At 51.0% G+C, this 278,819-nt stretch overlaps 12 protein-coding genes, 5 long non-coding RNA genes and 1 other non-coding gene across 41 annotated transcripts; 11 read left to right on the top strand and 7 right to left on the bottom strand.

The window, feature by feature from the left end:
- Window positions 1–2,273: 2,273 nt before the first annotated feature.
- LOC144370802 (uncharacterized) lies at window positions 2,274–3,425 on the top strand. Its single transcript, XR_013430762.1, has 2 exons — window positions 2,274–2,832; window positions 3,089–3,425. It is a non-coding gene; the product is annotated as an uncharacterized LOC144370802 (long non-coding RNA).
- A 6,319-nt stretch (window positions 3,426–9,744) lies between these two features.
- Window positions 9,745–20,057, top strand: LOC144370797 (cell adhesion molecule CEACAM6-like). Of its 2 annotated transcripts, none has more exons than XM_078031996.1 (3): window positions 9,745–9,896; window positions 10,743–11,102; window positions 19,160–20,057. In XM_078031996.1, exons 1-3 carry the CDS (start codon window positions 9,833–9,835, stop codon window positions 19,513–19,515), a joined length of 780 nt encoding a protein of 259 aa, XP_077888122.1. In that variant the 5' UTR covers window positions 9,745–9,832; the 3' UTR covers window positions 19,516–20,057. The 2 variants fall into 2 exon arrangements, with proteins under 2 accessions (XP_077888122.1, XP_077888123.1); XM_078031997.1 differs by lacking the exon at window positions 19,160–20,057 and adding an exon at window positions 14,867–15,537.
- Window positions 19,967–22,695, top strand: LOC144371126 (cell adhesion molecule CEACAM4-like; the record flags this gene model as incomplete). Its single annotated transcript, XM_078033341.1, has 5 exons — window positions 19,967–20,184; window positions 21,132–21,184; window positions 21,515–21,546; window positions 22,061–22,102; window positions 22,370–22,695. Coding segments are annotated over 5 exons (411 nt in total), but the record flags the coding sequence as incomplete, so codon positions are not given.
- Window positions 22,696–45,436: 22,741 nt separating this feature from the next.
- Window positions 45,437–54,979, top strand: LOC144371125 (cell adhesion molecule CEACAM6-like). Its single transcript, XM_078033340.1, has 3 exons — window positions 45,437–45,582; window positions 46,439–46,798; window positions 54,624–54,979. Exons 1-3 carry the CDS (start codon window positions 45,519–45,521, stop codon window positions 54,977–54,979), a joined length of 780 nt encoding a protein of 259 aa, XP_077889466.1. The 5' UTR covers window positions 45,437–45,518.
- Window positions 54,980–55,465: 486 nt separating this feature from the next.
- LOC144370801 (uncharacterized) lies at window positions 55,466–58,150 on the top strand. The gene is made up of 2 exons (XR_013430761.1): window positions 55,466–57,559; window positions 57,826–58,150. It is a non-coding gene; the product is annotated as an uncharacterized LOC144370801 (long non-coding RNA).
- Window positions 58,151–73,285: 15,135 nt separating this feature from the next.
- On the top strand, window positions 73,286–90,706 carry LOC101954488 (CEA cell adhesion molecule 1). 3 transcript variants are annotated; one of them, XM_078031992.1, is made up of 9 exons: window positions 73,287–73,466; window positions 74,322–74,681; window positions 78,207–78,485; window positions 79,001–79,255; window positions 80,556–80,831; window positions 85,988–86,123; window positions 87,032–87,084; window positions 87,729–87,760; window positions 88,847–90,706. In XM_078031992.1, the coding sequence occupies exons 1-9, from the start codon at window positions 73,403–73,405 to the stop codon at window positions 88,967–88,969; spliced, it is 1,578 nt and encodes a 525-aa protein (XP_077888118.1). In that variant the 5' UTR covers window positions 73,287–73,402; the 3' UTR covers window positions 88,970–90,706. The 3 variants fall into 3 exon arrangements, with proteins under 3 accessions (XP_077888119.1, XP_077888121.1, XP_077888118.1); XM_078031993.1 differs by lacking the exon at window positions 87,032–87,084 and having other exon boundaries at window positions 73,286–73,466; window positions 88,847–88,978; XM_078031995.1 differs by lacking the exons at window positions 78,207–78,485; window positions 79,001–79,255 and having other exon boundaries at window positions 73,286–73,466.
- Trnaa-ggc (transfer RNA alanine (anticodon GGC)) lies at window positions 88,562–88,636 on the bottom strand. The gene has a single exon. It is a non-coding gene; the product is annotated as a tRNA-Ala (tRNA).
- A 3,588-nt stretch (window positions 90,707–94,294) lies between the features above and the next one.
- LOC144370800 (uncharacterized) lies at window positions 94,295–107,987 on the bottom strand. Its single transcript, XR_013430760.1, has 3 exons — window positions 107,770–107,987; window positions 101,150–101,226; window positions 94,295–95,116 (listed from the first exon to the last, which is right to left on the bottom strand). It is a non-coding gene; the product is annotated as an uncharacterized LOC144370800 (long non-coding RNA).
- Window positions 107,988–132,639: 24,652 nt separating this feature from the next.
- LOC144370799 (uncharacterized) lies at window positions 132,640–179,234 on the bottom strand. The gene is made up of 3 exons (XR_013430759.1): window positions 179,085–179,234; window positions 132,968–134,699; window positions 132,640–132,845 (listed from the first exon to the last, which is right to left on the bottom strand). It is a non-coding gene; the product is annotated as an uncharacterized LOC144370799 (long non-coding RNA).
- Window positions 139,059–155,195, top strand: Cxcl17 (C-X-C motif chemokine ligand 17). Its single transcript, XM_078031998.1, has 4 exons — window positions 139,059–139,592; window positions 149,791–149,871; window positions 150,858–150,959; window positions 154,765–155,195. The coding sequence occupies exons 1-4, from the start codon at window positions 139,517–139,519 to the stop codon at window positions 154,860–154,862; spliced, it is 357 nt and encodes a 118-aa protein (XP_077888124.1). The 5' UTR covers window positions 139,059–139,516; the 3' UTR covers window positions 154,863–155,195.
- Lipe (lipase E, hormone sensitive type) lies at window positions 158,544–175,478 on the top strand. Of its 8 annotated transcripts, none has more exons than XM_040278774.2 (11): window positions 158,544–158,567; window positions 166,130–166,665; window positions 169,060–169,150; window positions 169,242–169,387; window positions 169,590–169,775; window positions 169,933–170,227; window positions 170,890–171,117; window positions 171,360–171,536; window positions 173,736–173,759; window positions 174,017–174,438; window positions 174,907–175,478. In XM_040278774.2, the coding sequence occupies exons 2-11, from the start codon at window positions 166,150–166,152 to the stop codon at window positions 175,135–175,137; spliced, it is 2,316 nt and encodes a 771-aa protein (XP_040134708.2). In that variant the 5' UTR covers window positions 158,544–158,567; window positions 166,130–166,149; the 3' UTR covers window positions 175,138–175,478.
- Window positions 179,235–185,980: 6,746 nt separating the features above from the next.
- On the top strand, window positions 185,981–186,918 carry Cnfn (cornifelin). Its single transcript, XM_040278862.2, has 3 exons — window positions 185,981–186,104; window positions 186,475–186,611; window positions 186,707–186,918. The coding sequence occupies exons 1-3, from the start codon at window positions 185,996–185,998 to the stop codon at window positions 186,794–186,796; spliced, it is 336 nt and encodes a 111-aa protein (XP_040134796.1). The 5' UTR covers window positions 185,981–185,995; the 3' UTR covers window positions 186,797–186,918.
- A 6,021-nt stretch (window positions 186,919–192,939) lies between these two features.
- Megf8 (multiple EGF like domains 8) lies at window positions 192,940–233,115 on the bottom strand. Of its 2 annotated transcripts, none has more exons than XM_005338148.5 (41): window positions 232,216–233,115; window positions 227,186–227,349; window positions 226,728–226,934; window positions 225,869–226,049; window positions 225,699–225,787; window positions 224,804–225,219; window positions 224,292–224,437; window positions 224,044–224,166; window positions 221,601–221,755; window positions 221,176–221,295; window positions 220,615–220,759; window positions 220,366–220,529; window positions 219,720–219,920; window positions 219,169–219,369; window positions 218,432–218,668; window positions 217,602–217,720; window positions 217,388–217,519; window positions 217,183–217,296; window positions 216,615–216,863; window positions 215,968–216,167; window positions 215,430–215,640; window positions 215,086–215,335; window positions 214,449–214,581; window positions 212,048–212,295; window positions 211,860–211,970; window positions 211,584–211,702; window positions 211,052–211,259; window positions 210,402–210,582; window positions 209,694–209,857; window positions 208,941–209,085; window positions 207,302–207,533; window positions 206,024–206,147; window positions 205,629–205,842; window positions 205,289–205,503; window positions 201,580–201,787; window positions 201,243–201,402; window positions 200,612–200,804; window positions 199,984–200,154; window positions 199,713–199,843; window positions 199,134–199,266; window positions 192,940–195,905 (listed from the first exon to the last, which is right to left on the bottom strand). In XM_005338148.5, the coding sequence occupies exons 1-41, from the start codon at window positions 232,400–232,402 to the stop codon at window positions 194,637–194,639; spliced, it is 8,370 nt and encodes a 2,789-aa protein (XP_005338205.1). In that variant the 5' UTR covers window positions 232,403–233,115; the 3' UTR covers window positions 192,940–194,636. The 2 variants fall into 2 exon arrangements, with proteins under 2 accessions (XP_005338205.1, XP_077888113.1); XM_078031987.1 differs by having other exon boundaries at window positions 232,759–233,115.
- Window positions 233,116–233,974: 859 nt separating this feature from the next.
- On the bottom strand, window positions 233,975–242,318 carry Tmem145 (transmembrane protein 145). Of its 3 annotated transcripts, none has more exons than XM_078031990.1 (15): window positions 242,122–242,318; window positions 241,303–241,377; window positions 241,109–241,186; window positions 240,940–241,026; window positions 240,755–240,856; window positions 240,571–240,655; window positions 239,954–240,025; window positions 239,781–239,849; window positions 239,431–239,511; window positions 239,254–239,332; window positions 239,030–239,123; window positions 238,181–238,353; window positions 237,115–237,235; window positions 234,477–235,064; window positions 233,975–234,364 (listed from the first exon to the last, which is right to left on the bottom strand). In XM_078031990.1, the coding sequence occupies exons 1-15, from the start codon at window positions 242,239–242,241 to the stop codon at window positions 234,116–234,118; spliced, it is 2,073 nt and encodes a 690-aa protein (XP_077888116.1). In that variant the 5' UTR covers window positions 242,242–242,318; the 3' UTR covers window positions 233,975–234,115. The 3 variants fall into 3 exon arrangements, with proteins under 3 accessions (XP_077888116.1, XP_005338207.1, XP_077888117.1); XM_005338150.5 differs by having other exon boundaries at window positions 234,858–235,064; XM_078031991.1 differs by having other exon boundaries at window positions 240,982–241,026.
- Window positions 234,355–235,389, top strand: LOC144370796 (uncharacterized). Its single transcript, XR_013430758.1, has 2 exons — window positions 234,355–234,527; window positions 234,937–235,389. It is a non-coding gene; the product is annotated as an uncharacterized LOC144370796 (long non-coding RNA).
- Window positions 242,319–244,514: 2,196 nt separating the features above from the next.
- Prr19 (proline rich 19) lies at window positions 244,515–248,473 on the bottom strand. 2 transcript variants are annotated; one of them, XM_005338152.4, is made up of 3 exons: window positions 248,335–248,473; window positions 245,146–245,755; window positions 244,515–245,057 (listed from the first exon to the last, which is right to left on the bottom strand). In XM_005338152.4, the coding sequence occupies exons 2-3, from the start codon at window positions 245,747–245,749 to the stop codon at window positions 244,585–244,587; spliced, it is 1,077 nt and encodes a 358-aa protein (XP_005338209.2). In that variant the 5' UTR covers window positions 245,750–245,755; window positions 248,335–248,473; the 3' UTR covers window positions 244,515–244,584. The 2 variants fall into 2 exon arrangements, with proteins under 2 accessions (XP_005338209.2, XP_040134788.2); XM_040278854.2 differs by lacking the exon at window positions 248,335–248,473 and adding an exon at window positions 246,359–248,108.
- Window positions 248,474–248,632: 159 nt separating this feature from the next.
- Window positions 248,633–251,000, top strand: Pafah1b3 (platelet activating factor acetylhydrolase 1b catalytic subunit 3). Its single transcript, XM_040278856.2, has 5 exons — window positions 248,633–248,720; window positions 248,904–248,993; window positions 249,647–249,763; window positions 249,842–249,964; window positions 250,675–251,000. Exons 1-5 carry the CDS (start codon window positions 248,643–248,645, stop codon window positions 250,960–250,962), a joined length of 696 nt encoding a protein of 231 aa, XP_040134790.1. The 5' UTR covers window positions 248,633–248,642; the 3' UTR covers window positions 250,963–251,000.
- Window positions 251,001–251,921: 921 nt separating this feature from the next.
- Cic (capicua transcriptional repressor) lies at window positions 251,922–278,609 on the bottom strand. Of its 10 annotated transcripts, none has more exons than XM_013364197.4 (21): window positions 278,473–278,609; window positions 272,517–275,294; window positions 260,635–260,784; window positions 260,314–260,548; window positions 260,099–260,228; window positions 259,825–260,007; window positions 259,577–259,742; window positions 258,504–258,706; window positions 258,190–258,415; window positions 257,663–257,766; window positions 256,205–257,438; window positions 255,926–256,113; window positions 255,486–255,607; window positions 255,227–255,393; window positions 254,834–255,127; window positions 254,411–254,733; window positions 253,873–254,129; window positions 253,620–253,774; window positions 253,410–253,541; window positions 253,001–253,132; window positions 251,922–252,915 (listed from the first exon to the last, which is right to left on the bottom strand). In XM_013364197.4, the coding sequence occupies exons 2-21, from the start codon at window positions 275,281–275,283 to the stop codon at window positions 252,548–252,550; spliced, it is 7,536 nt and encodes a 2,511-aa protein (XP_013219651.2). In that variant the 5' UTR covers window positions 275,284–275,294; window positions 278,473–278,609; the 3' UTR covers window positions 251,922–252,547. The 10 variants fall into 10 exon arrangements, with proteins under 10 accessions (XP_013219651.2, XP_021590830.2, XP_021590831.2 ...); XM_021735155.3 differs by lacking the exon at window positions 278,473–278,609 and adding an exon at window positions 277,686–277,836 and having other exon boundaries at window positions 253,620–253,771; XM_021735156.3 differs by lacking the exon at window positions 278,473–278,609 and adding an exon at window positions 277,686–277,836 and having other exon boundaries at window positions 254,834–255,124.
- Between the last annotated feature and the right edge of the window lie 210 nt (window positions 278,610–278,819).

Raw genomic sequence — 278,819 nt, 5'->3', positions numbered from 1 at the left:
ATTTAAAAAAAAATGCTTGTTTTTTAGTTTTACTTATGTGGTGCTGGGGATGGAACCCAGTGCATGCTAGGCAAGCGCTCTACAACTTAGTCACAACCCCAGCCCTTCAGATTCATTCTTTTGTATGGATATCCATCTTCTCAACATCATTTATTGAAAAGATCCTTTTCCCCATTGGACAGTATTAGCACCCTCATCAAAATCATCTGGCCACAGGGGTGTAGTTAGATGGAAGGAATAACTTCTAATGTTCTATAGCACAGTAGGATGTCTGTGTTTGACTACAATTAATTCTAAATTTCAAAATATCTAGCAAAGATGATTTCAAATGTTCCCAACACATAAAAAATGATATTAATCTAGGCCTGGGCTAGACAGTCTGTGAGGGCTGCCCGCTGACACTGTCCTGAGATGGAAGGAAGAAAAGAGGAAGAGGGGGTGGGGTGTGGCTCAGTGGTAGAGCACTGGCCCGGCCTGTGTGAGAACCTGGGTTCAATTCTCAGCATCACAAATAAGTAAATGAATATAATAAAGGTCCTTCAACATCTAAAAAATATATTAACATAAAAGAGAAGAGGAAGAGACCTTAACAGGAGCAGGAGCAGGATGTGGCCCAGCTGCGTGTGGAGAGGGTCAGGCTAGAGCACATGCAGGTTTCACAACCAAACGTGAGGAAATCGCCAGAAGCAGAGTCGGGAGGACATGGTGACGATGTGACAAACTGCACTGGGACATGATGCCATTTCCTTCCACCCTGTGTGGCCCCTGCAGGGCCCAGCTGGTTCCCTGAAGACCTGACCTTCAGCCCTTTCTCTTCTCTTTCAGCAGAAGAGAGGACCCCAGGCCTCCCTGTGGGGGCCGTCGCTGGCATCGTGACTGGGGTCCTGGTCGGGGTGGCTCTGGTGGCCGCTCTGGGGTGTTTCCTGCTCCACACAAGAACTGGAAGGTACCCAGGCTTCCCCCACCTGATCCCACCCAGGTGACCCCAGGCCTGAGGGAAGGAGGCCCATCCTCAGACTCTGGCCTGACTCCCACCTCCCCACTTCCCCAGGACCCTCCCCTCTCACCCTGCCGCCCCCCGTCCCTCACCAGCTGCTGGCCCTGGGCTGATTGCTCAACAGCTGCCTCCTCTGCACATTGGTCACCAGGACCTGTCCCCACAGCACTGGTGTCCCTCCCTAGAGGAGTGTTCAACAGGGCACCTCCTGCAGTATTTGCCCCACACCAAGAGAGGGCTGAAGCTCTGTGTATGAGGGGTCCTGTCCCAGGTCACTCAGGGCAAGGGCTGGGGCCTGGAGAGGAAGGAGGGTCCACTCTGCACACCTCCTGTGTGGCCCAAGGCCCCTGATGTGTGACGTGGGATCCCAGGGCCCAGCCAGATAGTGTGTCCTGGAAAGTTCTTTGCCTCCTGGTCACGTGGGTGGAGAGCACAAAAGGCCACTGTCACATTCCCTCATCTCCTGGCCTGAGCAGAGGGTCCTCCACAGCAGGGTCACCAATGGGGGTCGGGGAGTTTCAAGATACACGTGGTTCCCAATGTCTTGCCTACGTGGTGACCCTGCTTCCCTGTCCTCCCCCATGGCATGCATCCTTCCACTTAGTCAAACTCTCCTGCTTTAATTCTTCCTCAATTTCAGTCCCTTTTCTGGGTCCTTCAGCCAACATTCTCCTGGGTCTGCACCTGGGAGGGCCCTTCACCTTGGCCCAGGGCAGCAGTGTCTTCTTAAGGCCTTTCTTCCCCTCCCCTCCCCTGGGCCCCCTGGTACACAGACCTGATGGGGAGAGGAAGCTTTCACACCCTCCTTGGAAATGGGGTACCCTCCTCATCCCCTATCTGACCCCAGCCCATGACCCTCATGAGTAAGCCTGACCTTTCCTAGGGCCAGTGACCAGCAGGGCCTCAGAGAGCACTGCACCCCTGCAACAAGACCCGGTAAGTGCCCCCTCAGCCTGAGGGTGGCTGGGAGCACCTAGGCCTGCCCCACAGTGTCCACCCTTGCCCACAATCACACGTCCAGGGTTGAATATTTATACTGGGGATTCAAGGATCCCCGTCATCAAACACAACAGGGGACCCACCTGGCCAAGCCAGCCCAGACTGTGGCATCTGGTCTCCTCAGTTTCCTTGGCTCCTTGGGCCACTACAAGGGCTACAGGGTCTCTCCCAGGACATGCTGTCCCCCTGACACTCTGAAAGTTGAGGATCCCTAACCCCTCCTGCAGAAGGGCTCCAGCCCTCCTCATGTCTGCTCTTGTCTCTGTCCCCAGGCCAAGGTCCCTCTGACAGCTCCACCTCTCTGGTAAGTCCCCCCTGCTATCTCTACACAGGGGACTAGCTCTGCAGGCTCAGGGGCACTGTGAACCCCCACACAGCACAGACACCCCCACTCATGTTGGACCAGGACAAGGTTAGCCTGGCCCTGGCCAGAGACTTGGCCACTCTCAGGGACAGGACCACCATCACTCTGTCCTCAGCCCACCCTACTTCCTGCCATCTCAAGGGAGTCCTGGTGCAGAGTGGATGCTGGGAGCTTCCATCAGTGGTCCTGGGTTAATGATGGGGACCACAGTCTGGACAGAAACTGGGGTGACTGTGCAGAAGTGGAGGCTGGTGCTCAGGACCCAGAGCTGGTAACTCCTGAGAAGAAAGGGCTAAAGCAGACACAGGGAGTAAGCTCTGGCCTGTCAGAGACCAGAACCTTCCAGGCACCACCCAGCACCTGCTCCCTGGAGTCCCAGCCTTGATGAGCCTCCGTTGCTGACCCTGATTTCCATCTCCCTTCTTGCCAGGCCCCACCCCCTGGCCACGGAGCTGCTGTCCCCATCTACCAGGTGAGTGTGGGTGATGACCCTTGCCCACAGTCCAGGGCGACCCAAGAGATGCCCCTCCCCACACCTTCCTGATCTTGGAGGAAACAGCAGCCAAAATGGGATCAGGGGGTGGTGAGCAGGGGAGGGGGGGGGGCCTGTGAACAGGAGCCTCTGAGCCCAGACAGACACAGGGACAGAGCAGTCCCAGGTGGGCCAGGGCCTAGGAGTTCATGGTCCCCTGGTTCAGAAGAGTCAGAGCCTCTTTGTTCTTTTTCAGGAATTACTAAACCCTGACCTGGACATCTACTGCCAGGTCGACCACAAGGCTGATGTGGATTCTTAGTTTCCACCACACGATGCTCCATGTGGGCTGAGGGAGGGTCCTGCTAGACCCCAGATGCTGGGTGATGGGACAGAGGTGGAGCCTGACCCTATTGGACTCTGGAACCTGGAGGGGGAGGGGTCCCTGGGGATTCTAGAGACACAGGCTGCCCTGGCCTCTCAATGGCCAGAACCAGGCTGCCGGTGCCCAGGAGAAGGGGCTCCAGGGAGAGGGAAGGGCCACTACTGGTCACCTGGAAAGGCGCTGAATAAAGACCCCCTCCCTCCTTCGCTCTTTTGGTTCCTGTGGGAACGTCTCTTGGCAGACACTCCCCTCAGGGTCCAGGTCAGCTCTCTCCTGTGTCACGCAGGGGAATCGTGGTCTCTAAGTTGTTCCCACAGGTTTCTCTTCCTGGGAGACAGGAGCTGGGAGGTGGAGCCAGGGCAAAGGTTGGTCTGTCCACAGGGAAGGGTGAGGGTCCCCAGGCCCTGCAGCCAGCAGAGCACTCAGTGGCCCTCACGCTCCAGGACCCAGGGTGGCTGGCTCTGGCCAAGATTTCTTCTCTGCCCAAAGCCCAGTACTCAGGACATCTTCACCTCTGCTGGGACAGGGACAGAGACTGTCAGAGTAATCAGGGGACAGGGCCAGACCCAGACTCAGGCCCTGAATAAGGGCCTCAGCCCCTGCCCGAGGCTCCAGCCCTGCCCTCCCATCACCTTCCACTCTGCCCTGCCTGGTCTCTCTGGAACCAGCCTCCTCTGCACACTCCAGCAACCAGGGCAGAGGCTCAGGGCTCCCCACATGGGGCTCTCCAGGCTCCATGGTGATGGGACAGAGGGTCTCCTCCCTGAGCTGGGGCCCAGGATGTCCACTACAGCCTCTGCACATACCTGGAGCACTGCCCAGCTCATTCCCTAAGGCTTGCCAGGGTGACATTCTCAGGTAGGTTCACGTGGATCAGGCCACTACATTCCTGGAGATAAACGGCTCATGTACTAAAGCTCAGGGACACTCTCCTGATGCCTAAGAGTTGTCTGTGCTGAGGTGAGAAGTAGGAAGAGACCCTCGAGTGTCCAGCATGACTCGGCTCTAGTGAGGCTCCTCTGCATGAACACAGCATCACATCACACACGGTGACTGCTCTCTCCTTGGTGTCCTGGTGCTCTTGGTACAGACTGGCTCCCACACAGTGGCTCCAACAGCAGATACCAAGGTGGCCATGAGCTGCATTCTTCTGGAGGCTCCACGGGAGTCAGTTTCCTCACCTTTTCCAGCTTCCAGCTGCTGCCTCCTTCCCTGGCCTGTGGGCCCGGCTCCCCTTTGAAGCCAGCAGCGTCACCCTGCATCCTCTCTGCTCTGCTCCCCCCACCCCTCCCACCACTCTGCAGTCCTGCCTCCCTCTCTAACTTGCAAGGGAAGGACCTTGTGATACCTGGACCCACCAGATGGACACAAGAACCTCTCAATCTCATGACACTTAATGTCATCTGTAAGGCATTTCTACCTTGTGGCACATTCTGATTCTGTGGGTGAGGATGGGGACATCTCTGCAGGGACATTTCTCTGTCCACCACACTTCTCAAGGACATTTTATTTTTCTTTTTTCACTGAAAAGTGCACATGGGTAGCTGAACTGGGTCACCTGTCATCTGAAGTGACAGCTCTAGTACCTCTAGCTCCTGAAAGGGAGACAGGGGACAGGCCACATCCCAGCCCCTCCCCACCTTATCCCTGCTGCTGATGCTCAGATCTTAGGAACAACAGAACTGTGAGATCCAGGCTCAGCAGCCTTCAGCAGTTGCTGGTCCTCAGCACCAAGGACAGAGTCCCAGGCTGCTGGTTCCCAGGTGATGCAGCAGGCAGGGCCCAGAGGAGAAGGGTCTGATGGGGAATCCGCCCTTTTCCATTCTGCACAAGAGAGTTGTTCCAGGCATGATCCCAGTGGCCTCTACTATACTGTGAGGCCTCTGCACATGTCGGGGCGTGAGGGTTGTTGACTCGTCCACTAGCAGATTGCTGCACCACAGTGGACCTCAGGAGGCTGAGAGCCTGCTGCAGGCTCCTGGTGACTGAGACTCAGGGGCTGGGTTCAAGCTCAGTGGGAGGCAGTTGCCTTGCCTACATGAGGCCCCGGGGATGACTCCAGCGTGATACATGCACGTGTGTGTGCACACACCAACACAAGTCCCCTGAAACTCAAGTCCCTGTAGTAGCCCGAAATCTGGTGGGAACTTTTCCCTAACTTCTGTGCCCAGTGCCTGTCCTGAGAACCACACCAGCCTGGAGCAACCCCTGAGCACAGCATCCCGCTCCCTGAGCCACACATGAGCCCCTGGGAAAATGGCTCCAGTCCATCCAGTGTCCCTGCAGGTCACACTCACAGCAACTGGTTGCCCAGAGGACGGGTCATCTATGTGCTCAGGGGAGTCTCCCTGACTACAATGGGGTGATTCCTCCTCACCGTCTGCATCTGAGCGGTCACCAGGGTCCTCTGTACCCTCTCCCTCTGCTCACTGATTCTCCCCGGTCACAGCCTCAGATCCTGACAGAGGCATTTGAAGTGCTGTCTCTCCAGGAGTCCTTCCCATTCTTACCACAGGAAGCTGCTCAGCCTTTGGGACCCTCCTCTCTACAGGTGCCTTGTACCCTGGGCTCCTGAACACCTGCCCCCACATCATGCCAGCTTCGGGTCAATGACAACCACCAGCTCTGACAATCTCACCCAAGGCAGGTGTCTGAGCAGACTCACCAGGGGGGACAGCTGAGGCTTCAGCATGCAGCAGCACCCTAGTCCCTCTCCTCCCTCCCTGAGGGCAACAGGCCACACAGGCTGTCCCCAACCTCCAGCCCCAGGCACCAAAACCTGCCTGTGCACCTGCCTCCAGCCAAACTCCTCAGCCACCTGCTCCCCTCCATCTTCCCTAATCCTGCACAGAGAGGGGACAGCCTCCTAGCGCTCTCCCTGCTCCCTGCCAGCCTTCAGTGTCATATGGGTTCTTCAGAGTCACCTGTGCTCAGGCCAGGTAATCTGTGGGACCAGGCAGAATGAAATAGCCTCCCACATGCCTTTGAAGGTGAACAATCTCTAACCAGAAATCAGAAGACAAAAGACTCCCCTCAATTCCTAATAGTGCACCACCTTGGCCTTGAACTTCCCAGCCTAGTGCTCCCTAGGGAAAAATAACTTAGATCTTGGGATCTGTTATCTCCTTCTCTCTGTGCAGATGAGGAAGCTCCTCAAAATACAATTATGAGTAGGGCGCTGACCCAGGTGACGCGTAGACACAGGCTCAGGTGGATGAACTGGATGGCCTTAGCCACCCTGTCATCACCACCCAGGAAGGCTGATGGCACCTTGTCAGGGAGAAATGGCAGGTTCCTGGGACCCCATCCTTCGCATCCCACACAGTGCCGTGCCTCCTGAGACACTCCCTGGGTCACACTGCATGGAGAGGCAGCGTGATCCTCTCCAATCCCATCCAGACCTTCATGTGAATGGCTGGAAGCAACCTCCAAATGGTCTTCGACAAATTCTGTGGCTCTGGGAGAAACTGAAGAGCCAAAGACCCTGATTCCAAGCGGAGCCTCTGCAGCCTGACTTTTGTGGAGGATTGGGGACCATGAGGTGTGACAGGGTCTCTGACCCTGAAGCCTGATTCTCTGCCTAAGGTGTCTCCAGGTGGGGTCTGGAAGGATCCTCCAGCTTTCCTGACGGTGCAGCCCAGACTCCCTGAGGACAGAGGGGATGGGGAAGTCCCTGAGGAGGGAAGAGGAGTCCCAGAGACCCTCACCACCCAGGGGTGTGTTTTAAGCACACTCTCAGGTCTTTGAGGGTGGGGAAAGGGATGGTGCATGTCCACCTGAACACTCCAGCTCACGTGAGGGTCATGGATATCAAACCTCCATTGTGGTCCAGGCTCCACAGGGTAGTGACGAGGTGCTGGATCCCCAGCACTACAGACAAAACTAGACTGGACATTAGAACACAAACCTGAGGTCACAGAAGGGCTTTGTTGGGTGACATTGAGAATTTAAGACTAAAAGTGGTACTTTTTTGAAATCAAACGCACATTTCATACAGGCTTAAAGACAATATAAGAAAACAATTCCGAGACTCCCATTTGTGCTCTCCTCACTGTCCACCAGAGAGCAGCAGAGCCCAACCTGGCTGCTCCCCAGGGCTCCCCAGCTCTGCCTCAGCCCACAGTCCTCCTGCTTCTCTAAGCTGCCCCAGATGGCCTCTGCCAGCTCCATGCTGAAGGCCATCCTCTGCAGCCAGCTCCTGCCCCTATTCCTCAGGTTTTCCCTGGACAATGTCCTCTGGCTTCAAGTCCTGGTCCGAAAGGCCCTTTCCCAGGGGAGCCTTCTGAGCTCCCACTCCAGCACAGGCCCTGGCTGCCTCCACTCTGTCACTAGTGGCCCTTCTCTCTGTCTTAGCTAGCTCCTCGGTTCCAGGTGCTCCCTGGGTGTCTGTCTGTGATGAGCAAGAGAGACTCCATGAATGCAGGCACCATTCTGTCCTGCCCTAACAGTCTGTCCTGCCCTCCATGGTACTCCCAGTGCCTGACACGTAACAGATGCTCCATGAATACTCATGAAATGTATGGAGAAGCAATCAATCAAAGCACATGACCTCCATGTGGCCGCCAAAGTCAGACTATGTTCCATGAGGACAAAGGAACACTGGCCTCAGCTCTGGAGAAGGCCAGCAAGTGCCTGAAGCTGCCCAGAGATGAGGCCTCCATGCTGGTGGTGTTGGGGGAAGACAGAGGCCTCCTAAGAGTGAGGGTCATTCCTGATTCTTTCCACAGCCCTGACAACCTCTCCCCATCTCTACCCAGTGAGTGACATCCCTTTTCCCAGGAGGTCTGGGCAGCTGCCTGTCCTTCCTCCACTCACTGATGCCTGATCTGGAACTAACTCCAGATTCTCCATCCCAGATGGAATTTCTACCAGGGAAAGCCAGAGCCCCATGTGACCAGGGAGGAAGGTGAATCTCGGCCTCAAGGGCACCAGGCCTGAGGATTCCTGTGCCCATGGTCCCTGCAGACATCTCAGCAGCCCAAGGAGTCTGGGGCATGAGGGGGGCTCAGCACACAGGACCTGACTTTGTTTCCATCTCAGAGGGGCTGGGGGTTCACGCGGCTTTCTCTTCCCAAAAGAGGAACCAGGGAACCCTGGTGGAGATGCAGGTGGGAGCATCTCCAGTTCCTGGACCCTGTGAGCAAGTCTACACAGAAGCCAGACAGGGACAGTGATGACTTAGGAGCCAAGGCCCTGTGTGCCATGATGGAGAAACCTGGTATTCTGGGACCAGCCCCATGCTGGTTCCCTCTCCCCAAAGCTCCAAGAGACACCACCCCTGTTCTTCCTTTGAAACCTGGGGACAGATGGCTCCTCCTGAGGCTGCCCATCCCCGGGTGCCCATCTCCCACCTCTGAGCAGCAGTCCTCAGGACAACTCCTGTCCTCTCCCTAGACTCACCCTGCACTGGGTGTCAGGCAGCCTGGACCCAAGGTGAACAGGACTGACCCTGCAGTTTGTAGGTCAGGGCCACCTGTGCCTGGGTGTCAGGGCCAGCTCTCAGCATTTAGACCCTGGGCAGCATCCCTGCTACAGTCCCTGACCCTGACCATGGGTCTCCTCAGGAGCTCAACTGGTGATCACTTGGACCCACAGCCAACCCTCCGCATGCTGATTCTTTGAGATGGGAGATTGGTTTTGGCTAGAGATGGAGGTGGACACATAGCCTGATGTCCACCTTGGAACCAATGGCCACATGGGCTCCCTCCCTCATACCTATGGTCCCCACCAATCCTTTTTGGTCCTGGAGAACCCTGTTCTACCAAGTGTAGTTCCCTCCTTCCTGGCAACACACCTGGGGAAAGGCAGGTGACCACAAAAGTACAATCCAGAGAGGACAGAGGACACCCACAGAGACCATGGCAGGTCTGAGCCACAGCAATGCCAAGAAATGAAGATAAAAGCTCTTCTGAAATCCTTCACCAAGGGCAGCAGAGCCAAGGTCACCTGCCTCCCACTGCCACATCCTCCTTTCTAAGGACACAGGTCGCCTGCCCCTGCACCCCAAGGCCCTGAAGCTCCCTCTGAGACATGTGGATGTGGGACTCTGAGCTAGGCTGGTGACACAGAGATAGAGGACAGGTCCCCCCCACCAGTCATTCCTCAGTGGGACCCATTATAGCTTCAGAGCCAAGTAGGACCCCTTCCTGCCGGGAGCAATCCACCTTCCAGAGAGGGGAGAACAAGGGGAGACGTGGGACAAACTGGGATTCTCTGTCATGAAGGAAACATGCCCAGGGTGAGGGGACCCCAGGGGTTCCCTGGGTGGTGCTGAGAGCCCTGAGGCCAGGACACAGCTGAGGCCAGTGCTGGGTGAGCCACTTCTCTCAGGGGACAGTGTCCCCATCTGCCTTGCGCCTCAGGGTGTGGCATGCAGTAGTGAAACCCAACAGGGAAAGCAGAAGGGACAGGAGGCAGGACTGAGAGGGAGGGGACAGAGAGGTTCCTCCACAGAGACCCCGCCCCCAGCCCTGTGACCCAGGAGAGTGCTCCTGCCCTGGGAGGAGGCTGAGCTCAGAGAGGAACAGGGCAGCAGGGCTGACTGGCCTGGACCTCGGCTTCCCAGCGGCTCTGCAGTGAAGCTCCTTCCACAGAGGGGACAGAGCAGCAGGGACCATGCAGCCCCCCTCAGCCTGTCCCTGCAGAGGGGGCATCCCCTGGCAGGGGGTCCTGCTGGCAGGTAAGAGGGGACAGTTCCCTGAGGAGGGCGGGAGGTGGGGGCACAATCTTGCTGGTGTCCCCCTGGAGGACACGACCCTCACAGGGGACACAGGGCTTCACTGGGAACCCAATGGGAACAGAACACAGAAGACAAAAGTTCACCAACAGGAACAGATGAAGGGGGATGGAAAGCTCAGGGGTTCTCTTCTCCAAGTTACTCACCAGATGCCTTTATATTTTGAAAATTGATGTTAACAGCTGTCAGGGCCACTCTCCAAATAGAAAGGCAACTTGAGCAGTGGACATTCGCTCAAGCCACCAGCCTCAGACATTGGCACACAGACACCTGGACCCTCAGGGTGGGGACCCTGCTTCACTCATCCACAGGAGGCTGAACCTGGTCCAGGCCCTGGGCTACCACAAGGGTCAGACTAGTCTCTGCCTCCTGGAGCTTCCTCTCTAGAGGCAGGAGGCCAGGCCAGAGGGAGATCTGCAGGTGAGGCCAGGTGCTGTGTAGATCTAGGAGGGCAGAGAGCAGGGAAATGTCCACAGGGAAGACCTGGGTCTGAAAGGAGGTGGTCAGGGGAGGCGGGTGCCCAGGTGCCCTGGGTGTGAGCAGGGATCTGAGGGCACTGAGGGGCCAGCCTTGCAGACACCTGGGGAGTGGTGTTCCCAAGAGAGAATGACAGGTACAGGGGTCCTGAAGGAAATAAGGTCAGGCTGCTGGCCTTGACCCAAGGACAACCATGTATACACCAACACACCCCCGAGGCTGAAATGAAGCCTCCTGCTGAGGTCCTGGGCCCCATCTTTCCACCTATATTAAGGTCCCAGTATTGATGGATTTCTCTCTCTTCCCTCCTAGTCTCACTGTTAACCTTCTGGAACCCGCACCCCACTGCCCAGCTCACTATTGAACCAGTGCCTTCCGACGTTGCTGAAGGGAGAGACGTTCTTCTACTTGTCCACAATGTGTCGGGGAACGCTGTAGGCTACGCCTGGTACAGAGGGCAAATAACAGACCGCACCCGTCTAATTGTATCCTACTCGAATCTCACACACTCAGCTACCCCAGGCCCTGCCTTCAGTGGTCGAGAGACAGTATACCCCAATGGGTCCCTGCTGTTTGTGAATCTGAAAAAGGAGGACACAGGATTCTACACCCTTCAAACCACAACTGACAATTTTGATGCTGAAGTTGCAACAGAAGAGTTCTGCGTACATGGTGAGTGATGCCCCAGGTCTTCTGGGTGTTGGAGGGGTTAACTCCACTGCGCACACAGAACCCTGAGACCTGGTCTGCCTCCCTCCTCCTGTGCATTGTGTCCCCACAGTGGAGTTGGAGCACTTACTGCAGGGCACACGCAGTGCAGACAGACTTCAGAAGATCCGAGTCCTCTGCCTGAATCCACTGGCAGAGAGCAGGGTGGTCTGGTGGGAGACTCGGCCCAGGCAGAGCAGTCCCAGCCCAGCCCCTGTGTCCTTCCCAGGAGCATGGCCCTGAGAAAGACCCTGCAGGACTGAGTCAGGCCTGGCCTGAGGGCCCTGGAGTCAGTACAGAGAAGGGTAGTCCTAGGGTGTACCTGCTCAAGACCTCTGTCCCAGGCTCCTGGCTCCAGGTGACCCTGAGGACATGTGGCCAGGGTTGGAGTTTGGCTTCCTGTTGAGGGCCGCTGGGGAGCAATGATTTACTGGCCACCTGATCTGGTAGCTCCTGCAGGTGGTCACCAGCCAGGACACAGTCCCAGGAGCCACATCTGGGCAAGGGCACCTGGGCATCTCCTTCTCCTGGGACTAGGTGTGGCGAGCACAGAGGGACAGGTGCCTCAGGCCAATCAGGTGCCCTGATGGACTTCTATAAGGCTCCACAGGAAGGTCCATGTCCCCAAGGGGAGGAACAGAGGAAAGAGATTCTCCTGGAACTCCTGTTCTCCCGGGACCAGCCCAGGGCGCTCTCACTGGGAGGCAGATCAGAGTAGGGGCTTGTTCATTTGGGGGCAGCTCCTCCAAACCAAGGTCAGGTTACTGAGAGTATTTCAAGGTTAATTTATAGACAACATGGTGAACCAGACACCACTTCCCATGTATCCAATAAAGGGAAACTGAGGAACGGGGAACACAGTTGCTGAATCAGGTCACACAGACCAAGGGTGGCAGATCAGTGGTGCATGTCACTCTGCAGCCAGAGCCCTGTGCTCTGCATGCTGAGGGCCTATTAGGCGTCTGTGGTCCAGAGACCAGCCATTGGCTCAGGGCACTGGCAGCTAAAGGGGACAGTCTGCTCTGGCAGTGGGAGCAAATGGAGGATAATCAATTTTTACTCTGGAAACAAAAAACCTGCCTCAACAGAATGTCCAGGCCTCCCCCTCCCACAGCTGGTCCACACTCTCCCTCACTGAACTTGAAGTCTCCTGTTTCCTGGTGTGTTGGGTGTCACTCCCTCTGTGGCATAAGGTGTTTCTTTTTTTCTTTTCTGGGGGTAGCAAGGAGAATAAGGGTACCAGGAATTGAACCCAGGGGCAGTAAATCACTGACCACATCCCAGCCCTGTTTTGTATTTTATTTGGAGACAGGGTCTCACTGAGCTGCTTTAGCCTGACCATTGCTGAGGCTGGCTTTGAACTCACCATCCTCCTGTCTCAGCCTCCTGAGCCCCTGAGATTACAGGTGTGCGCCACCAGCCCAGCCCTCTGAGCATAAGGAACAGGACTTCTCTTTCTCACTCCCCACCAGAGCCTGCAGCCAGCCCAGGGCCCAGTGTGTGGCCAACTCCCAGTGGTTTTATGACAAGGGAGGGAAGAGCATGAATGAATGACCCTGAACCTCCTCAGAGCCTGGACCCTGCATGCGCAATCCCAGGGGGTTCTGCCACCTGCTCCCTGTCCCTCCTGGAGGCTGAGGATCTTGCTCCATCCCACCAACCACCTCTCCTGAGGCCACCCAGGAGCCACATCACAGGATGCCCTTGGTTGGCCAGGCTGTGGAGGGTCTTCAGGGTGGCCCTGGGTCAGTTCTGAGGCAGCCATGAGGCTCGTGGACCTGGGGCTTTAAGTCACTGTACCCCCACTGCTCCCTGCCATGGCGATTCTGGCTGCCTTGCTCCTGCCTGTCCGTCCTCTCCCTCCTTCTCATTCAGGCAGGACTGGCCCTGCCCTGCACAATGAGCCATGCCCTTCCCTCCTGCACTAATGGCCATCTGTCCTGTCCACTTCCTGCCAACACCTGGAACCAGGCCCCCTCCTGGCTGTAGTAAAGGGCACAGAAACAGTCGAGGCAGGTGCCCCTGTCAGGCTGCATAAGTGACAATGTCACCCACTGTGAAGGAGGCCCCATTGTGTCCATTCCAGGGCTCTTTCCTTCCATGAAAATGACATGTGAAATAGTCCAGGACACAGGCCTGAGCATCTCCCCCATCTGCTCTCTGCACTGACTCAGCGAGGGGGGCAGAGGCAGGACAGGGCGGCAAGCCCCTAGGTCCCAGGATCCTCACACCCAGATGACTGGTGGCTCCATCCTGGTCCCTAAGTGGGGCTCAGGCTCCTCCAGTGACTCCCAGGACCTTCCCCAAGGGGGAGCTGGACTGAACGGTGCTGTCTCAGGGGCTGTCTATTCCATATGTGCCTGTGTCCCCATGAGGACACCAACACCAAAAGGGAGGTCTGTCCCCACATGGTGTGATGCTCCAGCCACGGTCACTTACATTGGGCTCTAGGCCCTGATTTGGATCAATTTGATGATCTCACTGCACTTCCTGGGGTGAAAAGAACAGGAAGAAGGCATTCCACAGGCCTGTGTCAGGTGCTTCCCCCTTTGCTGAGTCTCCATAGCAATTGGGAACATAGACTTCTAGATTGATTAACATGATCAATAATACTTCTCTGAGTTTGGTGTTGTGCCCCATTTTACATAAAATAGACCCTCAGATGTCCCCTCTGACCATTCAGTCCTCCACCAGGACCCACAGGTCTCTCCTTACTCAGGAGGCTGCTAAAGTTTCAAAGTGACCTTAGCATCTGCCTTGGGTCATAATGTGACCCCTCAGGACTTCAGAGCTCAGTCTAAGACACTGTGCTCCTGAGAGCAATATTTCTTTCAGAAAGGAGTCTTAGATCCTGGGTATTAAAACTATTTTCCCATATGGGAAAACTTTACCATCCCCCATTTCTACCCCAGGTCTGCCACACACAAGCCCACGAGGGCCGTATTTTCAGCAAGGTCCTGGCCCCCTCTTCCACCTCTTAGTGCTAATGTGTTAGGAACCATCCACTGGTCTCTCAGGACCATTCCACCTGCCTCACCTGCTCTCTGCAGGGGGAGAGGGATGTAAAGACCAAGGTCAGGAACATGATTCTACTCCAAACCTTGTCTGTCCCCTCACCCTAGAGCATTCTTTGGACTCATGCTTTGCCTTTCAGGTGCCACTTGCTCCTGTCAGTCACCAGGAAACACCTGAGCAGAACTGTCCCCTTGTGGCCCCAGGATGACCACCAAACTGAATGCCAAGCTTGCCCCTGTATCCTGGTTTCTGTTCACACACCCCACTCTCAGATGAGGTTGTGGGGTTTTCTTGAGGTTTAGGCACAGTGGGGTGTCCCATCATGACCCACATCTAGGATGGCCTTGAGAACCAATGGCTCAAGGACAAACACGTGGGCCGAGCCCTGGAGTCCATGCAGCTGGAGGGACTCTTCGTCTCAAGGCCAGCCAGGGCCAGCAAGGACCAGGAGAGACACAGGGTTGCTAACTCCCAGCCCTGGGTCTGTCCAGGACCAAACTCTGCAATTAAGTGCACCTGTGAGAAACTCTGGGCTTCTCCCAGACACAGCCCAGGGGGCCCCACATCCTCTGATCCCTCAGATACTCCTGTATCTGCCAGGATACCCACTCTGCCTGGTTCTTCAGGACTCAGGTTGGTGGGAGGTGAGAGGCAGCTCAGGTAGAAAGACACATTTGTGGGGATCACAGGGCAATCCTCTGTTGTCTGCACAGAGAAATTACCCAAACCCAACATCACAATCAACAACTCCCAACCCATGGAGGGTGAGGACTCTCTAGCATTAACGTGTGAACCTGAGATTCATTATGCAACCTACCTGTGGAAGATAAAAAATCAGACGATACCAGATGGTGACAGGCTGAAGCTCTCCAACAACAACAGGACTCTCACTTTATTCAGTGTCACAAGGAATGACACAGGACCTTATGAGTGTGAAACCCAGAACCCAGTGAGTGCCAGCCACAGTGACCCACTCACCCTGAGTATTTCCTGTGAGTAACTTCTATTCCTCCATTACCCTGGCTGTGAACTCAAACACACAGGGCCAGAGGCTGGGCCACTTAGTCCCTCTCTTCTGGGCACCTGGACTGGCGGTGACAATAGCCCCAGGCACATCCAGGCAGGCCCAGCCTTGGGCCAGGAATAGGAGGGGAGGGTTTGTGGTTCCCTAGAGAGGCCTGGGGTCAGCCACCTGGGACAGAGAAGCAGGGGAATGTCACAGACTAATTTCAGTGAACAAAGGGTGTTTGGTTCAGAATTTCTGTGAGTGTGTATGGTGCTGGGATTTGAACCCAGGGCCTCATGCATGCTGGGCAGGTGCTGTACCACTGTACTCCCCAGCCTAGTTTCGACTTTTAAAAAATAAACAAGGTTGTGACATGGATCAGTAGTTATATTGTGGTCTTCTACAGTCTAGGAACTTCCCCTTCTCTCTGACATTACATGTGGCTTTATTCTGTTTGTCCAGATGGCCCAGAAGCCCCCATCATAAACCCCCCAGACTCACATTTCCGTCCAGGGACAAATCTCCACCTCTCCTGCCACGCAGACTCTAACCCGCCTGCTCAGTACTCTTGGTCTCTCAATGGGAGGTCCCTGGAATCCACACAAGAGCTGTCAATCCCCAACCTCTCTACAAATAATAGCGGATCCTATGTGTGTGTCGCCCATAACTCTGTCACTACCCTCAATAGGACCACAACCAAGAATATTACCATCTCTGGTAAGTGGACCCTGGAGCACAGTATCAAGTGCTGGGTGGAGTCTTGATTTTTCCGGAAAAAAACGTGGAAGAAGTTCCTTCCTAGCCTGGCAAAAGCAAATCCTGTCCTTGCCTGAGCCTCCTGCTCCATCCCAGAGACTCTCCTCTTGCTCTGACTTCTCATGACCAATCTAGGGTCCAGCTTGGATGTGGGTTGGGCTTCTCGCAGACCCAGGAAGTCCTAGGTAGTGGAAGGAGCTTCCCAGACAGGGGGAGGGTCCTTGAAGTCAAGTCACTTCTTTCTGTCACTAACTTGTCCCTTTCTGTCACCTCTCTGCTTTCTTTTACCTCCTCAGTGAGCTACAAGGAACCTGCATGGCTTTGCCATATGTTCATCCTCTTTCCCCCAAATGACAGGAGCAAAGTCCCCTCAGATGGGGGATGAGCAGCTCTGCTCCTGTCCTGCTCCGACTCCATCTGGGGTGGGAGGCGTGGGTGGGAAAGAGGCCTGGGAGGCCCGTCTGGAATCTGGATCAATCCTGTGGTCAGTTGGTGCCTTCCAAGTCAGGAGCAGGGGAGGGAAAGAGCCAGCCTGGGGGCAGATGCTTCTGAGTTGTGTCCTGGCTCTGAAGTCCCCAGGTGCATAGGGTTGGGAACACAAGCCCATGTCATGCACCACGGAGAATAGCAGAGATGCACACCTGGAGGGAAGGGAGCCTCACCTGCAGAGTCCCTGCAAGGCCGGCAGGGCAGTGCCGAGAGCATGTGTTTGCAGAGAGGACAAGGTGCCGGGGTTGGTCAACACTGTGACCTTCATCTCCACAGTTTCCTTTCACTGGGATATTTAATCCACAGGCCAGGAAATAAAAGTCCTCTTCAAACTGACAAATCCTGTAGATTGGGATTTCTCCAGTCACTAAGGTCATGAAGACGGGCTGGACCATCTTAATTCCCTGACAAATTATTTAATGAAAACTATTTAATGAAAATTATTTAATGCCCCTGGATGTAAAGTTAATTCCTGCCTGAGAGCCTGATCTTCTACAGGCACAGATAGTACCAGAAAAAATGTTGCTCGAGAGTGGATGGAAAAATTGTTCCACCTGAGGATGAGCTTGCTGGACAGGTCCTATAGAGATGTCCAGGGACCCTCAAGGGTCACCGTAGGTGATTTGAGGTCAGAAGGAGAGGCAGCACTTTCTTTAAATTGTCATCTGAATGATGACACCAAACTCTGCCGAGGGTCAGGGCCACCTTGTGGGGCACCTTACACAACTCACTGGGGCCCTGAGCACTGGCTGAGGTCTCTGGGGAAGGAGCACCTCAGGTCTGCAGCTGAAGCTCCTTCCACAGAGGGGGACAGGGCAGCAGCAGGGACCATGCAGCCCCCTCAGCCTGTCCCTGCAGAGGGGCATCCCCTGGCAGGGGATCTGCTGGCAGGTAAGAGGGGACAATTCCCTGAAAGAAGGTGGGAGGTAGAGGGGGAGCACAGTCTTGCTGGTGCCCCCTGAGGAGGACACAACCCTCACAGGGGACACAGGCTTCACATGGAACCTGATGGGAACAGAACCCAGAAGAGAAGCTCACCAACAGGAAACTCTCAGTGACCTGGAGCTGATGAAGGGGGACGGAAAGCTCAGGGGTATCTTTTCTTGGACATCTCCTTCTCCTGGGACTGGCTGTGAGGAGCACAGAGGGACAGGAGCCTCAGGCCAATCAGATGTCCTGATGGACCTCTATGAGGCTCCATAAGAAGGTCCATGTCCCCAAGGGGAGGAACAGAGGAAAGAGATGCCCCTGGAGCTCCTGGTCCTCCCGGGACCAGCCCAGGGCCTCTCACTGGGAGGCAGATCAGAGTAGGGGCTTTTTCTTTGGGGGCAGCTCCTCTAAACCAAGGTCAGGTTACTGTGAGGATTTCAAGGTTAACTTAGAGACAACATGGTGAACCAGACACCACTTCCCAGGTATCCAATAAAGGGAAACTGAGACACACGGAACATAGTTGCTGAATCATGTCACACAAACCATGGGTGGGAGGTCAGTGGTGCATGTCACTGTAGCCAGATTCCCGTGCTCTGCATGCTAAGGGCCTATTAGGCATCTGTGGACCAGAGACCAGCCATTGGCTCAGGGCACTGGCAGCCTGGAGGGGACAGTGTTGTCTGGGAGTGAGAGCAAATGGAGAATAATCAACTTTTACTTTACAACGAAATCCCCTCCCTCAACAGAGTGCCCAGGCCTTCCCTCACAGCCGCCCAGGACAGAGTGTCAATCCTGCGTTAACTGAGAAATCCTTTGCATCTGAATCCAACCATCTAAGCCATCAGGACTGGGCTGGGCGTCCCCACTCCCTAGTGGTCACTGAACTGCTCTACTCCATGCAAATCCCGCCTGGGTCCAAGGTGGACAGGCTGATAATCCCTCCTTCCCCAACATGCATGACAGAGGTTCCAGAAATCACCAACCAAACTTTTATAGAGTCACTGCTGTGGTGTGAATGTGCCCCCCAAAGCATGTAGTGGTAACTGAACTCCCAGGAAGCTGAGGTGTGGCCTCAGGGAAGGACATAGGTCCCTGTGAAAGGAACAAGGCTGCTGTCACAGAAGGGGACCAGGTCCTGCAGAGGTGGCTTTCTGAAAAGGGGTGAGTGTGGCCCCTTCTGATCTCTCCCCATGGGGAGCCCCCACTGTTAAGATGCAGCAAGCAGCCCTCTTCACATGGGGCCCCTAGATCTTGCCCTTCCCCAGCTCCTGAACAGTGAGCAGGAGATCTCTCTTCTTTACACACCACCCACTCTCAGGTGCTCTGTTAGAGCAGCACAAGATGCACCAAGACCAGCACAGAAATTCTGGAAGATAAGACACAAGGGTCCACGGGAAAACCGCTTGATAATGAGGTGGCTGGACCTGGGGCCTGAGAGGAGTTTCCCATCTGGATCCCAGAGAGATATCAAGGGACCAGTTTTGGGTCTCCTTGAGGTCATCTAGGGTCAGAGGGAGGTTGAGCAAGTCCCTATTTTAAGATGAGGACCCTGAGGAGGGTGCTGGGTCGTCCAAGATCAACGTATTGCAGTATATTTTGTAGTTTCCCAGAACAGACTTGAACCATTTCAAAACCAAGAGCATAACAAGGGCATCTTATTTCTGGGTCCTCAACCACTGTCCATGGACTCAACCATCCAGCTCATCCTCTGGACCCCTCACCCACATCACGATGGCCCTGAGAACAGGCAGACCTCTCTGAGGATGACAGGGACCCAGGCCTCAGGCCTGCTGTCAGTCAGCCCCCTGCTGTTTTTCCACAGGGCTTGTGGCCCAGCCCTCCCTCAGAGCCACCAACACAGAACCACACTCTGTGGCCATGACCTGCCTCTCAGGTGACCCTGGAATCTCCATCACGTGGATCTTCAATAGCCAGACTCTGCAGCTCACAGACAGGATGCAGCTGTCCCCGGACCACAGGACCCTCAGCATAGACCCCGTCAGAAAGGAGGATGCCGGGGAGTATCAGTGTGAGGCCTCCAACCCCGCCAGTTCCACCAAGAGTGACCGCTACAGACTGGCTGTGATCTGTGAGTGGCCCCCGTCCCACCCAGTGCTTCTGTCATATATTTCCACTGTCAAGGGCCATCATATGGCACCAGCCATGAGCATGGGGTAGATGCCAGAGCTTGGAGAGAATGTGCTTGACTACGCAGAAATTAGGTGCCTTGATGTCACCTTGGTTCTGATCTGACCCGAGGCTAGGCCTGGGCTAGACAGTCTGTGAGGGCTGCCCACTGACACTGTCCTGAGATGGGAAGGAAGAAAAGAGTAAGAGGGGGTGGGGTGTGGCTCAGTGGTAGAGCACTGGCCCGGCCTGTGTGAGAACCTGGGTTCAATTCTCAGCATCAAACAAACAAATGAATAAAATCAAGGTCCTTCAACATCTAAAAAATATATTAACATAAAAGAGAAGAGGAAGAGACCTTAACAGGAGCAGGAACAGGATGTGGCCCAGCTGCGTGTGGAGAGGGTCAGGCTAGAGCACATGCAGGTTTCACAACCAAACGTGAAGAAATGGCCAGAAGCAGAGTCAGGAGGACATGGTGACAACATGACAAACTGCACTGGGACGTGGTGCCATTTCCTTCCACCCTGGATGGCCCCCTGCAGGGCCCAGCTGGTTCCCTGAAGACCTGCCCTTCAGCCCTTTCTATTCTCTTTCAGCAGAAGAGAGGACCCCAGGCCTCCCTGTGGGGGCCGTCGCTGGCATTGTGACTGGGGTCCTGGTCGGGGTGGCTCTGGTGGCCGCTCTGGGGTGTTTCCTGCTCCACACAAGAACTGGAAGGTACCCAGGCTTCCCCCACCTGATCCCACCCAGGTGACCCCAGGCCTGAGGGAAGGAGGCCCGTCCTCAGACTCTGGCCTGACTCCCACCTCCCCACTTCCCAGGGACCCTCCCCTCTCACCCAGCCGCCCCCTGTCCCTCACCAGCTGCTGGCCCTGGGCTGCTGCCTTAACAGCTCCCTCCTCTGTGCGCTGGTCACTAGGGACCTGTCCCCACAGCACTGTCCTCCTTCCTTCACACAGAAAACCGGCGACACTTCCTGTGACAGAGTTAGTGTCAAACCCAGCACCTCCCACAGTCTATCTCCACCACCCGAAATGAGGGGTGATACTATGCATATCAGGGGTGTCCTGGCCCAGGTCACTCAGTCACATGGAGAGGTCTTGAGAGGCTGGAGGGGTCAGCTCCCATAGCTTTATGGTCACCCACACCCCTGATATGTGAGGTGGCAGTCCTGGGGCCCAGCCAGGATAGTGTGTCTTGGAATGTCCTTTGCCTCCTGGCCACATGGGTGGAGAGAGGACAAGGCCACAGTTATATTTCATCAACTCCTGGCCCCACCAGGGTCACTGAGGTTAGCTATTGTCAAGTTGCAAGTGGCTGCTGCAGTGTCCTGCCCACATGGTGACCCTGCTTCCCCTGCCCACACGGCTCGGACCCTTCCACTCAGTCAAACCCTCCTGCTTTAATTCATCCTAATTCCGCAGTCCCTTTCTAGGGTCAGTCAGCCAAATCCTCTTGAGTCTGCATCTGTAAGGGACATTCACCTCTGTCCCTGGGCAGAAGAGGCCACTTAAGGCCTTTCCTCAGCTCCCTTCTGGGCCCCCTGGGACACAGACCTGATGGAGTAAGAAAGGTTTCACACCCTCCTTGGAAATGGGGTGCCCTCCTCATCCCCTATCTGACCCCAGTCCATGACCCTCATGAATAAGCCTGACCTTCCCTAGGGCTGGTGTCCAGCAAGGCCTCAGAGACCATCGCACCCCAGCATCAACAGCCAGTGAGTGCCCCTTCAGCCTGCGGGTGGCTGGGAGCCCTAGGCCTGCCCCACAGTGTCACTCTTGCAGTCAACACTCCTTAGGTCAAGTCCTTCCCCTGGGCCTCAGGAGCCCTGTCATCAAACACTCAGGTCAGGGGACCCACCTGGCCTCACTTTTGGCATCTAGTCACCTCCTTAGGCTCCTTGGCTCCCTGGACCGCTAACAGGGATGCAGGGTCTCTCCCAGGACATGTTGTGTCCTCTGACCCTCTGAAAGCTGAGGACCCCATCTCCTCCTGCTGCAGGGGCCCAGCCTCACCACACCCTCCTTTAACTCTGTCTCTGTTCCAGGCCAAGGTCCCCCTGACAGCTCCACCTCCCTGGTAAGTCCCCACAGCTCCCTACACACAGGGACCTGGCTGTGAAGGCTCAGGGCAAGGGCACTGTCAACCCCAGTACAGCACAGACGGCCCCTCTCGTGTTGGACCAGGACAAGGTTTGCCTGGACCTGGACAGAGGCTTGGCCTCTCTCAGGGACAGGACCACCATCACTCTGTCCTCAGTCCACCCTGATTCCTTCCATTTGTCTCACGGAACCGCTGGAGGCCAGCAGGTGCAATGTGGGTTCTTGGAGCTTCTATCAGTGGCCCTGGGTTAATGATGGGGGACCACAGTCTGGACAGAAACTGGGGTGACTGTGCAGAAGTGGAGGCTGGTGCTCAGGACCCAGAGCTGGTACCTCCTGGGAAGAAAGGGCTAAAGCAGTCACAGGGAGTAAGCTCTGGCCTGTCAGAGACCAGAACCTTCCAGGCACCACCCAGCACCTGCTCCCTGGAGTCACAGCCTTGATGAGCCTCCCTCACTGACCCTGGTGTCCACTCTTTCTCCCCTGCCCAGGCTCCTGTTTCTGGCCACAAAACTGCCATTCCCATCTACCAGGTGAGTGTGGGGGATGAATATTCTGGTCCACTGTCCACAGGCCAGACCATGGAGCTGCCACTAGCTGAACCTTCTTGAGTTTTCGGGAAAGAATAGTCAAAACAGGATCAGGGGGTGGTGAGCACAGGAGGAAGGGACCTGGAAACAGGAGCCACTGAGCCCAGCCAGGCACAGGACGGAGCAGTCTCAGGTGGGGCAGGGCCTAGGAGTCCCTGAATCCAGTTCTCAGAAGGACACAGGGTCAGAGGACTTTTTGTTCTTTTTCAGGAATTACTAAACCCTGACCTGGACATCTACTGCCGGGTCGACCACACAGCCATTGGAGGTTCCTAATTCCCACCAGACAAGGCTCCATATTGATGGAGGGAGGGTCCCCATAGGACCCCACACCATGGGCAATGGAGAAAAGAGCTGGGAGACTCTGGCACCTGGAGGGGAGGGGTCCCATGGGCTTTGGAGACCCAGAGAGGCTGCGTGAATGCTGAATGGCCAAAACCAGGCTGCCTGTGCCCAGGAACAGGGGCTCCAGGGAGAGGGAAGGTCCACTACTGGTCACCTGGAAAGGCGCTGAATAAAGACCCCCTCCCTCCTTCGCTCTTTTGGTTCCTGTGGGAACGTCTCTTGGCAGACACTCCCCTCAGGGTCCAGGTCAGCTCTCTCCTGTGTCACGCAGGGGAATCGTGGTCTCTAAGTTGTTCCCACAGGTTTCTCTTCCTGGGAGACAGGAGCTGGGAGGTGGAGCCAGGGCAAAGGTTGGTCTGTCCACAGGGAAGGGTGAGGGTCCCCAGGCCCTGCAGCCAGCAGAGCACTCAGTGGCCCTCACATTCCAGGGACCCAGGGTGGCTGGCTCTGGCCAAGATTTCTTCTCTGCCCAAAGCCCAGTACTCAGGACATCTTCACCTCTGCTGGGGCAGGGACACTGACTGTCAGAGTAATCAGGGGACAGGACCAGTCCCAGACTCAGGCCCTGAACAAAGGACTCAGCCCCTGCCCGAGGCTCCAGCTCTGCCCTCCCATCACCTTCCACTCTGCCCTGCCTGGTCTCTCTGGAACCAGCCTCCTCTGCACCCTCCAGCACCCAGGGCAGAGGCTCAGGGCTCCCCACATGGGGCTCTCCAGGCTCCATGGTGATGGGACAGAGGGTCTCCTCCCTGACCTGGGGCCCAGGATGTCCACTGCAGCCTCCTCCACACACCTGGGCCACTGCTCTGACTCCGGTGAGGGCTGGGTAGGGTGACGTTCTCAGATAGGTCACGTGGATCAGGCCACTACATTCCTGGAAATCAGAGGTCCATGTACTGAAGCTCAGGGACGCTCTGCTGATGCCTGAGAGTTTTCTGTCCTGAGATGAGAAGTAGGAAGAGACCCTGGGAGATTCCCCCCTGTCTCAGCTCTAGTGAGGCTCGTCCTGCATGAACACAGCATCAGGTCACACACGGTGACTTGCCTTGGTTTCCTGGGGCAGCTGCCACAGACTGTCTCCAGCACAGTGGCTCCAACAGCGATCTCAGGTGTCCTTGCAGCTGCATTCTTTATGGAGGCTCCAGGGTCTGTGCCCACAGTCAAAGGAACCTTAAGACTCAGTGGCTGTTGCATCTTCAAACCTGGTGGAAACTTTCCCTAACTCTTGCCCCAGGTCCTGTCCTGGGAACCACACCAGCTGCAGCACCTTCGCCCACAGCATCCTGCTCCCTGAGCCACACGTGAGCCCCTGGGAACCTGGGTTAAGCTGAGCCCCTCCAAGCCAAGCATGGCACCCGTCTTCCTCCTTCCCATCTCATCCCATCCAAGGAGGTACCCTGCTCCTGTAGAGCCACCCTGGCCCTCCAGGGACTCAGGTCCAGTCCCTGCAGTGTCCCTGCAGGTCACACTCACACCACCCAGGCTGCCCAGGGGAAGGGTCACCTGTGAGCTCAGGGGAGCCTCTCTGACTAGGATGGGGTGGAGTCCTCCTCTCCTTCTGCATCTGAGCAGTCCCCAGGGTCCTCTGTACCCTGTCCTTGCAGCCACTGTTTCTCCCTGGACCCAGCCTCAGGTCACAACAGGCAGAGCTGAGGTGCCGACTCTCCAGGAGTCCTTCCCATTCCTACCACATGAACCTGCTCAGCCCTGAGACCCTCCCTCAACAGGTGACTGTGCATTGGGCTCCTGAACACCTGCCCCCACACGTGCCAGCTTCAGGTCAGTGACAACCACCAGCTCTGACACCCTCACCCACGGCAGATGTCTGAGCACACTCACCAGGTGGGACAGCTGAGGCTCCAGCAGGCAGGAGCACCCTAGTCCCTCCCCTCCCTCCCTGAGGGCAGCAGGCCCCACAGGCTGCCTCTGACCACCAGCCTTTGTCCAGAGCACAGCTTCAGGTCCCTACTGCTCCTCCCCAGGCACATGCACTGTGCCTGCAGCAGCCAAGAGGAAATCCCACTGTCAAGGAAACACTGGGCCCCATCCCTCCTCAAACTCTGAAAGGGACAGACACATGCAACACACCTGGCCTCACCATCCGTCCAAAGGCCACTCCCAGCTACTTACCACCCAGGCCAGCTGCAGCCTGAAGAGCGACCTCCTTTCTGCTCTCTCCCTGTGACAGCAGGTGCTGCTTTTGCATTGTGGCCTGGGGTCCCCTCCACCCCCCCAGGGAACCCAAACCTGCCTGTGCCCCACCTCAGCCACACTCCTCAGCCTCCTGCTCCCCTCCACCTCCCTGACCTGCACAGAGAGGGGACAGCCCTCCTAGCCCCTCCCTGCTCACTGCCAGCCTTGGGTGCTCATCACGGGGCCTGCAGGGGTCATTTGTGCTCAGGTTGGTCATTTGTGGGATCAGGCAGACAGGAGAAGCCTCCCACATGCCTTCGACTCTCAGAAGGGAAAGTAAACAGAGAACAACTCTGACCAAAAGTCAGAAGGCAAGGGCGTCCCAGGGATTCCTAACAGTGCACCATCTTGCTCATGATCTTCTTCAAGAGATACTGTCAGATCAGACAAGGCAGGCAGCGGCCAAAGGAGGCAGATTTAAAAGGGCCGCTGAACAGGCTTTATCGAGATATCACTTCCGGGCAGAACTCGATCAGACCCACAGAGGGGACTGGGGAAGGGCCTGAGGAGAAACTGCGTGGAAGCTCGACCGACTGGACCTTTATGGGGCTTACAGCAGGAAGGGAAGGGCTTGGGATTGGAAAAGGTGTCTCTGGGGTCCCTTGCCCCCTTGGAGTTGGTCAGGGGAGTTGGCTGAACTCCAGGATTGGCCAGGGGGTCCTGCTGATTGACAGGAGTTAGTCAGGAGGTCTGGCTGATTGACAGGCGTTTCTGCCAGCATCTGATTGATGTTCTTTTCAGTCGCGGACTACTTTGTTCTAAGTTGCCACTAAGTCGCCACCAAGTCGCTGCCACCAACCTAACAGATACTTCCCATGTCCTTCCTTTGAGACCTTGGGACAGATGGCCTCTCCTAAGGCTGACCATCCCTGGGTGCAAAAATCTCCCCACTCTGAGCAGCAGTCCTCAGGTCAACTCCCGTCCTCTCCCTAGACTCACCCAGGCAGCCTGGGACCAGCACTGAACAGGACCCACCCTGCAGGCTGAGGTCAGGGCCACCTGGGCCCAGGTTTCAAGGCCAGCTCTCACCATTTGGACCCTGGTCAGCTTCCCCACTACAGTCCTGACACTGGCCATGGGTCTACTCATGACTTCCTGAAGTGACATTGGGACTCACAGCCAACACTCAACATAGTGTGATTCTGTGTGACAGGAGCGTGGCTTTGGCTGGAGATGGAGGTAGAGATGTCACCTGAGTTCCAACTCAGCCCCGGGGGCTCCCTCCCACATGCCCACTGTCCCCACACTCCTTCCTGGTCCTGGAGAACCCTGCTTGGCCATGGGTCACTGTGTAGTCCCCTCCTTCCTGGCATCACCCACAGGAAAAGGCAGGGTGACCTCAAGAGAACCGCCCAGGCAGAGGACAGAGGCCACCCCCAGAGGACATGGGCAGGCCTGAGCCACAGCTGCACCAACAAATGGAGAGAAAAGCTCACCCTGAAATCTCTCCCAAGGGCAGCAGAGCCCAGGGTCACCTGATTCTCACTGCCACAACCTCCCTTCCCAGCACACGTCACCTGCCCCTGCACACCCAGGCCCTGAAGCTTCCTCTGGGACACTAGAGTCTGGGTCTCTGAGGCTGGGCTGGTGACACCAGTGATGGAGGGAAGTCCCTGCACCTGTCATACTCAGTGGAGCCTATTCTAGCTCCAGAGCCAAGCTGTCCTCATCCTCCTTGGAGGAAATCCACCTTCCCAGAGCTTTGGAGAACATGGGGAAGACGTGGGCCAAACCGGGATTCTCTGTCATAAAGGAAAAATGCCCAGGGGTGAGGGGACCCCAGGGGTTCCCTGGTGGTGCTGAAAGCCCTGAGGCCAGGACACAGCTGAGGCCAGTGCTGGGTGAGCCACTTCTCTCAGGGGACAGCGTCCCCACCTGCCTTGCTCTTGAGGTATGGCATGGGGTCCAAAAAGGGAACAGAGGGAAAGAGGAAGAGGAACTAGAGGCAGGACTGAGAGGGAGGGGACAGAGAGCCTAACTGGAAAGAGACCCTCTCCCCACCCACGTGATCCAGGAAAGTGCTCCTGCCCTGGGAGGGGGCTGAGCTCAGAGAGGAGCAGGGCAGCAGGGCTGACTGGCCTGGGCCTCTGCCTCCCAGTGGGTCTGCAGTGAGCTCCTTCCACAGAGGGGAACAGAGCGGCAGGAAATCAAGGGAAACCTCCATCCAAGCCACCAACACCAAACTGCTCTCTGTGGTCAGACCTGCATCTCAGATGACACTGGAATTTTCAAGAGCCAGAGTCTGCAGGTCACAGAGAGCAGGCAGCTATCCCAGGACCACAGCACCCTCAGCATAGATGCCGAGAGACAGGAGGATGCAGGCAACAGCAGTGTGAGCCCCCCAGCCCGGTCAGTTCCACCCAGAGAGATGCCCTCAGCTGCAGTGTATGATAGCCCACCTTTGGCCCACCCAGCAGTTATTCAACTCTGATTTTATGTTTCTTGCTGTATCGTGGTAGTTATCAGGCAGTTATGTTATTACAGCTGGTGAGAATCGCCAAACAAGTGGACAGTCCTCAGAACTTGAACTGAGTCAGTAATGCTCAAAACCAGGAACTGACAGGCCCGTTATTCTTGACCTAAGGTCCTGGGCAACACCAGGTCCCACCCTTTGCAGGTCTCACAGGCACCGTCTCCAAGGCAAGGTGGTGTTCTGTAGGGACAGGGGCACCTGGGCTGAGACCCAGTGAGAGATGGTACTGAGAGGACAAGCCCTCTCCCCTGATATGGGGTTTTTTAAAAATATTTTTTTCATGGTAGATGGACACAATATCTTTATTTATTTATTTTTATGTGGTGCTGAGGCTCGAACCCAGGGCCTCACGCATGTAACGCAAGTGCTCTACCACTGAGCTACAGCCCCAGCCCTCGCTTCATGAGGTTTCACCATCCCCCTGGAAGATGCTCCCAGGCACACCTGCTCCAGGGGACCCAAGTCTAGACTGAGTCCTGCTAAGGATGAACCCCAAAGCCCCGAGCACCCACCACCAGGCCTGACCAGCCCCTGCAGGCCTCACACTCCTTGGCCAGCAAACACCAGCCCCTACCCAGGGAGTGGCCTTCATCCACCACGACACAGAGGATTTCTGGACACATGTAATGTCATTGGAGTGAGGATCACAGGACAGGCCCGCCTCTGTCCTCCCCAAGGCCCAGGGCTCTCTCCTTGTCCTGAAGTGTTCTGAAAACTGTGTACCTCTGAGCCCCAGTTTGAAGAATGTTGCCTCATGACCCCTGACCCTATGATGGACAGCTGAGCACCATCATGGACAACCGCAGAGGTGCCCCATGCCCTGGAGTTATAGAGGGTCCCTGGTGGAACTGCTGGTGGGTGAGCCTCTGCACACTGTACGCTTTAATTTTTTTAATATTTATTTTTTTAGTTGTAGATGGACACAATACCTTTATTCCATTCACTTATTTATTTTTTTTTTTTTAATGTGTGCCGAAGTCTGGCTTGGCACAAATCAGGAGCCACTTGTCAAAAAGAAACTAACTTTATTTTTAGAACTACAAACGCCAAACAAAACAGCTCCAGGGAAAAACCCTCAGAGCCCAACTGCCACCACCGGCTTCCACAAGCCTCTCTCCCCCACACCAGCCTTTTCCTCCCACAATCCTCCTCCTCTTGAGGCCGATTGGCTGGGTTGCGTGGGCAGAGCCAAAGAAGTCACCCAATGAGCAGCTCCGTGGAGGAGCCAATCAGCTAGATGTTGCTGGGGCAGCTGTGAGCCAATCATCAGCTGGCAGTCTGAAGGGCAGGGAAACAGCCCAATGAACATCACCGCAGAGGAGCCAATCAGCTAGATGTTGCTGGGGCAGTCTGAAGCTTGCTGGCAGCTGGAAGTTTGCTGGGGCCCCTTTGGCTGTGGCTCTCAACATCTCCCCCTCTCTGTTTAAACAACAAGCATGTGGCTTATGGACCGTGCCTGCCTTAGGTTGTCCAATACATATGGTCCTTACCCGTCTTCGGATGAGCTGACCTCAGGGCGTCAGCCTCCTGTCTTAGGTTGGTACCATTGTAATTGGATCTTACCCGTCATTGACTACCGGTCCAGTACAGCCACACCTGTGGAGAGGTCTCAGCGGGGGGGGGGGGGTGAGGTTCTTTGCCTCACCTCTGTTGACCCCCAAATTTTAGCTGAATGATCATGACAAGCAGAAGGGAGGAAGATATACCAAGTCAATTGACGGTTCTGTAAGCAGTTCAGTGTAAGTTCTGTAAGCAGTTCAGTGATGGCTATTGCAGAAACTGTAGATTAGTTTTATCTTTGTCTTCACCGGCACAGGGATGAAGATAGGAATTCTGGCAATAATGACTAAAGAAAAAATTAGGTAACATTCCAGAAGACACTAAAAGAAAACAATTTTCTTAACAATTTATATTATCTTCATCGGCACTGGGATGAAGATAGAAATTCTGGCAATAATGGCTAAAGAAAAAATTAGGTAACATTCCAGAAGGCACTAAAAGAAAACAATTTTCTTAAAAGAAAACAATTTTCTTAACAATTTATATTATCTTCATCGGCACTGGGATGAAGATAGAAATTCTGGCAATAATGGCTAAAGAAAAAAATAGGTAACATTCCAGAAGACACTAAAAGAAAACAATTTTCTTAACAATTTACATTATAGTGAAGAGAATTATTAAATATAATGAAAACTAAAGGTGAGAGCAAACAAACAGATCTGTTAACCTCCTTTTTTGTTTACATATTAAAACAATTCTTAACAGTTATTTACCCAATTTAAATTAAACCATTTAAATCACGTGAATAAAAAAAAAAAATATTTGGATCCATCTTTTCATGAGCGCTCATCATATATGATATATAGAAATATGTACATTGGACATACGTACATTCAAACATATAACACAAAACACAAGTGTGCACACATAACATAATACATACAACACATAACACAATAGTAAAGGCCTTATAACTTTTTACAGGTAAAATCTCTATTGCAATGTTTAAAAACTCTATAGTCAAAAAAAAAAAAAAAATAGAACTGATCAGCAAAACATTAACCTAGGTCTGTATGAGCTCAAAAAAATAAAATAGAACTTCATGATATGGGAAAGGGCAATAATAAAATAGATATTGAAAAAAGCATCCTGGTTCTGTCGCAGATGTAAGGATAGCCAAATTGGAGTTTTGGATATCAGCTATTATGGATTTGAGCTAAATCATCTTCTTTTTGGTCTGTAGAAATCGCTTTAGTTAATCTCTCTGGAATCCAAATCGGCTGCTGTTCTCTCTGTGGAAACACAAAAACAGACCCCCGACTCCAGACAATCACTGGGTCAGGATTTTAGTTAATCTCTCCGGAATCCAAATCAGCTGCTGTTCTCCCTGTGGAAACACACAAACAGGCCCCCGACTCCAGACAATCACTGGGTCAGGACCTTTCCATTGTCCTGTTAGAATATCTTTCCAAAGTACCTTGGGCTTATGTACATTTTTTGGACACATATGCCTTTCTGCAGCACTAAGTCCTGATGAATCCAAATTTAAAAAGTTTAGAGTAAAAAGCGTTATTTTAAGTTTATCTTTGGGGAATATATACCCCTTCCCAATTCCATCTTTTTGCTTTAATAAGTACATTTTAATAGTTTGATGAGCTCTTTCAACTATGCCTTGACCCTGTGGATTGTATGGGATTCCTGTTATATGAGTAATGCCAAATGATGAGCAAAATTGTTTAAAAGAAGTAGACGTATAACCAGGGGCATTATCTGTTTTTAACTGTTTTGGAATGCCCACAGTGGCAAAATTTTGTAAGCAATGAGCTATAACATCTTTAGTTTTTTCGCCGGCATGAAGGGAGCCCATCAAAAATCCAGAAGAAGTATCAATTGTAACATGCAAATATTTTAATTTTCCAAATTCTGGCAAGTGTGTGACGTCCATCTGCCAAATATGGTTAGGCATCAATCCTCTAGGATTGACTCCAAGATTAACTTGTGGTAAAAAGGTCACACAATTTTGACATTGTTTTATTATTTGTCTAGCTTGTTCCTTAGTTATTTTAAAACGCTTTTGTAAAGTATTAGCATTGACATGGAATCTTTCATGAAAATTTATAGCTTCTTCTAGTACAGAGAAAATATGTATGTCACGTGTAGTTTTATCTGCTAAATCATTGCCTAAACTAAGGGCTCCAGGCAATCCTGTATGTGCCCTGATATGTCCTATAAAGAATGGATCTTTTCTGTCCCAGATTAAACTTTGTATAGTGGAAAACAAAGAGAAAACAGTAGAAGAAGGGGAAATTCTACCAGCATCTTCAAGGGATACTATAGCATTAACTATATACTGGCTATCAGAAAATAAATTAAATACAGAATCTTTAAACATCACAAAAGTTTGTAATACTGCATTAAGCTCTACCTTTTGAGCTGATTGTTTGGGTACTAAAAATGTAAAAGTTTGATCAGGTGTAACTATTGCTGCTGTACCATTATTTGACCCATCAGTGAATATATTTGGAGCATTCATGATAGGTGTTTTTCTTGTCATTTTTGGAAAAATTACAGGATGCAATGACCAAAAAGACAATAAAGGATTAGATGGTAAGTGGTTATCAAATGAAACATTAGATTTGCACATTATTATTGCCCAAGTATTTAACTCATTAGCTAATTCATCAATTTGATTCATAGTATATGGAGTAATAATTTTATGGGGAGAAATTCCAAACACTGCCTTTGCTGTTTTTATTCCTTTGAGTATTAATTGTCCTACAGCCTCAGGATATCTAGTAAGAATAGTGTTAGGAGAATAAGATAAATGTATCCATAATAATGGACCTTCTTGCCAAAATACTCCTGTAGGAATATTTTTTGTTGGTAATACAATAAATAATAAAGGCAAACTTATATCAATTCTATCCAAATGCATATTTTCCATATATGTTTCAATGATTTTTAATGCCTTTCTTGCTTCAGGCGTTAACATTCGGGGTGAATTTGGATCTGATGGACCTTTTAGGATATCAAATAAAGGTCCCAATTCTCCTGTTGGAATACCTAGATAAGGCCTTATCCAATTTATGTCTCCTAATAACTTTTGAAAGTCATTAAGTGATTTGAGTTGATCTACTCGTATTTGAATTTTTGGTGGACGGACCATGGTTGAGGATAATAGAACTCCTAAATAATTAATTGGAAAATTTAATTGCACTTTATCTATTGCTATCTCTAGATTATAATTTTTTAATAAGTTTGTAAGTGTGGCATAACATTCTAGCAATGTGTTTTTAGCTTTGTGTGCCAATAACACATCATCCATATAGTGAAATATTTGTAGTTCAGGATTTTGATTTCTAAGTGGCTGGATTACTTTGTTAACATAAATTTGACACATAGTTGGGCTGTTAGCCATCCCTTGAGGGAGTACTTTCCATTCATATCTCTGATCAGGACCTTCATGATTTAGTGCAGGGATAGTAAATGCAAAACGTGGACTATCCTCAGGATGAATTGGAATTGAAAAAAAACAATCTTTAATATCTATAACTAAAACATACCAAGTTTTTGGCAAAGCAGACAATTGAGGAATCCCCGATTGAGCAGGTCCCATAATGACCATTTCATTGTTAATGGCTCTTAAATCTTGCAGTAATCTCCATTTACCAGATTTCTTTTTGATGACAAAAATGGGAGTATTATGGGGAGATACAGAAGGTTGTATATGTCCTTCCGCTAATTGTTGTTTGACCAGATCATGGGCTACTTGTGTCTTTTCTTTAGTCAAGGGCCACTGAGGAACCCATACTGGTCTTTCTGATTTCCATGTAATTTTTATTGTCTCAGTGGCCCTTTGTGAAAATCCAACCCATGTCTGTCTGTTCCTTGATCTATTTGTATTGGTGCTGCTATACATTGTTCTTGTCTTTCTAATCTTTTTCCTTTCCTAAAACCTTGTCTAGCCATAATAGTGGGTGCATTTTGATTGATATTATTTGTTAATGTCAAACCTAATTGATCTAAGACATCTCGTCCCCATAAATTTACGGGAAGATGATCCAATACATATGGCTGTATAGTTCCTTCACATCCTTCAGGATCCTTCCAATCTAATAGCATTGCACTTCTATCGGGATTAGTCGCCACTCCTAGGCCTCGAAGCGATTGAGTGGCTTGTTGTAATGGCCAATGTTTTGGCCATTCTTGACGAGAGATGATGCTAAGATCTGCACCTGTATCCAGTAGCCCATTAAATTCATGTCCTTGAATATTTAGTTTTAGCATGGGGCGAGAATCTAAATTTAAAGAAAGCATAGCCCAATCTACACCTGTGGAGCCTAATCCCTTGGAACCTCTTTCTACAACATGACTGGAAAATTTATCATGTAGGCTTGGTATTATTAGTAACTGTGCTATTCTATCTCCTGGTGAAATTACTGATATACCCTTTGGAGAACTGGCTATAATTTTTATTTCACCTTCATAATTGGAATCAATTACCCCAGGACTTATCAAAAGTCCTTTTAGAGTAGAAGAGCTGCGTCCCAATAATAAGCCTACTGTTCCTTTGGGAAGAGGTCCTTTTACCCCTGTGGGAATGATTTGAACTCCCATCTCTGGAGTTAGTACTGATTTGGTGGAGGCGCAGATGTCCAACCCTGCGCTCCCTCTGGTTTGTCTGATGAGGGATCTGATGTGCTGGGCACTACCCTGATGGGGTTGCTGGGGTTGCTGGGTTCCTCCAGTGCTCCGTATATTTGTGGTTTGGGGCCCCGGAGCATTGGGGCCCCCTGTCCATTTTTTGGCAACGGAGCCCGATGCCTTTGTCCACGATATTGTGGATAAACACCTTGTCCTTGTTCGTTTTTTGATAATGGAGTACCCTCTATGGTGGTTTGAGGACGGTATTCATTAGCCCAATATAATGGAGTACCCTCTATGGTGGTTTGAGAACGGCATTCATTAGCCCAATGTCTCCCTCTACGGCATCGTGGGCAAATACCCGGTATTCTACTTGTTTGATACCTAGTTTTGTTAAACCCTCCTCCTATGGGGCAATTCCTTTTAAAATGTCCTGTTTGTTGACAATTGTAGCATGTTCTTGGCCTGGCATCTAAAGCCTGTTTTACTGCAGCTGCCACAATTTGCCCTTGTTCATTAATGTCTCTGGCATCTAAAACCTGTTTTACTGCAGCTGCCACAATTTGCCCTTGTTCATTAATGTCTCTGGCATCTAAAGCCTGTTTTACTGCAGCTGCCACAATTTGCCCTTGTTCATTAATGTCTCTGGCATCTAAAGCTTGTTTTACTGCAGCTGCCACAATTTATGAGGAGCTGTTTTGGAATGCCCACAGTGGCAAAATTTTGTAAGCAATGAGCTATAACATCTTTAGTTTTTTCACCGGCATGAAGGGAGCCCATCAAAAATCCAGAAGAAGTATCAACTGTAACATGCAAATATTTTAATTTTCCAAATTCTGGCAAGTGTGTGACGTCCATCTGCCAAATATGGTTAGGCATCAATCCTCTAGGATTGACTCCAAGATTAACTTGTGGTAAAAAGGTCACACAATTTTGACATTGTTTTATTATTTGTCTAGCTTGTTCCTTAGTTATTTTAAAACGCTTTTGTAAAGTATTAGCATTGACATGGAATCTTTCATGAAAATTTATAGCTTCTTCTAGTATAGAGAAAATATGTATGTCACGTGTAGTTTTATCTGCTAAATCATTGCCCAAACTAAGGGCTCCAGGCAATCCTGTATGTGCCCTGATATGTCCTATAAAGAATGGATCTTTTCTGTCCCAGATTAAACTTTGTATAGTGGAAAACAAAGAGAAAACAGTAGAAGAAGGGGAAATTCTACCAGCATCTTCAAGGGATACTATAGCATTAACTATATACTGGCTATCAGAAAATAAATTAAATACAGAATCTTTAAACATCACAAAAGTTTGTAATACTGCATTAAGCTCTACCTTTTGAGCTGATTGTTTGGGTACTAAAAATGTAAAAGTTTGATTAGGTGTAATTATTGCTGCTGTACCATTATTTGACCCATCAGTGAATATATTTGGAGCATTCATGATAGGTGTTTTTCTTGTCATTTTTGGAAAAATTACAGGATGCAATGACCAAAAAGACAATAAAGGATTAGATGGTAAGTGGTTATCAAATGAAACATTAGATTTGCACATTATTATTGCCCAAGTATTTAACTCATTAGCTAATTCATCAATTTGATTCATAGTATATGGAGTAATAATTTTATGGGGAGAAATTCCAAACACTGCCTTTGCTGTTTTTATTCCTTTGAGTATTAATTGTCCTACAGCCTCAGGATACCTAGTAAGAATAGTGTTAGGAGAATAAGATAAATGTATCCATAATAATGGACCTTCTTGCCAAAATACTCCTGTAGGAATATATTTTGTTGGTAGTACAATAAATAATAAAGGCAAACTTATATCAATTCTATCCAAATGCATATTTTCCATATATGTTTCAATGATTTTTAATGCCTTTCTTGCTTCAGGCGTTAACATTCGGGGTGAATTTGGATCTGATGGACCTTTTAGGATATCAAATAAAGGTCCCAATTCTCCTGTTGGAATACCTAGATAAGGCCTTATCCAATTTATGTCTCCTAATAACTTTTGAAAGTCATTAAGTGATTTGAGTTGATCAACTCGTATTTGAATTTTTGGTGGACGGACCATGGTTGAGGATAATAGAACTCCTAAATAATTAATTGGAAAATTTAATTGTACTTTATCTATTGCTATCTCTAGATTATAATTTTTTAATAAGTTTGTAAGTGTGGCATAACATTCTAGCAATGTGTTTTTAGCTTTGTGTGCCAATAACACATCATCCATATAGTGAAATATTTGTAGTTCAGGATTTTGATTTCTAAGTGGCTGGATTACTTTGTTAACATAAATTTGACACATAGTTGGGCTGTTAGCCATCCCTTGAGGGAGTACTTTCCATTCATATCTCTGATCAGGACCTTCATGATTTAGTGCAGGGATAGTAAATGCAAAACGTGGACTATCCTCAGGATGAATTGGAATTGAAAAAAAACAATCTTTAATATCTATAACTAAAACATACCAAGTTTTTGGCAAAGCAGACAATTGAGGAATCCCCGATTGAGCAGGTCCCATAATGACCATTTCATTGTTAATGGCTCTTAAATCTTGCAGTAATCTCCATTTTCAGAGCCCAACTGCCACCACCGGCTTCCACAAGCCTCTCTCCCCCACACCAGCCTTTTCCTCCCACAATCCTCCTCCTCTTGAGGCCGATTGGCTGGGTTGCGTGGGCAGAGCCAAAGAAGTCACCCAATGAGCAGCTCCGTGGAGGAGCCAATCAGCTAGATGTTGCTGGGGCAGCTGTGAGCCAATCATCAGCTGGCAGTCTGAAGGGCAGGGAAACAGCCCAATGAACATCACCGCAGAGGAGCCAATCAGCTAGATGTTGCTGGGGCAGTCTGAAGCTTGCTGGCAGCTGGAAGTTTGCTGGGGCCCCTTTGGCTGTGGCTCTCAACAAATGTGGTGTTGAGGATCGAACCCAGGGCCCCGCGCATGCTAGGCGAGCGCTCTACCGCTAAGCCACAATCCCAGCCCACACACTGTAGGCTTTAGATCCTCAACCACAGAGCTGATGCGGTGACCTCCATCCAGACCTGTCCCCCGGGAGCACATGACCCCTCAGGTCCCTGCCCAGAGCATAGTGGTGGGTCCTGCACCATAGAGCCTGCTAAGGGGGAGTTTTTCCAGTGAAGTGACAAGAAGGGGATTTACCTCAGTGGCAGAGCACTTGCCTAGCCTTCGTAACGCCCCGAGTTTGGTCCTCGGTCCTGGGGGGAAATAAGGCAAGTAGTGACAGGGCAAGGGACCCATCAGGACAGAAGCATCTCCTAGCTCCCACCAAGGGGGGTGACTGGTGAATGAGCAGGCAGGTGTCTCTAGCTGAGCTCTCACTGTGTCCCTCAGGCTCCCCCCACCCCAGCACCCAGGACTGACCACATCACCAGAGAAGGCCTGAGACAGAGAGCTCAGAGAGAAATGGACACACGGAAGCCCTGGGCCCTGCTCCTTGCCTGCCAAGGACATGTTCTGAAGTCACTGTCCAAGAGGGGGTGCCTCTGCCCAACCTGTCTCTGTGGACAGTGTGTGCCCTCCTGCCCTGCCCTGCCCACTCCCTGGGTCCTTCTCCAGGTGCCTCTAGACTAACCTGGTGTGGCTGTGTCCCTGTGAGGTGTGTGGAGGGGCTGAGTCTCTGGGGCATGTGTCTCAGAGCCACGTCATGAATATCTCTGGTGTCCAGGACTGGAGAGGAGGGACAGGGCTCCAGCTCCTCCAGTGAGACAGGAAGTGCCAATCCTGGGTTCCCTAAGTGCTGCATGGGTCCTTCTGGAGGGAGTCAGGCCTGGTCACCCTGCAGCAAGACCTGGGCCAGGCCCTCCTGTGTCAGTGCACCCTGGAGTCTGTCTGGGGAGTCCGATGCTCTGTTCCTGGGACACCAGGCTCCGATGGGACACTTCCTGCCTGACCTTCAGGATGCAGGCCCCTCAGGCCTCAGTTCTGCATGCACAGCAAGGGTCTTTCTACCTATAAATGAAGTGTGTCTTCACCCTGCTCTGACCCCTCCTCCTCCCAGTCTCAATCACTGGATGAATGTCACACATCATAGTCATCCCAGAAGCAAGGAGACCCCATCTCCCCCTCCTCCTGTCTCACAGAGCCCTTCCAGATCCTTCTCTGACAGACTCACAGGGCCCTTGGAGGAGATCTGGGCCTAGTCACAGGAAGGGTCGTGTCTGCTGGACCATCCAGGGAATGCAGATGGTGGCTACTGTACCAATATGAAGGTGCTGAGGGGAACCACCTGTGGCCAGGCATCTAGCTTCCCTGCTGGGAGGACAGCAGAGCTCCAGACACGGAGGTGACCTGGGGAGATGGACAGATTCCACTCAGGGAGACCCCCCACAGAGGATCTCTCCAAGCTGACAATCAGGGTGTGCCCCACCTGCTTTAGGACCTGCCCTAAAGGGGATTTGGCCCCAACAGGTGGAGTCACACTGAGGGCCACATGCAGCCCAAGGTTCTAACCTTGCCAGCCAGCAGGACAGAAGCCTCAGATTGTCCCTTCAGTGCAAATCACTAGGTTTAATTCTACAAATCCCAGCACATTTGGCCTCCTTGGGGCCTGTGCAGTCTCCAGAGGATGCCAGGGCACCGGGAAGTCACATGTTCCTCACAGATCCGTCCTTTTTCCCCTGACCCACATCAGGAGCCATAAACACACAGGGGAGAGCAAACCCTTATCACCTGCTGCTCTGTCACTGGAACTTTCCAAGGCTGAGAGCCCACACCTCCTCCTGAAGACCTCACTTTCCTTCCCACAAAGGCACCCTCCCCTTGTATTTGAGGGAGACCCTAAATGCACTCTCCAGCTTCACTTCCTTTCAGTTGACTTTAAACAGCACTAATTTTGGAGTCACACCCTGGAGCAAGACACTGTTAGCCTCCCAGTAGCTCCGCTCTAGAGGACAAGGATAACCAAAATACCCTGGGGTTAAAAGTGTTCTCCAGCAAAAGTTGAAGTTCTTTTTAAAATTGTTTTTGGCTTTTGCTCTTCTCCCTTGTTCTGCTTTTATTTTTTAAGGGGTGCTTTCAGGATCCAACCCAGGGGTGCAAAACCGCTGAACCACATCCTCAGCCCTTTTTATTTTTAGACAGGATCTTACTATGTTTTGGAGGCTAGCTAAATTGTTCAAACCTAGGCTCCTCCTGCCTCAGCCTCCAGAGTTTCTGGGATTACAGGTATGCACCACTGTGCCCAGCTCTTGTTCTGTTATATTAAACAATGAGGTCAGCTATTCCTGAAAAACGACAGTGGCTAATTAGTAACTTTTCTCTAGAGTTACAGACCCCAGAACATTTGGTGACTTTCAGGTAACAATAGCACATGCACCAGAAAAACACATACCCCCCCCCTTACTGGGCCCAGTGGCAGGTTCCTGGAATCCCAATGACTCAGGAGGCTGATGCAGGAGGATACAAGTTCAAGGCCAGCCTCAGCAACATAGGAAGACCCTGTTTCAAAAGAAAAAAAAAAAAAGACTGGGGATGTAGTTTGGTGGTAAAGCACCCAGGGCTTCAGTCCTAGTACAACATAAAAAGGAAGAAGAAACAGAGAGAGAGGAAGAAAACAGACCACATAGGATTTATGAGCCCCTAGCACTCAGACTGTCTGAGTCTAAAGAAATCGTTCCTTAAAGTCCCCACCCAGGCCCTGTGCCTGTGACCCCCTGGCAATGGAATTCCCCATCTCCTAATGGCAAGTTTGTCATCAAAAATGCTCCCCCCATCACTCCCATGAGCATGGGTGTGTCATCTACATGAACAATGTTCCAAACAGAAAATGAACTGTGAAGAAGAGAGGCCAATCCACAACATTTATTATCAGTATAGGTCCTACTGTTTGGATCCTTGAATTTAAATAAATATTTGTTAAATGACTCTCAAAATCCCTTAGCCTGAGGTTGCACGACTATTCTGGTCTCTGTCTCTCTCTCCCTTCTCAGGGTACCTGCAGGATTTGGACAGCACCAGGAGACATCAGGAGCACACACAGCCAATGACCAGCACGATGCCCCTGGGCAGTCAGCTGTCTGACTCTAGGGGAAGGTTCCAGATCCTCCTCAGCCCTGCAAGGGGTGGTGGGAAACCCCATTCCCTCCTGATTCTTCCATGTGAGCATACCTGGGAGGACCCGTCTCCCATTGTAGAAGGTCCAGTCTGGAATGTTCCACAGCAGCCCTGCCGACACCTATTTACACAAATCCCAGGTGACACAGCCTTTAGGGACACAGACTCACAGCCATTTCCTCCAGTGGCCATAAGGCAGGGGCATCAGGGCCTTGAGTGTCCAGCCACTGAGTCTTGGACTTACTCCCTCCCCACTGACCAGGCCCTGGAGTTGGTTACATGTGCCCACGCCTCCTATGACAGGTTCTTCCCTGGGGTCCCTGGTGCCTTCCCAGGGGCTTCCTCCTGGGCAAATCTGCAGCTCAGCCCAGGACTTGGGGATGGGACAGGAAAAGCAGATGCACTGGTCTCAGAGGACTGGGAGGCTCCCCTGAACTTGGGGAAGAGAGCACACGCCCTCTAGTGGACATGCTAAGAGTCCCATAGAGGGCAGGTGAGGGCTGACCTTGGGCAAAGGGCAACTTTGGAGGATGGAACTGAAGATGCAAAGGGAGGAGGAGGAGATTGGGAAGGGGTGAGGAGGGGTGGGAAGGAACAGGTGAGGGGAGTCTCTGGGGAGGCCAGAGAAGGGCGCAGAGCAGGGCTTTCCTCTCCTCTCCACTGACACTGGGGCTGGTCATCCTTGGAGGGATGTGTGCTGTGGGGTGTTGAGCACCATCTGGGAGTCCACCTACTAAGTCCAGAAGGATCCCCTGCCCCCAGCTGTATCAATCAGAAGTGTCTCCAGACACTGCCACATGTCCCCTGGATGGCAACATTGTCTCTGGCTGAGACTCACTGGTCTACACAAACCTGCAGTAAACAACTCCACAGATGAAATCCACCCCATTTTGGTAGAAGAAATGAGTGTAAAAGGGCAGAGACTGACTGGTTCTGGTCACAAGTCAATCACTTGTCCCTAGAGAAGACATGTTTCAAGATGATGGCCGCATGGCATCCTGAACCTGCACAGCACTGTGGGCTTCCAAGGGTCAGTAGCCACACATCAGTGACACCTGCTGGGTCCATGACATCCTGGACGCAGGGAGCTCAGTGCACACTGGGAAGAGGAATCCTGTGATCTGAGCCCACACCCAGCACCTGGGCAGTCCCTGGGCCACTCTCACCACCTCAGGAGGCCTCTGAGCAAAGACGGCAAAGTCAGTTCTGGGTTAGGAAGAAAGGTCTTAGTAAGAGGAAAGGACAGCACAGGAATTTCTCTTCATGTTCCACGTCGTAGACTGTGGATCGTTCATTAAGTTGACTCAACCCCAAACTGACCAAGTGGCTGGACAGAGCTGGGGTCTCACCAGCCCCTGGGCCTGCAGCACTCTGCTGCCCCAACTCTGGGCCCACTCAGAGCCACAGGGGCCTTCGCTGATTATTCTTCAGGGGCAGGTGAGAGGGAGCTTTTAGGGTCCTCACTGTTTACCCACCACCTCTCAGTCTCTGGGCGATTCTGTTGTCCATTCTTGGATTCAGTGTCCTTATCCCTGACCTCTGCTTCTCTCACTTAACATCACCACAGGTCCAAAATGCCCTCTGCAGGTGATCTGGAGGGACATGTTCTCAGAGATGGTTTCCTTCACATCACCCTGAACAGACCTCCACCTGGGGTCCCAACACTGTGACCAGCAGAATTTGGACCAATCTGAATGGAGGGATGAAGAGGAACCAAGACACTTTCCAGCACTTAGGGGGAGCATGAGCCTCCTCCCGCTGTGTGCAGGGGTGACAATGGACAGAGACACAGAGCACCTCGTTGCTGTGCAGAGAGGGTGAGCCACACGAATGTATGGCAGCTACATGGACAGCAAAGTCCACTTAAGTCCACATCGTGTGGACAGCTCTCCCAGCTCCTTAAGAGAGAAATTCAAAATGTGGCATTCACAGGCTAATGAAGAACATAAGACACATCACAGTTACTGGTACTATTTTCCATACAAGTGTGTTCTGCTCATTTTTTTAGTGTTGAAAAGGAGGCCCTTCTGCTCATGCACCATCTCCAGCATTGTGTTCTGGTGGAAATTACAATGTTTCTCCTCCTTGAATTTGTTGCATTACTAAAAGCAGCTCCTAACATCCTCCAGGGCCAACAGTGCCACCCACTGCAGCTGGGCACTCCCCAGTGCTGTCCTTGAGCCTGGGATATCCCATGTCCACAGGAGCCCTGGCTGGTGGCTGAGGAGTTAGACATGAAAAGTCTCAGACTCTTTTTTTTTTTCCTACAATTCCAGTTCTCGCTGGAGTCCTGCCTTCTCTGCCTCTGCCTCTGCTCACAGGTACTGGGAACTTCTGGAAGCTGAACCCTCATTGGAAAGCAGCCACCTATGCTCAGGTCTCTTGGCCACTGCCTGCTCCCAGTGAGCTCCTTGGGCCACATCCAGCTGTGGGAGCAGCTGCCTCACTCTGTTATAGGGGAGATGTAGCTGGGTCCCCCCAGATGGGTGCCAGCAAAAAGACATGGGGAAGGACTTCCATGGAGCAAAACTGATGGCACAGGAAAACCAACTCTGACATTGTCCTCATCCCAAGAATGCCATGAGTGGATCAGAATGTCCTCTTTCATGTTTGGACAGGGCGATCCGCATCATGATTTTGTGGCAAAATGGGGTCAGAATCTGTCTTTGAAGGTAAAGAAGTGGCTGGCGCTCCTCTCAGGCTTAGTATTCACAACTCTAAAGGTTTTGCACAAACTCTGCCAACACAACTGCTTTATGACCGTGACCAGCTTGTCCACGTGCTCGAGGGACAGAGTAGCAGCAACTCCAAGAAGAGCAGGTTTAGTGGAAACTCTGCACAGAGAAGAACAACTGCAGGAAGATAAGCTGCCCCAGTCCTCTGAGCTGTTGGGAGAGAAAGAAAAATGGCCAGGACACAAAATCCTCTGCTTCTGGAAGAGAGAGAGGGAGAGGCCGAGCAGGGGGAGAAGAATCCCAAACAGACCCACCTCAACAGCATCTCCCAGGAAGCAGGAGGCAGAGGGTCAATGGATCCTCACTTGTAAAGACTTTCAGATGTGACAATGAATTAATTTTTTTAAACCTAAAAGTATTTACCATAAAAGACTGAACAGGTTTTTGTAAATGAATATTGATCCGTAGGCTTTTTTAAAAAAAAAGAGAGAGAGAGAGAATTTAATATTTATTTTTTACTTTTCAGCGGACACAACATCTTTGTTTGTATGTGGTGCTGAGGATCGAACCCGGGCCGCACGCATGCCAGGTGAGCATGCTACCGCTTGAGCCACATCCCCAGCCCGATCCATAGGCTTTTAACAAAATCACTAATAAAATAATGAGTTGATGAGTTAAAAAAACAAAATTAAAGTGACAGAATGGAAGAAAATATTTGCAAATCATACATGGGATATGAGTTTCATGCTTAGGATAAATAAAGAACAGGTACAAATGTGCAACCACAGAATAACCTATGTTTAAAAGAGGCCAAGGAGCTGGGCACAGTCCTGGGCATCTGTAACCTCAGGCATCTAAGACTTGAGATTGGCAAGTTTGAAGACAGCCTGGGGAACTGTCCTAAAGCAAAAATATATAAATATATGTAAAGGCTGGGGGTATAGCTCAGAGGTACAGCACCCCTCAGATCAAATCCCAGCAGTGAAAGAGAAGGGGGAGGGCAAAGGGCTTGGATAGCCACATCCCCGGAGATGTTGCAGTGGCCAACAAGCACATGACAAGATGCTCAGTGTCATCAGTCACTATGGAAACAACCAAAATCACAATGACACCTCACTCCACACTATCCTACATTCCTGAGGGACTATGAGCCCTGAGGACTTCAGCACTTCCTGACAGAGCCAGGCAGAAGCTCATCTACCCAGCACTCCCACAGCTGGGGATGGGCCCAGAGGATGGAAACAGGGACTCCAATAGTTTCCCACAGGCTAAGGCTCGCCACACCACTTTTAACCATAGGCAGAGTGTGAAACCACCCAAGTGTCCATCAACAGAGGAATACATAAATAAACATGACTTACAAATAAATATGTTGGAGTATTAATCAGCCACAAAAAATTAAACTTCTGATGCACACCACAACCTGAGTAAACCTGAAAACATGATTAAACAAGGCAAAATGGTTCGTGGTTGTTTAATTTCATTCATATGAAATATCTGGAATAGGAAATTCATAGAGACAGGAAATATATTCCTGAGATGTAATTGCATAATGCTTAGAGTTTTAGTGCAGGCGATAAAAAGATTCTGGAAATAGTAGTGGTCACTGTATATTTGACTGGAATCATGGCATGTATTTGAACAGTTAAAAGGGTTCATATAGCACATTTTTGTTATAAACATTACACAATGAAAAGTCTCTAGGAAAGATGTGTAAAATACACCCACCCTGCTCAGATAGTGTGTGTGTATGAGTGTGTGTGTGTGTGTGTGTGTGTGTGTGTGTGTGTGTCTGTATGTAAGGTAGGGGACAGGCGTGAGGAACAAGGGATTGGCCCAAGGGCACTCTGCCACTGGACTACATTTCATTTTTTTTATCTTGCGACAAGGTCTCACTAAGTTGAATGGGCTGGCCTCAAACTAGTGCTCCTCCTGCCTCAGCCTCCTGAACAGCTGGGATGAGAGGCTGTGTCATGCATCTGGCCGGATAGTCTTCAAAATACTCACATGACGACCCTGCAGGACCTTTGAGACTAAGATCCAAGTATTTAAACACAAGAACAAACCAGCCAACTGCAAACCCTGCTCACAAAGCCAGGGCTTCCACCCTAAAGCTTCAAGAGCCCTTCCCAAGGCCCTTCCTTTGAAGGCTCAAGAACAGATGGCCCTTCCTGAGGCTGCCCATCCCCTGGGTGCACAGTTCTCTCTACTCTGGAACAGGAGACCCCAAGACAGCTCCCATTATTCCCTATATTCACCCTGAATTGGACAGAGTCCATCAGCCTTGGGACCCAAGGTGAACAGGAACCACCATACAGCCTGTCAGAGCCTCCTGTGCCCAGGGTCAGGGCCAGTTCTCACCATTTGGACCCTGGGCAGCAACCCTGCTTGAGTCCTTGACACTGGCCACAGGTCTCCTCATGACCACCAGGGGGCAACATTGGCACTCACAGTCAACACTTGGCAGATTAATTCTGACACTTGGACTAGGCTTTGAGTCAGGAGGTGGAAATGTGGCTTGATTTTCATCCCCAATAGACTGCAGGGTGCCTCCCACGAACCTGCTCCGCTCCCTCTCCTACTCCTTCCTTGGCCTATGAGGACCCTGCACTGCCAAAGGTCTCTGAGCAGGCCCTGCACCCAGGTATCACCCATGGGGAAAGGCAGCGTGACCACAGGAGAATCACTAGGTAGAGGACAGAGGCCACCCAAGGAAGGCATGGGCAGGCCTGAGTCATAGGTCCACCAAACAATGGAGAGGGAGAGTCTCCCTAAAATCTCTCCCAGAGGACCAAGGAGCCCATGGTCACCTACCTCCACTACCACACTCCTCCCCTCCCAGGACACAAAGGGTGTGAAGTCCTGAGATAGCCACTCAGAGGCCAGGCTGGAGACACCAGGACAGAGAGCAGGGCCCCTCACCAGCCATCACTCAGAGGGCCCCTTTCCTGACCCCAGAACTTTCTCTGTCCCCTTCCTGCAGGGAGGAAATCCTCCTTCTTAGAGCATTTGAGAACATGGGGAAGACACAGGGCTAAACTGGGACTCTCATCATAAAGGAAACATGCCCAGGGTGAGGGGACCCCAGGGGTTCCCTGGTGGTGCTGAGAGCCCTGAGGCCAGGACACAGCTGAGGCCAGTGCTGGGTGAGCCACTTCTCTCAGGGGACAGCGTCCCCACCTGCCTTGCTCCTCAGGGTGTGGCATGCAGTAGTGAAACCCAACAGGGAAAGCAGAAGGGACAGGAGGCAGGACTGAGAGGGAGGGGACAGAGAGGTTCCTCCACAGAGACCCCGCCCCCGGCCCTGTGACCCAGGAAAGTGCTCCTGCCCTGGGAGGAGGCTGAGCTCAGAGAGGAGCAGGGCAGCAGGGCTGACTGGCCTGGACCTCGGCTTCCCAGCGGGTCTGCAGTGAGCTCCTTCCACAGAGGGGACAGAGCAGCAGGGACCATGCAGCCCCCCTCAGCCTGTCCCTGTAGAGGGTGCATCCCCTGGCAGGGGATCCTGCTGGCAGGTAAGAGGGGACAGTTCCCTGAAAGAGGGCGGGAGGTGGAGCACAGTCTTACTGGTGTCCCCCTGGAGGACACGACCCTCACAGGGGACACAGGGCTTCACTGGGAACCCAATGAGAACACAACACAGAAGACAGAAGCTCACCAACAGGAAACTCTCAGTGACCTGGAGCTGATGAAGGGGGACGGAAAGCTCAGAGGTTCTCTTCCCCAAGTTACTCACCAGGGGCCATCATATTTTGAAAATCAGTGTTAACAGCTCTGTCAGGGACACTCTCCAAATAGAAAGAGCAGTGGACATTGTCTGTAGCCACCAGCCTCAGACATTGGCACAGACACCTGGACCCTCAGGGTGGGGACCCTGCTTCACTCATCCACAGGAGGCTGAGCCTGGTCCAGGCCCTGGGCTACCACAAGGGTCAGACTAGTCTCTGCCTCCTGGAGCTTCCTCTCTAGAGGGCAGGAGGCCAGGCCAGAGGGAGATCTGCAGGTGAGGCCAGGTGCTGTGTAGATCTAGGAGGGCAGAGAGCAGGGAAATGTCCACAGGGAAGACCTGGGGTCTGTAAGGAGGTGGTCAGGGGAGGCGGGTGCCCAGGTGCCCTGGGTGTGAGCAGGGATCTGAGGGCACTGAGGGGCCAGCCTTGCAGACACCTGGGGAAAGGTGTTCCTAGGAGAGGATGACAGGTACAGGGGTCCTGAAGGAATGGAGGTCATGCTGCTGGCCTTGACCAGGGACACACACACACACACCACACACCCCAAGGCTGAGGAGTGAGGACTCCTGCTGAGGACCTGGGTCCCAACTTTCCACCCAGTACAAGGCCCCAGTATTGATGGATTTCTCTCTCTTCCCTCCAGTCTCACTGCTAACCTTCTGGAACCCGCACCCCACGGACCAGCTCACTATTGAACCAGTGCCTTTCGATGCTGCTGAAGGGACAGACGTTCTTCTCCTTGTCCACAATGCATCACAGAATGCCATAGGCTACAACTGGTTCAAAGGAAACACAGCAGACAACAGACACCAAATTATATCATACATGGTATCCACACAGTTGACTACCCCCGGGTCTGCATTCAGTGGCAGAGAGAAAATATACTCCAATGGATCCCTGCTGATACAGAATGTGACACAGAATGACACAGGATTCTACGCCGTGCAAACTATAACTGCCAATCTTAGAGTTGAATTAGCAACTGGAGAGTTCCGTGTACATGGTGAGTGATGCCCCAGCCCTCTGGGTGTTGGAGGGGTCAACTCCACTGGACACAGAGGATCCTAAGACCTGGGTCTGCCTCCCTCCTCCTGGGCATTACATTCCCACAGTGGAGTTGGAGCATTTAGTGCAGGACACACGCAGTGCAGACAGACTTCAGAAGATCCGAGTCCTCTGCCTGAATCCACTGGCAGAGAGCAGGGTGGACTGGTGGGAGACTCGGCCCAGGCAGAGCAGTCTCAGCCCAGCCCCTGTGTCCTTCCATGGAGCATGGCCCTGAGAAAGACCCTGCAGGACTGAGTCAGACCTGGCCTGAGGGTCCTGGAGAAGGTCAGCACCAGAAAGCTCCTACTCCAGACCTCTGTCCCAGGCTCCTAGCTCGAGGTGACCCTGAGGACGTGTGGCCAGGGTTGGAGTTTGGCTTCCTGTCGAGGGCCGCTGGGGAGCAATGATTTACTGGCCACCTGATCTGGTAGCTCCTGGAGGTGGTCACCAGCCAGGGCACAGTCCCAGGAGCCCCATCTGGGCACCTGGGTATCTCCTTCTCCCAGGACTAGGTGTGGTGAGCACAGAGGGACAGGTGCCTCAGGCCAAGTCAGGTGCCCTGATGGACTTCTATGAGGCTTCACAGGAAGGTCCATGTCCCCAAGGGGAGGAACAGAGGAAAGAGATGCTCCTGGAGCTCCTGGTCCTCCCGGGACCAGCCCAGGGCGCTCTCACTGGGAGGCAAATAACAGATGCTTGTTCATTTGGGCAGCTCCTCTAAACCAAGGTCAGTTTACTGTATTTCAAGGTTAATTTAAAGACAACATGACAAACCAGATACCACTTTCCATGTATCCAGTAAAGGGAAACTGAGGCACAGGGAACACAGTTGATGAATCAGGCCATACAGACAATGGGTGGCAGGTCAGTGGTGCATGTCACTGTGCAGCCAGAGCCCTGTCTTGGCATTCTGGAGGCCTATTAGGCATCTGTGGACCAGAGACCAGTCATTGGCTCAGGTAGTTTAGTCCTGGGCACTGGCAGCCTGGAGGGGACACTGTGGTCTGGGAGTGAGAGCAAATGGAGAATAATCAATTTTACTCTGGAACCAAATCCCCTTCCTCAACAAAATATCTAGGCCTCCATTCACACAGCCGGTCCACACACTCCCTTGCTGAACTTAAGGTCATGTGTTTCCTGGTGTGTTGGGTGTCACTCACTCTGGAGCATAAGGGACAGGACTTTCTCACTCCCCACTGGACCCTCCAACCAGCACAGGGCCCAGGGTATGGCCAACTCTCAATGGTTTTGTGATAAGGGGGGAGGGATCATGAATGAATGACCCTGAACCTCTTCAGATCCTGGAACCTGCATGTGCAATCCCAGGGGGTTCTGCTACCTGCTCCCTGTCCCTCCTGGAGGCTGGGGCTCTTACTCCATCCCACCAACCATCTCTCCTGAGGCCACCCAGAAGCCATATCACAGGATGCCCTTGGGGTGGCCGGGCTGTGGAGGGTCTTCAGGGTGGTCCTGGGTCAGTTCTGAGGCAGCCATGAGGCTCGTGGACCTGGGGCTTTAAGTCACTGTACCCCGACTGCTCACTGCCATGGCTATTCTGGCTGTCTTGCTCCTGCCTGTCCGTCCTCTCCCTCCTTCTCATTCAGGCAGGACTGGCCCTGCCCTGCACAATGAGCCATGCCCTTCCCTCCTCGCACTAATGGCCATCTGTCCTGTCCACCTCCTGCTAACACCTGGGGCCAGGCCCCCTCCTGGCCGTAGTAAAGGGCATAGAAACAGTCGAGGCAGGTGCCCCTGTCAGGCTGCATGAGTGACAATGTCACCCACTGTGAAGGAGGTCCCACTGTGTCCCTTCCAGGGCTCTTTCCTTCCATGGCAATGACATGTGAAATAGGCCAGGACACAGGCCTGAGCATCTCCCCCATCTGCTCTCTGCACTGACTCAGCGAGGGGGGCAGAGGCAGGGCAGGGCGGCAAGGCCCTAGGTCCCAGGCTCCTTACACCCAGATGACTGGTGGCTCCATCCTGGTCCCTAAGTGGGGCTCAGGCTCCTCCAGTGACTCCCAGGACCTTCCCCAAGGGGGAGCTGGACTGAACGGTGCTGTCTCAGGGGCTGTTTATTCCATATGTGCCTGTGTCCCCATGAGGACACCATCACCACAAGGGTGGTCTGTCCCCACATGGTGTGATGCTCCAACCACGGTCACTTACATTAGGCTCTAGGCCCTGATTTGGATCAATTTGATGATCTCACTGCACTTCCTGGGGTGAAAGAACAGGAAGAAGGCATTCCACAGGCCTGTGTCAGGTGCTCCCCCACTTTGCCTCCATAGCAATTGGGAACATAGACTTCTAGATTGATTAACATGATCAATAATACTTCTCTGAGTTTGGTGTTGTGCCCATTTTACATAACAGAGACCCTCAGATGTCCCCTCTGACCATTCAGTCCTCCACCAGGACCCACAGGTCTCTCCTTACTCAGGAGGCTGCTGGTTTCAAACTGACCTTAGCAGCTGCCTTGGGTCATAATGTGACCCCTCAGGACTTCAGAGCTCAGTCTAAGACACTGTGCTCCTTAGAGAAATATTTCTTTCAGAAAGGAGTCTTAGATCCTCGGTATTAAAACTATTTTCCCATATGGGAAAACTTTAACATCCCCCATTTCTACCCCAGGTCTGCCACACACAAGCCCACGAGGCCGTATTTTCAGCAAGGTCCTGGTCCCCTCTTCCACCTCTTAGTGCTGATGTGTTAGGAACCATCCACTGGTCTCTCAGGACCATTCCACCTGCTCTCTGCAGGGGGACAGAGACCAAGGACAGGAACATGATTCTGGTCTAAACCTTGTCTGTCCCCTCACCCTAGAGCATTCTTTGGACTCATGCTTTGCCTTTCAGGTGCCACTGGCTCCTGTCAGTCACCAGGAAACACCTGAGCAGAACTGTCCCCTTGTGGCCCCAGGATGACCACCAAACTAAATGCCCCAGGTCTCCTAGTGTGGGATTTCTGTTCACACACCCCATTCTCACATCAGGCTGTGAGGTTTTCTTGGGGTTTAGCAACAATGGGGTGTCCCATCGTGACCCACCTCTAGGATGACCTTGAGAACCAAAGGCTCAGAGGACACACACGTGGGCCGAGCCCTGGAGTCCATGCAGCTGGAGGGACTCTGCGTCTCAAGGCCAGCCAGGGCCAGCGAGGACTAGGAGAGACACAGGGTGCTAACTCCCAGTCCTGGGTCTGTCCAGGACCAAACTCTGCAATTAAGTGCACCTGTGAGAAACTCTGTGCTTCTCCCACACACAGCCCAGGGGGCCCCACATCCTCTGATCCCTCAGATACTCCTGTATCTGCCAGGATACCCACTCTGCCTGGTTCTTCAGGACTCAGGTTGGTGGGAGGTGAGAGGCCAGCTCAGGTGGAAAGACAACTTTGTGGGGATCACAGGTACCACAGGGCAATCCTCTCTTTGTTGTCTGCACAGAGAAATTACCCAAACCCAACATCATAATCAACAACTCCCAACCCATGGAGGGTGAGGACTCTCTAGCATTAACGTGTGAACCTGAGATTAATTATGCCACCTACCTGTGGAAGATAAACAATCAGATGATCCTAGATGGTGACAGGCTGAAGCTATTCAACAACAACAGGACTCTCACTTTATTCAATGTCACAAGGAATGATACAGGACCCTATGAGTGTGAAACCCAGAACCCAGTGAGTGCCAGCCACAGTGACCCACTCACCCTGAGTATTTCCTGTGAGTAACTTCTATTCCTCCATTACCCTGGCTGTGAACCCAAACACACAGGGCCAGAGGCTGGGCCACTTAGTCCCTCTCAGGTCCAAGTACACAGACCCTCTCTCCTGAGCACCTGGACTGGCTCTGCCATTTGCCCCAGGCACATCCAGGCAGGTCCAGCCTTGGGCCATGAATTGGGGAGGGCTTGTGGTTCCCTGGAGAGGCCTGGGGTCAGCCACCTGGGACAGAGAAGCAGGGGAATGTCACAGACTAATTTCAGTGAACAAAAAGGGTTTGGTTGAGACTTTCTGTGAGTATGTGTGGTGCTGGGATTTGAACCCAGGGCCTCATGCATGCTGGGCAGGTGCTGTACCACTGTACTCCCCAGCCTAGTTGTGACTTTAAAAAAATAAAAAATAAAAAAAAACAAGGTTGTGACATGGATCAGTAGTTATATTATGGTCTTCTACAGTCTAGGAACTTCCAGTTCCCTCTGATGACATTACATGTGGCTTTATTCTGTTTGCTCCAGATGGCCCAGATGCCCCCATCATAAACCCCCCAGAATCACATTTCCGTTCAGGGACAAATCTCCACCTCTCCTGCCACGCAGACTCTAACCCGCCTGCTCAGTACTCTTGGTCTCTCAATGGGAGGCCCCTGGAATCCACACAAGAGCTCTCAATCCTCAACCTCTCTACAAATAATAGCGGATCCTATGTGTGTGTCGCCCATAACTCTGTCACTAACCTCAATAGGACCACAACCAAGAATATTACCATCTCTGGTAAGTGGACCCTGGAACACAGTATCAAGTACTGAGTGGAGTCTTGATTTTTCTGGAAACAACATGGAAGAAGTTACTTCCTAGCCTGGCTCAAGCAAATCCTGTCCTCGCCTGAGCCTCCTGCTCCATCCCAGAGACTCTCCTCTTGCTTCTGATTTCTCATGACCAGTCTAGAGTCCAGCCTGGAATGTGGGGAGGGGCTTCTCACAGACCCAGAAAGTCCTAGGTAGTGGAAGGAGCTTCCCAGAGAGAGGGAGGGTTCTTGAAGTCAAGTCACTTCTTTCCATCACCAATTTGTCCCTTTCTGTCACCTCTCTGCTTTCTTTTACCTCCTCCGTGAGCATCAAGGAACCTGCATGGTTTTGCAATACGTTCATCCTCTTTTTCCCCAAATGACAGGAGGAAAGCCCCCTCAGATGGGGGATGAGCAGCTCTGCTCCTGTCCTGCTCCGACTCCATCTGGGGTGGGAGGGGTGGGTGGGAAAGAGGCCTGGGAGGCCCATCTGGAATCTGGATCAATCATGTGGTCAGTTGGTGCCTCCCAAGTCAGGAGCAGGGGAGGGAAAGACCACCCTGGGCGCAGATGTTTCTGAGTTGTGTCCTGGCTCTGAAGTCCCCAGGTGCATAGGGTTGGGAACATAAGCCCATGTCATGCACCACGGAGAATAGCAGAGATGCACACCTGGAGGGACTGGAGCCTCACCTGCAGAGTCCCTGTGAGGCCTGGCAGGGCAGTGCCGAGAGCATGTGTTTGCAGAGAGGACAAGGTGCTGGGGTTTGTCAACACTGTGACCTTCATCCCTACAGGTTTCTTTCACTGCGATATTTAATCCACAGGCCAGGAAATAAAAGTCCTCTTCAAACTGACAAATCCTGTAGATTGGAATTTCTCCAGTCACTAAGGTCATGAAGACGGGCTGGACCATCTTAATTCCCTGACAAATTATTTAATGAAAACTATTTAATGAAAATTATTTAATGCCCCTGGATGTAAAGCTAATTCCTGCCTGAGAGCCTGATCTTCTACAGGCACAGATAGTACCAGAAGAAATGTTGCTCGAGAGTGGATCGAAAAATTGTTCCACCTGAGGATGAGCTTGCTGGACAGGTCCTACAGAGATGTCCAGGGACCCTCAAGGGTCACCGTAGGTGATTTGAGGTCAGAAGGAGAGGCAGCACTTTCTTTAAATTGTCATCTGAATGATGACACCAAACTCTGCCGAGGGTCAGGGCCATCCTGTGGGGCACCTTACACAACTCACTGGGGCCCTGAGCACTGGCTGAGGTCTCTGGGGAAGGAGCACCTCAGGTCTGCAGCTGAAGCTCCTTCCACAGAGGGGGACAGGGCAGCAGCAGGGACCATGCAGCCCCCTCAGCCTGTCCCTGCAGAGGGGCATCCCCTGGCAGGGGATCTGCTGGCAGGTAAGAGGGGACAGTTCCCTGAAAGAAGGTGGGAGGTAGAGGTGGAGCACAGTCTTGCTGGAGCCCCCTGGGGAGGACACAACCCTCACAGGGGACACAGGCTTCACATGGAACCTGATGGGAACAGAACCCAGAAGAGAAGCTCACCAACAGGAAACTCTCAGTGACCTGGAGCTGATGAAGGGGGACGGAAAGCTCAGGGGTATCTTTTCTTGGGCATCTCCTTCTCCTGGGACTGGCTGTGAGGAGCACAGAGGGACAGGCGCCTCAGGCCAAGTCAGATGCCCTGATGGACCTCTATGAGACTCCATAAGAAGGTCCGTGTCCCCAAGGGGAGGAACAGAGGAAAGAGATGCCCCTGGAGCTCCTGGTCCTCCCGGGACCAGCCGAGGGCGCTCTCACTGGGAGGCAGATCAGAGTAGGGGCTTTTTCTTTGGGGGCAGCTCCTCTAAACCAAGGTCAGGTTACTGTGAGGATTTCAAGGTTAACTTAGAGACAACATGGTGAACCAGACACCACTTCCCAGGTATCCAATAAAGGGAAACTGAGGCACATGGAACATAGTTGCTGAATCAAGTCACACAGACCATGGGTGGGAGGTCAGTGGTGCATGTCACTGTAGCCAGATTCCCATGCTCTGCATGCTGAGGGCCTATTAGGCATCTGTGCACCAGAGACCAGCCATTGGCTCAGGGCACTGGCAGCCTGGAGTGGACAGTGTGGTCTGGGAGTGAGAGCAAATGGAGGATAATCAACTTTTACTTTACAACCAAATACCCTCCCTCAACAGAGTGCCCATGCCTTCCCTCACAGCCGCCCAGGACAGAGTGTCAATCCTGCGTTAACTGAGAAATCCTTTACATCTGAATCCAACCATCTAAGTCATGAGGACTGGGCTGGCGGTCCCCACTCCCTAGTGGTCACTGAACTGCTCTACTCCATGCAAATCCCACCTGGGTCCAAGGTGGACAGGCTGATAGTCCCTCCTCCCACAACATACATGGCAGAGGTTCCAGAAATCACCAACCAAACTTTTATAGAGTCACTGCTGTGGTGTGAATGTGCCCCCAAAAGCATGTAGTGGTAACTGAACTCCCAGGAATCTGAGGTGTGGCCTCAGGGAAGGACATAGGTCCCTGTGAAAGGAACAAGGCTGCTGTCACAGAAGGGGACCAGGTCATGTAGAGGTGGCTTTCTGAAAAGGGGTGAGTGTGGCCCCTTCTGATCTCTCCCCATGGGGAGCCCCCACTGCTAAGATGCAGCAAGCAGCCCTCCTCACATGGGGCCCCTAGAACTTGCACTTCCCCAGCTCCTGAACAGTGAGCAGGAGTCTCTCTTCTTTACACACCACCCAGTCTCAGGTGCTCTGTTAGAGCAGCACAAGATGCACCAAGACCAGCACAGAAGTTCTGGAAGATAAGACACAAGGGTCCACGGGAAAACCCGCTTGATAATGAGGTGGCTGGACCTGGGGCCTGAGAGGAGTTTCCCATCTGGATCCCAGTGAGATGTCAAGGGACCAGTTTGGGGTCTCCCTGAGGTCATCTAGGGTCATAGGGAGGTTGAGCAAGTTCCTATTTTAAGATGAGGAACCTGAGGAGGGTGCTGGGTCGTCCAAGGTCAACGTATTGCAGTATATTTTGTAGTTTCCCAGAACAGACTTGAACCATTTCAGAACCAAGATCATAACAAGGACATCTCATTTCTGGGTCCTCAACCACTGTCCATGGCCTCAACCATCCAGCTCATCCTCTGGACCCCTCACCCACATCACGATGGCCCTGAGAACAGGCAGACGTCTCTGAGGACGACAGGGACCCAGGCCTCAGGCCTGCTGTCAGTCAGCCCCCTGCTGTTTTTCCACAGGGCTTGTGGCCCAGCCCTCCCTCAGAGCCACCAACACAGAACCACACTCTGTGGCCATGACCTGCCTCTCAGGTGACCCTGGAATCTCCATCACGTGGATCTTCAATAGCCAGACTCTGCAGCTCACAGACAGGATGCAGCTGTCCCCGGACCACAGGACCCTGATCATAGACCCCGTCAGACAGGAGGATGCCGGGGAGTATCAGTGTGAGGCCTCCAACCCCGCCAGTTCCACCAGGAGTGACCGCTACAGACTGGCTGTGATCTGTGAGTGGCCCCCGTCCCACCCAGTGCTTCTGTCATATATTTCCACTGTCAAGGGCCATCATATGGCACCAGCCATGAGCCTGGGGTAGATGCCAGAGCTTGGAGAGAATGTGGTTGACTACCCAGAAATTAGGTGCCTTGATGTCACCTTGGTTCTGATCTGACCCAAGGCTAGGCCTGGGCTAGACAGTCTGTGAGGGCTGCCCGCTGACACTGTCCTGAGATGGGAAGGAAGAAAAGAGGAAGAGGGGGTGGGGTGTGGCTCAGTGGTAGAGCACTGGCCCGGCCTGTGTGAGAACCTGGGTTCAATTCTCAGCATCACAAATAAGTAAATGAATATAATAAAGGTCCTTCAACATCTAAAAAATATATTAACATAAAAGAGAAGAGGAAGAGACCTTAACAGGAGCAGGAGCAGGATGTGGCCCAGCTGTGTGTGGAGAGGGTCAGGCTAGAGCACATGCAGGTTTCACAACCAAACGTGAAGAAATGGCCAGAAGCAGAGTCAGGAGGACATGGTGACGACATGACAAGCTGCACTGGGACGTGGTGCCATTTCCTTCCACCCTGTGTGGCCCCCTGCAGGGCCCAGCTGGTTCCCCTGAAGACCTGCCCTTCAGCCCTTTCTCTTCTCTTTCAGCAGAAGAGAGGACCCCAGGCCTCCCTGTGGGGGCCGTCGCTGGCATCGTGACTGGGGTCCTGGTCGGGGTGGCTCTGGTGGCCGCTCTGGGGTGTTTCCTGCTCCACACAAGAACTGGAAGGTACCCAGGCTTCCCCCACCTGATCCCACCCAGGTGACCCCAGGCCTGAGGGAAGGAGGCCCATCCTCAGACTCTGGCCTGACTCCCACCTCCCCACTTCCCCAGGACCCTCCCCTCTCATTCTCCAGGCTCCCCCCTCACCCTCTGCTGGCCCTGGGCTGCTGCCTCAACAGCTCCCTCCTCTGTGCGCTGGTCACTAGGGACCTGTCCCCACAGCACTGTCCTCCTTCCTTCACTCAGAAAACCTGCGACACTTCCTGTGACAGAGTTAGTGTCAAACCCAGCACCTCCTACAGTCTATTTCCACCACCTGAAATGAGGGGTGAGGCTGTGTATCTCAGGGTCCCAGGTCACTCAGTCACTTGGAGGGGCCTTGAGAGGCTGGAGGGGTCAGCTCCCATAGCTTTATGGTCATCCACACCCCTGATATGTGAGGTGGCAGTCCTGGGGCCCAGCCAGGATACTGTGTCTTGGAATGTCCTTTGCCTCCTGGCCACATGAATGGAGACAGGACAAGGCCACAGTTATATTTCATCAACTCCTGGCCCCACCAAGGTCACTGAGGTTAGCTATTGTCAAGATGCAAGAGGCTGCTGCAGTGCCCTGCCCACATGGTGACCCTGCTTCCCCTGCCCACAAGACTTGGACCCTTCCACTCAGTCAAACCCTCCTGCTTTAATTCATCCTAATTCCGCAGTCCCTTTCTAGGGTCAGTCAGCCAAATCCTCTTGAGTCTGCATCTGGAAGGGACATTCACCTCTGTCCCTGGGCAGAAGAGGCCACTTAAGGCCTTTTCTCAGCTCCCTTCTCGGTCCCCTTGAACCCGGACCTGATGGAGTAAGAAAGGTTTCACACCCTCCTTGGAAATGGGGTGCCCTCCTCATCCCCTATCTGACCCCAGTCCATGACCCTCATGAATAAGCCTGACCTTCCCTAGGGCTGGTGTCCAGCAAGGCCTCAGAGACCACCGCACCCCAGCATCAACAGCCAGTGAGTGCCCCTTCATCCTGCGGGTGGCTGGGAGCCCTAGGCCTGCCCCACAGGGTCACTCTTGCAGTCAACACTCCTTAGGTCAAGTCCTTCCCCTGGGCCTCAGGAGCCCTGTCATCAAACACTCAGGTCAGGGGACCCACCTGGCCTCACTTTTGGCATCTAGTCACCTCCTTAGGCTCCTTGGCTCCCTGGACCGCTAACAGGGACACAGGGTCTCTGCCAGGACATGTTGTGTCCTCTGACCCTCTGAAAGCTGAGGACCCCATCTCCTCCTGCTGCAGGGGCCCAGGCCTCACCACACCCTCCTTTAACTCTGTCTCTGTTCCAGGCCAAGGTCCCTCTGAGAGCTCCACCTCCCTGGTAAGTCCCCCCAGCTCCCTACACACAGGGACCTGGCTGTGAAGGCTCAGGTCAAGGGCACTGTCAACCCCAGTACAGCACAGACGGCCCCTCTCATGTTGGACCAGGACAAGGTTTGCCTGGACCTGGACAGAGGCTTGGCCTCTCTCAGGTACAGGACCACCATCACTCTGTCCTCAGTCCACCCTGCTTCCTTCCATTTGTCTCATGGAACCACTGGAGGCCAGCAGGTGCAGAGTGGGTGCTGGGAGCTTCTATCAGTGGCCCTGGGTTAATGATGGGGGACCACAGTCTGGACAGAAATTGGGGTGACTGTGCAGAATTGGAGGCTGGTGCTCAGGACCAGAGCTGGTACCTCCTGGGAAGAAAGGGCTAAAGCAGACACAGGGAGTAAGCTCTGGCCTGTCAGAGACCAGAACCTTCCAGGCATCACCCAGCACCTGCTCCCTGGAGTCTCAGCCTTGATGAGCCTCCCTCACTGACCCTGGTGTCCACTCTTTCTCCCCTGCCCAGGCTCCTGTTTCTGGCCACAAAACTGCCGTTCCCATCTACCAGGTGAGTGTGGGAGATGAATATTCTGGTCCACTGTCCACAGACCAGACCATGGAGCTGCCACTAGCTGAACCTTCTTGAGTTTTCAGGAAAGAGTAGTCAAAACAGGTTTGGGGGTGGTGAGCACAGGAGGAAGGGACCTGGAAACAGGAGCCACTGAGCCAAGCCAGGCACAGGACGGAGCAGTCCCAGGTGGACCAGGGCCAAGGAGTCCCTGAATCCAGTTCTCAGAAGGACACAGGGTCAGAGGACTCTTTGTTCTTTTTCAGGAATTAATAAACCCTGACCTGGACATCTACTGCCGGGTCAACCACACAGCCATTGGAGGTTCCTAGTTCCCACCAGACAAGGCTCCATATTGATGGAGGGAGGGTCCCCCTAGGACCCCACACCATGGGCAATGGAGAAAAGAGCTGGGAGACTCTGGCACCTGGAGGGGAGGGGTCCCATGGGCTTTGAAGACCCAGAAAGGCTGCTTGAATGCTGAATGGCCAGAACCAGGCTGCCTGTGCCCAGGAGCAGGGGCTCCAGGGAGAGGGAAGAGCCCTGTGGGTCACCTGGAAAGGCGCTGAATAAAGACCCCCTCCCTCCTTCGCTCTTTTGGTTCCTGTGGGAACGTCTCTTGGCAGACACTCCCCTCAGGGTCCAGGTCAGCTCTCTCCTGTGTCACGCAGGGGAATCGTGGTCTCTAAGTTGTTCCCACAGGTTTCTCTTCCTGGGAGACAGGAGCTAGGAGGTGGGACCAGGGCAAAGGTCGGGTCTGTCCACAGGGAAGGATGAGGGTCCCAAGCCCTGCAGCCAGCAGAGCACTCAGTGGCCCTCACGCTCCAGGGACCCATGGTGGCTGGCTGTGGCCATTGATTTCTTCTCTGCCCAAAGCCCAGTACTCAGGACATCTTCACCTCTGCTGGGACAGGGACAGTGACTGTCAGAGTAATCAGGAGACAGGGCCAGACCCAGACTCAGGCCCTGAACAAAGGACTCAGCCCCTGCCCGAGGCTCCAGCTCTGCCCTCCCATCACCTTCCACTCTGCCCTGCCTGGTCTCTCTGGAACCAGCCTCCTCTGCACACTCCAGCACCCAGGGCAGAGGCTCAGGGCTCCCCACATGGGGCTCTCCAGGCTCCATGGTGATGGGGCAGAGGATCTCCTCCCTGACCTGAGGCCCAGGATGTCCACTCAGCCTCCTCCACACACCTGGGCGACTGCTCTGACTCCGGTGAGGGCTGGGTAGGGTGATGTTCTCAGGTAGGTCACGTGGATCAGGCCACTACACTCCTGGAAATCAGAGGTCCATGTACTAAAGCTCAGGGACGCTCTGCTGATGCCTGAGAGTTTTCTGTCCTGAGATGAGAAGTCGGAAGAGACCCTCAGAGATTCCCCCATGACTCAGCTCTAGTGAGGCTCATCCTGCGTGAACATAGCATCAGGTCACACACGGTGACTTGCCTTGGTTTCCTGGGGCAGCTGCCACAGACTGTCTCCAGCACAGTGGCTCCAGCAGTGGATCTCAGGTGCCCTTGCAGCTACATTCTTTATGGAGGCTCCAGGGGCTGTGCCCACAGTCAAAGGAACCTTAAAACTCAGCTCGCTGTTGCATCTTCAAACCTGGTGGGAACTTTCACTAACTCTTGCCCCAGGTCCTGTCTTGGAAACCACATCATCTGGAGCACCTTCGCCCACAGCATCCTGCTCCCTGAGCCACACATGAGCCCCTGGGAACCTGGGTCAAGCTGAGCCCCTCCAAGCCAAGCATGGCACCCGTCTTCCTCCTTCCCATCTCATCCCATCCAAGGAGGTACCCTGCTCCTGTAGAGCCACCCTGGCCCTCCAGGGACTCAGGTCCAGTCCCTGCAGTGTCTCTGCAGGTCACACTCACACCACGCAGGCTGCCCAGGGGAAGGGTCACCTGTGAGCTCAGGGGAGCCTCCCTGACTAGGATGGAGTGGAGTCCTCCTCTCCTTCTGCATCTGAGCAGTCCCCAGGGTCCTCTGTACCCTGTCCCTGCAGCCACTGTTTCTCCCTGGACCCAGCCTCAGGTCACAACAGGCAGAGCTGAGGCGCTGACTCTCCAGGAGTCCTTCCCATTCCTACCACATGAACCTGCTCAGCCCTGAGACCCTCCCTCAACAGGTGACTGTGCTCTGGGCTCCTGAACACCTGCCCCCACACATGCCAGCTTCAGATCAGTGACAACCACCAGCTCTGACACCCTCACCCACGGCAGGTGTCTGAGCAGACTCACCAGGTGGGACAGCTGAGGCTCCAGCAGGCAGGAGCACCCTGGTCCCTCTCCTCCCTCCCTGAGGGCAGCAGGCCCCACAGGCTGCCTCTGACCACCAGCCTTTGTCCAGACCACAGCTTCAGGTCCCTACTGCTCCTCCCCAGGCACATGCACTGTGCCTGCAGCAGCCAAGAGGAAATCCCACTGTCAAGGAAACACTGGGCCCCATCCCTCCTCAAATTCTGAAAGGGACAGACACATGCAACACACCTGGCCTCACCATCCATCCAAAGGCCACTCCCAGCTACTTACCACCCAGGCCACCTGCAGCCTGAATAGCGACCTCCTTTCTGCTCTCTCCCTGTGACAGCAGGTGCTGCTTTTGCATTGTGGCCTGGGGTCCCCTCCACCCCCCCAGGGAACCCAAACCTGCCTGTGCCCCGCCTCAGCCACACTCCTCAGCCTCCTGCTCCCCTCCACCTCCCTGACCTGCACAGAGAGGGGACAGCCCTCCTAGCCCCTCCCTGCTCACTGCCAGCCTTGGGTGCTCATCACGGGGTCTGCAGGGGTCATTTGTGCTCAGGTTGGTCATTTGTGGGACCAGGCAGACAGGAGAAGCCTCCCACATGCCTTTGACTCTCAGAAGGGAAAGTAAACAGAGAACAACTCCAACCAAAAGTCAGAAGGCAAGGGCGTCCCAGGGATTCCTAACAGTGCACCATCTTGCTCATGATCTTCTTCAAGAGATACTGTCAGATCAGACAAGGCAGGCAGCGGCCAAAGGAGGCAGATTTAAAAGGGCCACTGAACAGGCTTTATTGAGATATCACTTCCGGGCAGAACTCGATCAGACCCACAGAGGGGACTGGGGAAGGGCCTGAGGAGAAACTGTGTGGAAGCTCGACCGGACTGGACTTCTATGGGGCTTACAGCAGGAAGGGAAGGGCTTGGGATTGGAAAAGGTGTCTCTAGGGTCCCTTGCCCCCTTAGAGTTGGTCAGGGGAGTTGGCTGAACTCCAGGATTGGCCAGGGGGTCCTGCTGATTGACAGGAGTTAGTCAGGAGATCTGGCTGATTGACAGGCGTTTCTGCCAGCATCTGATTGATGTTCTTTTCAGTCGCGGGCTGCTTTGTTCTAAGTTACCACTAAGTCGCCACCAAGTCACTGCCACCAACCTAACAGATACTTCCCATGTCCTTACTTTGAGACCTTGGGACAGATGGCCTCTCCTAAGGCTGACCATCCCTGGGTGCAAAAATCTCCCCACTCTGAGCAGCAGTCCTCAGGTCAACTCCCGTCCTCTCCCTAGACTCACCCAGGCAGCCTGGGACCAGCACTGAACAGGACCCACCCTGCAGGCTGAGGTCAGGGCCACCTGGGCCCAGGTTTCAGGGCCAGCTCTCACCATTTGGACCCTGGTCAGCTTCCCCACTACAGTCCTGACACTGGCCATGGGTCTCCTCATGACTTCCTGAAGTGACATTGGGACTCACAGCCAACACTCAACATAGTGTGATTCTGTGTGACAGGAGCGTGGCTTTGGCTGGAGATGGAGGTGGAGATGTCACCTGAGTTCCACCTCAGCCCCGGGGGCTCCCTCCCACATGCCCACTGTCCCCACACTCCTTCCTGGTCCTGGAGAACCCTGCTTGGCCATGGGTCACTGTGTAGTCCCCTCCTTCCTGGCATCACCCACAGGAAAAGGCAGGGTGACCTCAAGAGAACCACTCTGGGGGTGGCAGAGGACAGAGGCCACCCCCAGAGGACATGGGCAGGCCTGAGCCACAGCTGCACCAACAAATGGAGAGAAAAGCTCTCCCTGAAATCTCTCCCCAAGGGCAGCAGAGCCCAGGGTCATCTGATTCTCACTGCCACATCCTCCCTTCCCAGGACACATCACCTGCCCCTGCACACCCAGGCCCTGAAGCTTCCTCTGGGACACTAGAGTCTGGGTCTCTGAGGCTGGGCTGGTGACACCAGTGATGGAGGGAAGTCCCTGCACCTGTCATACTCAGTGGAGCCTATTCTAGTCTCCAGAGCCAAGCTGTCCTCATCCTCCTGGGAGGAAATCCACCTTCCCAGAGCTTTGGAGAACATGGGGAAGACGTGGGCCAAACCAGGATTCTCTGTCATAAAGGAAATATGCCCAGTGGTGAGGGGACCCCAAGGGTTTCCCGGGTGGTGCTGAGAGCCCTGAGACCAGGACACAGCTGAGGCCAGTGCTGGGTGAGCCACTTCTCTCAGGGGACAGCGTCCCCACCTGCCTTGCTCTTGAGGTATGGCATGGGGTCCAAAAAGGGAACAGAGGGAAAGAGGAAGAGGAACTAGAGGCAGGACTGAGAGGGAGGGGACAGAGAGCCTAACTGGAAAGAGACCCTCCCCCCACCCACATGATCCAGGAAAGTGCTCCTGCCCTGGGAGGGGGCTGAGCTCAGAGGAGCAGGGCAGCAGGGCTGACTGGCCTGGGCCTCTGCCTCCCAGTGGGTCTGCAGTGAGCTCCTTCCACAGAGGGGTACAGAGCGGCAGGGAGTCAAGGGAAACCTCCATCCAAGCCACCAACACCAAACTGCTCTCTGTGGTCAGACCTGCGTCTCAGATGACACTGGAATTTTCAACAGCCAGAGTCTGCAGGTCACAGAGAGCAGGCAGCTGTCCCAGGACCACATCACCCTCAGCATAGATGCCGAGAGACAGGAGGATGCAGGCAATAGCAGTGTGAGCCCCCCAGCCCGGTCAGTTCCACCCAGAGAGATGCCCTCAGCTGCAGTGTATGATAGCCCACCTTTGGCCCACCCAGCAGTTATTCAACTCTGATTTTATGTTTCTTGCTGTATCGTGGTAGTTATCAGGCACTTATGTTATTATAGCTGGTGAGAATCACGAAACAAGTGGACAGTCCTCAGAACTTGAACTGAGGCAGTAATGCTCAAAACCAGGAACTGACAGGCCCGTTATTCTTGACCTAAGGTCCTGGGCAACACCAGGTCCCACCCTTTGCAGGTCTCACAGGCACCGTCTCCAAGGCAAGGTGGTGTTCTGTAGGGACAGGGGCACCTGGGCTGAGACCCAGTGAGAGATGGCGCTGAGAGGACAAGCCCTCTCCCCTGATATGGGGTTTTTAAAAAATATTTTTTTCATGGTAGATGGACACAATATCTTTATTTATTTATTTTTATGTGGTGCTGAGGCTCGAACCCAGGGCCTCACGCATGTAAGGCAAGTGCTCTACCACTGAGCTACAGCCCCAGCCCTCGCTTCATGAGGTTTCACCATCCCCCTGGAAGATGCTCCCAGGCACACCTGCTCCAGGGGACCCAAGTCTAGACTGAGTCCTGCTAAGGATGAACCCCAAAGCCTCGAGCACCCACCACCAGGCCTGACCAGCCCCTGCAGGCCTCACACTCCTTGGCCAGCAAACACCAGCCCCTAACTAGGGAGGGGCCTTCATCCACCACGACACAGAGGATTTCTGGACACATGTAATGTCATTGGAGTGAGGATCACAGGACAGGCCTGCCTCTGTCCTCCCCAAGGCCCAGGGCTCTCTCCTTGTCCTGAAGTGTTCTGAAAACTGTGTACCTCTGAGCTCCAGTTTGAAGAATGGTGCCTCATGACCCCTGACCCTATGATGGACAGTTGGGCACCATCATGGACAACCGCAGAGGTGCCCCATGCCCTGGAGTTATAGAGGGTCCCTGGTGGAACTGCTGGTGGGTGAGCCTCTGCACACTGTACGCTTTAATTTTTTTAATATTTATTTTTTTAGTTGTAGATGGACACAATACCTTTATTCCATTCACTTATTTATTTTTTTTTAATCTGGTGTTGAGGATCGAACCCAGGGCCCCGCGCATGCTAGGCGAGCGCTCTACCGCTAAGCCACAATCCCAGCCCACACACTGTAGGCTTTAGATCCTCAACCACAGAGCTGATGCGGTGACCTCCATCCAGACCTGTCCCCCGGGAGCACATGACCCCTCAGGTCCCTGCCCAGAGCATAGTGGTGGGTCCTGCACCATAGAGCCTGCTAAGGGGGAGTTTTTCCAGTGAAGTGACAAGAAGGGGATTTACCTCAGTGGCAGAGCACTTGCCTAGCCTTTGTAACGCCCAGAGTTTGGTCCTCAGTCCTGGGGGGAAAAAAAGGCAAGTAGTGACAGAGCAAGGGACCCATCAGGACAGAAGCATCTCCTAGCTCCCACCAAGTGGGGTGATAATGAATGAGCAGGCAGGTGTCTCTAGCTGAGCTCTCACTGTGTCCCTCAGGCTCCTCCCCTCCCCCAGCACCCAGGACTGACCACATCACCAGAGAAGGCCTGAGACAGAGAGCTCAGAGAGAAATGGACACACGGAAGCCCTGGGGCCCTGCTCCTTGCCTGCCAAGGACATGTTCTGAAGTCACTGTCCAAGAGGGGGTGCCTCTGCCCAACCTGTCTCTGTGGACAGTGTGTGCCCTCCTGCCCTGCCCTGCCCACTCCCTGGGTCCTTCTCCAGGTGCCTCTAGACAAACCTGGTGTGGCTGTGTCCCTGTGAGGTGTGTGGAGAGGCTGAGTCTCTGGGGCATGTGTCTCAGAGCCACGTCATGAACATCTCTTGTGTCCAGGACTGGAGAGGAAGGACGCGGCTCCAGCTCCTCCATGTGAGACAGCGAGTGCCAATCCTGGGTTCCCATAAGTGCTGCATGGGTCCTTCTGGAGGGAGTCAGGCCTGGTCACCCTGCAGCAAGACCTGGGCCAGGCCCTCCTGTGTCAGTGCACCCTGGAGTCTGTCTGGGAGGCCGATGCTCTGTTCCTGGGACACCAGGCTCCGATGGGACACTTCCGCCTGACCTTCAGGATGCAGGCCCCCCAGGCCTCAGTTCTGCATGCACAGCAAGGGTCTTTCTACCTATAAATGAAGTGTGTCTTCACCCTGCTCTGACCCCTCCTCCTCCCAGTCTCAATCACTGGATGAATGTCACACATCACAGTCATCCTAGAAGCAAGGAGACCCCATCTCCCCCTCCTCCTGTCTCACAGAGCCCTTCCAGATCCTTCTCTGACAGACTCACAGGGCCCTTGGAGGAGATCTGGGCCTAGTCACAGGAAGGGTCGTGTCTGCTGGACCATCCAGGGAATGCAGATGGTGGCTACTGTACCGATATGAAGGTGCTGAGGGGAACCACCTGTGGCCAGGCATCTAGCTTCCCTGCTGGGAGGACAGCAGAGCTCCAGACACGGAGGTGACCTGGGGGGATGGACAGATTCCACTCAGGGAGACCCCCCACAGAGGATCTCTCCAAGCTGACAATCAGGGTGTGCCTCACCTGCTTTAGGACCTGCCCTAAAGGGGATTTGGCCCCAACAGGTGGAGTCACACTGAGGGCCACATGCAGCCCATGGTTCTAACCTTGCCAGCCAGCAGGACAGAAGCCTCAGATTGTCCCTTCAGTGCAAATCACTAGGTTTAATTCTACAAATCCCAGCACATTTGGCCTCCTTGGGGCCTGTGCAGTCTCCAGAGGAGGCCAGGGCACCAGGAAGTCACATGTTCCTCACAGATCCGTCCTTTTCCCCCTCACCCACGTCAGGAGCCATAAACACACAGGGGAGAGCAAACCCTCAGCACCTGCTGCTCTGTCACTGGAACTTTCCAAGGCTGAGAGCCCACACCTCCTCCTGAAGACCTCACTTTCCTTCCCACAAAGGCACCCTCCCCTTGTATTTGAGGGAGACCCTAAATGCACTCTCCAGCTTCACTTCCTTTCAGTTGACTTTAAACAGCACTAATTTTGGAGTCACACCCTGGAGCAAGACACTGTTAGCCTCCCAGTAGCTCCACTCTAGAGGACAAGGATAACCAAAATACCCTGGGGTTAAAAGTGTTCTCCAACAAAAGTTGAGGTTCTTTTTAAAATTGTTTTTGGCTTTTGCTCTTCTCCCTTGTTCTGCTATTATTTTTTAAGGGGTGCTTTCAGGATCCAACTCAGGGGTGCAAAACTGCTGAACCACATCCTCAGCCCTTTTTATTTTGAGACAGGCTTGCTAAATTGTTCAAACCTAGGCTCCTCCTGCCTCAGCCTCCAGAGTTTCTGGGATTACAGGTATGCACCACTGTGCCCAGCTCTTGTTCTGTTATATTAAACAATGAGGTCAGCTGTTCCTGAAAAACGACAGTGGCTAATTAGTAACTTTTCTCTAGAGTTACAGACCCCAGAATATTTGGTGACTTTCAGGTAACAATAGCACATGCACCAGAAAAGCACATACTCCCCCCTTACTGGGCCCAGTGGCAGGTTCCTGGAATCCCAATGACTCAGGAGGCTGAGGCAGGAGGATACAAGTTCAAGGCCAGCCTCAGCAACTTAGGAAGACCCTGTTTCAAAAGAAAAAAAAAAAAGACTGGGGATGTAGTTTGGTGGTAAAGCACCCAGGGCTTCAGTCCTAGTACAACATAAAAAGGAAGAAGAAACAGAGAGAGAGGAAGAAAACAGACCACATAGGATTTATGAGCCCCTAGCACTCAGACTGTCTGAGTCTAAAGAAACCATTCACTAAAGTCCCCACCCAGGCCCTGGGCCTGTGACCCCCTGGCAATGGAATTCCCCATCTCCTAATGGCAAGTTTGTCATCAAAAATGCTCCCCCCATCACTCCCATGAGCATGGGTGTGTCATCTACATGAACAATGTTCCAAACAGAAAATGAACTGTGAAGAAGAGAGGCCAATCCACAACATTTAGTATCACTATAGGTCCTACTGTTTGGATCCTTGAATTTAAATAAATATTTGTTAAATGACTCTCAAAATCCCCTAGCCTGAGGTTGCACAACTATTCTGGTCTCTGTCTCTCTCTCCCTTCTCAGGGTACCTGCAGGATTTAGACAGCACCAGGAGACATCAGGAGCACACACAGCCAATGACCAGCACGATGACCCTGGGCAGTCAGCTGTCTGACTCTAGGGGAAGGTTCCAGATCCTCCTCAGCCCTGCAAGGGGTGGTGGGAAACCCCATTCCCTCCTGATTCTTCCATGTGAGCATACCTGGGAGGACCTGTCTCCCATTGTAGAAGGTCCAGTTTGGAATTCCACAGCAGCCCTGCTGACACCTATTTACACAAATCCCAGGTGACACAGCCTTTAGGGACACAGACTCACAGCCATTTCCTCCAGTGGCCATAAGGCAGGGACATCAGGGCCTTGAGTGTCCAGCCACTGAGTCTTGGACTTACTCCCTCCCCACTGACCAGGGCCCTGGAGTTGGTTACATGTGCCCACGCCTCCTATGACAGGTTCTTCCCTGGGGTCCCTGGTGCCTTCCCAGGAGCTTCCTCCTGGAAAAATCTGCAGCTCAGCCCAGGACTTGGGGATAGGACAGGAAAAGCAGCTGCACTGGTCTCAGAGGACTGGGAGGCTCCCCTGAACTTGGGGAAGAGAGCGCACGCCCTCTAGTGGACATGCTAAGAGTCCCATAGAGGGCAGGTGAGGGCTGACCTTGGGCAAAGGGCAACTTTGGAGGATGGAACTGAAGATGCAAAGGGAGGAGGAGGATATTGGGAAGGAGTGAGGAGGGGTGGGAAGGAACAGGTGAGGGGAGGCTCTGGGGAGGCCAGAGAAGGGCGCAGAGCAGGGCTCCCCTCTCCTCTCCACTGACACTGGGGCTGGCCATCCATGAGGGGCTGTGTGCTGTGGGGTGTTGAGCACCATCTGGGAGTCCATCTACTAGGTCCAGAAGGATACCCTGCCCCCAGCTGTATCAATCAGAAGTGTCTCCAGACACTGCCACATGTCCCCTGGATGGCAACATTGTCTCTGGCTGAGACTCACTGGTCTACACAAACCTGCAGTAAACAACTCCACAGATGAAATCCACCCCATTTTGGTAGAAGAACTGAGTGTAAAAGGGCAGAGACTGACTGGTTCTGATCACAAGTCAATCACTTGTCCCTGGAGAAGACATGTTTCAAGATGATGGCCGCATGGCATCCTGAACCTGCACAGCACTGTGGGCTTCCAAGGGTCTGTAGCCACACATCAGTGACACCTGCTGGGTCCATGACATCGTGGATGCAGGGAGCTCTGTCACACTGGGAAGAGGAATCCCGTGATCTGAGCCCACACCCAGCACCTGGACAGTCCCTGGGCCACTCTCACCACCTCAGGAGGCCTCTGAGCAAAGACGGCAAAGTCAGTTCTGAGTTAGGAAGAAAGGTCTTAGTAAGAGGAAAGGACAGCACAGGAATTTCTCTTCATGTTCCACGTTGTAGACTGTGGATCATTCATTAAGTTGACTCAACCCCAAACTGACCAAGTGGCTGGACAGAGCTGGGGTCTCACCAGCCCCTGGGCCTGCAGCACTCTGCTGCCCCAACTCTGGCCCACTCAGAGCCACAGGGGCCTTCGCTGATTATTCTTCAGGGGGCAGGTGAGAGGAAGCTTTTAGGGTCCTCACTGTTTACCCACCACCTCTCAGTCTCTGGGCGATTCTGTTGTCCATTCTTGGATTCAGTGTCCTTATCCCTGACCTCTGCTTCTCTCACTTATCTTGACATCATCACAGGTCCAAAAAGCCCTCTGCAGGTGATCTGGAGGGACATATTCTCAGAGATGGTTTCCTTCACATCACCCTGAACAGACCTCCACCTGGGGTCCCAACACTGTGACCAGCAGAATTTGGACCAATCTGAATGGTGGGATGAAGAGGAACCAAGACACTTCCAGCACTTAGGGGGATCATGAACCTCCTCCCGCTGTGTGCAGGGGTGACCAGTGGACAGAGACACAGAGCACCTCATTGCTGTGCAGAGAGGGTGAGCCACACGAATGTATGGCAGCTACATGGACAGCAAAGTCCACTGAAGTCCACATTGTGTGGACAGCTCTCCCAGCTCCTTAAGAGAGAAATTCAAAATGTGGCATTCACAGGCTAATGAAGAACAGAACACGCATCACAGTTACTGGTACTATTTTCCATACAAGTGTGTTCTGCTCATTTTTTTAGGTGTTGAAAAGGAGGCCCTTCTGCTCATGCACCATCTCCAGCATTGTGTTCTGGTGGAAATTACAATGTTTCTCCTCCTTGAATTTGTTACATTACTAAAAGCAGCTCCTAACATCCTCCAGGGACAACAGTGCCACCCACTGCAGCTGGGCACTTCCCAGTGCTGTCCTTGAGCCTGGGATATCCCATGTCCACAGGAGCCCTGGCTGGTGGCTGAGGAGTTAGACATGAAAAGTCTCAGACTCTTTTTTTTTTTCTACAATTCCAGTTCTCCCTGGAGTCCTGCCTTCTCTGCCTCTGCCTCTGCTCACAGGTACTGGGAACTTCTGGAAGCTGAACCCCCATTGGAAAGCAGCCACCTATGCTCAGGTCTGTTGGGCACTGCCTGGTCCCAGTGAGCTCCTTGGGCCACATCCAGTTGTGGGAGCAGCTGCCTCACTCTGTTATAGGGGAGATGTAGCTGGGTCCCCCCAGATGGGTGCCAGCAAAAAGACATGGGGAAGGACTTCCATGGAACAAAGCTGATGGCACAGGAAAACCAACTCTGACATTGTCCTCATCCCAGGAATGCCATGAGTGGATCAGAATGTCCTCTTTCATGTTTGGACAGGGCGATCCACATCATGATTTTGTAGCAAAATGGGGTCAGAATCTGTCTTTGAAGGTAAAGAAGTGGCTGGCGCTCCTCTCAGGCTTAGTATTCAGAACTCTAAAGGTTTTGCACAAACTCTGCCAACACAACTGCTTTATGACTGTGACCAGCTTGTCCATGTGCTCGACGGACAGAGTAGCAGCAACTCCAAGAAGAGCAGGTTTAGTGGAAACTCTGCACAGAGAAGAACAACTGCAGGAAGATAAGCTGCCCCCGTCCTCTGAGCTGTTGGGAGAGAAAGAAAAATGCCCAGGACACAAAATCCTCTGCTTCTGGAAAGAGAGAGAGAGAGAGGCCAAGCAGGGGGAGAAGAATCCCGAACAGACCCACCTCAATAGCACCTCCCAGGAAGCAGGAGGCAGAGGGACAAGGAATCCTCACTTGTAAAGACTTTCAGATGTGACAATGAATTAATTTTTTTAAACCTAAAAGTATTTACCATAAAAGACTGAACAAGTTTTTGTAAATGAATATTGATCCATAGGCTTTTTTTTTTTTGAGAGAGAGAGAAAGAATTTAATATTTATTTTTTAGTTTTCGGTGGACACAACATCTTTGTTTGTATGTGTTGCTGAGGATCGAACCCGGGCCACACGCACACCAGGCAAGCATGCTACCGCTTGAGCCACATCACCAGCCCGATCCATAGGCTTTTAACAAAATTACTAATAAAATAATGAGTGGATGAGTTAGAAAAACAAAACTGAAGTGACAGAATGGAAGAAAATATTTGCAAATCATACATGGGATATGGGTTTCATGCTAGGATGAATAAAGAACAGGTACAAATATGCAACCAAAGAATAACCTATGTTTAAAAGAGGCCAAGGAGCTGGGCACAGTCCTGGGCATCTGTAACCCCAGGCATCTAAAACTTGAGATTGGCAAGTTTGAAGACAGCCTGGGGAACTGTCCCAAAACAAAAATATATAAATATATGTAAAGGCTGGGGTGTAGCTCAGAGGTACAGCACCCCTCAGATCAAATCCCAGCAGTGAAAGAGAAGGGGGAGGGCAAAGGGCTTGGATAGCCACATCCCCGGAGATGTTGCAGTAGCCAAAAAGTACATGACAAGATGCTCAGTGTCATCAGTCACTATGGAAACAACCAAAATCACAATGACACCTCACACCACATTATCCTACATTCCTGAGGGTCTCTGAGCACTGTGGACTTCAGCACTTCTAACAGAGCCAGGCAGAAGCTCATCTACCCAGCACTCCCACAGCTGGGGATGTGCCCAGAGGATGGAAACAGGGACTCCAATAGTTTCCCACAGGCTAAGGCTCGCCACACCACTTTTAACCATAGGCAGAGTGTGAAACCACCCAAGTGTCCATCAACAGAGGAATACATAAATAAACATGACTTACAAATAAATATGTTGGAGTATTAATCAACCACTAAAAAATAAACTTCTGATGCACACCACAACCTGAGTAAACCTGAAAACATGATTAAACAAGGCAAAATGGTACGTGGTTGTTTAATTTCATTCATATGAAATATCTGGAATAGGAAATTCATAGAGACAGGAAATAGATTCAAGTTTACCTGGGGCTTGGGGGTCCTGAGATGTAATTGCATAATGCTTAGACTTTTAGTGCAGGCGATAAAAAGATTCTGGAAATTGTAGTGGTCACTGTATATTTGACTGGAATCATGGCATGTATTTGAACAGTTAAAAGGGTTCATATAATGTGAAAGGCCAACCTTACAAGTGACTGAGTTACACTCCTCAGCTTGGTGCTGAGGCGCTCAGTCACAGAAATGGGTGTGTCTTGCTACAGCCCCATGGGTGAAGCTATGCTCACCTGTTCCTTTGTAATATAACCCCTTGCCCTGTTTAGGAGAGAATCTTCCATGGAAGTGCCTTGTGTGTGTCCCCTCCTCTTACTGTGCCCTTGGGTGTGGCCTACCCAGGTGTCAGTCAACCTGCTGACAGTGGACATCATGAAGATAGACTCAGCCCCCTGAAACCTGACCCCTTGCCTCATTTGAATAGCTTCTCCTCAATAAAAGGGGTCAGCGCGTGCTCTCACTCTCTCTCTTTCTGCGGACCCTTAAGGTCAGAGGAGCCGTCACAGCAACCCCAAAGAAAAAGGTATTTGTTTCTCTTGTGTGGTTACTTCGTGCAGTCCAGTTAGCCCAGTTTAACTAGAGTGACCCCTGAGCCTTTTGGTCGCGAGAACAGAAACCCGGCAATATAGCACATTTTTGTTATAAACATTACACAATGAAAAGTCTCTAGGAAAGATGTGTAAAATACACCCACTCTGCTCAGATAGTGTGTGTGTGTGTGTGTGTGTGTGTGTGTGTGTGTGTGTGTGTGTGTGTGTAAGGTAGGGGACAGGCGTGAGGAACTAGGGATTGGCCCCAGGGGCACTCTGCCACTGGACTACATTTCATTTTTTTGTCTTGCAACAAGGTCTCACTAAGATGCCCTGGGCTGTCCTCAAACTAGTTCTCTTCCTTCCTCAGCCTCCTGAACAGCTGGGATGAGAGGCTGTGTCATACATCTGGCCGGATAGTCTTCAAAATACTCACATGACAACCCTGCAGGACCTTTGAGACTAAGATCCAAGTATTTAAACACAAGAAACAAACCAGCCAACCGCAGACCCTGCTCACAAAGCCAGTGCTTCTACCCTAAAGCTTCGAGAGCTATTCCCAAGGCCCTTCCTTTGAAGGCTCAAGAACAGCTGCCGCCTCCTGAGGCTGCCCATCCCCTGGGTGCACAGTTCTCCCTACTCTGGAGCAGGAGACCCCAGTACAGCTCCGGTCATTCCCTATATTCACCCTGAATTGGACAGAGTCAGTCATCCTTGGGACCCAAGGTGAACAGGAACCACCATACAGCCTGTCAGAGCCTCCTGTGCCCAGGGTCAGGGCCAGCTCTCACCATTTGGACCCTGGGCAGCATCCCTGTTTGAGTCCTTGACACTGGCCACAGGTCTCCTCATGACCACAAGGGGGCAACATTGGCACTCACAGTCAACACTTGGCAGATTGATTCTGACACTTGGACTAGGCTTTGAGTCAGGAGGTGGAAGTGTGGCCTGATTTCCATTCCCAGTAGACTGCAAACGTTGCCTCCCACAAACCTGCTCGGCTTCCACTCCTACTCCTTTCTGGGCCTGTGAGGACCCTGCACTGCCAGGGGTCTCTGAGCAGGCTCTGCACCCAGGCATCACCCATGGGGAAAGTCAGGGTGACCACAGGAGAATCACTAGGTAGAGGATAGAGGCCACCCAAGGAAGGCATGGGCAGGCCTGAGACATAGGTCCACCAAACAATGGAGAGGGAGGGTCTCCCTAAAATCTCTCCCTGGGGAACAAGGAGCCCATGATCACCTACCTCCACTACCACAGTCCTCCCCTCCCAGGACACAAAGGGTGTGAAGTCCTGAGATAGCCACTCAGAGGCCAGGCTGGAGACACCAGATATCAAGAGCAGGTCCCCCTCACCAGCCATCACTCAGAGGGCCCCTTTCCTGACCCCAGAGCTTTCTCTGTCCCCTTCCTGCAGGGAGGAAATCCACCTTCCTAGAGCATTTGAGAACATGGGGAAGACACAGGGCTAAATTGGGACTCTCATCATAAAGGAAATATATCCAGGGGTGAGGGACACCAGGGCTTCCCTGGGTGGTGCTGAGAGCCCTGAGGCCAGGACACAGCTGAGGCCAGTGCTGGGTGAGCCACTTCTCTCAGGGGACAGCGTCCCCACCTGCCTTGCTCCTCAGGGTGTGGCATGCAGTAATGAAACCCAACAGGGAAAGCAGAAGGGACAGGAGGCAGGACTGAGAGGGAGGGGACAGAGAGGTTCCTCCACAGAGACCCCGCCCCCAGCCCACGTGACCCAGGAAAGTGCTCCTGCCCTGGGAGGAGGCTGAGCTCAGAGAGGAGCAGGGCAGCAGGGCTGACTGGCCTGGACCTCGGCTTCCCAGCGGCTCTGCAGTGAGCTCCTTCCACAGAGGGGACAGATCAGCAGGGACCATGCAGCCCGCCTCAGCCTGTCCCTGTAGAGGGTGCATCCCCTGGCAGGGGGTCCTGCTGGCAGGTAAGAGGGGACAGTTCCCTGAAAGAGGGTGGGAGGTAGAGCACAGTCTTGCTGGTGCCCCCTGGAGGACACAACCCTCACAGGGGACACAGGGCTTCACTGGGAACCCAATGGGAACAGAACACAAAAGACAGACAAAAGGTCACCAACAGGAAACTCTCAGTGACCTGGAGCTGATGAACGGGGGTGGAAAGCTCAGGGGTTCTCTTTTCCAAGTTACTCACCAGGGGCCATTATATTTTGAAAATCGGTGTTAACAGCTCTGTCAGGGCCACTCTCCAAATAGAAAGATCAGTGGACATTGTCTGCAGCCAGCAGCCTCAGATATTGGCACACAGACACCTGGATGCTCAGGGTGGGGACCCTGCTCTACTCATCCACAGGAGGCTGAGCCTGGTCCAGGCCCTGGGCTACCACAAGGGTCAGACTAGTCTCTGCCTCCTGGAGCTTCCTCTCTAGAGGGCAGGAGGCCAGGCCAGCAAGGAGGTCTGCAGGTGAGGCCAGGTGCTGTGTAGATCTAGGAGGGCAGAGAGCAGGGAAATGTCCACAGGGAAGACCTGGGGTCTGTAAGGAGGTGGTCAGGGGAGGCGGGTACTCAGGGGCCCTGGGTGTGAGCAGGGATCTGAGGGCACTGAGGGGCCAGCCTTGCAGACACCTGGGGAAAGGTGTTCCTAAGACAGGATGACAGTTACAGGGGTCCTGAAGGAATGCAGGTCATGCTGCTGGCCTTGACCCAGGGACAGACATGCACACCACACACCCCAAGGCTGAGGAGTGAGGACTCCTGCTGAGGACGTAGGCCCCAACCAATACGAAGGGCCCAATATTGATGGATATCTCTCTCTTCCCTCCTAGTCTCACTGTTAACCTTCTGGAACCCACACCCCACGGCACAGCTTACTATTGTACCAGTGCCTTTCGATGCTGCTGAAGGGACAGACGTTCTTCTCCTTGTCCACAATGCATCACAGAATACCATAGGCTACAACTGGTTCAAAGGAAAAACCGCAGACATCAGCCATGAAATTATATCATATGTGGTACTCACACAGACAACTAACCCAGGACCTGCATTCAGTGGTGGAGAGAAAATATACTCCAATGGATCCCTGCTGTTACAGAATGTGACACAGAATGACACAGGATTCTACACCCTGCAAACTGTAACTGCCAATGCTAGAGTTGAATTAGCAACTGGAGAGTTCCGTGTACATGGTGAGTGACACTCCAGGCCCTCTGGGTGTTGGAGGGGTTAAGTTCACTGCACACACAGGACCATGAGACATGGACTCTGCCTACCTCCTCCTGTGCATTATGTCCCCACAGTGGAATTGGAGCATTTAGTGTAGGACACACACAGTGCACACAGACTTCAGAAGATCTGAATCCTCTGCCTGAATCCACTGGCAGAGAGCAGGGTGGTCTGGTGGGAGACTCCGCCCAGGCAGAGCAGTCTCACCCCAGCCCCTGTGTCCTTCCCTGGAGCATGGCCCTGAGAAAGACCCTGCAGGAATGAGTCAGGCCTGGCCTGAGGGCCCTGGAGTCCTCACAGCGAAAGTCAGCCCAGGAAGCTCCTGTCCCAGACCTCTGTCCAAGGGTCCTGGTGACCTTGAGACGTGTGGCCAGGATTGGAGTTTGGCTTCCAGTTGAGGGCCGCTGGGGAGCAATGATTTACTGGCCACCTGATCTGGTAGCTCCTGGAGGTGGTCACCAGCCAGGACACAGTCCTAGGAGCCACATCTGGACAAGGGCACCTGGGCATCTCCTTCTCCCAGGACTAGGTGTGGTGAGCACAGAGGGACAGGTGCCTCAGGCCAAGTCAGGTGCCCTGGTGGACTTCTATGAGACTTCACAGAAAGGTCCGTGTCCCCAAGGGGAGGAACAGAGGAAAGAGATGCCCCTGGAGCTCCTGGTCCTCCCGGGACCAGCCCAGGGCGCTATCACTGGGAGGCAGATCAGAGTAGGGGCTTTTTCTTTGAGGGCAGCTCCTCTAAACCAAGGTCAGGTTATTGTGAGTATTTCAAGGTTAATTTATAGACAACATGGTGAACCAGACACCACTTCCCATGTATGCAATAAAGGGAAACTGAGGCACAGGGAACACAGTTGCTGAATCAGGCCATACAGACTATGGGTGGCAGATCAGTGGTGCATGTCAGTCTGCAGCCTGAACCATGTGCTCTGCATGCTGAGGGCCTATTAGGCATCTGTGGACCAGAGACCAGTCATTGGCTAAGGTAGTTTAGTCCTGGGCACTGGCAGCCTGGAGGGGACAGTGTGGTCTGGGAGTGAGAGCAAATGGAGAATAATCAATTTTACTCTGGAACAAAATCACCTTCCTCAACAAAATATCCAGGCCTCCATTCACACAGCCGGTCCACACACTCCCTTGCTGGACTTGAGGTCACATGTTTCCTGGTGTATTGGGTGTAACTCACTCTGGAGCATAAGGGACAGGACTTTCTCACTCCCCACAAGACCCTCCAACCAGCACAGGGCCCAGCGTGTGGCCAACTCTCAATGCTTTTGTGATAAGGGGAGGAGGGATTGTGAATAAACCTTTTCAGAGCCTGGAACCTGCATGTGCAATCCCAGGGGGTTCTGCCACCTGCTCCCTGTCCCTCCTGGAGGCTGAGGCTCTTGCTCCATCCCACCAACCACCTCTCCTGAGGCCACCCAGGAGCCACATCACAGGATGCCCTTAGGGTGGCCGGGCTGTGGAGGGTCTTCAGGGTGGCCCTGGGTCAGTTCTAAGGCAGCCATGAGGCTCTTGGACCTGGGGATTTAAGTCACTGTACCCCGACTGCTCCCTGCCATGGCGATTCTGGCTGTCTTGATCCTGCCTGTCTGTCCTCTCCCTCCTTCTCATTCAGGCAGGACTGGCCCTGCCCTGCACAATGAGCCATGCCCTTCCCTCCTCGCACTAATGGCCATCTGTCCTGTCCACTTCCTGCCAACACCTGGGGCCAGGCCCCCTCCTGGCCATAATAAAGGGCACAGAAACAGTCGAGGCAGGTGCTCCTGTCAGGCTGCATCAGGGGCAATGACCCGACTGTGAAGGAGGCCCCACTGTGTCCCATCCAGGGCTCTTTCCTTCCATGACAATGACATGTGAAATAGGCCAGGACACAGGCCTGAGCATCTCCCCCATCTACTCTCTGCACTGACTCAGCGAGGGGGGCAGAGGCAGGACAGGGCGGCAAGCCCCTAGGTCCCAGGCTCCTTACACCCAGATGACTGGTGGCTCCATCCTGGTCCCTAAGTGGGGCTCACGCTCCTCCAGTTATTCCCAGGACCTTCCGCATGGGGGAGCTGGACTGAACGGTGCTGTCTCAGAGGCTGTCTATTCCATATGTGCCTGTGTCCCCATGAGGACACCATCACCACAAGGGAGGTCTGTCCCCACATGGTGTGATGCTCCAGCCATGGTCACTTACATTGGGCTCTAGGCTCCAATTTGGATCAATTTGATGATCTCACTGCACTTCCTGGGGTGAAAAGAACAGGAAGAAGGCATTCCACAGGCCTGTGTCAGGTGCTTCCCCACTTTGCCTGAGTCTCCACAGCAATTGGGAACATAGACTTCTAGATTGATTAACATGTTCAATAATACTTCTCTGAGTTTGGTGTTGTGCCCCATTTTATATAACAGAGACCCTCAGATGTCCCCTCTGACCATTCAGTCCTCCACCAGGACCCACAGGTCTCTCCTTACTCAGGAGGCTGCTGGTTTCAAACTGACCTTAGAATCTGCCTTGGGTCATAATGTGACCCCTCAGGACTTCAGAGTTCAGTCTAAGATACTGTGCTCCTTAGAGAAATATTTCTTTCAGAAAGGAGTCTTAGATCCTGGGTATTAAACACTATTTTCCCATATGGAAAACTTTAACATCCCCCATTTCTACCCCAGGTCTGCCACACACAAGCCCACGAGAGCCTTATTTTCAGCAAGGTCCTGGTCCCCTCATTCCACTTCTTAGTGCTAAAGTGTTTGGAACCATCCACTGGTCTCTCAGGACCATTCCACATGCCTCACCTGCTCTCTGCAGGGGGAGAAGGGATGTAAAGTCCAAGGACAGGAACATGATTCTGCTCTAAACCTTGTCTGTCCCCCTCACTCTAGAGCATTCTTTGGACTCATGCTTTGCCTTTCAGGTGTCACTGGCTCCTGTCAGTCACCAGAAAACACCTGAGCAGAACTGCCCCCCTTCTGGCCCCAGCCTGACCACCAAACTGAATTCCAACCTTGCCCCTATATCTTGGTTTCTGTCCACACACCCCATTCTCACATCAGGCTATGGGGTCTTTTTGGGGTTTAGGCACAATGGGGTGTCCCATCATGACCCACCTCTATGATGGCCTTGACAACCAAAGGCTCAGAGGACACACACGTGGGAGAGCCCTGGAGTCCATATATCTGGAGGGACTGTGCATCTCAAGGCCAGCCAGGGCCAGCAAGAACCAGGAGAGACACAGGGTTGCTAACTCCCAGTCCTGGGTCTGTCCAGGACCAAACTCTGCAATTAAGTGCACCTGTGAGAAACTCTGTGCTTCTCCCAGACACAGCCCAAGGGGCCCCCTCTGATCCCTCAGATCTTCCTGCATCTGCCCAGGATACCCACTCTGCCTGGTTCTTCAGGACTCAGGTTGGTGGGAGGTGAGAGGCCAGTTCAGGTGGAAAGACACCTTTGTGGGGATCACAGGTACCACAGGGCAATCCTCTCTTTGTTGTCTGCACAGAGAAATTACCCAAACCCAACATCACAATCAACAACTCCCAACCCATGGAGGGTGAGGACTCTCTAGCATTAACGTGTGAACCTGAGATTAATTATGCAACCTACCTGTGGAAGATAAACAGTCAGATGATCCTAGATGGTGACAGGCTGAAGCTATTCAACAACAACAGGACTCTCATTTTATTCAATGTCACAAGGAATGACACAGGACCCTATGAGTGTGAAATCCAGAACCCAGTGAGTGCCAACCGCAGTGACCCACTCACCCTGAGTATTTCCTGTGAGTAACTTCTATTCCTCCATTACCCTGGCTGTGAACCCAAACACACAGGGCCAGAGGCTGGGCCACTTAATCCCTCTCTGGTCCAAGTACACAGACCCTCTCTCCTGGGCACCTGGACTGGCTGTGACAATAGCCCCAGGCACATCCAGGCAGGCCCAGCCTTGGGCCATGAATAGGAGGGGAGGGCTTGTGGTTCCATGGGGAGGCCTGGGGTCAGCCACCTGGGACAGAGAAGCAGGGGAATGTCACAGACTAATTTCAGTGAACAAAGGGGGTTTGGTTGAGACTTTCTGTGAGTGTGTATGGTGCTGGGATTTGAACCCAGGGCATCATGCATGCTGGGCAGGTACTGTACCACTGTACTTCCCAACCTAGTTGTGACTTAAAAAAAAAAAAAAAAAAAAAAACAAGGTTGTGACATGGATCAGTAGTTATATTGTGGTCTTCTACAGTCTAGGAACTTCCCCTTCCCTCTGATGATATTACATGTGGCTTTATTCTGTTTGCTCCAGATGGCCCGGATGCCCCCATCATAAACCCCCCAGAATCACATTTCCATTCAGGGACAAATCTCAACCTCTCCTGCCATGCAGACTCTAACCCGCCTGCTCAGTACTTTTGGTTTTTCAATGGGAGGCCCCTGGAATCCACACAAGAGCTCTCAATCCTCAACCTCTCTACAAATAATAGCGGATCCTATGTGTGTGTCGCCCATAACTCTGTCACTAACCTCAATAGGACCACAACCAAGAATATTACCGTCTCTGGTAAGTGGACCCTGGAGCACAGTATCAAGTGCTGGGTGGAGCCTTGATTTTTTTGGAAACAACGTATAAGTTCCTTCCTAGCCTGGCACAAGCAAATCCTGTCCTCACCTGAGCCTCCTGCTCCATCCCAGAGACTCTCCTCTTGCTTCTGACTTCTCATGACCAATCTAGGATCCATGTGGAATGTGGGGAGGGGCTTCTCCCAGACCCAGGAAGTCCTAGGTAGTGAAAGGAGCTTCCCAGAGAGGGGGAGGGGCCTTGAAGTCAAGTCACTTCTTTCTGTCACTAACTTGCCCCTTTCTGTCACCTCTGTGCTTTCTTTTACCTCCTCCGTGAGCATCAAGGAACCTGCATGGCTTGGCAATACGTTCATTATCCTTTTCCCCAAATGACAGGAGTAAAGCCCCCTCAGATGGGGGACGAGCAGCTCTGCTCCTGTCCTGCTCCGACTCCATCTGGGGTGGGAGGGGTGGGTGGAAAGAGGCCTGGGAGGCCTCTCTGGAATCTGGATCAATCATGTGGTCAGTTGGTGCCTCCCAAGTCAGGAGCAGGGGAGGGAAAGAGCCAGCCTGGGGGCAGATGCTTCTGAGTTGTGTCCTGGCTCTGAAGTCCCCAGGTGCATAGGGTTGGGAACACAAGCCCATGTCATGCACCACGGAGAATAGCAGAGATGCACACCTGGAGGGACGGGAGCCTCACCTGAAGAGTCCCTGCGAGGCCGGGCAGGGCAGTGCTGAGAGTATGTGTTTGCAGAGAGGACAAGGTGCCGGGGTTGGTCAACACTGTGACCTTCATCTCCACAGGTTTCTTTCACTGTGATATTTAATCCACAGGCCAGGAAATAAAAGTCCTCTTCAAACTGACAAATCCTGTACATTGGGATTTCTCCAGATACTAAGGTCATGGGCTGGACCATCTTAATTCCCTGACAAATTATTTAATGAATTCTATACACTTTGCCTCTGAATGTAAAGCTACTTCCTGCCTGAGAGCCTGACCTTCTAGAGGCACAGAAAGTACTAGAAAGAGGTTTCACAAGAATGAATGGAAAAATTGTTCTACCTGAGGATGAGCTTGCTGGACAGATCCTATAGAGATGTCCAGGGACCCTCAGGGTGATCTGAGGTTGGAAGGAGGGACAGCACTTTCTTTAAACTGTCATCTGAATGATGACACCCAAACTCTGCAGAGGGTCAGGGCCACCTTCTGGGCCACCTTACACAACTCACTGTGGGCCCTGAGCACTGGCTGAGGTCTCTGAGGAAGGACCACCTCATTGTCCCCTCCTTTTTGTCCACAGAACCAGTGACACCGCCCCACCTCACAGCCAGCAACACCACGGTGGCAGAAGGGGACTCTGTGCAGCTGACCTGCATCCCAAATGACACTGAAATCTCCATCCAGTGGCTCTTGAATAACAAGACCCTGCAAATCACAAACAGGATGCAGCTGTCCCCAAACAACAGCATCCTGACCATAAACCCTGTCCTAAAGATGGATGAGGGAGAGTATCGGTGTCAAGTCTCCAACCCAATCTCTTCCCTAAAGAGCAACCCCATCACACTGACTGTGATCGGTGAGTGACCCTCTGCATCTCCTATATCTTACTGGAGGGATTTCTTTATCAATGGTATACAAAATGGATAAAAGTCACAGGGGAAAGAATATCAATTAAGACACTAAAGCAATAACCAGAATTGCAATGTGGTTCGGAGTTTAGGCTGTCAGTGAAATGTGTAGTCAACTTCTGCATTCATGAGGAACTGCTTCCAGAAGCCCTGCATATACCAAAGGATGCTCTAGAGCCTTATAAAGAATGGCATAGTTCCCAGCAGCTTGGGAAGCTGCCACAGGAGGATCACAAGTTCAAGGCCAGTCTCGGCAACTTAGCAAGGCACTAAGCAACTTAGTGAGACCTTGTCTCAAACAAAAAAATAAAAATAAAAAGGTCTGGAGACTTAGCTCAGTGGTAAAGTGGCCCTGAGTTCAATCCCCAGTACAAAAAATAAATAAGAATGGCATAGTGTTTGTGTATAACCAACATTCTCCCTATTCCGTACACTTTATTTTGAAGTACTAGAAATGGAACCCAGGGCCTAATGCTTACTAGGCAAGAGCTCTAGGTGGATGGATGGGTGGGAAAGAGGCCTGGGAGGCCCATCTGGAATCTGGATCAATCTATATCCAAGCCCTTTTTATTTTTATTTTACTTTTCAGTATTGGGGATAGAACCCAGGGCTTCACACATACTAGGCAAGTGCATTTACAGCTGAGCTGTTATTTTTATCCACAGCCCTTTTATTTTTGAGTCAGACTCTCACTAAATTGCCCAGGATGGCCTCAAACTTTTGATCCTCCTGCCTCAGCCTCCCAAGTAGCTGGGATTCCAGGCATGTACCAACATGCCCAGTAACTTCCATACACCTTAAATCATCTCTAGATTTTTTAAATATCTCCTACAATGTAAATGTTGTATAAATTGTTGTTATACTGTATTATTTAAGGAATAATAACAGAAAAAAAAAACCTCTGTACGTTTTCAGTGAGAACACAATTTTGTTGGACCCTGTTTTCCTTCTGCAGTTGGTTGAATCCACTGGTGTCAAGTCCGTGGACGCAGAGGGCCAGCTGCACTGAGCTTCTTGAGTCTGGCATTTACTCTATGACCTTGCACCAGATTCTTTTCTTTCATTCTTTTTTTTTTTTTTTTTGACAGTACTGACGGTTGGACTCAGGCTAGGCAAGTGGCAAGTGCTCTACCACCAAGTTAAATCCCCATCCCTTTTTATTTTATTTTGAGACAGGGTCTGGCTAAGTTGCCCAGGCTGGCCTCAACTTACAATCCTCCTGCCTCAGCCTCTCAAGTATCAAAACTACAGGTGTGCGCCATGTGTCTGGTTCAAGATTCTTTTCTGTCTGCTTTTCTGTTCACTTTTTTTTTTTTTTTTTTTTGGTGTGTGGTAAAATACACACAACCTAAGATTTGCCATCTTGGCCCCCTTGAAGCATATGATCCAGCTGCATTAACCAGGTTCATATTCTTTTGCAGCCATCACCACTGTCCGTTTCCAGAACTTTCCCATCCTGCTGAGCAGTAGATCTCAAAACATATTCCTCTTGTCTGTCTGAAACTTCAAACCCTCTGACCTCCTTGACCACCCAGTCTCTGGTAACCCCCATTCTGCTTTCTACTTCTAGAAATTCAACATTTGTAGATTCCACATTCAGGTGAGATCCTGCAGGGTCCCGCTTCCTGTTCCCAGTTTATGTCACTTCCTGTGCTGTACAGTGATAGAATGCCCTTTTTTTGAAAGGCTGGCCAGCATTCCACTATGAACATATGCCACCTTTTCTTTATCTGTTCATCCATTGACGGACACTTGGCTATTGGCAATAACATCGCATGAATGTGGGGGTTTACTTCTCTCTCTGACAGACTATTTCAACTCCTTCTGTGCCTATATTGAAAAGTGGAATTGCTGGATTATGTGGTTGATAATGCCCTTGGATGCATAGAATGTTTCAGCTCTCATGAGGTCCAATTTATCTGGTTTTTATTTCTATGAATACTTTTGGTGTCATAGCTAAGAAAACACTGTCAAAGCCAATATCATGAAGCATTCATACTACATTTTCTTCTAAGATTTTTATAATTTTAGCTCTTATATTTAGATCTAATGATCCATTTGGAATTAATTTTTATAGATGATATCAGACAAAGACTCAGATTCATATTTTTTTTAAAAAAATATACTACTTTGTTTTAATAAATGCTTGTTTATTTAGTTTTATTTTTGTGGTGCTGGGGATGGAACCCAGTGCCTCATACTTGTTAGGCAAGCACTCTACAACTTAGCCACAACCCCAGCCCTTCAGATTCATTCTTTTGCATAGATATCCATCTTCTCAACATCATTTATTGAAAAGATCCTTTTCCCCATTGGACAGTATTAGCAGCTTCATCAAAATCATCTGGCCACAGGGGTGTAATTATATGGAAAGAATAACTTCTAATGTTCTATAGCACAGTTGGATGGCTGTGTTTGACTACAATTAATTCTAAATTTCAAAATATCTAGCAAAGATGATTTCAAATGTTCCCAACACATAAAAATGATATTAATCTATATGTCTTTATACCAGTAGTATACTTTTTTGGTAACTTTAGTATTGTACTAAATATTGATTCTTGCAAGTTTGGGCTATTTGGGGTCCCTTGGTAATCCAAATGAATTTTTAGGATAGATTTTTCTATTTCTGCAAAAAAAATGTCCCTGGGACTTTGGCAGACTCATATTGACTGTATAGATCACTTTAGGTAGTACTGTCATCTTGACTTCCAAATCATGAACATAGGATGTCTTTCCATTTATTTATGTCTTCTTTAATCTTTTTTTTTTCTTCCCAGCAATGTTTTGTAGTTTTCTGGGTAAAAGTCTTTCATCACATTGGTGAAGTTTATTTCTACATATTTCATTCTTTTTGATGCTCTTATAAATGGATTTTTTTAAAGTTTCCTTTTGGATCATTAGTATGTAGAAATACACAATTGTGGGCTGGGGATGTGGCTCAAGCGGTAGCGCGCTCGCCTGGCATGCGTGCGGCCCGGGTTCGATCCTCAGCACCACATACCAACAAAGATGTTGTGTCCGCCGAGAACTAAAAAATAAATATTAAAAATTCTCTCTCTCTCTCTCTCTCTCCTCTCTCACTCTCTCTTTAAAAAAAAAAGAAATACACAATTGTTGCATTGCATATTGATTTCATTAGCCTGCAACTTTGCTGAATTTGCTTATTAGTCTTAACAGTTTGTGGAATCTTTAGGATTTTCTACATATAAGTTAATGTCATTTGCAAACAGAGATTTTACTTCTTTCTAAGATGTCCTTTCTTTCTTTCTTTCTTTCTTCTTTCTTTCTTTCTTTCTTTTTCCTAATTGCTCTGGATAGGACTTCTAATACTAAGTTGAATAGAACTGGTAAAAGCAAGCATCATTGTATTTTTCCTGATATAGATGGAAAGCTTTTAGCCTTTTTCCGTGGAGGACAATGCCAGCTTGAGCTTTCCATATACAGCCTTTACTATACTGAAGTGGTTTTCTCTACCTTTTTTTTTAAGTCTTTAATTTATTTATCTTTAATCTGTGCTTTCCTCCTGCTACTAGGTTTGGGTTTAATTTGTTCCTTTTCTATACCCTTAAGTTATAAAGCTAGATTGTTGATTTGAGATCTTTTTTTTAATGCAAGAATTTATACCTATACACTTCTTGCACAAGATTCTTAACTTCCTTGAACCTTGGATTCCTCAACTGAAAATTGCAAAAAAATACTTGCTTCATGGTATTATTTTAAAGATTGAATATAATAATCAATTTACCCTTCAGCAAAATGCCACACAGAGAAGAAATGTTCCATAAATGTTAGCTTCTATTACTACTATCACCCTTAGCCTTAAGGTCAGGTAGCCAGATCCACCTCTTATTAGCCACATGAATTTAAGTAAGCCTTTTCACCACTTTGAGTCTCAGTTTTTTCATTCATAAAATGGAAATAATGTCTATCTGACAGGTCACTAGTCTGTTGTTGTTGTTGTTGTTGTTGCATTGTTTTCAATTTTTTTTTAGACAGGGTCTTACAGGTTGTGAAGCTGGCCTCCAAATTGAGATCTTCCTGCCGTGACCTCCCCATCACTGGGTCCCAATCACTGGGTTTACAGGCTTGCGCCACTGTGCCCAGCTATTTGACAAGCTTATAGTGTAGATCAAATGAGATACATACCAAGTATTTAGCACAGGGTCTCCATACCGGTAGACAACAGTAGCATTAGCCATCAGCCTTGAGTTAACTGGTGAAGGCTATACCTAAAATAGTTGCTGCAGAAATAAAGAAGAAACAGATGCAGAAAGTATTATATTTGGGCGGGGGGGGGGCCGTGTTACACAAAAAACAAAACCACTGGGACTTGGTTACTGCCCAAACATGGGAAAGATAAGAAGGAAGTTAAGTGCAGACTTTTGAGCCTGGTGTTGGTTTTCATCTCCTGAGATGCAGCCAGGAGGGGGTTAGGGTTAGGGTTAGGGTTAGGGTTAGGGTTAGGAAAGTGGAACAAGACGGGGAGGAGCCTGGGAAAGGCCTCAGACCACAGGGCAGAGCTGATCCCCGGGAGGAGGCTGGGAGGAGGAGGAAGTGTTGGGAGGCAGTGGGGTTCTAAAGAGTTTCTAAAGAGGCCAGTGGGGAGTTCTCAAGACTCACCCATCAGAGGAAAGCCTCATCTTGCAAAATTGGGCTTCCTTTCCAACTCTACAGGGGGCCATGGGAAGCTGGGACTCCTGCACACATGGAGGTGGATTCCGAGTGCTCCCATCTGGGCTTTCTGTCCATTACGGAGACCTGAGAGGCACATAATCGTGGCTCCCATAATTTCGAGGCCAAGGAAAAATGCACCCCTGAAAGGGTTGGCAGTCGTACAAAAATAGCAACTGCCTTTCCCAGGTTTCCAATGCCTTCAAATGACTGCCAACAGGGCAGCATGGAATTGAAGGGAGACGGATCACCAACCAGAAACAGGGACTAGAGGAAAGATTGTGAGGATGTAGTATGCTGATCACCTCCCAGCACCTTCCACAGAAATGCATCCCTCAAGGAACAGAGACTACTTGGTGCAAGGCGTTCCCCAAAGCACTCCCTCAGTAAAATCACTTCACCTTCATTTCTTCTTCTCTTTTCTTAACAGCTAGCCCAGGCGGAGATGACAACAACAACCAACCGCTCTCACCTGGGGCCATTGCCGGCATTGTGATTGGAGTCTTGGCTGGAGTGGGGCTGATAGCAGGCCTGGGGTATTTCCTGTTTTTCAGGAAGACTGGCGGGTATGGTGCCTTTCCTCTTCTTCCATGTTCTCCAAGGCCAACTGCCACGCTTGGGAGAGGGGAAGACTTCTTTACCTCCATCTCTGGGACTGGATCTCCTTCCCTTTCCTGAACTCCTCCTTCTCGGCACTCATTCCTGTGGGTGGTGGCTCTCCCTGCCTTCCTGCTCCCTGCCCTCCCTCTTGGACATGGTTATCCCCATCCCCATCCAGTTCGGAGGAACAGATCTAATTATGTTCCCCTGTCATCCCCCATCAGGAAGCCAAGGTCCAAGAAGGAAAACACAGGAAGAAATGAAAGGAGTATTATTAGGAGAAAGCAAATTACATGCAGCTGGAGATGGGAAGGACAGGACAGGAGGAGAATCTAAGAGAAAGTGGGAAGAACCAAAGTCCTCTTGGACAATAAATAAAGTGGGGGGGGGGTCAATAAGCCAGAATCGAGGATCATGGGTTCGAAGCCAGCCTCAGCAACTTAAAGGAAGGCTATAAGCAACCTGACTCAAAATAAAAAATAGAAAGGGCTGGGGATATGTCTCAGTGGTTAAGTGCCCCTGGATTCAATCCCTGGTACCAAAAAGAAAGAAAGAAAAGAATAGACCTGTGCAGCAGGAGATGTAGCTCAGTGGTAGAGTAGTTTGTACTGGGTTTGGTCTCCAGCACCAGAAAAAGAAGAGAAAAAAAAAATAGACCAAAGTGTGAACATCCAGCAAACGGGAAAAAAGTAAGCACCAAAGGAATAGTGGTTATGTTGAAGACTGAGGTCCTCAAAGGGTCAGCAGGACCAACCCAGTGTGAATGGACATCAAGGATCGCCAAAGAAATTTCTGCTAACCGTGTCCTTCCTAACTCAGGGAGCAAAAGTCCTGTGCTTGAGAATAGCAGTCACAGTGTCTGATATTTGTTTAGGGCAAGCGACCAGCACGATCTCACAGAGCACATACCCTCAGCCTCCAACCACAGTAAGTAAAGCTGCTTGCCCAGTGAGAACCGTCTGCTTCATGTGTGCCCTGCAGGAAATGCCATAGTCATAGGCCACTCCCTCCCTTCTGAGTTCTGACAGAGGAGGTCTCCCCTGCCCAACCCGAAATTGGCATAGGTTCTCACACCCTTCCCAGCCACAACAGTGTCTTGAGACCTGGCCCCTGAGACAGGTTAGGCAGGCCTGAGTCAACCACAGTTCCAGGAGCCATTCCCTCCCCGCTCCCTCCTTCCCTTCCTGCTCTACTAGGGATGTGGGCATTTATTCTCCCTTGGTGAGACTTTCCTTGTCTTGTGAGTGTGCTGGGTGCTGCGGGTCTCAACATCCCTCCTTGCCACGGGAGCATGTTACTGAGAAACACATCTGTGCGAAAAATCAAGCCTTGAGAGCTGGTAGACGGGGTGGACAGAGGCCTCCTTGGCTCCACCCGTCTTCCTCTGGTACTAGTGTGCTGGGTCTAAACCACAGACCCCAAGGGAAGCAGATTCCTTAATGGATGGTGGGCCACCTCCCTCAGCTCCCCACCCCCAACCACCATGGCCTGCCACCTCCTTCAGGTAGAAGCGCAAGGCCTTCATCAGCTCCGAGTTCCCTTGGTTGGTAACTCCTCTTTTGTTTCCTCAGGTCCGGACCCCTCTGACCACTCTCCTGACAAGGTAAGCACAGCCCGTTTGCTGGCTCATGTTCCCCTGGAGAGAACGGAGTATTCTTGGGGACAAAATGTGAGACCAAGTCTGGGTCTAAGTTCTTCAATGCAACAACAAAGAAATATTGGTTAGTCACGAGTCCACCCCAAGGCGAGAATATGTCCTTTGCAATTGTCCCCATCCTGCATTTAAACCCTGGTGGCAACTCTCAGCTCTGTGCACCCTTGACAGGTTACTTAACCTCTTTAATCTTCAGTTTTCTCACCAGTAAAATGGGCATTCTGCCCACTTCAATAAGCTAAAAGGATTAAGGAGTTAAGTACATAAAACACCCCATACACTTCCCAGCACAAGGAAGGCACCCATCCTTCTCCCATGCCTACTTCAAACAGGTCCTGCTCTTACTAGCAAAGGGGAGTTCCATTCTAATGGATCTGAGGTTTGGCTCCTTTATTTTATAATCATTTTTACAGAATTTTTCTCATCTTAACCTTTCAATTGAGTGCACACGAATACTGAAAAGTACTGAAGTCATAAGTGATTTTTACCACACGTGATCTTTCACAAGGGGAACACACCCATGTCTGCAGTACCTGAATCCAGACACTCCGTGGTCATCTCCTTGCCCCCAAGAAGAATCCTTCTAGTCATTTCCCTACGAGATAGACCTCTGCCCAGATTGAAAGCACCGGAAATCAGGGTGCCGCATATCCCTTATGCATCTGGTTTCATTCAGCATTGTCTTGTGAGACAATTCATCCACAATTGTACATATTTGTGGTTTATTATTATTTTTAATTTTTTTTTTTTTGCAATGCTGGGAATCGAACCCAGGGCCTCAGCATGCCAGGCAAGTGCTCTACCACTGAGCCACATTCTCACTGCCGGGGTATGGTATTCCATTGTATCAACACTGTCATCCGCCTCTTCTAACCATTATTCATGAGGATGCTAGCAAGCAGAAAACCAGTAACCAAAGTCCCCTGCCAAAGCTAAATGTCCAGAAGAGGTGGCCACGCAGTGCGGTTGAGTCCCATCAGCCAGGGTAACACTCTGACCTGTGGCACTGAGCTGATTGCTGTTTCTACTTTCCAGGGGGATGATGTTGCTTATTCTTCTCTGAACTTCAACATCCAGGAACTAACACAACCGTCTTCACCCACCTCCCCGTCCCCGACAGCCACAGAAACTGTTTACTCTGAATTGAAAAAGAAGTAATGCAACCTGTTCTGCTCGCTGCACTGGTGATGTGCTCCAAGTCTCAGCACCCTCACTAGGAGATCTCTTGGGGGGGAGGGGGGAAGAAGTCCCTCCCCACCCCATTACACACCTCCCTTCTGTGTCAACAAATGGAAAGAACATCCGGGAGTGTTCGGGCACACCAATCTTCCTTCTTGTTGAAATTTGGCAAAGTAGACTTTGGGAGAGAATTGAAGGACCTTCCTGTCCCTCCGGGCTTCCTGACCTAGACTTGTTTTAAATTTACTTATCCAGAGTGTACCAATTCCTTCCCAACCCAGTCCTGACCTATCAGATTCTAACCTGAATTTTCCATAACCTTGAGAGTTATGTCCTTTTCCACTTAATTACTTATGCCAGAAAAAAAGAGAGAGAGAAAGTAAAAGCGGTAGTAGTGGCTTTTCCATTCTCTCCAAAACCCACCATCCACAGGAAAATCTAATATATAACCAGTAGTGACCTGGGAAATTCTATAACTTTGTCCACTGTCAGGGTCGCTTACCTACAGGACCAGGGTCTGAGCACCTTGCTGCTTAGCTAGAATACCACCTAAGCCCTTTGGCAGAAATGTTTCCAGAGAACCCACCAGAAACAACTGGAAAAATATCTGCCAAGGTCCATAGGTGATTCCTTAAAAAAAAAAAAATGCAAAAATCACACCTATGCCTTTAATATCTGGATGGGTGTTATTCAAGGAAGTGCCCAGAAAAGAAGAGATTTTAGCTTTTGCAGGGGGGAAAGAAAGCTTTTCATAGACAACCTGCTGAGAACTTGGAAAAGGAGTAGAGAGCTACTCTTCATAAATTATTTAAATTTTTGTTGAAGAATGTGTAATTGGAGGGTATTGGGAGTTTTTTTTTTTTCCTCCTTTTCTGATACTTTCTACCATTTTAATCTTTGTAACTGCTTACTTATGTGAATGGAATTATTCTTACTGGGCTTAGCTGTGTAGGCTGATCAGACCGCCTGAGGTTAAAGAAGCCACCAAAATGTCAACAGCCCTTGGCCAGAAGCCTCTGTGGCTTTTTTGACAAGAGCTCCAAATAGAAAACAAGAAGAGGCTTTCCTCATTCGTGCCAGGAATGGACAAGACACCAGCTCCTTCTCCATATTTCTGCCCGTGTGTTCTGTCGCTGTCTGCTGGCGTCCCTTAGGGTGTTTGGTCCTTAAAAAATGGGAGCCTCTAAAGGGAACATCACTGCTCATACCAATGCGTGGTTCATGACCCAGAAAGCTGCACTGGTGCTAGTGCCCTTGGGACATAAGGGCTGTGAGAGGGGGTTAGGCCATAGTGGGGGATAAGCTGGCCCTGGATTTTCTGCTCTGAAACTTATCTTTTCTCATATAGGGTCAATGAGTCCCCATGTGTCTTAAGATAAAAATGAAAGACAGGAAAAGGAAAGGCAAATGTGCTTCTCATGCAGTCTTCTTCTACACAGATGGACTCTCTTTGGGGCTATGAAGGGAAAGGTTGTATTTGATATTTGCTGCTTGATCTCCTGCTCTGCCTAACAGGCCTCCTCCAAGAGAATTCACTGGGAATTCTCCTACTCAGGTACCTCTTCAGGGATTTCCAGCCCTGACAGAGACTGTATATAGTTTCCCTCATCCATCCTGTGCTGGGTTATTTAATCTTGCCAGACTAAGGCCACTTCTGAATTATTTGTAAAATTTGCTCTATATTTATAATAAAATCATGTATCTATCAGACTTTCATATGCTGTCTCGTGGTTGGTACTACTTTAGACAACGCAAGTTTGCAGACAAAAAAGATTGCCCGTAGGTACACCTATTTTTAGGTCAATGGGTATCTGATGCAGCGATCAGAATTAGCTAAATTCATTTGCATATTTGCTAACAAAGTGAGCACATCTGGGAGCCACAGGTCACAGTTCTAACCTGCCTGGAAGGAATGTGGATCTTCTTCTGGGAGAGGAAATGCCATCAGGAGTAACAGATCTCCCCGCCTCTTCCTTAGGGGCAAGTGACACTCACCATCTAGGCATCTCCAGGTGAATCAGAGATGGAATACAACTGTCACTCACAAGGCGCTCCACAAACGGGGTCATATAGAAATCTCTCCAGCATCTTCCATCTCTTCATTGCCAGTGCTTTTCTTCTGCCTTCTTACAGAGCCAACCTCGATAACTTTCATTTATTGACTCCACTAGGTATTAACTTATTCTCTCATTCCCATCACTTGTGATCAGCTGAAAGGTGCATGCTCTTTCTCTTCCCCCATGCCATTTCTCCATCCCCAAGACTGCTGGAGGCAACACAAAATCAGTATCCACCTCCTGGCCAAATTCAAAGGAATTCTCACCGTCCTCACATTTCATTTTTATATCCTCTAACACCACTGATGACCCTTTTTCTTCTGGGCATTCTTCCATCCCCCACCTCTGTGGCACCCCTCTTCCACACTAGAATTAGTCCTCCGACCTTTATGTTTGTCTCCATGCAACCTCTCCTCAGCTGCAAAGAGCTCTGGGCAACAGCTCCTACATTTATGTCTCTGGCCCCTGCTTCCCAGAACTGACAGCACTCACATCCAAATATCTTCTGAACTAGTCTTTGTTGAGACTGGCTGTCCTCCTCAACACACTCATCTCTGCCAGTGATACCACCAAAGTTCCCTGCTCTGTCATTTCCCAGACTCAATACATCATCAAAGTCTGTTGTTTTGTTTTGTTTTGGGGGAGGCTGTACAAGGGATTGAACCCAGGGATACTTTCTCACTGAGCCACATCCCCAGCCCTTTTTATTTTTTATTTTAAGACGGGGTCTCACTAAGCTGCAGATGGCCTCCAATTTGCTCTCCTCCTAATCTTGGCCTCCCAAGCACCTGGGATTACAGGCTTGCACCATCACGCTAGGCCTGTTAATTTGGTTTTGTTTGTTTGTTTGTTTAAGAGAGAGAGAGAGAGAGAGAGAGAGAGAGAGAGAGAGAGAGAATTTTCTAATATTTATTTTTTAGGGTTTTTTTGGCAGACACAACATCTTTATTTATATGTGGTGCTGAGGATCAAACCCAGCACTGCATGCATACCAGGCAAGCGCACTACCACTTGAGCCATATCCCCAGCCCGCCTGTTAATTCTTTTTAACATCTTTCAGTCATGTGATTCTCTCCATTCCCACAAACCCAACTGACCTGACACTTCAACAACTGCGCCAAGTACTGCTTGACTTATTTCCTGAAATCTTCCTTGCATATTACTGCCTCATTACCTTTCTAAAAAGTCGTTCATTCTCCTCCTCAAGAATCTACAGCAGGGCAGGTGTGATTGCCTGTTATCCCAGGGAGCCGGGAGGTTGAGGCAGAAGAATCACAAGTTTGAGGCCAGCCTCAGCAACTTAACCAGACCCTATCTCAAAGTAAAAAGGACTGTTGGATGTAGCTCAGTGGTGCTGTGCTTGCATAGTATGCTCAAGGCACTGGGTTTGGTCTCCAGTACCATTAGATCAGTTCAATATTTTTCTCTTACCAATCTTTCTTACCATCTTCATGACCTTTCCCCAGCATAATTCCTCCATTCTAATTAGAAGCATGTCTCCACACATCCTTGCCCATCTATCCAATGTATGCTAATTCTTAGTCCCAATGTTCTGCCTAAAAATGCATTCCAAACAGGGTGATCTCTCCATTATCTGCCCTGCGGTTACCCTCCCCCTTCATCACAAGCAACCTCTAACCTCATGGAGGACAAAGACTGCAGCATAAATGTGTGAATCTAAGGCAAAGGACACTGCTACATGTGGCTGAGGATCTTTTCCTAATGAGCAATTTATGTGATGATGAGAGATACAGAAATGAGGAAGTCGGTGTCCCTGCTTCCAGGAACATAAAGCCTAAAACAGAAAATAGACATGGGGGGGTGGGTTGTAGCTCAGTAGTAGACCGCTGGCCTAGATGCTTGAGGCACAAAGTTCAATTCTCAGCACTGCATATAAATAAATAAAGATCCATTGACAACTGAAAAAATATTTTAAAAAAAAGAAAATAAGGACTGGGGTTCTGGCTCAGCATTAGAGCGCTTGCTTAACATGTGCAAGACACTGGGTTCAATCCTCAGCACCACATAAAAATAAATAAATAAAATAAAGGAATTGTGTCCAACTACAACTAAAAAATTGTTTAAAAAGGTAAAATAGAGATGGAAAAAAATAATATTAATATAAAAATGAAAGGGATACATGCCTCAGGAAGACAGACATCCAATGGAAAATACGACCCCACACTGGAATCACTGGAAAGTTTGTTAAAGGAATACTGATGCTCAGACACCACACAGATTTAGGAGTGGGACCCAGGTGTTGGTAATTTTTAAACCTTCTGCATGCTACTGATGCATGGCCAGGATGGAGAACCACTGCTGTCATAGATAGGAGCTGGGTCTACACTGATGGGTTTTAGCTAAGGTTACACAGAGTTGCCCAGGGAATTTTTTCAACATACGGAACCCTCTCCGTCCCTGGAGAAGCAGGTACAGTATGCCCGGGCTTGTGTATTTTTAAAAACTCCCAAGTGATTCTCCCGTACATTCCTTATTAGAAAACAGTGACCTGGGGCATGGGTAGGATTGAAAAGATGAAAAAGGAGTTGGAAGAACATTGGATGTGCTGGGTATGAGGTGAATAATCTATTCTGCAAGGTGCAGAGAGAAACACAGGAAGAAATTGCTGGTGATGGCTAAACTTTTAAAGATGGGTGATCCTGCTTCTTTTGCATCAAGACAGCTGGGTTGATGTCTGGTCAGTAGAACATTTCAGCAAGAGCAACCCCAGCCCTGTGTGGAACTAGGGGCTGTTTTGAACCCAGGCGGTGCTGTATGAGGTACAAATTAATGAACAGGAGAAGATTAGTACAGAAAAAAAGTTAAAACATGGCATTCTGAGAATGTTTGATTGCAAGCACCGATCTCCCGTGGAAATGATGGTGCTGACTTTCAGTGGTATATCAGGCAGGTACACAGAGACGCTAAGATGGCGAGAAAATCCCAAAACATCTCACAGAATGCTGAATCGGAGAAGTAGTTGATTAAAACCTGACCCATCACACCTGCAACGTGGATGTTGATGAATACTAATGAAGTGATGAATTGTCCCTGGCTCTAGTCACTTCAGTCTGAATGACATGCCCATTCAGAAAGACCAGTTTGCTGTAAAGTTCACAGGATAGAACAATTTCTAACTAGTACCACAAAGTTTCCTTTTTCTGTTATATGAAAACCTGGTGATAAGAAAAACATCCAAGAAAGGCAGACATGAAGAGAAAGCATACAGTTTGGGACTATTTCTTTTCTTTTTTTTTTTAATTCATAGCTAAACCATGAACTAATAGGTTTTTTAACAGAAAGTTCTTGACTTTCACATAATTAACCTTGTAATCAAATTATTCATGAGCACCTTTAATCACCTCTTTGGATTTAAGATACATAATTGTAATTAAAACTGAGAAAAAGTTTTAATGTACCAAAGATTTATGAATGAATTTAGTGATATTTTTATAGAGAGGTGTCTGTTTGGTCATTGAGCACCATAAGTGGTTAGTAGCCAAGTCATGGAAAATTTAGTCCTAATGTAACAGTAGAGAAAGGTGGGGTGGGATATTGAAAATGAAAGGAGAACATAATACAACAATAAAGTTTTCATTAATCCCCACCCCCCCCCAAAAAAAAAAGACTTGACAATCCCAAGTGTCATGAGGAGAGGAATAACCAGAATGCTTATAGATTGCTGACGGAGATCCACAATGGCACAGTCCCTCAGAGAAATGGCTTGATGGTCCTTATAAAATTTTGACACACTCTATAACCCAGCGATCCCACTCCTACATATTTACCTGAGAGAAATGACAATGTATAGCCGTGAAGAACCACACATGAATGTTCACAACAGCATTTTTCATAATGACCGCAAAGTGGAAATAATTCAAATGACCATCAGCAAATGAATAATAAGCAAATTGTGTGTGTCCATGGGACAAGATTTACTACTCTTCTGCAACTGAAGTGTTCAAACTTGTAAGAAATGGACGAATCTTGCTGGGAGTGGTGGTGCATGCCTGGGATTGCTTGAGACCAGGAGTCCAAGGATGTTCTGAGTGACATAGTGAGATCCTGTCTTAGAAGGAAAAAAAAAAAAGCAAAACAAAGGATGAATCTTTAAAATATCATGCTGTAGCCAGGTGTGGTGGCACACTCCTGTAAACCCAGCAGGTCAGGAGATTGAGGCAGGAGGATCACAAGTTCAAGGCTACCTCAGGAATTTAGCAAGGCCCTAAGCAATTTAGCAAGATTTTGTTTGTTTGTTTGTTTGTTGTACTTGGGATTGAACCCAGGGGCATTTAACCACATTGAACCACATCCGCAGCCCTTTTTATTTTTGAGACAAGATCTCACTAAATCAACTATCATGCTGTGCAAAGTCAAACAGACACAAAGGAGCATGTATTATATACCAGTTAAATGATGCCTGCCAAGAATAGGCACTTTTAACTAATGGTGCTAAGAATTCATTCAAGATGGGGGAATTAATTGTAAAGCCATTCAAAGGAATTCAGGGATGGCAGAATTGTTCTACATCACAATTCAGGTGTGATTGCATGGGTGTACACATTTACCAAAATCAAATTGTAAAGTTCAAGAGTGTAGCTCAGCATCATGAAAAAAAAAATTTATACTTAAGGTCTGTATGCATTTCAATATATTCTACTTTTTGCCTCAATTTTTTTTTGTAAGGGTGCATGTACTGGGGATTTAACCTAGGAGCATTTAACCACTGAGCCACAATCCCATTTTTTGAAATGGTCTTGCTAAATTGCTTATGGTCTCACTAAATTGCTCAGGCTGGCTATGAACTTTCAATCCTCCTGTGCTGGAATTATAGATCTGCACCACACCAGGCTAATTCTTACCTTAATTTTTAAAAGTAAAATTAGATGTGGCTAATTCAATCTATCAGTACAAAGCACCAATATTCATATTCTATTGCTGCCTTACAAATTACCATGAACTCAGTAGTTTAAAACAACACTTGTTTATTAGTTCACAGAGCTGAGCTCCTTGCAGTCACAGGTTGAGGTCTTCATTGACCTACTAACAACAAGGACCACTCTCAGAAACTAGAGGATGTTCCAAGGTCCCAGCCCCATGACCGCCCCATTTCAGCAACAGAGAGTCTCCCACTCACACTTCTAAAGTCCATGATTTCTCTTTCTGAAACCAGCCAGAGAAAACTCTTTGCTTTTAAAAGATTCATGGGATTAGATTAGGTCCACTCAGATAATCTCCTTGATTAACTCAAAATCAATTGATTTGTATCTTTAATTATATCTTCAAAATCCTGCTTGCCAAAACTGAGCATGGTGGTGCACACCTTTCATCCCAGCAGCTTGGGAGGTTGAGGGAGGAGGATTGTGACTTCAAAGCCAGCCTAAACAATTTAATGAGGCCCTAAGCAACTCAGCAAGACCCTATCTCTAAATAATATATATATATAAAGAGCTGGGGATGTGGCTCAGAGGTTAAGCGCCCCTGGGTTCAATCCAAGGTACCAAAAGAAATTTTTTTAAATCCTGAGTGCCACACAAAGTAACCATCATGGATGGGAGGTGATAACTCATCATATTCTCCATTCCAGGAGAGGCTGGGGGCCATCTTAGAATTCTTTGTGCCACATCACCACATGAAGCTGTCCCTGCTCCTAAGGATCTTCCCCAAAGAGATCCCTGAGAGACCCTGAAGGGACCCCTGTTGTGCAGGGGGCCAAAGAAGCCAAGCATGATCAGTCCAACTTATAGTGAGACAAGAGACTGTGATTAGTCTGTTCTCGATGCCATAACAGAGTACGGCACACTGGGCGACTTTGACAACGGAAATTTGTGTGTGTGTGCAGTGCTGGGGTCAATCTCAGGGTCTCTTGCATGCTAGGTAAGCACTCGACCACTGAGCTATACTCCCAGCCCTAACCATGAAAATTTATTTCTCACAATTCTGGAGATCCAAGATATCAATGTGTCAACAGATTTAATTTCTTTTGTATTTTTTAATTTAAATTAAATTTCTTTTTAACTGATATATAAACATTGCTCAAATTATACATGCATACATTGTGTAAAGTTTAAATCAGTGACACATTCTTCTCCTCAAATATTTGTCTTTTTTTTTTTTTTTTTTTGTACAAGGGATTGAACCCAGGGGCACTTACGCACTGAGCCACATCCCCAGCCCTTATTTATTTTTTATTTAGAGACAGGGTCTCCCTGAGTTGCTCAGGTCCTTGATAAATAGCTGAAGCTGGCTTTGAAGTCATGATCCTCCTGCCTCAGCCTCCTGAGCTGCTGGGATTACAGGTGTGTGCCACTGTACCCAGCAACATTTGTCACTTCTTTTTGGTTGTAAACACTCAAAATCCTTTATTCTAGCTTTTTAAAATGTTGTCATCACCTACAGTCATCTTAGCAACACTTCTTATCAGGTTTCTTCTGAGGCCCTTCTCCTTGGCTTGCAGGTGGCTGCCTGGCTGTCCTCACAGGGTCCTTTCCCTGTGCATTTACATCACTGGTGTCGCCTTTCCTTATGAGGATACCTGGCAGGTAGGATTAGGGCCCACCCTAATGGCCTGATTTTACTCATCACCTTTAACGGCCTTATCTTCAAATGCAGCCACATTCTGGGTTCTGACCTAAGACTTTGGGAAGCATACAATTCAGCCCATCACAGGAACCCAGAACAGAAAGCAGAAACAAGAAAGCAAGGCTCCTTTGCTCCCAGCCTGTAAACGTCTGAGCCACAGACACACTGCAGACCTCAAGCCTTCAGCAATATTCACAGACACAGATGGTAGCTGGCATTTAAGTCAACCCCTAAAAAACGAAAGTTACCGGAGGTTGAAAGGCGTCCCAAGAAACCAAACAAAACCCAGCCAGGATCTTTTAAAGACTCCTGATGTTTTATTCATTCAACAAACACCTCTGAAGAACTCACTCTATGTCAAACACTAAACTAGGTATTGTGAAAAGCGATCCTGATTCAAACAACCTTGTTATTTGAAAGAGAAGAAGAAAGGAAGTAACTGAAGAACAAAGAAGAAAAAGAAGAGGAAAGGAAGAACGAGTATAAAATAATTTCAGAAATTTGATCATCGGTCGCATATTTCTTGATATTATTTTTCAATGTGATAATGTTTTAGTTTTTTGTCTTGTTTTGTTTCGTACCAGTGATTGAACACAGGGGCACTTACAAACCGAGCCATATTCTCAGCCTCTTTTTATTTTTTATTTTGAGACAGAGTCTCACTGAGTTGCTTAGGGCCTTGCTACATTGCTGAGGCCAACCTCGAACTGGTGATTCTCCTGCCTCAGCCTCCTGAGTAGCTGGAATTATAGGTGAGCACCACACTTGGCATGGTTATGGTTTCTAAAAGAGCCCTTATGTTTTAGGAGCATCCTGAAATATTTATAGATAAAATAATTTGATGTCTAGGATTTCTTACAAAATAATCCATGTTTGGGGAGGGGGGACATACAGTCGGAGTATAGATGAAACAAGACTGGCCTGGAAGGATAATCACTGGAGTTGGGCAATGAGTACGTGTAAGTTTATTATACCATTGTCTCTACTTTTATAACTACTTGAAAATTTCCAAGAAAATTAAAAAGTCCTTGTTCTCTAAAAGCTTTCCACAGGAATCAGCTAGCCCAGTAAATAGAATCTCATGCAGTTGTTCTATCCACAGGTTCTAGGCAAGCTCCAAGGACAGAGAGTGCCAGAGATGGGCTGAGGGAGTCCGAGGTGTCACAGGAAAGACCCCTTTGACCAGTCTTTAAAGAAGAATATCCCAGGGCAGACAAGCAGGTAGGAAGGCATGCAGGAGAGACATGGCCAAGCTTCCCACTCACTCTGGATGACTCTGGATGACTTAGGCAAGAGCAAAGGTTTCTGCAGTCTAACCACCTGCTGTTCCAAAATCCCAGCGCCCCTGGGGTGACCTCAGGCAGGCTCTGAGTCTCGGCTTCTTTATCTACAGAACAGGGATTATATCAATACATACAGTTGGTGTCAGGAGCAAAGAAATTAATCCATGTGTAAACACTTAGAAGATACTAGGTGAGCCGGGCACACCTGTGATCCCAACGGCTCAGGAGGATCACAACTTCAAGACCAGCCTCATCGACTTAAGGAGGCCCTAAGCAACTTAGTAAGACCCTGTCTCAAAAAATATAAAGGGATGGGAATGCAGCTCAGTGGCAAAGTGTCTCTGAGTTCAATCCCCAATACCAAAAAGAAACAAATTAAAAAAAAAAAAAAAACAGACTGATGAACAATAAATGTTAGCCATTAGCCATGGTAGGAGTTGTGACCCATAATACTCTACCACACACATTTTGAAAATCGCAACGAATTGTTTGTTACCTCTGTCCTTTTGGTTAAGACTGTTAACTTGTAGACCTGTGTTTTTATAGCACCAGAATCCAGCCCCAGGCCATGCCCCTAATAGCCTTTGATCAGGTAACTAACTCTTCCTTCAGGTGGCAGAAAGGGACCACCAACAGCCTCTGTCTGCCCCCCTCCTTATTTCCCTGTGTTACACCTTCCATTTCTGCAGTTCTTGGCCTCCTTCCTTCTGTCCACTTACTCTGCACCGGGAATGTCCATTCACTAACTGTGCATTCCGCCACTGCCTCTCCCTGTCCCCACAGGGACAATATTGCCTAAACAACCTTATTGTTCAATTAATGAAGGCAGAAGGGAGGCCAAATTTCTAGCCCATTGGTCTCCTACCCGTTTGTGAAAAGTAGAAATCTGGAAAAGACAAAAGCAGGTAAGCTGGTAGGCACAGAATGAAGCCCTCCAAGGTAGCCCGAGCCCTGAGGAAATCCTGTAGACACATTTGAACATCAGCTAATGCCTCTGTCTGGTGTTCTGGGAGCTCAGAAACAGCTAGAAAGCAGAAGGAGGCATGGTGGGAAGGGGCCCAGCTTCCTACAGGTTTTTTGCTTTGCAAACTTCAGACATCCTCATTTTCCCCCAAGAGCAGACTCAAGGAGGAAGACACCCGACCACAGACCGCCACCAACTCCAAAAATAAAGTAGGAAGGCCAGCAGCAGGTTCTTCTGTGTACCCAGTGCCCTCTGCCCTGAGCCACGGTGTAGGGCTGGACCATGATCCTGGTCTCCCCGGGAGTGGCAATTACTGGTTGATCATTAACCGACTCCCCAGGCGCAGAAGGAAATGGAGAATGCTCAAGTCCCTCTTCCCCGGGCCATTCCGGGCCATTCCCCCCAAGTTTCCTCTGGGAAGACAATTAAGGCTAGGTCTGCAGTCCCAGACGTAAGGGTTCTATACTGTGAAGAAGGTGGAGAAGGAGAAGGAAGAGAAATGGAGCCCTGGAGAGAGTACACTGAAAAAGGCAGCTGGATCCTGCTCTATTTAAAGGTCAAAGTCTCACAAAGCAGCACCCAGGCTCTGAGGGATGAGAGTCCTCTGGATCCCAGTGGGCTCCAGAGGGAAAGCTGAAGTCCTAGTGTGTGGTGAAAGTGGCTTCCTCGTAGGGCTCAGACTGATTTGTTGTTGTTATTTTAGAGTTTGCATGTGTGTGTGTGTGGGTGGGTGTGTGTGTGTGGGTGTGTGTGTGTGGGTGTGTGTGTGTGTGTGTTGCCAGGGGTGGAACCCAGGGCCCTGCATGTAGTAAGCAAGTGCTCTCCCACCCAGCCACACCCCCAGCCCCTCAGATTGATTTTCAAAGTAACTCTATATAATAAGTAACCAAAATATTTTGAGTAGTAACCAAAATTTTTTTTAGAATAAGTGTATATTATTTCAAGGACAACCATTTTAAGGGTGCCCGTGTTGATCTGAATATGATATACTTGCTAAAAGAATCCTCTATCTATAATTGACAGGAGACCCATAACTTTATCATGTTAATTTACATGAGACTGAAGAACAGTCCAATATTAGAGGGAGACTGAGGAAGCCAAGCCCCACCCACCCACCCCACCCCACCCCACCCCACCCCCCACCCCGTAGGAGCTTTCCTGGGTCACTGGTTGGCCAGCTCTACCAGGTGCAAGGGAGCGGGGAGGGTAGGAATGGGTGGAAACAGGTACTGAATTCTCCCGCTTCTGTTAAACCCAGGAAGAGTGCTGTTACCTTTATCACCATTGAAGAATCAAGCTTTGCTCATCTGTTTACTTTTCGTTGGGCAGAGAAACTTGACTCATGCGATTCTGCAAAGAACCAATTGTAAAATTGCTTACGACTAAATTAACATCTTATTGCTTCCTGTGTTTGTGAGCTTATTCTCCAAAATTGAGCACTCTCTGTTCACAAGAATCTTAAAGACTCTCAATGATCTAGTAATTCCTTTCCTAGGTATATACCCAAGAAACATGAAAACATATGTTCACATAAAAACGTGTACACAAGCAGAGCACAGTGGTACACACTTGTAAACCCAGCAACTCGGAGGCTGAGGCAGAAGGATCACAAATTCAAGGCCAGCCTCAGTGAGGCCCTAAGCAACTTAGCGAGACCCTGTCTCAAAACAAAAAATAAAAATAAAAAGAGCTGCAGATGTGGCTCATGGTTAGGCACTCCTGGGTTCAATCCTTGGTGCCAAAAACAAACAAATACTTGTAAACTTGTATACAAATGCTCATAAACAGCTTTATTTGATTATTTATAATAGTCAATAGCCAGAAGTAGAAACAACTCATATGTCTATCAACAGGTGAATGGAAAAACAAAATAGGTATTATCCATACAATGGGATATTATTGGGCAATAAAAATAATTGAAGTTGGGGCTGAGGATGTGGCTCAAGTGGTAGCGCGCTCGCCTGGCATGCGTGCAACCCGGGTTCGATCCTCAGCACCACATACCAACAAAGATGTTGTGTCCGCTGATAACTAAAATATTTTTAAAAAATTCTCTCTCTTTCTCTCTCTCTCTCTCTCTTTAAAAAAAAAATAATTGAAGTACTGATACATGAAACAAGAGGGGTGGACCTTGAAAACATCACTCTGAGTGAGAGGACCCAGGCACAAAGACCACGTAGCCTAGGATGCCATTTATATGAAATATCCAGAATAGACAAACCCTTAGGGACAGAAAGCAGATCAGCGATTCCCAGGAGCTGGAGAGCAGGGCGGGGTGAGTAGAATGAGCAACAATTACTAATGGGTATGAGGTTTCTCACTGATGTGATGGAAATGTCCTAAACTTGATTGTAGTGATAGTTGCATTATCCAATGAATATACTAAAAAGCATCCGATTATACACTCTAAGTGGGTGAATAGTTTGGCATATGAATTATATCTCAATAAAGCTGTTAAAAAAAATAATAATCTAAAAGTCTGTCAAAGGGCGGTGCCAACTGGCTAGGGTTCAGATTGAGCTGCAATATCCCAACAGCCCATGAAGACCCCTAGCAAGCCTGTAAAACTGCAAACACTCTGAATTCAGATCAACTTAAGGGCTAAGGCTGTGGCTCAGTGGCAGGGTGCTTACCTAACATGTGTGAGGCACTGGGTTTGATCCTCAGCACCACATAAAAATAAAGGCATTCTGTCCATCTACTACAAAAAAAAATTAATTAACTTAAAAAACACGATTACCATCAAGTCCTGGGAACTTGTTTCTGCTCCTTCCTGACCAGCTTTGTACCTTTTGTTCAACTGATTTAATGGGAAACATGACCAAAGCAATGACAGGGCTCACTCATGATATCACAAACACTGTGATAGTCTGTCCTGGGCCCCGGGAGTCGACAATGAGATGGGGAGTCCCTGACCGTGAGAGGCTTCCTGTCTCCACCAGGCAGTGTTGAGGGGGCACGGTGACTGCTAGCCCGTGCTGGGTACTTCAGAAGCCTGACCCAGGATTGGGTGTTAGCGTGGGATCACAGAAACAAGGCCTGAAGGTCATCAAAATAAAGATAAGGGAGCAAAGAGGCAAGACAGGAGCATCCCAGACACACAGAGTAGGCACAAAGGCCCAGACACAGGACAAAACAAGAACATGTAAGGGATCAAAGTAGTTTGGATATGGCTAGAGCACCAGGGTGGGACAGGGAAGGATTGCCCTAGATGAAGCTGGAGGAGACTGAGTTCTTGTAAATCTACTGTAACATGGGGAAAAAAAAAAAAAACAACCTTGGGAGTCATGCTGAAGAGATCAAAGTGCATCCTAAGGGTAATAGAAAACCACTAAAGAGCTGTAATTGTTATTACAATATGACCTGAATTTTGTTTTATAAGACTATTCTGGAGCCTGATGCAGTGGGGCACACCTGTAATCTCAGCAACTCAGGAGGCTGAGACAGGAGGATTGCAAGTTCAAGGCCAGCTTCAACAATTTAGTGAGGTTATAGCAACTTAAAGAGACCCTGTCTCAAAATAAGAAATAAAAAGGGCTGGGGCTATAGCTCTGTAGATAAACATCCCTGGGTTCAATTCCCAGTACCCAAAAAATAATACATACTAGTCTGGCTGTACTGTGAACAGTGTATTGGAGGGACGTGAAATTAGACTGTGGGCAAGGAAGGAAGCCAGAAATGAGATCACTGACTGTTGCAGGGATCTAGAGAAGGAAATATTGACTTAGTAGCATGAATGAGGTCAGAGTAAAGGGGAGTTCAGGTTGGAGAGATATTTAGGATGAAGTATCATCAAGACAGGCTGATTGACAATGTGGAAGTGATGAGGGGAGGGCTCAAGGCTAGGTTTCTTGGGAGGATCACTATAAGTCCCCAACCGCTGAGATGAAAACATTCTTAGAAGGAATCAGGTTTGGAGTAAGATACGTTTACTTTTGAGAGATGTTGCATACTCAAAAGCAAATGTCCAAAAGAAAATTGAGATATATATATATCAACTCAAGAGAACTGAGCCATTCATCACATATTGATTAAAAATTGAAGCCATAGCTGGCGCGTGGTGCTCACCTAAAATCCCAGTAGCTTGGGAGGCTGAGGCAGGAGGATCGTGAGTTCAAAGCCAGCCTCAGCAATTTAGCAAGGCCCTAAGCAACTCAGTGAGACCCTGTCTCTAAATAAAATACAAAAAAAGGGCTGGGGTGTGGCTCAGTGGTTGAGCATCCCTGAGTTCAGTCCCTGACCAAAAAAAAGAAGAAAGGGCTGGGGACAGGGCTCAGTGGAGGAAAGCACTCCCGGGTTCAATCCCTGGGGTGGGGGGAATGAAGATTGAAGCCACCGAAGTCTCAGTGAGCATTTGGAACAGAAAGAAAACATAGAACAGAACCCAACAGACCACTGACATCTAATAATGGAAACATCAGAGAAGGTAGCAAAGGAAAGAAGTAGCTATAGAGGTAGAAGAAGAGCCGACAGTGAGGGCCACCGCAGCCACCAGCGTGAAGCAAGGGACACTGTGTAAAGAACTCTGTGACATCAAGTGAAAGAGGGTGAGAAGAGTTCGTGGTATTTTGCAACATCTTTATCACTTGTGATGTCGGTAAGGCAGTTTGGGTTGCACTTAGAAAAAAAAATCTACTGCAGATAAGAGAGAAATAAATGCTGAGGGTCTCAGACTATAAACTCTTTTTTTTTTTTTTTTTTTTGAGGGGAGGTAACAAGGATTGAACCCAGGGGTGTTTCATCACTGAGCCACATCTCCAGCCCTCTTAATTTTTGTTTTGAGACAGGGTTTTGCTAAGTTGCTGAGGCCGGCTTTGAACTTGGGATGCTGCTTCCTCAGCCTCCTGAGTCACTGGGATTACAGGCGTGCACCACTGCATCCAGCAAAACCACTGATTTTGAAAGCATGGAAAATCGGGCCTTCCATGAGGAACGAGGCAGGCCCTGGTCAGACCACAGTGCAGCACCAAGGGCAGCCACTAGGTCCCATGTGCCTGAAATCTAGGGAAAACGGAGAAGAGCTCAGATTTTAAAAGGGCTCCAGGGATGCAAAGGCATCAAAGGCTAGCATCAGCTGGGCAAGGTGGCATGGGCCTATAATCCCAGGGGCTCGGGAGGCTGAGGCAGGAGGATTGCGAGTTCAAAGCCAGCCTCAGCAACTTAGCAAGGCTGTCTCTGAGTAAAATATTTAAAAAGAGGCTGGGATGTGGCTCAGTGGTTAAGTGCCTCTGAATTCCATCCCCAGGTCAAAAAAAAAGTAAGTTTAGTTTTTAAATTGTGTTCTAGGTTAAAACAGTGGCTGGGAATGTTTCTAAAATCCAGAACATACATGTTTAGTCAGAGTTCTCCAGAGAGGCAGAACCATAGCGTGGGGGGCAGGTCGTGGGGGTGGGGTACCCGGATAAAAAGAGGGTTGTTGTAAGGAATTATCTCACAAAAGCACAGAGGCAACACGTCTCAAAATCATCCCTGTGAGTCAGCAAACTGGAGGCCTAGGAGTGCCGGAAGTATAATTTGAGTCTGGAGGCCACAGGCTCAAGGAAGGGCTGGTGTTTCCGCTGCAGGAAACACCAGGAAGCAGACACATCTCAAATCAAAGGCAGCCAGGCAGAGAAACCCTCATTCAGGGACCAGCCCTTTTGTTCTCTTCATGCCTTCAACACTCAGAGCAATCTATTTTTTTTTTAATCATGCAGGGATATTGATTTTATTTTATTTTTTTTCATTTTTTATTTTTTTGGCAGTACTAGGAATTGAGCCCAGGGCCTCATGCATGTCAGGTGGACCATCTAACAATGCGCTTCATTCCCAACCTTCTTTATTTAATTTTTTTTTTTTTTTTTTAGTTGTGGATGGACACAATATCTTTATTTTAAAATTTTTTTTAATTTTTTTTTGAGAGAGAGAGGACAGAGAGAGAGAGAGAGAGAGAGAGAGAGAGAGAGAGAGAGAATTTTTAATATTTATTTTTTAGTTCTCGGCGGACACAACATCTTTGTTGGTATGTGGTGCTGAGGATCGAACCCGGGCCGCACACATGCGAGACGATTGCGCTACCGCCTGAGCCACATTCCCAGCCCAATATCTTTATTTTATTTATTTATTTTTATGTGGTGCTGAGGATTAAACCCAGTGCTTCACACATGCTAGACAAGCAAGCTACCACTAAGCCACAACCCCAGCCCCTCTTAATTTTGAGACAGGGTCTCACTAAATTGTGGAGACTGGCCTTCAACTTGGGATCCTCCTATCTCAGGCTCCTGAGTAGTTGGGATTACAGGCATGCACCATCATACCTGGGAAGAACAATCTCCTTTACTTGGTATACCCATTTAAATGTTAATCTCATCCAACCTTCCTCACAAAAATACTCAAAATATATTTACCAAGGATCCCATAGCCCAGTTGACACATAAAAAAACAAGGCACTGGGCTGTGGTTGTGGCTCAGAGGAAAAGTGCTTGTCTAGCATGCTGAGACCCTGGGTTCGATCCTCAGCACCATATAATAAAGGTACTGTGTCCACTTACAACTAAAAAATAAAAAATGGCACTAAAAGTTAGTAATATCGTTCATCCAGATCATTCATTCAACACTGACCAGGCCCTAGGCTAGTTGCTATGGGACCCCCACAGCTGAATTATATGAATCCTTCCTTCTTATGGGAATAGGAGTCCATTTATAATGCTAAGTAGAGGAGAATAAGATCCATCAAATTACGTTATGTGCTTATGCAAGTATGACATAACAAATCCCACTATTATGTATAATTATAATGTAGGAATAAAAAAATACTAGGCAGATAGCATCAGTACCCTGAGGGGTATAAGCACTGAGCTGTGTGGAGTAGGGAGAGATCACTTCTTCCACAGGGTTTTCATGAGGAGTGGCACTTCAGCAAGAAGTTGAATGATGGCAACAACTGGCATAATAGAGGAAGGCATTCCTGACGAAGAAATTTTTAAAAGACAGAGAATCAGAAAAAAAAAAAAAAAGTGTACTGTGTTTCACTGCCTTTTAAAGTGGATTGGGAGGAATGAGAGTCATTTGTATTCAGAACTTCCTCATTCCACAAAGGGTCTTTCTAAGAACCTATAATCTGCATCCAGAACCTCTCTGAAATGGTTTCAGTTCAACGGGTAAATATTTCTATGAAGTAATTTACTTCCCTATGGGTGTGGCAAGGCACACCTGTAATCTCAGCCACTCAGGAGGCTAAGGCAGGAGGATCCCCATTTTGAGGCCACCCCCAACAACTTAGTGAGGCCCTAAGCAACTTAGCAAGACCCTGTCTCAACAAGATAAAAAACTAAAACAGCTGGGGATGTGGCTCAGAGGTGAAGCACCCTTTGGTACCAAAAACAAAACAAAAAAAAAAGAGTGAAGTCATCAAAAGGGTCACAGATGGCCACAGCCTCTGCCACCTGGGTTTTAGCATCTATCTTCCTACCACCACAGTCACGTAGGCCTTTGTAAGGATGAGTCTTCTCTGCGGAGCTCAGCCAAGATGACTGTCATTTTTCTCAGTAGAAAACACAACAACAGGAACAACAACAAAAAAAGAAATACCCAAAAGAATTTTTTTGAAGTGACAGAAATTTTTAAGTAACAATAATTGACCTCTAACCTTGTGTCTGGATCTGAACTTGCTTGGATTCCAGATTCAGCTCCTGGGGCTCCTTATCTCCTCCCAACAGGTTTGACCTAATTTACTGATTTACTTTCCACTCCCACTCACTAGGCCCCAGGCAACCATGTTTGTAAACTCAGGTGTGAGGGACTGAGGCCAGGGGGGGGGGGGGGGTGCCCTTCCCTTTCTGCTTTCTAAATTCCTGAACTTTAGCCTGATCCCACTTCTCAAGCAAAAATGAACTTTATTTTTAGAACACACACCTGCACCACAGGAGCTCTTCAGGAACTCCCTCAGAGCCCAACTGCCACCACCGGCTTTGGCAAGCCTCTCAACCCCCACTCCTCCTGCTCTTGAGGCTGATTGGCTGGGTCATGTGGGCGGAGCCAAAAGAGTCCCCCCAATGAGCAACTCCGTGGTCTGAAAGGGCAGGGAAACAGCCCAATGAGCACCACCGCAGAGGAGCCAATCAGCTGGAAGTTTGCTGGGGCCATGGTGAGCCAATCAGCTGGAAGTTTGCTGGGGCCGCTTTCGCTGTGGCTCTCAACAGGGGTGCCCTTCCTTTTCCGCTTTATAAATTCCTGAACTTTAGCCTGATCCCAGCATACCCTGCAGCAGCCCCACCTAGAGACTGCTCCAATTTTGAGACCCTGGAATTTCTTCTGCTGTCTAACCCAGGCCTGCTAAGCAAGTGCTCACCACTAAATGCTCCCCCAGACCCAGTCTGTCTTTTTATCTCACTTTGCTGGAATATGCATTCATCTTGGCCCAACCTTTGTCAAAGATGGTTCTACCTCTTAGGGTTTCTTAATGGTTTTTTACCAAAAAAACAACATCCGGCCTCTAACAGCAGGTGCTCCTCATGGACAGAACAATAGAAAACAGTTTATTTTCCATTTCAAAACCCCTTACCCAGCCCCTAAGCTGGGCGTAGGACAAATCATCATTAAGGACTTTTGGGAAAGGATTTGGCAATATTGATAAGAGCCCAAGTAACTCCATCTATTAGCTTTCAGAATATTACAATAGGGAAATAACTAGAAATGCAAAACAAATTTAATACAAAAACACGTTCATCACGACAATGTTTACAAGAGGAAAAAAGAGGAAACAACCCAGATACCCAACAATAGGGAAATTATTTATTAAGCCATGAGTCACCTATTATAGATTAAGCATCTCTTATCCAAAAAATGGAAACCTGATATGCTCCAAAAGGTGGACAGATAACAGACAAAATGCAGGTGCCCAACAGTCTATTCACCATAAAGGCCATCTCAGCCCTCTTCAGCTGCATGCCCAGATACCCCCTGCCCCTGCCCACAAAAGGTAATAAAATCACACACCTGAGAAGCAACAGCAGGCACCCCATGGTGCCCAACGTGGGACCAGGCCCTACCTACTGCTTCTTTGCTTATTCTCTGCAAGACGCCATTTCAAAATACTTTTAAAAAGGACTAGGGATGTAACTCAGTGGTAACAATTTCTTACTCCTTGACAAACTGTTCGGCTCATCCTCCAGTTGAAATTCTCACCAAAAAATAATGTTTATGACATACTTTCCCCAGATGTGACTTTATTAATTCAGCCACTTGACCAGAACATCCTTAAATCAATGAAGAATAAATAGAGGGAAGGGCATACCCCAAGGTAACTTCCCATCCCATGTCCTAAATTTCAATAAAAATGAATTCATGAATTCATACACTCAGAAAAAGAATAAATATAAAATATTTTCTTGCTGGGTGCAACGGCACATGCCTATAATCCCAGTGGCTGGGGAGGCTGAGGCAGGAGGATCTCAGGTTCAAAGCCAGCCTCAGCAACTTATTTCAAGGCCCTGAGCAATTTAGTAAGACTGTCTGTAAAAGATGAGGGCATGGGAAGCTAGGGATGTGACTTAGTGGTTAATGGGCCCTGGGTGTCTAATCCCCAGTACCAAAAACAAACAGAGTTTCTCCAGCAGCATGCTAGCCTCAGTGAACACAATATAAGCTGTATTGTCAATCCTTGGAACACAGCAGTGTCTGCCTGGCCTGACCTCTGGCCTGCAATTGCATTGAAATCCTTGTTTGAAGGATTTCGTATGTCGTAAGAAAAAATGATGTCTGACCTCCTTATCCATGAAAACATATACCTTCAAAGTCTGTCTGTAAGCTAGAAGAAGAGGATAAATACATTTTTAACATCAATGATGAGGCTCCTGGGTTGGAGACACAGTCTAGTGTTGGAGCAGTTACTGAGCATGTGTGAGGCACTGGGTTCTATCCCCAGCACAGTGAATAAACATAATAACAACAATAAAGAATCTCCAGCTGTTCATTCATTGACCCGTGATGAAATAGCCAAAATGGGTTTTTTTGATTTGTTACTGGGATTGAACTCAGGGGTGCTTAACTGCTAAGCAACATCCCCAGCCCCCTCTCTTTATTTATTTTATTTTATTTTTTGTCACAGATGGATTCAATACCTTTATTTATTTATTTATTTTTATGTGGTGCTGAGAATCAAACCCCATGCCTCACACATGCTAGGCAAGCGCTCTGCCACTGAGCCACTGCCCCACCCCTTCTAAGCCCTTTTTTACATTTTATTTAGACAGGGCCTTGCTGAGCTGCCAAGGCTGGCCTCAAACTTGTGATCCTCCGGCCTCGCCTCCACAGCTGCTGGAATTACAGGAGTGTACCACCACGCCCAGCTCCAAAGTGGCTCTGAATCAAAGTGATTGTGATAACAGTGACAATGATAATAATTGTTAACACTGCAGGAAAAGTGGCTATAAATGACGTGGTGGAATGTGTGACCAGCTTACTAAAGGACTAGTGGAGCATACATCCGTGACAGAACAAGTAACCGTGTCAGTTTACAGAAATCAAAGAGACACCTCTTTCCCAGGGATGGGGATTGAACCCAAGGCCTCGTGCATGCTAGAGAAGCACTCTACCACTGAGCTACATCCCCTTAAGAAGGCTTGTTAGACAAAAAAAAAAAAAAGTTGTTGTTGAATGATAGAGGTGACTCTGGAGGAAACACTTTAAAAAACCACCTGGCAGATTTTTCCTCGTCTCTAGAGCACTTCTTGGTCCCTCAACTTCTTCCAATAATACAGTCTCTCCTGTATCTTTTTAAAATGTCACACCTATAGTCTCAGCTACTTGGGAGGCTGAGGCAGGAGGATCCCAAGTTTTTTTTTTTCTTATGTGTTCTAATTAGTTATACATGACCGTAGAATGCTTTTGGACACATCACACATAAATGGAGTATAACTTCTCATTCTCTGGTTGTATATGATGTTGTATATGACTACACCTTTGTGTAGTCATGGATGCACATAGGGTAATAATGTCTGATTCATTCTACTATCCTTCCTATCCTCATACCCCCACCCTCCCTTCACTCCCCTCTGTCTAATCCAAAGTACCTCTATTCTTCCCTGGCCACCTGCCACTTATTGGGAATTAGCATCCACATATCAGAGAAAACATTTGGTCTTTGATTCTTTGGGATTGGTTTATTTCACTTAGCATAAATAATTCCATCCATTTACCTGCAAATGCTATCATTTCATTCTTCTTTAAGGCTGAGTAATATTCCATTGTGTGTGTGTGTATATATATATATATATACACACACACCACATTTTCTTTATCCATTCATCTGTTGAAGGGCATCTAAGTTGGTTCCATAGTTTAGCCATTGTGAATTGTGCTGCTATAAACATTGATGTGGCTGTGTCACTGCAGTATGCTGATTTTAAGTCCTTTGGGCATAAACCAAGGAATGGGATAACTGGTGGTTCCATTCTGCGTTTTCTGAGGAATCTCCATACTTGCTTCACAAGTGGCTGCACCAATTTGCAGTCCCACCAACAATGTATGAGTGTGCCTTTTCCCCCACATCCTCGCCAACACTTATTGTTGTTGTATTCTTGATGGTTGTCATTCTGACTGGAGTTTTGATTTGCATTTCTCTAATTGCTAGAGATGTTGAACACTTTTTCATATATTTATTGATCAATTGTATTTCTCCTGTGAAGAGTCCCTTCAGTTCCTTAGTCCATTTATTGATTGGGTTGGTTTGTTTGGTGTTAAGTTTTTTGAGTTCACAAAGGATCACAAGTTTTGAGGTTGACCTCAGCAACTTAGCAAGACCCTGTCTCAAAAAAAACAAAAGAAGGGCTGGTGATGTAACTCAGTGGTAGAGCATTGCTGGGTTCAATCACTACTACAGGGGAAAAGTCAGAACACAACATGGGGGGCTGGGGTTGTGGCTCAGTGGTAGAGCACTTACTTGCCTAGCACATGTGAGACACTGGGTTCCATCCTCAGCACCACATAAAAATAAATAAATAAAATAAAGGTTTTGTGTCCATCTACAATTAAAAAACACACACACAGCATGATAGCTGGAGACAGAAGAATGCTGTTCTTTGCTGTTGCTGGTGGTTAGCAGGGGATATAGGGCATTCAGGCGGTGTTACTGTGTTGCTTAGTTGCCCTGAACACCTTGCTTTTCCATTGTGTTAATGTCATGTCCTATTTTTACTGTTAAGTGCTTACATATGAATGAATGATTGCTTATCAGCAGCATATAAATTCAGTCAGGAACGATGTCAAACAACCACAGATCCTCCACAAGGGTGACTGAGAGTGACATTTTGCTTTCTGGTTATTCAATATATACAAACTCTGTTTCATGAATGAAATTATTAAAATTTCATGCACCTTCAAGGTATGTGTATAAGACATATGTGAAATGTCAACAAATGGCATGCTTAGACTTCTGCCCATCTCCAAGAAATCTCAATCTCCAAGGTTTCTCATTAGGTATATACAAATTTTCAAAATTTTTTTAAAAATCTGAACTTGGAAACCTTTTGGATCTCAAGCATTTCAAATAAAGGATACTGAGCCTAAAATATAATGTTGTACAGTCATTTAAAAATGTTTATTAAAGGAACTGGAGGTATAGCTCAGTGGTAGAGGCTCAGGACTCGATCCCCAGCACCAAAAAAAAAAAAAAAAGTTTTTTAAAATTGTAATAATGAGAAAATAGCCAGAACTAGAAAAAATCAGCTTACAAAGTTATATACATGATATGATTTCAATAAGTAGGAAAATAGGCAAAACTTTTTAGGCAAAGCCTAAAACACATCTAGTTTTACAGGTGGTGGTATAAGAGAATTGTTTCCTCTACTTGACAATATTTCTGTAATAAACATGTATTCAAGTATGGCTTTACAATCAGAAAAAAAATTTTGGTACCAGGGATTGAACCTAGAGGCACTTAACCACTGAGCCACGTCTCCAGCCCTTTTTTATTTTTTATTTTGAGACAGGACCTTGCTAAATTTCTTAGGACTTCGCTGAATTGCTGAGGCTGGTCTCAAACTTGTGATCCTCCTGCCTGAGCCTCTTGAGTCTCTGGGATTAGAGGTATGCATCACCAGGTCATGCCAAAATATTGTTTTTCTTAAATATATGATCTTCTATCAACCTCCAATTAGCAGAGTACCTAATGCATACTGGGCACTTAATAAATATGTGCTGGATTAAGTAACTAATGGATAAAGTAAGCTTCCATTTCCTGTTCAAGGACCATGGAGCAAGGAAAAGATCACTGCCCTTAGAGGGGAAAGGCCTCGATTTAAAAGACTGAGGAATGACGACCTTTCCTCATCCTCAAAATGAAGATAGCACCTGCCTCACTTCCCTCAGGAGATTCTGGTGAGAAAATGAGATCATGCTCATGGAACTGTTTTGTAAATTGGGAAACCCTACGAAAGGGGTCTGGCCAGGCACAGTGTAGTTGCAGGTGCTGGGGAGGCTGGGGCAGGAGGGTCTTGCGCCCACAGAGTTGGGTGCCAAGTTGGGCAACATATGGAGACTTCATCTCTTAAAGAAAAAAAAAAAGAGTTTGTAAATTAGAAAACTCTATATCTTAAAAGAAACAATAAGGGACTACTGGGTTGTTGTCGGGTTTTTTTTTCATATTTTTGGAGTTGTGTATGGGCAGAATGCCTTCATTTTATTTGTTGATTTTTATGTGGTGCTAAGGATCAAACCCAGGGCCTCACTCATGCTAGGCAGGCGTTCTGCCACTGAGTGACAGACCCAGCCCCAAGACTACTGTTGTTTTTGTCCTTGGATTATTGCAGAACAGGAATGATATCAATCTGACACTCACTAATCACTCTTTTCCTGGAACAGTTTGTCAATGTCACTTCTCCAGGTGTCCCAAAGATGGGCGTCTCCTGAGGTGGCATCTTATAGAACCCCAACTGTCATGGAGATATAATGTCAAATTACCCAAACATCAAAGAACATCTACCAAGTGTAGGTGAGTAAAGGTCTTCCTCACCTACCCCTGGAGCCATGAGCAGAAGAATCTCCAAGCCTGATGTTGCACTGGATTCCTAAATAACACTTGTACCTCCAGTTTCTCCTCCTCAAACCAATTCTGCAATTTATTATTAAAACAATCTTCTGTGTCTTAGAATCATAGACTCTTTAGCTGGATCATGTGGTCCAAATTTCTTACCATTTTTTTTTTTAATGTCAGGGATTGAACCCAGAAACATTTATCCACTCAGACACATCCCCAGTCCTTTTTTTTTTTCTTTTAATATTTATTTTTTAGTTCTCGGCGGACACAACATCTTTGTTGGTATGTGGTGCTGAGGATCGAACCCGGGCCGCATGCATGCCAGGCAAGCGCGCTACCGCTTGAGCCACATCCCCAGCCCCCCCAGTCCTTTTTATATTTTATTTTGAGACAGGTCTTACTAAGTTGCTCGGGGCCTTGCTAAATTGCTGAGGCTGGCTTTGAATTTACAATCCTCCTGCCTCGGCCTCCCAAGCTGCTGGGATTACAGGCATGCACCACCACATCCAGCTCAATGTTCTTATTTTATAAATGAGGGATCTGAGGCCACAAGAGGTTAAAAGAATGAGCCACCAAATCAAGGTCAAGATATTAATATCAAATCTTTTTTTATTTTTTTTTTAGTTGTAGGTGGACACAATGTCTTTATTTTATTTATTCACTTTTTATATGGTGCTAAGGATGGAACCCAGTGCCTCACACTTGGTAGATGAGGGCTCTACCACTGAGCCACAACCCCAGGCCCTTAATATCAAACCTTTACCTCCAAAAGCCTTCCGATAAGTCCCAAGCTCCTTAGCACAGCATAAGCCCTCCTCAACCCAGCCCCAAACTCCCTGTTCAATCTCATCTCCCTCCAGTCTCCCCAACAGCCCCTGAGTTCTGATCCCACTGTTTCCTCTAGTCCCTGAACTGATGCTGCTTGGCCTGATTCTGGCACTTTCCACAAGTATCCCTCCACCTTCCTCTGCAGACTCTATACGTGTGCCAGGTTAACCTGACCTGGAAGCCTTCCCTGCTCCGCCCACGGGGCAGCTCTCCACCTAGGCGCCCCCACCTCCCCCCATGCCTGGGACACACACTGGACAGTGACGCGCCACGCGCATTCCCAGGCCTGTGATTGACATGTTTACCTGTGTTATTGGCTCTCAGCTCATCTAGGTGTCACCTCCTTAAAGGGAAGGGATTGTATTTCATATTCCTCCCCGGCCCACACCCGCACCTCCGGGTGACCCCATGCGATGATCAACCGCTGCAGCGTGTAAGCTGCCTCCTGGGAGGGAGCTTGAGAGATGTTCTTTAATTTGATCCTCAGGATTTGCTCACCAATGAGTACAACTGAGGCTCAGAGAAGATGAATAAACCGTCGAGGTCACACGACCGAAAAGTGGCAGATCCAGGTCCCTCAAACTCTTGAAAAGTCTTCACCCACAAACCTGGCTACCCGCAAGCCAGCCAGAGCCTGGGTGGGAAGGATGTGCACCGGCTGACCAAGCCGTTCCGGGGCCAGGCAGAGAGCCAAGGTACACAGGACAAGGAAAACAGGACAAGCTTGATGCTCACGTCCTCTGGAGCCCGGGTCTGGGGCTCCCCAGGGCCTTTCAGGGTTTCCTTAGCCTCCTGGCATTGACCCTTCACCCTCTGCCAATTTACGGCCCTGCTCAGTGCTACAGGTAGCTTCTCTGAGACCCCTGACCAAATGGAGGGCACAATGTTAGGAAATAAAAGCCAGATTCTCTGAAGCAAGGGTCAGAAAGAGATTCTGGAGCAACTGGTTTGTGGGCAGGGAGGCCCTCCCTATGGCCACCCAGTTTCGTCTCCTGTATTTTCCTTTTGGACCTGTCAAGCAACTGTGACACGACAGGAACAAGACTTCTGCCAATAAAACCTGCCTGTGAGATTGGACTGGAAGAAACCTTGGAGAAGGAGAACTGCAAACCCCAAGTCAGTGGGAAGACTCCCCTCTCTCCGGCCCTACGCTGACCTAGGGCCACGTCTCCCACAAGCCACACAGAAGTCCATCTTGGAAAGCAGACTTCTTTACTCTGGTGGTAACAGCTACCATGACTGAGTGACTGCTATTTGCCAAGCATGATGCCCACATCTTTCATTGTTTTTCTCAGTTCATTGGAATTAACATAGAGCAGACTACCCAGTCTAGTGCAGCAGTTAAGGAGACAGGCTTGGGGTTCGACTGTCCTTCAGAACCCCAACTCTGCCACTTAATCTCATCGTGCCACTTCACTTTCTGTGCCTGCATTTCCTTATATAAGAAATGACAGCTTCAGACTGGGGCTGGGCCTCAGTGGCAGAGCTCTTGCCTAGCACGTGTGTGGCACTGGGTTCGATCCTCAGCACCACATATAAACAAACAAAATAAGGACATGCTGTTCATCTACAACCACAAGAAAGTTTTTTAAAAATGACATCTACAACCGTACCTAAATCTGTACAGATGATGACAACCAGCTGGGTAAATGCCAAGTGTTCCGAATTTATTAGCTATTATTATATATCATTAGCTATTATTATAACTGTCATGTGAGTATTATCTCCTTTTTACAGATGTAGTAACTGAGTCTTAGTGTCAGTCAATTATCCAAGGTCATACAGTTAATAAAGGAGAAAGTGGGTTTAAGTTCAGGTCCAATCAGCCTGACTCTGACAGGCCCCCACCCCCAGGCTCGAGTGTACTTAGGGGGCCACAGAGTCACAACAGGATCCAGGTCAAATAAAGTTTCTAGAGTCATCCTGGAGGAGTGAGAACATGTAGAGCCCAGAGCCAACACTAAGCAGGTGAGGTCTGGAAACTTGTCACCAAGTTTCCAAACTTGTCACCACTTAACCTCAGTGGTTTTACACAAGTGACATCAGGCTAACATGGGAAAGGCCACCACGGAGCCTTAGAGTGGGAGATAACAGGGAGAGGTTCCAGCTGCGCCTCTTGGCCCCTCATTGTGATAGACAGGATGTGGGCTTAGTGTGTGAGCCTCAGACAAAAGCTGGGCACCCCCAGAGGCCCCAGAGGCTGAAGCAGGAAGATTGTGAGTTCAAAGCCAGCCTCAGCTTCTTAGCAAGGCCCTAAGCAACTCAGTGAGAACCTGTCTCTAAATAAATATTTTAAAATGGCTGGGAATGTGACTCAGGGACTAGTTGCCCCTGGATTCAATCCCCAGTACACACACACACACACACACACACACACACACAAAAAAAAAAAATCACTTGGCACCAGTTGATCTGAACATTCCTTGTGCATCTTTCTTCCTCCTCTACCCTTAGCTGCCCAACATCCGGGTCTGAACACAGTAAAGTAATCATAGTTCCACACAGAGACAATTTTGCAAACCTAAATTGTCCTGCCATTTCCCTGCTAATGTCATCTTGCTCTTAATGTTCTTAAGAATAGCTAACAAAGCAGGGCGTGGTGGTGCCTGGAATCCCAGACTTGAGAGACTGAGGCAGGAGGATGGCAAATTCAAGGCCAGCCTCAGCAATTTAGTCAGGGCCTTAGCAATTTAGCAAGATACTGTCTCAAAATAAAAATAAATTAATTAAAAAGGCTGGGGATGTGGCTCAGTAGTTAAGCACTCCTGGGTTCAGTCCCTGGTATCAAAAAAAAAAAAAGGGAGAAATGGTGAGGAAGAGTCAAGTGCACACAGCATGATGGTAGAGAAAAGTGAAATTATTTTTAAAGGCCAGAAATGCCTCATAGTTTAGAGAAAATAAAAACATAAATCTAACCAATTTCCTATTTGTCAACTTGTCCCTAATTTTTCCAGAGCAGCAGGGTATCTTTGTCCCGGAAACTCTCAAACCCTCTGGGTTCTACTCACAAACCCAAAGGTGATGTTGACTAAATGTCAGTCCCTAACTCCTGAGACCTGACCTCAGACTGTCAGGAAGGTGGAGGATCTCACCCTCCACCTCCCCACCCCTCACATGATGCACACACCCAAGAATAAAACAAGGTGGATTTCAGGCTGCATTAAGGAAATTTCTGACATCTTATCAGCCTCTGACAATACACGTTAGCAGCACATTGCGCAAGAGACAGAAATGGAGAAACCCAGCTCCTGAATCACTTCCTTTCTGCCTCAACTGCCTTTGACCCCCTCTGACTCCCACCCACACACTCGGGCCACAGACTGCATTATTCATAGCACCTCCCCTAGACCCTTAGGTGGCAGTGACAAGATGTTTGGACCTGTATAGGTTCACACGTGGAGCTCCCCAGATGACATTAACCCACCCATAATATAACCACGCCACCCCCACTACGGTCTCTCTGGGACCTGTGTGTCCAGGTCTATGGGGAAAGGGAAAAGATGGAGGGGAAATCTGGTGGCTATGAAGAGCACTTCCTGGTATTTATTTTAGGGAACCACAGCCAGAAATTTTTTCTAAGCATTAATCCATACCCCAGAAGCCGGGGGTGATGAGCAGGGTGTGTTTTACTACTCCTCTTGGATGTCAAGAGGACATGGAAGAAGAGCAGGACGGGTGGCATGTCAATGCCAAGGCGTGACTTGGCAATGATAGGGGACCTGCCCACCAGGCCCTCGTTCCTCAGGGCCAGTGGGGGCTCCTGGCCCTGGAGACTGTCCTCAGCACACCCGAGGTGGTCATCTTCAGCCACAGAAACGCACAGCTGGTCAAGAGACAGAAGTAGAATTCACAGCCTGCTCGCATGGGGACATCCGCAGTTAACCACGGGACTGGAACTTGAGAACAAAAAGGAACATGCAGATTAACTCTGTCAAACCCAACTATGTGCAGATAAGCAAGCTCCTGTCTGGAGGGGGCGAGTGACACTGTCCTGGTAACCAGGAAGCTGGTGACTCAGCGGACAGCAGAACTGGGTCTCCTCACCCCAGGCCCAGGGCAGCCCGTCAGTTCTGGATCTCTGAGGCCAGAGCTGGGAACATTCTAGAAGGCAAACTGGGCAAGATGGAAGTCCCCATCCAAAGTTGGGGATCCAACTGGATGGCCCCCTCCGAGCTCGCTAGTGGGTGAAGTAGAGGGAAAAGCTTCACATTTCTCCAGCTTTCCTGCATCTTGAAAAGGGGAAGACCACACAGACCCCAGGGGAGGGCAACAGGATCTCCGCTCCACGTCTCAGGGTGCAGTCCTGCCGTTTCCCACCCTCGGCTCCAGCAGCTGTCCCACTCTGAGAAGCGGCTACACTTTGCCTCAGGTCAAAGCAGCAACACAGCCACTGACCTCTCCGGTGCTCACCTGCCCCTGAGCACCAAGCCTCACAGAGGCTTCTCTCCCCTCCCCCATCCCTGTCCCCACCCAGGGTCTAAGCCCCCCCAGGGCACAGGCAGAGAAGTGAAACCCATCCCGGAGGAGGGGCGGGGAGAGAGGTAAATGAAGGGTGAATGGAAAGTGTGAATCAGAGGCCCCTGGAAGACCTTTTATAGCCTAAATGCCTGTGAGATTTCATCCTTTCTTGGTGCCCCCACCCCCAACCCCAGGCCTGCAAGAGCCAGAAAAAGAGCGCACAGACTGCATTGTTGACTCCACGGAGGAGCAAGGACCTTGGTGACTGCGGAAGCCAAGATTCCACTGCCTTGCAGACATCCTGCCCACTCGCTAGGTCTCAAACATCAGTGTTGGAAATTTTGCCTTCTGAGCTGGGCATGCGGCATACGCCTGTAATCCCAGCGGCTCAGGAGACTGAGGCAGGAGGATTGTGAGTTCAAAACCAGCCTCAGCAAAAGTGAGTCCATAGGCAACTCAAGTAAGACCCTGAATGTAAATAAAATACAGAATAGGGCTGGGGATGTGGCTCAGTGCTTGAGTGCCCCTGAGTTCAATCCCCAATATCTACCCTCAGCCCCCAATAAAATTGCCTTCAGCTGGCCCAAGGTGATGAGACCAACAGATATCTCTTCTCTTTTCTCTCTCTCAGCAAGGATCGAACCTCAGGGAACTTACCAATGAACCACATCCCTAGTTATTTTTCTGCTTTATTTGGAGACAGGTTTTACTAGGTTGCTCAGGGTCTCACTAAGTTGCTGAGGCTGGCTTTGAACCTGTGATCCCCCTGCCTCAGTCTCCCCAGCCACTGGGATTACATGCTGGGCTCCAGATCTTAATTTCTAACATCTCAGATAATTCCAACCTAGACTGCCCAGGGACCACTCTAGAAGTCCTACCTTATCACTTTCTGCAGCCCTCCTGCTCCCACATCCTGTCTGTCTTATTTTAAGGCAAAGCAAAGCAGGCAAACATGGAATTTCTGAACTGCTAGTTGGTTAAAAGTCCCCCCAGGCAGGCTAGATGCAAATTCTGGCTCTAGCACACAAGTTGCAAGGCCCTGGGCAAATGACTGTGCCTTTGTTTCCTCACCTGCAAAATGGGGCTAATAAAAAGTACCCAGATGACGGTGTGTGCATCAAATGTAGTCATGGAGTTAAAGTGTTCAGCACACTGCCTGGCACGCAGTATGCACACGATATTTGTTTGTTATTAGTATTTTATATTGTGATATGGACATATAAAGTTCATTATGACCAAGAGATTGAATTGATCAGGTCATTTTTAAACTTTCCAAGGAGATTTCTAGACCTAACAGTTCAGTTTTTAAGCTTCAGATTTATTTACTTATTTATTTATTTTATTTATTTGGTACTGGAGATTAAACTCAGGGGAGCTTTCCACTGAGCCACATCCCCAGCCCTTTTTATTTATTTATTTATTTTAATTTTTGAGACAGGGCCTTGCTAAATTGCTGAGGATGGCCTTGAACTTGAAACCTTCCTGCCTCAGCCCTCCCCAGGGAATTGCAGGCATGCACCACCACCTGGGGCTGAAACTTCTCCTTTATGGTCCCAGTCTCACCCCTCCCTCTTCTGGCCCACAGACACCATGATCTCAACCAAACTTTACATTTACACTGGGCTTTTTATGGTTTATGATGAATGTCTACATGTTTTACAGCTTGCGTTCTGACCCGTCTTCCTTATTATCTTTCTCCGAAAGTCTTTCCTGGTGTTGCTTCTCCCCTTTCCATTTCTCCTCTCTTCGACTCACAGCCCCCATTTTCCAAGATGTCCTGGCAATTAATATGTGTCCCCCATGTTAAGAATATCCAACCAAACCCCTAAAAATCAACGTGATCAACAGAGAAAAGGTCGAGGAGGAGAGGCACACAGCCATGTGCCTGTGATGGAGGAGGCCAGCCGGGCCATTCCCCCGGAGCCAGAGCCCTCTGGGCTGGTGATCTTCTCCTCCGTGGCCTCCACCACTTCTCTGCTCTGGCCTCAGCCTCCTAGAGCCTTGAGTGGATTCTTGCTGCTGCCAGAGGGCCACGTCTCTCACCTATGCACACCCAAAACCGAGCTTAGCATCTCAGTCCCTCTGCATCCTGACTTCATCCTTACCCCAAGGCTAAAGGCATCTGATCCACCCAGGACCCAACCAGCACAGCTCAGAGCCTCGTCCTTCCCCTCCCACAATCCTTTCCTCTCTTGTCCCTCAGAAAGGCCACCCTTCTCCTCTGGTGCTTCTCACTCTTCCCGGCTCTCCTTGCCCTCTGATCTCTGCGCTCACATCTGAGTTTCTCAGGGGCTCCCCATAGACTCAGTTCCATCAACGAGCAGCTGCCAGACACATGTCCTGGAACACAGATCGGACCAGGTCCCCTCTCACTTAAAGCCCCAGGTGGTTCCCTCCTCACCAAAGTCCAAACTCCTAAAGCTAGCACCCAGGACTGGCAGGCCCCTACCCTTCTGCTACCAAGGGGCCCCAGAATAAGAGCCAGCCAAAAACATCCACCCATTCCACCCTTGCCTAAAAGGCCAGCTAAGTGTCTCCGAGAATTGAATCCAGAGGCACTTAACCACTAAGCCACATCCCCAGTCCTTTTTTTTTTTTTAGTTGTCAATAGACCTTTATTTTATACATGGTGCCGAGAATCAAACCCAGTGCCTCACACGTGCCAGGCAAGTTCTCTACCACTGAGCCACAACCCCAGCCCTTCCCAGCCCTTTTTTTTATATTTTATGTAGAGACAGGATCTTGCTGAGTTGCCTAGAGCCTTGATGAATTGCTGAGGCTGACCTTGAACTCACAATCCTCCTTCCTCAGCCTCCCCAGCCACTGGAAGTACAGGCCTGGGCCCACTGCATCCAGCAAGAGCGTCATCTTTAAAAAGGGGCGTGATATTTGAGAGTTGGTATGGACATTAGCCAAATTGATTTTATCTGCAGGTGGATCCCTGGGCCCAGAGGGATAATATAGATTTCACCGAGGAGGAACTAAGACAATGCTGGGCCAGAGCATTCAAACTGTAGGCCTGGAGTCTTGATAGCTACATCTTGTTTTGCAGAAGGCACAGCTCAGATCTAGAGAGGTCAATCTACTCATTCAAGGTCGGAGCTCCGTCCGTCACCAGCTTCGGGCCCAGGTCCTGGCCCACATCTCCCAGGCCTAGAAGACGTCCCCATGCATGGCTGTCTGGGATTCCCACAGACTTCCCCTTCGGCTGGATAGACTCGGGACTCCCACCCTGCCCCCAAGAGCCCTGGGACTTCTAGAAGACCTGGAAGGAGCAGAAGAGGAAGGCTTGAGCTTTGGCACTTGTTCAGGGTGGAACTCCAGGGGCCAAACACAAGGGCTTTTGACTATAGAAAAAAATAGGCCCATTGTCTTAGTGGGTGGAACCAAACCATCAGCAGGAGCTGGAAACCAGTTTCTTTGTGCCCAGAGAGGAGGACTTGGGCCCAAAATGTTAGGGTGGAGAGAGGGAGGGGAGAAAGAAAGATTTACCTTAAGAAAACAGACGCAATTACCAAAGTCCTTACTCACCCCTGGGTTTTCTTTGTGGGTTTTTTTTTTTCCCCTCTTAGAGCTCTGTACATGTAGAAGTCCCCCAGGATCGGGAGGGCTAGGAAAAGGTGTGGCTTCCTGGAGGGCAGAGGAATCAGGAGGAGATTTCGAAGGCTCCATTATAAGGCTATTAGAGAAAGGGCTAGCTGTCATTTCCTTAATTGCAAATGAAAGGGGGAAATAAATGAAAAACGAACTCAGAGCTCCAGCCTACCCCTCAACAAAGGAGAAAACCCTCCTGAAATACAAGAGGCCTGTGTGGGGCCTGGGCCCTGCCCACCCTGGCCCTGCAGAAAGCTGTAGGAGGAGAAAAGCAGAAAAGGCTGAACCCAAAAGTAGATTCCATAAGAACTTCATAAGGAAGTCCCAAAGACTCTTTTTATTTTTTTTATTTTTTATTTTTTTATTTTTTGGGGGACACTGTGGATTGAACTCAGGGGCACTTAACCACTGAGCCCCATCCCCAGTCCTTTTTTGTATTTTATTTAGAGACAGGATCTCACTGAGTTGCTTAGGGCCTCGCTAAATTGCTGAGACTAGCTTTGAACTCACAATCCTCCTGCCTCGGCCTTCTGAGCCGCTGGGATTACAGGCGTGCGCTGAAGACTCTTGCCATTAATTCCAGTTGCCAGAATGACTCAGTTCACCTCATTAAAAGTCTCTGATAAACAGACATTTGTGCTGGGGGCAGTGGCACATACCTGTAATCCCAGTAGCTCTGGAGGCCGAGGCAGGAGGATCGTGAGTTCCAAGCCAGCCTCAGCAAAAAAAAAAATAGTCATTTTGTTTCTTTGAGTTTGAACCATTCAAGCGATGAATCATTTAGACAAAGGGGACAAAAGCTCCAGCTCACCCTCAGGATCAGGTCCTCTCCTCCTGTCCTGGCAGGAGCTGTCCCTCTACTGTACGTTATTTACAGTACCATGGTGTCGTGACCTTTCATTGTTTTCTTTTTCATTGCTGGGAATTGAACTCAGAGATTTGCCTGATTTTTTTTTTTAACCTTTAAAAATTATTATGTGAAGTAGAAAAAGAAAATCAATATCTGCTACATTCCACTTTCCACCTATAATCTAGGCTTCCCGGTTTTTTTTTTTTTCTTAAGAAAGAGTGAGAGAGAGAGAGAATTTTTAATATTTATTTTTTAGTTCTCGGCAGACACAACATCTTTGTTGGTATGTGGTGCTGAGGATCGAACCCGGGCCGCACGCATGCCAGGCGAGCGCGCTACCGCTTGAGCCACATCCCCAGCCCTAGGCTTCCCGGTTTAACATTTTGGCTTATTTCTCCGGGTCTCTTTTCTCTACCTGGAGTCTATAACCCCCTGGGATGCAAAGACTACCTATGTTTTCCCCCAGTTCTTACATTTCTGGAGGTCCTAAGTCTAAAATGGATCTCTTTGGGCTAGAATCAAGGCATCAGCAAGATAGTAAACCTTTGGGGATCTGAGGGGTGAATCCAGTTCTTTGTCTGATGCAGCTTCTGAAGGTTGTCTGCATTCCCTAGCTCACAGCCCCCTCCATCTCCTCAGTTGGCCACAGCAAGCAAAGTCTTTCTCACGCCACTCCCCCCCTCACCCACCTCCCTCTTTCACTTATTATAATGACACTGGGCTCATCTAGATGATCCAGAGTGATGGCGCCCTCCCAGGATCCTAACCTCATCACGTCTGCAAATTTCTCTCTGCCCTGCGAAGTAACATTCAGAAGTTCCAGGGTTGGGATATGGAGTGGACTTTGAAGGAAGGCCATTATTCCACCTAACACAGGTATTTTTTTTTCTTTTCTTTTTTCTATTTTGGTGTTGCGGATCAAACCCAGGGATCTCTCCTACTTGAGCCACTTCCCAAGCCCTTTTAATTTTTTTTATTTGAGACAGCGTCTTGTTAAGTTGCCGAGGCTGGCCTCGAACTTATGATCCTCCTACCTAAGGCTCCCAAATCACTGGGATTACAGGTGCCTACCAGCATTCCTGGTTCCTTTGATGAATATCACCCACCATGAAAATGGGCTTTGCTCTCCTCCTCTTTCACTTGCTCATCTGATACAGAAGCCAGAAGTCAAACTACCAGAGAATCACACTAGCTGTGCTCCTAACTGGACAGATGACCTTGGACCAGTCAGTTCACCTCCTTCAGCATCAGGAAGTGACCAAGATAACTCTTACTGCATCAGAAAGGGACAGTAAACAAGCAAATTAAGGCACAGAAGGTACTAAACATAGTGCCTGGTAAGGGATAAGCCCTCGGTAAATACTCTTTCAATCCTTTCCTCAACACACCCCCATTTTCTCTCACCCTCATTCATTTTTCTGCTGTCTCCTTCCTCTTCAGTGACTTGGTCTAACCTACTGGTTGGCAAGGAGGGCCGATCACCCACTCTCGAATCTGATTCTGCTCAAATGATCTGTGACAGTCTGCTGTCTACTTGTAGCAGCTTGCTGTTTTTATATGGAGAGATCTGTTCTTTAAAAAAGGTCTCTTGGGGGCTGGGGATGTGGCTCAAGCGGTAGCGCGCTCGCCTAGCATGCGTGCGGCCCGGGTTCGATCCTCAGCAGCACCACATACCAACAAAGATGTTGTGTTCGCCGAGAACTAAGAAAAAATAAATAAATGTTAAAAAATTCTCTCTCTCTCTCTCTCTCTCTCTCTCTCTGTAAAAAAAAAAAAAAAAAGGTCTCTTTATGTTCACATAAAACTACAAGTGGCAATTCTGCTGGGGAACATTCATTCATTTCCTGATGAGATTCTTCTTCAGTCGTTCTCTTTATACCTTATAAATCAGGACAGCACAGGGGACAAAAATAATGACCTTGGCCACAACAGGGAATTCCCTTAGTAAAGTGAACACAATGAGCGACATATGACATATTCCCTGTTCCCGGAAATCTATTGCAAGGCTCAGCCTTCAGCAAAACCATTTGAGGATCCAATTCCTAGACAGTAACTGGCAGAAGTATTCTCCGGGTATTCCTGCCGAAGGGATTGTCACAGAATGGGGTGCCTGAGTGATTTCACATTCCCACTTCTGAAACTTAGCCACCGCCCCCCCCAAACCATTTCCATCTCCAGTTGGCCTGTGAGAACCCCGGATGAAAAACATCCTAAAAGATCTGCAGTCACCACAGGCTAATTACTATCCCTAGAGCTTCACATATAACTACAATCCTCATCCAAAAAAAAAAAAGAATCTATGAATGTCATTATTATTATTATTTTTTTTTTTTTTTGGTACCTGGGATTGAACCCAAGGGCGCTTAACCACTGAGCCACATCCCCAGCCCTTTTTTGTATTTTACTTAGGGACAGGGTCTCTCGCTGAGTTGCTTAGGGTGTCTCTAAATTGCTGAGGCTGACTTTGAACTCACGGTCTGCCTGCCTCAGCCTCCCAAGCCCCAGGGATTACAGACAGGTGCCACTGTGCCAGGCTATCACTATTTTTACAGTTTAGCTGAGGCAGAGAAGGCAAGTAATGTCCCAAAGCGGCACCTCTCCATGATGTCACCTCATCTCCCACTCAAGTCTGGCCAGAGAATGTCCTAAGATTTCTCCAGTCTCCTGAATGCTTCCAGAATGCTCTCTGCCCTCTGCACTTCCTGGAGTTGACAAGGAGACAGCGTTTTGTTTTCGGCGTGCCCTGTCGCTCACGCACCTGTTCCCTGACACCACACTCACCAGTTCATAGCCCTTCATAAAACCTTAATTTTCTGAACCTCGATCCCTTTTAAGGAAAAGGCAGGGCCAGGTCCCCTGCCTCATAAAAAGCCACTTTTACTGGACAGTCCACTGTTTGCCCAGCCATTCTCTGGCCATAAAAGAGATGCATCAGGGGCAGAACGAGTAAGAGAAGGAAGTCAAGACAGGGAGAGTCTCTGGAATGGCCACAGAGGGGAGGGGACTTGACATCCAAGAGGAGTAATAAAACACACCCAGAGTCTGTGACCTTTGAACAATGGCAGCCCCACCTGGCTCTTTCCATGCCCACTGGCCTCCGACTTCCTGCTCGGCAGCCCCTCCTCCTCTGGCTTTCAGAGACCAATAGCAGAGGCCTGGAGCCAGGCCTGCAGGGCACCCGGCTCTGAGGGGCAGGGCGGAGGGAACAGGAAAGGGAAGAGGCCCTGAGTCACCCAGGTACAGAGCACCTGGGTGGGAGTGGAGGAGGAAGCCTTGCTAGGCAGAGCTCAGGGCCCGAGGGATTGTACTAGGGAGCTGACGTCCTCTAGCCAATGACTCACTGAGAGCCCGGGGTGCTGTGGAAAGCATCACAGCCTTTCCCACTTAGAGACGCATTGTCCCTCCCTTCTCTGTTGGGTTACATTCCTCTGCCCAAAGGTCACTTATTTACAGAGTTGAGTTCCAGGAAAAAAAAAAAAATCTCAACTGGATTCCTTCAAGTCCCAGTTCAAGAGGGTCTGCCATCTTGGTGATGACCAGGCATAACATTTTTAAAAATTTATGCAGTATTATTTTTCCCTTTCCCCTCACTTCCTCTTGTATGTAATTTTGTATAACCCTGAGGGTCTCCTTCCATTTCCATGCAATTTCCCTTCTCTCTCCCTTTCCCTCCCACCTCTCCTCCTTGTTTAATGTTGGTCTTCTTCTCGTGCTCTTCTTCCCTAGTCTGTTCTTAGTTACTCTCCTTATATCAAAGAAGACATTTGGCATTTGTTTTTTAGGGCTTGGCTAGCTTCGCTTAGCATAATCTGCTCTAATGCCATCCATTTCCCTCCAAATTCTATGATTTTATCATTTCTTAATTTTTATTATTTTTTTTGGTGGGTCAATAAAAAAAATAAAAAATAAAAAAAAATAAAAAAATATTTATTAGACTTTAAAAAAATAAAAAATAAAGTTGTAGATTGGACACAAAAAAATTTATGCAGGGAATTATTTGTGCATGTTTGTGTCTGTGTGTGTGTCTGTGTCTGTGTGTGTATATGTGTCTGTGTGCATGTGTGAGTGTGCACCGGGGATCAAACTCAGATGCTTTACCACTGAGCCACATCCCCAGCCCTTTCCATTTTTATTTATTTTTTTTGCTCAATTGCCGAGGCTGGCCTCGAACTTGCAATCCTCCTACCTAAGGCTCCCAAATCACTGGGATTACAGGTGCCTACCAGCATTCCTGGTACCTTTGATGAATATCACCCACCATGAAAATGGGCTTTGCTCTCCTCCTCTTTCACTTGCTCATCTGATACAGAAGCCAGAAGTCAAACTTCCAAGGGAATCACACTAACTGTACTCCTAACTGGACAGATGACCTTGGACCAGTCAGTTTACCTCCTTCAGCATCAGGAAGTGACCAAGATAACTCTTACTGCATCAGAAAGGGACAGTAAACAAGCAAATTAAGACACACAAGGTACTAAACATAGTGCCTGGTAAGGGATAAGCCCTCAGTAAATACTCTAAGTAAATACACTAAGTTGCTTAAGGACTTGCTAAATTGCTGAGGCTGGCCTCGAACTTGTGATCCTCCTGCAACAGCCTCCCGGGTTGCCAGGATTACAGGTGTGCACCACCGCACCCAGCTCTACGGGGAATTTTTGACAAGAGCCTTTGAACCACCCACGATATTTTGGGGGATCATAAAAATGAAAAGGAAGGAAACTAATAGATGCTGTGGACCTTTAAATTTGTACCTTAATCTAATGCTCATGATGACTCTTTAAAGGAAGTTCTACCACGCCTATTTTCCAAGAAATCAATGAACTTGCCCCTCATGTCATAACTGGTGAGAGATGGAACCAGGATTTAGATTCACATTATTCCTGAACCTAAAGCTCCTGTTTTTCACTCCACATGGACCTTTAAGCCTATCTGAATTCGCAGAAAAGAAAGGTCTCTGCTTCTAAAGGAAACTCTCCTAAAGGGCTTCAGGGGAGAGACAGGCTCTGACACAGGCTTAGGACAGAGACTGATTGAAGATGCTGAACAGGAAAGCAAGAATAATATAGGAGGAAGGGGAAGAATTATAGTAAGTCCAGATGTGAGAAATACAATGTGGGTCAGACCTTGCTGTGTATAGCCAGGGAACAGAGGGGGACATGCTACTGGGTTGTGTTTTGTTGTTGTTGTTTTGTTTTTTGTATCAGGGATTGAACCCAAGGGCACCGAGCCACTGAGCCACATCCCCAGCCCTTTTCATTTTTAATTCTGAGACAGGGTCTCACTAGGTAGCTTACAGCTTCACTAAGTTGCTGAAGCTGGCTTCAAACCTGCCATCCTCCTGCCTCAGCCTCCCGAGCCACTGGGATTACAGGCGTGAGCCACCGCCCGGCACTGCAGGGCCTTTGAACGGCAGCCTAAGGAGTTTGAACTTCATCATACAGATGAAAAGAGTAATCGGAACAATTTAAGGTCAGAAACTTGACAGACAGCATTTTCAGAAGGATGACTTTGACAGGTTGGGCAAGATAACTTGGGGAAGTGGTTCTTCACTTTGGCAACTCATGAGAGTTACCTGGAAGGCTTCTGTTTTAACACTTCATTTTGAAATCATTTCAGCCTTTCAAAAATGTTTTGAAAAAATAGAGTCTTCATAAACTACTCTTCACTCAGCTTCCCCAGATATTAATGTTTTCCATAGCCACAACACCGTCATCAAAATCAATACCTTATCGCTGATACCGTACAGGGCACTAACCCACAGAGCTTATTCAAACTCCGTCTACCCTCCTTCCCACTCAGGTGTTCATCTCTGGATGAGATCCAACCTAGGATCACACATTGAGTTCAACTGTTTTGTCTTCTAAGTCTTCTTTAATCTGGGGAAATGCCTCAGAATTTCTTCTGTCTTCATGATCTTAACATTTATTTTATTTATTTATTTATTTGAACCTGGGTACCAACAGGGTCCTTGGGACCTCACTGCTGAGGATGGTTTTGAACTCGTAATCCTCCTGCCTCAGCCTCCTGAGCCGCTGAGATTATAGGTGTATACCACCGTGCCCAACAGATTTTAACATTTATAAAGAGTACTGACCAGACCGGGTGCAGTGGCGCATCCCGGTAATCCCAGCAGCTCGGGAGGCTGAGGCAGAAGGATCGAGAGTTCAAAGTCAGCCTCAGCTATGGTGAGGCACTAAGCAACTCTGTAAGACCCTGTCTCTAAATAAAATGCAAAGTAGGGCTGGGGATGTGACTTAGTGACCAAGTGTCCCTAAATTCAATCCCTAGTGCTAAAAGAAAAAAAAAAGTACTAAGTACTGACCAGTTATTTTGTCAAATGACCCTAAATGAGGGCTTGCCTAATATTTCCTCGTGATTAAATTCAGGTGACGCACCTTGGACAGGAATACCCCAGATGTGACGCCGTGCCTTCTCAGTCTACCATATCAGGAGGCCCATGACGTCACTCTCCCTCTCATTATGTGTCCTGTTAACTTGAGCACCTGGCTCAGCAGTTTCTACCATGTAAAGTGACTCTTTTACTTGAAAGCATTCTTAAACTACCAAGCCTGGGCCACGCCAGAGATCAAACAAACCACATGGCCCCGGGGTCAGCCACAGGCATGGCCAGGTGCTAAAACGCCCCACAGGTGATTCTAACCAGCGTTCAGGGTGGGAAATCAAGGGCGAAGATTTGAATCCTGGAAATCAGCAAGGATGCCGTTTCTTGGGGCTTTCTTTTTCAAAGGGCATCCGGTTCCAGGCACAGAGAAATATATGTGGACTTTGGCACGGACCCACAGCAGGAAAAAGGGAAGGCCCAAAATCCCCTGATTGGGAAAGTCATGGGAGAGCAGAGGGCTGTCCAATCAAAGAGGAGGCAGGAGGAGAGTTCACCGGCTCCGCACGCTCCCTTTCTCTCCAGACCTCAGAGAAACCTTTGCTGTACACACCTTATAATTTTACTACGATAAGCCTGACGTGAGTGCCCAATTGCCACCAACAGGAAGGGAATCATATATCTTGATATAAATATCCAACCGCACATGCAAAAGATGGACGTTTCCGGGTAGGGTGAAAGAGCAAGCCACAGAATCCAGGTCAGAGGTACGTGACCCTGGGAAACAACCCGTCGCCCTCACTTGGTCCTTTGCCCTTAATCTCTTCTGAAGAGGGTAAGGACCCTGTTGGAAACTGATGAAACAGGAAGGTGTGCACATCTCATGTCCCCAGGCTACTGAAGCAAGAAGCTGGGGACCTCAACTTCCTCAGCCCCTCCTGTGGGGCACCGTCTGACGACATGTCAAAAGAAACACCAATCTCACCCAAATTCACAAGGAGGGAAAACCCAGAGGAGAGCTTTCTCTAAGGCGTCCACATGACTACCAGGCTCTGGCACTGCCTACTTCCGGAGGAACTGCTGCCAGGCTATAATTGGAAAAGAAGAGAGCTCTTCCCACTCAGAGGGGCTTGGTTTTGTTGCTGGTGTTTGCTGCAGGACTGGAGATTGAACCCAGGGGTGCTTTACCACTGAGTCACATCCCCAGCCCTTTTCGTTTTTTTTTTATTTTGAGATAGGGTCTTGCCAACTTATTTAGGGCCTCGAGAAGTTGCCCAGGCTAGCCTTGAACTTGTGATCCTCCTGCCTCAGCCTCCTGAGTAGCTGGGATCATAGGAGTTTGCCACAAAGTCCAGCCAGAAATTACTTTAAAAAAAAAAAAAAAAACAGTTCAATGGTAGAGCACTTGAATACCATGTGTGAGGCCCTAAGTTCCACCTCCAGTACAATAATAATAATAATAATTAACTTAATTATCCCTCAATTATCTTCAAGTGAGGACATTGGGAGAGTCTCCTATGGGGTCTCACTGACAGAGACGGGCACATAATTAAATGCTAGTACATGAGTGAAATAATTCATGTCAAGTGGGATCCACTGGGTCAGGAATGGCTCCCAAAGGTTTCATGAAAGAGGCCAGATTCAGGTTAGGCCTTCGAATGGTCAAGCCTTAGAAAAGCAGAGACCAGAAGAGACATAAGCAAAGGGAACCAGGTGCCAGGCACATTGTGGATGCTGGTTCTGAAGGGAATCTCAGAAATGAGACTGGGGGGGAGCGCTGGGGTGTGGCTCAGTGACAGAGCACTTGTGTAGCACCCGTGAGGCACTGGGTTCAATCCTCAGCACCACATAAAAAAATAAAAATAAATAAAACTTTAAAAATGAGAGTGGGTTTGCATGTTATTTCACGTATTCGTTTCAACCTCCGTAGGGGGTTATTTCAGAAGAGGATGTTAATCCCCAGAAAGGTGAAGTAACTTGTCACCATTAGTGGAAGGTCTGGAATTTGAAACTAGGTATGTCTAACGCCTGGCCATGGTCACCACCACGAGGGGAAAATGAACACAATATATTTAGAAAACAGGAAGAAGCAGGGATAGCTATCACAGAACCGCACAGTTAAGAAACCGGCAAGGGCCAGGCGTGGGGGGTGCTGGCCTGTAACCCCAGCAACCTGGGGGGCTGAGGCAGGAGGATTTCAAATTCCAGGCCAGCCTGGGCAACAGAGAGAGACCTTGTCTCAAAAAATTAAAAGGTCTGAGGGTGTCACTCAGTGGTAGAGCACCCCTGGGTCCGATCGCCAGTACCAAAAACAAAATAAAATAAAAATAGGGAAGTTAGGTAAGTTTGCTAAAATGAGACTGACCGCATGTCATAAGGTCATGGAAACCACACAGAGAACTTGATCTTGTAATTGATTTCAGAAGAGCCATCGAAGAATCTGAGTAAGGGAGTAACCAAAAGGACACCTTGAGCAAAGACCAATGGGGGTGGTTAATTTGGGAGTTTTGAGATCCTCAACTAAGGAGGTGGCACCAACAGGAAAGGGGGCCTCAGGATGTAGGGAGTGTTCGCCGGACTAAGCAGCTCGGGGCTTAAGTGCAAGAAGGTGCGTTTAGATTCTCTCTCCAATCTTTCTTCTCTCCATCTATAAATCAGGTGCAGTGAGAATTAATCAAATGGCTTCTAAAGCTTTACTTTTCAAAGTGTGGTCCTCCAGCCAGCAGCAATGGCATGATCCAAAAGCTTTTTAGAAATGCAGAACCTCAGCCCCGAGAGCATGGTGGCATGTATCTCTTGTCGAGCTATTCAGGAGGCTGAGGCAGGAAGATCCTTTGAGCCCCTGGGTTTGGGGCCAGCCTGGTAAACAGAGCAACACCCCATCTCTATTACAAAAAAAGAAAGAAAATCAGAATCTGCATTTAAATGATCCAAAAGCACGTTGAAGTTTGAAAAGCACTTCTCTAAACTGACTTCCAATCCCAAAATGAAGCTATTTCACACTCACCTCAATTCTGTCACTTCACAGGAGGGGGAGGGGGCCTGTTCAGCCTTCTTTGTACCCTTTGTACCCTTCTTTGTACCCTGATCCTGACAGCCTCTCTCCTGGTTGCCCACACCAGGCAGCCTTCCTAGGAAACACCAATGGGGCGATGCTGCCACCTTGTGTCCATGATGTGCAAGTGCCCTTAACTCCATTTTCATTAGCCGAGGGGGAGGGTTGGAAGGGGGTGAAATCCAGTCCCAGGTGCCATAAGAAAATCACAGCTGCACACAATGACTGCAGGTAACTGTCAGAGATTGAGTTCAGCCTGCATTCGAGAGCAACCTTACATTTAAAAGGCAGTTTTTATAATATCCAATAATGTGGTATTAGTGGAAAACTTGGATTCCCAGCCAGGTTCTGCCTTTGTAATATGAAAAATCATTGTGTGACAGCTGAACACAGTGGCTCAGCCTATACTTCCAGCAACTTGGGAGGCCAAGGCAGAAGGATTGCAGATTCGAGGCCAGCCTCAGAAACTTAGTGAGACTGTCTTAAAATAAAATTTTTTTTAAAGAATGGGGGATGTAGCTCAGTGGTGGAGCACTTCCTGGTTTCAATCCCCAGCATCACCCCACACATAAAGAAAAGCATGGTGACAGGCATTTTCAGTCACCCAGCCCGCCCTGAACTCTTCCAGCAAACAGGTAATTTTCCAAGGAGACTACCTTTTCCTGTGACAGCTCCTTTTCTTCCTGAACCAAACAATGTAAGCCCACCAACACTAGTCCTACTCCGTTGCCCCCCAAATAAATCTAATACCTTTTCACACAGCAAAGCTTTGAATGCCTGCAAACAATGACCATGCACCAACCATGGCTTTCTCTGAGCCATTTTCCAAATGACATAATCAGAAGCCCTACAGCAAGTGAACCCTGGGAGTGTTCCAACCAGGCCAGCCAGGCACACGAACACCTGTTTCCACACTGCACTCGTATTTAGAAAGTCACACACCACCTCAGCAGATTTGGGAGGAGTGATTTTTTCTACTTGTGCTGTTTTAGTTGCCCCATGCCTGCATAGGTTTATACTTCTTTTCTGGTCCTGGAGATTGAACCCCAGGGGCGCTTAACCACTGAGCCACACATCCAGGCCTTTTTATTTTTTTATTTGGAGACAGGGTCTTGCTAAGTTGCTTAGAGCCTCTCGAAGTTGCTGAGGCTGGCCTTGACTTGTGATCCTCCTTCCTCAGCCTCCAGAGCCGCTGGGATTACAGGTGTGTCCCGCCTGCCTAGCTATCCTTCTTATTTAGTTTTATTTATTTATTTTACCTTTTTCTTTGACCAGATCTGAGACAGTTCTCCCCTCTGGCTCCTGCCTCGAGCCACCCGGTGGGGCAGCGAGGTTTACACAGACTAGCAGAAGAGAGAGCACACCAGAGAGTGGCCTTTTATTGGGGAACAAGAAATTCAGGGGAAAATTCCATCCAATGAAGGTCGAGGGGGACAGCATTCCAAGGTCAGGGTCAGTGATTGGTCTCAGGGTCAATGTCAGTCACACCCCCACATGGACGGGCTCTTGCACCTGTAAAGGCTGAGGATTAGCTCTGACACAGTTTGGCCAGAACGCCTCACACCCAATCAGGGAGGTGCCCAATCACGTGCGAGAATGGCTTCCCACATATTCCCCCTTTTTTTTCTTAAAAATCAGGCAGTGGTTCACTCTTTTTGCATTCTTGTTCCGAAGACTCGCCATCCTATAATCACAACACAAAAGAGAATTAACAGCAAAGAGAACAATCCAATAATGTACCAGGCCGAGTGTTTAAGAATATTTCCAGGGTTAAATCCATTTAACTCCTTCAATATTTGGTTAGCCAAAGAAGAAGGATCCGAAAAATCAGCTCTATTATTTTGAATGTCTTGGAGATGGTGATGAAGTTCCAAAAGATCCAAGCTATTATTATTATTTTGCCAAATACCTAACAAATGGTTTTTAACCTTCTCCCAATCCCAGAGAGAAGCATTGTCCTTGGCAGCTGTAACACACACATATCATTTAGTTTTATTTTTTAAGGGATATTTATCAGCCCCTGGGCACGGAAACAACAAAGAGGAAGTGGACCTGGTCCCTGGCCACACAGACCTCAGGCCATGGAGGGAACCCAATTCAAAGCCAGATGCCTACAGTTCAGTGCCAAATATCAGGATAGAGGTAAATGCTGCATTTTTGCATTCATTTTATTAATCCCTTGTGAAAAACCTTCCACTCCTGATTTTCTTGGTTCTTCCTTTCAAGCTCAAAGTGTAAAAAAAAAGAGACAGAGGGAGAGAGACTGTAAGTGTTCCAGATGGTCCTTTGCACAGTCACAATTAGACTGAGCATTTCTTTGTGGCTAATGAGTGTGTCTTGGACTCCCACTTTGCTCTGAATATGCTGGCTCTCCTATAAGGACATTTGGGTATGCGGCAGCATTTTACAGAAAATCTAGTAAGCCAGGAAAGCTGTGTTTTAATGCTATGGCCTTGAGATGGACCAACAGCATTAAGCTAATCAGACAACTTCCCTGCATTTTATTTTATTTGTTTGTTTGTTTATTGTGCTGGGGGTTGAACCCATAGGTGCTTCATCACGGAGCCACAGCCACAGTCCTTTTTATTTTTTTTTTTAATTTTTTTTATTTATTTATTTTTTAGGGAGAGTGAGAGAGAGAGAATTTCCAATATTTATTTTTCAGTTCTCGGCAGACACAACATCTTTGTTGGTATGTGGTGCTGAGGATCGAACCCGGGTCGCACACATGCCAGGCGAGCGCGCTACTGCTTGAGCCACATCCCCAGCCCCTTTTTTATTTTTTATTTTGAGATGGAGTTGCTAAGTTGCTTAGACCTCCCTGCACCTTAACTTCTGCTTCCGTGAAGTGGGGCAGGGGAACACATCTCCATGGCTCTGCAGATTGCAGGAGCTGCTCAGAGACGGCTTCAATCCTTGCTCTGCTCGGTATCCAACATCTAGCAAATACCAGGTTCACATCAGGCGCTCCAGCCTTTACTGATTAATGTCTGAGTAACAGCAACATGAAGCGTGGAGTCGGTCAGCAAAGATTCTTGAACGCTGGCCAACTGCAGGAGTGAATGGGGAAACCAAATAGCCAAAGGAGAGCGGCCTCTGCTCCCTACTCTCACCTGCCTTCTTCCAGGGAGGGGACCTTTAAAAGTCAGACTTGGGGCTGGGGTGGTAGCTCAGTGGCACAACGCTTGCCTAGCACATGTGAGGCCCTGGGTTCGATCCCCAGCACCACATAAAAACTAAATAAACAAAAATAAATGTATTGTGTCCATCTACAACTAAACATTTTTTTTTTTTTAAGTCAGACTCTTTGGACACACAATGTTCCCAAGATGGGCCATAAGGAGTTGTCAGTGTGTATGTGTATGTGTGTGTGTGTACATGTGTGTTTTGAAGTTCTAGGGAGTGAACCCAGTGGTGTTCAACAGCTGAGCTCCATCCCCAGCATTTTTTATTTATTTATTTTTTTTGAGACAGGGTCTTGCTAAGTTGCCTAGGCTGGCCTTGAACTCGTAATCCTCCTGCCTCAGCCTCCTGAGTAGCTGAGGTTACAAATGTGTACCACCATGTCCAGCAAAAGTTGTCAATATAACTAAGAGAAAAGTCCATTTGTTTTACTGGTATTTTATTGTTTTTTTTTTGTTTTAATGTTTATTTCTTGGTACATGGGATTGAATCCAGGGGCACTCAACCACTGAGCCACATCCCCAGCCCTTTTGTATATATCATTTAGAGACAGTCTTGTAAAGTTGCTTAGGGCCTCGCTAAATTGGTGAGGCTGGCTTGGAACTGGATCCTCCTGCCTCAGCCTCCTGAGTCGCCAGGATTACAGACCCGCACTACTGCGCCCGGATGATGGGTGCTTCATATCGATGAACCTGAAGGACCCTCAGCTCCCTCCCATGGTATACCCACCCCAAGTCCATGGAGGGGAAAACCATACTGAGAGAACTGACAGGGCGCCAGGGCCTGTGGGGACAGGGTAAACAGAGAGAGGGGACCTGGAGGAAGGTCTGAGGAGCTCCATGACCCCACAGTGACTTCAGCACGGACTGATGATCACGTCCACGAAGGGAGCAGAGGCCCCATGCCTACATATGCACATTTCTCAATAAGGTTTTTTCCTTCTACTGAATTGCAAGTCCACACACCCTCCAAGGGCCTAGGTAAGGGATTACGGGAGGATCGATCTCTCCATTCAACAAATATTTGTGGAGTGGAGTGGAGCGCCAGGCCCCGCGGGAGTCCCCTGAGTCCTGAGAATACCAAAATGAGCCACGGACAGCCGCTGCCCTGGGACACTCCCCAGTCGGATTAGCTCCAGACTCCACCCTCCTGACGCTCCTCTGCCCCATCCCCCCCTCTGCTCCCCACCAGCCCAAATTCTGCCCCACACCAGGAGACCAGCTCCCGTGCCACCGTGAACTTCTGCCGTCTCTGAAAGTTGACTCCACTTATACCTCTAGGTTTTATGAAGCCTATGTTATCCCCTTGTTTAGACTTGACCCCCTGAAAACAAAAACCACTTGTAGAATTTTCTAGAAAGAAGCCACACCAGTGGTTTGTATCAGGTCAAGCCAGAGCCTTGGATTCTAGGACAGTTTTCACTGACTAACCAACTCCTCAGTTGATTAGGCCAAGATGATTTGAAAACTGAGGGGGAAGGAATGAGCGACCAAAAATCAAAAGGAATTTGACCCGTGCCTTGGGTCTTCCCTCCTCTTGGGATCCAATGTCATCCCACCATCTCACTTCTAAGTGGGGGGGCTTCCAGGTAGGACTTCCTTGTTGTTTATTCCTTTCGCCTCTAAAATACCACCAGGCATTCACGCTGCATCTCTCCTCCTTCTTTGACACATTCCTAAAGTCTCCAGAACAGACACCAAGTTTGTGAGTTGCTAAAGTTCCACAACCGTCACAGACTGGATTGTGAATGACCCCCAAAGGTCGGTTATGTTAAAGGCTTGATCAGCCTGTGGTGCCATGAGGAAGTGGTGAACCCCCAGGAAGTGGAGCCCCCAGGAAAGCAGTTAGGTTGCCGGGTACAGTGGAGCACGCCTGTAATCCCAGTGGCTAAGGAGGCTGAGGCAGGAGGATCGCGAGTTCAAAGCCAGCCTTAGCAACTGAGTGAGGCCCTAAACAACTCAGAGAGAACCTGTCTCCATAAAATACTAAAAAGGGTTGAGGAGACTGGGGTTGTGGCTCAGCGGTAGAGCACTGGCCTAGCACGCTTGAGGCCCTGGGTTCGATCCTCAGCACCACATAAACAAATAAAATAAAGGCATTCTGTCCATCTACAACTACCAAAAAAAAAAATTAATAAATAAATAAAATAAAGGATGGAGTCCAACTACAATTTTAAAAAAATTTAAAAAACGGCTGAGGATGTGGCTCAGTAGTTAAGTGCCTCTGGGTTCAATCCCCAATACCAAGAAAGAAAAGAATTAAGTGAGGTCACTGGGAGTATGGCCTTGAAGGGGACATTGAGACCCTGGCTTCTTCCTGGCAGCCAGGAGGTGAGCAGTTTCCTCCACCATCTCCTACGGCCCCTCCACAGGCCCCAAAGCAACAGGAACAACTAGCCATGAACTGAAACCTTGAAAAAAACCAGGAGCCAAAATAAATCTTCCTCCTTATAAGCCGATTATTTCAGGCCTTTCATCACCGCCATGCAAGTGGACCATCACAATAACTCTTACTATAAGTATCATGAACTTTCCAATTTTGCCCTGAAGCAGCATCCAAACAAGGTGGGGAGCCAGGAGCCTCAGCAGCCTGGGGCTGAAAGGCTCCTTCCCACCTGGGATTCCTGTTTCTCCAGCCCTCTGGGACCTGAAGCCGGTTCCCTCTCCTTTAGACTGGAGCAGCTAAGCCCCAGCCATCTTCCTGATGAACAGCGAGGCTGGTCCTGCCCACTGCTCCCGGGCAGCATAGGAGAACTAACTGCTTCTTCTGGGTCCTGATCACCTTCCCCGGCTATAAGAATGGTAAACAGAGGACCGGCAACTTCCCAGGCAAGCCACTACCGCTGCCAATCCTTTGCCAGGAATAGAAATGAGAAGAACAAGAGAAAACAGACGTGCCCTCCTCTCTGGTCAACCCTTAGTTCCCACTTTGTCACTAGAGACAGTCGCTGAAAGGTATAAGGAAATTTGAATAAGAAAAAAGTCTTGAAGATATCAGAGCACCCGGTGGGGTGGGCAGGTAAGGAGGAGGACCAGAAGGAACAGGTATTGCTGCCAAGTTATCAGTCACTTATGTGCTTAAGAATGCTGCATTTCTTTTGTTTGACGAGTTTTACCTCCCAGATTCCCGTAAAGCACCTGGTCCGGTCTGTTATCTAACCACAAGGGCAGCAGTGCCTTTCCTGTTCTTACCCTCCAAGGGAACACCAGCCTGGGACTGAGGTGCTGACCACCACCCTGAGTGCTGCGCCTGGGCCGTCCCAAGAAATTGGGAACCTCTGACGGGGGGAAGTAGCTTCCAGCACCACCCACAGCCACCATGAAGGTTCTGATCTTGACCCTCCTGTTTCTGCCACTACTGCTGATGTCCATGGTCTCTAGCAACCCGAACTCAGGTAAATAAGATTGATTTTCTATGAAGGGGGGAGAAAGGGAGCAGAAAATGTGTTAAAACAGGCCACACGTGTGTTAAAATGTAGCTCCTTTTGCTACAAAGCTATTGTAAGGCCAGGGGCTGTGGCACGCACCTGTAATGTCACTACTCGGAGGCTGAGGCAGGAGGACTTTAAGTTTGAAGCTAACGTGGGCACCTTAGCAAGAAGTGCTAGGGGTGTAGTTCGGTGGTAAAGCACCTCTGGATTCAATATCAAGTACAAAAAAAAAAAGATATACTGTTCTCTCTCTCTCTCTCTCTCTCTCTCTCACACACACACACACACACACACACACACACACACACACTAGCTCAACCAAGATTTCCCCTTCTCCCCTCCAACTCCTTTTCCAGAAGGGTAATAAATTTCCCCAGGGCCAAACTAGGTGGCAGAGGTGACCGGATGAGAAGGTAAGTGTACGCTCACAGGAGGTAAGGAAGTCCCGTGTTCCTTATACTGCCCCGGAGATGCCACTGACAATTTTTAATGGTATTTAACGGTACTGTGGCAAAGCAGAAAACTGCGACTGCCAGGCAGAACCCACAAGTTCTGACCGTACCAAGCCCTATAACAGCTCACCTTCTGGGAAGCAGAGCTGTGGTGAGGCAGTCCTGAATCTGCTCCAGTTTTCACCATAGCCAAAGTGGCTCAGCCCTGTGCACAGCGGAGAGCTTGTCCCCTTGTGTGTGTCTCCTCCAGAGCACCATCCCATCCCAGGGCTTCTTGAAGTGCCATGGCTTGTACTGTATTTGGCATTCCTCAGCCTGGGCTCCACTCCGGACCTGCTTTTCCAGCCCTGAATCTCTACTCACTCACCAAGACTCTCTGCTCCACCCAGACTCCCTGCTGTTCCCAAAACAGGTTCTGCTGTTTTCCTCCTCCAGATCCAAAACCATCTCCTCCCCCAAACCTCCCTAGATTCCTCCAAGACAGATAGGGTGCTACCCTCACGGAGCATGCTCAGCCCTAACTTGACTCTCTTTTTGCATTGATCATATTCTGCCTGTGTTGAAAGTGTTCGTGCGCCCTCCATCCCCTGCCCCTGCCTTCTAACTGTAACCTCCCTGGTGGCACAAATGGGCCATGTCCCTCACATTATCCAGCACAGGACACAGTAAATATTAGCCAAGTCCTCAGGTTTCCAAGTGCAAAATATTGCTCCTTTGAGATTCTCGATACCAGAGTTTGATAGCAGCTCTATTGACATTTGGGGCTGAACAACTCTTTGTTGTGGGGGGGGCTGCTCTTTGTATTGTAATATGGCATCTACCCATAGACCTCTTCCCTCCCCAACACGCTCCAATTAAGAAATCTAAAAAAATGCCAGGCTGAGTCAAGAGGACCGCAAATTCAAAGCCAGCCTCAGCAACAGCAAGGCGCTAAGCAACTCAGTGAGACCCTGTCTCTAAAACTTCAAAATAGGGCTGGGGATGTGGCTCAGTGGTTGAGTGCCCCTGAGATCAATTCCCGGTATTCCCCTCCCCCTAAAAAAAGAAAGCTAAAAATACTTCCAGACATTGCTAAATGTTTCCTGGGGGGGCGTGGGGGGGGCGGCGTGGGGGGGGGCGGCGTGGGGGGGCACTCCCAGTGGAGAACCACGGCTGTATTCCAATAGTTCTTAAACCTGGTCACATGTTTAGATTCAGCATTTGAGTTAGGAGAACCCAGATCCAAATACCAACTCTACCACTCTCTTTCCAACTCTCCACAAGTCATTTAAGTGCTTTGAGTCTCAGTGTTACCATATTAAAACACATAAAATAACCGGGTGCAGTGGTGCGGGCCTGAAATACCAGCAACTGGGGAGGCTGAGGCAGGAGGATCACAAGCTCAAAGCCAGCCTCAGCAACTTGGCAAAAATAAAATATAACTGTCTCAAAATAAAATATAAAAAGGGCTGGGATGTGGCTCAGTGGTTAAGCACCCCTGGGTTCAATCCCCAGTACCAAATATAACGATAAAAATAAAACACATCAAATAACATTTCTCACACGGACTTGCGAAGATTAAATGATCTACAGCATTCATCTAGAAAGAGGTTGTTAGCACAGAAGAACCAGGCTGGACACAAACTTCACCGATCATTTCAGCCTTTTATTCAGGAACGATGGGCCCACTTTCCAGGTGGAAAATAAGTCACTGAACAAAGGAGGGGACTGGGCTTCTATAGGTTCTACTGAGAGGTGAGTTAGTTAATGAATGTGTCAGTTTGGGCACTCAGGAATTTGGGGTCTGTTTTTCTGAGTGAAATGGGAGGGGGTTTGGGGTCAGCAGTCAGTATCTGGGATTTACTTACTGGAATGGATGGAGGGCCTGGGGTCAGTGGTTGGTATCTGGAAAGGATTTGTTTAGCGAAGGATCAATGCTCTGGACACCTCCTCCCCAGGGTTTGTTTAAACACCAGGAAAGAATGTACTAGGGAAGGATCGACACTCTCCATGTGTGGCTCTCTGTCTCTCTCCCCTTTTCCCAGGCGTCACTGTTTGGGGGGTTTGTCAGTTTCCATATCTAATAGAGGTCAATAAACGGACCAAGTGCAATTCGTAAAGCAGTTCCTAACACACGATGAACTGGGGAAGGCTCTCTGTGCCACCAAGTGTGGCTATCACAAATCACGCAATGGACGGAGGCTGGGCTCCAGATTTGCTTCCAGCCAAGCAATTTTGCAATCCTGCCAAAGTCTGAGCCAATTCATAATGGAAGGAATGACACCTCTCACTGTCCAAAACAATTCTCAAAACAAAATCTGACCTTACTTTATCTTTTTTTTTGGATACTGGGGATTGAACTTAATAACTGAGCCACATCCCAGGCCTTTTTCTAAACTTTGTATGTTTTAGACAGGATCTCATTAAGTTGCGTAGGGCCTTACTAAGTTGCTGAGGCTGGCTTTGAACTCCTGATCCTCCTGCCTTAGCCTCCCCAGCTGCTGTGATTCTAAGTATGCACCACCGCCCCCGGCTTTACTTTACCTTTGAAAATAACTACATCTGTGCTTTTCAATATGCTTTTCCCAGCAGAGAGGGAAGGAAAAAATGTGAGAGTATTAGGAAATAAATTACTTATAATAACAGATTATTTATTTCTTGCAATATTACTTATTTATAAAATTGCTTATAATAATACCTCACATGTATTAAGCACTCTATGTTGCCTGGCTCAGTGTGGCTCACGTCTGTAATCCCAGCTATTTGGGAGGCTGAGACAGGAAGCCAGCCGGGGCAGCTTAGACAGGCTCTGCTTCAAAATAAAAATAAAAAGGGCTGAGGTTGTAGCTCAGTGGTAAAGCACCCTAGGGTTCAATCCTCAGTACCACACACATGCACGCGCATTAATTCACTTTGTCCTCAGAGATCTAATGAATTTATTTCCTTTCATTTCTCATACTTTCAAAACTGTAAAAATAGATTTCCAGTACATCCTTCATCCACTTTTTTTAAAATATTTTTTTAGTTATACATGGACACAATATCTTTATTTTGTTTATTTATTTTTTGTGTGGAGCTGAGGAACGAACCTAGTACCTCACATGTGCGAGGCAAGTGCTTCACCACAGAGCAACAACCCCAGCTCCCCCCCCCTTCATCCACTTTTTTCCAATAACTTTTTATATAATCATAATACTATTATAAAAAATAGGAGATTGGCACTGCTATGATAATGTTAACTAATTCACATTTAAATTTTTGTTAATTATCCCATGTATGTCCTTTTTCTAGTTCAGAGTTTGATTCAAGATCCTACACGGAATAAAAGTGCTCTGTCTCCTTGGTATCCTCCAATCTAGGGTAGTTTTCCAGTCCTTCCTTCTTTCATACCTTGATAATAATAATAATAATTATTATTATTATTTTATTTTTATTGGTACTAGGGATTGAACCCACTGAGCCACATCCCCAGCCCTTTTTATTTTTTATTTTGAAATAGGGTCTCACTAAATGACTGAGGCTGCTCTCTAACTTCCAATCCTCCAGACTCAGCCTCCCAAGTCACTGGGATCACAGGTGTGCACCCAGCCCTTGAGATTATTTTGAAGAATACTGGGCAGGTATTTTGCAAAATGTCTCCAGTTGGGTTCATCCAATGCTTCCTCATGACTAAGTTCAGGTTATTCATTTGGGGCATGTGTCAGCTTTTCATCACTGTGATCAGAATACCTGACAAGAACAATTAGAGGAGGAAAAGTTTATTTGGGGCTCAGAGTTTCAGAAGTCTCAGCCCATGGCTGGCCAACTCCATTGCTCCCAGTCTAAGATGAAACGGAACATCATGGTGGAAGGGTACAGTGGGGGGACAGCTGTGAGCCTATGACAGCCAGGAAGAGGGGGGGACAGAGGAAGAGGAGCCAGGGACAAGATATAGCCCAAAGCCACAGTGACTGATTGACAGCCTCCAGCCACATCCCACCTACTGACGGTTATCACTCAGTACTCAGTCTATTCAAATTAGTAATCTACTGATGAGGTTCAGATCTCGTAATCTAATCACGTCACCTCTCGACATTTCTGCACTGCCTGACACGTGAGTTTCTGAGAGGACACTCAAATCCAAATCGTAACAGGGCAAAAATACCACAGAAGTGATGTGTCCTTCTCAGTACGACACAGAAGGAGACTCGGCATGCGACCATCTCTCGTTGCTAGTGATGTTGATCGGTTAAGGTTGTGTCTGCTGGTTTTCTCCACTGTAAAGTTACAGTTTTCCCCCTTGTAATGAAGAAGTGTCCTGTGGAGAGATACTTGAAGACTGGGCAAATATCCTACTCCTTATCATATTACTTTTACCCAATCAAAAATTTTTAAAATTCATTGATGACTCTTACCTACACCGATGATTACTGTGGTGTTAACCACATAGTGATTTCCCATTTCCTCCATTCCCTCTACATTTAGTCATTGGAATTCTACCATAAGAAAAGCACCGGGCACAGTGGAGCACACCTGTGATCCCAGGGAGCCTCAGAGACTCAGGAGGCTGAGGCAAGAGGATCACAAGTTCAAGGCCAGCCTCAGCAACTTAGCAAGACCCTGTCTCAAAATAAAAAGTAAGGAAAGGACTGAGGATGTAGCTCAGTGGAAAAGCACCCCTGGGTTCAATCCCCAGTACAAGAAAGAAAAAGAGAGAGAAGCTATTCCTCCTCCTTTTACCGATTGATTCAATTATCTATTTTCATCAGAATGGATTCATGGATATTTATGGGTTATAATCCATTACTATCATTATTTATTATATTCATATTATACCTGAATTGACTACTGGGGCTTCTTCAGGATGACTTTTGTGATCTTTTAATATCCCCATTATTTTTTGAGCAGTTCCTTGCTTTCTGACACTATAATATATTCTAGGCTCATCTTGTACTTTCTTACCCCAGCCCTGAAATCAGTCACTTCTACACAAAACCCAGGTTCTTTTCATAGGAAAATGCTATTTTACAAATAATGGGCAATACATACAACCTTTGCTAGTGGCTGCCATTACTTCTAGACTCTCTAATGGACAGAGCTGGGAAATAACAACACTAATGTACGACATTTTACAAATCAGGTAAACGAGGCACAAATGAGTTAAGTTGGCTAAAATCACAAAGCAAATTTATAGTAGAACTGGGAAACCAAAATAGTAATAGATGTACCGCAACTCCTAACAAGTAACTTTTGTTGTTGTTGTCGTACTGTGGATTGAACCCAGGGGCACTTAACCGCTGAGATAAGTCCCTAACCCTTTTCTTAACTTTAATATTTTTTTTTTATTATCTCCATATTACTTCCTGAGCCCTATAAATTCCAAGAATATATTTTTACTTTTTTTTTTTAATTTTGAGAGGATCTTTCTAAATTGCTGAATTGGCCTCAAATTTGTGATACTTCCACCTCAGCCTCCCAAATTGCTGGGATTACAGGTGTGTACCACAACTAACAAGTAACTTTTTTACAAACAAATACCTTTTAACAAAAAGCCCCATACCTAATGTTCCAGCATAGACACCATTTTTGAAAAATAACTAGAAATCCACAGTAATAATCACAATAATAACCATCACGTACTGAAGGCCTGGCTGCACACACAGTACCTCGTATATTCCTCAGAACTCTGCAAAATGGAGACTACTCTTCTCATTTTACTCAAGGGAAATCGAGAATCAAGGAAGCAGAGGGTCTTTTGTCTAGTTAAGTGATGAAGCCAGTCGCTAACCCCAGGTCTATCTGGATATAAAGGCTATATTTATTCCACATATCATGGTTTCCCAAAACTAATTTTAGGTGAAACATAAATTCACAAATTTTTACCTCAGTAATTACCTCATTAATTTGTCTTAATGGATAGTAGAAAAAGATCTAAGCATGGATCAAGCTGTAACTTCACAGATAATATCACACAGAATGACACTGTTTTGTAAAATAAATTTAGAGGAAATATATGAAATAGATAATAGTTGAGGTGGTATAAATTATAGGAAAAAATCATAAATCCCAGTGGCTCAGGAGGCTAAGGCAGGAGGATTGCAAGTTCAAAGCCAGCCTCAGCAAATTAACAAGGCCCAAATTAACAAGTTAACAAGAGAAAGAGAAAATCATAAAGATAGTCCCCAAGTGCCTGAGGTTTGGAAGACATAATACGACAATTCCAAGCAACTTCATTTTCAGCTACATGAGACTAGCTTTCATGTAGGGTCATGATAACAACAACAGACTAAGGATCTGGGACCTGGGTTTAACATTACCTTTGTGAACTTGGGCATTTTGTTTGCTGTCATTGGGGCTCAGTTTCCTCATCCAAAAATAAAAAGAAATAGTGATTTAGTTCATTGTTATAGCCCTTTGAAAGCAATTTGATGAAAATGCCAAGAACCATAAGGCCAGCATAATGGCTCACACTGGTAATCCCAGCTACTCAGGAGGCTGAGGCAGGAGGATCACAAGTTTGAGGCCAGACCTAGCAACTTAAAGAGGCCCTGAGCAACTTACCAAGACTCTGTTTCTAAATAAATAGATAAATGGGGCTGGGGATGTAGCTTAATGCATGTAGCCCCATCCAAGTACTCCCACTTTCCATCCCAAGTACAGAAAGAAAGAAAGAAGGGGCTGGGGATGTGGCTCAAGCGGTAGTGCGCTCGCCTGGCATGCGTGCGGCCCGGGTTCGATCCTCAGCACCACATACCAACAAAGATGTTGTGTCCGCCGAGAACTAAAAAATAAATATTGAAAATTCTCTCTCTCTCCTCTCTCACTCTCTCTTAAAAAAAAAAAAAAAAGAAAGTAGAAACAAGAACTGTTCTTAAATTTCCACTAGTATTTCCACTTTGGGAACTCTCTTCCAATGAGAGAGATTTTTATTTTCTTTCCCAAGAAGATAATCCAAAATTTAGAAAAAGTTGTAAAAATGAAAAACTTTTGTCAGTGTCTAAACATAAAGCAACCTAAAGATTCAGCAATGGGAAAACAGTTAAATAATTTGAAAAACAAATACTTGTTGCAGTCATTAAAAATATCTATTATGGGGCTGGGGTTGTGGCTCCGTGGGAGAGCACTTGCCTGCCCTGTGTGAGGTACTGGGTTCGATTCTCAGCAGTGCATATAAAATAAAGGTCCATCAACAACTAAAAAAATAAATAAATTCTAAAAATATATCTATTATGAAGATGAAATAGCATCATGCTTTATGAAGGGGGGTAGAAATCCGTTGGTGTACTATGGTTATCCCTACATAATGAAAACCATATATAGATCACACACCAAAATACCAACAGTTAGTAAGAACAGTGAGTTTTTTGTCATATCTCAAAACTTTCTCCAATATAGTAGTATTATATTTAGGATGAAAATCCTCCTCAATTAAGGGATTCAACTAAATGGTCTCTAAGATTCTTTCTTGCTCTTATATTGTGTGGGGTTTTTTGGTGGATTGAGGAGTAGAGGTCATGCCCAAGTGAAATATGAGAAAAGGGTAGCCAGCCGAGGCTACGCCTGTTTACTTTTACAACTCTCTAAATAGCATGAGAACATTTGAAAACTAGCACTTGGGGAAATGATGTAACACCCTCCATCTGTGTAGCAGAAAGGGCACAAGTCTGGGAAATAGGAACCTGAATTGGACCAGACGATCTCTAAGAGCCCTCTCCAAACTCAATTGTCCAGCCACTCATTTGAAAAAACGTTTACCAAATACCTGCCGTGTGCCAGGAGCAAAGTAGCTGAATGACTACCGAACTGTTGGTTCTAAGTCTAGTGATGGAGAATGATTTTGTTTTAGGATCAGCATAACAAAATTTCATAGACGGAGCAGTGGCTTAGACAACAGAAATTTATATTCTCACAGTTCTGGAGGTTGGAAATCCAAGGTCAGAGGTTCTACAGGTTTGGTTCTTCTACTTGGCCTGCAAATGGTTGCTGTCTTAGTTTGGGCTGCTATGACAAATCACCACAGGTTGAGTGGCTTATAAACAACAGGAGTTCATTCCGCAGTTCTGGAGGCAGGACTTCTGAGATCAGAGTCAGTATGATTAGGTTCTGATAAGAGTCCTCTTCCAGGTTGCACAGAGTTAGCTTCTTGTGTCTTTACATGACAGAAAGAGTGAGAAAACCTTCTGGGTTCCCTTTTATAAGGGCACTAATCCCATTCATGAGGGCTGTACCTTCATGACCTAATTATTTCCCAAAGACTTCGCTTCCTGATACATTGAGTATTGAGATTTCAACATAGGCACTTCACAGGAACACGAACATTCAGTTCATAATAGCCACCTTCTTACTGGATCCCTGCAGGGCCATTCCGCTGTGTACACACACTCCTGGGGTCTTTTCGGAGTGTCCAAATCTTATCTTCTTAAAAGGACATGGCTCAGTGAGTTAGGGCCCACCAAACAATCTTATTTTAACTTAATCACCTCTTTAAGGACCCCCATCTCCAAAAAACAGACATTCAGAGATACCAGAAGTTAAGAGTCTAAATCCCAGTGACTTGGGAGACTGAGACAGGAGGATCAAGAGTTCCAAGCCAGCCTCAGCAACAGTGAGGTACTAAGCAATTCAGTGAGACCCTGTCTCTAAATAAATACAAAATAGGGCTGGGGATGTGGCTCAATAGTCTGAGTTCAGTCCCTAGTACCCACCCCCCAAAAAGACAAAGGCAACCCTGTGAAGGCATAATCGACTCCAACAGGAAATACTGCTGTACAGAGTGCACTCTGGGCTCGGCACCTTATTGTTTTGATTCCCTCCGCTAGCCCCTCCTCTGAGAGCTGGTGAGAATCTCAAGTCTATAAGCCATTATCCTTGATTGTCAGAAAACTATTTTAAAGCCAGGTGTAGTGGCGCAAGCCCACAGTCCCAGCCATTTGGGAGACTAAGGCAGGAGGACTGCTTGAGTCCAGGAGTTCAAAGTCAACCTGGGCAACACGGTAAGGCCCTGTCTCAAAAATATATAAATTTTAAAGCTGAGCACAGTGTTACACGCCTGTAATCCCAGTAGCTCAGGAGGCTGAGGCAGGAGGATGGTGAGTTCAAAGCCAGCCTCAGCAAATTTTCAAGGTCCTAAGCAACTTAGCAAGACCCTGTCTCTCAATAAAGTATAAAAAAAGCGCTGGGGATGTCATTCAGTGGTTAAGCGCCCCTAGGTTCAGTCCCCAGTAGCAAAACAAAAAAAGATAGATAGACAGACAGATAGATGTTATCACAATAAAATCAGCTTGGATAGAGGCCAAAAGCGGAGTATATTTGTCCCAGAGGAACACATGCAAATACCATCCTCGTATGGTTTGAACTGGAATTGTGAATCCAAACACAGTAATTTGGAGGTCAGATGGGAATCTTGGTTAATGGAATAATGTGATCCTTGCTTTCACTCCTGAAGTCATGAGGATTTGAACGTAGGGGACAAGGAGAGGGTGTACAGTCCTGATAACCCCTGACCTTTTGTCCTCTCTTCCATCAGAGTCCTTTCTGTCTTCACCAACCTTCAGCTCAGCTTTTCTCTGAGCCAGATTTTAAAACTCTTATTCTTTATCCATTTTAAACACTCCTCTCTCTTGAAGAACCCTAGATCTCCAGAGCAAATAAAGAGATGAAACGGAAATTCTTGACCTAGGTAGCACAATAGGGGGTTTCTGTAGGCCCCTTCCCTTTCCGGTATCTGGAAGTGACCTGTTTCCTTCCAACAGGGGTCGCCAGAGGCCACAGGGACCAACGCCAGGCTTCTGGGAGGAGGCTCCTGAAAGGCAGCCAAGAATGTGAGTGCAAAGGTCAGTAACTCAGCATGGACACAGCCCTGGCACCACAGTGACCCCAGCTCTCTCCCTGGAGCCCCTCTGAGAGCAGGGCAGATGCTCTCCGAGCTGACCTCAGTGTCCAAAACACGCAGCACCCTTGCTGGCTTGCTTTCTGAGCTTCGGGCAAGAACTGGACTCCTCCAAGGCCTAGCAGGGAGCTGGCCAAAATTCAGGCTGTCCTCTTCCCCTTCCTCTTTACCCCAAAAAATCTAGGACTGTCTTCCAAAAGGACTGTCACATTTTCCTGGCTTTCCAAAAGCATCCTAGATCCTATTCTCAGCCTCACTGAACTCACAAGAAAAAAATGAAAACAGAGGTAAAATGATTTGCCCAAGGTATAGCAGCCCTCCAAAGATAATGCCTACGTGCATGAATGATTCTGTCAAAATAAACCCAACTATTATGTATAACTATAATGCACTAATTTAAAATATATATATATTTTAAATTAGTGCATTATAGTTTATATTAGTGCAATATATATATATATATTGCCAGGCTCAGTGATGCACGCTTGTAATCCCTGTGGCTTGGGAGGCTGAGGCAGGAGGATCACAAATTCAAAGTTAGCCTCAGCCATTTAGTGAGGCCCTAAGCAACTCAGTGAGACCCTGTCTCTAAATAAAATATTAAAAAGATCTGGGGATATGGTTCAGTGATTAAGCACCCCTGGATTCAGTCCCTAGTACAAAAAAAGAGATAATGCCCAGATCTTACTGTTCATTCTGTGATTTTCCCCAATGCTATCTCCCTCTAAACCAAATCTTTAGAGGTCAGTAAAACAGTTCAGAAATCCTGGTGTTCAAATAGCTGGAGGTTTCCAGCTGTTCTGCGTCGACCCCTCTGCCACCCCCACTGCAGTGTAGAAAAGGAAACGGGAGGCCTGGAAGATGGCCTGCCCGGCTCCCTACTTTCCAACGCACCGACCCTCCTGTCTGAGCAGCAGCCTGTTATTTCAGATTGGTTCCTGAGAGCCTCTAAGAAAAAACCCATGACAGAGGCCGGGCTGCCAAAGAAGCGATGTCCCTGTGATCATTCTACAGTTGGCGTGAAGAAAACCAGTAAGTTTCAACAAACTGGCCTTCCTTAAACCAAAGTCACTCCTGGGTGTCACGAGGAATGGAGCAGAGGCTGAGAACAGAAGAGGAGTGGAGGCCAGGGAAAGCACGCGACTCGGCCCTGAGTCCTCAGTGCCGACCTGTGAAGAAAGAGGAAGACAGGGAAAGCAGGGTACAGCCACCGGGTCCTGGAAGGGGTGAGCCAGATTCCTAGGCTTTAGGCCTTCGATGCTTATGGAAGTGGAGGGAGAAGGGGTGTTAGGATCTGATGACAGATCTGAAGATGACACCCGTGTTAGAGTCAACAGAATACGACTCCTCCCCTGCCTAGGGAGGCTGGTTTGGGCTTGGTTAGTTTGGGGGATGAGATCTTGTCTTGTTGCTCAGACACACATCTCCTGCCTCAGCCTCCCGAGTGGCCAGGATTACAGTGTTGTGCCACCACACGCAACTAGTCTAGTACTGTTAAGAATGATCAAGAATGGGATAAATCTGGATCCTTATACTCTCTTGATGGAAGTGAATTTGGCAGTACCTATAAAAATTTTAAATGAGTATACCTTCTGACCAGCAATATCTTTTAAGGATATTAAAGAAATTATTAAAGATACATATGTAAACCAGATATAGTGGCACAGGACTGTAATCCTGGCTACTTAGGAGACTGAAGCAGGAGGCTCACAAGTTCAAGGTCAGCCTCAGCAATTTAGTGAGATCTTATCTCAAAATAAAAAATAAAAAGGGGTGGAGGTGTATCTCAGTGGTAGAGCACCCCCGGGTTGAATCCCCAGCACCAAAAAAACAAAACAAAGCAAAAAAAAAAAAAGATATGTACAAAAACTATAGTAGTATTTTTCTTGAAAAATAAATGGGGGTAAATGTTCATCAAGTAAAATTGGGCAAATCTGCAGCTGTCAAAAATAATGAAGTAAATTATAATATATTGACTGGAAAGAAATTCATGATATATTAAGTAAAAAAATAAGTTTAAGTTGATTTGAGGGGCTGGGGTTGTGGCTCAGAGTAGAGCACTCACCTACCATGTGTGAGGTACCAGGTTCGACCTTCAGCACCACATAAAAATAAAATAAAGATATTGTGTCCACTTATAACTAAAAAAATGAATATTTTTTTAAAAATGTAAATTTGAAAGACCAATTCTTAAGGATATAGGAGAATATATTCATGACTGTGAGGTAAGGAAGGATTTTGTAAACAGGATACAAAATGTACAAACCACAAAGGAAGAGATTGATAAATCTGATTTCATTGAAATTTAAAATTTTTAATTATCAAAATAATAAAATGGCAAGCTACAGAGTTGGAGATGATATCTGCAACATATATAACCCACATAGGATTCATACTGCCAGGTGCCATGGTACACACCTGTAATCCCAGTGACTCGGGAGGCTGAGGCAGGAGGATTGCAAGTTCAAGGCCAGCCTCAGCAACTTATCAAGGCCATAAGCAATTTAGTAAGACCTTGTCTCTAAATTAAACAAAAAGAAGAAAGAAAGAAAACAAAACAAAAAAGATTAGTATTTAGTACTGAGAATTCATAAAACATTCTCATAAATCAACAACAAGAAGGCAGGTAATACAATGGATAGGTTAAAAGAGTTAAACAGTCACTTCTCAGATAAGGAAATCCAAATAGCTAATAAACATGTGAAATGACACTCAAACTTATTATTGGAAAAATGTAAATTAAATTCCAAACAAGATTATCACTGTTTCATCAGCAAATTGGCAAAAACTTTAAAGTCTGACGAGTTTAAGTGTTGCCAGAGAGTAGAGCAAAGAAACTCTCAGATGCTGCTAATGGGAGTGTAAATTGGTAAATCACTTTGAAAAACATTGATGGTTATTTTCTAAACTTTATGTGGCCAAGCAATTTCACTCTCAGGTATATACTCAAAAGTACACCAGGAGATGTGTATGACAATTTCATAGCAGCATTGCCATAACTACCCTAAACTGGAAACTGACCAAAGTCCACTGACAGTAGAATGAATAGGTAAGTCATAATACATTAGAATATTATGTGTGCACACGCTTACACACACATCAGTGTGAATGTACAATCCCTAACAATATAAATAAATCTTGCCTCCATAATGTTGAAGGAAGAAAACAAGACACAGGGAGTAAGTACAGTATGTTTTGTGTACTGTCTTTATTTTACTTTATTTTATTTTATTTTATTTTGGTAATGGAGATTGAATCCAGGGGCATTTAACCACTGAGCCACACCCTCAGCCCTTTAATGTTTTATTTAGAGACAGGGTCTCGCTAAATTGCTTAGGGCCTCATTAAGTTGGTGAGGCTGGCTTTGAACTCCTAATCCTCCTGCTTCAGCCTCCCACGCTGCTGGGATGACAGGTGTGTGCCACTGTGGGAGACCAACCTTACACATGACTGAGTCACACTCCCCGGCTGGGTGCTGAGACGCTCAGTCGAAGAAATGTGGCAGAGCTTTCCCCGGCTCACCTGTTCCTTTGTAATATAACCCCTTGCCCTGTTTAAGATAGAATCTTCCATGGAAGATTACTGTGCCCTTGGGTGTGGCCTACCCAAGTGTCAGTCAACCTGCTGACAGGGGACATCATGAAGATAGACTCAGCCCCTTGAAACTTGACCCCTTGCTTCATTTACATAGCTTCCGCGTGCTCTCGAGCTCTCTCTCTTTCTGCAGACCCTTAAGGTCATAGGAGCCCCACCCCAAAGAAAAAGGTATTTGTGTCTCTTGTGTGGTTATTTTGCGCAGCCCAGTTTAACTGGAGTGACCCCTGAGCCTTTTAGAACAGAAACCCGGCACCCACCATGCCCAGCCATCACGTACTGTCTTATTCCATTTGGACTGCTATAACCAAATACCATAGATGGGATGGTTCTAAACAACAGAAATTCATTTCTCACAGTTCTGGAGACTGGGAAGCCCAAGATCAAGGTGTCAGTAGATTCAGGGTCTGCTGAGGGCCCACTTTCTGCTTTATAGATGATGGCTCCTAGCTGTGTCCTCACATGGCAGAAGGGACGAACCAGCTCTCTCGGCCTCTTTTATAAGGGTACTAATCCCATTTATGAGAGTTCTGCCTCTATACATATCTTTATGAATTTCTACATATGCATAATATTTTTTATAATAAAATATTTGTTCAAGGTGAAGGGCAAAGCAATACATATGACATATTTTTTTATTTTTTAAACTATTGTGTTTATTAAAAGGTTTGGGAAAATATTTGACAAACTTTTAATGATGGTTATCTCTAAGGAGGAGGGTGTAGTGTTGAGGTTATAGGAAGCCTTTTGCTTTTTGCTGGATATATTTTTTTCATTTAAAATGTTTCCACTGTATGATTCTTACTCTTATAATTTTAAAAGCACTCATAATCCAGGTGCACACACCTGTAATCCCAGCAGCTTGGGAGGCTGAGGCAGGAGGACCTTGAGTTCAAAGACAGCTTCAGCAACTTAGCAAGGCACTTAGCAACTCAGCAAGACCCTGTCTCTAAATAAAATATTAAAAAGGGCTGGGGATGTGGCTAAGTGGTTAAGCACCCCTGGGTTCAATTCTCAGTATCAAAAAAAAAAAAAAGCACTCATAAAAATTCAATTTTAGGGCTGGGGTTGTGACTCAGTGGTAACGTGCTTGCCTAGCATGCGAGAGGCAGTGGGTTCGATTCTCAGCACCACATACAAATAAATAAAATAAATGTCCATCAACAACTAAAAAAATAAATTAATAAATGTTAAACCTGCTTTTAACATTGTTCCCCCCCCCCCCCGCTTATTTGTACCCTAGGACACCGAAGGCACCACAAGAAGTCCAACAAGCATTCCAAAGCCTGCTGGCAATTTCTCCAACGATGTCAATTAGAAAGCTTTGCTCTGCCCTTGTAAGAGCTCTGAGATGAGAGCCTTCGCTCCACATTCAAATTCTCAGCCCAAAAGGCAGTGGACACAAAGCATGTTCTTATTCTTCCCCACTCCCGGTCCCCCCACCTCCACCATCATTCCAGTCCCATCAGATGGCACTTTTTCCAACATCATGGATTATTGCTCCCTCTAGTGCAGCCTCCTCTTGCCAGTCTTTTTCTGTGCCCTCCCTTACCTGGGCTTCAGCTTAACTATGTGAAAGGATCTAGGAAACCCCACTCTCCTTGCTGGTCTCACTTTCCATTAAATACCACCTGGGAAGTAGCAAACAGAAATCAATAAATGTTTTAAAATGTACTAGGTCAAAATCATTTCTTCTAAATGGGATCTGACAACTCACATTGAATCCAGATGACTCACTTTACCCTGTTCACGCCAACCCAACCCGGATTCTCCACCTACTTCTCCCTGCCCATGACCCTCAATCTTTCTCCACTGCCCAACTTTTTATTCTTTCACTCATTCAACAAACCTTTCTGAAGTAAGAGTAGGTGGAGCAAAGCAGGTATAGCCATGAATCAGACATTGTCTTATTAAGGAAAAATGTAGGTTAAAAAAAGTCACAGTTTCCTAGCATATAGGCTGCCTTCAGTATATGATTGCTATCGTCATCATCAATAGCCATTGTATTCTGTGGGTTTCTAGAAAGATGGTGTGGAGGATCTCCAATGCCATTCAAAAGAGCTTCAAGTTGTAAAAATGGGAGGACCTCATAGGGTTTTCTTAGTAAGGAAGTGAAATCACTATAAAAAGATTAAACTGGTAGCCACTTTTAAGAATGAAGAAAGAGGGAAAATATATTACAAGTATAGAGACTGCCTCCCCCTTTAGCTCTTTCCTCAAACATCAGAAGGGGGGGGTATCAAGGAACACTCATCCAGAATCTGGTTTTCTATCTCCCCAGATGAAACAGAAGAGTAAATTGGGATGCTACGCTTGCCTTATGAGAAAGTACATTTCAACTGAGTATTGAGTGGGGTGGGGCTCTATTTATGACACAAGAGGGCAAGCCCCTCCCTCTGGTAAGAGAGTGCTGGGCACACAGCTTCTTCCTGTTCCTAATCCCTCCCACCCAAAGTAGAAGGCACAAAGTTTATCACTTGGCCCAGGAGTGGGGAGCCTGCAGGGATCCACCACCTAGCCAGATGCCTTAAAACGAAAGACCAGGGATGCCAGCATGAAGGGCAATGGCATCATGACAGATCCGTGAAGAGGGAGGCCTGGGGTTGGGGGAGCCAGGAGGATGAAACCTGGAAGATCAGCATCTCCCATGAGGGAAATAACAACAGTGGAACTAGGTTCTAAGTCAGTATCCATGTCAGACTGGGAACCTGAGCCACACCAGAAACCTATAACCCAGCCAGAGCCCTCAGCCAACTCAGGATTGAAACCTCAGCACGAATCCAATACCCAACAGGAGTTTGCATCACAGCAAAGACCCCTCACCCAGCAGGAGCCCCTTGCCCCAAATGAAGCTGAATTCCAGCAAGAAACTAGAGCCCAACAAAAATCTGCTTTGCATCTGAAATTTCTTACACTACAGAAATCACCCTCCACGCAAAAGGTGTACGCCAAACAACAGGAAGCTGCTTCTCAGCAAGGACATGGGCCAGGACAAGCGTGTACAACTCAACAGGAACCAGAATTGAGAGACAGAGATGTAGCCCAGTCAGGATCTAGACCATCTCTAGCTCAACAAGATGCAGAATTAACACCTACCACCCAGGCTATGCCTGGACTCAAAAAGAGACCATCTGTCCAGGCTGAATTTACATCCCAAGAAAGAACTGAACAATCAGACCACACAGCCCAGCAAGTACCTCCAACCCAGCAAACCAAATCCAGGAAGGGATTTTTGACTGAGTGGAAATTTCTAACAAGACTGTACGAAGTCACTACACAGCAAGTAACTCAAGAACAGAAGACATTTTTTGAACGCCTCACAGATTGTGACTTAGAATCAAATGGGAGGCCATCTTCAGAGACAGATCCGCTAAGTATGAGGGATGGAACAAGCACCCCAGAAATGAAACCAGCCTTCAAAAAGATACCTGATTATGATTATGAAGCCATGTCAGGATACAATGGGACACCATTACATGGAAAGAAAACCAGTGCCCAGAATCACAGGCACTACCAGGACACAGGTGAGTCAAACTTAGATCTGGAGCCTCTCAGGGTCAGTCATTCATTTATTTAAGAAATACTAAGAATTTACCATATGCCAGATTAGCTCAGCTCATCCTTCAACAATTCTATGAGGTAAAGCTCAGTTATCCCCATTTTATGAAGATCAACATTCTCATCTTAATCATAAGGAAAGATCTTGTACAAGATGCTACAGTTAGGAAGCCCCAAGCCCAAGATTCGAGCCAGGGTCTGACTTTCTCACCTGCACAGAGCTGCCTCCCTAAGGAGGATTCGGGGTAAATCAAATAGAGGTAGGAAAGAGCCATCTCCCTCCCAGTATTCATCCATCCATCCACAAAAACTGACCAGAGAGCCAGCTCTGGGGCAGAAACTGCTATAAGCACCAGTAATACAAGGGTGACTGTGGACCTTACCCTCCTGAATTTCCATGCAGTCTAGGCCCAACAACCAGGCATTCATGACCTCAGTGGGACTGACCTCTGCTGCCAGGGAGGACTTGCTCTCCTTCCAGCTACCTCCATAGGGTTCAGCCAGGCTGAATGGCCCTGAGGCTGAGTTCTCAAGAAGGAGGAACCTGGGAGAGAAAGACCATGGCCACCAGCTTCCCTGGCAAGGTCAAGGAATAATGGAAAGAAAGCTGGGGAACAGTATCAGCAAGTATTGGGCGCAAAACTTTTCGGAGCTCCTTGGAAGCAGACAATAGTGACTCCCGAATGCAGGCTCCAGCTCTAGAGCTGCGGCCCTCATCTTCCTCCCATATAGGCTCAAAACCCAGCGGTGGAGAAGGGGGGATGCAAATTTTACCCAGGGAATTGGGGGTTACTTGTTGAGATATCATCGGGTGGGGAGGAATGCAGCCCTAATCCTTAAGCTGAGGGCACGTTGGCCATGGTCTGGGGCAGAGGGGCTGAGCCGAGCCTCTCAGAACTGAGAATTAGGTATACTTTGGAGGGAAGAGAGGCAGCATGCAAATAAGTGGTCTGAGGCCTGCTTTTTCCAGGGCGAAGGATAAAAGTCTCTCTTGGCCTCCAGATCCCTGTGCCACGCCACGCTTGCTGACTAGGCTGCTTCTCTATAGGCGCCCGTGGCCGTTGGCCACGTGCACTTGAGCAAGCCTCGTGCCTCCTGTTTCCCACCTTTTCCTAGGGAGGCGCGCTCCTCCTACTTCCCTTCCTCTCAGGGACTCAACCCCTTGCCTTAAGTGGTGTGCGTGCTCCAAGTACTCGACCTTCCTCCTCCCCTCCATTCTTCCGGGGGAGGAAGAGGGCAAGGGAAAAAAAAAAAAGAGCGAGAAAGAGAGAAATACTAGGACTAGGAGACGGAGGAGGGAAGGAGGGGCTTCTTCCTCAACAGCTCTCAGGCACAACCACGCCTCCAGTGCGGGCCCTGCCTGGGTTTTGAGTTGCCGAAGGACCTGGCCCACCCCCCCACCTCACCCCCAGGAGGAGGCGCAGCCGTGCCGGGTCCATCCTCCGGCGGACAGGCTGGGCCGCATTCTAAGGATCCCTCTTTAGGAAGGTGAGTGGGATAGCGAGACTGAGCATCAGCACGTGTGAAAATCGGGGTTTCCCTGTTGGGGTGAGCCCTCCAGGGTCTTCGCTAGTCCGGAGCGAAGGACACTATGACGCCTCCAGGACTGCATTTTTGTTTGCTGCGGGCCCTTTAAGGCGTACGAGGAGGCGGGGCCGGGCCCTCTTCGCTAGCGGTTAGGGGCGTGTCCTGGCAGTGGAGAGCGACCACGATTGCTCAGAGGGCGGGACCCAGAGAGCAGCAAGCCCGGGATTGGTCGGTATGGGGGCCCGGCGGTGGTGTGTAGCGAGGATTGACCCTCCGGGCGGGTCCTGGCAGCTAGTATTGGGTCCGGCTTGGGAATCACAGAGAATTGATGGAGTCATCCGAGGAGACCTCGAAGAATGGCAAAGAGGGGTCGAAGAGCCACAATCGCCGGCGGTGGCGAAAAGACAAGGGCAAAGGTGAGCTCGCGGGCACCGACCGTAGCCCGGAAAGAACCTCACACACCCTACGGGGCTCTCGGGACCGAGTAGACAGAACCACCGCCATGAGAGTTGGGGGAACCACGGACTGGCCCATTGCCGCCTTGCGTCGGGGCGGACGACCCACTATGAGAAGGGGAGAGGTGAGAGTGGAATGCCCACTCAGGCGTAGAGACTACCGGGCGCCCTACTGCCGTCTTGGGCGCAGAGTCCGGAATGCGAGTCTCTTGGACTCGTGTGACCTAGGGCAACCGCTGTCCTTAGTGTTTCTGCCTGGAAAATGGTTCAAGCGCTGGTTTTCAGGTCACCAGAACTCTTGAGAAGATAAAGGGTAAGGGGTCTAGCAGCTGTTACCCAAAGAGAAAGTTTAGGGGTGAGTCAGGGAAAAGGTGTCATCATTGGAAATGCAGGGGGGCCAGTTGAGCTCATCAAAGCCCCATTCTCTCACCCTCAGTCCATCCATTCGTCCATTCATTGTCGGTCCACCTGGTCATCCCAGCTACACTGGAGCCTAACCTCCCAACGCCCACCATTTCTAGGACTAGGGTCTCTAGTTTGGATTTGGACCTTCATACCCTCCCTAAGGAGAAGGAGGGAGGGCTGTAGCTTTGGGTTCTCTAGATCTCTAGAGGCTGGAGAAAACAGACCAATGAGATGCTAAAAGCCTCAGGCAAGGGCATTAAGCCCTGGCTCAGCTGAGTCTTTTAACAATCTCTATGAGGATCTGTGGGAAGTTCCTAAGCAAGAAAGAAACTGACATGGTTCTTCAGCCCCAGGGACCTCAAACTGTCATGTTCCCTGCCTGCATTAACCAAGGATAGAACTGTAGTTGGCTCCAGTGTACACACACACACACACACACACACACACACACTCACGCAGCTCAGACAGGCTGAGAGTTCAGACTGGAGTCTCAGGACATTCACTCTCCCACAAGACACAGGAGCCTCATAAGCAAGACAGACACATACCCAGAGGCGATACAGATTATGGGTAACAACCAGGGTGTTGGAGTACTTGCCTAGTGTGTGCCTGAGGCCCTGGGTTCCATCCCCAGCACTGCAAAAACAACAACCTGAGTATTGGAGACCTAGCTCCTCGTTCTGAGAGTTGTGACATATTGGGCAACAGCCTTTTTCCTGAGCTCTAAAATGAGCATCACCATCAGAGTGCCTGACTTGTAGGACTGTTGTGAGGTTCAAATGAGTGTATAACATTTGGCACTCGGCAAGCCCTCAGGAGACACGGAGGTGACTGCTACTGTTAGTCCCCATTACCCAGTGAGCTCTCGAAGAGTAGGCTTCTTTCTGTCTGCCTTGTTTGCCCTATAATGCCAGAGCCTGGAATGTCAGGTACATAGGTACTCAAATATTTATTGGATTAATAAATGAAGGCATGCATGAACTGTAATACAAGGATATTAATAATCATGCTTACCTTAGGGTTGTCTTGAGGAGTCAGAAAGAATCTGCTTGGGCTCAGTCAGTCCTGTCACAGACCCATGAACCTACGTACACACAAAGGCTCATTCCCTCGAGCTCTAAGATTGCCTGTCATTTCTGGAGGCCCTCCCTGGCGCCAGGCCTCAGATGGATGAATCAGACCCCACCCCTACCCTTGGGTGTCTGGGTTGGCTGGAGTAGTTCTTATTATCAGTTTGATCTTGTCAGTAATTAGATGAGGCTACTGTCATTATAATCACCCCATTTCTCAAATGACAACACCTGGTTGTACTTACCTGGCCAGTGAAGGCAAAAAGATGGCTGCTCTCAGCCTTTTCAGCCCAGAAGTGTGTGAGTTGGTGATTGCTGCTGTTGTGTTTCCGACCCCAAAATTCTCAGTCACACAGATTCATTCAACAGACATTCACTGAACACCTAGTGGTACCACACCTGGGCTCTTAGTGACCAGGACAGACTCCCAGTGGAGCTAGAGACAGAGATGTAATCAAATAAGATCATTATTATAAATTGTGACAGATAAAGAAAAAATCCTGAGAAATATGAAACAGGGAGGCTTCCAAAGGAGGTGACATTGGACCCAAGGATGGGCAGCACTAACTGCTGAGCAAGTGGGGGCAGGGAACACAGAGGAGATAGCATGGACAAAGACCTTGAGGTTCCAGGCAGCTGCACATGACAGCACAGAGGAATCACAGAGAGGGGGGGAGGATGGCAACAGGAAACTGGGCAGGCAGGGGAAGCAGGGAGGATGGTACCTGGTTGAAAGGCCATGTCCAGGATTTGGAGCTTTATCCTGAGAGCAAGGCATGAGGTATCGAAGGGTTGAGAGCATGTGGCCAGATTTATGTTTTAGAAAGATCCTCTGGTTGCTATGTGGAGAACAAATGGAAACCTGTGACTCACACAGAGGTTTACAATCATTCAGATGAGGATGCACTGGCATGGACCAAGGAAACAGAAGAGGCGGGAGGGCCAGGTTATAGCAGTAGAGTGAATAGGACTGGGTGACGAATTGGATGGGGTGGGACGTAGCCAAGATCACACCCTGGGTTTCTGCTTGAGCAAATCGGGAGAAGTCTGTTCTCATCACACACACGAGGAGACTAGGATCCACCCAAATGTGTATATTCATTCATTCATACACAAACATGCTCACACAAGCCGAGAGGAATAGAGATACACTCACAGGCTAAGAAATGCACATGGGCCATGACACTCGCATACAGACACACAAAGCTCAGACATACCAAGAAACGTGAAAAAATGCCAACACATACATGTGGACAGCTGGCCCTGACACACACCTACAAATATATACATGTACATGTGAACCCCCAAGACAGAAGGAGCAACACAGAGACTCAGAAACACAAGCAGAAACCATAGCACCATCCAGGAGCTGCCCTTTGCTGGCCTGTGACCCTCACCTGTTTTCTCATCTGCCAAAGGGATAATAATGGCCCACCTCATGGGTTGTAGGGAGGGCGGCACCAGTTACTTTCAGTAGAGCATGTGAAGAAAACAGTGCTGCCCAGTTTGCCCGTTCAGGCAGATACTCAGGGAGGGTCACAACCCCCACATCCCCACACCCCAGGATCCTAGGCCTTCCCCTCGCAGGCTCCAGACCCCACCTGTCCTCATCCTGGTACTCCCTTACCACTGTCCTCACCCCCAACTATCCCCAGGGCCAAAGTCCCAACTGGGTCCAGTTGTCCAGTGACTTTTTAGGGCAGAGGGCTGGAGCTCAGTCAGGGGTTGGGCTGAAGCCCTGCCAGTTTCCCTTGGTCCTACCTCTGCCCCACTCAGACCATGTTCACCCATGGCCCCAGTGGGCCTGCCCTTGCCCCAGTGCCTTCTGCCTGGGATTCCTGGCAAGCTTCTGGCAACCTCAGCATCCTCTTCCTGGTTCCCAGCAGCATGGCCTCAGAACTGCCCCGAGCAAGGCAAAGGGCAGGGCCTGAAGTCACCGTGGCCTGGGATCCAGCCCCTTCTCCCTTGCTTTGTGTTAGTTGCTCATTGTGTTGGTGCCTTTCCTCGTTTTTTAACAAAGATCCCTATCTCACATTTAGAAAGAGAGAGATCACAGTGTCAGGTGATATTTACCACGTGCACCTGGCACTGCCCAGGACAGACTGAAACAGAATGTCCTGCTGCAGGGAGCCTAGAAGCTGGTGAGGGAGACAGAGCAAACCACTGTGGAAATAGGTTAGATTGTGACAAGTGCCACAGAGAAAAATAACGCAACCCACTGTTTCCTTGAGATTGAGCAAGCCCACACAGCAAATGCCACACTGGGCTGGGGGTAGCTTAGTGATAGAGCATGTGCCAGCATGCATGAGGTCCAGGTTTGATCCCCAACACCACAAAAAATAAAAAGAAGAAAGGAAGGAAAAGGGGCTAGGGGTGCAGCGCAGTGGGAGAGCTCTTGCCTGTCCTTTGCAAGGCCCTGGGTTTCATCCCCAGCATCAGGAAAAAAGAAAAAAATGCCACCCATGGGTGCTGCTTATAAAGCATGTCACCCAGTCTGAATGGACAGAATGTCCAAGTACAGTTTCCAGATGAGGAAGCCGGACTCATCCAGGATCACCTGCCAAGTGACTGGGTCACATCCCATTGTCACAGTCGCTAGGCTTAACTGCTTCTGAAGGCCCCAGTCTGTCCATCTGTTTGCAGCCCCCTCTCGAGCTCCCATCCACCCACTTTGGCCCCCATTCTGAATCTTCACTTTTTCCCTTCCCTCAGGTTTGTTCTAAGCACCTACTATGTGCTGGGCCCCATGACAGGCCCTGGGGCCACCCCCTGTACTCATGGGGATGATAGTCCAGGGCAGAGACAAAGAGGACTTAGCTACAGCTAGACCGAGTGATGCCGGGCCTCAGGGCCTCTGATTTGTACAGGTTCCTTCAAGACCTTGTCCCTAATTTTGTATAAGTAACTTCATACTCTTCTTCCTAAAGAGCCAGACCCCATACCTTATAAGCTTCATGGCTCCATAAAAGCTGATTCTGTTCTGGGAAAGACATACAACAAACATGTCAACAAATAAAGACTCACCAGGTACAGTGGTGCATGCCTGTAATCCTAGCTACTCACGAGGCTGACACAGGAGAATCATAAGTTTAATGACATCCTGTCTCACAAAATATAAAAAGGGCAGGGCACATGTAATTCAGTGGCACATGTGAGGCCCTGGCTTCAATCCCCCAGTACAGCAAAAAATAAATGTATAATTGCAAAATGTGCAAAATGCCGGGAAAGAAGAACTAAACATTGCAGGGTCCACATTAGATGTGGAGAAGTCAGCACCTCTGAGGTGCTGAGGCCTAAGGGGTGAAAAAGAGCCGGTGGCCAGGAGCATGTGGAATAACATGGGTAGTGCCTCTCGGAGCCTGCTTCCCCATATGTGAGGTGGGGACGGCAGTCAGCAGGGTGGGCGGTGAAGGGGGTAGTAGCAGATAGAGGGTGTCTAGCACGTGAACACCACTCAGTAGGACCTGAGGCTCAGGCCCCTAGCCGAGCTTGGCACTGCCCTTAATTGGCTTTTGTCCTCCTAAGAGGGACAGGCAGGACTGGCCACCTCCTTCCCCCCCACCCAACAGCTGGGGACGCCTGTGCCAGGGCCAGCCGAGGGGGCGGGACCTGGGATCACTGGGCCTTTGGCTCTGTGAATCCCCTTAGGGTAAAGGGAGGGCAGGCTCGCTGGGTGAGAGGGGACACTGTGTTCAAGACTGAGACTGAGATTCCTCGGCCCTGAGGGAGAAGAGGGCTGGGGGCCTGGACTCCTAGGTCCTAAGGCAGAGGAACCTGGGGCAAGTATTCCCAGTGGAGTGGGCCAGGAGTGGGCAGGAGGGGCAGAGAGGCAGACTCTGTGCTCTGTTTATAGCACGTGGCTCTCACTGTCCTTTCTGAGTGGGAGGTGGAGTAGATAGCCACTCCCTGGGCAAGTTGGTCCCTCCCCTGGTTTATCACCCCAGGCTGCTACTGGCACTAGCCACAGATCAGCACCCTCAGATCCGGGGAGCTCCAGCTCCATTCAGGCCTGGGAGGGGTGAGTGCATGGTCAGTTAAGATACAGGAACGGCTGCTGCCCAATTTCAGGGCCTAGAAGGGAGAGGAGAGCCTTCCTTTACTGGACCAAGGGACCATAAACCCAGAGCCAGGCAGGATATGGGCCTTGTCTTCAGGCAGATGGTGGCAGCCCCACCAGTGGGGTAAGAGCAGCTTATCCAGGGCCTGGGTGTTAGGCCATCCAAAAAACAGTGCCTGTATTGAACAGAGATCCTGGAGGACCCTGAAGCGTAGGGAGTCAGGGCAAGATTCTGAGGGTCAGAGTTAGAGGTCCAGCTTCTAGAGTCTTGGGTGTGAGCTGGGCCTAAGTAGCAGTTCTGGACTGGGTTTAAATCGACTCAGCCACTCTGCACCATCTATTCCTAACTTAACCCCTCTGAGCCTTAGTTCCCTCTCCTAGCAACAAAAGAGGTGTGAACCGAGGCAGTCTGTGTCTCAGAAGGGCCAGAGCACTACATGCACAGACACACAGGAATCCTTAGCAGCATAGGGTCTGGCACGAGTAAGCTGAAGGTCAATGGCAGTGATGAATACTTCTGTCCCAGGCAAGGGAGCAGAGCCAGCCACACAATCTAAGACAAGCTGATGGGACTGAAGGCAGGGGACCCAGATTGGGGAGGAATGACATTGAGCTTTGGGGATTCTGCAGAGGAACAGGGAAAGAGCTAGAGTTTGGAGGGGTTTCCACAACCAGACCTGAGGGACAGGAGAGAGTCCTCTGTGAAATAAGGCTGGAATTATGAATTCCTGATTCAAAAGGGGAGCAGTGTCCAGGAAATGGGCACAGGTCGGCAGGGGGCTGAACACTCCCAAATATTGTTGGAGGGAAGGGCCTATGGGCGGTACCTGGAGCCAAGTAGGAAAGATGGGATGGGGCCTGGACTCCTGGGTCTTGGGAGACTGGCTAAACATCCAGACTTGGAACCAATAAGGCATCTGGACCCCAGGACAGTAAACAGAGACAGGTTCCTAAAGTCTTGAATTCCTGGAAGGGAAGAGGAGGCGGCCACTCCCTGGGCAAGCTGGTTCCTCCCCTGGTTTATCACCTCTTCATAGGAAAGATGAAGAACCAGGGAATCAGATTCTTGTGGGCTCAGGAGAAGGTCTGAACCTGGGTCCAAGAGAAAAGGGAAAGCAGACTTGAGTCCCAAATGGGAGAGAGCAGGGACTTCTGGGTCCTAGAGAGAAGGGGTCTGGACTCTGGGGTCGAAGGAAAAGAAGACAGGGCTCAAAGTCCTGGATTCTGAGAAAGGAGAAAGGCACTGGGGACTTGGACTTATGGGTCCTAAGGAAGGAAGGGGAGGAAGCTCCCAGACGACTCCTGAATCCTGGAGATAAGGGATTAACGTCCTGGGCCTAACAGAGGAGGGACCTGGGGTCCTGGGCCCCTGGGTCTGAAGGAAGAGAGGGCTGGGGTCTGACACCCAGGTCTGGAGGGGAAGGGGGCTGGGATCAAACACCTGAGCCTGAGGGAGGAGGGACAGGGCCTAAACTTCTGGGCCCAGCCAACAAGGGGTGACCCAGCCAGCCTTATAGGCTCCCCACCTGCCCACAGCCTCACGGATCCTACAAAGCATGGACCTGCGGACGATGACACAGTCGCTGGTGACTCTGGCCGAGGATAACATGGCCTTCTTCTCAAGCCAAGGCCCCGGGGAGACTGCCCGGCGGCTTTCCAACGTCTTTGCAGGTGTGCGGGAGCAGGCGCTGGGGCTGGAGCCAGCCCTGGGCAGCCTGCTCAGTGTGGCACACCTCTTTGACCTGGACCCAGAGACGCCGGCCAATGGGTACCGCAGCCTGGTGCACACGGCCCGCTGCTGCCTAGCACACCTGCTACACAAGTCCCGCTACGTGGCTTCCAACCGCCGCAGCATCTTCTTCCGCACCAGCCACAACCTGGCCGAACTGGAGGCCTACCTGGCTGCCCTCACCCAGCTCCGAGCTCTAGCCTACTATGCCCAGCGTCTACTGGCTACCAACCGGCCAGGGGGACTCTTCTTTGAGGGTGATGAGGGACTCACCGCTGACTTCTTGCGCGAGTATGTCACACTGCATAAAGGCTGTTTCTATGGCCGCTGCTTGGGCTTCCAGGTGAGTCTCCCGCCCCTGTAGGCCCACAGTGAAAGCACTGGTGGCCCCTGCCCTGGCCCAATAGTGGAATGGAATAACCACCATGGTCAGTATTGGATTGCAAAACCAGCAGAAAAGGGAAGTTGGCTCAGAGCTGGACCAGGGGTCTCAAACTCATGGTCCTGGACCTAATCCACCAAGTTAAAGAAATCTTTAACTTGCATAGCTGTGGGTGTGGGTGTGGGTGTTTCAGGGGGAGAGGGTACTAAGGGTCAAACCCAGGGTCTTGTGCGTGCCAGGCCAGCACTCTACCACTGAACGGCCTTCCAGGCCCCCTGCATGATTTTTCCACCAGGATCCACCCTACTCTTGTCTTACACTCAGGAAATTCATTGCACTTTTTTTTTTTTTTGTACCAGGGATTGAACCCAGGGGTGCTTAACCACTGAGCCTCCACATCCCCAGCCCTTTTTTATATTTATATATTTATTTAGAGGCAGTGTCTGAGTTGCTCAGGACCTCGCCAAGTTGCGAAGGCTAGCTTTGAACTCATGATCCTCCTGCCTTGACCTCCCTAGCCTCTGTCTTTTGCTCTTTTATCTTACCTGTCTGGCCTCTAAGTCATTTAAGTTTTAAGATCCCTAGGAGGGTGGTCAGTTTTGTTCTCAAAGGCTTGTTCTGCATGGGGAACCCCCTTGAGTCCCCCTCATGGGAGTTCTGGGAGGGAGGGAAGGTGCCAGCCTATAGCTTCCAGACTGGACCCTGAGCTTTTTCACTGTAGAATTGCAGATTTTCATGTGGCCCTCAGGGGAGGACTGATGAGTCCATCTGAGTTGATATCAGTGAAGAAGACCTGGTTTTGGCCTCTTTCCTCCCTGAACTGGGCATGACCTTACCTGTAGACCTTCTCCTACACCCAAACCACCCTGAGAGATTCAGCTCATCAGCACACAGAAAACAAGGCAGCCCAAGGGCCTTCAGACTTCTGTAAAAATGTTTTAAGGACTTGGATAATTGGGGGACCATGGGGCACCAGGCTCAGGACAGAGGCCCAAACTTGCCTGTTTGGGGTCCTGTGCAGTCCATCTCCCCCTCCCCACCCTTTGGCTGCATCAGGGAACCCCAGCAGTAGAGCTGTGTGACCCTGTAGTCCTTCCCACCTTCTCTGGGCCTCCCCCAACCCCAGTGGTCTCTCAGTCATCCCACCCCACCCTACCACTCCAGGCTTCCTGCAAGACCGCCTGTCCTCAGCATCCAGTCCAGGCATTACTGGAAACCATCCTGCATCCTAGCTAAGCCCACAAACACTGATCAGCCCATCAGGGCCAGCCAGCTCCACCCCGTGTCCTGGCCATGACATTGGAGTCACGAGAAAGAGATTCCGGCCGCCTAAACCAGTATCCCAACCACAATGGCCAGGCACCCTCCATCCCCATGCCCTCTGGCCTGTTGGGCCCCTGGCCAGGGCCAGGGCCAGCTGACAGCTTCTGTGTGAGGCCCAACTTCACTGTAGTGCAGAAAAGCATCTGCCTTTTAATATGTCAGCCCCCAAGAGGGCAGAGGCCTCCCCATCATTGTCACTGCCCAGTCCCTGCTCCAGCCTAGTGTGTAGCCACTTAGGACCTTGACCGGCATTTGCTGAATGAACGGAAAAGCCCCACTAGCCCCTGAGGCTTTATTTCCTTGGACGCTGTCCCTATTGTTCCTAACTGCCTCCTGTCCCCTCCCCAAGACTCCCACTGCATCCCCCACTCCTTACAGCAGCCATCTGTCCATCTCTAGGCCTCGGTTTCCCCATCTGGCAATCTTTTTCGATTTTTTAAGTAGTGGGGATTGAACCCAAAGGCGCTTTACCATTGGGCTTCATCCCCAGTCCTTTTTATTTTTTATTTTGAGACAGGGTCTCACTAAGAAACTGAGGCGGGTCTTGAACTTGCAATCCTCTTGCCTTAGCCTCCCAAGTTGCAGGAATTCCTCAACGTAGGCCCTCCCTGAATCTCTGACCTCCCTGCTCCTCTCCCTAGGCTGGCTCTGGTCCGGCCATACTGGCCCCCTGGCTTTCACTTGCCACGCCCTCTGCGGGGAGTACCCACCCCTCGTTCAGATCTGCCCTGCAAGACCTGACCAAGCAGCCTGACCCCAAGTGACTTCATCACTGTGGCCCTCCCACCTACTGTCTTTTCCTTCAGATCATTAGTTGTCCTTGACATCCTATGGCATCCTTCTTCTGCTTATCATCTCTCTTTCCTTAGAGAATACCAGCTCCATGAAAGGGCCCAGACCACTCCCAGCACCCAGGAGCTCAGGAAATGCTGACTGAATGAATGTGTCTCTCCGACACCTCTCTACCCCTCACTGCTGCCCTGATCTTGTTCCCTTCTTGGGTGGATGGGTGACAGAAGTCTCTCTCCACAGTTCACACCTTCCATTCGGCCATTCCTGCAGACCATCTCCATTGGGCTGGTGTCCTTCGGGGAACACTACAAACGTAATGAGAGTGGTCTCGGTGAGTGCCAGCTGGGTCCTGCCCATGGCCGCTCCTCCTGTCCCTCTTTCCTAGCCCCTGCATAGCAACCTGACCTGACTTTGACCCCCAGGTGTGACAGCCAGCTCCCTTTTCACCAGTGGCCGCTTTGCCATTGACCCAGAGCTGCGTGGGGCCGAGTTTGAGCGGATCACACAGAACCTGGATGTGCACTTCTGGAAAGCCTTCTGGAATATCACTGAGATCGAGGTGCTGTCGGTGAGCATAGGGCCAGGCGAGGATGGGACCAGTTACAGATGGGACACTGAGGCCCAGAGACCCATCCAAAGCCACAGAAGGTCACTGCAGGGCCCCAGGCCCAGGGATAGCACATGAGGAGAAAGACAAACTAGGAAGGGAGGTGTATGGGGCAGCCCTGCAGCAGCCCCTCTGCAGCACCCCTTCTGTTCCCTCCCTCCAGTCTCTGGCCAACATGGCATCAGCCACCGTGAGGGTAAGCCGCCTGATCAGCCTGCCGCCTGAGGCCTTTGAGATGCCACTGACCTCTGACCCCAAGCTCACAGTCACCATCTCACCTCCTTTGGCCCACACAGGCCCTGGGCCTGTCCTCATCAGGCTCATCTCCTATGACCTTCGGGAAGGACAGGTAGGGCCCTGACCTCAGTCAGGAGCAGGGACAGCGCCCAGCCCGGGGTGCCCTCCAGCCTCTAGCTGGGTTCCTGCCCCATCCTGTTTCTCTAAGCATGCCTCTTAGAAGGATAAGACCCAAACAGCCCCACCACCTCCTCCCTTCCCACCCCCAGGACAGTGAGGAGCTCAACAGCATGGTGAAGTCTGAGGGCCCTCGGATCCTGGAGCTGCGGCCTCGGCCCCAGCAGACATCGCGCTCAAGGTCCTTGGTAGTGCACTTCCACGGTGGTGGCTTCGTGGCCCAGACCTCCAAATCGCATGAGCCCTACCTCAAGAGCTGGGCTCAGGAGCTGGGTGCTCCCATTATCTCCATCGACTACTCCCTGGCCCCCGAGGCCCCCTTCCCCCGTGCGCTGGAGGAGTGCTTCTTTGCCTACTGCTGGGCTGTCAAGCACTGTGCCCTCCTCGGTGAGCCCCGGCCCCCCACTGCCAAGGTCCCTGCTTCACCCCCCCCGCCCGGGGCAGAGGCCGCGGATCACCTGGTTCCTCAAGCCTCAGTCTCTTGCCACTGCCCACGCCTTCCCCAGCCCACTTTCCACCTCAGCCACTTCATCTCTGCCTCCTGCTCCTGAGTCTCCTCGGCCTCCCCCTCGGCCAGACTCCATCCTGCCTCTTTCTCCCCTGGCTGCCCCAGCCCCTGCTCCCCTGCCCGGCCAGCCTCCTGGCCCAGGTGTGCCACCATTCTCCAGCTCTTAGACAAACATCTTGGGAGGACAGTAAGGCACAGAGCAGGCTGTGGCGATGTGTAAGCCTAAACTCAGCTTCAGTTTCCCAGACTCTAAAGCCCCCTCCATCCGGAAATAGACTGAGTTTCCCTTTCCCACCACCAGCCCTTCCACCCCCCAACCTCCCTAGTCTCCCAGAATGATCTCCTCACCTCCTGTTCCCAGTCTTCCTAACCCTCTGGTAGATCCCTGCCTCCATTTGCCAATCTTTAATAACAGCAGCCCCCTAGACCTTGGGAAAGCCCACACCCCATCTCCAAGGGCCCAGTTCTCCTGGTCCCACTCCTCAGTCCCTATCACTGCCCTGCCAGGCTGTGACCAAATCCCTCCCTCCCCCTCAACTAGGCTCTACAGGGGAGCGGATATGCCTTGCAGGAGACAGTGCAGGTGGGAATCTCTGCTTTACTGTGGCCCTACGAGCAGCAGCCTATGGAGTACGGGTGCCAGATGGCATCATGGCAGCCTACCCAGCCACAATGCTGCAATCCGCTGCCTCTCCCTCCCGCCTTCTGAGCCTCATGGACCCACTGCTGCCCCTCAGTGTGCTCTCCAAGTGTGTCAGTGCCTATGCAGGTGAGGCTCACCCCCTTCGGCAAGGGAGTCAGAGTTCATGGACACCTGGGTCCCACAGGGCCAGGGGCAGGGGCCCAGTCTTCAAGCCTGAGGAAGGAAGGACTGGGCAGGGGAATCCTTGCTCCTTTATAAGCAATGAGATGTTCTTGAGGCCCTTAGTGTACACTTGCCTGGAGTTTTGGATGTTGGGACTAGGTCTAGAAAGAGGAGACCAACTTAGCCCCCCAACATACCCTCTGCAGGTGCAGAGACAGAGGAACACCCCAACTCAGATGAGAAGGCACTGGGCATGATGGGACTGGTGCGACGGGACACATCCCTGCTCCTCAGAGACCTCCGCCTGGGCGCCTCCTCATGGCTCAATTCCTTCCTGGAGTTTAGTGGGCAAAAGTCCCAGAAGACCTCAGCGCCCACAGTAGGTGAGTGGTGGCCTCCCCCCATGGACCCAGCCAGGTGGCCCTCAGGGATACGGTAGCACAGCAGAAGTCCCAGGGAAGGGAAGGGGCCGAGCCCTGGAGCACATGGGGAAGCAGAGACCACCTTCCTGGCTGGCTCTTCCCAGTATTCATCTCTGGCCCTATCAAAAAACCCTGAATTCAGCTGAGGTTATAGCTCAGTGTTAGAACGCTTGTCTAGCATGTGAAAGGCACTGGGTTCAATTCTCAGCACTACATGTAAATAAATAAAATAAAGGTCCATTGACAACTAAATATACGAAGAAAAAAAAAAAGGCTTGACTTTCTATGCCAATCCACATTCTGGGAATTCCAGGACTTTTGGTCATCTAAGCCATCTCAGAGTCCCAGGAATTGCTTTTCAAACCAAACCCTGGGAAATTACTCCTGAAGATATGCCATTTGTCCTGATGTTCAACAAGAACTCCACCTGAAGAACCAAAAAATTTTTAAAATAATTTTCATTTATTTTCCTAAAAAAAAAAAAAAAAAAAGTACTTGAGTCCTCTGGGCCCTTAGGTTGGGGTACACCCTCCTCATTTCTTTCCATGGATTTCTGACATACACACATAGCTTGTAACCCGACAGCAGCTGGCCTAGGAGCTAGGGTGGGTAAATCCACAGATGGGACAAACCTTGGGTGGGAACTGGAAAGTCCCAGCCCTGTCCGGGCAGGTGGCAGGACCCTCAGGCAGCCAAAAATTACTTCTATCCCAGGGATCCATTTTTTTCCCCACCATAATATTTAAAGGATTTTTAAAGCACAATCATCTATAGGAAATCCACAGTGTTCTCTGAATAAGAGTAATTGCACCTTCAAAACTAGATGCATTGGGCTGGGGATACAGCTCAGTTGGTAGAGTGCTTGTCTCACATGCACAAGGCCCTGGGTTCAATCCCAGCACTGCCAAAAAAAAAAAAAAAAAGTAGATGCACTTCCTATTATGCAAAAAATCATTCCAATCAGGTGCAGTGGTACACACCTGTAATCCAGGTAACTAGGGAGGCTAAGGCAGGAGAACTTCAAGTCAAGACTAGCCTCAGCAACTTAGCAAGACCCTGTCTCAAAATAAAAAATTAAAAAAGATGAGAATGTCCCTGGGTTCAATCCCCAGTACTACCCTACCCTTGCAAAAAAAAAAAAAAAATCATTCCAATTAAGTGTTTTATTTTAATGTTTTTAATTTTTGGATGTTCAGATAGATGAAATATATATACATAAAAACAATTAAAATGGGATTGAGTTGGAGGCGTGTTACCGTTGATCACTGGGGTTTTCCCTGTAGGACGGAGGTGATAAGTGCAGCCCCTGGAGGTGCACACTGCATTCTAGCTCCCTATTCTACCAGTTACTGGGTAGCATGGGCAAGTAACAGTATCTGAGTCTTGCTTTGCTCCTCTGTAAAATGGATTCAGTAAGAGGACCTGCCTCATGTGTCACTGTGAGGACTGTATGCATCCATTTGTGTCCAATGCCTAGCATAGTACCTGGCAAACAGTAGAAGATGCTGCATCCTATGCCCTGTATTAGCCGTCCTATTCCAGAGAGTCAGAGCACTCAACTGGTTATTCTCACACTGCCTTGTGTATTGCTCCATGGATTGATACATAAGCATAAAAACTGAAATGTAGGGTCCTGGGCCTAATGATATTATGCAAAAAATCATTTAAAATTAATGATAAATTAATGATAAATCGTTTTAAAATTAATTTGAGGCCAAGGTGGGCACAGCAGGTAGACTGGAAGCATTTGGGTACTTGCTTGCCTGGTCACTCAAAGGGAGAGGATAAAACTGAAAAACCTAAAGGAAAATTTCACAGATCAATATAGCTACATATGTAGGGTCCCTGGGAATCTAACATACACTCCCGACTCAGGTCCTTGTGAACAGAACCTCCTTTCAAGCCCTATGGATCTGCTCATTATTCTACTCACTTTGATGCATTCACACTTTGGTGTCAAGCAGCCACAAAAAGTTGGCCGAGCCTCCTGCTGTGGTCCAGGAGACAGCTGGAACAGGGCACCAAGCATGGCAATAAAGCCTCATGCTGACAAAATCTCAAAGGGGGTTGTAGTACGTAAGCCTATATAGCTTGCTCCATTGAGTTCTTATATCCTTCCAGCATTATGAGCTAAGGACTGTTTCTGTTTCCTTTGTACAGAGGAAGAAAATGAGGCTCCCAGAGGCAAGATGACTTGTACTTCCCAGTCATTATACACACACCCTACTGCTACAGCATAGCCAGCCCCTCCAAGACCACCCTGTGACTCCCTCTACCCGCTTAGAGTTGCAGTGTGGGGCACAAGAATCTGGGGAATGTCCTAGGCCTCCACAGCTGGAGAGGCCACTGCCCTTCCCCTGACCTTCCCAATCTGCCACACTAGCTAACAGCCAGGCTTATCTGTGGCCCCATCCAATCCCCTGACCTTGCCCTTCCCACAGAGTCAATGCGACGCAGTGTGTCAGAGGCTGCCCTGGCCCAGCCTGAGGGCCCAGTAGGCACAGACTCCCTCAAGATTCTAACACTGAAGGACTTGAACCTGAAGAGCAGCTCTGAGACATCAGAGACCCCCGAGATGTCGCTGTCTGTGGAGACACTGGGCCCCTCCACACCCTCTGATGTTAACTTCTTTCTGCGGCCTGAGGATGCCAGAGAAGAGGCAGAGGCCAAAGAAGGGCTAAGCGCCAAGGACGGTAGCTCCCGGGTGAGCAATGCCTTCCCCGAGGGTTTCCACCCACGGCGCACAAGCCAGGGTGCCACCCAAATGCCCCTTTACTCATCACCCATTGTCAAGAACCCCTTCATGTCGCCTCTGCTGGCACCTGACAATATGCTGAAGACCCTGCCACCTGTGCACATCGTGGTGAGCCAAGGATTGGGTCGGTGCAGCCAGGCCCGGGTGGGGTGAGGCAGGGCTGGATGCAGGGGCCCCAGGAGGAGCAGTGGAGAATGGGAACAAGGTAGTTAGCAGGCAGAGGAGAAAGGTGTGCCACCAGGAGAGGACAGTGCCTGGGGCGCCAGAAAGGTGGACAGTGGGAATCCAGCTGTCCTTCCCATTTGCAATTTTGCGGAACTCCAAGAGCTTGGGCAGGGGGCTTAGGGAGAAAAGCTGGGTCTCTGGGTGGGCGGGGAAGGGGAGGCAGGGCAAAGGCCAGGGAGTGCAGTGACACCCTCTCAACCTTCCTTCAACTCCACCTGTTCCCTCCATTCTCTCCCGCCCCCCATATCTCTGGCCTCTGTCCAACCCATGTCCGTGTCCACGTGCTCCCTCTCCCTTCTCCGTTGTCCAAACCACGTCCACCGTCTGTCGGCCCCCACGTGCGTCCCATAGGCGTGCGCCCTGGACCCCATGCTGGACGACTCGGTCATGTTCGCGAGGCGACTGCGCGCCCTGGGCCAGCCCGTGACGCTGCGTGTGGTGGAAGACCTGCCGCACGGCTTCCTGAGCCTGGCTTCGCTGTGCCGCGAGACGCGACAGGCCGCGGAGCTGTGCGTGGAGCGCATCCGCCTCATCCTCACTCCACCAGCCGCCGCCGCAGCCGCTGCGCCGCCGCCACTCTGAGCCCGACCAGGCCGCGCGGGGAGATGGGGCTGCGGGACGACACTAAAGACCTTGTTCCCACCTGCACCGGCCTCCGTGGTGAATGCGGTGAATGCGCTCAGGGACCAGCCTAGGGGCCCCTTCCAGGGCTCCAGACTCTTCCGGCCCCAGGCCGGGTGGGCGGGGGTGGGCTGTGCCTTAAGACGGGGGACCACAGGGGCGGGGCAGGAGCCGGAAGCTGAGACTCGGGCCAGGGGAGGGGCGCACACACACTGGTCACCGAGACAGCTGGACCTGCACTCCACTACTGCCGTCTGCTGCTGCTGGTCGGTTCTTTTTTTCTAAATAAAAATATTTAATTACTTTGGCCTCTCTCAAGTAGGCAGGTGGTTGCCCAGTAGGGGGCAGCATCGGACTCAGCTGGGGGGAACCAAGAAACCTGGAGGGTGTGGGGGTTTTGTTTATTGGAGGAGGAGATTCCTACAAACCCTAACCCTGGGCGTTAAGTCAGGTAGAACGCCTAGAGACCCTGGGTTCCCAGAGCCTCCCCTTGCAGACCCTCAGTGAGATGGACTCTTCCAGATCAGTGAAAGGCTACTCCCTTTCCAATCCCAGAGTGGGCATCCATCAAGGAAAAAAAATACATAAACCTCTTGACCCAGAGATGCCAGTGGCCCAAACTCCCCACAGAACTGGAGCAAAGTTGGCAGGAAACCAGAAACAAACTGGTCACCCAAAATACTGGAAATGTAAGCTCTGCCCAGTTGGACAGTCCCTCCCTCAACCAATTCTAGAGGCTTTACCCCTTGCGGGGCCCCATGTTTGGAGTGGAGATGATTTATACCCAGGAAATGTCCTCAAGAGGGTTTCGATCCTGAATTCAAGGAGGGTGAAGGGGCAGACAGGATATTACAGCCCCTACGGGTTCTGTGTGGTCAGGAAGGATTTCACAAGAGAAGGTGATCAGAGCTTGGCCTTAAAGCATGAGCATAAATGAGCTAGGCAGAGAAGTATGCTAGGCTGTGAAAGGCCGGTGGGCAGTGATCAGGGTCTCCATTTGGCCAGATCAGGTGCAAAATGGGGAAGGAGAGGCTTGGAGTGGCCAGCAGGGGCAGGTCCTGAAGAGCCTGGAGTGAAGCTGAACTACAGCTAGAGGGCAATGGGCAGCCACAGAAGCACCCTAGGGAAGAAAGGGCCAGGATCAGTTTCAGCACAGGAAGAGCTTGCTGGGGCATTAGGGGATGGACTGAAAGTAGCAAGACTGGACCCCTGGAGGCAGAGGAGGAGCTTGGGGATGAGGTAGGGCAAGACCTGAGCTGGAACAGAGACTACAAGGGTAGGGAGTATAGGCAGAACATCCCAGAGCCATAACTGAGGTTGGACAATTAGGATTTATTGAGGGTATGGACAAAGTTACAGGGGAGCAAGGATGAAGGTCTGGCCAGGGGGAGCAGGAGGACAGTGAGCTGTCTCTTCATTGGGAGGAGGCTCAGTGTGTATATGTGAAGGGGGTGATGCTGAGAGCTGGTGTGGACACAGATGGAAGGTTTCTTTGAGACCCTGTAGAGGGGCATCCAGGAAACAGGAGGAGAGCAGTGTGGGCACTACCTTTGACTGGGACCTTTCTAGGAAGAGTAGGCATTGTGCCAAGTAAAGAGGTCGGCAGGGGAGGGAAGTTCTGGTGGGTTGAGGAGCAGCTGGAGAGGAAGGAAGGAAGCCAGGAAAAGAGGATGTAAAGCAAAGGGAGTTTCAGGCAGGAGGGAGTGGTCTATGACAGAGGAGGATTGAAATGTTATCCTCAGACCTCAACAATGAGCAGGTGAACTTGGGCACCTTGGGCAGAACCCTTGCAGGGCCATGGGACATGGGCAGCCAGATACGGTAAGTTGAAGAGGAAATAGAAGAAAAGGAATTGGGCCAGTAGGTACCACAAGTCTTTGGCAGCAAAAGGGATAAGAGAGAATTCACAGAAGTTTGATGCAGGGTTGTGACATTTAGAGATGATGGAACATGCTCTAATACTGCCAGGAACAGAAGATGAAGAAGCACAAGAAAGCAATTTCCTGCAGGGCACGGTGGTGCGCACCTGTAATCCCAGCAGCTCGGGTGGCTGAGACAGGGGGATCCCATGTTGACAGTCAGCCTCAGCAACTTAGCAAGGCCCTAAGCAACTTAGTGAGACCCTGTCTTAAAAAAAAAAAAAAAAACGTGCTGGGGTTGTAGCTCAGTGGTAGAGCGCTTGCCTAGCATGTGTGAGGCACTGGGTTCAATTCTCAGCACCACATAAATAAATAAAGGCCCATCAACAATTCAACAACTCAGGGGCTGGAGTTGTGGCTCAGCGTAGAGTGCTTGCCTAGCACGTGGGAGGCCCTGGGTTGGATCCTCAGCACCACATGAAAATAAGTAAATAAAATAAAGGTATTGTGTACAACTAAAAAATATTTTTTTAAAAATCAACAACTCAAAAATATTTTTTAAAAACATGTTGGGGGGGCTGCGGTTGTGGCTCAGCGGTAGGGCATTCATTCGCCTAGCACGTGCAAGGCACTGGATTCGATCCTCAGCCCACATAAAAAATAAATAAAGGTATTGTGTCCAATTACAGCTAAAAAAAATTAAAATATTTTTTAAAATGTTGGGGATGTGGCTCAGTGGTAAAGCACTTCTGGGTTCAATCCCAGTACCAAAAAAAAAAAAAAAAGAAAAAGACATTTCCCGAGGGGAGAAGCAGTGAGCGGATCCCCATCTTAGAGGCCCTCATTCACCCCAACAACTGACTTGAAGTCAAGACCTATGATGGGGAGGAGCCACAGCCCAGAATTCCCCGGAGCATCCAGATCCACACACTGCTCCTAGGACCTCTAAGTTCATCTCTGTCAAAACAGTCATGACATGCTAACCTTTCCCTTTTTCCTGTCCCCCATCCTGGGAATGGCACCTGAGAATGGCACCTGGGAATGGCACCTGGAATCCTGAGAAGGAGAAGAGCACTAGGTCTTGTCCAGATCACCCCCTCGTCTCATAGCCCATCGACCCCATATTCTGTTCCCTCTGCCTCCTGAATCTCGGTCTCATCCCCTCAGCTTCTTCCCTGATCCAAGCTCCATCCTTTCATGCCTGGGTCCCTGGAAAGGCCACCATCTGGGTCACTAGCTTCCAATCTCATTCCTCCAGTTCTGATCCCAGCTCTGACTGGGCCACCCCTAACTCAAAACTGTTCTGTAGCTCCCCATCCCCCACCCCAGCCTGACCTCTGCCCACTGCCTCATCTTCATCCTATTCCAGCCTTACAGTTCCCTTGCTAGAGGTCATGACTGGCCCTCTGCTTGGGCACCTAATGATCCTGCACACCTCCCTGCCTTTGCACAAACTAAAACATCCTTCCCACACCCTCTTCACCTTTGCCTGGCACCTCCTGCTCTCCCAAGATCCAACTCCAATGGCTCCTCCTCTGGGAATCCTTTCCAGACAAGTCAAACCCCCGCCCCCCAAAAGGCTCTCCTGGGCTGCCCCACCACTTCACATCCCTGCCCATCAATGTCCTTCCTCCCATCTGACTGGGGCTCCTTAAGGGCAGGGCCTAAGCTTGACTCATCTTGGTCACCACCATCGCCCAGCACCAGGGCTGGCACACCAGAAGCCTCAGGAAATGTTTGTTTAAGTAATGGGTGGGGGGGTGAGTGAGGTGTGAATGGCTATAAGAGGGAATCTGCGAGTGAGGGAATTAAAGGGAGGAGGAAGACTAAACGGAAGGAAAAGCAGAGCAGGCAGGGGCAGATGAGAATCAAGTTCAGGGTGGAAGGAAGGGATGGATGAAGATCCGAGATCATGCGTCCCTGGACACTTTCTCCAATAAAGCAACATGGGTTCGCCCTGGTCGAGCTCCCCCCTCCGCCGCAGTCTGGCCGTTTCCCGTCCGAGCTATGGTCAGAATCCCAATACTGGTCATTCTGGAAAGGGCTTACCCGGCTGGACCCGCAAAACTGGTTTCCCCGCAAGCTTGCCATGGCCTCTGCGGAACCGACCTGGATCGGGACCCAGCCGTTCCCAGTCTATTGGCAAACTGGCGAGGACTGGAGGAGACTGGCACGTACGAGAACCTATCGCCGTCGGACTTGGGCTGCAGGCCCCGCCCACTAGCGAAAGCGTCCGGAGCGGCCTGGGGAGGTGGGAAGCGGAGCGTCTATTGGCTGGATGATAGTGACTGACGTCATGGGTAGCTTATTGCAAGCTAGACTCCAGAAGAATGCCTCACGTGTCAGACCCACCTCTGAAGTGAGACTGAAGAGCCTGGTGACTGAGGGCGCGGTCCGAGACAGAATGGCCCAGAATGGGGTTTCTGGTGCCCATATCAGACGTCTTTGCTGATCTCATCTTTGGGTCTTGAGGGAGGATGGGGTCTTGAGAGGCCATGGGTCTTGAGAGATCAAGGCCAGGCTCCTAGATCGTGAAGAAGCAGGGGACTTTGGATCCGAGAGAAGGAGGGACTGGGGGAGTCCTAACTTCTGGGTCTGAGAGAGGAGTGGGCTGGGGAACCTGAAAGACTGAGATCTAGGGACCTGGCCTCCTGTATCCTGAGTCACTGGCCTGTCCAGATATGACAGATTTGGGGCTCAGGATTTTATGAGGCTGTTTATGGGATTGGAGCCAGGCCTTGCCCCCAGGCAAGTGTTCTGTGTCCTGAGGTGGAGCATGGAATAGAGAAGGAGAGGGAACAGACGCTCTGGCCTGGATATGCCCTTTCCACGTCCGTCCCTACCAGAGAAGCCAGGGGCAGGGCGCTGTCTACAAAAGGATACCAGGGAGGGAGGAGACTTGAGATGCACTTGGAGACAAAGAGAAAAACACAGATACCAATGGAGAGATAAAAATAATAAAACAATAATAATAATAGAGTTCTCTTGTACTGAATTTACTGTGACCTGGGTTCTGTGCTAAGCATTTCACGTAATTATTTCATGTCTTCCTCCTCACACTTCTAAGAGATCAGATTATTATCATTATTATTATTATCCCCATTTTACAAGTGAGAAAATTGAGGTCCAGTGCAGGAGAATCAAGATACAGATTAAAAAAAAAAAATTAGATACAGATGTAAAGAGACAGGAAAAACACACACACACACACACAAAAAAAAAAAAAAAATTGAGGCCCAAAGAGAGAATAAATGGCAGACAGTGAACCAAAGGAGAGGGTCTGAAAGCTGAGACTTCAGGGTCATTGGGGGTGGCAAGGATAGGGACTCCAGGTATTTCCTTCCTTGTCTCCATGACACCAGGCTTTTTAACCCTTCTTGCTATGGGTGTTGGGCCTAGTTGGGGTAGAAAATGGTGATTAGGACAAAGCAGGTATGTCATTATCCCATTAAGAGATGATAAGAAAGTGATTCATGGGGGGCCCCTGGCCTGGGAGGGTCCTTTCCTTCACGGCTCCAGTACTTTGATCTGAACAGATCAAGCCTCAGGGAGGACTGGAAATGGGCAGTGCCCTTCTCTCCCTCACCATCTTCATATCTCCTTCACTCAGAACTGTCACTGTAGCCCATCAAAGTGACAGGCGGGTCACCCTGGGCGGGTAACAGCTTCCTGGTGGGTCTTCATCTATCTGGATAGCTCTACAGATGTCCCCTAGAAGTCTTGACACATTGCAGAGACTCAGAACATAATCGTGGATAAACATGTCTGCACAGAGACACGGGGACAAATACCTGTCTCTGCAGCTCTTCCTCTGTCCCTACCCCACCATCTCCCTTTGTGTCACTGTCATGTTCCTCAGCTTCTCCCTGGCCTCACAGTCTCCTCCCCACCTTCCCTTTCACCCTTGCATTTCTCCCAAAGCCACTGGGCCCACTAACCTCACTGGACAGAAATTGAAGCTCATTTTGGAAGAAGTCAGCCTCTCAGGGTCACCTGTGGGATGTACAGGGGAGTGGCATGGGGGCTAAGAAAGGGGTTCTTAAGGCTCCAGACACACTCCCAGAACCTTGGAGCTGGAAACACAAGTTTCACAGCAAACACGTTCCCTCGTGAGGTGTGATCTTGCATTTGCACCCACATAATCAGAGAGGCACACATGCCACATAAAATCACCTACAAGCACCAAAAAGCACACATCACAGAATCACCCGCACTTACAGAAATACCGTATTCCACGTGCAAACAGACCCGGCTCTGCAATTATATGCCCAGCTCCTGATAAGCCATGGGTCCAGTCCCTGCTAGAAAGAACATGAGCAAAGACTGGATTTTGTCCACTATTAGATCTCCAGGGATGAACAGAACATAATCATCACCATCATCCTCATCACAACTCCAAAATGTTTCCTATGTATCTGACATAATCATAAGCCTTTCACATGAATTAATTCTTTTAATCTTCTCAACAACTCTATTTGCAACAAGCCATTTTACATATGGGGAAAATGAAGAGAAGTGAAGTTCAATGACTTGCCCTAGGTTTCACAGCCAGTAAGAGGCAGGTGGGATGTGAACCCAGGTCTTCTGGCTCCAGATTCCATCACATAAGGCTACCCCTCAATAAATATTTGTCGCCTTAATCCAGTAGGAATTGTAGGACTACAATAACTGAGGACATTTCCCAACCCAATGCACAGTGTATAGAATCACAGGTGTGTAATACAACACAGATATAAAAGGGACCCTTCACATGTCACACCAGAGAGCACAGAAGCAATGCAAAGAGACAATCCCCACACAGTCACATAACCACACACTGAGACACACAACTCACCCAAACCAGACCCAGTGACACACCCACAACTCCCTGAGTCCCTCCTGTCCCGCTGGGCAGTCCCTCAAGGAAACAGCAGGTTTAGGATGGGAAGGAGGGTCCCCTTCTTGTCTGCTCAGCTAGACCGGTTCCACCAGAGCCATGGATGGCACAATCTGCCTTGTGAAACCCATGTTGGGCAACCGGGTTCAGACCCGGATGCCTGGATTCTGAAGGCAGAGGGATTAGAAGCCTGGACTTCTATGTGCTGAGAGAGTAGGGGGCTGGGCACCCCACTCATTCTCAGGGAGGGGATGAGGGGGACTAGGACATAGACTCTCAGGTCCAGAGAAAGGCGAGCTGGGGCCTGGACATCTGGGTTCTGGGAAACAGGGGGCCTTAGTCCTAGATTCCTCTCTTTGAAGGTAGGATTCCAGATTTGGCAAGTAAAAATACAAGAAACTGCACAGCATGGTGGTGTACATCTATAGCACCAGCTAGGCAAAGCTGAGGCAGAAGGAACACTTGAGCCCTGGAGTACTTGAGCAATCTGGGTAACACAGTGAGACACAAGCCAGGTACTGGGGTGCAAGTCTGTAATCCCAACGACTTGGCAGTCTGAGGCAGGAGGATTGCAAGTTCAAGGCCAACCTCAGCAATTTAGCAAGACTCTGTCTCAAAATAAAACATAAAAAAGGACTGAGGGGCTGGGGTTGTGGCTTAGTGGTAGAGCGCTTGCCTAGCATGTGTGAGGCATTGGGTTGGATCCTCAACACCACATAAAAATAAATAAATGAAATAAAAATAAAGGTGTTGTGTCCATCTACATCATATATATACACACACATATACACACACACGTGTGTGTGTGTGTGTGTTTCGTTTTTTAGAAAAAAAAAGTACTGGGGATACAGTTCAATGGTAAAGCACCCCTGGGTTCAATCTGTAGTACCACAAAACCAACAAAAAAGCAATGAAATAAATTTTTAGTATACGTATGTCCCAAATAGTTCATGGAACTTACTAACACTAAAATAAAATATATTCATTGTTTATCTGAAATTTCAATTAAATAGACACCCTGTATCTGACAACCCCATTGAGGGGGACAGAGGCCAGATGCCTAGTGGCTGGGCCATAGCACTCCTCAACTCCCCAGACCTCACCTCTTCCTGCTCCCTGCTCTCCTCACCCCCAAACAGGCCACCTCACAGCTTCCCCAGTCCCAATTTCCTCATCTATGTGACTCGCTATATCTAATTGGGGCCCCCAGGCTGTATCAGAAGAGGAAACTTGAGAACAACTCAGATTGTCATCTTAGGAGCCTGAGGGTCCTCAGAGATGATGGAGTCACTTGAACCCATAGTCTGGACAGCTAGGGAGACGGGCCCTATGGCTGCCCCCAAGGAGTAGGCTTGCGAAGGGGAGAGATGGGGAGAGGTGAGGAGAGACCCTGAAATAGGAGAAAGAAACCCCAGGATATGGACACAGAGGCACAAAGCCTGGGAGGAGAGAGACTGGGAGATGGGGAGACAGACCCAGAGATTCAGAAACAGATTTTCAGAGATGGAGAAAGAGATGAGGAACTGGACACATGGAGACGCAGAGATGGGGATACAGGGATGCAGGAAGCAAGTAGGGAGATGTCCCCCATGCATGCAGGCTCCTGGACCTATGGCTGATGTGCACGGGCAAGGGATTACTGCCCAGATGGAGACAGAGAGAACCAGCCATCTGGGAGGTGCTGAGAGGCTTGGGCCCTGGTGTATTGGGCGTGGGGGAAAGCTGTGATCCCAGACCAGCGGGTTATCCATCTGCCATCACCCCATGTCCATACCTTGTGGAGTGACGATACTACCTTCTCTATAGGTGACACCCCAATTTTCTGGTGCCTCCTACATTTTTTGGGGGTGACACCCATGTTAGGAACCCCACCCAGCTCTAACACCGCTTCCCTCACTGAGTCATGTCAACCCCGACAGTCCTGTTGAGGGGAGACTTTGGCAACGTGAGCATCTATCCCCCAGCTTCACCCCTGGAGCCCCGCAGTTTGAAACCCCAGGACCCTACCTACTCAGGAATGTGCAACCTAGCTTAACAAGACTCCAGCCCCCTCCCTCAGACCCAGGGGTCCAGGCCCCAGCCCTCTTCCCTTAGACTCAGGGTTCCAGGCTCTCCTCAGTCCCATCTTCTGCTCTATGAAGACCCCGATGAGTCCAGGGGTCACATGGACATCCTTCAGTTCCTTTTACAGTTTGCAACCTCCTCTCAGTTCGGAGTAGAGGTGAGTGGACCCCTGACCTTGGTCCCTACATGAATCATTCCTCAAAATACACTCACCCACCTGCCCCTGCCCTGTCTCCTGGCCTTGAATGAGAGAACCATGTCTCCCAGGAAGATGGCAGAGTGAAGTCACTAAGCATGATGAGAGCCTTAAAGGAGAACCCCACTCCAGACTCTCTCCTGCATCACCCCACCTTTCCCACCGCCATTCCCCTGCCCCTTGCCGGGCTCCCCTTCACCTGCCCCTCCCTGTAGCCCTCCACTTCTGCACCTCTCTTCTCCAAATCCTAACTTCCTTTTTTGTCATTTTTCTCCAGATCTGTGGGGCTCTTTGTCTTTCACCGTCTTTCTGTGTCCTCCTGTCTCTCTCCTTCCCTCCCATCTTGCCACTCTCCTGCCTGTCCCTGTCTCCCTGCTCTTTTGGCCTCTGAGCTGTCCCAGCTGTGCCCCTGGTCCCTCCCTGTCTCTCCAGCTCTATCTCTTACCACTCCTGTTTCCATCTCCATCCGTGACACCCCCTCCGCACACACACACTTGCAGAGGTGAGGTGGAAGAGAAGTGGGGGGTGGGGAATGCAGAGGGAAGGCGGGAAATCCCTGTGAGGGGAAGAGGGTCAGCCAGACCGGCTTGGCTCCCTGGGCACCTCTGTCAGAGCCCCGCCCAGGGCTGCGTGGCCGGGCCCATATAAGCAGCTCTTGGCCTTAGACAGAGAATTCAGTGCCTGTGTCACCCTCACCTGTCTCCATCTCCACTCCATCGTTGCCTGCAGGTAGGAGCACCCTTCCCTTCCCAAGGCCCTTGGCTCTGAGGCTGGCACCTCTGTCCTTCTCAATGCTCCCTGAGTCAGCCTTCTCAGTCTGAGCAGGGCTGGTCTGAGTTTGATAATCCAAGGGCCCAGTATTATTTTAATCCACTTGGCCTGGGCCATCAGAGTGGGGCATTTCTCTTCACCTCTCTGAGCCTCCGTGTTCCCTCTGTGAAATGGGCTTGCAGAGGAATCGAGGTGCTGGACCTCTGTGGGCACCTGGCTGTGATCTCCTTCTCATCTTGTCTCTGCCTCTACCTGTGTCTCTCTTGGTCTCTCTCTTCATCTCTGCCTCTACTATGAGGAGGGTCCTCTGGGGTCTGTCGGGCAGCTGTAAAGAGATGGGCGAGTCTCTCGCCCTCACCCTATCCATCCCGGATTCCATGTCTCTCCCAACTGGGAGGCTGACTTGGCCTCTTTCTCCTCAGTTCCCCTTCCCCTGAAAGCCCTGCCCCCAGTGCCCCAGTCCCTTGCCCTCCCCTCCCCAGTATCCCGCAACCCTTGGACAGACTCCGCAGCTGTTGCCGCAGCCATCTCCGACGTCCACAGCTCCACATCCTCAGGGCCAGCAAAATGCAGTTCGAGATGCACGACAACGTGAAAGGCAAAGGTGGGATCGCTAGATGGACCAGCAACCCTCCCAGTACCTGGAACCTGGCCGTCTCCCTCCCCTGGGCACCCTGGCTTTGAAGACAAATGGCACCTGATTCCATCCCAGAGGTCCCTGAAATGCTGGAACCTAGCACCCCTGGCCCAGACGTGGAGGAGGAGGCTACATGTTCAGGCCCTGCCCAGATGTGGTGCCCATCTTTCCTCAGACCAGCAGGAACCCCCTACCCTCAGCTCAACCAGATGTGCAGGAGGAAGCGGCAACAGGGACAGACTGGGCTGTTGACGCATAGATGTGGCAGAAAAGAACTGGGAGGAGCAATGGTGTCCCTTCAGTGGGCGGCCTGGTGGCCCTGCCCAGACTGCCCGGCAGAGGGAAGGGTGGCAGGGGCGCTGGTCTCAGGAGGCACTAAGGCTGCCTGCTGATCCTCTTCTCCCACCTCTGCAGCCATGTCCTACCCGGTGACCAGTCAGCCCCAGTGCGCCAGCAGCTGCTATCAGACCCAGCTCAGTGACTGGCACACGGGTCTCACGGACTGTTGCAATGACATGCCCGTCTGTAAGTGTCCTGGGAAGGAGGGAGGGGAGGGAAGCTCACCTGTACGCCACTCTGCCACTCCGACGTCCACCTTTCTAAGTCCACTCCCACCTCCCTTCTTTAGTTCCACTCTAACCCTTGCCCCCTCTTGGGACCCCCAACCTCACAATCTAACAACCCTCAACCTCCCCTCAGCCACCACCCTGGATCCTCAACTTTCCCAGTTGTGACCCTGCTCCCTCTTCAAACGCTCTCTGTCACTAAACCACCTCCTTCGACCCTAATTCCCCCTGGGACCTGTTTTCCCCATTCCCTCCGGGACCCTCACTGGGAGCGCAGCGGGCCGGAGGCGCCCGTCGGCTCCGCCCCTGACGGCCCTCGCCCCGCCCAGGTTTGTGTGGCACTTTCGCCCCGCTGTGCCTCGCCTGCCGCATCTCCGACGACTTCGGCGAGTGCTGCTGCGCTCCGTACCTGCCCGGCGGCCTGCACTCCCTCCGCACAGGCATGCGCGAGCGCTACCGCATCCAGGTGCGCGCCGGGCGGAGCCCCGCGGGAGCCGGGGGCTGGGGACTGGCACCGTGGGACCCCAGGCAGCGCTCTGACCTCTCTCTTTCACCCCCCAGGGTTCCGTCGGGCACGATTGGGCGGCCCTCACTTTCTGTCTGCCCTGCGCCCTCTGCCAGATGGCGCGGGAACTGAAGATTCGAGAGTAAAGACGTCCCCCTTCTTCCTCCTCCTAGTCCACCACTCACGCCTCCGATCCTTCCCGGGAGAGCCTGCCCCGCCGTCCGTCTCACCGCCAAAAATACACCCACAATAAAAACCTGAAAACCAACTCCGCCTACATCCTTTTTTTTTTTTTTTTCTCCCTAGGAAGGAATCTGGGTGGAGAGGGAGGTTTGGGGAAGGAGGTGGGGACATGACAGATGCCTAGGTGCGCACGGAGTTTGGTGGAGTCTGGCGTCTGATGAGACAGGCTGTGTATATGGCTTTTGTGAGTCTTCCCTCTCTGAGACCAAGTGTTCTTACTAACACAGCAAAACCACAAACCCCGTAACAGCACATTGTGAAGCTCTGTCCACATCCTGAAAATAAGCAAAACTAGAAAGTCAGTCTCAACGGAGTCCAAACAGTAAAGTTTAAAAAAAAAAAAAAATCTAAGCCTTCTCCTAAATTCAGTCAATAAGTGTGGACTTTTGGCTTCATGCTTCTACTAACAGGTTTGGGGAACTTTTATCTCCAAAACAAAGAACTGCCAAGCTTAAGGCTCTATGGTACTGAAAGGCATCCTAAGGATTTTCTAGTTCAATGAATACTCCCCCACCTCTCCACTCCCCCCCTCTTTTTTTTTTGTACTGGAGATTGAACCCAGGGGCACTTTGCCACTGAGCTCTTTATTTTGAGACAAGTTTTCTCTAAGTTGCTGAGGGCCTTGCTAAATTGCTGAAGCCTGGAACTGGTGATTCTCCTGCCTCTGCCTCCCTTGTTGCTGGGATTACAATGGTGCGCCACTGCACCTGGCTTAATCAATCCTCTTTTCTCTCTCTCTCTCTCTCTCTCTCTCTCTCTCTCTCTCTCTCTCTCTCTCTCTCTCTTTACTGTGGTACTGAGGATTGAACCCAGGGCTTCATACATGCTATGAAAGTGGGCGGCCACTGTGCTACATCCTCAGACCAAGCTAATTTTGTGTGTGTGTGGGGGGGGTGTTGCTGGGGATCAGGCCCAGGGTCTTGTGCATTCGAGGCAAGCACTCTACCAACTGAGCTATATCCCCAGCCCCTAATTTTTTAAAATTAAAGACATTTCTAGTAATGTGTCTATCTCTCTCTCTCCCCCCATATTTCCTCAATTTTAGAATGATCCTAAGAACATAAGAAACTTGCTTTCAATGGTCCCAAACAGAGAGAGTTCAGGGAAATAAAATTTGGGTACAAAAAGTGATTGGGAGGGCTGGGTTTGTGGCTCAGTGATACAGTACTTGCTCCTCACATGTGAGGCACTGGTTCAGTCCTCAGCACCACATAAAAATAAATAAACAAAATATTTTTAAACAGTGATTGGGATTCTTTTTTGTCTATACTTCACAAATATATTTTTATGTCACTTTTAATTTTCAGACTCCCTCGGCTACATTCTTTTTTTTTTTTTTTTTTTCTCCCTAGGAAGGAATCTGGGTGGAGAGGGAGGTTTGGTGAAGGAGGTAGGGATATGACAGCACCTGATAGCATCTAGAACAGAAATTGGGAATTCAATGGAATCGATGTGTACTCTGATTAAGTACACTTTGTCTAGTCCATCTTTAGCAATACCCCTCCCTAATGGCTGAAGTTGGGGACACAATTTGATGGTACACTCAATTTTCCATTTTCCTAATTCAGCCCAGCCCAGGGGCCAAGCTGCCCTCTCAAGTCTCCAATAAGACTAGTTTCCTGCCGAGGAATGTCCTATGGCCTTTCATATCAAGAACAGAGCTAGTCTGGAATAAAGGAGCCTCTGGGAGCTGGATTTGACTTCTGCAAGGACATGAGTTGTTGGGGCCTCGGGCTACTCAGGAAGCACTGCCCAGGGGACTCATTTTCACATTGTGTTTGAGTGTATATGGCAGGGCTGTGCAAAGAAAGTTACCTCCTCTGTTGGCTGACCCCAAATCTGCAGGTCTAGAACTTATGGCAAGTTCAGGGAAAGACAAAGCTGGCCAACAGAACAGATCAGGGGTATAGACTATTCTGGCTTCTACTTAAGTCTCTGAGCTCAGAGTCAGAGGGAGAGGGATGGCACTTTTCTAAGGAGTTTTAACCAGCTCACCCAGCAAACCCTCTCAAGGAGCACCTAGTGCCTTGAAATCTCAGGGCTCTGGTTCTTGCCCTCCTCAATCAACCCTCTTTATGAAGCTAAGCATTAAGGGAGAGAACTCTCTCTCTCCCTTAGCATGCCCAACTCCATATTTAACTTCACTAGACCCTTGTCTTTCAATAGCCAGACCTTTGTCTGACAAGTCAGACCCTTGTTTTGTCAAACCCTTGTCTGACAATAGTCAGGTGACATGTGTTTTTGCTTTATTTTATTTTATTTAAACCCAGGGCTGCCCCACTGAGCCACACCTCCAGACCTATTTATTCATTCATTCATTCATTTAAAGACAAGAGTTTTGCTGAGTTGATGAGGCTGACCTCAAACTTGGGATTCTCCTGTCTCAACCTCCAAGTAGCTGGGCTAACACATGTGTGCCTGGCAGTATGCTTTCTTTCATTTCCTACAGTGATCAGCAACAGAGCCTCTGGCCTGTCCACTGAATTATGTGTTGGAAATTGCATGTAAGTCCACTGTTTTTGTTGAGATCTATAGAATTGAAAAATGTCTTATAACTTGATTATTAAGACCATGTGTGGCAAGATATGGTGGCATATGCCCGTAATCCCAGTGACTCAGGAGGCTGAAGCAGGAGGATCGCAAGCTTGAGGCAGCCTCAGCAACTTAGTGAGACCCTAGGCAACTTAGTGAGGCCATCTCAAAATAAAATTAAAAAGGGCTGCAGATGTGGCTCAGCAGTAAAGTGCCCCTGAGTTCAGTGTCCAATACAGAAAGAAAGAAAGAAAGAAAGAAAGAAAGAAAGAAAAAAAGAAAGAAAGAAAGACCAGCTGAGCATCTTTTGGCCTCAAACTCCCACCTGTCAAAAGGCACCCACCAGACTATAATCGGCCATCTCCTATATGTATAAACCACTCCTAAATCAGCTTCCAGCAAGATGGTCCTTTAGGATAACAGACTGCTGGTCCGCCATCTTGTGATCATCATTGGAATAAAGGCCTTTCTCTCCCACCACCTTGCCACTCAACTAATGGCTCCACTGTGCAGCAAGTAGACCCATTTTTGCTCAGTAACATTTTCTGCAAAAGCAACTAGTAGGTCAGAGTATGTTCAGGACTCAAGATGGGACCAACTTGGCATCTAATCTCAACTCTTACAACTTACTAGCTGTGTTATTTTGGTGAATTCATAAACCTTTCTGAGCTTGTTTTGTCCTCTGAGGATATCAATCCCTAATACGCCAAAATGCTACTATAAGGACAAGGGATAGAACAGAAAGAAAGGCCAAAGTGTGACTTCAATTAATCATTGTTGTTAATATTACTATTATGTGTATATGGTAGACTATTCCCACATTAACATATTGTCACTCTTATTTAATGTTATCCCCCCCCCAATCTGCATACGTAACCATCAAGTGATATCTTCACTTAGAATATCTAAGAGCTGCCTCAAATTTAACATATTCCAACCTAACTTCTGGCCCACCCCACCCCTCCACCTCCCACATTCTCCCCAATCTTAGAAAATAGCAAGCTCTGTGGCGGCTACTGGGTCCCTGTCCCTTCCCTCCAGTGCCGAGCTGTCAACAGATTCTGTTGGCTCTACTTTCAGAATATACCCCAAATCTCACTCCTACCCACTGTGCTGCCCCCATCTTGTTCCATCCACTCTCCTTTTCAGGCTGAAAATATCAGGCTGTATCCCCTTTATTTCTTCTGCTCTAACCATGTGGGTCTGTTCTTCTCTAAATGCGAGATAGGCATACTCCTATCTCGGGGGCTTTGCTCTGAATCTTCCCTCAGATGCTGTCTGGCTCACCCCCACTGCTGCTCACATCATCTTATAGAGAGGAATTTTCTTCCCAACTTGGCTTAAATTGCAAGTGTTAACCTCCCTCCCTTTACTGCCTTTTCAGGCCATGTTTCAAGACATGACATCATTTACTTATTATCAGGTACCTCATTGGTTTATCAGCTCTAGAAAGGTAGGGACCTCGTTCATTGCTGTGTCCCCAGCACCCAGAATAGTGTGGGGCCCAGTGTAGGTGATCCCAGGTGGATGGCATAGGCTTAAAAAAGATGATTTTGTGTGGAGCAATGGAGTCAGTTTGTATCAGAATCCAATTTTCCTCTTAATTTGCCTGGAGTTTTTAAAGAGATTTAGCTCTCAAATCCACAAAATAGGAGAATAAGTTTTTCAGTGGTGATGTTGGGAAAACTGAAACACTCATGCCAAGCACCCTGCACAGTGCCTGGAGGGTTATAGACCCTTGGTAGAATGTTCCCCCCTTCCCTAAGTCTCCAGGATGTTATGTTGGCAGCCACAAGTGGGTTAGAATCCAGGCCTCTGACCTCCCATTCCCAGGTGTTCACCCACCACAAGCCTCTTGCATTCAAGTGTGTCCAGAGAGAAGTGAGAGCTGAGAGGTCAACCTGAAGGGTATATATGCATGCGCTACAGGGCAAGTACACAGGGGCATACACATGTCAGTGACAGATGACAAAGGAAGACTGGCTCTGAGTCACTGAGAAAAGGGCCAGTCATAGAGCATATGCTCTATTTAGGAAGGTTAAGTTACAGGGTGACTACTAGGAAGGTTTCCTACCTAAAGGGTCCAAGCATAATGCAGAGACCTGAAGAACTTTCGCTCCTTTCTAGGCAGGATATACTCTCCTGTGATTCGGGGTTTCTTGTCTCCAAGCAGCATGGCTCACTGCTAACCCTCAGCTCCCAGGCTGGTCAATTCTGCTTGCTTTATCCCCAAACAGAAATCCCAATTTGTACACCCTGGCTCTAGGGCCTGCTTCCTGCTAGGAAGCTTTCAGCTACAGCGACCTGTGCTAAGGGAAGGGCTCCTTTCCCAGGAGGTAGGACAGCATGCAGGGCAGGCACTGGGCAGGGTTCAAATGGCAGCTGCCACTCACTGGACATCCAAGTAAAGTCTATAATCCTTTCTCATCTGCAAAATGAGGATTACAGCCAGGCGTGGTGGCACACGCCTGTAATCCCAGTAGCTCGGTAGGCTGAAGCAAGAGAATAGTGAGTTCAAAGCCAGTCTCAGCAAAAGCAAGGTGCTAAGCAACTCAGTGAGTCCCTGTCTCTAAATAAAATACAAAATAGGGCTGGGGATGTGGCTCAGTGGTTGAGTGCTCTGAGTTCAATCCCCAGTACCCACCCTCAAAATGGGATCACATGACTCCTACCTCACTCGGTTCTTGGGGAAAATCAAATGAGGCCACAGCAGTAACATGCCAAGTCAACTCACCAGCACATGGCACTCAATACACACCAAGTTCATAGTCTATACATCTTGGAGGTACTGTGGTCAGAGTAATCCCTGAAAATCCCCTAAATTGCCCACAAAGTCTGCAAATACCATATTATCCATGGGCCACTGGATTCAGGCACTCCCCAAGCCTAACATATTGCCAAGTTCTCACCTGCACACCTGAAGCAGCCAGCTTTGTGCTCAGAGCCAGGTTGGGCAGAAAGGGATCATTTGAGCACTCCCAGCAGGTGCCCAGGCAGTACAGGTCTTTGGAAGATAGAGGTCTTTAGTTCCCTGCCCTCAGTCCGAGCTCTTGCTTGTCCAAGGGTTTGGGACCCTCCCGTGATGCTTTCAGTTTTGAACTTGAGAGTATACTTAACTAGAGAAAGATCATGTTGCTAGGGCCTCATTTCAGTCTCCATGCTGCCTGGTTTGAACTCTTCTTACATTAGGGCCCAGAATAAAACCTGGACGAAGGCAGTCTGTTTTCCCTTCTGAGCCAAACTTTCTTCTTATGGCAGGCACCTAGGGCAAGGTCCCTGCTCCTGGTCAAAGAACTTCCTGTCCCAGCTGCCCTTGGTTCATTCCTTCTGGGAAGCAAGAGTTCCACCATATCCACCTCCCACCACCACCACCACCTACAAGCGACACAGGAAACAAGCCCAGGTCACAGGGCTTGGAGGTGCACCACAATATGAGCACTTATCCAACTGACCCAGTGCAGGGCTGACATCCATTCCTCCCTCCCCTGCACGAAGATCACACTGGGACACTGGGTCGTCCCCCACACTCTTTATTTGTTGATTCAGTAGCTCCCCTCCTCTTCAGATGAGGTGGTCCCTGCTGCCTCTGACATGCACGTAACATGGGGGGGGTCTCTCAGACTGCAGACCCCACAGCAAGGGGACGTGGTCCCAGTCACACAAGGACCAAAACAGCAAACAGGGGTTGGAGTCTTGGGGGAGAGTCCCAAGTTCAGGAAGATGGTTAGAAATGGCCTTCAAGGGGTAGAGGAGCTCAGAAGTCCAAGGCGGGGCTCAGGTAAGGGTGGCCCCTGAGGAGTGCTCCAAAGTTGTCAAGGCAACACTGTCTGGAAGAGCTGCAGGGCGATCACTCCACTAAGTCCCTCTCCAACCTTGGTGCCCTTGCCTTCACCAACACCCACGCCCACCTGGGGGGCATCTCAGGCAGGGGTTGTCCCTTCTGAGGCTCCCTTCCACTGGCCCATCTTTCTGGTTTCACCAGGTGACCCTGGTCCCAGGTCAGGTAATGTTACCACTCAGCTTTGTCCCTCCAGCCCAAGGGGGTAGGAACTGCTTCCTGCTCTTGTTCACTGCTGGGCCACCTCATGGTCCCACCTGTTCTCAGCCGCTGCTCTCAGCAGCACCACCAGTTCCCACTACTCAATTCCTTCTGCTGAAACACTCTTGCTGGTTTCTGTATGCCCACCTGGACCTGACCGAAGTTGATGTCAAATGCATCTCACATCAAAACTTGGGCTTGTGTGTGGTACTGGGGAGTGAGCCCAGAGCCCTGTGGTTAGAAAAGTGCTGCCACTGGGCTATATCTTCATCTCTAAATCCTGGACCCTTTATCTTCTCCACAAGCCCCATTTTCCCCATCTTAACAAAGGAACCCACTCTCCTCCTGTGGTTCAGGCTAGTTAGGGTCACCCAGAACGTGCTCCCTTCCTACCCTGACCTCCATACCACTGCAACCTTTCTACACTTATCTTACACTTGGCCCTGACTCTCCCCACCACTGCCACCACCCTGATCCACTCACCGCCATCCCTTCTCCCCCTGCTCGAATCCATTCTCCACACCTCAGCTAAACAACTGCTTCAACAGTCATGGATCCTGTCACCACCCCCAAACCCTCCAACAGCTTTCCGTTACCCTGAGAATAAAACCAAAAACCTACCTGGGACCAGAACATCCAACCTGTCCTTAATTTCATCTCTTGACACTTGATCTGGGTCATAATGGCCAGTTTTCTAGGCCTTCCAATAAAATAAGCTGATCCCCACCTCCTGGCCTTTTTTTTTTTTTTTGCCTCTGTCTGGAAGATGTTTCCTGAAGCTCTTCCCATGGCCACATCCTGTGCTCCTCAGTCTAGCTTCTCTGAATACACAATCGACTACACCAGTCCCACACTGCCACAGCCTGCGAGACCTCACAGCACTGGTCCTTCTCTGGAACCACCCTGCTGTGTGTGTGTATGTGTGATTGTCTCCCTTCACTAGAACCCAGATAAGGTCAAGGAATCCTCTCATTTCCTGCTTTGCTCTGTGCCTACAGCAGTGCCTGGCACAAAGTAGGTACTCAATAAATAGTTGCTGAATGCAGAACAAAGGAGACCCTGGGGGGAGGGGAGGGAACCAGTGGTCTCTCAGGAGACAGTGTCCAAGGGTTCCCAGTCCAGGGTGGTCCCATCAAGTGACTCGGTTGCTGTGGCTGAGGACCCTTGGCAGGTCAGAGGGACATGCTGGTGAGGTTGTCCTGGCTCAACAGTCCCTTCCGGCCTGCACCAGCTCCATGCCCACTGCCCCCAGCACCCCCGCCACCTCCACAGTACTCATGCAGCCTATGCCGCAGCGTGACAAGGGCTGACCCTAGGCAGGCACCATTGGGCGCGTGGGGCCCACCAGGCAGCTGGAGTAGCAGTGTGGCCACACCAGCCATGCCATCTTCTGTGGGCTCCAGGGTGATAGGTCCAGCTCGCAGGCCAGCGGTGGTGGAAGGGATGGCTGGTGGGCAACAGCCTCCTCCCATGGGTCCCCAGGGGCCACCAGTCCCTGTCAGCAACAGGGGTGCCAGGAAGGGCTCAGAGCGGCGAAAGGCAGGTGGAGGGAGCCCAGGTGGCTTCCAGGCAGGGGCTGGGGCAGTAGGATCTGGTGGGAAGCAGACGGTGACTTTGGCAAAGGGGCGGCTGGCCATCTTGGTCATCTCCTGCAAGTGCCGGCGCTGCTCCTGTCGCTGGTCCAGGGCCTGCTTGGCTTTCCAGAGGAGCACACAAAGTGACAGGAAGAGGAAGAAGCAGGAGAAGAACACAGAGAAGAAGACAAACAGATCGATGTGGGCCTGGTCCTGCCGGAAGAAGAGCAGGCCTTGCGAGTCAGCTGAGCCATTGGTGCCTGGCCCACTTGGGTCTCCCACACCCAGCAACAGCAGGTAGAAGCGGCTTGACTTGAGAGCGTGGTGTTCATGTGGGTAGGTGATGACTAGCCGGTCCCGCACACTGCGCACCACCAATACTGCCGATGGCTCCGTCACTGTCACGTATGTAATCAGGCCCCGTGGCCACACCTCCCGAACCCGTGGCTCTGCCGGGGGGCCCGACCCACTACCAACCCCTGGTCCACCTGCCTCTCCAGCCCCCCGTGGCCCGCCATCAGCAGGAGGCGGGGGTGGGGGTGGAGGTGGTGGGGGCTGGATATGCACGGTGTGGACGCCGGTGTCAGGGGCCACACGGACCACAAAGGTGTCATAAGAGGTGGAGACGTAGAGGTCCACGGCACCAAAGGTCACATCCAGCGTCAGGCGAATGTCCACGTTGGTGAACTTGGGCTGCACGCCAAAGAGTACAGTGCGCCCAGGGCCCAGGGCCCGGCGCTTGGGTTCATGGAAGCAGTTGGTCTGGGAGGTGGGGTCCAGGCAGCACTCCTGCTCCACCGAGATGAGACGGTAGCACTGCTGGCCGCCCAGAGGGCTCCCGTGGAAAGACTCCCGGCATTTGGCGCACTGTGGGAAGGACACGGGGGAAGGTGGGCATCAGGACTGAGCATGGTACAGGGCTGGCCCCAAGCAGGACAGAAACTTTGCACCTGTTGTCAGCAGCCACAGCCTTAAGTCCCCACCAGTGCCCCACCACTGTCATGTGAAACTCTAGAATGTTCCAGGCACAGTGCGAACACGGCTAGAACCTGACTCTCCAGCACTGCTGTCCCTGGTGTCACCGGCAGTGGCTCCAGCACTCTGAGGCTCAGAGGTGCAGAGCTGTGTTGGAGTCTAACTCCTTGCTAGCTGTGTCCTCTAGACCAGTGCCCTAACCTCTCTGAGCTTGAGACTTCCTCTATATGTAGACAGGAACCAACGCTTGCTCAGGAGACTTCTTTTTATTTCCCTTCAATGTGAGGATTGAGCCCAGGGGTGCTCTACCACTGAGCTGCATCCTCAGCTCTTTTTATCCTTATTTTTGAGACAGGGTCTCACAAGTTGCCCAGACTGGCCTTGGACTTGCAATCCTGCCTTGGCCTCCCAAGTCTCTGGGATTATAGGCATGTGCCACCACACCCAGCTCAGGAGACTTCTGATATCGTACACAAAGCACCTGGCACAGGGTTGTCCATCTTAACTGCCCACATAGGTGCTTCTGGACTGTTAAGTACATTTCAACCGTAGGATCTTTGCACAGGCTGATCCTCTGTCTAGATGGCTTATTCCCATATGTCTACTCGTGTGACACACTCACATTGGCAGCAAGTGTCACTATCTACCATTTCTTCCTCATTCACTGTATCTACCATTTCTATACCTAATAAGCCCTACCCCAGCTTCTGCCTAGTTTTTCTCCTTCCCACTCACTACTGTGTACACACAATGTGTGACTTACTCATCTGGTAACTCCTGACTTCTCTGTGAGAATGTAAACTCTGTAAGGACAGAACCTTTTGCTTGTGCTGTTCTCCACTGGGTCCCCAATGCCTCCCACAGTGCTTGGTATATAGTAGGTGCTCAATAAATACTTGTTGACTGGATGAGTGATCACTATTATGATTCTTCAGCTTTGTGGAAACCATTCAAGTCCGTCCAGGCTCCAAATACTATCATCTGCCTGAGCTGGGGCAGAACGCTGAATGTCTCTGAGCCTATTTTCCTTTTAAGTCTGTACTTCACCAAGGCCCCTGCACAGCCTTGACAAACCTTCCACCTCTGAGCTGTTGCCACTGTCTCCACAGCGCAGGGCCCAGCTCAACAGCAGGCACTTGCCACATATTACTACCGCTGATTATTAGAACTGAAAAAAACCTGCCACTTCAGAGCAGGCAATGGAGCTGCTACAGCAGGAGGTCTGGACTAATCTCTGGGACTGAGCCTTCTGGTCAGACACCAAGAAAGCAAAAATTCTGGTCCAGGATGGAAATGCTGGAGGTTTAAGGCTTGGAAACAGGCGCCTTTGGTGGAGTTGTAACTCTGCAGATTGGGTGTTTCTGTAGGTGGGAGGAGGAGACTGAGGTAAGCAAGAGATTTCTCTTCCCTGGACAAAGAAGGTGGGTGGTGGAGCTGTGCTCCAAAGAGGGGGCATGAGTTGTCCTCCTTGGGGGAGGTAAGCCTGTGGCCTGGCAGCCAGGTGCTCCAGGAGCCTCCTCTCTGCAGAAGAAAAGGGAAATGGACTCAAGGGGGTTTGGGTCTGGGATTAGAATGGCTAGGAGATCCTGTGTTAGCCCCAGCCCACTGGGTGGGAGCAGCCACACGGGGAAAACCTGCCTGAGAAAGAGGCCAACACTGAGCAAAGCAGAGTCCAGACACAAGGAGACTCCTGAGGCCACTGTGTGAAACGTGAACGTGGCCATTCCTGAAGGCAGACCCCAGACCTCAATTTTTTTAATCTTCTTTCTCAAAACAACCCTCACCCAGCAAAATTCAAAGGACCCTCTACCCGACCCCATCTGTCATTAACTCAGTAATTTGTAGACTGAACACAGCCAAGACCCACTTTTGTCTTTTACCAAATCTCAGCTTATACACTATCTGGAAGGGGACATTTTAGGAGAACACCATTGACAAGGCCAATGCTTTCTAACCACGTGTTCCATGAGCCCAAGTTTTACATTTGATTATTGATAAGAAAAAAAAAAAAAAAACACCTCAAAATGTGGTTAAATCAGTAACAGTAAACCTTGTAAACTCCCCATCGGGAGCTTTTACTTAATCCCAGGACACCCTCAGGGGGAATACAATGCCAAAGAAAACTAAATTTTGCCAACCTGTTGACCATTCTAAGTGAAGAAGCATTCCACAAACACATATCCAAGGGCTACATGCCAGGTCCCTGCCTGAGAAACCATGAGGGAAGAGTGTCCAAAACTGATTTCCAAATATTACTATAACAAATGTACAAAGTGCAATGGGAAGTGGCAAAACAAGAAATTTGGGGGAAATCTGGAATAATCGGGAAGAGTTTCACAGAGACAATGTTTATGCTGCATCTCAAAGTGGGAGTTGCCAAAAAGACAAGATGGGAGAAGGTGCGTTCTTTTTTTTGCAGGGGAGGGAGGGTGGTACCAGGGATTGGGGTCCTATTTTGCATTTTATTTAGAGACAGGGTCTTACTGAGTTGCTCAGCAGCCTCGCTTTTGCTGAGGCTGGTTTTGAACTCGCGATCCTTCTGCCCCAGCCTCGAGAGCTGCTGGGATTACAGACGTGCGCCACCACAGCCAGTGAGAGAGAGAGAGGGTACATTCTGAGCAGTGGCAATGAGGCAAAGCAAGGAGCCATGAAAGGGCCTGGACTGTTCATGAAAACAGGGAAAGCACGGTGAGGTCAGAGAGTAGGATGTCTACTGGGGAACAAGGAACATGAGGTTCAGAAGTGCCCAGCACATCACGAACTTCGCATTCTCCCCTGTGGGCAGTGGTAGGCCCAGACATCAGTTTTGAGATTCAATACATTTTCTTTTTTCCTTAAAGTACCATGAGATGGGTTTTCCATCACCTGAAACCTCTGAATTAGGACTATGTAATGGAGATAGTCTCTGCACCAGTCTGGGAAATCCCAGAGGCCTGTCTGGGTCCTCAGATCACTGCCCAGGGCCTGAAACTGACTCAGAAACAATTTATTAAGCTGATCCTGATCCAAAGACCACAGGTTCAGAACTATGTGTCAGTTCTGCCCAGGACTGGTACCTCATCCCACCTCTGATCCTTTGCAGATATGGACTTGGCCCATAACTTGCCTCTCCAGCCTCACCTGGTACTTGTAGCAGTCTCGGCGATCACTGGGGGAGCTGCCCTGGCACGTGCCAGTCTCTGTGTTATTCTGGCAGGGGCAGCCCGTCCCGTCCTGCTCATTACAGGTGTCTGCGTGGCCATTGCACTGGCATCTGAGGATGGAGAAGAGAATGGGGGTTATGGAGCTCCCATGACCTCTGAGGTTCACAGAGGTCAAGCCAAGGCTGCAGAGTCATTAAATGGCAGTCAGGGTTGGAACCTAGGTTGGACTGACTCCAGTTCCCTGAACACTGGAAGGAAGACATGGAATGGGAAGGTCATTTGGAGACCTTTCCCCTCAGCAACCCTCTCTCCTTGCTCCCCCATCTTGTCTCCATCTGGGCTGCTCTGCAGCTCTGGCTTCTAAGGGAGGGGGCCCCTGAACTCTGAACTCCTCAGAACTCTGAACTCTGAACTCAGCTCATTTTCCCAACCCTGCCCTGGCCTGGAGCCCCCTGGGGACTTTATCTTCTTCTGACTGAGAGCAGAAGACTAGAGGCTGGGGGGTCCATAATGATTCCTAGGGGGAAAGGCAAGGCCCCAACCCCCTTCCTCTCACTTGGTGCATTTGCCATCCAGGAGGAAGTAGCCGTGGAGGCAGCTCTCGCATTTGTCCCCATAGCTGTTATTCTGGCAGTTCACACATACAGCTTCGTCTTCACTAGGACCCTCTGTCACCCAGTTTTCAATCTGGAAAAGGACAGGATGATTCCAAATGGAGCAGCCCCCTCCTCCCTGGGAGCCAGGTGTCCAGGCTCCATCCCCCTCTTCCTCTAGGACCCTGGAGTCCAGGCCACCTGCTCCCACATCCCTCAGACCCAGACTCTCACCTCCTCTGGATCCAGGGAGTACTTTTCTGGCTCCCTCCTGGCCATCTCAAGCTCCTTCCTGGAGACGCAGACGTGGCTATTACCACGACAGAAGGCATGGCAGGGCCGGCAGGTGCCGCCCCCCACGGCTGAGCCCACGAACAGCGGGAGGCACTGCTCACAGTGGCTGCCCTGGAAACCCAGGATAGAGTGAGCGGTCAGAAGGGCTGCAGAATCACAGGGCAGGGGACACACAGCCTTGGCACTTGGTATGTATGGTCCCAGCCTGTCCGCCACTCTGCCCCTGCCTTCACGGCTCACTTCCAGCCCTGTGTCCTGAGCACCACATGCTCACCCTCCCTGGCCCAGTCTCCCCACTGTCCACAACAACAGTGTCTCCAAATTTTCTCACATCTCCCTGGGACAGGACTCTGCCACTGCTTCCCCATGAGTGGCTTATCATGGCTCAGAGTGAGACTCAAAATGCCTAAGCACAAGGGCTGGGGTGTAGCTCAGTGGCAGGGTGATTGCCTAGCATGCAGGTGGCCCTGGGTTCTAGCCCCAGCATTGGGGCGGGTGGGGAGCCTGAGCACAGGCTAAAAGCAAGCAAGGGCCTGGGTCCCAAGGTCAGGCGGCCCTGGGTGCCCACCTTGGTGTGGTTGCGGCAGAGCAGGCAGTGGTCGCGGGCCCCCACGCCCGCGCACTCACTGTGGCGGTTGCAGCGACACTCTGTGGAACAGTTGCGGCCAACAAAGCCGAAGTGGCAGCGGCAGTGGTCAGGTTCCACGCACGAGCCATTCACACAACCCTGGGCGCACACAGGGCGGCACAGGCCTGTCACACTGCAGGGGTCAGGGCAAAGGTCAGGGCAGGTGGCCCTGGCGGGGGGGGGGGGGGGGGGCTGTCTCCTAACACCATGGCCTGGCCCCTCCAAGCTGGCCTATCTTCTTTCCACCTGATTGCTCAGCCCCCGTCCATTCCACCACTTGCCCTCTGGGGTCCACCCACCACTTCCTCCAGGAGCTAGCCCACAATCCTCCCTCTTCTTGGGCCCCTGTGACATTCATCCATCCCTGATCTCCCTCACCATCCTGTCCCACCCCAGCCAAGCTCACCACTCTCCTCCTCCCTGGATCAATACCCACCTCCCGCCTCCGGCTGCTCATCCTTCCTGTCTGGCTAAGCTCTGGACTTCATCCCTCACTGCTCCCACGGGGTTCTCCCCGCAGTCTGGCCAGCCCATTTCTCCTACCCACATCCCACGGGGCCTACAGCCTCACTTGTCCATGGTGTAGCCCGTCTTGCAGCTGCATTCATAGCCGTGGGGCTGGTCATGGCAATTCTGGGTCTCATTGCAGTCATGGTGCCCATTTGCACACTCGTCCTCAGGGGGGCAGGACAGGAAGGCCCAGGATGCCGCAGGACGCCCACATGTCAGCCCTGGCCCCAGGAATACAAGGCTTTGCCTGGGGAACCTCTACACTACCCGCCCTCAGCCACCCAGGTCATTGTCCCTGCTTCCTCTGAGCTCCATCTCTGAGATGAACCCCAGTGTCCCCATGTTCTCTGCCCCAGACCCAAACCGGTCTTCTTGCCTGGCTCCCATACCCTTCTTACCGTCACGGGGGCCGCTGAGTCCACCCTCCATGCAGCGGCCACCCCCATCCTGGCCCCCCCAGGCACACCAGCCACAGTGAGGGCGCCGCAGACACAGGGCACACTGGGTTGCCTGCGCACAGCCCAGGGAGCAGCTCTCGGGGCCCCGGAGCAGCCGCCCGCAGCCTCCAGCCATACATCTCAGAGGCAGGTAGGAAGGGCTCAGACACTGTTCAGGAAGGAGACATGGGGATAGGGAGAGAGAGGCAGAGAAAGGAAGTCAAACACTGCGGTGCTCTCCCAGGACAGCACCTCTTCTCTGAGGTTCCCCCTCCCTGGCCACAGTCAGCCCAGGACACTAGCTGGGCCATCACGTGTTCTCACTCAAGCCTTTGTAACTAGACATCAGGACTGAAAGTGGGGCTGGGAGGTCAGAGGAAGTGGGAGATCATGTAGACTTGGGCTGGGGGAACATTTGGGGCTGGAGGACGTCTGGATGAGCAGAAAACACACAAATGAACAGGACACAGAAGACAGTAGCCAGAGAGATGGAGATGAGACCTCATATCCGAAAGACAGGAGAGGCAGAGGAGAGGCAGTTTCCCAGGCTCCATCCCCAGCCCCTCATGAGGGCAGCGTGGACTTTATACCCCATGTCCTAAAGGTACCACTGTCTTGGGGTAGCAAGTTCCTCTTCCCTACCCAGCTCAGGTGCTTCTGTTCCTGGTAGCTCTGAAACCAACCACCCAGGATCAAGACAGAAGAGGGTCAGAAGCAGGGCCGTGAGCCACAGTTGCTTAGAACAAATGTGGTCCTGGCTACAAGGCAAAAAGGTCCTCCCCTCCCAGCTGGGAGGCCGAGTCCTGGATGAGGAGCCCGGCAGCGATTCAGAAGCCTTCACTCTGTAGGGGGACCCAGACCTTGTGCACAGTGAGGTTTAGACCCTTGGGAACTTCCTGGGTTTATACACTTTTTATTTACTGCACAGACCCTAAGTGAAGTAGACGAGGGAAGACATTTATCCTGGCTGGCTGCTGCTTGAAAGCACTTAAGAAAAAGCAAAGCAGCCTTGCAATCCTGAAATAGAAAACCTGGCTGCCGTGGTCAGAGCTCTGAGCGCACTGAGGGTTGGGCCTGCCAGGAGCCGCGTCTTGCGGAACTGCCAGAGGCAGACTCTCTGCCAAGGAGTCTAATACTGCCATGCCTAAGGCATGTAATAAATCCTGCGTGTTCTTTTTCTTGTTAAAAAAAAATCTCAAAAATATTCTCTACCAGGCTGGGCTTCCAGATCTAAATTTAGTGCGTGCACTGGCAGATGGTGGGGCAATCCAGGAGCAGGCAATGAGAGTCCTCGGTCCTGAAAAGCACTTCAGAACTTCCCGCTGTGACCTTCCTAGTGGCGAACAATAAGGCCCAACAACCTACCCTGCATTTCCTGTGTCCCTAGAAAAAATAGGTGAACAGTAAGTTCCAGAGACAATCCCAGCTTGCCTGTTGACATACACCATGGAGTAGCAAAGTGTCCGTGCAGGGTGCTCCATAATGAAGTTATTGAGGGGAGGGAGGGAGGGAGGAGGGAAGGAGCCAGGCCAGGGAGGAGAGCACTCAGCTGCCTGCCATGGGTGAGGTTAAAGCCATTACAGAGAACAATGCAAATAGTTCGAATCTGGCAGTCTCTGAACAAATCATAACAGGTTTAGAGCCCACAGCTATTGACCTATGTGGGGATATTTGACCTATGTGGGGGATGTTCTTTAAAGATCTGAGCCAACATCTTAAAGCTAGGAGATTTCATAGAAATCATATCAGACAAAAGACCCCTTGTGTTCACACACAGCATCAACCTTGTGCTGCCTGGCTCGTGGACAGGCTGTCCCTCTGATTCACAGGCCCCACACATCCTCCTGCCTCCTGCCTGGAGCTTTCTCATCTCCTGAGCTGCCTGGGCTCTTCAGGCATCTAAGCCTAGCGGGTGTGGAGGAACTGGGAGGGGCTGGGGGAGCTGTGTGAGACAGCAGATGCTCGGGTGTCGCCTTCTGGTCCCAAAAATTCCCACAAAGACAAATTATAGAAATCTCAAGAATATTTGGGGAGGCCTTGTACTGCCAGGACCTCAGGTTTGAAGGCAAAGGGCCTCTGTTTGCAGCAGACCAACACCAGAGGGTCCTCTGACCTTCTGCCACACTGATAATCCTCTGAGGAACCCTCACGGGTATCCTCTGGGAGTATCTGACATGGAGGTAAAGAATCCTCCTAGTGGGTGGAACTCAGGACAGCAGATCAGTCCTCCCACCAGTGCTCATTACACCAGCAGCAGTAACTGGCTATGACTCCTTACTGGATGGCAGGTACTGTTCTGTGCTCTAAGTAAATTCTCCTACTTAACTGATATGACCTCCTTATGGGACAGGCTGTTGATAATGATTCCCATTACTCACTGAGGTTTAAGAGAGGACAAGTCACTCAAGCAAAGTCAAACAGCTGGACAGTGACAAGGTTGGATTTAAACCCAGGCCCAGCTGAGCTTGGACCCTGAGCTTGGAACCTTAGCCCCTGATCAAATGAGCCAAGATGCCACTTGCAGGCATCTAGCCATAGATGCCCGAGGTCCTACACACCCTGACCTCCTGGGCTGGAACGGGTTGGATATTATTGTCAGTTTCTTTCTGTAATCACCTCTCAAAATGGAAGTTCTAATGGTAAGTGTCCCATTTTCCCTGCACTGCTGTCCAAGGTGACAGGGTGGTGGCTGAGGTGATCACCGGCTCGTGGGCTGTGGCCAGCGAGGAGGCTGGACTCTATTGGGTCTTGCACAATCAAGGTGTGAATGAGGAACAGATGTTGGGGGGAATCAGAGACTCATTTCCTACTAGAGATGATGGTAGAAGGTGAATCTGTCTTGTCCCCCACTGGGGTGGAGTAGGAGGCAAACACCTTTGTACCTGGTGAAGGTAAATCACACTTGGTGAAGGCATCTTTGGAATGAACTTTCTGGAAGCTGAGAGGATGTGCTGGGCAATCAAGGGGCAGGCTTTCCTGGACACATGGTGCTTGCTTTGCCCACACCAATCACCCCTCCAATCCAAGAATACAGACTAGCCCTCACCTGCCCTGCCCCATTGGAACCACATGCTCCCGGCCCTCCCCAGCCATGTCTCAGTGGACCACAGCTGGACACCTGCCTCACAAGCTGGGTCACAGTTTCCCCTTGAAAATGTGAGCAAACTCATCATGAGAGGGCCCTATGAGAAAACTATATAATCTGAGGCCCTGTTTGTTGATGATGAAGCTGAAGGAAATCGAAGGACACAGATGTATGGAGAATCACTGAGACCACAGGCAGTGTGGCTGAAGAGCCAGAGAACAGCAACACTCCTTGTTCTACTGAACACCCCACCTCCTTATTACGAAAGCAGCTGGGGGCAGCATTTCTTGCAAACAGAAGCTCCCAATGTAGACAGATGGAGCAGGAAAGCAGAAAAGGGAGGTTGAGGGGGCATGAAACAACAGTTATGGAAAGAAAGTAGAGAGGAGACCATGAATGAGCAATGGAGAGATACAGGGGCTGGGGAGTCTGGGAAGGAGGCACAGAAGACAGCACGGAACGTGCAAGAGGGAAGGAGCTGGTGTGAGGAGGAAGAAGGCATGGCGGGCTGCAGCCAGGGAGATGGAAGGAGGAGGACAGGGGAGAAAGAAAGCCCACTGAGGGCAGAGAGGCAAGGGGCAGTACCTGTTGGAGGCTGCTGCTCCAGACACAGTGCTGCCAGCCCCCATCGGCACCCTTGGAGTCCAGGCACGAGGTACAGTTGGGCAGGAGGTGACAGGGGGTGGGGCAGGGCAGTGGGGGTGATGATTCCACGGGCATTGGAGACACATTGAGCAGAGAGTGGCTGAAGCATGTCCAGTCGTAGGTGGGCTGCACTGAGAGGATGCGGCGTGTCTCCCCTGGGTAGAGGACACAGATTAGAACTCAGTCTGGCCCCCAGCCCTCCTCCCTCAGGGCCAGGGGTCCAGGCCCAGGCCTCCTCCCTCAGACCCAGGAGTGCAGGCCCCCAAGCCCTCAGGCTCACCTGTCCTCTTGAACTGCCGTGTCCACATGCACTTGCCCTCCCTGGTGCACTGCTCACAGTCAGCAGCCCCGCACGCCGCCTCTGAGCAGTTTCCGGCCCAGAAGACCTCTCGCTGGTTGATGCGACAGTCATTCTCTGAGGTGCAGGACCCATTGCGCCCAATGCAGGCACCCTCGGGGCAGTTGGTACACCACTTACAGCGGGGGGCTGATGCCTGAGGAGGAGCAGGCTTGGTGGGGTCTGCAGGGCTCTCAGTTCCCCTTCTGACAGTCTTTCCCATCCAATCACTGCTGAAGGGCTCAGTGGTTCCCGAGACCCTAGACAACTGGCCACAGATCTCCACCTCCTGCCCCTCTGCCTGCCACTCCTTGTTATTCCCTGCACAAGCCACTCACCTCTCCATCTCCAGGCTGTAGGGTGCGGGGATGGCGGGCCAGGCACTCACTGCAGGTCCGGAGTCGTCGACATTCCTCTGGGGATCGAGGCATTGGGGAGCAAGGGGCACCCCCACAGCCTAACCTGGAGGTCATGAAGTGTGGCTCACCCACTCAGCCAGGCCCATCCTTCGGCTTCTTGGATGTGGTCCTATTGTTCCCCCATACCGTATCCTGAGATGGACCCTGCACAGGCCTCCTGATCCTTGTCCTCCCCACCACTTGTGACAGATGGTCTCACTTTCACCTGTCACCCTGGCCAGCAATATCAGAAAATACCCCACGCCCTCCTGCCCCTTCAGCCACTGAGCCCTCTGCTTCCTGAATTTTTTTCTCTGACCATCTCCTCTCCCCCTCCCTACAGGCCCTTGCCCAATTCAGGGCTCTTCCTCTTCCCACAGCCAGCACCTAAGTCCCCTTGCTGCCTCTCTTCATTACTCCACCTCTCACAACCGCTCCAGGGATCTCCCTGCCCAGGCCTGACCTCCCCTTCCTGCTCAAACTCTCCATGGCTCCCCCGGCTGCCCACAGTGCAGATACACAATCCCTTCCCCTAAATCCTTGGAGGTGCATAGGTTTTAGAATTTTCCAGATTTTAAAAATGCAGTGGGTGCTCCCACTATTACACACACACTCAGGTGCTTCCCCCACCCCCAATAATCAAACCCATTAATATTCCTGCAGTTAATGTGATGAGACACTTCATGGGACAAACAAAGCCCACAAATAGCCTCGAGTCAGTTCAGGATAATCCAGCAGCCAAATGAGTGAGCTGGAGCGAACTTATGAACCCCTGGGCCTGCAGAAATGTTTGGATCCCAAACTTCAGGTGAGGGACTGTGGAGCTGGACAGAGCCCAGTGCCTCAGTCAGGCGGTGGAAGCCCTTTCTGAGATGACCCCACTCACCCTGTCAGTCTCACTCGCCCTCAGGTCAGATTATCTCCCAAACATACCACACAGAGCCCGCTTTTAGACTTTGCTGCTCTAAACTGTTATCTTTCATTTAGGCTCAATTCAGAACCAGCTCCTCCAGAATGAGACCCGAGCCCACAAACAAGGCTCCCGGCTGGAGCTGGCTCAGGCTGCCCCACCGGTGATGATTCACCCACTCTCTCACATGAAAGCCGGTCTCCTGAACCACATCAATATACTCCTGAGGTCCCCTCCCAGCTCATGGTGCAGTTACCCTCAACAGGAACCACCACTACCTATAATGGGCTCTTGGTCACTGTGGTTACCTGTGGGCCTGGTCCCCGGAAAGGCAGGCCCCATGACACCAAGAGCAGGCTCCAGTCTGGTTACAAACTTCAGGTGAGGACATTAGGCGACAGGGGTCAGGGGGCAGGGCCAGTGCCAGTAGGCGGCCCAGGGCCACTCCACCAAATCCCCCAGAGATGTACAGGCGGCTCCCAACTGCTGCCACCGCGTGGGCCACAGACTCCTCCATTGGGGGTCCCACAGAGGCTGGGCCTGAGGAAAGATAGGGTGTTCAGAGAGACCGCCCAAGAGGTCAGTCAAGGAGGGACGCCCAGAGAAGGAAAAGCCAGGGAGGGTCAAAGAAGACAGGCAGGAAAGCGACAGCCGAGGACAAACGGGCAGGAGAATCAGACAGCAAAAGAGAGGAAGAGAAAGGCAGACCAAACAGAAAAAGGTAGCCGGGGAGGACAAGGGCAGAGAAAAATGTTTGGGAACCATGCGGGAGGTGCTGGCTGAGCAACACTGCAATGGCTCTAAATGCCAAGGAGTTGATCATTTTTATTGACCTATTTTTGTGGTGCTAGGAATTGAACCCTGGGCCTTGCACATATTAGGCGAGCACTCTCCCACTGAGCTACCCTCTATCTGTTGTTTTATGTTACACAAATTTCACCTTAGTTTTTTGTGGGCTGGTTGGTTTTGTGAGGTACTGAATTGAATGCGGGGCACTTTACCACTGAGCTACCTTCCCAGCTCTTTTTTGTTTTTGCTTCGAAACCAGGTCTCACTGAATTGCCCAGGCTGGAATCAACCTTGCAATCCTCTCGCCTCAGCCTCCTGAGCAGCCAGGATTGTAGGTGTGTGCCACCACGCCTAGCAGGGGTTTTTTGTTGTTGTTGTTTGTTTGTTTTTCTTTTTTAATTCTCAAAAGAGAAAGAGAGAGAGAGAGAGAGAGAAAATAGTAGGAAGGGTAGATTAAGAGAAAAAGTGCATTAAGGTCAGAAAAAGAAGCAAAAAGGAAAGGAGACAGGCTCAGAAGCACACACAGTCACTCCCTCTGCTAAGTGAAATACAAACGCTGGGGTGCCTTTGGGGGTAGAGCACTTGGCTAGCATGAGTGAGGCCTGGGCTTGATTTCCAGCATGGCAAAGAAAAGAGAAAAAAGGGCAAGATAAAAGCCCCCTTCTAGGGGCTGGGGTCGTGACTCATTGGTAGAGCGCTCACCTAGCATGCATGAGGCACTGGGTTCAATCCTCAGCACCACATAAATGTAAAATAAAGATATTGGGTCCGCCTAAAACTAAAAAATAAATGTTTTTTTTTTTTTTTTTTTTAAAAAGCCCACTTCTAACTCATGAACAGCAAAGCCTGGGAGGAAACTCCCCGCATCCAACAGGGGTTCTCTCTAAAGAGTAGGATTCTGGGTGTTTTTTCCCTTCCTGTTTTATAAATTATATACAATGAATATTATTACTTTTACAGTCACAATAAAAAGTAAATTTTCTAAGAAAAAAAAAAAAGATCTTCCTCATGGTCTTTAAATCATATGGGGCGGGGTGAGTGCTTTGCTGGCGAGTCCCAGGAAATCAGAATGACTTCTAATGTGTGGGGGTCCCAGGACAGGGACAAGCCTCCCCCAGGGTGTTCCCCACTCTCCCAGGGAGATCAAAGGGGACTTACGGGTGAGGTCGGGCAGAAGCCAGGCGTTGCAGTTGACCTGGTAGAGCAGAACATCGCTGCTGAACTCATCAGGGTCTGAGCGCCCACCGAGGACCACCATAGTGTCCCCTAGCAGAGCCGAAGCATGGAAAAGTCGGGGACGGGGCTATTGGGGAAACACACAGTATGGATGGCCTGTCAGAGCCCTGTCCCTTGTTCCCTGTGCTCCATCCCCACACCTGCCACCCCTGAATTTCCCTTCCTACTCCACCAGCTCACCCAGTCATCCCCAGGGACTTGGCTCAGACCCCCTGAGGTGAACAACAACATTCCTGCCACCCAAGTTACAGCCCCGGGCCTGAGGCTCCCTGGAGTGCCTTCTTTTGCCTCTCCCTGCCCTGAGGGACTTAGAAACTGCACAAGCCATTGTCCCTACCAGCACAGATGGTTCCTTATTCTCCCACACCCACCTCCTTGACCTGGTAAGGCAGGAAGAACTAGGGGTCCCAGTTCTACTTTTTATAGCCTGGAAGCCCAGGAAGAGGAAGGGACCTGCAGGGCCACACAGAAAGTCAGGGCAGAGAAAGGGCAGAACCCATGCCTCTGACCTCCTGGAGAGGATTCTTGCCTCCAAATCAGGGATGGAAAAAGAGGAGATCTAAGGATGTTATGGTTCAGTGTAGGGGACTGGAAAGGGAGGCTGGAATTGAGGAGGAAGCCAGTCCCTGGGCACCTCCTTCCCCATAGTCATCTATCTGGACCATTTTTCCTGACCTTTGCCCCCTGAGAAGGGGCCAGCAGGCTCCAGGTGCGGTCAGGACAGTGCAGGGAGTAGAGCTCTGGGGAAGGGGCTGCCAGTTCCACGTGGAAGCGGAAGCCCCCAAACACATACAGGGAGTCGGTGGCCTCATGGTAGACCGCAGAATGACCATAGAGACCTGGAGGGGGGCAGAATAGCCACAGAGATGGCAGAGAAGGGCTGACCAGCAATGCCCCCCACCTCCTGGGCTCCCCTTCTGGTGACCACACCATGACCCCAACACACCCTGAAGCCAGAGACCAAGGAATCCTTCTCAACCCCTCCCTCTCTTGAATTCTAAAGGACAATAGAGACATGGAGAAAGGGAAGAGAGAAAGCAACAGTTGGGCGATTATGATCAGCTCATAGGAGGGAGACAGGGTGACAGAACGTCCAGGGGACAATGATAAAAGCATGTAAAAGCATGATAGGGAAAGGACAGCCCCTGAGGGACAGTGATCTTAGAACCTGGGGGTGGGAGGAGAGAATGGCCACAATGGGCAGGAGGTGGGCAGGTCATCATGAAGTGGGGGAGAGTTAAACAGAAACTGAACATCACCAGAGATGGTTTCCTGAGATTCTGGATGAGGTTGGGGTCCGGGAAGGGAAATAACAAGGGTACAGTGGGCAGCAACCAGAGTATGGGAGCGGACAGCCTACGCAAAGCCCAGCCCCAGCCCCACCTGTTGGAGGTGTCCCGCTTTGGGGTCCAGACACCCAGGTGCCAGTCGCCAGCTGGTACTCAAGCAACTGCTGGTTGAAACCGTTTTCAGGGGAGTAACCGCCTACCAGGATCAGAGATAGGCCTCGGCGGGCAGTAAGAGTATGACCAGCAACAGCTGGCAACTCCACGGTCTGAGGGGCCTGAGGGATAAAGGATCAAGGTCATCAAGGGAGCCAGAAGTTGGAGTCCCCTTGTGGATAGAAGCAAGACACAGTCCCACAGTCCCTTCCCTCTGAACTGCTAAGGAGGGAGTAAGCTCCCGGGGCTGGTCAGACCTTGACCTTCTAAGACAGAGCCCTGGCAGGTGTACAGCAGACTCTGGTCAGTTCTGTCCACTCCTCATCCACTTCTCCAGGCCCAAGCAGCCTGGTATGCCTGTGGGAAGCTCCTGCTTCTCTTCTCGGGTGAGCCTGTGTTCCAGCCTCTTAAGCCAGAGCATCACAAGCCTGTGGCCAGAGATTGGCTTGCAACTACAATGTAACCCAAGACAGCCAGTGCAATTCAACTTGGGGACTCCTGCTGAAACTCTGGGAGATGGCTTCCTTTGATGGAAAGCTTACAAGAGCTGTTGTGGCCATCTTTGCCTGGGGGATGGAGACAGGTGCTCACCTTCTCCTGCCGCCACTGTAGGGTGGTGAGATTAAGGACCCAGAAGTCTCGGGTGACACCCCCAGCTGTGAGTCCCCCAAGCAGGTACATAGCACCACGCCCAGCGGGCACATAGGCAGCTGCGTGGAAGGAGCGGGGTGATGGGCCTGGACCTCCATCCTCAGCTCCAGCCAGCATCTGTGTCCATCGCCGCTCACTCACCGAGTACCTGGGGCCAAGATGCAGAACAGCAGCCTTGCTGTACAATCACCCCAGCAACCCTAAGAGTGACCCTACCTGGCAGATGCCCCAGCCTCCCTTGGGGTGATCTTTATAACAGTTACCTTATCATTTCCCGGGGAGCAACACCCAAAGAGTATCCCAGTCCTAGGTGAGCCGCCTGTGATGAGTATCCCAGAATCTTTTGAGTGTCCCTCACCTTAGAGGTTTTCTATATTCCCTTGAGGTGACTCTTGGATGACAGACATCTCAGCAATCCCTAGGGTAACCTTTTCTTATTTCAGGTATCCCACCTCCTCAGCACAGTCCTCACCTGTACAGGTTTCCCAGAAGCCCCTGGGGCAGGCCCAGGCCCCCAAACATCCACAAGGTGGCATCAGGTCCCTCCACCATAGTGTGTCCCAGGCGGTGTAGGAAACGGCTAGCAGTGTCCTGGAGGTGGGGGCAGAGGTATCAGGGGTCAGGCTAAGGTCAGGACAGTGTCAGGCATGGGTGGACAGTCTGAAGTGGCCAGGAAAGCAGGTTGGAGAAATGATCCACAAGACAGATTGTGTGGCATGTCCTCAGAGAGGAGGTACCCAGAACTCACAGCTGAGAGGCGGCTGTCCATGAGGGTCTCCCAGACCAGCTGCCCGCCATCCAGCTTCGTGGCACAGTCGGGGCCCCCGAAGCCCTCAGCACAGATGCACACGCCCAGGCTCTGGAGACAGCAAAAGGAGGCTCAGGGTAGTCCTGGTCACCACCCGCCCCACTCGGCTGGCCCTGTCCCATCTGTACCTGGTTACAAATCCCGGCCCCAGTGTGGGCATTGCAGTTTTCAGGACACAGAGCCATGCGGCAGTGTGGGCCAGCCCAGCCCTGGGGACACCGGCAGAGCCCAGCACCTGCAGCCCCATCCTGGGGCACACACTCCTGGGGGACAGGGCAACTCCCTGGGCCCCCTGACCCACAACGGGCAGAGCCCACTGAGGCATTGAAGCCCCAGGAGGAGGAGCCATTGGCTTCCCAGTGCAGCACAAGCAGCCCTGTGGAGAGAGAGGACGTGTTCTGGACACTGCTCCACCCCCAGGCGTGGAGAAAACCCAGCACAACCAGGCAAGGAGTACCCTGGTCACTTATAGTCACTGCCGTGGTTTACGGTCTCTCTATACGCCTGTCCCTTGACCAACCCATCAAGTTCCATCCACCTTAAAGCCTAAATCTCAGGTGAAGGGTGTAGCTCAGTGGTACAGCGTGTGTTCAGCACACACAAGGCAGTGGATTCAATCCCAGGCACCAAAAAAAAAAATAAAAATTAAAAATAAAAATAAAATCTAAATCTCTCATATTAACCTACTTCTTGCCACCTTCTCAGTGGTGGCAAGACAACATCGCATCTCATCTGGACATCAGTGCCATCTCCCCACTGTCTTCCTGGTTGCCCTACACTCTGCCCTCCCAGCAGCTTATGCAATTCTTTTTTTTTTAATATATATATTTTTTAGCTGTAGATGGACACAATATCTTTATTTTATTTATTTTTATGTGGTGCTGAGGATCAACCCAGTGCCTTACGCATGCAAGGCAAGTGCTCTACTACTGAGCCACAACCCCAGCCCCCCATGCAATTCTTAAAAACAAGAAGTTTGACCCCATCACAGGCAAGTTCTAAACCTTCTACAGCTTCCACTACTCTTAGGTAAGACTGATTTTCTTTATAAAGATTAGCAGGTTTGCCAGAAGTAGGAAACAGAAATTAATTACAAGATATGATATGTAAAATACACCTCAATAAAGTTGTATTTTTTAAGAGACCCCTGCTGGAGCCTAAGGCCCTGCAGAACCCTGACCTCAGGACCTCCCACTTCCTCATCCAGTATGCCCTAGCGTCAGCCTGGCCCACCATCCTGCTCTCAGGGACTTGGCATCTGCTACTCCTCCACCTGGAGAAGGTGCTCCCACCATGCCTCCAGCTTCCCACCTCCAGCCAAACTCACCCCACACAAAAGTCCTCCCTAGCTCCAGCCCCAGCCAGGCCAGTGCCACTCCTTTTCCCTGCCTCGGGAGAGAGTTACTATGCTGAGTCTAATGCTTTGTTTGGGCACCCCCTTGCCTACCCAGGTTCTTGAAGGCAGCACCTATGTCCCTGTTCTCAGCTACACCGTGTAGAGCTCAGGTGACCTCAGTGTGGGTGTTCTGGAAATATTTGCTGGGCACAATGAAATCCCCTCATTTCTATGGGAGTCACTGTGGAAGCCTGGGGGTTCATTTACATCAGGTCAACTACACATCTCTCTCTTGGCCTCCAGCACCAGCCTCTGACTCACAACAAGAAGGAAGAAAGCATATCCAAACTCTGGCTCTTTAACTGCCTGAGGCAACCAATCCTTTCCAGCGCATCCCCATCCATTCAGCAGTTTCTCAACCTCTCAGTCCTAGGTGGTTCTTTGTCATAGAGGCTGTCCTACAGCCCCATCTCTGCTTTCCACCCACTAGATGCCTATAGCACCCCTAATCATGACTGTCAAAATATCTCTAGAAGCTGGAACTGGTGGTATATGCTATAATCCTGGCAACTGGGGAGGCTGAGGAAGGAGGATTGCAAGTTGGAGGCCAGCCTTGGCAACTTAGTGAGACCCTGTTCAAAACGAAAAATAAGAACTAAAAATAAAAAGGACTGGAGATGTAGCTTAGAGATAAAGTATCCCTGTACTAAAACACACCTACCTAAACGTTACGATATATTCCCTGGGCAACAAAAATCACCCCTAGGACTGGTTGTAGCTCAGTGGTAGAGCACTTGCCTAGCATGTGCAAGGCACTGGGTTCAAATCTCAGCATTGCATATAAATAAAGGTCCACTGACAACTTAAAAAAAATAGTCACCCCTTTTGAGAATCACTAGGCTAAGGAGATGCTCAGCCACATTCTCTGTGTCCCAAAGACACACATGCCCTGCTCAGCCCCTCTCTTCAGAGCCAGCCCAGCCTGCAAAATCCTCTCTATTTTCCACTGAAAAAACTGGGGCCCAGAAATGGAGAGGAACTGCACCACCCTCCAGGCAAGGGACTGTGTCACCCACAAAGTCAGCAACAGTCCCTGGAATGAACCTGGCTCCTCAGCCCAATCAGATCACAAATGCAGGAGCAAAGGATACAAAGCCCAGCACAAAGGGACCCTACTTCCCCAGCCCCCATACCAGACAGGGCCTGCACAGTGAGGGGCCTGTCCCGCCGCTGGCCGCAGAAGGCAGCTATGAGGCTACGGTCCGACTGGACAACACCAGTGTCCAGGAAGCGTGGGAATCCATCAAAGGCCAGGACGTAGCTCAGCTGGAGGGGTGTAGAGTCAAGGGTTAGAAGACCATGAGGTGAAGAAAAAGTGCACTTGGGTCTAGGTGGAGGAAGGCCTCAGGAGGGGAGGGCAATCTGAGACTGACAGGGGCTGTCTGAACATTCAGGGCAAATGTCAAACTGCAGCATGGAGACCACCGCTCCCAATGCCGTTTCAAAGCAGACATGGCTAGCTGACTGGCCACTCTTGCCTTGAGCCTCTTTCTCAATACATAGCTCCCGGCAGCCACCACCAAACAATCAGAATTGGTACACAGGTTTAATAATTACCATCCCTGGTCTAGGGAAGGGGAGTCTGAGGATCTGGAGGATGAGGGAGAGGATTTCAGGAAACAGGAAGAGAACTGAGAAATGGGAAGACCTGTAGGCTTAGGAAGAGGGGCTGGGCAGTCTAAGGAACAGCTTGGGATTTGAAGTCTGGGCAGGGCAGGGGTCGGGGCAGGGCATGGTTCCAGCTTGAACCCTAGTCCCTTCGGTACTCACCGTGCAAGGGGTGCTGCTGTCAGGGGAGAAGGTAAGGGTGAGTGGGGGACACAGGGTCCCTGGGGCACAGGGCTGTAGCACCTCAGTGGCTGAGACAACCCACACACAATAGGACAGGCCAGGCCCGGCCCTTGCAGCCCCACCACCTGGAGGCAGCAGTCCCCCAAACCGGCGGGAACCCAGAGCCACTGAGGACACGTTGGTGAGGAGAGCTCGTCCCCCACATTCCCGGAAACAGGAGCCACCAGCCCTGGGGAGAAGGAGAGCCAGAATCAGACCAGTCCTGCCCCGGCCCACTGTGTCCCTAAGCCCACCCTACTCAAATCTGCTGGCCCCTGGCTCACCGGGGGTCCCCGTAGTAGCCTGGTGAGCAAAGCTGGCAGTGGGCTCCCTCTGTGTGGTCCTGGCAGAAGCAGAGCCCGCTGAGGTTGTCACAGTGGCCACGGCGTGGGTCCCCATGACCATTGCACTGGCAGGGCCGACAGCCTCCTGAGCCTGTGGCATTGCCAAAGCTGCCAGGACGGCACCGTTCACAGTGCTCCCCCCACGTCCAGTCTGTGAAGACCGCAGCAGACGGGACACAAAGTCAGGGATAAGGACAGAAGTGGGCCCAGACTAACTGGCTCAGAGGATTACTGATCCCACCCGCCTCACTTCAAAGGAGTGAAACCAAGGCCCCTGACTGGGACAGAAATAGCAAGTCCCAAAAGGGGGACTGAGCCCAACCAGAAAGACAGTGGCACTGAAGACTGTTTGGGTCAGGAGCAGGTAAATGGGCAGAGGGACCCAGAAATGCATGCAGGGAGCCCGAAGCCCACTCACAAAAGACAAAGTTGGAGCCCCCCAAACCCATCCCAGGGTCTTGGGATAAGGGCTGCTCACCCTGGCACTCATCACAGAAGCCAGGCCCCCGTTTGCGGCAGTGACTATGGAAATTGCAGCCACAGTCTCGGGAGCAGCGGGGGGCAGGGGGCCCTGGGGCAGGCGTGGGTGGGGGCAAGTCAGATGTCCACCCCAGGTCACATACACAGGTGAAGTCTGGGGGTCCACTGCATACACCATGGCCACAGTCCTCCAAGCACCTGGGACCATATGGGAGTGAGCAGGCCCAGGACCCCCAAAGCATCCCCCTCATCCCACCCACCAGAACACTATCACAAATGGCTGCCAGTTTCCACTGTCCTGAGTGACCCAGTCTCCACAGTAACTTCATTACACGTGGTGAAGCTTGTCTCCATAGTAACCACATATCAGCACTGTAAAAACTCCCTTTCAACTAGGTCCTCCTCCATCTCCACAGCAACGCTAAAGGTTATAGCCCATTGTCTATGAGTGTCCTGTTTCCATAGTAACTAGGGTTACCTTGGGAACCCTGCCACTTAAAAGAGGTCCTAGTCTACAGGGTAAAACCCCCAGGCTAACTAGAGATACTAGAATCACAGGAGGGAGCCCAGCACCAGGATGGCTTCCTCCACCTCCCAGCCCCAGTCCTGAAGCGATATCTCCATAGCAACCCATGCTTCACTCACGTGCGGTTGCAGTGCGTGATGCCATCACCCTGGTAGCCACGCTGGCAGTGACACTCATAGCTGAGAGGCGTGTTCAAGCAGGTTGCCCGCGGGTGACACCGTGCCAGGCCCAGGCGACATTCATCCACATCTGGACAGCGGGCATAAGCCCAGCGGGCAGGGAGAGCCACAGGCAGCCCCAGGCCCTCCCCCACCCACAGGGAGCAGTTACCCCCACCCAAGGGCCCGGAGAAGTCCCCCTGTAGGCACCTGGGGGGAGAGAGATTGAAGGAGAGAAGAACATAGAAACAGGGCCCAGAGACAAGGGGAAAAGGAAAAGGGAGAGAGGAGAGAGAGACACAGAACAGTGAGCAGAGAGTAAACCAGGGAAGGGCAAGAAAGAAGGGGAATGGAGGAGGAAGAGAAATGGGGAGAAGGGGGAGGGAGGAAAGCAGAGGTGGAGGCAGCAGGAAAGGAAAAGCAGCCACAGGATCGGGACAGGGCAAAGGGGCAGAGAAACAGAGGCCGCCGTTAGTCACTGAGGAGGGACAGCCAGGTGTCCTACCCCACCGGCCCCACCTGTGCTCACCGCCCCAGCGTGGGGTTGTCCTCATTGCCACACCAGCCGCACTCGTGGCTCTGCAGACACTCATGGCAGGTCAGGAAGCCATCACAGCTCCGGCACCTTGGTTCTGAGTGCACACTGTGGGGTGCAGGTGTGTGGGAGGGATCAGGGACTGGGCCCTCTGCCAGCTTGAACCCTCGCTCCATCAGCCCCACCCCCAGGCCCGCACCTGTCGTCCCAGCCACGACAGCCTCCATGTGGGTACCGGGCCAGGTAGGCAGCAAACAGGAAGCAGGTGTGGGTAGACTGGCACCAGGCACACTGGCTGGAGTTGGCCAGGCAGTCCTCACAGGTCAGACGCCTAGGACGGGAGCAGAGGCCATGTCACTCCAGCCCATGCCCCCACGCACACCCACCCGCTCCCTGGGACCAGCTGAACTCACTGGCTGCAGAGTGGGGGACACTCCTCTGGGCTCTTCAGGGCACCTCGACCCCGGCCCCGCCGACTGCATGCCGCATCCCCTTTGCGGCTGGTGCTCTGATGCCACTCACAGAAGGGGTCCTAGGGGTTGGACAAAGAGTCAGCACTGAGTTCAGCCCACTCCCCTGAGCTCCTGGTGTCCATCCATCACCACTCAACAAGCAACACCTCGCTCCCCTGCTGTCCCCTCTGCACCTTCCCTTCAGCCACACGTTTGTTCTGCTTGACCAGCACCCACCCTTCTTTGGGCAATAGTACCTTTCTATGGGACCCAGTGGGGCAGATTCATCCTTGTGATCCAGAGGTGGGCAAGGGGCCACGCTCCCTCCCAATCCCAGTGACTTCATCAGGAGCTTGCAAAACCCAACCAGAGCCAATGACATGTGATTCTGGGACTTCTCAGCAGAAGTCCCAGAACTGCCACTGGAGTGGGGTGAGGTGGCAATAGAAAGAGGAAGGCACTTTCCCCTTGATGCTGAGTTGCGAGCTGGAAGTCTGGAGCCCTGTCTCCCCTGCCAGTCACTAGAACAGTGACTCTTCTGGGAACGGGGAGTCAACTGCATTTTCTGTCCCCTCAACAAGGCATATTTTGACTCCCAGGTCATCTTTCCAGGCCCGTTTCATCTACTCTCCACCTGGCTCTTCCCTTTACACAAAGGACAACTGCCCTAGCCATCTGCTCCTCACCACCAGGTCCCCTTGGCTGCCCGTGCCAGCTCCAAGGGGCCCTGTCTCAGTGGGCTACTCTGGCTGCCTCAGTCTTGACATCCCCACTCTGGGCCTGGTGGGCACCTGGGTGCAGGCATGGCAGTCGCGATGCTCCTCGCAGAGTGGGCAGAGGGCAGGCACTAGCACCAGCAGGGACCCGCCGGACCCATCATCCTCGCAGTGCGCCCCAACCTGGCGCAGGTGGCAGGTGGCACTACTCAGGCACCAACCACAGCCCTGATCTGCCAGGCAGCCCAGGCAGGAGGAATAGGAGGCGCAGGCCGAGGAGCGGTAGGGCTCCAGGAAGAAGAAGGAGATCTCCTGGAAAGGTGACATGAAGGTCAGGAATCAAACTTCTGGGAAAGGGTCAGAATTTGGGACTAACAACTGGAATTAAGGGTTTAGAGAATAGAAAGTCAGGAGAGAAAATCAACAGGCAAATGAGGATCAAGTCCCAGAGACCCTAGAGACAAGAAGTCAATGTATGGAGGGCAAGGGTCAGGGCAGGAAGAGTCAGAAAATGTGGATGGGGTCAGAATATGGGATCTGGGTTGGGGTGTAGCTTAGTGGTAGAGCACTTGTTTAGCATGCTTGAGGCCCTGGGTTCCATCCCAAGCATTACGGGGGTGGGGGGAATATATATATATATATATGGTATTGGGCCAGGTTCTGGGGCAGAGGTCAGGGTCTAGGAGGGTTCAAGGTAAGGTCCAGAGTTCAGAAGCCAAGGGTTAAAGAGTCAGAGGTCAGGATCCAGGGAATTAAGAGTTTGTGGATGGACTTCAGAAAGTCTCAGGTTAGAAGCTGGGTTGGGTACTCACGCTGCCGCCTGGCACACCAGTCCGATCCCATAGCAAAGTGAGCTCACTGTGCCCAGGGCCTGCTGAGCCATTGAGCTGGCCCCGGATCTCCACTGCATACTTGTGGCCTCGCCCAGGCAGTGGGAAGAGGCGAGTAGACCCTGGACGCTGCAGTCGCCTCGTCTCCTTCTCCTGCTGTGCCACCCAGCGCCCTACCTCCTCCTGAGAAGAGGATAAAGGCCTCAGAGGCAGTGCGCCCTGACCTGGCGCAGGTGGCAGGTGGCACTACTCAGGCACCAACCACACCTCCAGGACTGACCCCTTCAGGTCCTCTTCCTAGACCCTGACAACCTCCAAGTCACCCCGTGACCCGCCTCCTCCCAGGGGAGTCTGACCTGGTAACTCAAACCGTCCCCACCTTCTTCAAATCTGTTCACAGTTGAAAACCCCAGTGCTGTCCTCCTCCTCTGAGGACACATCCCCAGTCTTCCCCTGGAACCACAGATGCCCCACACCACACCTCAAGCCCCTCTTTACCAAAAACACACCGCAAATGTCCCAGGCTTCCTCACCATGTCCTCTGTGTCAGGGCCACGGGCCATCCGGGCCAGGACGTGTAAGCGTTGGGCCCGGGCCCACACTGCCACATCCTCAGCCCCCGGCCCACCTGGTCCTCCAGGCAGCAACGGGTGGATGAAGCCACGGTAGACCAGGGATACATCTGTCTCTGCGCTGGGGGTCAGGGTGATGGTTGTACTGCGGACAATCGAGACCTAGAGCAGCCAGAGGTGGGGTGAACATGTGATTACCTCTCTGGATTAATCCCAAGTCCACACACCTTCCAGGCCATATCATGCTCACCCTCTCAAGTAGCTGAGATTGCAGGCATGCCCCACCCTACCTACCTATATATATTCTTTTTAAGTTCATAAGGTAAATCAGACCTTTGAATGAAAAGACTTTTAGGGTGATACAGCTCCATTTACAGCAGGGGATGTAACTCAGAGGTGAAGTGCACATTCAGCTAAGTGCAAGGCCTTGGGTTCCATTCCTAGCACCACCAATACACACATACATACACACACACACACACACACACACACACACCACCACCACCACCACCACCACCACCACCACCACCACCAATATCCACTTGAAAAAAATAAACCCTAGGCCCTGGAATATCAACAATCCTGGAGCACCTAGCTGTTTGCCCACCTTGTCAGGCTGGGAGGCATTGGGTGGCTGCTGGAAGGTGAGCAGGTGCAGGCCAGGCAGGAAGCTCTGGGTGACACAGGCCTCTAGAGATGTGACGAAGACAGGTGCTGGCCCCCACCAGCCCACAGTGCCTGAGATCTGCTCCCCTCGGCAGTGGGCCTGCTCTGAGAGGACAAGGGTATGTGGAGTTGGGGGATCAGTATAGGGTGCTCTGCCACCCCTCCCCCCCCCACTGCCCTAGACACTCACCAGGTCGAGGGAGGCAGCTCTCATTGTGCACACACCAGCCCAGGGCACCAGGCCACCGGGGAGGGGTTGTGGGACTACTAAAGGCCAGGCATGCCTGGCAGTCACCCAGCAGGCGGCCCAGACCCAAGCAGCTAGCAGCTGGACACTGCAAGGACAGGACGGGACAGGGTTCAGTGTCCACTGGAGCTCAAGGGAATAGGGAAGGGCTATCGATACAGGGTTCAGTGTCCACTGGAGCTCAAGGGAATAGGGAAGGGCTATCGATACAAGGGTCCTGGGTATAAGGAGCCAGGAAATTGGAGAATGGGGAATTGAAAGCAGGGTTGGAATGTGGTGATCAAAGACAGGTACTGGGGAGCCCAGGACAGGGTCAAAGACTCAAAGGATCAGGTTGGTGGGGAGACAAAAGTTCAGGGATTAGCAGGTAGGCAGGAACTAGGATCTTGGGTGTGAAAATAAGTCTTCCAGTCAGGGGAAGGTCCCTGACCACTTGTTTAGGCAGAGGGAAGCTGAGGGCATGGCTCTCTGATAGGGGACAGAAGGGTTAGGGCAGTCACTCACAGGCCCTGAGGGTGTCCCAGGAGGGGGTGCAGCTTGGCAGGCTCCCTGACACCAACTGCATTCAGGGTCTCGGGAGCAGACGCTGTGGTCTGTGTACATGGAACAATAGTCCAGGTGGTACTGTAGGGAAGGGGTGGAGACAGAGGAGGAAGCTGCTCAGAGCTGGGGCTTGCCTCCCAACCCCTCGCTCACTGTGATCATCCCAGGGACCCTAATTGCTCAACACCACAAGGACCCTTCATTCCTCCCCCAGCTCAGGGACCCTCTAGCTCCTCTTCCCTCAACCCCAGGGATTCTTTCCCTCCTCTCAAGGTTCTAGGGAGCCCCCCACCCCCAGAGGTACCCTCCACACTTTTTCCCTCACCCATGGGAACCATGCTACCTCCTCACCCAGCCACCCTCTCTCCTATCACCCCAGTGCTCACATCCAGGGCAGGTGCCTGGAACACGAAGGGGGGCACTTTGTAGGCCATCAAATCCCCACGAGGCCGGCCACTGTACCCCCCAGCCACCAACAGGACACTGCCGCCAAGCACTGCCGCCACATGTGAGTACCGACCACTAGGAGGCGCTGCTCGGCCTAGAAAGATACAGAACCTCAACGTGAGACCCCAAACCCCCAACTCCATTTCCATGGCTTCCCTGTCAGGGGTTACCTTGACTCTCCTGGGACTCAGCTCAGCCTTCTTGTTGCTGCTTCAATCTCATCTGCCCAAGGAAACCCTCCCAGGTTGCCTGACTTCACACTGGTTATAATTCTCTCATTTCTCTGAACCTCAATGTCCCTGCCCAAATCATCTTTCAGAAAGAACATGATTTTTTTTTTTAAAGAGAGAGTGAGAGAGTGAGAGAGGAGAGAGAGAGAGAGAGAGAATTTTTAATATTTATTTTTTTAGTTCTCGGCGGACACAACATCTTTGTTGGTATGTGGTGCTGAGGATCGAACCCGGGTCGCACGCATGCCAGGCGAGCGCGCTACCGCTTGAGCCACATCCCCAGCCCAAGAACATGATTTTTGAGGTCAGAAAGAGTTGCATTCAAGGGCTGGGGATGTGGCTCAAGCGGTAGCGCGCTCGCCTGGCATGCGTGCGGCCCGGGTTCGATCCTCAGCACCACATACAAACAAAGATGTTGTATCTGCCGAGAACTAAAAATAAATAAATAAATTTAAAAAAAAAAAAGCGTTGCATTCAAATCCTGAATCTATTACTTACTTGGATTCAAATCATGGTTCAACTACAAGCTGTGTGGCTTTAGGAAGGAGACTCGACTTCTCTGAGTCGGTTTTTTCCTCTATAAATGGCACCACCAACCCACTTTTGGGAAATGGGGAGTAAAGGAGAGCTACCCAGGTCTATCAGCACCAGCCTCCCCTCTTGTGACAGCCCCATTTTCTTCTGGAAAATAACCCTTTCCCATTCCTAATTCTAGAGACTTGAGTGGCACTATCCCTGCCTCTGGCAAAAGTAGTGTCTTAGCCCAGGCCTCACGTCTCAGAAACCAGTTCAAGGATGGGTACAGGACTCAGTTCCAACAATTCTTGGGAAAAAAAAAATTCTCTAGGAATTTTAAGGGAGTAGAATAAAATCCAAGAGCTATTAGCAGCCATCTATAAACAGCAAACAGCTAAAGACTGAGGTGAACCCATCTGAGAAATGGAGGAAGAATGGCAGACACTGTGATGTGAACACCTAACTCCAGCCCAGCCTTGAGTTGTGACCCAAGTGAGCCAAAACATTCTCTTTTCTGCTTATACCCTTGGGTCAGGTTTCTGTCACTTAAAACCAAGAGTCCTGACAGAAAGGTAACTGGTCAGTGAATGGTGACTCTGCACCCTCCTCTGATCCATGTGATCTGTAAACACATGGGAATTTGCCCAGGGAATTGCTAATTCGAAAAAGGAAGAGGCTTCCAGAAACTTCACATTCTGATCCTCCAAGTAAAGGGGCTGAAGGGAAGAACAGGGACAGGCAGAAGAGCCCTGGCACACTAAGGGCCTTGAACACCAGGCCTGAGCTTTACTCCTGATGGTCACACAGGGTTCCCTTCTGACCCTTCCTCCTTCCTGGCCCCTAAGTATTATGTTCTTCCTCATGCCTCAGTCCTCTGTCGTTGGTCTCCTTTTCAGTAGGGAGGGGAGGACAGATGGGCCCTGGGAGTCCAGAGTTTCCTGAAATGATATTCCCAGTCTGTGTATTTAGCATCTTCTGAGGAGAGAGCTTGTGGCTTTCTTCCCAATCTCAAAACAGAGATCTAATGATTTTGGAAGGGTGCTCCACACCCCCTCCCTAGTGAGCCCTATGTCCTACAGCAGGTCCCTCATTGCTATCAGAAAAACAAAGTATCAGGAAAAATAAAGAGGAAACGAAAAAAGTAATTAAGAAAGAACAAACAAACAAACATGTTGAGCCCTTCACGGCATTCTTCATAATTCATGCACCATCTCAATTTGCTCTCACATCCGTCTAACAGTTTAACATTCTCATAATCCCCATTTCATAGACAGGAGAGTGAGGCACAGAGATTAAATGACAGTTTGTGTGCAGGTGGCTGTTGAAGCCAGCCATCTTCGTTCTTCCACTCGTCCACTGTGGCCTAGAAGTTACTGCTTCCTGGGCAGTTCCCTGGGGAAGTGGGAAAAATGGCAAGCCCTGAATTGAAACCTAGGTCCGATGCTGCTGACTGATGCTCCCATCTCCATGGTAACGATACCCTAGTCCTGTCTCCAGCCCAGGCCTGCCTTCTAAGGCCAGCTCCAGTAGGATGTCATCCAACAAGGACCTCGATAGTTCAAGTTACAGATTCACTGTGAGGAGGTGGGAGGACGGGACTCTCAGGAGCCCTCAGGGAAGGAGAGAGGCCACTCACCCTCAGGGGTTCCTGGGGGGGCAAGTTCAGCCCCTGACACCCACTGATGGCAGCCAAGGTGGTAAAAGAAGATGCCGTCTTCATAACATTTTTCCTCCTGGTAATGGGTATGCACGTTGCCCCCTGGGAAAGGAGGAAAGGGGCACAGCTGGCAAGCCTGGGGGAGGTGGGGACATCCATGCAGGGAGCCTCAGTTAAGGGTTGGTTCAGGCCCCTGGAAGGCAAGCAGGACTGGGGAGCCTCCTCACCATAGACCACCATGTAGTTGCCCAGGACACTGGCTGTGTGGAAGGCTCGCTCCCGTGGGCCCTGAAGCCCATCCCGACCCTTTAGAGTTGTCCACACCCGACGATCCACATGGAAGAGCTCAGTGGAGTTGACCCGCACAGAAAACCTATAGGGGATAGGCAAGCAGGGTTCAGGCAGGAAGGGCCTCTCTCCCTCCTCTGGGCTCTTAAGAGCTCTCTGAACACCCAGGATGGAGACTGGCCACTCGGTGCTCTCTGTGGGCAGGACCCAGGTCTAGCTCATCTCGAATTACCTATGTAATCTGGCAAAGGCTGGACACTAAGTAGGGCCTTAATGAATGGATAAATGAGTTTCTATGGGGGAGAAAGTAACTAAGAGATTGAATAAAAGATCAGAGAAGGTATGAGAGTAAGGAAACGAATGAGTAATAAATGAATGAGTGAAGGAGAGATAAATTAACATAGGGATCTGTTAGGCTAAAGTTCCAGAAGTCCAGAGGCAGGTCACTCACCGGGCAGTGGAGGGCCGGTGTCCACCATGAACCAACAGGGCACGGGAGGGAGCATGGAACACCATGGAGTGGCCAGTGGCGGCAGGGGGCCGCCCACCTGCTGGGATCACCTGCTCCCAATAGCCCCCACTGGTACTGTCAAGGCGGAAACGGAAGAGGCCAGAGGAGAAGAGGTCGTGCTGGGTGCGGCCACCAGACACATAGAGCCAGATGTCATCCACCAGGGCAGCTGCATGGCCTGCCAGGCCTGGGGGCGCAGAGGAGCTGGAGGAAGGTTGTGCCAAGAGCTCCCAGCGGCCCCCACCCAGAGGACTGAAGGCCCATACATCATTGGTAAGCGAGCCATCAGCCAGCTCACCACCCATCAGCACCAGGGAGCCAGCCCAGGCCACGGCCACGTGGGAGTGACGGGCAGCCTGTGGGAAGAGACAAGGAGACAGAGATGGAGAGGGAAACAGATGGTGACACAGAGAGCCAGAGCCAGACACAGACATAAATGTAGAGACAGGGAAAGACAGACAGATGGTGAGACAGAGACAGAAAGAGAAAGACAGGGATATGCAGAGAGGGAAAGGAGAGACAGACATAGAAAGACAGAGAATACAAACAGAGAAGGTGAGACAAAGAAACGCAGTAAGAGAGGGAGGAAGCAAGGAGACAAACAGCACTCCTGGTAGAGTGCTTGCCCAGCACGGGCAAGGCCTGGGTTCAATTCCTAGCAAGAAAATAAAGATAAGCCAGAAACAGAAAATGAGACAGACAAAGGCAGAAGCGGGTTCCTATGTAAAATTGTGGGGGTAAGGGGCATGCGGGGTAATGGGGTCATTGCAGGGAGCCCTGGCTGGGTCTGACAGGTGGACAGGCTCCTCCAGCCAAGACAGGGGAGGGGCCATACCGGGGCAGGACTCAGGTCCCAGCACTCCCAGGAGTTGGCAGAGAAGTTGTACAGGACGAGGTCACCCAGGGCCTTGTTGAGGTCTTGGCCTGTAGAGGGGTTGACGGTCTTAAGCCCTGGTCACAGGCTGCCAGGCCTCCAGACCCCACTCGGACAACCCATTAACTCACCTCCAAAAACAGCCAGCAGCCCTGGTGGGGACAGGAAGGCACCAGCTGCCCCAATACGGGCAGAGAAGGCAGGGTCCCCAGCACTCACGTTGTGCCACCAGCCAGCCCCCTGGTTCTCCCACAGGTGCAGATCACAGGCACGTCCCAGAAAGCCAGGCTCACAACGGCATGGTCCCAGGGGCTGAGGAAAAGGAGACATAAAGGCAAGAAGAGAAAGAGACAGAGCGGAGAGAAGATTTACACAGAGAGAAACAAGCGGAGAGAGATGGGGGGACAGAAAGGGAGAAGGAGAGAGACAGACAGGAAGGGAAAGAATGGAAGTGACGGGCAAAAAAAGACAGGAAGGAAGAGATGGGCAAAGACACAAAGGGAGAGAAACAGGGCACACAGATACACAATCAGAAAAGGCAGAGAAGTAGCAAAGATCAGCAGAAAAAGGGAGGGGCCCACAAGGGGACGGGCAAGAAGACAAAGAGGACATGTAGGAAGACAGGTAGGAGGACAGCATGGAGGTCAATGCTCAGCCCAAGGCACAATCTAGTTGCCAAGGGCTCAGGGCCAAGGTCACGGGTAAAAGGACAGAAGACATGACAGGGAACCCAATGCCACACAGAACAGGAGGGAGGAAAGAGGACAGTGCTCCCAGGTGAGGGGGGGTGTGGGGGAGGATGGAGTGGGAGGTGAGGCCTGAGGGTGGGCATAGAGCAGGGCTAGAGTCAAGGTTGGGTGGCATCTGGAAGGAGAGTAGAGTGGGTGTCTAGAGCCTGGGGAGCTTCAGGCAGGAGCAAGATCCCATCTCAGAGCTGGGAGTGGTTTCACAGATTAGGACCTTAGGTGGACACGACTGGGGACAGCTCACCGAGGCACAAGTACCATGGCTGCCACAGTAGGCTGAACACTCCTGCAGGCTGCAGTCAGGGCCCCCCCAGCCTGGCTCGCAGACACACACTCCAGAGGGCTGGCACTGCCCATGGTTCTGACAGCCCCCCGGGCACAGGGAGAAACGGAAGGAGGCATTAAAGCCCAGCAGGTTGTAGTTGGCATCACTGAAGAGGTGCAGCAGCATCTGCGGGTACAAGGGGACTGGGCATAGCAGGTAGGCTCTGGAGACTAGACGAGGAGGATGACCCGCCCACAGGGGACCCACGACCTCTCTGCCTTTCTCTGTCTCTTTCCACCTACTTTGCCCGTGTCTTTCTCTCTGATGTCCTCTGGTTGCCTCTCTGTTCCTCGTGGTCTCGTTTCCCTCTGTATTCCTCTCTCCCCCAGGTCCCACTAGATCCTCCAGCTTCAGCCATGCAGCACATCTCCACTAACCTTGCCCGAGGAAGCCTCAATGGGTGGAGGCCGGGTGCTCCCACTCAGACTTGCAAGCAGCGGGCCTCTGGGAGAGTCACCGTCATACACAAACAGGTAGTCATATGTGCATTCTGTGTCCAGGAAAAGGAAGTCCAGTAGGATCCGGTGCTGGGGGCTTGGAGCTGGGAGGTGAGCAGAGGGACCAGGTTCTCATGTGGACCTTCTCCCCACCCCTCCACACAACCCACCCACAGACTCCAAACTCTGCTCTGAATAATGTGGGGCTCATGGGTGAGTCAGGCTTAGACCCCACCTTGAAAGGACTCCCAGTCTTATAGCTCAAGGAGGTCAGATCTGTGATAGCCAGAAGGACAGGAGTCTAGAGAAGGAATCACAGTGTCAGTCCTGCAATCAGGCTGAACATCTCCTTGCTAGTCAGATGGGGAAACTAATGTGCAGAGGAAAACCCAGCCCAGTGGTCAGAGAGCAGAAGTGTCCCTGATATTGCACATGTCCTGTCTGCATGAGCTTCAGACAGGCTAGGCTGAGGGTCAGGACCCAACCCCTAGCAGACATGAGACTTGCCCTGTGCCAAGCTGGAAAAACTCTAAGGGAAGACCTGTCTACTCCACCTGAACAAAGGTATAATCCTGGAGTGTCACAGTTCTCTGCCTCTACCCAGAGTTTCATATCTCTGTTTACTGCTGTGGTTACAGACACAAACTGATCTGCCTGGGCTTGAATCCTGACTCTGCCACTGAAGAGCTAATAGCTACATGCCTTTGGACAAGTCACCTACCTTCCCTGGCTCTGGGTATATAATGATACTGCAGTGTATTGTGGACCTATAGCTTTTTAGGCCAAGGCTGGGGATATAGCTCAGTGGTAGAGCACTAGCCCAAGGTGCATAAGGCTCTGGTTCCATCCCCAGCATCACAGAACAAACAAATTTTTTGGCCATTTCTCACATTTAAAGGTGAGTGCTACCAGGCATGGTGGCGAGGCCTGTAATCCCAGAGACTTAGGAGACTGAGGCAGGAGAACTGTGAGTTCAAAGCCAGCCTTAGCATCTTAGCAAGGCCCTAAGCAACTCAGTGATCCTGTCTCTAAATAAAAATATTTAAAAAAACACTGGGGATGTGACTCAGTGGTTAAGCACCCCTGAGTTCAATCCCTGCTACCAAAAAAAAAAAAAAAAAAAAAAGTAGTGCTGATTCCCTACCCCATCTAGCTGAAAAGCCTTTGATGCCTGGCTTGACCAAAAAAAAGTCGCAAAACATTCTGGAACTTCTGATGCTAGGAAGTAAAAAGGTTGCATATTTTACCTAGGCTTCGTGGACTGCTCTCAGAACGCAGCACCATGCTACAGAAAGCCAAAGCCACGTGGATAGTCTACACTATGTGTTCCAGCCAATATCCCCAGCTGAGCTTTCAACTGACAGCCAGAATCAAATCAGCAGCCAACCCTGGGAGGGACCTCCTTGGACATCCAGCCCAGCATTCAGGTGACTACAGCCCCAGCTGACATCTGAATGACTGTGTGAGAGACAATAATGCCCATAAAGTGCTTATGATGGAGTCTAGCTTATCACAGCAAGAGCTTAATACTGTCCTATTCTTGCTCTCAGCCAGGTCCTGGCTCCAGAAGACTTTCATTCCACATCCCACACTAGGTGTCCCTAAGAGACACTGCAGGCAGCTCAGAGGAGTCCTTCATGCTGAGGAAAGTAGAAGCTGGGTTCCAGCTCTGACTCTGACCTGCTGGAGGACCCAGGGAAAGCCCTTCACCCACAACCACTCAGCACTCCCATCTGGATCCTACAGATTTACCACTCCCTCTGACTGTTTATGAACCAGTTCCATGGGCTCTCTGAGCCTATAACTGTAAAACAGGAATAATTCTCCTCATCTACCATGGCTAATGTGAACATTCAGGAAGATGATAACTCTAACCTGCCATCCCAGAGCCAGGGTGCTCAGTAATATGCACTGCCCTGCCCTCATCCTTGTCCTCTCTCACCAGGACCACTGATTCAGATTCCTTCCAGGCCTGGCCTCCAGTCTTGCTCTAAAATGGGTCTTTCCAACTTGACATTTGGCCCTGTCCTTCCTCTACTCAAAAGTCCTGTGTGGTTCCTCACCACCCTGGGAGAAAATCCAGCTCCCTAACTTGGTGTTTGGAGGCCAGTCTTGTCACATCACCCCAATGCTCACAGCTCTATGGAGCAGGGCCTTTGTGCAAGCTCTGCCTGGAGTACATCCTTCTCTTAGTAGCAAGCTTCCCCTCCCCACCCAGGAAGCCTTCCCTGATGGCCCCTAGCTGGGTTAGGAATCCCCCTTCAGGGTTCTCATGTCTCACTACAACCTTCATTCCTCTGGGTCAGGTCTACTTCCCCTGCAGCCTAGGAGGCCCACAGAGCAGGACCTGGGCCTGGGCCTCATTCCATTCCCAGCACTGCCCAACAGGCCTGGCACTGAGCAAGGGCTCAGCAAATGCTGGAATGAAGAAATGCACAAAAGGAAGACTTCTGAAGCTGGCAGCTCTCAGGCTCTGACCACAGCCCCCGGGGAACACCACATAAAGATCCCCACCCGTGGCCTGGGGAAGGCAGAAAACCCATTCAGCTGGACCAGGCAACCAGACCTCCCAGAATCTCACTAGCCTCAACCAAACTACACAGCTCTGTTCCTGTATTCACAAGAACATCTTTGTCAAGTGCCTGCTAGAGGCCAGCTCACCATCTGCCTTACCCAAGTTCCTCCCTAAGTTCAAGGTCTCCTGTTTCCACCCAATCCACACGATTCCTGACAGAAATCTGATCCCAAATCACCATCCCTGCCACCCCCACCCCCACCCCTGCTCCAAAGCAGGATTCTCTTACTCCTGAGGGCTGGGACTAGATAAAACTGTGAACTTGGCATAAAAGTGGACTGGTTGCTAATTTTTCAAATATAGAGGGAGATACTGGTTCTCAGAGGTGACAAGGCTCGGGAGGATGGAAGATCAAGAGAGGTCTAGAGGCCTCCCAGATATTTCCTTCACCCCAAGATCCCCATAGTTGGTCCCCAAGTGTCATTGGTGAAACTCCACAAACATCTCCCTGCAATCTCCACACCTCATGACCATGACCATGCCCCAGCCCCTGCCTAATTCAAAACTCACTCTCTCCTATAGATCAGCATACCAAGTCCATCCCCACCCAGCCTGAGAGCCATGCCCAAAATCTTTCAGTGGCTCCCTAGCAATCCCAAGAGAAAGGTCAAGCTGCTCAGCGTGACATTCAAGGCCCATCTTCCCCAGCTCTGGGCTCCCTCCTCAAGTCCCAGTCTACAGTGCAGCCAGACCAGACAAACCCAGAAGGATCCTGAGAGATACCTGCCTCACTCATGTCTGCATAGAGGCTGTTCCCATTTCCAACTCTGTAAACTCCTATGTGTACTTCAGAACCCTGTTTCAGAAGCTCCTCCTCTATGATTTCTAGCAGATTCTTCACCTTCCCCTAAGCACATTCAGCCACAGTGGCACATTGGGGGCCTCATGTCATACCTAGCCCCACCATTGCCAACATGTTTGTTGAATCTTCAGGGTCAGAGAGTGATTTCCCCCCACCACCACCACACTCATGCTGTTCTCATCCTACAGTCTGACAGAAATGGCTCCCATACTGGGTCAGGCAGACATGCCTCCCCCAAGACACATGACTTCATCTATACCCCACAAAGCAAAGAGGTCTTCTAAAACATAAATCATGCCCTTCCTCTTACTTATCAAAACCTTTCTGAAGCTCCTCAGTGTCCCCAAGATTAAAAAAATAACAAGCTCCACAGTCTACCAACCAAGGAAAGTCCTACATGACTCAGGCTCTGCTATCCCTCTGGCCTTTGCCCAGGGTCTCCTACCTCTCCTTGTAGCCTACTGCCAAACCTACTGCCCTGTGAGGACTTCCTGGGATTTTCTAGACACTGTCTTTGGACTTCTCTTCTCCCTCCATATTGCCTTCAGGATACAGTTCAAAATCACAAAGTCCTATACCCTCTAGTTTCTCCCAACCCCCCAAACTCTGGTTTGATGGTTGCTATCTGACACTCTGTTTCAATATATCCAAGTTGCTCAAAAGCATCACACTCTCCCACTTCCAGGCCTTTGCAGGCTGCTTTCCTTGCCAAGAATGTTTTTTTCCACTTCTTACCCATGTCACTGGTCTCAGCCAATCCCCAGGTTAAGTCAGATGTCTTCTCTGGGCTTCCCACTCCCCAGGAATAGCTTTGCCCTGCCCCCTATTCTCTGGGAGCCCATAAGAGTAGGGTTGAGGTCTTTGTACAGACCTTTCCCTGTTTCTGGAATGCTCTTCTTCCCATTCCTGGCTGATTCCCATTGGTCACTTAGATCTCAGCTTTGACATCTCCTCCAGGAAGCCTCTCTGCTCTCCCAGGCCCTAGGGTTTCACCATCACAGACCACTCTGAGCTGTATTTGTCTCCCCTACTAGATTCCAAGCCCTAAGTCACTTCTGTTATGTTCTGGTGGCAAATATGTGTAGCACACGAATGACTAAAAACAAATGCATTTGCTGAAATAATTTAAACATAACAATAATAATCCTAATATCATTTATTAAACATTTATTATGAATCAGGCATCGGGTATGTTAAATACCTGGTTTCATTTAATTCTAACATCCTTAGGAGGTGACTACAATTGTCATCCTCATTTGGGGTAAGAGAAGTCAAACCTCAGAGAAAGTAAGTCAACTGCTGAAAGTCACAGACCATATATAGCCTAAATTCTAAACCAAGTGACTGAACCGAGAGCCTTAGTGTTCAGCAATTACTCAGAATATCCCTACTGATGCTCTCGGTTGGTCTGCACACACCTCTCCCACCAGACTTTCAGACCTCCAGAATGGGGCTCAGATTACAACACTGGGTGTCCTGCATTTTAGAGTAACCGCTCTGGACCAGAACAGGGCTCTGGCAATGTGCTGGGTGGATGGATGCACAAATGAATGGACTAGCGAATGAGTGAGTGACCCACGCGGCCCCACTCACCCTCGATAAGCCATTCGCAGTTGCCATTGACGCTGTAGTTGCCCGCACCATCCGTCACGAAGCCAGGTGCCTCCCGTAGCACCTGCCGCTGCCCTTTGCAGTCCCCCGCCAGGGCCCCAGGGGACAGCGGCCCCAGCATAGCCAAGGCCAGGGCCAGTACCGCGCCCAGAGCCTGGCCCAAGGCCATCGCCACCTCCGGCACTGACTCCTTGGAGACCGGAAGGGCCTTAAAGACCCGGAGAGGACCCTCTACTGGGGTGAGTCCCTGCAAATGCGACCTCTATAGGGGTAGCATGGCCTTGTAGACCGGGGAGGTCCAGCAGACGCAGTCCCCGTGAAGGGAACAGCCGCTGTTGATGGGCTCTGGAAGCCGAAGAGCGGGCTCTATACACCCATGGAAGGCCCTGTAAACAGGGTCGTTTTGGATGGGGTCGACGCTTAGGGACCGAAAGGGTCCCTGAAAGACACGGGCCCCCATAGGGGGGCCGACCCCATAAATAATGTCCAGGGGTTAGACTCAGGCCGCTGCAGGCCAAAACAGACCTTATAGACGGGAAGGTCCCCAGGGTCCAAGGGTTCTAAGGCCCGGCAGGGGCTCCATAAAGGGTGCAGGCCGGGACCCGCCAGGTAGGTAGGTCCCAGGGAGACCCCTCCAGGTGGGGGCGGGGCGCGAGCGGGTGCCAGGGGCGGAGCCTGTCTTCACGGCTCGGGCCCGGATTCCATAGGCGCACTCACTTAGCTCTCACCCTCCCGCGCCTCCCTCCCGAGCCGGATAGGCCAGACCAGAGAGACTAGGGGATGGTCGGGCCAGAGAGGCCCGGGAAAGACCCGCCGGGAGGGCGTGGGGGCGGGAACCAAGAGGCCGCTCTGGGAGAACCCGCCAAGGGAAGGCGAGAAGTTGAAGACCGGCTGGTCAGAGCGGCCCTGGGAGGACTACAGAGGATCCAACCCCACCCCTCCGCCAAGAGGGACTTCCGGAGATCTCCCCGCCCATCTGTACTCGACCGCATGCGCATCAGCGACCTCTTTGGCTGGCGGAGCAAGAGAATCACGCATGCGCAGCGGCAAGAGCATACCACAAAATCTGGGAGAGCAAAGCAGTAGCTAAGCAACACTTTTGCCACTGGAGGGCGCCTCGATATCCGATTGGAAAAGAAGGTAAAAATAAAGGAGCAGTGCAATACAGGGCTCTGCCAGATGATTGAAATCTTCTGTGCTCCCAGATTCCGAGTCAACACGAAGTTCAGATTATGTAACCCCTTGCCTTGGGTCCCAAAATGTCATTTCACAGATAGACACACTGTAATCCCGAACCTGAAACGGTTCTTGCTCAACCCTGCCGCTCAGCACCATCAAGATGTAAAAGAAGCCACGTTATAAAAAAAAAAAACGAATTCTCTTTTATTTTGGCAAGGGGCGGGGGAGTCTTTGTGCAAGGGACCGAGGGAAGGCCCCCGAATGCTGATAGGGGCAGAGAGCACGGGTCCGAGGTCACAGATCCGAGGGAGGGTTTGAGTCAGACCAGCTTCACAATATCCGTCCTCGGGGTCGCGGAATCCTGGAGTCACGAGCTGGGTCCCGGCGGTCGTCGTGGGTGTGCCGGAGTCCGACGGGGTCAGAGGTCTCGGAGGGGATCGGGGGGTCGTAGATCACGGAACAGCGGGAGCCCAGAATCCGGCGCCGTTCGGGGCAGGGGCTGAGGGAGGGGACGGGGAGAGCGGCTCCCGCGGGACCGTTTGGCACAAAGGGGAAGGGGGGGACGCAGCGCACCCAACCTGGGTACGCGGGGTGGGGAGAATTGGGAGGGTTGGCCAAGCCCTGGGGAAGGGACAGAGCTGGGGGTCCGGAGCCCAGCCGGGGCCCGGTGCGCGGCCCATGGGACAGGGGCGACCAGGGGTGCTCAGACCGGGGGTACGGAGCCCCCGGCCGTGTGCATGCTGAAGTATTCGGTGAAGCCGGTGTGTGGCGCCGCCGTCTGGGGCACGAGCGGCTGGTAAGGCGGCGTCGGGCCATCCCAGCCCGGGTCGGCCGCCTTGGGGAACCGAGCGGGAGGGGGCGGGGAGGCTGCGCCCGGCTCGGCCGTGGTCACCACACGGCCCCTCGGGGCCACTGCCGCCGCTACCGCTGTCTCCTCCACCTGCTTCCCGGCCTGGGAGGGGGGTCAGGGTCAGAGGCCGTTCGGAACCCTCAGGGGGCAGATACGGCCCCGAAGGCCCGTCCCCCTCCCCAAGAAGACCCAACTACCCCAAGGATGGACGCACGTGTCCGTCAGGGAAGGAGTGGGTAGCGGGACGCCTGGGCAGCGGAGCCAGGTACTCAAGGGGAGGCGTTGGGGTGCGCCGGACAAACTCCGGCGGCGGCCTGGGAGCTGGGGGAGAGCCGCGGAAGGCGGGCGGTGGGGGCACCGCGCGTGGCGTTTGAGGGGGCGTGCGCAGTAGCGCCAGGACCCAGTCCGGAAGGGTGGGCGCGGGCGCCAGGGGACGGTCGCGGCGCGGCGTTGGGGCGCGGGGCGTGCGAAAGGCAGGGGGCGGGCTCAGGCGCCCGGGCACTGGGGGCGGGGGCGGCGGCGGGGCTGGGAGAGGGGTCAGGTACTCCAGGGGCGGCGCCAGCAGCTCCTCGGGCGCCGGGGTCGCAGGGCTTACGGAGGAGGTGGGCGGGGGGATGGAGAAGAGCTCCGTGAAGTTGGGCACCGAGTCGCTAATGAAGGTCACATTCCCATAGACGTGCTGCGGAAAGGCCTTGTCTGTGGATTGGCTCCCTCCGGTGCCCGGAGCCCCTGCGGAGGCGATCTGCGATGTGCGTACGTGGTACGGGAAGTTCTTGTTGGCCGCAGATGGGCGAGTCATGATCTGGGGCGAGAGGCAAGACAGGTTGGAGATCACTATCCAGGGCCCGGGATGTTTCCATAAACTTGGGGGTTCTAAAGATTTCCCTCCAGGTGACATCCCCCACACTTTCCTGCGAATGTCCAGACTGGATTAGCTGTCACCTCTGGGCTCCCATGGAGCCCGAGATTCTGACCTTTCCCCTCTAAACATCTTTTATTACTCTGCTTGTGCTTCCTTCTTCAGAGCCCTGGGCTGTCACTTGTTAAGGTTCTTCTCCTGTGTGGTCCAAGTTGATAGCTTCTAGCCACATGTGGCTTCATCAAAATAAAGTTTCATTCACACGGCACTACTGTACCCATATTCAAGTGCTTCTAAGCCACCATAATGGAGAGCACAGATAACAGAATATTTCCATAAAACCCAAAGTTCAATTAAATAGCAGTTAATGCACTCTAGAATGTTAGCTCCATGGAGGCTGGAACTTGATTCTTCTGTTCCCTATTGAATCCCCAGAACCTTCCAGAGCAGTGCCTGGATGTCTCCCTATAGTCCTGCAGACCATGAAGCCAGGGACTGCACCACACCCCAGAAACACAGCACAACCCTTCTTAAGTTGTGTTGAATGCGTTAGCAAGGAGCTGAAGCCAGTGAGCAGTTGGATGCCTGCTGAGCATGTTAGGAAGGAAGCTGGCTGAAGGTGAAATGATAGTAAGGGCACTGCATCTGGCAGTCTGAGCCTGCTTTACATCTCTGCTCCATCGCTCTCTGTATGGGATCTGGGACACAATGATTAAACTCTGAGCCTCACCAGCCAAGAGGGATTATAGTGCCTATTTGGAAAGATGAGAGAGTGGAAATGAAAACCACTGGTGCGGAGCCTGGCACATGGTGGGTTCTCAGAATTTCTTTTTCTTTCTTTCTTTCTTTCTTTTTTTTTTTTTTTTTTTTTTGTGGTGTTAGAGATCCAAATCCAGGGCCTTGGTGCATGCTGGGCAAACACTCTACTACTGAACTATGTCCCCAACCCTCCTCCTTCCTCTTGTTTTGTTTTGAGACAAGGCCTGGATAAATTACCCAAGTCGGCCTTGAACTTACAATCTTCCTATCTCAGCCTCCAGAGCAGCTGGATTAATGAACATGTACCACTGCTTCTGGCATCATTTCTTCTCTTTATCTCTTTCTGAATTCCTACAGAGTTTCAAGCTGAGTACTTCCCTCCATGCACATATTGTGAGTCCCTCAGGAATTGGGGCCCTCAGTGATGCCTATTTTCCTTTTGGGATTCCCCTATATGAGACTTTGTGGTCTGCCAGAGGACAGGGTTTGAAGTGCCTGCCCTGCTGTTAAAGGCCATGGAGCCCTGGAGGTCATCTTCTTTCTCTGTGCCTTAACTTTCCCTCTCTGTATAGTGGGTACAATGACTGTTATCTGTCCTCTCCTGAGGTTGCTCTGACAATTGGAGAGTAAGAATAAACGAACATGGATGTCCCTGGCAAGAAAATAGGCTGCTTCAAGACAGGTGTCCAGCGAACAGTTGATGGATGGATAAATGAATGAATATGAGAACCGTTGTCAAGAAGGTCAGACAGGATATGAACCAAGACAAAAAATAGATGTGGTGCTGGGAACCCCTGATGCCTCTGTCTAAACAACACCATTCAGATCTAGGGCCCCAGAAGCACCATCCTGTCCCTTCCCAGCTACTTCTTCCTGAACAATAGCTTGTGATGAGAATTTTTGGGGGAAGGATGGGGTAGGGGCTTCAGAAGGGCAGAAGGGACACAAAGGAAAATGTGAGAGACCAGGGACAGGATCAGGAATGAAAATAAAGATGTGGGGGAGAAGGCAGGACACAAGATGGCAGAGAGGAATAGTAGAAGAGGGTAGACTCTAGAGGACACAGTAGACTACCCAGCAGGCTATCAGTTGAGGAGTCTCCTCAATGACTAAAGGGCAAATGACTAAAGGGGAGATGGGTCCAGAGCTCAGACATTCAGGCAGATCAGGGGTGGAAGCCTCACCCATCCTCTGCCCTTCAGTTTCCCATCCCTCCCTGGAGGCCCATCCTTACCAGGAACACTCCATGGGCATACAGGTGGATTCCCAACTGAATGCCATTGACAATCTTCTCCCGGGCCCACTTGGGGATCCCAAAATTGGCAATTAGGGCCATGACGGGAACTGCAAAGAACCTGTACAAGAGGTATTGGGTGGGTAGAGACTGCCCTTGCCCTCCCCGCCATCCCTTAGCCCCACCCCCACCACACCATGCATATTCACAGGCCCTAGGCAGGTCCCAAAATAAAGGGCAGCCAGTGTGGCCCTCAAAAGCCAGAGATTGCAAAGGAACAGAAATGCTACTAATCTGGAAATCCTAGGGGACAAAGACTAGGTTGAATTTAACTTGGTTCCACCCACCCAAAATCCTGGCATCTGATTGGAAATCAGTAGATGTTTGATGATTGAATTAACAAATGATGATAAAAAGAATTTACTGCATGTCAGGCCTGTTTCTAAGTGAGTTACATATAAAACTTTTAACTCTCACAGTGAGTTTATGAAGTAGGTACAGTTTCCATCCCCATTAACACATGAGGAAGCTAAGGCAAAAAGAAGTTAATGAATTTATCTGAGGTCACACAGTTAATAAGCTTTAGAGCTGGGATCCAAACCCAGGCTACTTGGCTCAGAGTTTGCCTATTTTACTATTGTATTGTTGAATGATGAGTTTTTATTGAGCATTTACTGGGTGTCAGATACTAAGTCTGCAATATTACCCAATGCATGCTTGAGATAATTATTTGCAAGATATTACTGAAGACCTTTTTTTGTGGGTAAACAATCTAAGGCACTGTCTGTGAAAGTAATTTTTTTTTTCAGTGCTGGGGATTGAACCCAGGGCCTATGTATGCTAGCACTCTACCACTGAGCTATATCACCATCCAAAAGTAAGTTCTTGTTTTTATTTTTTTTACTTTTACTGAGTTTTACTTTGGGAAACTAATTTTTTCAAGGTCATAAAGTGAAAAAGTGACAGATTTCAGGTGACAACTACCTAACTTGAAAGCTCTTCTTCCTTACTGAGGAGGGTCTGAGTTAGGTGGGGGAGAGAAACAATGGAGGACACCACTTCTCACCAGAGGGTGTAGGCAGCAAAGAAGGGCACGTAAAAGGGCTGCTTCTCAGGGAAATGTCGCAGGGAGATGAGCACAGCATAGCAGAACCACACGTAGGCTGCCACCTGCAGCCCGATGAGTCCATAGCCCGCTGGAGACTCATAGGTGTACAGTACCTGACCTGGGTCAAAGAACTGGGTCCCAAGGAGAGGGTTCATCATAGCCCTGGCCTCCTGCCCTGGACCCCACCCCTGGGTACCCAGGGAGCAGAGGTACCAGGTCGGGACAGAAGCAGCAGGGAAGTCAGGGATGGAGAGAGAGGCATATAGAGATAGAGAGGATGAAACAAATGAGAAGACATGCATTAGCTACCCTGTGCCCAACATGGGGCCAAACACCTACCATGTATGAGCTTTCCCATTAGCATCAACTCAATGAGAGAGGTCTTACTGTCACCCCTTTTCACAGAGGAGGAAAGTAAGACTAGGAGGGAAGCCTTTAGGGAGGATAAGATCCTCCACTTTTTAGAGAGGGTAATGGGTCAAAGAGGGGGTCATCACCCAGGGTCAGCCAGCTAAGGCTACAGGAGTGGAATCCAGGTCTGTATAACCCCTGAACTCACAGACAGGGACAGGGAGCTTAAATGTGACAGACAGTAAGAAACCGAGGGAGGAGGAAGAAACCTACTTAGATGGTGAAGAGGGAAAGAATCACTTAGAGACAAATGGGAAGGTGGAAAATTGCAGAGTAGGAGAGAGAGCGAGCCGGAAGGATGCTGTGTGGGGAAGGGCAACAGACAGGTCAAGGAGGAGGAGGCCACCAAAAGCACGGAGGCAGGGGGTGGGGCTTGGCAGGGCCATGGGGACTCACTTTAGCCTCGTAGATAAGCAGCACCACGTGGGTGAGGGTGTACAGGGTCATGTACACAGACAACTTCACAGAGCCCGAATGACTGATGCGGCCCCTGGCAGCAGGCCATGAAGGAAGACAGCAGGAGTGGGGGCTGTCAGGGAGAGGGGGAAGCCACCCCATGCCCCCCCTCCCTGCCCTACTCCCCAGCCCAGCCACCCCACAAACACTCCCTGCCCGGGCACCGTGTCACCGTGAATCCCTTCCCCAGAAGGATGAGCATGAGCAGGAAGATGAGGAAGCTGGAGGAGAAGAGCAGCTTGGCTGGGAAGGGAGGAGAGGGTGGCTCAGAGACTGGCTCAGAGAAGATGCCAGACCTGAGCCAAGGGCTCCACCCTCCCATGGCCCCACTCCATTCTTACCCAGGATCTTCACACTCTCATTGCCAATGCCATCAGTAGCATACTGGCCCCAGTAGATGCAGAAAAACAGGAGGCTTAGGACTGGGAAAAGGATGGGCAGAGAAAGGAAAGGACAGAAACTGGCTTTGGAGCATCATTGTCCTCTGGCACTGTGATCCATATGGTTTGAGTCCTCCTCCACCCCCATCAAGACTCTAGACCACCCACCCCCACCTACCTGCTAGGATACCCAGGAGTTCACAGCCTCCAACCCCTCCTCCATCAGACCCAGGAGTCTTGCCTTAGATCCCCATATCTGGCCACAAGTCCCTCCTCCCCCAGGACTCAAAAGCTGGGACACTAAACCTCACCCTCCACTCCTGCTGCGGCCATGAACATTTTATAAGTTGTGTGAAGCAACTGACGACCTTTCAACAAATCTGGGAAGCAGGCAGGGAAAGGCTGTTCAAAGAGGGGAGGGTAGCCCATTTCCCCAACCCTGCTCCCCCATATCTCCTCTCCCACCTCTATGTGCTGGACTCACATCCAAAGTAACAGGAGAGGAAGAAGATGAGGATGAAGATGAGGAGGAAGGTCACATCTGTCTCCAAGATCCCTAGGATTTGGTGGAAGGAGAAAATGGTTCCCAGAGTGGGTATCTCTCAGCAGGTACCCACTCTGGGCTTCCATAGAGATCCTTTTGTTAAAAATATTTGTTTATTTGATTAGTTTGTTTTTGTTTTTTGGTATGGGGGATTGAATTTAGGAGCATTCAACCACTGAGCTACATCCCTAGCCCTTTTTAAAAAATATTTTATTTAGGGACAGGGTCTCGCTAAGTTGCTTAGAGCCTCTCCAAATTGCTCAGGCTGGCTTTGAACTCTCAATGCTCCTGCCTCAGCCTCCTGAGCCACAGGGATTACAAGCATGCACCACAGAGCCCAGCTACTTGGTTAATTTTTGTGGTACTAGGGATTGAACCTGTGGGTGCTCTACCACTAAGCCACACCCCCCAGCCCTTTTTGTTTTATTTTGAGACAGGGTCTTGCTAACTTGTGATTCTCCTGCCTCAGCCTCCTGAGTTGCTGGGATTACAGGTGTGTACCAATGCACCTGGCTCCCACAGAGACCCTGAATCCTGTTTTCCAGATATCTGCTCACCAAACTCATCAGCAGAGAAGTGCCTTGTCCAGAATGACTTGCCATTGGTGAGGACCATCTCATATTCCAGCTGCAGCCCATCTCCCTGTAGGGAAAGTGGAGGCCTAAGGGGGGTCCTGGGCAGGTAGGGAGTCAGCAGGAAGACAAAGAGGAGAAGGCCCAGGTGGCCATCCCAGCCCCGTACCCCACACTTGCTGAGTGCGATGTACCACCACCTTTCACGCACAGAGCGGAAGCTTCGGCCACTGGAGCAACTCAGGTAGCGGGTTCCCTCTTCTGACACCACCTGGGGAGGAGCCAGGAAAAGGCTGAAGCCTGTCCTCAACGTCCCCAGGCCTCAACTTTCAGTACCTGCCCACTCCCCCGCACCTGACAGCCTGACCAGGCATACTGGGTGGTGAGATTGATGACCTGGTTGTTCTCCGGCCTGATCACTGATTCCTTGGCCAGGCAGTCCTGAGGAAGGCAGAGATAGGGTCACTCTGTGGTCACCCACAACCTCTGCCTCCTCCCCCTGCACCCTCCTCACAGCCCTCACCTTGTCTCCTGCCTTGTACACTGCTGGCCACTGGGATGGATCATCGAAATAGAGGAGGATGTTCTGACAGCACTTGGTCTGCAAACCCAGAGATTTGGGGGTTTGGGGAAGTGCATGGAGCTATGGTAGCCCTTACCTTGGGAGGCCTAGGGATTATCCAGCCTCAGTTTGGCAAGTAGTTGGGGGAGACTCACCTCAGGGTAGCGGAAGCGGAAGTCCAGTCGACCATAATCCGAGAGGAAACAAAATCTTGTCAAGAATACCCAGTCCTGGCAATGGGACCCAATCAGACTCTCTTCTGAGTCCATCCAGAAGGCTCCTCCATTTAATAGACTCGCAACCTGTCTTCCCTACCCAGATAACTGGCTTCCCAATACCACAAGGAGACCAAGTCACCTCCAAAATTCTTTTCACTTCCCTTTTGCATGGGTCCAGGATTCCTGCTGCCCTGGTTTTCTACCTCAGATGACCCCCAAGTTTCCTCCCCTTGAGCACTCCTTCCTGCATTTCCCATGGAGGGCCCTGGAGGGCCAGGTGCCCATAGAAGCCACTTCTGTCCAGGCCACCGTCCCATCAGCATTACCCCAGTTAGCGGAGATCGCGCACGCAGACACACACACACACACACACACACACACCCCGGCGGTTCCAAAGACCATCCAAGCTTCCACCCCGCCCCTCCTGGCCCTGGGCGCGGGTGCGGTGAACTCGGGCTCTCTGCAGGAGTGAAGAGTGCTGTCCCTTCAGCACCACCTCGGTGCGCCCCCAACTCCCACCAACTCCGCCTTTCCCAACCCTGCCACCACCCCACCCAGCTGACCTCAACGTCCCTAATACAACCCCCAAGTCTGGCCTCAAGCCCAGGGTCCCCGCGGCCTCGACCCTGCCCAATCCTCCATCCGCCCGGCTCCAGTCCCACATCCACCCGGGAGGGGCAGCAGGGGGCGGGGCGCACCCTCTCCTCTCTGGTCCCCGGGTCTCAGCCGCCGATGAGGAGGGCCCGGCGTGCTCACCTCCTTGGAGCTGAGGTTGCCCCGCACATACTTGGCCCGGGCGCGGGGGGGCAGTGGCAGCAGTAAGAGCAGCAACGGCGGGAGCAGGCGGCGCAGCGCGGGCGCGCGCTGGGGCTCCATTCCGCCCGCTCTGGCCCGGGCTCCGCTTCGGCTCCCGCTCCGGCCGGGAGACGGAGGCGAGAGCGCGCGGGCCGGCCAGCGCGCGCCCCCGATTAAAGGGGCCGCCGGGCGCAGCGGTCCCCGCCCCCTCCTACCCAAGCTGGAGCCTACCCTTCCCACTAGAAAGGGGAAGCCCCCTTGCCCATCTTTTGGCACTCCGCCCCAGCTCCAGTTCTGTACTCTGGGGGTCTCGCGGAAATCTTTGGTTCTTTGAGTCCTCAACTGAACTCAAATTCCTCTAGCTGTCCTCTTCCAGACTCCAGCATGGCACCAACCTCCCAGATGCGAGATCTATCCTGACCTCCCTACCCTTTACTCCCCAAAAGATTCTTTGATTAACCATCCCTCCAACCATGCAGCCCCCCTTAGCTCCATACCCATCTCTGGGTTGCCAGGGCCCTATTCCAATGCACCATGTGAAGTTTCTGCAGAGGCACAGAGGACAAGCTATTTGTTCTGGGTCACACAACATGGAGGTGGAGGTGGCAGAGCACTATACCACAACCATCAGACCTGGATGCCTGACCCTATCCTATCACTTCTACTAAAGTGTGAAACATGGTTGCTGTGAAACAGAAGTGTGAGATATCCAGGAACAGAGACTCAAGTTGTCTGGGTTCAAATTCCAGCATTGCACTTACCCACCATCACCTTAGCCAAGTCATTCAGCCCTGTGATCACCCAGTCTCTTTGGCCTGTGGTTTCACAATGAGCAATGCAAAAGCCTAGAAAGGCTATTCGGGGTAGAATCAATGCACTTTGGCTTGTTTTCTCTTACCAGACTCCAACAAAATTCCTAGTTTTGTCCCCACCTCTCCACTAGAGAAAATTTTCTGCTGCTCAAAATACTCTTTTTTAGCCAGACACAGTTGCACATACCTGTGGTTCCAGCAACTCAGGAGGTTGAGGCAGGAAGATTCCAAATTTGAGGCCAGTCTCATCAACTTAGCAAGACCCTGTCTCAAAAATATAAACGTCTGGGGATACAGCTCAATGGTAGAGCACCCCTGGGTTCAATTACCAATACCTTAAAAAAAAAAAATCTTTTTACACTTTCTAAGCCAAAAGGCCAAGTGGAAAACCAGTGCATGAAATATCTTCAATGTAGAACATGGGGTCTTTGCTCTATGGCCAGTTGTTGCCAGGAGAAATCTGCTGCCACATCCTTTTTGCTTTCTGTGTGTGTGTTTTCAGTAGTGGGGATTGAACACTGAGGGATACTACAATCCCAGCCTTTTTTTTTTTTTTTTTAGTTTTTCTTTTGAAATAGGGTCTCCCTCAGTGGTTGCAAGGCTAAAACTTGTGATCCTTCTGACTAAGCCTCCTGAGTGGTTTTTTGGTACCGGGGATTGAACCCAGGGGCACTTAACCACTGAGCTACATCCCCAGCCGTTTTCTGTATTTTATTTAAAAACAGGGTCTCACTGAGTTGCTTAGGGCCTAAGTTACTGAGACTGGCTTTGAAGTTGAGATCCTCCTGCCTCAGTCTTCGGAGTCACTGGGATTATAAGCATAAACTACTATGCCCAGTGAATTTTTTTTTTAAGAAGCAAAACTACTTGATTTCTAATGTAGACAATTGGATCTAACATTTAATATATCATGTGCAAAAGAAAAAACCCCGTGGTCCAGATTCAGCCCTGATCTACCTCTCCTGCCTTGATCCTGTACATATACTGTTCCTTGTGTTCATCAGGGCAGGAATTCCTCAAGGACAGGCCTAGATGTGACTCTAGGTCCCAGCATGGCCTAAGGATATGGGCTGAATGAAAATGTCCCACACCCTGTTTGCCCTCCTCCAGGTCTTATACATGCTGTTCCCATTGCTTTAAATGTTCTTTTTAGCCAACTATCAAGTTTCTACCAACTTTTATTAATACAAGATCTATTAGCTCCTCTGTAAAGTCATTACTTCCTCCTTGGATTCCCCAGCCCCTGATCCTCTCTTCCAGATGCAATCTCTGGAGCTGGGATTGTGTGTGTTCGCCCCTAGACTGGCATCTTGGTCTCACTGACTCTGGGTTTCAGCATCACCAGAGCTTGGAGTCAGGCACATATTTGGCCATAGTGAGTATATGTGTTAGAAGGACTATTCCCCAAGTTCCTCCATTTTTCTAACCCCCCAGGCTCCAGGAAGGTGACTAATGACAGTACCTTCCCCTTCATCTTAGCCTAAGGACTCAGTGCTAAGGAAAGCTGCTCTGCTGGATGAGCCAGTCACTGAAAATCAAGAGGACCATGAAGAAGTTACTTTATTGAGGTGAATGAGTGCAGGTAACTGCCCCAATCCTGGCCTCAGCACTCTCAGTACAGTCTCATGGGTGGAAAGGACCAGGCTTCCGGACTGCTCTGAGCTACCACCCAGGAGAGGCTGGGCAGTGGGGCAAGGGGGCTGGGGCTCCAGTCCAGAGCAGAGGTTCTGGGCAACAAGGGTGATAGTGGCTGAGGCAGAGGCTGAGGTGGGCCGACAGCCCAGGGTCTGGGAAGGGGTGGTGTGGCTACTAGCCAGATGCTTTTCAGTAGGTCAAAAGCTGTTGGAGGGCCCCAGGCTGCCCCAGATGGTGAAGGCAAGGAGGGCAAAGTGGGTGGCCAGGGACCTCCTGGTGGCACCAGGCTCACCCTGTGTGTAACGGGAGGGCTGGAGGTATGAGGCATGGAAAAGGTGAGCTCCTTTGTTCCCCGAAGTCTCCTTTGCCTCTCTTCCCTTGGGGCTTGCTCAGGGCTGTTGATCCAGGAGGGTGTCATCCTTTGTTTCTCAGAGATTCCAGGCTTGGTCCCTTGTACAGAGGAAAAAAAAATATATGGGAGAGAGCTGAGCTACAGCAGAGAAGGGAAAGGGAACATAGGAACAGGAAGTGGGCTCACCTGGCAAGGGTGGGTGGCAGCCTCGGAGCACCAGGGAAAGGTCAGGTACACAGCCATGGCAGGCCTGTAAGTTTCCCACGATGATATCCCTGGCCTCCTGTACCAGGTTCCTCCTGGGGAAGGCCTGTGGCAGAATCAGCTGGCACTGCAGCTCACCCAGCAGTTTCCCCAAGCAAGGGAGCTCTGGGGAATGTGGGGGGCCTGGACCGAAGTCTCCAGGCACCTGATTCTCCTTGCCCTTTGACTGTTCTGGTTCTTGGACTCTGCCTGGGTTTGGGGAGGGTTTGGTTTGGAGAAAGAGAGTTCCTGATTCCAGGGACCCACTGCTAAGCAATCGGGCCACATCCAGAGATTTCACCTCATGGTTGAAGAGACCCCGGTGCTCCCGGCTCAGCCGGCCCTGAGTTATGACCACAAGCTTGGAGGCAGAAGGGGCCACAGGATCCCGGGGGGCCACGGGATTCCAGGGAGCCATAAGATCCTGACGGCTCCCCCGGCGGCTGCCCACAAGGGCATTTCTCTCCCTCCTGGTCTTCCGTCGGCGGACACGGCCAGGTTTCTCAGGTTGCTGGAAAGGCTGAGGTGCTGGCCGCCGGGAGTCCATAATGTCCTGAAAGATGAAAATAGGCTGGTCATCAGATGCAGGTAAGTCAAGTAGTAGTAAAGTGAGAAATGATAGTTGAGTGAGGAATACTATTTAAAGAAAAAAGCCAAAAAAAAAAAAAAAAGAAAAAGAAAAAAGTGGACAGAGAGCAGCTGAAAAGGATTTGTCCAGAGAAGGAATCCTAAATGAGGTTGAGATACTAGTAACATAAGAAGAGACGTCAAGGGATAGAGAAAGGACAACTGGGAACTGGAACATGGGGATATAGTTAAAAGATGAAAGATGACAGACAAATGGATCATGAAATTGGAGAGATCTAGGGACCAGAATGGAATTTTGGACAGAGGAGAAATCCAGGAGTTGAGGAGTTACAAGAAGATGCAGAAAGTGAAATAAAAACCTTAGAGAAAGACAGGAGAAAGAATATCAAGAGAAGTTGGAGAGCCTGAAAGATCCTGGAGGACAGAAAGGAAGACAGAAGAGCTATCAGGGACAGGGACTAGTTTTGAGGGGAGGCCTGGGGCAAGGGGCAGACTAGGGCAGTTGAGGCAGAGCAGGGGGCAGAATGAGGGGAGTGCGCAGAGGTAGAGTGGGGGAGGGGCAGCGTACCCTCTTCTGTACCAACGAACCTGCCCCCAACTCACTCCACGTGGCTGTGGAGAGCAATGGCTTCTTTCATACCCGAGCCTCGAAGCCGCCCCGCGCTCTTCGGGCCTCAGGCACACTACACGCATGCGTGTGTCCCTGCCACGCCCTTTGACTTTCAGGCGCCCTATAGAGGCACGAGGCTCCCAAAGTGCCAGTTATAGCCCCGCCCTTCCAGCCTTACTTGGCCTCGACATCTCCTGCCCACCAATTAGCTGTGAGATTATCCTAGGCCCGCCCCATTCCTGACTGCTGATTGGTCTAGACAGCTATTGGCGGGCTGTCTAGAAGTCAAGATGAGCGGGCGAGGAGAAGAGCTTTGTCTTCCCAGTTTCCTGACACAGACCTGATCCTTGGAGAATCTTACTGTGGTGTTGTCATTCACAGTCTCTGAAGCTTAATTATCTAGGTCAAACACCCAAACAAGTATATTTGACCTTGGAAATTTTTGAAATTGCTCAGAGCCTCCCTCAAATGGTTGCTAGAAGGTTGGAAAGAACCAATACATCAAACTTGAAACAGTGCCTACTGAATAAATGAATGAATGCTTGGAAGCTTTGTTTCTCACTCAGCTTTGCTTCAGGAACTACCCCGTCCCCCACCTTTCCAGGTTATCTGTCTATACTTGTTTCCTCAGACTTTAAAATCAAACAATGCCAAGATATTTCCCATGCATAAGTAATAGTATAACCAAATTTCTTTTCTTTCCGTTTGCCCAGTCTTCATTATATCTCAAATTCTGCTCAGATACTGCTTCTTTAAAAAAACAAACAAAAGCAAACAAACAAAAAAAAAAACCTGGCACTCAGAATGCTTCTCTTCCTCCTCCAGAAGTCCCTTGTACTTCCCTCAGTCTCAACTTTGACTTCTCATAGCTCCATGTTTGTTATCTGTCTCCCCAAAACAAGGATAAGGCGAGGATCCGACACATTCATGCAAAATTCATTCAGCAAGTATTGTATTTGTTGAGCAGCCACTATGCCAGGCTTGGTTCCAGGAAAGTAGATTCAGCAGAACATAAACACAATAAATAACACTCATCTCTGACTCCATTATTAATCTATCCAGAAGCAATGAATAGTAGGGAAGGTCCAACTTGGAGGTGGGCTACAAGAAAATGATCAAAATGTGTAGGAGAGAGTGAGACCTCCACCAGGTCCCTGAGAACAGGGAGATGTGAGAAGACATTAAAATTTGAGATTAATTTAGAGCAGGGATGTGTAGGGGCGCAACCCTAGGTGGCCTTGGCTGTGGATCTGTTTCAGAGGCCAGACACACCCAATTGAAGGTGTAGGTCGGCCTCTATGTTTACAAAAGCAGCAGAGGCGACAGATCTGCAAGTTGATCTGCAGAAGAAGTGCCAAGATGGACCTGAGCCCTGCAGACATCTCCAATTTCCTTTCTTTTTCTGCACCTTGTAGGTATTCTGGTGTTTTAAACTTACAGATATGTAGGTTAGATTTTATGGCATAAAACAAAAACAAACACCCTGGTGTTTTGAGTGAAACCCACGAACAGAGAGATTCCCTAAGGCTCTGGTTCCGCCTTAGAGTGTCTCCAAAGAACTGTTCCTCTAATTTTCACGTTTTGCCATCTTTTCTGTCCCCTACAACAGTAGAAAATAGGAGCGTCCCCTCTTGCCAGGTGCGTAGGAGCCGCCCCCTCAAGGGATCTAAGTATGAACTCGTCCACTCGCTTGCCTCTCCCCCCCCCCACTCGCCGCCACCACGTGAATGGGGCACACCCCCCACACCGGAGGTGGTCCTTTCATCACTTTTCTTTTCGTACTGCAAATGGTTTCTTCCACCAAGGAAAAGCGATAGGTTTTCCTTGCCCACTCTCGGCTTTTCAGGTAAATCGCCTCTCCCCGTGGCACCAGTAGGTGGTTTCTCCCACCTCCCCCGCCACAGGGATGGTCTCGCCTGCCCCTCCCCCCGTACCGGGGTGCGCTAGCCGCCGCCACCGCCCACTAGTGAGTGGCCCCGGCGGGAAGCGCCGGACGAGCCCACCGCGCGGCCGCCGTGGGGGAAACGAAGGTTCCTAATTCCACCTCGCTCCAAAGTGAAGGTTTCCGCCCCTGGGGAAGAGGCCGCGCCCTAGATCGGCCTTCGTCCTCCGCCTGAGAGAGATCGTCGGGACAGTCCATTGTTGCCTGGAGGGGTAGGAGTGGGCGTGGCGGAGTCACCTCCTCCTGGGAGCACTCCCGGGCCCACCTCACTTGTTCCTCCGCAGGAGCGGCGACGCCAACATGAGCGGAGAGGAGAATCCAGCCAGCAGGCCCACACCGGTGCAAGACGTGCAGGGCGACGGGCGCTGGATGTCCCTGGTGAGCGATTCCGCCCGTTGCGTTCGGGTCGGGTGGTTGCGAGGCTAAAGCAAAATGCTGATTCTTGCGGTTCTCAACACCTGCCATCTGAGAAGCTGAGAACTGTTGGGGTCGTGCTGCCTAAGGAAGTGGGGCGGGGCCTGGGTCGCGCGTCCCTTTGACTCCTCCTGTTGTGTCCTCCAGCACCATCGGTTCGTGGCCGACAGCAAAGATAAGGAACCCGAAGTCGTCTTCATCGGGGACTCCTTGGTCCAGCTAATGCACCAATGTGAGGTGAGGGCTGTCCCCTTCCTCCTGCCCCATCCTGGCCTGTGCCCTAACTAAGCTCAGGATCCAGGCCAGCTAGATGTGGGGTGCTCAAAATGGCCTGAGGCCGCTGGTCACCAAGAATCTCCGTGTAAGTGCAACATAATGTGGAGGAGGAAATGTGTGACCTGAGTTTGTCAGATTGAGTCTCTGAATAACAAGACTTAGAAAGACGCTTTCCTACAAGATTGCCTAAGGTGAAGCTCTTCATTTGCTTCAAGTAGTTCACAGCCCTACTTTAGGTTTACCCAAAGTAAAGATTAACTATAATGATGATTCACAAAAAAGGCTGGATCATAAACTTTCCACTAAGCAAGGTTCAGCCATAATGGTATTCCTCAAAATAAGTTTCAAATATAATGTTGTTGGCTCCATGCAAAGCTCAAGCAGATGGATTTCCATAATGTAAGTCTTCTTCTTCGGGGTTTGGTTTAAAGTGAGACCATATTGTTTTCTATGAAGTGAGGTTACGCCATACTGGGATTTGCTCAAGGTGAGATTTAACCAGACAACTTCCATAAAGCAAGGCTTTTCTATAATGGTATTTGGTTAACACCTGGACAGAGGATGGTGACCCAGCCTGAGCCTAGGCCTATGCTCACACCATTTCTCATCCACAGATATGGAGGGAGCTCTTTTCTCCCCTGCATGCCCTCAATTTTGGCATTGGTGGTGATAGCACACAGCACGTACTGTGGCGGCTGGAGAATGGGGAACTGGAACACATCCGGCCCAAGGTGAGTGGGGCTTGGCTGGGGAGCTGAAGCACCCTTTGTTTGCCTCTTCACCACTGCTTCCCACCTCTCTTTCCACAGATCGTGGTGGTCTGGGTGGGCACCAACAACCACGGGCATACAGCAGAGCAGGTGACTGGTGGCATCAAGGCCATTGTGCAACTGGTGAACCAGAGGCAGCCCCAGGCCCGGGTCGTGGTGCTGGTGAGAGGCTGGGAGTATGGGAAAAGAAGAATGGCGGTGGTCTGGGACATCCTAGTTATAGACCGGCAGGCACAGTTCTGGGCAACTATGGCAAAGGACAGTGATTTTCCGGCAAAAGCACACATGGAAGATTGCTACTCTCATGATTGACTGTGATTGAGGATGTATTTAGGAACCATTAGCCCTTTTCATTCAAGAGAGTGCTGGAGATACTGGGAGTGTTGAAAAACTAAAAACAAACAAAAAACCCCACACTTGCATAGCTGAAATTTGTCAGATATTCCTAGAATGTAGGCTCCATCACTTCTAGTTAAGGTTTTTCTTTGAATGAGGGCATTTACCCCTTGCTATATCAGCATTTAAAAAAATTTTTTTTAGATGTTGATGGACCTTTATTTTATTCATTTATTTATATGTGGTGCTGAGAACCGAACCCAGTGCCTCACACATGCTAGGCAAGTGCTCTACCACTGATCCACAATCCCAACCCCTATGTCAGCATTTTTGAATTGGAAAGAGACTGACACCCAGAAGTTTCTTGCTGAATGGGAGCTAGGACATGGTTTCAGGAACCTCCCTTCTATCCTCCCCACTTTCCTATACCTGGTGTATTTTGCAACTGGGAATATAATGGGAAGAAGCAGTTTAGTACAGAGCTTAATAGCCAGATGTTGATAGGACATCTTAAAATTTTTGGAATTCCTCCTCAGGGCCTGCTTCCAAGGGGTCAGCACCCCAACCCACTTCGGGAGAAGAACCGACAGGTGAATGAGCTGGTACGGGCAGCACTGGCTGGCCACCCACGTGCCCACTTTTTGGATGCAGATCCTGGGTTTGTGCACTCCGATGGCACCATCAGCCACCATGATATGTATGATTACCTGCATCTGAGTCGCCTGGGCTATACACCGGTCTGCCGGGCCTTGCATTCCCTGCTTCTGCGTCTGCTGGCCCAAGACCAGGGCCAGGGCGTCCCTCTGCCAGAACCCACATCCTAGACATCCTGCCTCCCACATTAAATCCTTCTTTCTCAGTCTCCTGTTTCCTGCTTTTATGGCCAAGCTCTTAGGGTGCCACCACCAGATAATCCATGAGCCTGCAGTTCTCTAGGGTGCTTTGTTCTGCCTGAGGTATCACTAACATATCAAGGCACACTTGTTCTTGCAGTTAGTTTAATTTTCACTATTACAGTTGTGTGCTTCAGGCAGGTGGTCAATTAGTAAACACTGAGTGAAACTAGCTTGCCAGCATTACTTTGTTAGGATCAAGGTCAAGCAGGATTTCTTGGAACTGAGCAATCCAACAGTCAAAGCCCATCCCTCACCTTTGCAAATGCCATTCCCTTAGCTGGAACTTCCTGTTGCTGACTCTTAAGTAGATACCTACCACTTCCTGTGTAGGTTCCCTTACCCTTCTACCCTGAGTAAGTCCCTCCACACAGTGCAGGCATGGGTGGGTGTCTCAGGTTGGTACTTAGTAGAGTCCACAGGCTTGAGCCAAAATGATCAAACCCAAAGAGGCTCATCTGTGGCTGCAGTGCTGGCTCAGGCCACATGGGGGTAGCAGAGGTCACTTTGAGGACAGCCCTGTATGATGGACAGATTGGCCTCAAGTCCTACTTGTGAGCTAGGATCTCTTGGGGCCTTTTTCTTGAGTAAGATTCCTGAACTGGTAAGTGTGAACTGCTTTTCTTGCAGCCCTTCATCCCAGGCCTTCCCCAAGCTTCCTCACTGGGTAGCTGAGAAGGGTAATGAGGTTCCCTGAGGAAACAATGGCCCTGACTGCAGAGGCTGCTTTATCTAGAGGTAGGGACCTCTGTCCATGGTGTCCCTCTGATGTTGGGGTGGTCTAGGATTTGCTCCTTCACTTTGTAGGAAAGTGCACTGCTCCACAACCATCTGGGAACCAGCCTGGAATGCACAACACTCCTTCCCCTTCCAAGCAAGAGCCATACACATGTGTTAAACAGCTTTAATCTCAGTCATTGCGGCTTCTCGGCACAGTAAGAAATATTGCACATGATCAACATGTTTTGTTCTGGGGATGGGGGCAACGTAGGGGAAAATCACCTTCTTAGAAAGTACAACCCAAGTTGGGAGGGCAGAGGGGGTGGGGAGAGAACCCTCCCCATGCCTGTGGCAAAGTGCAGGAGCCCCCAACCCCCAAAACTAACCTGAGTCCAGCCCCTCTGGGGAAAAAAGGGGTGCATGAACTCCCCCCTACTCCACAGGCACCTCCCTGTGGCCCAAGGCCCACATTACCCTCCAGCTTGCAGCCCTCACATGAGCCATTTTGCATAAAGTACAAGTGAAAAGCTCTGAAGGTCACACGCTCCAGGTTATATATAGGGGCTCAGTGGCAGGAGACTGCCCTGGCTTCCCTCAGCTGCCCCCCAGCACAGGGAAGGAGCTGGGGAGGAGGAAGTACATACAATGGGAGCAGGCCTCATTCCGCCCCAAACTGGAAAGGACGAAATGGCTTTATTGGGAAGGAGGTAACCATCCCACTGCACCCCCATTCCTGCCACCTACACTCTGTGTCCTGAGGGGGTACTGTGGGCCCTGGGATCTATTCGAGAACCCTTCACCTGCCTGTGGCAGCTGTGGAGGGGCCTGAGGGTGGGGGAGAGGGCTGGGGGGCCCCCTCCCAACCAGGCTGCCCAGGTCCTGGCTCTGGGGGTGGAGGCAGTGGTGGGGCAGCCTGGGCTGTGCCAGAGTCCGAGCCAGGTGAGGTGGGGTCAGGGCCCCCAGCAGGGCTGGGAGTGGGAGCAGGGGTAGCAGCGGTGCCAGTGGGGGAAGGTCCAGGGAGGGAGGCCTCAGCTCCAGGAGGCTGCTCTGTGGGAGTGGCTGCCTGCATAATCTTCTGGCGCACCTCACGGATCTTCAACTGCAGACAAACCTTGGATGGGAAGATGTCCGCGTAGCGGGCCTGGAAAGCTGCTGTGGCCTGAGCTGGGGACAGAAAGCAGAGAGGGCAGGATGAGGTATACAGACAGACAGGATCTGTCCAAGTAACCCCCAAGACTTCAAGACATACCAGATGGGAAGAAGCCATGGTCCTGAAAGAGCTGCATAACCAGGGCCCGGCGCTGGTCCAGGGTGCGTCGCAATGATGAGTATGGCACCTTCTCATATTCCAGCTCCCCAAGTACATCCTCAGCTTCTGTACCTGTGAGGGCACAGGGAGCATGGTTAGGGCCACAGCAGCAGCCAAGTCTCCCGACCATTGTCCAAATGTCCACCAATGCTCCTTGAATTCTATTTCACAGGGGAGTCAGAGTAGGACCCACCCAAAGTCACATGGTGATTAGGGACCTGTTCTCCAGAACTTACCCTTGATTTGTTGTCCTTCCTCTCAGCAATAGCCATTCCACTGTTCCTCTTCCTCTACTGCCCACCCCCCAACACCACTCTTACAGATCCTAGGGTCCCCACAGTGCCTGCACCTGTGCGGTCAAAGGTGAAGATATCCCCCTCGCACTTGGCACTCTTGGGGGTGTTGGGCTCTGAGCTGCAGCTGGATCGTCTCCTCATCTTGCGCTTGGGTGAGGTGGGGTCTTCAGGTGCTGAGTCCAGGTCTGTCCAAACATAAGCAAGCTCAGTAAAATTGGTCCAGGTCTGTTCCGCTACCTACCTAGGAACCAGCGCTTGCCTACCAGTCGAGTTCTTTCTCTTTTTGCGGTAAGAGCCCAGGATGGCTCGGGGTGAGGTGGCCAGAGACTGCAAGGTGGGTGAGGGAAGCACCTCCTCTGGCCGAAATTCAGGCAGCTCAGCAAAGCGCTCTTCAAAGTCCACCTCTGACAGGACCCTGCTGGAAGGCAGGCAGGATCATTTCCCCTGCCTTGGCCTGTGGTGCCCTCTTTTCCACCAACCCCACACACTCCTCCAAGGACCCCAGCCCCTGCTCACTTGTCCACAGAGTCAAAGGTCTTCTTCAGGGGCGGGGGCCGCACCTTCACCTTCTTGCCGGTACTAGCCGTCTCCTTGCGCTCTGGTGTGTCCCCGGCCGCCCTCCCACTGCTGCCCTCACTGCTGCCACTGCTGCTGCCACCAGAGGCTGCGGCTGGAGCTGGGGCCGGGCTGGGAGGAGTGGGGGGTTCCCCACGACTCTCCAGGCCCAGCCCAGGGACGCGCCAGTCTGAAGACGAGCTGGGGAATTTGCTGGCCTGGGATGCAGACAGACAGGGAGAACAACCCTGGGATCAGATGCACGGGGGCAATGGCCAAAAACAGATAAATGCTGAGACACCCCAACTCCTGGGAGAAAACCTAGTCCCATAGCCTCAGGAAGGCCAGGACATAGGCCCCCGGTGAGAAGGGATACAATAAAAAAACAGGAAGCACAAACAGGCATGAAGAGATGAGGAGCAGGACAAAAAAGCAAAAATGAGCAGAGTGCAGTGAAAAGCACCAGGGGAAACCCGCCTGTGGGCTGCTGGATGCTCACCATGGTCTCAGGGCCCTTGGTGCCAGTCCGCTCTTCAGCAGGCAGGGGTGGGGGGGGGCTGCTCCGGGCCGTGGAAGGCCAGGTCTCTGGGAGTGGTGGAGGGCCTGGTGGTGTAGGCTGCCCCTCAAGCTCAGACTCTGGAACAGGTGGTTCTCTGGCTGGGCCAGGCTCCAGGGGCTGCCGGGGTGCAGGGCCAGGCCGCCCAGAGGCACCTGCCTCAAAGGAGCCCACGGGAATGCTGGCGATGGCTGCCTTCACTTTCTGGGGGGCCTTTGGGCTGGGCCGCTGGGCCTTCGGGGCCACTAAGCTGTAGGTCATGGAGCCTGTTGGTGGGTAGAAGTGTGTTTGCTAAGCCAGGCCTAACTGGGAGCCCATCCCCTGGGTTTCCCAGCATACCATGCCCTGAGTTGGTCTGACACCCACCTGTGGCACTAGGAAAAGGGCTACTGGGGGCTGGGGTGGCAGTGGCAGGAGCTGGTGGGCCCTTGGGCAGAATGGTGGCAGCAGGTGGGGTGGTGCTAGTGGCCACAGTGTAGACCAGGCTGGGGGGTGCCTGGGATGCCTGGGCCAGGGGTGCTGAGGAGGTGGGTACAGGGCTGCCAGGATAAAATGCTGTTATGACAGGACCTCCAGGGGCTGCACAGGCAGGAGGCAGCTGAGGGCTGGGCACAGGTGACACACCCACTTGGCCGGGAGCCAGCAATGGGGCTTGGCCTGCTGAGAGAGAGCAAGGGAAAGGTGGGGGACCAAGTCAGGGCCCAGCCTGTCTCAGCCCCACCCTGGGTCCCCAGCACTGCCTGCCAGGCCACCCCTCACCTGAGAGCAGGGGCTGCACGAAGGCAGGGCCGCTGGGCCCTAGTGAGGTGAAACCTAGAGCTACAGAACTTGTAGGCCCATATGAGGTGACTGCTCCAGCCTGGCTGGACGTAGGGCTGGTGCCCAAGGGCAGCGTGTGCCCACCTGCCGACTGCACATAGGTGATTCTGCCATAGGGAGAGGAAAAAGGAAGAGTGAGGTGAGCCACCCCTATCCCACCCCTCCCTTGGTCTCTGGGGAAGGGCTCAACTGTACTCACCTGGTAGAGGAGGGCAACAAGACTTTCTGGGGCTGTGAGGTGGGTCCGGGGAGTGTGGCTGGGCTCAAGGGCGGCACCAGGCCGCTGGGTGTGCTCACAGGCACGGGAGTCAACTGGATAATCTGTGGGTAAAAGCACCCACAGGCTGAGGTGAGCTAGGACCAAGAGGGGGAAGGAGAGAAATGACACCTAGGTGGGAGTTAAGCAAAAGTAGGAACCTCAGAATTTGGGATAGGAAAGCTGACAAAGAGGTGGAAGACACACAAAAAGAATAGGTGAAGATACTGAGAAAATTAGCTGGACACAGACAGGAAGTAAAGATGGCAAGGTGGAACCCCAGGAAGAATCAGAAAAGGAGAAAGCAGAAACAATGGTCTATAGGGATTGACATTCAGCAGAAAGAAGAGGGAAAGGTGGAGCCATGGCTAACATGCCCTTACCTTGCTAGGTGGCTGGGCACCATTCTGCACAGGTACTGAGAAAGGTGGACTCACCAGGGGCAGCGGCTGGCCAGCCCCGCCACCCCGCACTGACATGCTAGGGGCTGCCAGGGGCACTAGTACCTTCCCAGGCAGCAGCTGGGCTGAGCCACCTGGGGGTGGGGCCTGCACAGGAGAAACTGACTGGGCTGGAAGTTAAGAGGCAAGAAAGAGAAAGGTTACAAGAAAGCCAAACAGGCCTACAGCCCCAATCCTGCTGCTGCCCAGGCCAGGCCTCACCTTTAGGGGGTGGGGCGGAGGGTACAGACTGCAGGATGGGAATGCCAGGAGTGGGTGCAGTGGCGGCCAGGACCTTGCCGTTGGTGGAGGTGCCCGGCGGAAGGGTGAAACGGATGCTGGTGGTGGGTGCAGGGCCGCTGGGAGTCGCTGCCTTGGTCCCAGGGGCTGGTGCTGGGGCAGGTGCCACTTGAAGCTGCTGGGGCAGCGTGGGCAGGATGTACTGTACCTGGGTGATTCCCCCAGACTTGCCCAGGGCACCTGGTTGCAGGATACCCAGGGGTACTGGCCCATTGGGTCCACTCCCAGCACCTGCTCCTGAGCCCACAGTGGTCCCACTACTAGGGGTTCCCTGGGCAATGAACTGAACAGCAGGGGGTGCAGGGGCCCCATAGCCTGGGGTACCCACAAGTAGGTTGGTAACAGTGGCAGGTGCCTTCCCCACAGTGCCCAAGAGGGGCCCAGCCACCAAGTGTGGGGCTGGTGGGGCGGCCGCTGCTGACTTCTTGTCCGAATACACTAAGCTAACACCCAGTGGGGAGCCCCCAGGCACTCGAGACCCAGTGCCTACTTCAGTTCTGCCACTTGCCGTGTCATTTGGAGATGCCTCAACCCGGCCACAGGTGGGGAAGGGCTTAGAGGCAATGGGCACAGGAGTGCTGCTAACAGGTCGCACCACATTGGTGACCATGGTGGCAGCAGGGCGGGACAGAGGGGCTGCTGGGGCCCCATAGGCCAGTGATGGGGTTGGGGCTGAGGGTACTCGGGCCCCACTGCCCTCCCGCTCCTCCTTGTTTGGGGGCAGGACCAATGTCTGCAGAATGTTTCCTCCCCCACTGGGAGGTGCCGCAATGACTGAGGGACCTGGTGGCTCCAGGCCCCCAACGCTTTCAGGTCTCTTGCGCCGGAAAGTGGCAGGATCCGTTGGGAGGAACCGGGTGGTCTTGGAAGGTGTAGCTGGGCCACCAGGCCCAGGAGGTGGAGGCCGAAGTGGTCCTGCTGCACTGCCCTGACCAGACTCCTGGGCCTTGAAGGTTCCAGAGCCCAGAGAGAAGGAGGTGGCTACCGAGGCTGAGGAGACGGCAGGTGATGGGGAGGAGGAGGATGGGGTGGGACCATAGCCTTTGTTGAAGGCTGCAGGTGGATCTGGGGGCCCTGGTGGCTCAGGGTCCAATGCTGGACGGCAATGGGTAAAGGAGGAACGGATCACTGGTGAAAACACCTTGCGGCCAAAGCCCTGGGTTGAAGAAAGAGAGAGACACTCAAGTCAAAGAAATGCAGACACCTGGACAACCCTAAATGCCCAGCAAGCCTGTTGGCCAAGCCAGCCTAATACACCCCTGCCAGCTGAAGGCCTCAATTCATCTTGGCTGCGACCCAACTCCAAGGGGGTAGGAGCTTGACCTTTCCAGACCCTAACCTCCCTCATCCCCTGTGAGACTGAACAGCACCAAGCCTCACCTTGTTGCCCTCTGGATCCTCCCCAGAGCTGTCTCCACTCTCGCTGTCAGTCACCCGCTCCTTGCACTTTAGATCAATGTCAGTCGTGCCAAAGCCATCATCAGCTAAGGAAACAGAGAATAGTGTGGGCAAGGGGCTAGGTGCAGGCCTGCCTAGGAGTTTACAGTCTGGAACCTGGGCTCTAGTCTCAACTGCCCCAAGCTGGTGGTATTGTCCAAGACACTAGTCCTAAACCAGGACAATGAATACCTGCCCAACTGGAGGAGCCTAAAAGCATGTTGGGGGAGGAGTAATGCATAACAGCATCTAGTGCTATGCTCAACAATGCCTGTGTCTCACATCTCCTGCCTGGCATGATAGCTTCCTTGATGGTAGGGTTGGGTTCACTCTGCATGACCAGCACAGATGGCATGTGGTCATAAACAAACGTAAAAAAGAAATAAGGAGCCAATCAGCCTGGATTCTGCTCACCCTCCAACCCTCAGCTTTTGGGTCACCAGCAGGATTATCAGCCCTGCGCTGCTCACCAATGACATCATCGTCCCCTTCCTCCTCACAGATGACCATGCGTTCCTCATCACTTGTCATGTCTTCACTAGCAGCACGCTGGGAACGAGAGGCTCGGGTGGGCAATAATGGAGGTCGCCCACTGGCTGCTAAGGCACCTCCTTCACCAGGGGCTGTGAAGGGACCTGGAGCGCCATACTGGGTGGAAGGCTTTGGGCCAGAGTATGACGTGGGGCCAGACACCATCTGCAAGACAAGTGGCAGGAAGGGTTCAGCCAGGTCTATTGCTTTTGGAAGCCCTCCCTGTCCGCCCCCTGGTGGCTGCACCCCACACCTGAGTCAACTCTTGCAGTGCCTGGCTGTCAACTTCCCCACCATCCAGGCTGTGTACACCACTATGGGAGAAGGCTCGAGGTCGGGCCGAGCCAGGTCCCCCAACTGTGTGCAGCCGTTCTGTTCCACAGGAGCCACTCCCTGGAGCCTTGGTGTCGGAGCTCAGGAGTGTCTGGGCTGCAACGGACAGGAGCTCAGAGGACACTGTAAAGCAGAAGGGGAACTCTGGCTGTCACAGAGGCAAAAAGCCTCTCACCAGCATCTATACTAGCTAATCCACCCACAGATAATTCTAGATACTAGGGAGAAGCAGGCTGGAATTCCTGGGCCACCTGGTAGGAAAAATAAATCACCCACCAGCCCAGCATCTCCCTCCTGCTGGTTCTTGCCCTCCAGGGCTATAAGAAGCAAGTCCATTCCCAGGGAGGCAGACCTTCTAAGAGCAAGCAAGCCTGGAGACTTATCCTTGTAACAATGGCTGGCTAACAATTGGCCTGTCTGAGCATCAGTTTTCTCACCTCAGAGAGGCAGTAATATCACTCCCTCAAAGAGTTAGAAGATCACATCCAAAAGATCACACCAAAAAAGCACCCCAGAACACTGCCAGGCACTCCAGATACTCTTTGTCAAGTAGAAGCAGCACATCAGGGGCATTATGAGCTGCAGCAGTTCCAACTATGGTCTTGAGAACCAACCAAGTTGAAGTTTAAATTTTGGCTGTGCTGCTTACCAGTTGGTGACTTTAAACAAATGACCTTGTCTTTTTGAGCCTGTTTCCTCATCTGGAAAGGGCTGTGGTTTTGAGTACAAGACAACACATGCCCCATGATGTCTGGCATGTAGAAAATGATCAATAAACAGCAGTTTGTAATGAGATTTATTTGGATATCTCATCTGTATCTCCCTGGCTCCTTCACATACAGCAACTGCAAGTTCCTTTATGGGTAATGCTCCTCAAATAAAAGCAACAAAGCAGAAAGATGCTGCTGGGGCAGGGAGTGAGCAAGCAAGCAGGTAGCTGGCAGCTCTCAGGGAGAGAGGTGGCGGGGTGGGAGAGCCAAGGGGCTGACTAACCCCCAGGGGCGGCGGCAGTGCCCGTCTCCGACATGCTCCGCTCCCGCGTCTCCTTGTGCCCTCCTGCCAGCCCCAGGCTCGTGGGCTTGGCCTCTGAGCTGGACTTCTTTCGGTCCTTGTTGCACCACTTCCAATCTGGGTGGGCCTTGAAGTGGGCCTCCTTCACCTGGCAGGAGAGGGCAGGGCGACCCTTCATTTACCCGCCCCACCAGAGCAAATCAAGAACAGTCAAGAGGAGGAAGCATTACCTGGAAGGCCAGGTCATGGTACTTCTGCTTCTCTTTGGGCCCCAGGGCGTACCACCACTCTCCCAGAATCTTGCTGACGGTCCGGTTGTCCTGGTTGGGGTGGCGCTGGTGGACCAGGGCCCGGTGCCGCTTACTGAAGATCATGAAGGCATTCATAGGTCGCCGTATATGGTCCTTCTCCCGCTACAGTAAACAATCCAGAGCAAGGTGGTTAGGACCAGGGAAACATACTTGGATGACCATATTATGAGTAAAACAGATAGAAAGGAGGCACCTTATTGGGGCTGCGTCCATCCTTCTCAGAAGATGAGTCTCGTTCCTTGGGCAGGGCACTGAGGGACTGTGTCCGACGTTTTCCAGGTGGCAGAGGCAACTGAATCTCCGGAGACATGATGGAAAGGAAGCTGGGGGAGCATCAGGGACAATGAGGACCATGGCTTTGGCTACCCTCTCCCCCCACCAACTTGTCCCAAGTTGTGATGCACTCACGCATCATCATGGTCACTCTCTGTCTCACTATCCAGCCGGGGCTCTCCTGGGGGACCAGAAGCTTCTTCCTCCGTGGTAGGAGGGGGACCTTTACCAGGTTCCACCACCCCCAAAGTATGTGGGGGTCCAGGCCCTGGGCTCTCAGGGCATGTGGCTCCAGGAGGTCGCCCGGGGTCAGCATTCCCTGTCCCTCCTGATGATTGCTCATGAGCAACAGCTGCCGACTCAGCAGGTTCTGAAAACACAGAGGTACATCAGAGGGCCACTGAACCACCTACTTCTCCCCATCCACAGGCCTTCCCACAGAACCCCACCCCTCACCTTTGCTCTGATTGGAGGCCACTGGGTGGCTGGCAGGTTGCTGGGCTTCACTCGGCTGCACAGAGGGGTCTGGCTGGCTGGGTGCCAGAAAGGGAACTAAGGAGTGCCAGGGGAACACAGCCACAGAGCGAGGTTCCACGTTTGTCCACACTGTGGGAAAGAGACAGGTGAGCTGGGTAGCAGGAGAACTTGGCCCTGACCCCCAACCCTGGACAAGGTGGCTCTGTCCCTTCTTTACACCTCTTTCCCTAACCCTAGAGCCTCTTGGGCTTGTCGGTGAGATGTCACTCAGGAAAAACTCCTCCCTGAAAGATCTCTAGATTTATAAAAAAGAACACAAAAGCAGAAAAGGGAATAGTACTCACAACCCACCCCCCCACACACCTCCACCAGCCCTGCCACCAGGGAACAGACCAGAGGAACGACTGGCTCCTGCCACAAATGAGGTCACTCAGCTGCCATTCCACACTCCTGATGCCCCAAGACTTCTATGGGGTTGGGGACCCCCATGCCTGTCACAACACATTCCCAGCACCCCATGTTGCCATCTGACAGCCCCTCACATTGGGCTCACAATTCCCTTTCCCTCTCCAGAGGCAGATGGCCCTGTCTTCCCTCCCCTTTCAATTCTCTGTTCCCCCAGGGTTGTGGGGGTCTCACACAGACCAGCCCCTGGTATATAATATCTTCTTGGACTTCCTCCCCCAAGACCCCAGAGGGCCAACCTGCCCTTCCTGGGCGGGGCTCAGGTGGCTCCAGCAGCTCTCCCCCCTTCCCCAGAGACTTCCAGAGCCCATAAAGAAACCTCCCAACCTCCCTCCCTCCCCTAAACCCCCAAGCTTATCTTCAGCCCAGTATCCAGCCTCCTTGCCCAGAAAGAGGCGAGGGTGTGGTAAACTCAGAAGAAAAGGCACAGACAATAGGGCAAAGGAGAGAACTGTTACAAGTCTCTGCTCAGAAAAGGCAAAAAGTGCCAGGTGTTTCCTTGAGGCTAAGACAGGAAGACACTACCCTCACCAAGAGGCCACCCCAGGGGTCCAACCTTCAGCTCCCTGAGCTGGCACAGGAGGGCGGGCCTGAGCTGGACCTGCCCCTGCTACACCTCTGGATAGCTTGGCCAGGAGGGGGTTCCCCCTCTCACTGCCCAGGTCCGGGGGAGAAGTGGAACCAGCAGAGCACTGGAGGAGAGAGGCCCCTGCTAGGGGAAGACGAAGAGGAAAGGAGGGAAACGCCCTAGCCCGGGTCTCCATCATTCCAGGCAGCCCCTTGATCCAGATCAACCTGACCTGAGGTGACCCCCCCATGGCTTCAGAAACCTAGACTGGGGGAGCTATGTGTAAGGAATTGGCCTCAAGACCTGATTTTTGAGGGACTAACAAAGAAAAAGTAGCTCTCAAAGAAACAGAGAAATGGGGATCTGGAAAACAGCACTGGAGGATACACAAGACTAAATGACAACCCTGTCCCTTACCCTTGGGGGCTCCCAAAACCTGCTGGGCCCTCCAACCCCACAGCAGCCCCCAGGGACCTAGACCTGTTCCTTTCTTCACAAAATCTCATCAGGGGCTCCTCCTTTCCTAGGAAGTGGGAAAAGAGGGGCTCAACAGACAATGGCGGGCAGTCCTTTGGTCCTACAACCTCTCTAGTACACTACCCTCCAGGTGTCCCAGTCTGTATCTCTTTTTTGTCAAGGTGCACACAAACACTCCAGTCTTGTTTTGAGCAACAGTGTCTCACTTCCCGAGCTAGGCTTATCCTGAGCCCACTACTCCAAGCACCCTCCCCCTTCCGATTCCACACCTTCCACCAGCAGGTCTCAAGCATCTCCGATTCTAATTCAGGCTCCAAAGACACTCTGCACCCTCGCCTCCCATCTCACCACGGACCTGTTCACCCCATCACTTAAAAACAGCTTTCCCCAGGTACTCCCCTCTCCCTCCTATCGCTCCATCACGTTCCCACCTGCCGTTACTAACCGCTCGGCCCCGTCGGGCTCCGTAACTTTCCCGGTACTCCTTTACTCTGCCTCTACGGTTCTCGTACTACAGCCCCATCACCGTTATTTCAGACTTAACACCCCGACACCTTAACCCCTGCAGTCCAGGGACCCGGCGCTACTGACCGAACATGCCGAGGCCACGGGAGGCCGCGCCGGACGCGGGCATCAGGGGCCTGTGGGCCGAGTACATGGTCCGGCACCGGGGAGCCCCGGCAGGGGCTCGCACCTCTCAGCGACCGTTGCCGCTCCGCCCGCAGCCGGCTCCTTGGCCGTCGCCGCTTGGGCCCGGGGGGAACGGGAGGCCGTCGCCGCATGCCCCCCCCACCGCCCCCCTCCTGCCGCCCCACGCGGGGGTCTCCGCCGGGCGCGCCTGCGCACAGCGCCGCCTGCCTCCCGCCGCCCGGGGGGGCGGGGGAGGTCAGAGCGCGCCGGCCCCGCCCCGCCCCCCGGCGCGCGCGGGGGCCGTCACGGGGCGCGCGGCACGGGGGCCATCGGCGCCGCCCCCTCCCTCTCCCTCCTCCCTCGCGGAGTCCGGCGGGCGGGGCAGGCGGGGCGGGGCGCGGCGCGCGTGCGCGGGGGCGGCCCCCTCCCTTCCCCGCTGGCTGGCTTGCTGGCTTGCTCGCTCTTTCGCTCCCTCCCTCCCTCGAAGCTCCGGCGGGTAACGGCTCTGGCCCCGCACGCCCCGGCTGCTAGCGCCGCCCGCCCCGCCTTTCCAGGCCCTGGGCCCGCGGCTCAGCGCCCGGTCGACCTCCGGCCCCAGGCAAGCAGAAGGACCAGCGTGTGTGTGTCCGTGCGCTCCGAGCAAGCCCCGCGCCGAACCACCGCCGCCTCCCCGCCCCGCCACTACTACGCGCTCCCCTCCCCCCGCCGCGCCTCCCCCCGCCCCTTCCCCGCTTCCCCCGCGGCCTTCCGCGCAAGCCCGGCCCCCCGCGAATAATCCCATTGGCTGCCGCTGCCGCGCGCGGGTCAGGCCCCGCCGCGCCCGCCCCCATTGGCCGCCCCGGGGGAACGTCAGTCATATGCAAATAGAGGCAGGGCGGGGCGGACTCCGGTTGGCCCGGAGCCGTCCGGGGGCGGGCCCGCGGTAGGAGGGTGGCAGGAGGGCGCACTGCAGCAAAGGCAGTGAGCCAGGGGGCGGTTCGGGGTGCTGCGCTGCTGCGGAGGCCCTGGATTGACTATGGTGCTATGTGTCCAGCTCGCAAAAGAAACGCTCACGCGTGGCTCGCCTGGGCGCGTCTGGCCACGCTGAGCAGACAAATCACGTAGGGTGGGCGAGCCATCCCTGATGCCTCCTAACTTATACGCGCGCACACACTCCTCATAGACAAGACTTCATGCCACACCCCATTATCACACACAGCACGGGCACCATATGCCCTCCGTCTTACACCTACACTGTCACACGAGAAGTCATACCCCGTACACCTGCTCAAACTGATGTACTAACATACACTCAAGGTCCTTCATTCCCCATCAATCGTGCACACTCAATTCTCACCCATACTCTTTAAATCACCCATTTTGTACATGCCCTGTCACGATAGTTCACCAACACATCTTCATCACACTTCCACTAGCCCACATGAATCACAAACTAACATATCAGGTTCCACACTCAGTGTAACAGCATTTGCCTAATATGAGGCCATGGCCTCACTCCCCAGCCTGCAAAACAACACGTCAAACAGGCAGACCTCAGCACAGTCACTGCTTGTCCACTACACACACCCCACATTCCTCCCACACAACCACACACATTCTCATAAAGCCTCCCTAGCACTCATACCCCGACACCAACACACCACACTCTATAAACTTACCCTCACAGACACTATATTCATACTTAAGTACCAGGACCCATCAGTTGTACAGAGCCCTGTGGCCTTAGACCATCATCACTCAGCTACCAGGCCTGACTCATCTACCACTTGTGACACTACCTAGCAGTGTAAAGCAGGGGACAATTGGCTATCCCTCCTGCAACATCCTACCTCCAGGAAAGGGAGGAAAGGGCCAGGAGGAATAAAGGAAGTTAACACTGGGGTTGTTGTGCTGGGAGCTTGTATTTTCCTGTTCACTGAATCCTCACAGCCTCCTGGGGAAATTTGTTTTATTACGCCTGTTTTTCTAGTGGGAAAATGAGAGTCAGGCTGAATAAAGTGTATATGATCATGCAGAATGGATGATACTAGTCCAGTGCTCAAACTCAAGTGTTCTGGCCTTTACTCAAAATAATCCTCAAGATGGACACAAGCAGGGAATTCCAAAGAGAGGCCCAGGAATATGATCAATCAATGATACCGAGAGACTAGTGAACTACAGAAATGTGAGCAGGTACACAGAGATACAGGAAAGGGTCTGGAAACCACCAGACAAAGATGCAGAGGCCCTGTATCACCCAAGAGGGATCCTGAAATCACACTCAGGAGAGGTAGGGGCCCGAGTTCACACCTGGGCAGGTAAAGGTTGCACAGGCTCAGATGGACCAAGACTAGGCTCCTACACAGGCAGAACTTCCACAAGAGCAGGTAAACCCCTTTCCCAGCCTGCCCCATCTACATAAGGAGCTGAAGACATGGAAATGGGGCAAAAACTGGGTAACCTGATCAAGAGGCAAAAGAAAGGTCTGCAGCCTTCTGACCTCCAAAGATGGCAAGGCCAGACATTTGGCTTTGAGCCTGGAGGAGCTACCAGAGGGACTATTAGGTGACTGCCCCCTCCTCCCCATGCAGCCCCAGACTCAGACCCTCCATTACCTCACTGCCCCAGGGACTGCAATGTGAGGCAGAAATTGAGGCTGAAATCAATGTGGCCTGCTATCTCCCCACCACTGCCCCCTCCTCTTCCCACCGGTGAGTCACCTATTGGTAAGTTAACCCCTTCTCCACTACAGTGAAGCTCAGGGACAGAGCTCGGAGGAACCATGCTCCCCCACTTCTGTTGGAAGAGCCAGGCATGGCACAGCAGGGAAAGAGGGCCCCACACATCTGGGAGGACTGCACATCTGTTAGAATACACAGTGCCCGAGGAAAAAGTATGAGAAGAGGCCCCTTTTGGGACAGGGTACAACCAAGTGGGGGCCCAGCCTGGCAGGGAGGGGCAGGAATCCGGGCGGGAAGGGCCCCCCTGCCCTGGGCGCTGGGCCAGCCCTATACTTAGCTTCCATTGTTCAGGGTGGAGGAACCCTGGGTGGGGGTGGATTAGGAGTGGAGGGGAGGGAGCAGGACCTATCCCCAGACAACTCCCTCTCTCCAGGCATCCTCAACCCTACTTGGGTCCTCCCTAGCTGGAAAAGACTGAGAAGGTTCCCCAAACCAGGGCCCCAGCCCAGTCTGAGGAGGTACACAGCCATCTGTGACTCAAAGCTGTACTGGGCAGAACTGTGATGTAAACTACTCCTAATTCCACATAGGTTTGACCCCTAAACTAAACAGCTCCCACAGTACCACCCCACCCTGGCCTGGGGACAGGGAGCCCAGACAGAGACACCAACAGCCACCAAGGTTAGTGCAGGCATGAGCCTGCCCAGACGCCTGGGGCGACCAGCCAGGGATGCTAACAGGCAGAGCGACTAGCAGACAAGCTCTGAACTTACGGGCCCCATTTATTGACCCCGCAAGGCACTCCGCCCCCGCCTGCGGCTCTCCACCCCGCTCTCTAGGCCCAGTCCCCGCCTGGGTGTCCCCAGCTCCCCTCACCTGCTCTTCTCCACACACACACACACACACACACACATACACACACACACACACACCCACCCACCCCGGGTGGCGTCGGCGACGGCCAGGGTTGCCTGGGGAACGAGCCCAGGATTGGGCTGGTGAGGCTCGGCAGGGATAGGGGCCTAAAAATAGCGCCACAGTGAGTCAGTGTGAGTGGGGCTGGGGTAGGCAGGAGAACCAGGAGCGGAAAAAAGGCAAGAGAAAGGAGCAAGGGAAAATCCCCAGGGTCTAAGAAGGACAGGATGTGGATGAAAAGCGGGATAGGGCCTTGTGGGTGGAAAGGTGCGGGGCAGAGAGGGGTGTACAGGCGCCAGAACTGTGAAGGCTGGTCGGCGCGAGCTAAGGGAGGCGCCAACGCCCGGGCGGAGGAGGGGGCGCCGCCCTGTGTTCCCCTCCCCTCCCAGCGCTCACGAGATTTTCCACTCGCTGCCTGGCCCCCAGCCAGACCCCGGCAGGCCCCACAAAGCCGCTTTGTGCTGGGAAGGCGGGCGGCCGCCCCACCGGCCTGACACCCACGCGGGCCGCTGCGGGGCGCGGGCCAGCTGGCACCCTAGTTGTCTGCAGGGCCCGGGGGTGGGGGCACCCAGCGCGAAGTCGCGTAGGGGTTAACTGCGCAGGGGCGGAGGGAGTGGGCTTCGGCCAATCGGCGGTCGGCGGGTGCAATGTCAGCCAATGGGAAGGACCAATGCCTCACGCCGGGGGCCTACCCGCTGAGGCGCGCGGGAACCTGCACCCCTGGTGCAGACCGGGGTAGGGCGCGGTCCTCACACCGTGCCTGTCTGCATCTACGAAGCCCCAGGTGCACGGTTTCTGTCTACTTCGCGATCAGCAGGCTCAGAGGGGGGTAATCTCACAGTCAGATGGTGGCACGACCTACATTTGAACCCGTTTGCTTGGCTTTTCTGCCTAAATGAGAGGACGGGGGTTCCCTGCTCGTAACCTGGTGGGGGGCAGGAACAAGGGACGGAGTGCGGGCGGAGGAGGCGACTCGGTGGGCGAGGGTCCAGCCGCCTGTGGTGCAACCGCTGCCGCCGTTGGTAATGAGAGCCAGACGCCGTCGCCGCCGCTAATGCGCCTCCCTCCCGGCCACTAATGGAGCCATTAATGCCCGGGCGCCGGGGGCTCCGAGACATAACCCCCCCTCCCGCTGCGCATGCGCGCACCTACTGCCCCGCGGCCTGCAGCCACCAGGAGGCAGCCTGACCCCTCCAAGGGTCTAGTGCCGGGGTCTGCTAAACTGGGGGAGCAAGGGTCTCTTCCTTTAAGTCACAATTGACTCATAAACCCCTGCAACCTCACGAATTGTCCTTCCCCCTCCAGCCCTCTCCCCCAAGCTCTTCCCAAACTAGGGCCTCCTTCCTTTTCCAGAGCAGTCTCCAGGGATCTTTGACACTTAGATCCCACGTCTTCCCTCCCCAGCTTTAAACCCTGTCTTGGCTATTTAGGGGCTCCAGAATACAGCCCCAGCTTCTCAGTCTGGCATTCAAGCCTGACCTGGATGGACCTGTCCTCCATGTCCATGGTACCCTTCTACCAAGCCTGGGTTCTTGTGTCGGTTCCAGCCTTAGCTAGCCACTCAAAGAGTTCATGCACTTTGACCGCGCCTGGCCTTTGCTTATAAACCTACCTTGGCCTGGATTGCTCTGTCCTTCCTTTCACTACTCTGAAACCTGCTCATTCTTCATACTTCAGTTCAAATGGCACCTCCGATGAAAAGTCTACCTGAACCTCCCTCTCAAGCCCCTATGGGCAAATGAGTTGCCTCTATCCTCAGGATTCCCTATAGTCAATACTTCCTTTGGCTCATCCTTTTCTGGGCCTCCAACATCACATCTGCCTTTCCCAGGCACTTGTCCCAAGACTACTCAGTCCTAGACCTGGCAGAGGTAGCAGGAAAGAACTGATTTGAGAAAGAACTGTTTGAGAAAAAATGGAAATTAGTACTAGGAAAAGCCTGGATTTGGGAGTCAGGAGACCCAGGCTCAACACCCTCAGTCCCTCTTCAGGCCTCATTTACCCTACCTGCCCAGCTATAGTTGATGGGTACTGCCTTGACTCTAAGTTGCCACCACAAGCATCCCCTGGGAGGCAGAGGTGGAGCTGATCTGGTTCATGCCCTCTAGCAGGTGGGTGGCCACAGGAGCTGCTTTCCTGCCACCCTCCACAGCCGGATCTCCTAGCTTGGCCCATACAGCCCCCGCCTTCCTGCCTGTCTGGGGAACAGGTGCCCGGATGACTGCAAGATGGAGCCTAACACTTCTCTGGAGATTATGAAGACAATAGTGGGCAGTTGATTTGTGAAGGAGTAAGAGGGGGCCCCCATGCCCAGACAACCTCCCAGCACTTCCCAAGAAGGAATAGGGGACCTGGTGCTTAGCAGTTGCTCACTGACATTTTAAAATAAGATCCGAGAGCCAGGCACAATAGTGCATACCTGTAATCCCAGTGACTTGGAAGGCTGAGGCAGGAGGATTGCCAAGTTCAAAGCAACTTAGCAAGATCTTGTCTCAAAAAGGGCTAGGGATGTAGTGCATTGACTAAGCATCCTTGGGTTCAATCCCTAGTACCTGTGTGTGTGTGTGTGTGTGTGTGTGTGTGTGTGTGTGTGTGCGTGTGTGTGTAGGATGGGGTGTGAGTTTGGGATGCGGGCAGCAACAATGTGTAAAGACTAGGAGAGAGCCAAGGGTCAGGCCATGCAGGCCCAGGGAGAGAGGACCCTAAGACTGAGAACCAAAACAGCTTGGGCTGGAAGCTCTAACAAGGACTGAAGTCTAGAGAGGGACAAACCCACAAAGGTAAAAAGCCAGACTCACTCAGGCAGCCTGAGGTTCAAGAGAGATACAGAAATAGAGAAATAAGAGAACAGGGACATGTAGTGGTTTGAAGGGAGACCGAAGTCCAGAGGAGGGGCAATGCTTGTCAATAAAGGGAAGCCATGCAGGAAGCTGGAGCTGGGAGGGAGACCACGCCAGGAATGGAACTGAGACATCTGGCCTCCTAGGCTGGGACTAAAGGCTTGGGTGGGGTTCTTCTCCTTGAGAGCAGGCGGGAGTACTCAGAGGGAGGTGGCAAAGGCAGCTGGCTAGCCATGCCATGCACAGAATGCAGAGAATGCCGGCAGCCTGCCCCAGCACATCCCCCAGAGGAAGCAAATGCCTGGTGGGGGGCAGGAGCAGGCAGGCTGCCCTGGGCCACCCCCTCACACCTGCTACCTTCCAATGGAGGGTAGGGCCCTCGCACAGGTGGGTAAAGGGGGCCAGGACTACAGTCTCACTGTGCCAATGGAGGCAGTCTGCTCTATTTGGGCCTGAGAGGGAGGAGGTCCCAAGGTACCCACCTCCCAAGGTTTTAGAGAAGTCTCTGGGAGAAGAATGAAAGGGCCAGCTGGCTGGGGGGGGGGGGGGCGGGTACAGCCTGGATACCTCAGCATAAGTGTTGTCAGGGAGGCACTGTTCAGAACTGCCAGGACAGGAACTGGACAAGTTCTGACGACCAGGTAGCCTCTAACAAAGGGCCTCGTTTTTCTGAACTTCAGTTCTATCCCTGAACCATAGGGCTGGTAATCCTTGCTTCACAGTATCAGGTGGATTTGATGAAATGTCCCCAAGCCTGGGGTTGAGCACAGGCTATATGCTCAATTAAAAAAAGGTTTATTATTGTTTTTATTGTTATTATTGATAGTGCTTAAAAGCCTTAGATCTTGGGTCAGATAGCCTGAGTTCAAATCCTGGCTTGCTTCTTAGCTTGGTGACCTCTCTGGACTGCAGTTTCCTTCTCTGGCCAATGGAACTGACCTCCAGGGGGCGTTTCAAGGACTCAATCATGAAAAGCTCTGCAGGGATCTGGAACAGCTTATGAGGCACAGGCACCCCCAGTGCTCAGTAAGTCATTACTAGCTCTTAGTGCAATATGGTGATTGGCAGACCTGGTTCAAGGTCTGGGCCTGCCCCTCCCTGGCTGGAGACCTCAAACGGGATGACTTCCTTTTTTACCTCACTTCTACTCTGGAAAATGATGGTAAAAGCACCTGCTTGGGAGGCCTCAGCATCACCGGTAGCAGTGCCAACCCTCCCCACTCTGCAGCAGTGAGGGTCATCTGAGACAATGCTCTAGGGCCAGTGAAGGGATTGTGGGTGTGTGGGCGGTGGGTAGTGAAGGGGTGGTTGGAGACTCTCTACTTCAGTTTCTTCTTCTGCCCAAAGACAGAAATCTTGTCATGCCTACTTCTGAGGAATTTTGCTCATATCAACTACAACAACAAATGCAAGGGTCAAGGGGGTGGGGTGAAACACAGTGCTGACTACCTCAAAATGTGAGTTGGGGAGTAGGCATAGCCCATGCCCTGTGCCCTGGCTCTGGAGACAGGCCTGGGCTGGAGCTGTGTGAAGGCAGGGCCTGGTTCCATCCTGAATTGGCCCCGTCCCAGCTGAAGCTACAGCAGCTCCTACCCACATCCACACCTTCCTTCTTCCATGGTCACCCTGCCTCTGGTCTCAGGGATTTGGTGCAGCTGTGGTTGAATCCGCTCAAAACATTCTACAGCTCCCTAGTACTCTCGGGATAAAGTTCACAAGTCTTCTAATGGCTCTCTGCAACTGGACCCTTGCTCTCTAATACAGCTGCACATCCCAACACTCACCCACCATCCATAGCCCTTGACTTCAACGTCCTGTAATTGTATCCTTCCACCTTTAAATCTTTGCCCAAACTCTTCCTTCTGCCTGCCTACCTAGCCCTGCTCATATCTGTAGAGCCTCGGGTTCCTGCTCCAAGAAGCCTTTCCTGAATTTTCAGGCTGGATCAGCATCTTCTCTGGGCTTTCAAGGCCTCCTGGGCTTCCCCCAGCCTATCCCTGACCGTGCTAGACTGTCACTGTCCATTATAGGTCTGTTGACTCCAGGGATTGTGAGCCATGTGAGGGCAGGGATGTGTCTGCAGCATCATCCAGCACAGGGCTGGGGACAGATAGACAAAGAGGAGGCCTTGTGCCAACAGTAGATAAATAAAATGGTGCTAGGGCTGGTGACAGTTCTGTCATCCTTGCTCTGAGTTGCTCCTAAAGGCCCAAGCTGGTCTGGACCCCTGGCTCTCCAGCACCATCTCAGAAGTGCCACTCTTCCAGCCCCAGCCTCAGCCCTGCAGCCACAGACTTCCTCCCCTCTCTTCCTAGGCTGTCCTCCTTCCACCTTGGAGCCTTCCCACAGGCCTCCTTCAGGAGGCTCTTCCAACCCTAGAGTTGCCGGTTTGGACTCATCAATTAAGATAACTCTTGGTTTACCCACTTTGACCCAAGGGCTGCCAGACTAGATTCACACCTGGAGGGGTGTGCAGCACACCCTGGCTCCCTCCATGGTACTGACCACATCTGTAATGTTTAATGGGCTCCAGTCTTTGGTCCTGCCACTGCCTGGAAAGGACCTGTTAAAGCCTTGGTTTTTCCATCTGCAAAACAGTATTACAATCCAGTGGTCATAAGCTGGTCTGCCTAGGTTTGAAGGGTAGCTCCAGGATTTATTAGTCATGAGACCCTGGGCAAGCCACTAACTTGGCCTCTGTTTCTTCTGAACAAGAATAAACAGGCCGGGCTCATTGGCACATGCCTGTAATCCCAGCAGCTCAGGAGTTGAGGCAGAGGACTGCAAGTTCAAAGCCAGCCTCAGCAACTTAATGAGGACCTGGGCAACTTAGCGAGACCATGTCTCAAAAAAAAAAAAAAAAACAGAATAATCATGTCAGCCTCCTGTTGGAGTTGTTATACAAATAAAAGGAGCTAATATTTTACAAATGTTTAGAATAGGACATGTATGTGAATGCTATATTATGGAATGGGTGTGAAAACTTGTTGAGATAACCCACATGTAGTGCTTATCACAGAGATGCCCCTGCCCAGGACATGGGAACTGTCACCATGATTATCAGCCCCAACAGGGGCCTGACGTGGAGTGTACATTCAATAGAGAACTGCTGATTGATGGACCCCTTGAGAGCATGGTCCATAATAGGCAGCATCTGGAAACACACATCAAACCTTGAAAGTCCAGTCCCCTGGCTGAGGCATATACAGCAACATCTGAGCAGAGAGGAAGCCAGCCTCTCCACAAAACCTTGAAGAGGCCTATTCAAAGTTAGCCCTTGCCCAGCCCACCCACCTGCCCTCTTACCTGTTCCAGGCCGGCCCATGATGACTTCCTTCTTGGGGGCAGGATGGCTGGTATAGCTGCTGGGCACCAGGACAGGCAACAGGGCAGCAGGTGAGGGATGGAAGGCCACAGGCTGGAAGGGCGAAGAAGCCAGGCCAAAGGTGGGCATCGGCTGGGCCACAGCAGTTGGCGCAGCTGGAGGCACGGTGATGGGCACAGGGGCCGGCAGAGGTGGGGGCAGGCCAGGCTTCCCACTGGCCACCCCAGGGGGCACTGGGGTCTCACGGCAGCCCCGCCCAGGTCCCCCAGCCCGTGCCTCACCAGCAGTGCCCACATCCCCAGGGAATTTGGAGGGCAGCGGCACATCAGGGTTACGGACAATGACAGGTGAGTCCCGCTGCACAGCAGGCACCCTGCGAACTGAGGGCCCTGGATCCGAGGTTAGGCCGGCAGGTGGGGGCAACAGCAGCAATGGTGAAGGCTGGCGGGAGCGAGAGAAGGGCACAGCAGGTGATACGGCCCGGAAGCCAGCCGGTGTGGAGGGTGTCGGTGTGTGGGACACTGAGTCCACACCAGAGTCTAAGCTGTCGCCCTTGGGGAAGTCTGGGGCAGCTCCTCCACCCCCTGTGCCAGGGGCCCCCAATGACCCTGGGTGGGGCAGCAGCTCAGTCTTTCGTCTCCCGGGGCTGATGGGCACGGTAAAGGTTAGGTTGGTCTGGAAAGTGGGTAGAATGCCAGAGGAATGGCGCTCTCGAGGGGCAGGCGGTGGTGGGTGGGGACCCAGGTCTGGTGGTGTCAGAACGCCTGCCTTAGGGGTGCTGGCACTCAGATGGCGACTGCGAACAGCGGTGCGCTGGATGACTGGAGAGGCATTGATGGGGCTGAAGTTGGCAGGGCGGAAGCCGAAGAGTGGCGAGGGTGAGGGTGACGGGGCAGGCGAGAAGGGTGACTGTGTAGAAACGGGTGAGAAGGAGGGTGTACCCGAGCGGGAACTGCCCAAGGACACCAGCATCACAGCGGCCTCACACTCGTCGAACTCAAAGCGTGACAGGTCAGTGGGGGCCACCAGGCGTGGGCGTGAGTCTCCCCGGGCTGCCACGCTGCTGGCCTCACTGTCCCTTGATGTCTCATCACCCCAGTCAAACTCGGTGCTGCCCTCACGGGCCGCCACGCCAGTTGGTCGCCCAGCCCCACCGGGCCCACCGTCAGCCAGGCCCTCCATCTCCTTGGTCCGCATGGACAGGTGACGTGAGCAATAGCCCCGCCTCTGTGACTCTTTCATGCAGCCATCTCGTGAACACAGCCGCCGCCACTGTTTGCCATTGAACTTTTTCCGGATTCCATTGGGTGTGCAGACGACATCGCCCTTCTTGTACTTCTGCTGGGCAGCCGTCAGTGGTGTGCGGGCTCGGGCTGCTGGCGCAGCCCCCTTCTCCAGTGAAGCCACACTGCTACTCCGGCTGCCACCCTGGCTCCCCTCCTGGCAGGGCGAGGGCTGCTCACCAGGGCGGCCAGGGCCAGCAAAGGCTGGGGATTTGGGGGGAGGTGACAGGAGTTGGGGTGGGGGCAGTGGGAGCAGGGCTGGGGTGCCCAGGGCTGGTGGGTGCTTCTCCTCACCCTCCTCACAGTGAGCCCCAAGGTTGCCACCGAAGCTGATCTTGGAGACCTCAGCATCCTCGGGCTGTTTGGGGTCCATGGCAGCAGGGCAGGGTGGAAGGGCAGACCCAGCCTCGGCCTGCTCTTCCTCAGGGCCTATGGGGGGCTTCCTCAGCAGGGCTTCAGGTTCCCATGGTGGCCGCAACAGGCGTAGGCTAGAGCGAGCCACCCACACAGCCTCCTCAGGTTCACGATGCAGCGGCTGCTGGGGCTGTGGTAGGGCGCCTGAGCCAGGGCTGAGGCGGACCTTGTAGGCAGCTGGCTTAGTAGCCACCTCCACCACCACGCCCTCACGGTAGGCAGCCACGCCAGGCTCCACACAGGTACAGACAGCTGTACCCACCACTAGTGCACCCGGTGGTGGTGTGGCATCCAAAACCACATCCACACCACCACCTGGCACCCCCTCATAGAAAGTCAGGGCCCTGTCACCAGGGAACTGCACACCTAGGTCCTGGCTTCGGCGCACCTGGCGCACCACAGCAGGCAGGAAGAGGCCATCACCACGCCTAGCCAGCACCCGCTGGGACCGCAGCTGCCGCAGGTCATAGCCGCCACTGGTGCCTCCAGGGGGCCAGGGACCTGGACCACAAGCCTCAACAGACTCATCCTCCAGGTCGGCTGAGTGCTCACTGGCTGTGTCAGTGGAGGAAGAACGGGTGGAGGTGGGTAGCCGTGGAGGCACACCCAAGGTGCTGGCCTCCTCAGGGGTCCGTTCTTGTTCTTCAGGGACCCCAGCCACCCCACTGTTGCCAGCCCCATGCTCCTCTACATACTTCTTCTTGGGCGCACGAGACTTGAATGTGGCCGTCTTACGGCTGAGTGAGGGTTCCCAACGGCCTGCCTCCCCATCCCCCTTTGGGTCCTCAGCTGGACCTGGGGTTGGGTCGCTGGGGTGTAGCTCTGGGGGTGGCCCCTCAGCCCCAAGGCCCTGCTCAGTCTCCTCCTCGCCTTCTTCAGCCTCTTCTGGCCCCAGTTGCTGTTGTGGCTGTGCCTCTTCATCCTCCTCCTCTGGCTTGTCACCCTCCCCAACCCCTCGCCGCCTCAGAGCCTTGGCCCTGGTGGCTGGTGGGGACTTGTTGCCACTGCCAGGACCTGAAAGGCCAGTGCATGCTTTCTTCATTGGCTTCATCTTTTGTCCACCTGCAACATGGGAGAGCAGATGGGGATCACTGGGAGAAACTTAGGAAACCCCCCAGACCCAGTGTCCCCCAATATTTCTTACTTGTTGAGTCCACTGCCTCAAGTCCATGATCCCCAGGGCCTTCTCCCTGGCTGTTCTCAACTCATGTGGGCCCTAGCTGGCACCCAGATACAGACTGGCACTTGCATCCCCGGAGCATATACACTCTGGCTCCTTGGGGAACACTCACATATACCTGCTCTCTCTGCAGAGGACACAGAATGTGCATGCACATGTTCCAACAGCCCCAAGGGGATGTGAGGAGCACTGACAGTTCACACCTATGGATCACCGCTTTGTCTGAGCCCTGTGCTTGCTAAGCTTGCCTTTGCTAACTCATTTCATCCTCCAACAACCCTAAGAGGTGGGTGCTACTATCAGCCCCATTTTATATTTGAGGAAACAAACGGCACAGAGAGATTAGGCAACTGACCAAAATCATCCTACTAGGAAATGGCAAAGCTAGGGTCTGAACCCAAGCAATCTGCCTCCAGAATCTGCACTCCTAACCATTTCAGTGTGCTGCCTGTCACATGATCCAGAGGGCATGCTTAGTCTCACTGTCACCATCCAGAGAGTACACACAATCAAATGCACACACATATATAAGCACCAGGCCAGAGAAAAGGAGATGACTGGGCTGTGATGTGAGCCTCTCTCCCTCTACCTTCCCTCCATCCCTCTGGGCAGCTGGGCATGGCCAGGCACTGTGGAAAGGAGTGGGTAAAGAGAGTCTCAAAGGATGGCTGCCCACTCTGATCTGCACCTCAAGCTTGCCAGATACAGCCATCTCCCCAGATCCTGGCAGGGAGCAGCCAGGGGCATATCTGGGGCAAGAGCTCACAGCCAGTGCTGCCACAATGCCATGCATAAGCACATGTACGCAAACAAACACAGGCACACACTCATGTCATCAGTCATCACACAGTGGGACACAGAGCTGTACCCCAGGGTTTCTCTGACCCACTGGACAGGAACCTGCCCCTCCCCCACAGCACAACTGTGATACCCACAAGCCCAGCCCCCTCCTTCTGGCCTGCATGCATCTCAGCCCTGACTGGGCTGGCTCTGACAGTATGGCCCAGTAGGCTGCTCCCCCACTTGGGGGGTCGCCAAATATGCCCTCCAAATCCAGGTGGGGATAAATAGGATAAGGTCAAAAAAAGCAGGACAAGCCCAACAAACCAACCTCACCCACTTCCTGAACAGTCATTACTGCCCGCCCCCTTTCAAGCTGCCCTGAGAAAGGGAAAAAAACTTTACTCTCAAGTCACTTTGAGAATGTGAGAGGGTAAAAGAGGGCTTCCAGGATGTTTAGGAGGGCCCAGGAGCAGAAGATAAACACAGTCAGAGGCACCCCTGACAGTCTTCAGGCTCTCCAGGGATCCCTGGCTTCATGTTCTCCCACTTGGGCCCTGTTCCTCCTACGGACCCTGTAGTCCCAGGCCTGTCCCTTCTATGGGCCAATCCTGTGATCCTCATAGGCAAAGCATAGAAGGCCAGGGAATGGCACCCAAATGCCCAGCAGTTCAACAGCCATCACCACCTTCTCCCCTTTGATGGGCTAGGCAACATTTCTGGGGACTGAGATCTGGCCCCAGTTCTGTCTAAACACAAACCTTTAGATACCCCACCCTGGGCCTACAACCACAGCCAGGCACCCCTAGACCCTGCTGCCCAGCCCACCCTCTTCACCCCAGAAACTAAGCCTCTTTCTTTTCCTGAGGGCCTGCTTTCTTCCCATCCACCCCTCTCTGGAAAACTCCCACTCAGGGTCCTCCCCTCCCTCAGGATCTGAGCAGCAACTCCTGAAGCCCAGGCCAGCCTAGGCCCTGGCTCTGTGGAGTCTCATTCCCTCTGTTCCCATCAACCTTCCTGGCACCAGCTTCTCTGCCACTCTCTTTCTATCCTGTCACCACCTCTACCTCTCTCCTCATAGGCCCTAGGCCCCTCCTCTGTTACCCTCTCCCTGGCACCTCCATTTATCTCTGTCACCTATTCCTCCCAGTCACCCTCCTGTCAGCCATCTCTGGACCTGACACCTTCTCTCTCCATCACCTCTCCCTGTCACCCCCTCCAACTCTGTCCCCTCCCTCTCCCTGTCACCCTGATCCAGTCCTGTCACCCCTCCATTCCTGTTACCGGTTCTCTGCCTACCACCCCTCCCCCCCAATCAACCCTCTTCTATCACTCCTCTCTCCACCACTTCTTCCACTCCGTGTCCCCTTTCCACCATTCCTCCCACCTCTTTCCCCCTGTACCCCCTTTTCCGTGTCCTGCCACCTGTCCCCCCTCGACCCCCAGTCCCCCACACCACCGCTGCCCATGTCAGCCCCAGCCCCGCCCCTCACCTTGAACTCGGCGAGGTTTCGGGGCGGGGGGCCGTGGCCCCGGCTTGGTCCGGTCCGGTCCCTCCCCGCCCCCCCTCCAGCTCTCCCTCTCGATTCTCCCTTTTTTTTTTACTCCAACACACAAAATGGTGAATGGACCTGCAACAGCTGGAGTGACCAGCCAATCAGCGGTCACAACCCCGCTGACTGGCGCCAGCCTAGTCCAATAGATATTCGCAGCCTAGTCGGCTCCGCCCCCCAGCGACGAGCGACGCTCGCAACGACCAATCGTGCCCTTGCGGCAGCGCTAGGAGGAAGGGCCAAAATCCAAGACCGGCCTCCCTCCGGGACCGACACCAACCTGAGCCTACGACCGCCTGATCTGCCTAGAGCCCGGCCCTACAACAAGTGATGGACATTAGCCTTGACCAATCGCAGGTCAGTTTAGTGCCCAATGACTAATACAGTACCCAATCACCATGCACTCTAGGCCGGAACCCAACCTCTGTGAGGGACAGTAGCCAATTAAATGAACGAAGGAGGGGCTAAGAAACGGACTCTCCAATGAGCAGGCTTAGAAGGCGTGGCCCGAGCGTTTGTTGACCGGCTAGTCGCAATTCCTGCTGGGAATAGTAGTCTTCTCACGTCTCCAGCCGGTAGTCGACAGTACAAGGCAGACTACAACTCCCATGTGACAGAGTGCCCAGAGCACCAAAGAACCCCGGCGAGGAGAAAAAGTCGGAAAGGGCTGTTCCTTGTGCGTCTCTCTGGACACCAGGAACATCTTAGACCCAGGGCCCCGACTCACCTAGATTCTGGGCTCTGGCGTCGCCGGTGGCTCCTCTCAGTGGCGGCGGTAGCGGCACGAGGGGGAGGTGCGAGGAGCAGCCAACCGCCAGCCACGAGCCCCGCAGCCAATCAGCAGGGGCCTGGGCGGTGCAATGACCTCACCGGTTCTACTCTCTTGCCCCTCCCCCACGTGGTGTTGCTGCCGGTAGCCGGAGTAGGGAAGTTTGGGGTGGGGGGGGATGGGAGGAGAGACAGTGATGTCACCTTTCCCCTGCTCGATTGGCTGTCGGGTGGTCAAGACTACAACCAATCAACGATCTCTAAAAGTCTGGCGCGGCCCCGCGGAAAGCCCTGTTGCCACCGCGA

The sequence above is a fragment of the Ictidomys tridecemlineatus genome, chromosome 15 (genome assembly GCF_052094955.1).
Source record: "Ictidomys tridecemlineatus isolate mIctTri1 chromosome 15, mIctTri1.hap1, whole genome shotgun sequence".
NCBI classification, from domain to species: Eukaryota; Metazoa; Chordata; class Mammalia; order Rodentia; family Sciuridae; genus Ictidomys; species Ictidomys tridecemlineatus.
This window is presented reverse-complemented; position numbering and strand designations above follow the sequence as displayed.

What these genes read in the sequence shown, in the direction of transcription:
- Cnfn (XM_040278862.2), top strand. Translation starts at nt 185,996, where the DNA reads ATGTCCTACCCGGTGACCAGTCAGCCCCAGTGCGCCAGCAGCTGCTAT. An exon ending in TTGCAATGACATGCCCGTCT is followed by an intron (nt 186,105 to 186,474) that starts GTAAGTGTCCTG and finishes CGCCCCGCCCAG; the next exon opens with GTTTGTGTGGCACTTTCGCC. An exon ending in GCGAGCGCTACCGCATCCAG is followed by an intron (nt 186,612 to 186,706) that starts GTGCGCGCCGGG and finishes TTCACCCCCCAG; the next exon opens with GGTTCCGTCGGGCACGATTG.
- LOC144371125 (XM_078033340.1), top strand. Translation starts at nt 45,519, where the DNA reads ATGCAGCCCCCCTCAGCCTGTCCCTGTAGAGGGTGCATCCCCTGGCAG. An exon ending in GCAGGGGATCCTGCTGGCAG is followed by an intron (nt 45,583 to 46,438) that starts GTAAGAGGGGAC and finishes TCTTCCCTCCAG; the next exon opens with TCTCACTGCTAACCTTCTGG. An exon ending in TGGAGAGTTCCGTGTACATG is followed by an intron (nt 46,799 to 54,623) that starts GTGAGTGATGCC and finishes GTTTTTCCACAG; the next exon opens with GGCTTGTGGCCCAGCCCTCC.
- Pafah1b3 (XM_040278856.2), top strand. Translation starts at nt 248,643, where the DNA reads ATGAGCGGAGAGGAGAATCCAGCCAGCAGGCCCACACCGGTGCAAGAC. An exon ending in AGCTAATGCACCAATGTGAG is followed by an intron (nt 248,994 to 249,646) that starts GTGAGGGCTGTC and finishes TCTCATCCACAG; the next exon opens with ATATGGAGGGAGCTCTTTTC. An exon ending in TGGAACACATCCGGCCCAAG is followed by an intron (nt 249,764 to 249,841) that starts GTGAGTGGGGCT and finishes CTCTTTCCACAG; the next exon opens with ATCGTGGTGGTCTGGGTGGG.
- LOC144370797 (XM_078031996.1), top strand. Translation starts at nt 9,833, where the DNA reads ATGCAGCCCCCCTCAGCCTGTCCCTGCAGAGGGGGCATCCCCTGGCAG. An exon ending in GCAGGGGGTCCTGCTGGCAG is followed by an intron (nt 9,897 to 10,742) that starts GTAAGAGGGGAC and finishes CTTCCCTCCTAG; the next exon opens with TCTCACTGTTAACCTTCTGG. An exon ending in AGAAGAGTTCTGCGTACATG is followed by an intron (nt 11,103 to 19,159) that starts GTGAGTGATGCC and finishes GTTTTTCCACAG; the next exon opens with GGCTTGTGGCCCAGCCCTCC.
- Tmem145 (XM_078031990.1), bottom strand. Translation starts at nt 242,241, where the DNA reads ATGGAGCCCCAGCGCGCGCCCGCGCTGCGCCGCCTGCTCCCGCCGTTG. An exon ending in TGAGAGTGTGAAGATCCTGG is followed by an intron (nt 239,333 to 239,430) that starts GTAAGAATGGAG and finishes CTCCCTTCCCAG; the next exon opens with CCAAGCTGCTCTTCTCCTCC. An exon ending in TGCTTATCTACGAGGCTAAA is followed by an intron (nt 238,354 to 239,029) that starts GTGAGTCCCCAT and finishes CTTGGGACCCAG; the next exon opens with TTCTTTGACCCAGGTCAGGT.
- Prr19 (XM_005338152.4), bottom strand. Translation starts at nt 245,749, where the DNA reads ATGGACTCCCGGCGGCCAGCACCTCAGCCTTTCCAGCAACCTGAGAAA. An exon ending in CTGCCACCCACCCTTGCCAG is followed by an intron (nt 245,058 to 245,145) that starts GTGAGCCCACTT and finishes CCTCTGTACAAG; the next exon opens with GGACCAAGCCTGGAATCTCT.
- Cic (XM_013364197.4), bottom strand. Translation starts at nt 275,283, where the DNA reads ATGAAGCCAATGAAGAAAGCATGCACTGGCCTTTCAGGTCCTGGCAGT. An exon ending in GAGAGTGACCATGATGATGC is followed by an intron (nt 260,229 to 260,313) that starts GTGAGTGCATCA and finishes ATGCTCCCCCAG; the next exon opens with CTTCCTTTCCATCATGTCTC. An exon ending in CCAAGGGCCCTGAGACCATG is followed by an intron (nt 254,130 to 254,410) that starts GTGAGCATCCAG and finishes TCTGCATCCCAG; the next exon opens with GCCAGCAAATTCCCCAGCTC.
- LOC101954488 (XM_078031992.1), top strand. Translation starts at nt 73,403, where the DNA reads ATGCAGCCCGCCTCAGCCTGTCCCTGTAGAGGGTGCATCCCCTGGCAG. An exon ending in GCAGGGGGTCCTGCTGGCAG is followed by an intron (nt 73,467 to 74,321) that starts GTAAGAGGGGAC and finishes CTTCCCTCCTAG; the next exon opens with TCTCACTGTTAACCTTCTGG. An exon ending in TTTTTCAGGAAGACTGGCGG is followed by an intron (nt 86,124 to 87,031) that starts GTATGGTGCCTT and finishes ATATTTGTTTAG; the next exon opens with GGCAAGCGACCAGCACGATC.
- Megf8 (XM_005338148.5), bottom strand. Translation starts at nt 232,402, where the DNA reads ATGGCCTTGGGCCAGGCTCTGGGCGCGGTACTGGCCCTGGCCTTGGCT. An exon ending in TTGAGGCTTCCTCGGGCAAG is followed by an intron (nt 226,935 to 227,185) that starts GTTAGTGGAGAT and finishes TTGTACCCGCAG; the next exon opens with ATGCTGCTGCACCTCTTCAG. An exon ending in GCCCTGACACAGAGGACATG is followed by an intron (nt 219,370 to 219,719) that starts GTGAGGAAGCCT and finishes TCCTCTTCTCAG; the next exon opens with GAGGAGGTAGGGCGCTGGGT.
- Cxcl17 (XM_078031998.1), top strand. Translation starts at nt 139,517, where the DNA reads ATGAAGGTTCTGATCTTGACCCTCCTGTTTCTGCCACTACTGCTGATG. An exon ending in CTCTAGCAACCCGAACTCAG is followed by an intron (nt 139,593 to 149,790) that starts GTAAATAAGATT and finishes TCCTTCCAACAG; the next exon opens with GGGTCGCCAGAGGCCACAGG. An exon ending in AGTTGGCGTGAAGAAAACCA is followed by an intron (nt 150,960 to 154,764) that starts GTAAGTTTCAAC and finishes TTTGTACCCTAG; the next exon opens with GACACCGAAGGCACCACAAG.
- Lipe (XM_013364162.4), top strand. Translation starts at nt 158,935, where the DNA reads ATGGAGTCATCCGAGGAGACCTCGAAGAATGGCAAAGAGGGGTCGAAG. An exon ending in GACCTCAGCGCCCACAGTAG is followed by an intron (nt 171,537 to 173,735) that starts GTGAGTGGTGGC and finishes TCCTTTGTACAG; the next exon opens with AGGAAGAAAATGAGGCTCCC. An exon ending in TGCCACCTGTGCACATCGTG is followed by an intron (nt 174,439 to 174,906) that starts GTGAGCCAAGGA and finishes TGCGTCCCATAG; the next exon opens with GCGTGCGCCCTGGACCCCAT.